Source organism: Elephas maximus, chromosome 2 (assembly GCF_024166365.1).
Source record: "Elephas maximus indicus isolate mEleMax1 chromosome 2, mEleMax1 primary haplotype, whole genome shotgun sequence".
NCBI classification, from domain to species: Eukaryota; Metazoa; Chordata; class Mammalia; order Proboscidea; family Elephantidae; genus Elephas; species Elephas maximus.
In genome coordinates this window covers 196,035,501-196,323,858 of record NC_064820.1, presented here as the reverse complement: position 1 = coordinate 196,323,858, position 288,358 = coordinate 196,035,501, and the positions used below count along the sequence as shown (strand labels likewise).

At 42.3% G+C, this 288,358-nt stretch overlaps 6 protein-coding genes across 9 annotated transcripts; 3 read left to right on the top strand and 3 right to left on the bottom strand.

The window, feature by feature from the left end:
- Positions 1-51,306: 51,306 nt before the first annotated feature.
- On the top strand, positions 51,307-76,635 carry CLTB (clathrin light chain B). Its single transcript, XM_049874371.1, has 5 exons — positions 51,307-51,702; positions 56,907-56,953; positions 67,662-67,779; positions 68,136-68,247; positions 75,427-76,635. Exons 1-5 carry the CDS (start codon positions 51,516-51,518, stop codon positions 75,596-75,598), a joined length of 636 nt encoding a protein of 211 aa, XP_049730328.1. The 5' UTR covers positions 51,307-51,515; the 3' UTR covers positions 75,599-76,635.
- A 1,091-nt stretch (positions 76,636-77,726) lies between these two features.
- On the bottom strand, positions 77,727-80,528 carry HIGD2A (HIG1 hypoxia inducible domain family member 2A). The gene is made up of 2 exons (XM_049874372.1): positions 80,323-80,528; positions 77,727-79,977 (listed from the first exon to the last, which is right to left on the bottom strand). Exons 1-2 carry the CDS (start codon positions 80,474-80,476, stop codon positions 79,811-79,813), a joined length of 321 nt encoding a protein of 106 aa, XP_049730329.1. The 5' UTR covers positions 80,477-80,528; the 3' UTR covers positions 77,727-79,810.
- A 133-nt stretch (positions 80,529-80,661) lies between these two features.
- On the top strand, positions 80,662-84,856 carry NOP16 (NOP16 nucleolar protein). The gene is made up of 5 exons (XM_049874370.1): positions 80,662-80,856; positions 80,944-81,052; positions 82,163-82,229; positions 83,530-83,636; positions 84,413-84,856. The coding sequence occupies exons 1-5, from the start codon at positions 80,750-80,752 to the stop codon at positions 84,554-84,556; spliced, it is 534 nt and encodes a 177-aa protein (XP_049730327.1). The 5' UTR covers positions 80,662-80,749; the 3' UTR covers positions 84,557-84,856.
- Positions 84,857-85,820: 964 nt separating this feature from the next.
- On the bottom strand, positions 85,821-95,935 carry ARL10 (ADP ribosylation factor like GTPase 10). Its single transcript, XM_049874369.1, has 4 exons — positions 95,689-95,935; positions 94,805-95,006; positions 91,661-91,836; positions 85,821-89,911 (listed from the first exon to the last, which is right to left on the bottom strand). The coding sequence occupies exons 1-4, from the start codon at positions 95,860-95,862 to the stop codon at positions 89,738-89,740; spliced, it is 726 nt and encodes a 241-aa protein (XP_049730326.1). The 5' UTR covers positions 95,863-95,935; the 3' UTR covers positions 85,821-89,737.
- Positions 95,936-112,587: 16,652 nt separating this feature from the next.
- On the top strand, positions 112,588-125,590 carry KIAA1191 (KIAA1191 ortholog). Of its 2 annotated transcripts, XM_049874367.1 has the most exons (9): positions 112,588-112,789; positions 113,834-113,941; positions 114,199-114,287; positions 116,836-117,014; positions 119,949-120,051; positions 122,176-122,300; positions 124,359-124,465; positions 124,651-124,793; positions 124,910-125,590. In XM_049874367.1, exons 3-9 carry the CDS (start codon positions 114,260-114,262, stop codon positions 125,116-125,118), a joined length of 894 nt encoding a protein of 297 aa, XP_049730324.1. In that variant the 5' UTR covers positions 112,588-112,789; positions 113,834-113,941; positions 114,199-114,259; the 3' UTR covers positions 125,119-125,590. The 2 variants fall into 2 exon arrangements, with proteins under 2 accessions (XP_049730324.1, XP_049730325.1); XM_049874368.1 differs by lacking the exon at positions 114,199-114,287.
- Positions 125,591-126,286: 696 nt separating this feature from the next.
- Positions 126,287-212,543, bottom strand: SIMC1 (SUMO interacting motifs containing 1). 3 transcript variants are annotated; one of them, XM_049874364.1, is made up of 10 exons: positions 212,280-212,543; positions 160,913-162,487; positions 157,704-157,936; positions 156,876-156,945; positions 154,949-155,103; positions 147,095-147,247; positions 145,269-145,397; positions 137,095-137,251; positions 136,833-136,917; positions 126,287-127,407 (listed from the first exon to the last, which is right to left on the bottom strand). In XM_049874364.1, the coding sequence occupies exons 1-10, from the start codon at positions 212,406-212,408 to the stop codon at positions 127,157-127,159; spliced, it is 2,937 nt and encodes a 978-aa protein (XP_049730321.1). In that variant the 5' UTR covers positions 212,409-212,543; the 3' UTR covers positions 126,287-127,156. The 3 variants fall into 3 exon arrangements, with proteins under 3 accessions (XP_049730321.1, XP_049730323.1, XP_049730322.1); XM_049874366.1 differs by lacking the exons at positions 160,913-162,487; positions 212,280-212,543 and having other exon boundaries at positions 157,651-157,711; XM_049874365.1 differs by lacking the exons at positions 126,287-127,407; positions 136,833-136,917; positions 137,095-137,251 and adding an exon at positions 142,291-144,738.
- Between the last annotated feature and the right edge of the window lie 75,815 nt (positions 212,544-288,358).

The window sequence follows — 288,358 nt, the reverse complement described above, 5'->3', positions numbered from 1 at the left end:
AATCGGAGGGAAAGAAAGGATAACAGGCTACAAGCAAGTCCAAAACCCAGCAGAACAAGTTACATTAGATCTCAAGGCTTGAAAATAATCCTCTCTTCTTTGAGACTAGCTGGGCAATAGCCCTGCCCCCTAGACTCTGGGTGTTGGCAACTCCCTCTGGACTCTGGATAGAGACACCTCATCTCTGGGCTTCAGCTCTGCCTTCCAGACCCTCTGGGATGGCAACTCTGCTCCCTTGGCTTTGGGCAGCCCCATTCTCCTAGTCCATCTGAGTGGTGACCCCATGCCCTCCGCCCCGGGCAGACCCTGTTTTTCTGCCCCTTGGGCATGGCAGCCCTGCCCCCTCAGCTTTGGGTGGTGGTCCCCTCCCCTGGCACACCTTAATGAAGCCTCATACTCTGGAACTGAGTTGGCAAAGATATGACCTCTGAAACCTAAGATGCTATGGCCCTGCCCTTTGAGATCCAGGAGACTGGCATGCCCCCACCTTTTGAAACTGAGAAGGCCCTGCTTCCTGTGCTACTTCCAACAGTTGTGCTGATCTCCAAGCTGCTCCAGGGATCATCCTTTTCTTTTCTTGAAGGTCAACAGATGTAGCTCCTTTGGCTTGTTTCGCAATTGTGAATTACAAGAAACAGGCAGCATTCTTTCCTTTCCTTCTTTCTCTGTCCCCTTCAGTCTAAGCTGATGGATTTTCTGCTGTGGTAGTTGCTTAGATCTATCAATCACAGGCTTAATCTCGTCAACAAAAGATTGTGTAGCCACATCCTTGTTGAACATTCTTAGTTTGTACAACAGAATTTTCCAAATTGTTGAGTTCTGTTTTCATTTTTCAGAGTTCATTTTTAAGTCCGTGCCTTTCCTTTTACGGAGAAGCCATGTGGCCCCTTTAAGATCTTGCTTAAAAATCTCATCAGCCAGATATCCATGTTTATTACTTACAAGTTCTACCTTCCACCAAACATTTGAACATAATTCAGACAAGTTCTTTGCCACTCCATAAAAAGCATTGCCCTTCCTCCATCATCCAATCACATATTCATCATTTTCTTTTAAAGCTTCACCAGAAGCACATTTAACATCTACATTTCTAGCAACATTCTATTGCTGGCACCATATGTATTCTCTAAAATGATACTTTCTCCACATCTCCCCTCACTTCCTTCTGAGCCCTCACCAGAACTGTTTTTGACATTCAAAGCAATCTAGGCTTTTACTATTAGGCACCTTAAAACTCTTCAAGTCTCCAACCATTACCCATTTCCAAAACTGCTTCCATATTTTAGGTATCTGTTAGTGCAGCACCCCACTTCTGGTACCAAATAATGTCTTAGTTACCTAGCGTTATTACAACAGAAATACAAATGCTTGGCTTTAACAAAGAGAAAATTATTTTCTCACAGTGTTGGAGGTTAGAAGTCTGAATTCAGGGTGCCTGCTCTAAAGGAAGGCTGTCTCTCTCTAGCTCTTGAGGGAGTTCTTTGTCTCTTCAGCTTCTGTGTCCTGGTTCCTTGGAGAGCTCCGTGTGCATGGCATATCTCACCCGATCTCTGCTCTGCTCCTTTGTTTAATTAATCTCTTTTATATCTCAAAAGAGATTGACTCAAGATACACCTTACACTAATCTTGCCCAATTAACATAACAAAGATAACCCATTCCTAAGTGGAATTATAACCACAAGCATAGAGGTTAGGATTTAGAACATATATTTTGGGGGGACATAATTCAATTCACAATAAGGCCCTTTATCTTACACCATATATATAAATTAACTCAAAATGGATTAAAGTCTCAAATTTAAGAACTGTAACTATAAAACTCAGAAAAAAACACAAGAGTAAATCTTCACGACCTCGTATTTGGAGATGAATTCTTAGCTATGACACTCAAAGTATGAGCAACCAAAGAAAAAATAGATAACTTGGACTTCATCAAAATTAAAAACATTTGTGCATCAAATGGTATTATCAAGAAAGTAAAAAGACAAGTTACAGAATGGGAGAAAATAGTTTGAAAACTATATATCAGGTAAGGGTTTAATATCCAGACTATATAAAGAACTCTTAAAACTAAACAACAAAAAGACTAACAACCCAATTGAAAAAGAGCAAAGACTTGAATAGACATTTCTCCAAAGAAGATACACACATGGCCAATAAGCACATGAAAAGATGCTCAGCATCATTAGTGCTTACCAAAAACCAAAACCAAACCCGTTGCCATCAAGTCAATTCTGACTCATAGCAACCCTACAGGACAGAGTAGAACTGCCCTGTAGGATTTCCAAAGAGTAGCTGGTGGATTTGAACTGCCTACCTTTTGGTTAGCAGCCAAGCTCTTAACCACTATGAGGTAAATGTAAATCAAAACCATGATGAGATACCACTTCGGCCCCTCTAGGATGGTTGTTATTAGAAAAATAGAAAATGATAAGTGTTGGCAAGGATGTAGAGAAATTGGAACCCTCATCCATCACTAGTGGGAAGGTAAAATGGTGCAGCCACTGTGGAAAACAATTTGATGGTTTCTCAAAAAATTAAACATAGAATTACCATGTGACCTAGCAATTCTACTCCTAGGTATATACTTAAGAGAAATGAAAACATATCCAGACAAAACTTTCACATGAATATTTATAGAAGCATTAATCATAATAGCTAAAAGGTGGAGGAAAAAAACCCCAAATGTCCATCAACGGATGAATGAATAAACAAATTGTGGTATATACATGCAATGGAATATTGTTTATCCATAAAATGAAATGAAGTACTGACATAGGCTACAGCTTGGATAAACCTTGAAAGCTAAGTGAAAGAAACCACAAACAAAAGGTCATATATTGTATGATTTACATGAAATCATCAGAATAGGAAAATATAAAAAGACAGGACTCAGATTAGTGATTGACAGAAGGGGGCTATGGGGAGTGATTACTTACAGGATATGGGGTGTTATTCTAGGGTCATGAAAACATTTTGAAACTAGAATGTGTTGGTGGTTGCACAACATTGTGAATGTAATTAATAACACTGAATTGTACACTTTAAAGTGGTTAATTTGCATTATGTGACGTTCACCTCAATAAATTTAAAATATTAAAAAAAAATTAATGTGAACTTTTTGTAAGAAAGTATGCAAACCAGTGAACAATGGAACTATTTGTTAAATACTCAAGGGGTGGACTCTCAACCTAGAATTTTATACCCATTAAAAATACCTTCCAAAAATTAAAGCAAAATAAAGATCTTTTTCAGGCAAACAAAAGGTGAGAGAATTTAACCACCAGCAAACATCCACAATAAAAAATGTTTTAAGAAGTTCTCTAGGCAGAAGTCAAATGATTCCTGATGGAAATTTGGAAACCAAGAAATGAAAAGTGATAGAAATTGTAAATATGTGGGTAAATACATTAGACACATTCCCATATTTTTAAAAATCAAATTTAAAGACAATTGGTTGTTTAAAACAATTTTTAAAAATTGGTTATTTAAAAAATATCAACAACGTATTGTGGGGTTTATGCCATATGCAGAAATAAGATGTAGAATCACAAAAACAAACCCTATGCCATTGAGTTGATTACAACTCATGGCAACTCTACAGGACAGAGTAGAACTCCCCCATAGGGTTTCCAAGACTGTAAATCTTTATGGAAGCAGACAGCTGCATCTTTCTCCATGGAGAAGCTCGTGGATTCAAACTGCCGAGCTTTCAGTTAGCAGCTGAGCACTTTAACCACAGTAGCACACACGTGAAAAAAATGAGAGGCCAGAAATGGAAGTACACTATTGTAAGGTCCTCGTACATAAGGTGGTATTAGTTATTTGAAGGTAAACTTGGATGATTTAAAGATATGTATCATAAAACCAGGAAACCCTGGTGGTGTAGTGGTTAAGAGCTATGGCTGCTAACCAAAATGTCAGCAGTTGGAATCCATCAGGTGCTCCTTGGAAACTCTATGGGGCGGTTCTACTCTGTCCTATAGGGTTGCTATGAGTCGGAATCGGCTCAACGGCAATGGGTTTTTTGTTTTAGTTATCATAAAACCTAGAGTAACCAATACAAGACAAACAAATATGAAAACAAAAAACACACAAATAGGCATAGATAACAAGCCAGTAATAAAGGTAAAACGGCATCCTAACAAAAAAAAAACTCAGTGACGAGAAAAAGTGAAAATTGTAGAAATGGCAAATGTTCTTTTACCTATATAAACCAAAAGTGATCAAACCCATTGCCATCAGGTAGATTCCAACTCATAGAGGCCCTATAGGACAGAGTAGAACTGCCCCAGAGGGTTTCCAAGGAGTGCCTGGTGGACTTGAACTGCCAACCTTTTAGTCAGCAGCTGTGCACTTAACCACCACACCACCAGGACTCCTTTACCTATATACCTACCACAATTAAACAAACTCAGTCAGTAAAAAAAGAGTGAAGGAACAAGAACAAAGAGGTAGGGGTGGGTGGTGGGTGGGGTGGAGAAGAGGATAGGAAACGAATACCAAACAAGCAGATTTAGAGCCAGTCATATTGATAATTACATTAAGTGTAAATGTTTAAACACTCAAAAAGGCAAAAAATATGAGACTGGACAAAAAAGGAAGGCCTTTTTCTTGCTTTCAACAAGAAAATTATTTTAAATATAAAAACTCAGATAGATTAACAGGAAAGGATGGAAAAGATACACCATACAAACACTAATCATAAAGTGAAGTGCCTATATTAATATGAGACAAAGTAGATTTCAGGACAAGAAATATTGCCAAGGATAAGGCAAAGGAAAAATCATGAGGGAAATTTGGAAATATTTAAAACTGGATTAAAATTAAAATACAACTTACCAAAATTTGTGAGATCCAGCTAAAGTAGTGGTTAAAGAGAATTTATAGCTTTTTAAAAAATTGTGCTTTAGATGAAGGTATACAGAGCAAACTAGCTTCTCATTAAACAATTAATACACATATTATTTTGTGACATTGGTTGAAAACACCATGACATGTCAAAGCTCTCCCTTTCTCAACCTTGGGTTCCCTATTAACAGCTTTCCTGTCCCCTCCTGCCTTTGTATCCTTGCCCCTGAGCTGGTGTGCCCATTAAGTTTCGTTTTATTTTATGGGCTCAAGGGTGAACCTTAGGAGTGACTTCAGTACTGAGCTAAAGGGGTATCTGGGGGCCATACTCTCGAGGTTTCTCCAGTCTCTGTCAGACCAGTAAGTGTGATCGTTTTTGTGAGTTAGAATTTTGTTCTACATTTTTCTCCTGCTCTGTCCAGGACCCTCTATTGTGAGCCCTGTGAGAGCAGTTGAAGGTAGTAGCCAGGCACCACCTAGTTGTGCTGGACTTAGTCTGCTGGAGGCTGTGGTAGTTGTGGTCCATCAGTCCTTTGGACTAATCTTCCCCTGTGTCTTTGGTTTCCTTCATTTTCCCTTGCTCCAGACGGGGTGATACTAGTGGAGTATCTTAGACAGCCGCTCACAAGCTGTTAAGACCCCAAGAAATGTATAGATTTAAATGCTTACATTAGAAAAGAAGAGAGGTGGGGCCAAGATGGCAGAATAGCCAGATGCTTCTGGTGATCCCTCTTACAACAAAGACCCGAAAAATCAAGTGAAACGATTATATTTATGACAAGCTGAAAGCCCTGCTCATCATAAATATAATCAATGGCAAAGTTAGAAAATGGATTGAAGGGCGGGGGAAAGAGAGAAAGAGAGGCAGTTCAGAGAGGGGGAGAGGAGTTGCTGGATCTGAAAAGCTGGGATCCCTCAAGTACCATTCCCGGGAGTGCCTGCAGTGGGCTGGTGGTAGCGTTCGGCTGCAGTTTTCTCAGGGAGAAGCAGCCAGCCACACAGCTTACTAACACCTCTGGAACCAGAGAAGAATGGTGCTCTCAGCAAAAGCTAAGCACTTGCGTATATTTTGCCCTGCCCGCAAGTCAGCTTCAGTGGCTGTTGATTTCCCTGGGCCTGAGATAGGTCCATTTGAGTGCTCTGAGCCATCCTCCTGGACTTGGAGAAGGAATAAATTCACAACAGGGGGAAAAGGTAATTTGCCAGCTCCACTAACCTGGGAGCTCAGGACAGAAGCGGCTCCTGTCCAGGCAGAAATGGTCTGTGGACTTTGAATACCTTCCTCCCTGCATGGACCTGTGTGGGCCTATTTCAGATGAAGAGGCCCTTGCCCGCAGACCGCAACTGTTTAAGCTGTGCAGTGGAGAAGTGGGTGTTTGATATTTGACACCGCTTTGCCTATTAAACAGGGTCCTCACCTACCCACATCAGGGGCATAAAGACTGGTGGCTCCACATATACAGAACACACCACCCAACAGCAGCCAAGTGTACTTTCTTTTCTAGTGCCTATGGAACATTCTCTAGAATAGACCACACTTTTGCTCATAAAGCAAGCCTTAGCAGAATCCAAAACATTGAAATATTACAAAGCAACTCCTGTGACAATAAGGCCATAAAAGTAGAAATCAATAACTGAAAAAGTAGGGAAAAGAAATCAAACACTTGGAAACTGAACAATACCCTGCTCAGAAAAGACTGGGCTATAGAAGACATTAAGGATGGAATAAAGAAATTCATAGAATCCAATGAGAATGAAAACACTTCCTATCAGAACCTTTGGGACACAGTGAAAGCAGTGCTCAGAGGTCAATTTATATCAATAAATGCACACATTCAAAAAGAAGAAAGGGCCCAAATCAAAGAATTATCCCTACAACTTGAACAAATAGAGAGAAACAAAAGAAACCTTCAGGCACTAGAAGAAAGGAAATAATAAAAATTAGAGCAGAGCTAAATGAAATAGAAAACAGAAAAACAATTGAAAGAGTTAACAAGACCAAAAGCTGGTTTTTTCAAAAAAATAAACAAAATTGATAAATCATTGGCCAAAGTGACAAAAAAAAACCAGGAGAGGAAGCAAATAACCTGAATAAAAAATAAGATGGGTGATATTACAACAGACCCAACTGAAATTAAAAGAATCATGTCAGATTACTACAAAAAACTGTACTCTTCTCAAATTTGAAAACCTAGAAGAAATGGATGAATTCGTAGAAACACACTACCTACCTGAACTAACACAAACAGAGGTAGAACAACTAAATAGGCCCATAACAAAAGAAAACATTGAAAAAGTATTCAAAAAACTCCCAACAACAACAAAAAAAGCCCTAGCTTGGATGACTTCACTATAGAGTTCTACCAAACTTTCAGAGAAGAGTTAACACCACTACTACTAAAGGTATTTCAGAACACAGAAAAGGATGGAATGCCTCCAAACTCATTCTATGAAGCCAGCATATCCTTGATACCAAAACCAGGTAAAGAGACCACAAAAAAAGAAAACTATAGACCTATATTCATCATGAACTTAGATGCAAACATCCTCGTCAAAATTCTAGCCGATAGAATTCAACAACATATCAAAAAAATAATTCACCATGATCAAGTGGGATTCATACCAGGTATACAGGGATGGCTTAACATTAGAAAAACAATTAATATAATCCATCATATAAACAAAACGAAAAACAAGAACCACATGATTTCATCAACTGATGCAGAAAAGGCATTTGACAAAGTTCAACACCCATTCGTGATAAAAACTCTCAGCAAAATAGCAATAGGACAGTTCCTCAACATAATAAAGGGGATTTATACAAAGCCAACAGCCAACATCATCCTAAATGGAGAGAGTCTGAAAACATTCCCCTTGAGATCGGGAACCAGACAAGGACGCCCTTTATCACCACTCTTAGTCAACATTGTGCTGGAGGTCCTAGCCAGAGCAATTATGCTAGACAAAGAAATAAAGGGCATCCAGATTGGAAAGGAAGAAGTAAAAGTATCTCTATTTGGAGATGACATGATCTTATACACAGAAAACCCTAAAGAATCCTCAAGAAAACTACTGAAACCAAGAGTTCAGCAGAGTATCAGGATGCAAGATAAACATACAAAAATCAGTTGGATTCCTCTACACCAACAAAAAGAACACTGAAGAGGAAATTACCAAATCAATACCATTTATAGTAGCCCCCAAGAAAATCAAATACTTAGGAATAAATCTTACCAGAGATGTAGAAGACCTATACATAGAAAACTACAAGACACTACTGCAAGAAACCAAAAGAGACCTACATGGGTAGGAAGACTTAACATTGTAAAAATGTCTATTCTACCAAAACCGATCTATACATTTAATGCAATTCCGATCCAAATTCCAACGACATTCTTTAATGAGATGGAGAAACAAATCACCAGCTTCATAAGGAAGGGAAAGAGGCCCCGGATAAGTAAAGCATTACTGAAAAAGAAGAACAAAGTGGGAGGCCTTAATCTACCTGATTTTAGAGCCTATTATACTGCCACAGTAGTCAAAACAGCCTGGTACTGGTACAACAACAAATACATAGACCAACGGAACAGAATTGAGAATCCAGACATAAATCCATCCATATATGAGCAGCTGATATTTGAGAAAGGCCCAAAGTCAGTTAAATGGGGAAAAGACAATTTTTTAACAAACGGTGTTGGCCTAACTGGATATCCACCTGCAAAAAAAAAAAAAAAAAGAAACAAGACCCATACTTCACACCATGCACGAAAACTAACTTCAAATGGATCAAAGACCTAAATATAAAATGTAAAACTATAAAGATCATGGGAAAAAAATATGGACAACGCTAAGAGCCCTAATACATGGCATAATCAGTATACAAAACATTACTAACAACGCAGAAGAGAAACCAGATAACTGGGAGCTCTTAAAAATCAAACACCTATGCTCATCCAAAGACTTCACCAAAAGGGTAAAAAGATTACCTACAGACTGGGAGAAAGTTTTTAGCTATGACATTTCCCATCAGCGTCTGATCTCTAAAATCTACATGATACTGCAAAAACTCAACTACAAATTTAAAAATGGGCAAAAGATATGAACAGACACTTCACTAAAGAAGAGATTCAGGTAGCTAACAGATATATGAGGAAAAGCTCACGATCATTAGCCATTAAAGACACGCAAATCAAAACTACAATGAGATTTCATCTTATTCCAACAAGGCTGGCATTAATCCAAAAAACACAAAAGAATAAATGTTGGAGAGGTTGTGGGGAGACGGGAACACTTATACACTGCTGATGGAAATGTAAAATGGTACAACCACTTTGGTAATTGATTTGGCACTTCCTTAAAAAGCTAGAAATAGAACTACCATACGATCCAGCAATCTCGCTCCTTGGAATATATCCTAGAGAAATAAGAGCCTTTACACGAACAGATATATGCACACCCATGTTTATTGCAGCACTGTTTACAATAGCAAAAAGATGGAAGCAACCAAGGTGCCCATAAATGGATGAATGGATAAATAAATTATGGTATATCCACACAACAGAATTGTATGCATCAGTGAAGAACAATGATGAATCCATGAAACATTTCATAACATGGAGGAATTTGGAACGCATTATGCTGAGTGAAATTAGTCAGCTGCAAAAGGACAAATATTGTATAAGACCACTATTACAAGAACTCAAGAAATAGTTTAAACAGAGAAGAGAATATTCTTTGATGGTTACAAGAGATGGGAGGAAGGGAGGGAGGGAGAGAGATTTTCACTAATTAGATAGTAGATAAGAACTATTTTAGGTGAAAGGAAAGACAACACACAATGCAGGAGAGGTCAGCACAGCTGGACTAAACCAAAAGCAAAGAAGTTCCCTGAATAAACTGAACTCTTCAAAGGCTGGCATGGCAGGGGCGGGGGTTTGGGAACCATGGTTTCAGGGTTACATCCAAGTCAATTGGCATAATAAAACCTATTAAGAAAACGTTTTGCTTCCCACTTTGGAGAGTGGCATCTGGGGTCTTAAATGCCAGCAAGTGGCCATCTAAGATCCATTGGTTGGTCTCAACCCACCTGGAGCAAAGGAGAATGAAGATCTCCAAAGATGAAAGGTAATTATGAGCCCAAGAGGCAGAAAGGGCCACATAAAGCAGAGACTACATTTTTTTTTTACATTAGCCTGAGGCCAGAAGAACTAGGCGGTGCCCGGCTATAACCGATGACTGTCCTGACAAGCAACAAAACAAAGAACCCCTGAGGGAGCAGGACAGCAGTGGGTTGCAGATGCCAAATTTTTGTAAAAAGACCAGACTTAATGGTCTGACTGAGACTAGAATGACACCGGAGGTCATGGCCCCCAGATCTGTTAGCCCGGGACAGGAACCATTCCCAAAGCCAACTCCTCAGACAGGGATTGGACTGGACTATGGGGTAGACAGTGATACTGGTGAAGAATGAACTTCTTAGATCAAGTAGACTCATGAGACTATGTTGGCATCTCCTGTCTGAAGGGGAGATGAGAGGGTAGAGGGGGTCAGAAGCTGGCCGAATAAAAAAAACCACGCGGAAAAAGAGAGTGGAGGGAGGGTGTGTGCTGTCTCATTAGGGGGAGAGTAATTAGGAGTATATGGCAAAGTGTTTATAAATTTTTGTATGACAGTCTGACTTGATTTGTAAACTTTCACTTAAAGCACAATAAAAATTAAAAAAAAGGAAATAGAAGAAAGGTTTAATATAAAAAAACTAAGCTAACTCCCTAAGAAAATAGAAAAAGAAGAGAGAATTAAACTCAAAGTAAGTATACGGAAGGGGATAGTAAAAACAAGAGCTGAAATCAATGAAATGGAAAACAGACAAGAGAGAAAACAATGAAGCAAAGCTGGTTCTTCTTTAATAAAACAGATAAACCTCTAGCTAGAATGATTTAGAAAAAAGAAGACACGAATTGCCAATATTAAAAATTAAAGTAAGCCTCCACCAGACTGAGTCCAGTATAACTAGATGGTGCCTGGCTACCACCACTGACTACTCTGACAGGGATCACAATGGAGGGCCCTGGACACAAATGGAGAAAAACGTAGAACAAAATTCTAACTCACAAAAAAGCATCACGCTTACTGGTCTGACAGAGACTGGAGAAACCCTGAGAGTATAGCCCCGGACACCCTTTTAACTCAGTACTGAAGTCACTCCTGAGTTTCACCCTTCAGCCAAAGCTCAGACAGGCCCATAAAATAAAATGAGACTTTACAGGCACACCAGCCCAGGGGCAAGGATGAGAAGGCAGTAGGGGACAGGTAAACTGGTAGTGGGGAACCGAAGGTCTGGAAGGGGAGAGTGTTGGCAGGTCATGGGGTTGGCAACCAATGTCACAAAACAATATGTATATTAATTGTTTAATGAGAAACTAATTTGCTCTGTAACCTTCATCTAAAGGACTGTAAAAAACAAAAGTTAAAGTGAGGACATCAATCAGATTTGACAAATATTAGAAATCACGAGGAAATGTTATGAACTTGGTTCCAATAAACTTAACAACCTAGTCGAAATGGACAAATTCCTTGTAAAACGCAAATTACCAAATTGACTCAAGGAAAAATCGAAAAACAGAGTCAATCTTTTAAAAAAAATTGAACTCATAATTAAAACCTTCCAGTAAAGGAAACTTCAGGTCTGAATAGCTTTAGTGGTGACTTTTTTCAGTCATTCTTAATCGAAATATACCAATCTGTTACGAACTTTTTCAGAAAATTGTGGAGGAGGAAACATTTCCAACTTATTTTATGAGGCTAGCAAAACCAGAAAAAGGATTTATAAGTAGACAAAACTACAGACCAATACCCCTCAGTGCATATATGCAAAAATCCATAACAAAATACCAGCAAATTAAATCCTGCCATATATAAAAATGATACTAATTCATAACTAAGAGGGATTTATTCCAGGAACTCAAGGTTAATTTAACCTTTAAATATTAACCATATAGGCATTTTTTATAGTAGCAGAAAAAGCATTTGCCAAAATTGAACATCCGTTCTTATAAAATCTCTCAGCACACTAGGAATAGAATGGAACTTTCTCATCATAATAAATGGCATCTATGAAATATTTACAGCTAACATCATACTTGTGAAATATTGAAAGCTTTATCCATAAGATTGCGAATAAGACAAGGATGTCCATTCTTACCACCTCTCTTCAATGTAGTGCTGGAGGTCCAAGTCAGTGCAATAAGGCAAGAAAACAAAAGGTATATGCATTGAAAACAAAACCGAAAATTGCCTTTATTTGCAGATGACATGATCATTGTGTCAGATCGTTTCTTCCAAAGATGGTCACATAAATACCTCTCATTCCACATGCTCTTCTTACAATGTAACTTGGACACTTCTCCAATTCAGAGGTGGCATCTAGATCTCCTTCTCTTGAAATTGGTGGGCTTTTTTGACTGTCCCTATGAGTCAGAATCGACTCGGTGGCAATGAATTTGTTTTGTTTTTGTGACTGTTATGACTAATAGAGTATAGTGCCAATGATGCTTTGTGACTTCTAAGACTATGTCATATAAAGCTATACATCTTCTGCCTTGCTCAGAGCAGTACTTGCCCTTGAAGCCTTCAGCCACTGTATAAGCAGTCTCGTTGTCCTGAGGATACTATGCTGTAAAGAAGCTCAAAATAACCCATGTAGTAAGATCATATGGAGGGACTCTGAAACCACATGAGTAGAGATAAATTCTCCACCTAACTCCCCTGCAGTTTGAGCTCCAGCTACCATTTGTTAGTATCTGCATAAGACACCCTGAAACAGAACCGCCCAGCTCAGCACTTTCCAAATTCCTAAGCCAAAGAAATTGTAAGAAGTAATAAAATTATTGTTGTTCTGAGCAACTAAGTTTTAGAGTGATTTATTTTGGAGCAAAAAATAACTGGAAAATCATGCACATAGAAAATCTTAAATTCTAAAAAAGAAAAAAAAATCTACTAGAACTATTAAGTTAGTTTACCAAGATCATAGGATGTTGTTGTTGTTAGGTGTGATGGATAGATTTTTGACCTGTAGTGACTTCTTGCGGCAGAGCAGAACTGCACTATTGGGTTTTCTACGCTGCAATTTTTAAAGAAGCAGGTCGCCAGGTCTTTCCACTGTGGAGCCCCTGGGTGGGTTTGAACCGCCACCCTTCCAGTTAGCAGATGAGCTTTTAAACATTGCACTCTGCCACCAGGGCTCCTTGATCATAGGATACAAGCTCAATATACAAAAATGTATTGAATTTCTAGACACTAGCAATGACCAGGGGACGTTGTTGGTTCACTGGTAGAATTCTTGCCTTTGCTTAGCTTTGATTCCTGGCCAATGTACCTCATGTGCAGCCACCACCCATCTGTCAGTGGTGGTTTGTATGTTGCTGTGATGCTGAACAGATTTTGGTAGAGCGTCCAGATTCAGACAGACCAGGAAGAAAGGCCTGGCAACATACTTCTGAAAATCAGCCAATGAAAACCCTATGGACCACGATAGTCCAATACTCAACCAATCGTAGGGATGGCACAGGACTGGGCAGCATTTTGTTTGGTTGCACATGGAGTCATCAGGAGTTGGGGGCCAACTCAGGCAGTTAATGACAATGACAACAGCAATGAACAATCAAAAAATGAATTAAAAGTGTCATTGACAATAGCACCAAAAACTATGGAACGCTTAATGGGCAAGACCTATACTATGAAAACTAGAAAACATTGTTGAAAGAAATTCAAGAAGATCTACATAAATGAAGAGCTATACCATGTTCATCAGTTGGAAGACTCAATATTGTTAAAGTATCGATTATCCTCAAGTTGATCTATAGACTCAGTTCCTTTCCAATCAAAACCCCAACTGCTTTATTTTTCTTTTTTTGGTAAAAATTGATAGTCCGATTCTAAAATTTATATGAAAATGCAAAGGATCAAGAAAAGCCAAAACAAATTTAAAAAAGAAAACATACATGAAGGACTTACTTATCTAACTGCAAAACTTACTTAAAGCTACAATAATCAAGACAGTATGGTATCAGCATAAAAGTGGACATAGAGATCATAGGAACGAAATGGAGAGTCCAGAAATAGACCCCATATATATTGCCAATTTATGTTCAACAAGCTGCTAAGCTAATTTAGTGGGAGAAAGGATAGTCATTTCAACAAATGAAGCTGGAACAGTTGGATAGCCATATGGAAAAAAATTAATCTAAACCCTTATCTCACATCTTATACAAAAATTATCTTGAAATGAATCATCGCTCTAAGCATAAAAGCTGGAACTAAAACTTCCAGGAGAAAACCTCTACAACCTTGTTGGAGGCAAAGATTTTTTTATATAGTTTATAAAAAGCATGAACCATAGAAGAAAAAATTAATAAAGTGGACTATATAAAAACTTAAAACTTGTATTCTTTAAAATAGGAGCCCTGGTGGTGTAGGTTGAAGATCTCAGCTGCTAACGAAAAAGTCGAACCAAAAGTTCGAATCCACTGGCCACTCCTTGGAAACCCTTTCGGGGGTAGTTCTAGTCTGTCCTGTAGGGTCACTATGAGTCAGAATCGACCAAACAGCAATGAGTTTGTTTTGGTATGGGACTTTTTAAAGTATACAGTATACTAAAAAACCTAGAAACCTAGTGCCGTTGAGTCGATTCCGACTCATAGCGATCCTATAACTTCCAGAAATGTGGAACCAATTTATGTTATCACCCCACCCCCACACCCACCCCAGCCGCCCAATTTAGGAAACTGTCCTGTTCTCCTAATACTGATCAATGCTTTGTATTTTTTTTTTTTTAATAATCTTTACTGAGTTAGAATTTACATAAAATAGATGCACCAATTTTAAGAGAATATTTCAGGGAATTTTGGGCAAATTTTATACAGCATGTGACTACCACGACAACCAAGACACAGAACATTTCCATTACCCCATAAGGTTCCCGTGTGCTCCATTCAAGTCAATCCCCCCTCACCCTTCGCTGGATGAACTAATGTATCACAGCTGTTTGGTCAACACTGTGTATTAACTTTAAAATTTTTTTTGATTAATTACCACATAAAAAGTTTTTGTTCTCATTTTAACTTCTTTGGTCCTTAACAGAGTTTGGTATTTTTCTGTTATGTGTGTATTATACCTCTGTACTTTGTGAATTGTTTGTAATCTTTGGTAAATTATTTGTTGGGTTGTAACTTTAAAAAATACATACAATATACACAATATTTAGAAGAATCATGGTTACAAAAATGAAAAGGCAAATCAAAGATTTGGATAACATATTCACAGTACATACATCTGATGGAGGACTTAATTCTAGAATCTATAACCAACTCTTATATATAATCCAGTAATAAAATGGGCAAAAGATTTGAACAGATACTTCACAAGAGGAGATAGACAGATGGATAATAAGTGCATTAAAAACGCTCATTATTCGTTATCAGGGAAATATATATTAAAATCATGGTGAGATACCACCACGAACTCATTAAAAACAGCAGTGTTGGTGAGGATGTAGAACAATAGGGACTCTCATACTTCAATGGTGGGAATGTAAAGTGGTACAACCACTTTGGAAAATAGTTTGCCTGTTTCTTAAGTTTAACATAAAGTTTAATATACCCTTTCCATACAACCCAACAACTGTATTCTTAGATGTTTACCTAAGAGAAATGAAAATACACCCACAAAAAACTGTACATGAACTTTCATTTTTCCATTGCCTTCGAGTTGATTTCAACTCATGGTGACCCTGTAGGACAGAAGAGAACTGCCACATAGGGTTCCCAAGGAGTGGCTGGTAGATTCCAACTGCTGACCTTTTGGTTAGCAGCTGAGCTCTTAACTACTGTGCCACCAGGGCTCCTGAACTTTCATAGCAGCTTCATAGTACCCAAAACTTGGGAACAATCCAATGTTCATCAATAGGCAACGAGATCCAGAATTTATGTCATATTCATACTACGGAATTCTGCTTAGCAATAAAAGCATTGACAGGTGCAACAACACAGATAGATTAACAAAACAAATCCATAGACAGAAAGCAGATCAGTGATAGCCTAGGGCAGGGATTTGGGGTGGGGGGAGTTGGCTGAGAAGAGGCATAAGAGAATCGTTCAGAGTGATGGAAATATTTCATATCTTAATTGTGCTGGTAGTTTCAGAGGTGTGCACATTTTTCAAAATTCGTGGAACTGAACGCTTAAAATGGGCTCATTTTGAGGAGGCAGTCCAAGATGGTGGTATAGTTGGATGCTTCCTAACATCCCTCTTACAAAAAAGTCCTGAGAAAACAAGTGAATCAAATATAGATGACAACTTTGAAACTCAGCATGAAAGGCAAGGCTAAAGAATCAGACTGAGTGCCAAGCAGAAGGAGAGACTGTACAAAAACAGCAGACGTGGAGAATTATGTATTGCTACCAACCTGCCAGCTGAACCTGCACAACACAGTCATATTGAGACAAAGCAAGCAGTGTTACCAGTGAAACTCCATCACCTGGTGCAGCCAAGCAGTAGTGACTCTGCACACATGTCCAGAGCCAGGCAGAGATGCTCCCCACCCTGCAAAAGTTAAGGGCACTCACCTAACCCACCACACCCCCTAGCTCTCTGCTCCAGAGGCCCACCGATCTGTGATACTCTCCCTACCCTCTCATTCATAATTGCCCCCCTGCAAGTTATCACCATCCAGAGGCACCCACCACCACCCTGCCCCCTGAGCTTGGGGTCCATGGACTGATGGTGCCTGTCCCTTCATTCAGCCCCTCATGATGGGGTCCTGCAAATCAGCAGTACCCACTTCTCCTCCTGGCCACTAGCACTGGGAGCCCATGGACTGTAGACATCCCCTATTCCGCCCACCCAACTGCACCGGGGGGCCCATGATCAGGTGGCGCCCACTTCTTTGCCCAGTTACGCATGCCAGGAATCTGTGGACAGGTATTACCCCCTCTCCCACCCATGCTGGGGGCCTGTAGACTGATGTCATCAGCTCCTAAATCCAGCCACCTGAGCCGGGACCTGCAGAACAGCAGCATCAGCTTCTCTGCCTGGCCACTGATGCCAGAGTCTTGGAGACAAGCAGCATCCCCTCTTCTTCCCAGTCAACTGTGCTTGGGGCCTACAGACTGGTAGCATTCACTGCTCCACCCAGCCACTGGCACCAGCAGCCAGTGAACTGGAGGCACACACTTCTACATGCTGGGGCCCATAGACCAGTGGTGCCTCCTACTCTCTCCAGTCATCTGCACCAGGGGCAAAAGATCAGTGGCATGCCACACCCTGCATCACACTCTAGTATATGGGGGCATGCCCTCCAAGCAGGGACCCATGGACTGGTGGCATCCCCCATGCCTCATCCCATACACTGCCCCCCCAAACCAGAGGCTTGTAACCACTCTTGTGCAGCCCTGCCCACCAAGGACCATTGGTGAGAGTTTCCATACCACTCACCTGGTGACCAGTGACCCAGGCACCCTCCCCGCAACCACCCGGCAACCAGCAGTGTGCACACACAACACCCAACCCAGAGACCAGTGAGAATGCTCCCTGCACCCACACCCAGGAAACTGGCTAGACAGACACATCACTTCATCGGCAATGCCAGCTACATCCTCAGCCACTATGCAAGACCAGCAAATAGAGACCTGTACTCACATAGCCAGCCACTGCCCCACCCACCTGGAAACAGGTGGTGAGAGCTCCAGTGAAACCAGACTACTGACCAGAGTAGCATGCATGCCCCACCTACTCTGATATGTCAAAACAAAATAAAAAACCAGGACACAGCAAACACATTTACAATGAATAAATGTAATAGTACACTAATGCCTCAGAGACAACAGACAATATCAAATCACCTAAAGAATCATGACAAGATGGCTCCAGCAAGTGACCAAAATAAAGAACCAGGAATCCTTCAGGAGGAAGCAATGGCAATGGAACAACCTGATAAGGAATTCAAAAGACAAATATATAGGGTTCTCCATGAGATCAAGGAAAACACAGATAAAATCAATGAAGACAGGGACAAAATCAAGGAAAACAGAAAAAGCAATAGAAGAATTCAGTAAAACAGTAAAGAACAAAACGGCAAACCAAATAGTCAATTAGAAACTATACAAAAACAGCAATTAGAAATCCAAAAGATAAAAAAAAATTCAGAAATAGACTACTCAGTAGAAGGACACAGGAGCAGAATTGAAACAATGGAAGACAGAATCTGTGAAATAGAGGACAAATCCCTTGACACCAATTGGTTTGACAAAAAAATTAGAAAAAAGAATGAAGAAAAAATAAGAATTATGTGGGACACCATCACGAGCAAAAATTTATGCATGATTGGAATTTAAGAACAGAGAGAATTTTTGAAGATTTGGTGGCAGAAAACTTCCCAAATATCATGAAAGATGAGAAGATATCCATCAAGAAGTTCAACAAACCCCATTCAGAATAGATTCCACAAGAAAGACTCCATGATATATCACAATCAAATTTGCTGAAAGCAAAGACAAAGAAAGAATTCTGAGAGCAGCTCAGGAAGAAAAGAAAATTCACCCATGAAGGGAAACCAATAAGACTAAGCTCTGATTACTCAGCAGAAACTATGCAGGCAAGAAGGCTGTGTGATGACATATAGAAAACCTTGAAAGAAAAAAATTGCCAAGCAAGAATTATACATCCAGCAAAACTGTCTCTCAAATACAATGACAAAGTTAAGACATTTTCAGATAAATAGAAATTGGGGGAGGTTGTAAAAACCAGTCTAATCTTACAAGAAATATTAGGACAGAGAACAAACATCAGGCAACAACCTAAGACTGGGACACGGGACAGCATCAGCCAGATACCACTCCAGATAAAGAATTCTGAAAAATAAAACAAAGCTAAAAGACTGAAAGCAGGGAACCAGAGATGTCAATCTATAAATAATGACAATGTCAAAACAAAAAGGGAGAATAAATGGTGCAGTTATAGAACTTTCATATGGAAAGGAAGTCAAGGTGATATCAAGAAATAAAAGCCAGCTCTAAACTTAGGAAGATAATGGTAAATTTCAAGGTCACCACAAAGAATGGAAACAAACCTATTCATCAAAATAAATAAGAAGAAAAACATAAAGACTCAGCAAACACAAATCAACAACAAAAGCAATGAAAAGAAAATCCACAAACAAAAGGAACTCAGCACATCAAAATGGATCAAAGACCTAAATATAAAGCCAAAAACTATAAAGATCATGGGAAAAAAAATAGGATCAATGCCAGAAGCCCTAATACATGGTATTAACAGGATACAAATCACAACTAACAACACACAAACTCCAGAAGATAAGCTAGATAACAGGAATCATCTAAAAATTAAACACTTATTCTCATCCAAAGATTTCACAAAAGAGTAAAAACAGAACCTACAGACTGGGAAAAACTTTTTGGCTATTACAAATCCAACAACGTTCTAATCTCTAAAATCTATAGGAAAATCCAACACCTCTACAACAAAAAGACAAATAATCTAATTAAAAAATGGGCAAAGGAAATGAAGAGACACTTCACCAAAGGAGACATTCAAGTGGCTAACAGACACAAGAGAAAATGCTCTGTCTTAGGATGGGTTCTCTAGAGAAGTAAAACATATGAATACATACAGAGAGATTTATATCAAGGAAACAGCTCATGTGACTGTAGGGGTTGGAACTTCCCAAGTCCTTGGATCAGGATACAGGCCTTTCCCAATTCACAGAGACACAGAAGCTGGTGAACCCAAAATAGGCAGGTCAGAGAGCAGGGCCCCTGCTCACAGGCTGTGACAGTTGTGGAATCCCCAAAGTCAGCAGGCAAGACTGGGAGGTTTCTCCTGAGTCATGTAGCTGCAGGGGCTGGTGAACCCAAGATAGTCAGGTCAGGGAGCAGGAGTCTTGCTCGCAGGCCATGAAGGTTGGTGAATCCCAAGATGGACAGGTAAGTTGCTAGCTGAAGTCCAAAGAACCAGAGCTCAGACAAGAGACAGCCGCTGGATCTAGAACAAGCCAACAACTTTTGCAAGGCAAGCAGAATAGGAAGTAGGCAGCGGAAGGTGGAGAGATGAAGGCTGAGGGGGTGGTGAGCCACCACAGGCCCCACACACGCTAGTACCACTCAGCAGATTCCATCATGGGGGTGATTACATATCAAATTCTGACAGGGAAGTGATCACATTACACAACTGCCAAAACACTGAGAATCATGGCCCAGCCAAGCTGACGCACAATCTTAACCATCACAGCTCACAATCACTAACCACTAGAGAAATGCAAATCAAAACCACAATGAGGTACCATCTCACCTCAGTATTACTGGCACAAATAAAAAAAAAACATGAAATAACAAATGTTGGAGAGATTTCAAGGAGATTGGGACTCCTATGCACTGCTGGTGGGAAGGCAAAATGATACAGCCATTTTGGAAAAAGATATGGCACTTCCTTAGAAAGCTAGAAATAGAAATACTATATGATCCAGAAATCCCACTCCGATCCTAGAGAAATAAGAGTTGTCACACAAATAAACATATGCACACCCATGTTCATTGCAGCATTGTTCACAATAGCAAAAAGATGGCAACAGCTTAGATGCCCATCAAGAGATGAATGGGAGATGTGGGATACACACACGATGAAGTACTACACAATGATAAAGGACAATGATGAATCTGCAAAGCATCTCACAACATGGATGCATCTGGAGGGCATCATGTTGAGGGAAATAAGTCAATCACAAAAGGACAAATATTGTATGAGACCACTACTATAAAAGTTCATGAAAAGGTTGACACAAGAAAAGAAACAATCTTTGATGGTCATGAGGGAGGGGAAGGGTGAGGATGGAAAAACACCAAATAGATAAGTGATAACTTCGGTAAAGGGTAAAACGGTACACAATACTGGGAAGCTAGCACAACTTATACAAGACAAGTTCATGGAAGCTCCATAGACATCTCCAAACTCCCTGAGAGACTGAATTGCTGGGCTGAGGGCTGTGGGGACCATGGTCTCAGGGAACATGTAGCTCAATTGGCATAAAATAATTTATAAAGAAAATGTTCGACTTCAAGCCAACAGGGGGCCATAGGCAGAAGCACCACACCATCCCTCCACAGCAAAAACCTAAAAAATTAAGTAAGACAGAGAAAAATGTTACTCCTGGAACCCAAAGTGTCAAATGAAGAGATAAAGAACTCAGCCAAGCATTGAACAGAATAAGAAGCTGACAGAGAACAGAGAGCTAGGGGAGACATGTCCAGAGGTCCCTTATCAGCTAACACAGCACGGATTCGCCATGTTGGACTCCTGTCGGAGGTCGGTGAACAGGGAGCACGGGAAAGCAGCTTCACGGAGCTCCTAGCAGGAGACAGAACACCCAGTGACCAGTGAGACACAGTTTTCCACCCCCCATCCTCTCCCCGTGCTTTACCTCCACATTTCCTGGGTGGCAGCGGTGGCTCAACTGGCTGGGAAGTACAGCGTCTGTAGTGTGTGGATTTGCCCCACTCACACTGGAGGTCAACGGACAAGGAGTATGGGAAAGCAGATTCATGAAGCTCCCAGCAGGGGACAGCACCTGGTAACAAGTGATACATGCTTTGCTAAACCCCTCCCTTCTCCCTGCCTTCAGCTTCCTCTGCTTCCCTCCACCTGCAGCCTCTTGGCCCAGAAGCAATCGCTTCTGCCCTTGGTCACTTAGATTGATCCCACCCACACTGTCCAGCTCCTGAGTGCCGTTTGTCTGCTGCTGGTGTTGCTTTTTCTGTTTCTTTTGGCTTCTTCCGTGCTTCCCACCACCTCCCCGTCCTTTCTGTTGAACACCTGGCTCTGTGTGCCATCTTTGCTTCCTTTTTAAAGTGAAGTGCTGCTCAACTGGGGAACCACACCCCGGACCTGGAACACCATGCTGGTGGGATCCCCAGAGATTTTGTTTGTTTTGCTTTGTTATTATTTTTTTTTTCTATTTTGTGGCTTGGGAGCCCCTTCTAGCAGGGCTACACTGCACAGCTTATGAGCCACTCCCCCAATCTGCACAGCCGTGTAAGTGGAATCCCTCAGGGCATTTCTTTTTTCTTTTCTCCTTTTCCCTTTCTGTCTTTCTTCATTTCTCAGTTCTTGTTTCTCTATACTTACCTTCTTTTCCTATCTCCCGAACACCTGGTGCTGTGTGACTTCTAAACCCCCTCTAGCCGGTTTATACCACACAGCATGGGAGCCACTTACCCTGTCTTTGCAGCTGCACCGGTGCGACCCCTGGGGCTTTTCTTTTTTTCTTTCTTCCAAATTTTTATCCAGTTATTTTTTTCTTTTTCTTTCTCCGCTCCCCCCCTTTTGTTTTTCTCCATTTCTCGGTTTCTCATCAACAGATGAATGGATAAACAAACTGGTACATACAAACAATGGAGCATTACGCAACAATAAAGAACAATGACAATCTGTGAAGCATTTCATTACATGGAGGAATCTGGAAGGCATTATGCTGAGTGAAATAAATCAATCACAAAAGGACAAATATCGTATGAGACCACTACTATTAAAACTCATGAAAAGGTTTGCACACAAAAGGAAACAATCTTTGGTGGTTACAAGGGAGGGGAGAGATGGGGGTGGAAAAACACTAAATAGACGGTAGACAAGTGGTGACTTGGGTGAAGGGTATGACAGTACACAATACTGGGGAACCCAGCACAACTTGTAGAAGGCAATGTCATGGAAGTTCCATAGACACATCCAAACTCCCTGAGGGACCGAATTGCTGGCCTGAGGGCTGTGGGGACCATGGTCTTGGGAAGCATCTAGCTCAATTGGCAAAACATAGTTTATAAAGAAAATGTTCTACATTCTACTTCAGTGAGTAGTGTCTGGGGTCCTAAAAGCCTGTGAGTGGCCGTTTAAGATACTCCACTTCTCACTCCTTCAGGGACAAGGAAGAATGAAGAAAACTAAAGATACAAGGGAAAGATTAGTCCAAAGGACTAAGGGATCACAACTACCATGGCCTCTACCGGACTGAGTCCAGTACAACTAGATGGAGCATGGCTACCACCACTGACGGTTCTGACAGGGATCAAAATAGAAGATCCCGGACAGAGCTGGAGAAAAATGTAGAACAAATTCTAACTCACAAAAAAAAAGACTAGACTTGCTGGCCCGGGAGAGGCTGGAGAAACCCCAAGAATACGGCCCCCGGACACTCTTTCAGCTCAGCAATGAAATCACTTCTGAGCTTCACCCTTCAGCCAAAGATTAGACAGGGCCATACAACACAACGAGACTAAAGGGGCACACCAGCCCAAGGGTAAGGTCTAGAAGGCAGGAGGGAACAGGAAAGCTGGTAATAGGGAACCTAAGGCCAAGAAGGGAAGAGTGTTGATGTGTTGTGGGGTTGCTAACCAATGTCCTAAAACAATATGTGTACTGTTTAATGAGAAGCTAGTTTGTTCTGTAAACTTTCATCTAAAGTACAATTTAAAAAAAAAGGAACTCAGCACAGAAAATTAATCAGAACAAAGATGCTGACGCCTGTCAATAATCACAATGAATGTAAATTGCTTATATGCACCATAGAGACAGATGGTGACAGAATCGATTTAAAAAAACACAACCGATCAATATGCTGTCTACAAGAGACACACATTAGACACAAAGACACAAATAAACTAAAACTAAAAGGATAGAAAAAGTATATCAAGCAAACAATAACCAAAAAAGAGCAAGAGTGGCAATATTAATCTTTGACAAAAGATTAATGCAAAGTCTACCATAAAAAACAAGGGAGAACATTGTATGTGACTAGAGTCAATCCACCAAGAGGACATAACCTTAATAAATATATACACTCCCAATGACAAGGCTGCAAAATACATAAAACAAACTCTAACAGCACTGAAAAGAGAAATAGCTCGACAATTATAGTAGATCTCAGCACACCGCTTTCGATGAAGGAACAACTAGAAAGAAACTCAGCGAAGACACAGAAGATCTAAAAGCCACAACCAATCAACTCAACCTCATAGACATACAGAACACTCCACCCAACAGCAGCAAAGTATACATTCTTTTCCAACACACACTGGTCATCCTCCATAATAAACCACATTTTAGGCCACAAAGCAAGCCTCAATAAAACCCAAAACATTGAAATGATACAGTAAGTGCTTCAAGTCCTCCTCACTTTCAGCATTGTCTTTGATCACAAGTATAAAACAATAGAAATCAATAACAGGAAGAGCAATGAACAAAAAATCAAACACAGGAAACTGAATAACGCCTTGCTTAAATGTCACTGGGTAATAGAAGAAATCAAAGACGAATGTAAAAAAATTCCTAGTATCAAGTGAAAATGGAAACACAACATACTGAAACCTTTGGACACAGCAAGAGCAGTGCTCAGAGATAATTTACAGCAATGAACACACACATCAAAAAAGAAGAAAGGACCAATATCAAAACATGAGCCCTACAACTTGAACAAATAGAAAAAGAGCAGCAGAAGAAGCCCACAGTCACTAGAAGAAAGAAAATAATAAAGATTACAGCCAAAATAAGTGAAACAGCAGAAAAGAAATCGAAAGAATCAACAAGATCAGAAGTTGGTTCTTTGAAAGGAACAATAAAATCTAAAAAACCTCTGGTCAAATTGACAAAGAAAAGCCGGAAAAGAAGCAGATAACACAAATAAGTAATGAGATTGGTGACATTACGACAAAACCTACTGAAATGAAAAGGATCAGACAGAATACTATGAAAAGTTGTACCCCAACAAATTTGAAAACCTAGAGGAATACACCAATTTCTAGAAACTCACTACTTACCTAAACTAACACAAACTGTGATAGAAAAACTGAATAGACCCATAAGAAAAGATTGAAGAGGTAAAAAAAAAAAAAAAAAAAACTCCTGCAAAAAAAAAAAAAAAGTTTTGCCAGGGATGGCTTCACTGAAGAATTCTATCAAACATTCATAGAAGAGCTCACACCAATCCTGCTTGAACTATTTCAGAGCACAGAAATGGAAGAAATACTCCCGAATTCATTCTATGAAGCCAGCACAACCCTGATATCAAAGCCGGGTAACCACCACCACCCCCCATTGTTGTCAAGTCCGTTCTGATTCATAGCAACCCTATAGGACAGAGTAGAACTGCCCCATAGAGTTTCCAAGGAGCACCTGGTGGATTCAAACTGCTGACCTTTCAGTTAGCAGCTGTAGCACTTAACCATTATGCCACCAGGGTTTATGAGCCAGGCAAAGACACCACAAAAAGAGAAAACTACAGAACAAGATTTCTCATGAGTATGTTGTTGTTGTTAGGTGCTGTCGAGTCAGCTCCAATCCACAATGACCCCATGCACAACAGAACGAAACGCTGCCCGGTCCTGCGCCATCCTCACAACTGTTGCTACAGTTGAGCCCATTGTTGCAGCCACTGTGTCAATCCGCCTCGTTGAGGGTCTTCCTCTTTTTCCCTGACCTTTCACTTTACCAAGCATGATGTCCTTCTGCAGGGGGTGATCTCTCCTGACAACATGTGCAAAATATGTGAGACGCAGTCTCGCCATTCTTGCTTCCAAGTAGCATTCTGGTTGTACTTCTTCCAAGACAGATTTTTTCGTTCTTTGGCGGTCCATGGTATGTTCCATATTCTTCGCCAACACCACAATGCAAAGGCGTCAATTCTTCAGTCTTCCTTATTCACTGTCCAGGTTTTGCATGCATATGAGGTGACCAAAAATACCATGGCTTGGCTCAGCCACACCTTAGTCCTCAGGGTGACATCCTTGCTTTTTGACACTTTAAAGAGATCTCTTGCAGCCAGTTGGTCCAATGCAATGCATCTTTTGATTTCTTGACTGCTGCTTCCATAGGTGTTGATTGTGGATCCAAGTAAAATGAAATCCTTGACAACCTCAATCTTTTCTCCGTTTAGCATGATGCTGCTTATTGGTCCAGTTGTGAGGATTTTTGTTTCCTTTATGTTGAGGTGTAATCCATATTGAATGCTGTAGTCTTTGGTCTTCATCAGTAAGTGCTTCAAGTCCTCTTTACTTTCAGCAAGCAAGGTTGTGTCATCTGCATAATGCAGGCTGTTAATGAGTTTTCCTCCAATCCTGATGACATGTTCTCCTTCATATAGTCCAGCTTCTTGGATTATTTACTCAGCATACAGGTATGATGAAAGGCTATAACCCTGACGCACACCTTTCCTGACTTTAAACAATGCAGTATCCCCTTGTTCAGTTCAAACGACTGCCTCTCGATCCATGTACGGATTCCTCATGAGCAAAATTAAGTGTTCCAGAATTCCCATTCATCACAATGTTATTCATAATTTGTTACAATCCACACAGTCATATGCTTTAGCATAGTCAATAAAACACAGATAAACATCTTTCTGGTATTCTCTACTGGGAATCTTGGCCCAACCAAGTTGACACATATTTTGGGGGGCACATAATTCAATCCATGACAAATGGTATTGCATTGTAGTTTTGATTTGCATTTCTCTAATCGACAGCACTGGGTTTTGGGGAATGGCTAAAGATCATGCGCATTTCCTCATGTACCTGTTAGTTTCTTGAATGTCTTCTATGGTGACGCGCATGTTCATATCCTTTGACCATTTTTTAATTGGGTTATTTGTCTTTTTGTTGTGTTTTTGCAGTATCATGTAGATTTTAGAGATCAGATGCTGACTGGATTTGTTGTAGCCAAAAACTTTTTCCCGGTCTGTAGGTAGTCTTTTTACTCTGTTGATGAAGTCTTTGGGTGAGCATAGTGTTCGATTTGTAGAAGCTCCCAGTTATCTAGTTTCTCTTCTGGTGATTGTGCAGTGTTAGTAATGTTTTGTATACTGTTTATGCCATGTATTGGGCTCCTAGAGTTGTCCCTATTTTTTCTTCCATGATCTTTATTGTTTTAGATTTTATATTTAGGTCTTCGATCCATTTTGAGTAAGTTTTTGTGCATGGTTTGAGGTATGGGTCTTCTTTCATTTTTTGCAGATAGATATCTAGTTATGCCAGTACCATTTGCTAAAGAGACTGTTTTTTCCCCATTTAACAGACTTTGGGCCTTTGTCTCGTATCAGCTGCTCGTATGTGGATGGATTTATATCTGGATTCTCAATTCTATTCCATTGGTCTATGTGCCTGTTGTTGTACCAGTACCAGGCTGTTTTGACTACTGTGGCAGTATAATGCGTTCTAAAATCAGATAGTGTGAGGCCTCCCACTTTGTTCTTCTTTTTCAGTAATGCTTTACTTATCTGGGACCTCTTTCCCTTCCATATGAAGTTGGTGATTTTTTCTCCATCTCATTAAAAAATGTCATTGGAATTCATATCAGGATTGCATTTTATCTATAGATCACTTTGTATACAACTGCCATTTTTACAATGCTGAGTCTTCCTATCCATGAGCAAGGTATGTTTTTCCACTTATGTAGGTCTCTTTTGGTTTCTTGCAGTAGTGTCTTACAGTTTTCTTTGTACAGGTCTTTTATGTTTCTTGTTAGATTTATTCCTAAGTATTTTATCTTCTTGGTGGCTATTGTAAATAGTGTTCATTTGGTGATTTCCTCTTTGAAGTTCTCTTTGTTGGTGTAGAGGAACCCAACTGATTTTGTATGTTTATCTTGCATCCTGTTACTCTGCCGAACTCTTCTATTGTTTCAGTAGTTTTCTAAAGGATTCTTTAGGGTTTTCTGTGTATAAGATCATGTCATCTGCAAATAGAGATACTTTTACTTCTTTACTGTCATGGATTGGATTATGTCCCCCCAAAAATATGTGTGTTGACTTAGGCTATGATTCCCAGTATTGTACGGTTGTCCTCCATTTTGTGATTGTAATTTTATGTTGCGAGGATTACGGTGTGATTGTAACACCACCCTCACTCAGGTCACGTCCCTGATCCAAGGTGAAGGGAGTTTCCCTGCGGCGTGGCCTGCACCACTTTCTATCTCCCAAGAGACACAAGGTACGGGAAGCACACAGAGAGTTGGGGACCTCCTACAATCAAGAAAGAAGCACTGGGAGCAGAGCTCATCTTTTAGACTTGGGGGTTCCTGCACAGAGAAGCTCTTAGTCCAGGGGAAGATCGATGAGAAAGTCCTTCCTCCAGAGCTGAAAGAGAGAGAAACCCCTCCCTTGAAGCTGACACCCTGAATTTGAACTTGTACCTACTAGACTGTGAGAGAAAAAATTTCTTTGTTAAAGCCATCCACTTGTAGTATGTCAGTTATGGCAGCAATAGATGACTAAGATGCTTATCAATTTGGATGCCCTTTATTTCTTTTCCTAGCCTAATAGCTCTATTGAATAAGAGTGGTGATAAAGAGCATCCTACTCTAGTTCCAGTTCTCAAGGGGAATGTTTTCAGACTCTCTCCATTTAGGATGATGTCGGCTGTTAAAAAAAAAAAAAAAAATTTTTTTTTTTAGGCTGTTAGGTTTGTATAAATGCCATTTATTATGTTGAAGAATTTTCCTTCTATTCCTATTTTGCTGAGAGTTTTTTTTTTTTTTATCATGAATAGATGTTGGACTTTGTCAAATACCTTTTCTGCATCAATTGATAAGATCATGTGGTTCTTGTCTTTCGTTTTATTTATATGATGCATTACAGTAATTGTTTTTCTAATGTTGAACCATCCCTGCATATCTGATATGAATCCCACTTGGTCATGGTGAATTATTTTTGTGATATGTTGCTGAATTCCATTGGCTAGAATTTTGTTGAGGATTTTTGCGTCTAAGTTCATGAGGGATATAGGATATCATTACCTGGTTTTGGTATCAGGGATATGGTGGCTTCATAGAATGAGTTTGGGAGTATTCCTTCCTTTTCTATGCTCTGAAATACCTTTTATAGTAGTGGTGTTAACTCTTCTCTGAATGTTTGGTAGAATTCTCCAGCGAAGCTCTCAGGGCCAGGGATTTTTTTTCTTGGGAGCTTTCAAATCTCCTGTTCAATATCTTCTTTTATTATGGGTTTACTTACTTGTTCTACCTCCGTTTGTGTTAGTTTAGGTAGGTAATGTGTTTCTGGAAATTTGTACATTTTCTCTAGGTTTTCAAATTTGTTAGTATACAATTTTTCATAGTAATCTGGTACGACTCTTTTAATTTCAGTTGAGTATGTTGTGAAATTGCCCATCTCATTTCTTATTCAGGTTATTTGCTTCCTCTCCTGTTTTTCTTTTGTCAGTTTGGCCAATGGTTTATTGATTTTTTCAAAGAACCAGCTTTTGGTCTTGTTAACTCTTTCAATTGTTTTTCTGTTCTCTATTTCATTTAATTCTGCTCTGATTTTTATTATTTTCTTTCTTCTGGTGCCTGAGGGTTTCTTTTGTTGCTCTCTTTCTATTCAAGTTGTAGGGATAATTTTTGGATTTTGGATTTTTCCTTCTTTTTGGATGTGTGCATTTATTGATATAAATTGACCTCTGAGCACTGCTTTTGCTGTGTCCCAAAGGTTCTGAAAGGAAGTGTTTTCATTCTCATTGGATTCTACGAATTTCTTTATTCCATCCTTAATTTCTTCTATAAACCAGTAGTTTTTGAGCAAGGTGTTGTTCAGTTTCCAAGTGTTTGATTTATTTTCCCTACTTTTTCTGTTATTGATTTCTACTTTTATTGCTTTATGGTCAGAGAAGATGCTTTGTAGTATTTCGATGATTTGGATTCTGTTAATGCTTGCTTTATTACCTAATACATGGTCTGTTCTAGAGAATGTTCCATGTGCTTTGGAAAAGAAAGTATACTTGTCTGCTGTTGGGTGGAGTGTTCTGTATGTGTCTGTGAGGTCAAGTTGGTTGATTGTGGCATTTAGATCTTCCGTGTTCTTATTGAGCTTCTTTCTGGATGTTCTGTCCTTCACCGAAAGTGGTGTGTTGAAGTCTCCTACTATTATTGCGAAGCTGTCTAACTCACTTTTCAATGCTGTTACAGTTTGTTTTATGTCTCTTGAAGCCCTGTCATTGGTGCATAAATATTTAATATGGTTATATCTTCCTGGTATATTGTGCCTTAAGTCGTTATATAGTGTCCTTCCTTATCCTTTGTGGTGTATTTAACTTTAAAGTCTATTTTGCTGGAAATAAATATTGCCACTCCTGCTCTTTTTTGATTGTTGTTTGCTTGATATATTTTTTTCCATCCTTTGAGTTTTAGTTTGTTTGTGTTTTTAAGCCTAAGGTGGGTCTCTTGTAGGCAGGATATAGATGGATCTTTTTTTTTTTTCGTCCATTCTGCCACTCTCTTTCTCTTTATTGGTGCATTTAGTCCATTTACATTCACCATAATTATGAATAGCTATGAGTTTAGTTCTGTCGTTTTGATGTCTTTTTTTGTGTGTTGGTGACAGTTTCTTTGTTCCACTTAATTTTCTGCGCTGAGTAGTTTTTCTTTATATATTGTCTTTCCCTCTTTTTCATTGTTGTTGATTTCATTTTTGCTGAGTCTTTCTTTTTCTTGTATTTTATTTTGATGGATAGGAATGTTAGTCTCCTTTGTGGTTACCTTAATATTTACCCCTATTTTTCTAAGTTTAAACCAAACTTTTACCTCTGTATATTGCCTTGACTTCCTCTCCATATGAAAGATCTATGCCTACATTTCTTAGTCCCTCTTTACTGATTTAATGTTGTCATCTTTTGCATAATGACTTTGCTGATTCCCTTATTTAGAGCATTTTTTAATCTTGATTTATTTTTGTGATTTCCCTGTTTGGATTGACATCTGATTGCTGTGTCCAGTGTTCTAGTCTTGGGTTGATACCTGATATTATTGATCTCCTAACAGAAGAACTCCCTTTAGTACTTCTTGTAGTTTTGGTTTGGGTTTACGAATTCCCTAAACTTCTGTTTATCTGGAAAAGTCCTAATTTCACCTTCATATTTGAGAGACAGTTTTGCTGGATATATGATTCTTGGCTGGCAATTTTTTTCCTTCAATGCTTTATTTATGACATCCCACTGCCTTCTTGCCTGCATGGCTTTTGCTGAGTAGTCCAAGCTTATTCTTATTGACTCTCCTTTGTAGCTGACTTTTCGTTTATCCCTAACTGCTCTTAAAATTCTCTCTTATCTTTGGTTTTGGCAAGTTTGATTACATGTCTTGATAACTTTCTTTTGGAATCTACCTCACATGGAGTTCGATGATCATCTTGGATAGATAATTTCCCATCTTTCACAATACAAGGGAAGTATTCTGCCAACAAATCTTCAACAATTCTCCCTGTATTTTCTGTTCTCTCTCCCTGTTCTGTTACTCCAATCAGTCATAGGTTATTTCTCTTGATAGAGTCCCTCATGATTCTTAGGGTTTCTTCATTTTTTTTTTAATTCTTTTATCTGATTTTTCTTTGAATATACTGGTGCCAAGTGTTTTATCTTCAATCTCACTAATTCTGACTTCCATTGCCTCAATTCTACTCCTCGGACTTGCTATTGAGTTGTCTAATTCTGAAATTTTATTGTTAATCTTGTAAATTTCTGATTGTTGTCTCTCTATGGATTCTTGCTGCCTATTAAATTTTTCATAATGTTCTTGAATAACCTTAATTTCCTCAGCTGCTTTATCTGTATGTTCCTTGGCTTGTTCTGCATTTCGCCTGGTCACCTTCCTGATCTCCTGAAGAACTCTGTATATTAGTCTTTTGTATTCTACCTCTGGTAATTCCAGGAATATATCTTCGTCCAGAAGATTCCTTGATTCTTTGTTTTAGGAATTTGTTCAAGTGATTATGGTCTGCTTCTTTATGTGATTTGATATTGACTGTTGTCTTTGAGCCATCTATAAGTTATTGTATTAATTTATTTTATGTTTGCTTACTGCATCCTAGCTTCTTGCTTTGTTTTATTTTGATGTGCTCAAATAGGCTGCTTGAGTGAGCTAGCTTGATTATTTGTGCATTTGAAGCTCTAATGTCCTGTCACCAGATGGCTAGAGCTGTTACCAGGTATACGAGCTTAGGAGTCCATTCACTTTTCATGTATGGATTCAGGTGTCCAGGTAGTTGGTCACCAAGTGTGTGGCGCAGGCTCTGACCTACAGTCTTAGAGGGGCAGGGGTGATTGGTGTAGGCACAGGTATTTGATTGCAGCAGGGGGTCAAGCTCTGAGCAAGGCAGGGGGTGACATCCATCCCCTGAGTGTCTGTGAGGAAAGCACATCCCTGTTCCCTAGGGTGTACAGTTTGGTGGGTTCTACAGCCAGACCATGGGCACCCCATGCTTTTGGCTATAAGGACTGGGAAGTACCACTCATCCTTGGATCCCTGTCTTGGATGGTTAGGTGGCATGGGCAGAGCCACCAGCCCTCAGACCCCTGATGTGGGTAGGTGAGGACCCTGCTTAATAGGCAGAGCCCTGCCAAACATCAAAAACCTACCTTTCCACCAAACAGCTGAAACACTTGAAGTCAGATCTCAGGCACATACACCATTGCTGTCTGCCAACAAGGGCATAAGCTCCTGAAATGGGCCCACACAGGTCCATGCAGGGGTGAAAGACAAAGTCCATGGAACATTTGTGACTGGACTGGAGCTGCTTTTGCTCTGAGTTTCTAGCTTAGGGGAGCTGGCAGATAATTTTTCCCCCATTTGTTAATTTCTTCCTTCTCCAAGGCCAGGAGAATGGCTCAGGGTGTGTAGCAGAACGTATCACAGGCCCAGAAAAATCAACAACCACTGAAGCCAGCTTGGGGGCTAGGGGTGCAGTAAATTAGATACAAGTACTTATCTTTTGCTGAGAGTGCTGTTCTTTGCTGATTCTGGAGGCATGAGGAGACTGTGCAGCTTGCTGTCTCTCTCTGAGGTAACCACGTCCCAAATGCTACCATCAGCCCCTCCGCAGTCATGCCAGGGGATCATGCCTGAGGGATGCTGATTCCTGCTAATTCAGGTCCAGCAACTCCTCACCACTTTTGAACCATATCTACCTCCCCCTGTCATTCAGTCTGATTTCCTGACTTTGCCTTTGAGGTTCAGAGCTCCTAGCTTGTCACATACAAAATTGATTTATTTGTTTTTTCTGGTCTTTGTTGTAAGACAGAACTCTGGAAGCATCTGACTACTCCACCGTCTTGGCCCTGTCTCCACGACCAATTCTTTTTGGTATAGTGACTCTGTGTATTCCTTCCATCTTCTTTTGATGCTTCCTGCATCATTTAATATTTTCCCTGTAGAATCCTTCAGTATTGCAACTCAAGGCTTGATTTTTTCTTCAGTTCCTTCAGCTTTAGAAATGCTGAGTGAGTTCTTCTCTTTTAATTTTCTATCCCCAAGTCTTTGCACATGGCATCATAATACTTTACTTTGTCTTTTCAAGCCATCCTTTGAAATCTTCTGTTCAGCTCTTTTACTTCATCATTTTTTCCTTTTGCTTTAGCTACTTGGTGTTCAAGAGCAAGTTTCAGGGTCTCTTCTGACATCCAGTTAGGTCTTTTCTTTCTCTTCTGTCTTTTTAATGACTTCTTGCTTTCTTCATGTATGATGTCCTTGGTGTTATTCCACAACTCATCTGGTCTTTGGTCATTGGTGTTCAACGTATCAAATCTATTCTTGAGACGGTCTCTAAATTCAGGTGGGATATACTCAAGGTCATACTTTGGCTCTCATTGACTTGTTCTAATTTTCTTCAGTTCTAACTTGAACTTACATATGAGTAATTGAAGGTCTGACCTTCAGTCGGCTCCTGGCCTTTTTCTGGCTGATGATATTGAGCTTTTCCATTGTCTCTTTCCACAGATGCAGTTGATTTGATTCCCGTGTATTCCATCTGGTGAGACCATGTGTATAGTCACTGTTTATGTTGGTGAAAAAAAGGTATTTGCAATGGAGAAGTCATTGGTCTTGCAAAATTCTAGCATGTGATCACTGGCATCATTTCTATCACCAAGGCCATATTTTCTAACTACTGATCCTTCTTCTTTGTTTCCAACTTCACATTCCAATCACCAGTAATTATCAATGCATCCTGATTGCATGTCTGATCAATTACAGGCTGCAGAAGTTGGTAAAAATCTTCAATTCTCAGGCCTGTCTCCCTTGAGACATTAACTTGAGCTGTAAACTCTCACTTAAAGCACAGTAAAATAATAAAAACATATTAATACCAAGTGTGATTCATACCAGGAATCCAAGGATGGTTCAATATTAGAAAATCCATCAATGTAATCTACCACATAAATAAAACAAAAGAATCACATGATCATCTCAATCAATGCAGAAAAGGCATTCGATAAAGTCCAACACCCATTCCTGATAACAACTCTCAGCTAAATGGGAATAGAAGAGAAATTCCTCAACATAAGAAAGGGGATATGTGCAGAACCAACAGCCAAGATTATCCTTAATGGAGAGAGACCAAAAGCATTCCTCTAGAGAATGGGAACCAGACAAGGATTCCGCTTATTACCACTCATATTCAACAATGTCCTGGAAGTTCTAGCTAGAGCAATAAGGCAAGGAAAGGAAATAAAGAACATTCAGTTGGTAAAGAAGAAGTAAAACTATCCCTATTCACAAATGATGCATTCCTACACTTAGAAAATCCCAGAGAATCCACAAGAAAGTTGCTGGAACTAATAGAAGCATTCAGCAAAGCAGCAGAATACAAGATCAATATGCAAAAAAGAAAACTTCAAAAAAGAAAATCTGGAAAACAATACTATTTACAATGTTGGTCTTAATCCTATATGACTGGTGTCCTTATAAAAAAGGAGAAGATGCACAGAGACAGAGAGATAGAGGAAGAATGGCCTTGTGATGCTGCAGCTGCAAACCAAGTAATGCCTGGAGCCACCAGAAGCTCAGCAAGAGGCAGGGAACAGATTCTCCATCAAAAGCACAGTAGGAATCAACAAGGCTGACACCCTGATCTCAGAATCCCTGCCTTCATAATAGTGAGACAATAAATTTCTGTTCTTATAACAACAGCAACAAAAGGCACATTTTATTGATTATAAATTTTACCTCATAAAGTTGATTTTTAAAAAAGACTTAAGAGAAAAAAACAAATGCAATGTGGAGTATTGTTTAGATCCTCGTTCAAGCCAACTGCAAAAAAAAAAAAAAAAATTAGGTGACAATCATGAAAATTTGTATACTGCTATTTGTTAATCCTGATATTGTCAAAAATTTTAGCTGTGTTAGAGATATTGTGATTATATAAAAAGGGAGAGGAACTTCTCTTTTAGTGATACATACCGAAGTATTTATGAATGAATTGGTATAATAAGTGGGGTTTGCTTTAAAAGAATTGAAGCACAGAGAGACGGGGCCAAGATGGTGGAATAGCCTGATATTTCCTGTGGTCCCTCTTACAACAAAGACCCCCCAAACAAATGAATTGATTATGTATGACAATCTAGGAGCCCTGAACATCAAACAAAGTTGAGAAATTGGACTGAGCAGCAAGGGGAGGGAGAGAAGTTTGAGAAGCAGCAAGGACTTGCCAGGCCTGACAGAGCCAGATCAGCTGGCAGGAGTGGTGAGGCAGGCAGTAACACTCTGGACTCATTCTCCACACTGGGAAAGACCAAGTGGTGAAAAGTCTAATCAAGCCTCAAGCCTCCAGAATCAGTGAAAAGTGGTGCTCAATTGGCAAAAGACAAGTACATGCATCTAACCTATGGCACAGATAAAAAAAGACCCCTTTGGGAAAGACCTCTTCCCCATTTACCTGCCCCTTCCCCTCTCTGCACTGGGTCCCAGGCCAGCTTCAGAGATTGCTGCATCCCCTGGGGCAGAAGTAGGACTGGTCATGTGCCCTGAGCCATTCTCCTGGCCTGGGAGAGGGAACACATTAACAAGCAGAAGAAATAATTTACCAGCTCCCCTAAGCCAAGAACTCAGGGGAGGCACAGATTCTTTGCTTAAGCACAGGCATAAGGGGCTCACAGATGTTGAATGCCTTTCACCCCTGACTAGACCTGTGTGGGCCCATTTTGACAGCATAGGCCCTCATTAGCTCAGTACAACAGGGTATATCCCTGAAGCCTAACTTCACTATATTAGCTATTTGGTGGAACGGCAGATTCATGACATTTGACACCACTCTGCCTACTAATCAAGGTCCTCACCTACCCACATCAGGGGCCTGAGGAGTGCTGGCTCCACCCACGCCACCTAGCCATTTGCAACTGGGGTCCAAGAATAAGTGGTGCCTCCCAGTCCATAGAGCCAACAGCACTAGGAGCCCATAGTCCAGCTGCAAAATCCACACACTTATGTGTTCTAGGGAACAGGGACACGCTTTCCTCCCAGGCACTCAGGGGTAGCTGTCAGCCCCCTGCCTTGGTCAGCACGTGACCCCCTACTGCAGCCAGATATCTGTGCCTACTCCAATCACCACTGCTCATCTGGGAGTGTAGGAGAGAGCCTGCACCACATACTGATGAATGACTACCTGGACATCTGAGCTGAATCCACACAAGAAAAGTAAACGGACTCCTGGGCTCACATACCCAGTAAGAGATGGAACCACCTGGTGACAGGTCTTTATAGCTTCAAAGACACCAATAATCAACTAGTTCACACAAGCAGCCAATTTGGGCATATCAAAACAGAACAAGAAGCTAGGATACAATAAGCAAACATAAAATAAATAAATGTAATAACTTATTGATGGCTCGGAGACAACAGTCAATATCAAATCACATAAAGAGGCAGACCATGATGGCTTCAGCGAGCTCCCAAAACAAAGAATCAAGAAATCTTATGGAGGAAGACAATATTCTGGAATTACTGGAGGTAGAATACAAAAGATTAATTTATAAAATTCTTCAAGAGATCAGGCAAAATGCAGAAAAAGCCAAGGAACACAACGACAAAGCAGTAGAGGAACTTAAGAACATTAGAGAAGATTATAAGGACAAATTTAACAGCCTGCAAGAATCCATAGAGAGACAGCAAACAGAAATCTAGAAGATTTAAAAAAAATTTTTAAATTAGACAACTCAATAGAAAGTCATAGGAGCCAAACTGAGACAATGGAAGTCAAATCAGTGAGATTGAAGATAAAGCACTTGATACCAACATGTTTGAGGAAAAATTAGAAAAAAGAATTAAAAAAAATGAAGAAACCCTAAGAATTATGTGGGACTCTACCTAGAAGTGATTGGAGTACCAGAACAGGGAGAGAGAACAAAAACTACAGAGAGAATTGCTAAAGATTTGTTGGCAGAAGACTTCCCCGATATCATGAAAGACGAGAAGATATCTATCCAAGATGCTCATCGAACCCCACAAAAGGTAGATCTCAAAAGAAAGTCACCAAGGCATATTATAATCAAACTCACCAAAAGCAAAGATAAGAGAGAATTTTAAGAGCGGCTAGGGATAAACGAAAAGTTATCTACAAAGAAGAGTCAATAAGACTAAGCTCGGCCTACCCAGCAGAAACCATGCAGGCAAGAAAGAAATGGGATGACAAATACAAGGCCTTCAAGGAGAAAAATTGCCAGCCAAGAATTATATATACAGCAAAACTGTCTCTCAAATATGATGATGAAATTAGGGCATTTCCAGATAAACAGAAGTTTAGGGAATTTGCAAAAACTAGACCAAAATGACAAGAAAAACTAAAGGGAGTCCTCCGGTTAGAAAATCAATAACACCAGATAACAACCCAAGACTAGAACACAGGACAGAGCAACGAGATAGCAACCCAGGTGGGAAAGTCACAAAAATAAATCAAAGCTAAAACACTGAAAATTGGGATACAGGGACTTCAACATGCAAAAGATGACAACATTGAAACAAAAAATAAGGACTAAAAAAATGTAGTCATAAAACTTTCATATGAATTAGAAGTCAAGGCCATATAAAGAAATATAAGATTGGTTTAAACTTAGAAAAATAGGGGCAAATACTAAGGTAACCACAAAGGAAACTAACAATCCTTTACATCACAATAAAAAACAAGAAAAACAGAGACTCAGCAAACACAAAATCAACAACAATGAAAAAGATGAAAAGAAAATACATAAAGAAAAACAACTCAGCACGGAAAATTAACTGGAACAAAGAGACTGTCAAGAACACACAAAAAAGACATCAAAATGACAGCACTAAACTCATAACTATCAATAATTACACTGAATGAAAATGCACTAAACTCACCAATAAAGAGACAGAGAGGCAGAATGGATTAAAAAAACCAAGATCCGTCTATATGCTGCCTACAAGAGACACACCTTAGACTTAAAAACTCAAACAAACTAAAACTCAAGGCATGGGAAAAAATATATCAAGCAAACAACTATCAAAAAAGAGCAGGAGAGGCAATATTTATTTCTGACAAAATGGACTTTAAAGTTAAATCCACTACAAATGATAAGGAAGGACACTATATAATGATTAAAGGGTCAATACACCAGGAGGGCGTAACCATAATAAATAATTACACACCCAATGACAGGGCTCCAAAATACATAAACCAAACTCTAACAGCATTGACAAGAGAGATAGACAGCTCCACAATAATTGTAGGAGACTTCAACATACCACTTTCGGTGAAGGACAGATCATTCAAAAAGAAGCTCAATAAAGACACGGAAGATCTAAATGCCATAATCAACCAGCTTGACCTCATAGACACATACAGAACACTCCACCCAACAGCAGCCAAGTACACTTTCTTTTTCAGCACACATGGAGCATTGTCCAGAATAGATCACATATTAGGCCATAAAGCAAGCCTTAACAGAATCCAAAGCACTGAAATATTACAAAGCATCTTTTCTGACCATAAAGCCATAAAAGTTGAGCTCAATAACAGAAAAAGCAAGGAAAAAAAATCAAACACATGGAAATTAAAGAACACCTTGCTCAAAAAATAATACATTAAAGAAGAAATTAAGGACAGAATAAAGAAAGTCACAGAATCAAATGAGAATGAAAACAAATCCTAACAGAACCTTTGGGACCCACCAGAAGCAGTGCTCAGAGGTCAATTTATAGCAATAAATGTACACATTTAGAAAGAAGAAAGGGCCAAAATCAAAGAATTGTCCCTAGAACTTGAACAAACTGAAAGAGAGCAGCAAATGCAGCCCTTGGGAACCAGAAAAAAAAGCAAATAATAAAAGTTAGAGCAGAATTAAATGAAACAGAGAATAGAAAAACAATTGAAAGAGGTAGCAAGACCAAAAGCTGGTTCTTTGAAAAGATCAAAATCAATAAACCATTGGCCAAACTGACCAAAGAAAAACCTGAGAGGAAGCAAATAACCTGAATAAGAAATGAAACAAAACCCATATCTCACACCATGCACAAAAACTAACCCAAAATGGACCAAAGACCTAAATATAAAAAATCTAAAACAATAAAGATCATGGAAGAAAAAATAGGGACAACACTTGGAGCCCTAATACATGGCATATGCAGAATACAAAACATTACCAACAGCGCACACACACCAGAAGAGAAAGTAGATAACTGGGAGCTCCTAAAAATCAAATACTTACTCACATCAAAAGACTTCACCAAAAGAGTAAAAAGACAAGCTACAAACCAGGAAAAAAATTTTTGGCTATGACAAATCCGTTCAGCGTCTAATCTCTAAAATCTACAAGATACTGGAAAACCTCAACAACAAAAAGACACCCCAATTTAAAAATGGGAAAAGGATATGAACAGGCACTTCACCAAAGAAGACATTCAGGCAGCTAACAGATACATGAGGAAATGCTCACGATCATTGGCTATTAGAGAAATGCAAATAAAAACTACAATGAGATACCATCTCACCCCAATAAAGCCAGCATTAATCCAAAAAAACACAAAATAATAAATGTTGGAGAGTTTGTGGAGAGACTGGAACATTTATACACTGCTGGTAGGAATGTCAAATGGTAAAACCACTTAGGAAATTGATTTGGTGCTTCTTTAAAAAGCTAGAAATAAAAGTACCATATGATCCAGCAATGCCACTCCTTGGAATATATCCTAGAGAAATAAGAGCCCTCACATGGATAGATATATGCACACCCATGTTCGTTGCATCACTGTTCACAATAGCTAAAAGATGGAAACAACATAGGTGCCCATCAATGGATGAATGGATAACCAAATTATGGTATATTCACACCATGGAATGATACGCAACGATAAAGAACAACGATGAATCCAAGAAACATCCCATAATGTGGATGAGTGAAATTAGTTGCAAAAGGACAAATATAATATGAGACCACTATTATGAGGACTCAAGAAAAAGCTTAAACACAGAAGAAAACATTTTTTGATGGTTACAAGGGTGGGGAGGGGGAAAGAAGGGCATTCACTAACTCCAAAAAACCAAACCAAACCCGCTGCCGTCAAGTCGATTCCAACTCATAGTGACCCTCTAGACAGAGTAGAACTGCCCTATAGAGTTTCCAAGGAGCACCTGGAGGATTCGAACTGCTGACCCTTTGGTTAGCAGCCGTAGCACTTAACCACTATGCCACCAGGGTTTCCACTAACTAGATAGTAGACAAGAATTATCTTAGGTAAAGGGAAGACAATACACAATAAAGGGGAAGTCAGCATGACTGGACTAAACAAAAGCTAAAAAGTTTCCTGAATACAACCAAACATTTCGAAGGACAGAGTAGCAGGGGCAGGGGCCTGGGGACCGTAGTTTCAGGGGACATCTAGGTCAATTGGCATAACAAAGCTTATTAAGAAAATGTTCTGCATCCCACTTTGGTGAGTGGAGTCTGGGGTCTTAAAAGCTAGTAAGTGGCCATCTAAGATGCATCAATTGGTCCCAACCCACCTGGGGCAAAGGAAAATGAAGAACACCAAAGACACAGGGTCCTTATGAGTCCAAGAGACGGAAAGGGCCACATAAACCAGAGACTCCATCAGCCTGAGATCAGAAGACCTTGATGGTGCCTGGCTACCACCGATGACCGCCCTGACAGGGAACGCAACAGAGAGTCCCTGATGGAGCAGGAGAAAACTGGGGTACAGAACTCAAATTCTCATAAAAAGACCAGGCTTAATGGTCTGACTGAGACAGGGACTCCAGAGGACATGGCCCCTGGACTCTCTGTTAGCCCAAAATTAAAACCATTCCCAAAGCCATCTCTTCAGACCAAGATCAGACTGGACTATAAGACATAAAATGATACTTGTGAAGAGTATGCTTCTTATCTCAAGTAGATGCATGAGACTGAATGGGCTGCTCCTGTCTGGAGGTGAGATGAGAAGGCAGAAAGGGACAGGAGCTGGTTGAATGGACATAGGAAATCTGGGGTGGAAAGGAGGAATGTGCTGCCATATGATAGGGAGAGCAACTAGGGTCACATAACAATGTGGGTATAATATTTTTATATGAGAAACTAACTTGAACTGTAAACTTTCACTTAAAAAACAATTAAAAAATTACCATTTAAAAAATTTTTTATTGTACTTTAAGTAAAAGTTTACAAATCAAGTAGGTCTCTCGCACAAAAACTTATATGCACCTTGCTACATACCCCCAATTTTTCTCTCTTTTTTTAATGAGACAGCCCGCTCCCCACCTCCACTCTCTGTTTTCATGTCCATTTCACCAGATTCTAATCCCCTCTACCTTCTCATCTCCCCTCCAGGGAGGAGATGCCAACACAGTCTCAAGTGTCCACCTGATCCAAGAAGTTCACTCCTCACCAGCATCCCTCTCCAACCCATTGTCCAGTCCAATCCCTGTCTGAAGAGTTGGCTTTGGGAATGGTTCCTGTCCTGGGCCAACAGAAGCTCTGGGGGCCTTGACCACTGGGGTCCTTCTAGTCTCAGTCAGACCATTAAGTCTGGTCTTTTTATGAGAATTTGGGGTCTGCACCCCACTGCTCTCCTGCTCCCTCAGGGGTTCTCTGCTGCGTTGTCTGTCAGGGCAGTCATCAGTTGTAGCTGGGCACCATCTAGCTCTTCTGGTCTCAGGCTGATGTAGTTTCTGGTTTATGTGGCCCTTTCTGTCTCTTGGGCTTGTAATTACCTTGTGTCCTTGGTGTTTTTCATTTTCCTTTGATCCAGGTGGGTTGAGACCAATTGATGCATCTTAGATGGAAAAAAAATTACTATTAAAAAAAAATTCAAGCAGCAGACAGTGGTAGAGGGGCCGAGGTGAAACAGGTTTGGCCATATATTAATAACTTTTGAACTTGGTGTTATGGATTGAATTGTGTCCTTCCCAAAAATGCGTGTCAGCTTGGCTAGGCCATGATTCCCAGTATTGTGTGATTGTCCACCATTTTGTCCTCTGATGTGATTTTCCTATGTGTTGTAAATCCTAACCTCTGTGATGTTAATGAAGCAGGATTAGAGGCAGGTAAGTGAATGAGGCCATACACACGGGCCTCGCCAGATGGAACACACAGAAATCAAATTCACTACGTCTGTGGAAAGAGAAGATGGAAAAGCTCAATATCATCAGTCAGAACAAGGCCAGGGGCTGACTGCGGAACAGACCATCAATTACTCATATGCAAGTTCAAGCTGAAACTGAAGAAAATTACAGCAAGTCCACGAGAGCCAAAACATGACCTTGAGTATATCCCACTTAAATTTAGAGACCATCTGAAGAATAGATTTGATGCACTGAACACTAGTGACAGCAGACCAGACGAGTTGTGGAATGACATCAAGCACATCATCCATGAAGAAGGCAAGAGGTCACTGAAAAGACAGGAAAGAAAGAAAAGACCAAGATGGATGTCAGAGGAGACTCTGAAACTTGCTCTTGAGCATCGAGCAGCTAAATAAAAATGAAGAATTCATGAAGTAAAAGTACCGAACAGAAGATTTCAAAGGGCCTCTCGAGAAGACCAAGTAAAGTATTATAATGACATGTGCAAAGAGCTGGAGATGGAAAACCAAAGGGAAGAACACGCTCGGCATTTCTCAAGCTGAAATAACTGAAGAAAAAATTCAAGCCTCCAGTTGCAATAGTGAAGGATTCCATGGGGAAAATATTAAATGACAAAGAAAGCATCAAAAGAAGATGGAAGGAGAAAAAATAGGGACAACTCTAGGAGCCCTAATACAAGGCATAAACAGAATACAAACATTACCAAAAATGACGAAGAGAAACCCGATAACTGGGAGCTCCTAAAAATCAAACACCTATGCTCATCTAAAGACTTCACCGAAAGAGTAAAAAGACCAGCTACAGATTGGGAAAGAATTTTCAGCTATGACATCTCCGACCAGCGCCTGATCTCTAAAATCTACATGCTTCTGTCAAAACTCAACCACAAAAAGACAAACAACCCAATCAAGAAGTGGGCAAAGGATATGAACACACACTTCACTAAAGAAGATATTCAGGCAGCTAACAGATACATGAGAAAATGCTCTGGATCATTAGCCATTAGAGAAATGCAAATTAAAACTACGATGAGATTCCATCTCACTCCAACAAGGCTGGTATTAATCCAAAAAACACAAAATAATAAATGTTGGAGAGGCTGCGGAGAGATTGGAACTCTTATACACTGCTGGTGGGAATGTAAAATGGTACAACCACTTTGGTAATCTATCTGGCGTTATCTTAAACAGTTAGAAATAGAACTACCATACGACCCAGAAATCCCACTCCTCGGAATATACCCTAGAGAAACAAGAGCCTTCACACAAACAGATATATGCACACCCATGTTTATTGCAGCTCTGTTTACAATAGCAAAAAGCTGGAAGCAACCAAGGTGTCCGTCAACAGATGAATGGGTAAATAAATTGTGGTATATTCACACAATGGAATACTATGCATTGATAAAGAACAGTGATGAATCTGTGAAACATTTCATAACATGGAGGAACCTAGAAGGCATTATGCTGAGCGAAATGAGTCAGAGGCAAAAGGACAAATATTGTATAAGACCACTATTATAAGATCTTGAGAAACAGTAAAAACTGAGAAGAACACATACTTTTGTGGTTAAGAGGGGGGAGGGAGGGAGGGAGGGAGAGGGTTTTTTATTGATTAATTAGTAGATAAGAACTGCTTTAGGTGAAGGGAAAGACAACACTCAATACATGGAAGGTCAGCTCAATTGGACTGGACCAAAAGCAAAGAAGTTTCCGGGATAAAATGAATGCTTCAAAGGTCAGCGGAGCAAGGGCGGGGGTTTGGGGACCAAGGTTTAAGGGGACTTCTAAGTCAATTGGCAAAATAATTCTATTATGAAAACATTCTGCATTCCACTTTGAAATGTGGCGTCTGGGGTCTTAAATGCTAACAAGCGGCCATCTAAGATGCATCAATTGGTCTCAACCCACCTGGAGCAAAGGAGAATGAAGAACACCAAGGTCACATGACAACTAAGAGCCCAAGAGACAGAAAGGGCCACATGAACTAGAGACCTACATCATCCTGAGACCAGAAGAACTAGTTGGTGCCCGGCCACAATCGATGACTGCCCTGACAGGGAGCACAACAGAGAACCCCTGAGGGAGCAGGAGATCAGTGGGATGCAGACCCCAAATTCTCATAAAAAGACCAAACTTAATGGTCTGACTGAGACTAGAGGAATCCCGGCGGCCATGCTCCCCAGACCTTCTATTGGCACAGGAGAGGAACCATCCCCGAAGACAACTCATCAGACATGAAAGGAACTGGACAGTGGGTGGGAGAGAGATGCTGATGAAGAGTGAGCTAATTATATCAGGTGGACACTTGAGATTGTGTTGGCATCTCCTGTCTGGAGGGGGGATGGGAGGATAGAGAGAGTGGGAAGCTGGCAAAATTGTCACGAAAGGAGAGACTGGAAGGACTGACTCATTAGGGGGAGAGCAAGTGGGAGTACGGAGTAAGATGTATGTAAACTTATATGTGACAGACTGACTTGATTTGTAAACGTTCACTTGAAGCTCAATAAAAGTTAATAAAAAAAAAAAAAGAAGATGGAAGGAATACACAGAGTCATTATACCAAAAAGAATTAGTCGATATTCAATCATTTCAAGAGGTGGCATATGATCAGGAACCAATTCTACTGCAGGAAGAAGTCCAAGCTGCTCTGAAGGCATTGGCAAAAAACAAGGCTCCAGGAATTGATGGACTATCAATTGAGATGTTTGAACAAACAGATGCAGCGCTGAAGGTGCTCACTCGTCTATGCCAAGAAATATGGAAGACAGCTTCCTGGCCAACTGACTGGAAGAGATCCATATTTATGCCTATTCCTAAGAAAGGTGATCCAACCGCATGTGGAAATTATAGAACAATACCGTTAATATCACACGCAAGCAGAATTTTGCTGAAGATTATTCAAAAACAGCTGCAGCAGTATATTGACAGGGAGCTGCCAGAAATTCAGGCTGGTTTCAGAAGAGGATGTGGAACCAGGGATATCATTGCTGATGTCAGATGGATCCTGGCTGAAAGCAGAGAATACCAGAAAGATGTTTACCTGTGTTTTATTGACTATGCAAAGACATTCGACTGTGTGGATCATAACAAACTATGGATAACACTGCGAAGAATGGAAATTCCAGAACACTTAATTGTGCTCATGAGGAACCTTTACATAGATCAAGAGGCAGTCAGTCGTTCAGACAGAACAAGAGAATACTGATTGGTTTAAAGTCAGGAAAGGCATGCGTCAGGGTTGTATTCTTTCACCATACCTATTTAATCTGTATGCTGAACAAATAATACGAGAAGCTGGACTATATGAAGGAGAACGGGGCATCAGGATTGGAGGAAGACTCATTAACAACCTGCATTATGCAGATGACACAACCTTGCTTGCTGAAAGTGAAGAGGACTTGAAGCACTTACTAATGAAGATCAAACACCACAGCCTTCAGTATGGATTACACCTCAACATAAAGAAAACAAAAATCCTCACAACTGGACCAATGAGCAGCATCATGATAAACGGAGAAAAGATTCAAGTTGTCGAGGATTTCATTTTACTTGGATCCACAATCAACAGCCATGGAAGCAGCACTCAAGAAATCAAAAGACGCATTGCATTGGGCAAATTTGCTGCAAAGGACCTCTTCAAAGTGTTGAAGAGCAAAGATGTCACCTTGAAGATTAAGGTGCGTCTGACCCAAGCCATGGTATTTTCAATCGCATCATAGGCATGTGAAAGCTGGACAATGAATAAGGAAGACCGAAGAAGAGTTGACCCCTCTGAATTGTGGTGTTGGCGAAGAATATTGAATATACCATGGACTGCCAAAAGAACGAACAAATCTGTCTTAGAAGAAGTGAGGCCAGAATGCTCCTTAGAGGCAAGGATGGTGGGACTGTGTCTTACAAACTTTGGGCATGTTGTCAGGAGGGATCGGTCTCTGGAGAAGGACATCATGCTTGGCAGAGTACAGGTAGGTGGAAAAGAGGAAGACCCTCAACGAGGTGGATTGTCACAGTGGCTGCAAGAATGAGCTCAAGCATAACAACGATTGTAAGGATGGCACAGGACTGGGCAGTGTTTTGTTCTGTTGTGCATAGGGTCGCTATGAGTCGGAACCGACTCAACGGCACCTAACAACAACAACAACAAGTGAATGAGGCAGAACTCAATCTACAAGATTAGGTTCTGTCTTGAGGCAATCTCTTTTGAGGTATAAAAGAGAGAAGCGAGCAGAGAGACAGGGAGGCCTCAAGCCAGCAAGAACGAAAAGCCAGGAGGGGAGCACATCCTTTGGACCTGAGGTCCCTGTGCTAAGAAGCTCCTAGACCAGGGGAAGATTGATGACAAGGCCCTTCCCCCAGAGCCTACAGAGAGAGAAAGCCTTCTCCTGGAGCTGACCCCTAAATTCAGACCCCTAACCTCCTAGACTGTAAGAGAATGAATTTCCCTTTGCTGAAGCCATCCATTTGTGGTATTTCTGTTGTAGCAGCACTAGATAACTCAGACTCTTGGTGATAGATACAGTGAGATTTACTGCATTATCCTCTTTACTTTTGTATATGTTTGAAATTGTCTGTAATTAAAAAAAAAAAGTTACATTAACCAAATGCAATGTGTTGACCTTGTTTGGATTCTAATTTGAACAAACCCAAAATAAAAAGATAATTATGATATAATCAGGGAATTTTGAATACTGACTAGATAATGCATGACATTAAGGAATCTGGTTGTTTTTTTTTTTTAATGTTATAATAGTACTGTGGTGTATTAACTCCTGGAAACCCTGGTGGTGTAGTGGTTAAGAGCTATGGCTGTTGACCAAAAGCTCAGCAGTTTGAATCTACCAGGTGCTCCTTGGAAACCCTATGGGTCAGTTCTACTCCATCCTATAGGGTTTCTATGAGTCGCAATCAACTCTACAGCAATAGGTTTTTCTTTTTTTTTTTTTGGTATTAGTTTTCTAGGACTCCTGTAACAAAGTACCACAAGGCTGATGACTTTTAACAGTAGAAACTTATTGTCTCACAGTTCTGGAGGCTAGAAGTACAGACCACCACCTCAGTCGGGCCGCGCTGCCTCCAAAATCTCTGTTAGCCGATTTCTTCTGTCTCTCCCAGCTTCTGGAAGCCCAGAGGTTCCTTGGCTTGTAGATGCATCTTGTTATGGTCATGTCCTTCCTGTCTCTCCTCCTCTTTTATAGGAAAATCACTCAGATGGTAGGTCACCCCGCTCCAGGATGACTTCACGTTAATTAATCACATCTTCAAAGACCCGATTTTTAAAGAAGGTGATCTTCACAGGCATATTTTTTGGGGAACACAATTCAATCCATATGATGTGGTTATATAACAAAGAAGATGAAGGCAGAGAAGAAGAAGGAGGAGCATAAAAAGCATGAGACAAAAAGTAAACAATCTAAAATAAAGAAACAGTAAAATAAATTGATAAAGCAAAAAAAAAAAAAAAAAAACCAAAAACACCCAAATCCATTGCTGTTGAGTCAGTTCTGACTTATGGGGACCCCATTTGTTACAGAGTAGAACTCCATAAGGTTTTCTTGACTATAATCTTTATGGAAGCAGATCTGTTGGCAATATTGGGGTTCAGTGATGGGCACGTGGAGTTTCATTATAATATTCTCTTTAAAATATGTTTGAAAATTTCCATTAAAATTAAAAAAAATTTCTAGTTGTAGGTTTATTAATTACTTTTGTGTGTGGCCTTTATAGCCGTGGGCTTGTAACTCCCACTCTGGTGATTGTGTGATACGATAATTGTGGCCTACCAAGGGGATTGGTCAGTTTTGCCTTAAAAGGGGGCCAATTCCAGAGCCAAGAGGAGAGCCCACCAGCACCGAAGAAGGAGAGGCCCACAGCAGAAATCGGCAGCAGAGACTCGCAGGAGATGGCACAGTGGGCTTCTCTGCCCACAGAAGGAGAAAGCTGAGTGCCTTTGGGCACAGACTGAGGGCCAGGGAGAGGCCTATACCTGACCTATGAATTTGGGACTTGCCGGCCTCCAAAACCCCGTGAGCTATTTCCTTTATATGGTCCGAGAGTTCTGTGAGACGTTGCAAGAAATTAGGGAACCCCCAAACAGGACGGAGAGTACTGAGGCGAGAGGGAGTACTTGATGTTAGAGATGATGGAGTGGTACAGCAGCTTGGAAGAGTTAGACATTTGGGACCTCTTTAACCTCCGCCTCATAGGAATCAGCTTGGTGCTGATCCTTATAAAAGAAATTATTCATTTACTACTTCAGGTTTCATACATTGGAATTTAGGTTCTATGAGATTGTCCTATATCTTAATTCAATACAGGAAACTTTATCTATTGATGCCTTTCGACCATTACTGGGTTTCACAATTAAGTGCAGAATTAGCAAAGTAGAACATTTAGGGGTAGTGTCAAGAAACCAGGAATTGCCAGCATATAGAAGTGTTATACAGTTAAAAAGCTGTTTCTCATAGCAATTTTTAATAGTAATCTGTAAGAGTCAGTTGTGAGCATAGTTACAGAATAATCTAGGCAGGAAACTTGTATAGTTAAATATGGAGTTAAATTCTGCTGCTGGCTGAATGAAGGAGCAGAAAGGGAGAAGTGGGTAGTAAAGAGCAGTGTTTGTAGTTGGATTTGCATGTGTATGAGACACTTCTACTCTGTCCTATAGGGTCGCTATGAATCAAAATCAACTCAGTGGCAATGGGTTTGGTTTGATTTTTGTTTATACAGTATTGTAAGGAGCCCTGGTGGCACAGTGGTTAAGTGCTTGGCTGCTAACAGAAAGGTCGGCAGTTTGAACCCACCAGCTACTCCATGGGAGAAAGATGTGGCAGTCTGCTTCCATAAAGATTACAGCCTTGGAAACCCTATGGGGCAGTTCTACTCTGTCCTATAGGGTCGCTATGAGTTGGAATCGACTTCCTCAGGAATCGGTTTGGATACAGTATCGTATTGCCTAAAGTTACTGACAAGACTCAGAGAATCAAGAATGTCCCACAGAGATCACAATGGGCACAACACATGTTCACTAGTCCTGTCTCTACACTGCTTTGAATTGATGTCCAAGGCTGGTTTGTTAAACTTGCTAATATTCTAAATTGTTTCAGCAACTAAGCCTGCAGTTGGGGGAGTGAGGAAGAAGTGTGAGATGATGCTGGAGTGGTGGGCTTGGACCAGGCGGTAAACGACTATAAGTGAGGTTGAAGTCCTGTGGCAGTCTTGTGAAGATGTGTCAGTCAGCTTGCATAAAGACTATGGCCTTGGAAACCCTATGGGGCAGTTCTACAATCACTGGTAGGCTTGAGTCCACTGTTGCGGCCACTGCGTACTTCGAGTGTCTTCCAAACTAGCGGACTCATCTTCCATCATTATATCAGACAATATCCTCTTGTAACCCATAGGATTTTCATGAGCGTCTGTTTCTTTCTCTTCCTCTCTCTCTCTCTTTTTCCCCCTCTTTCTTCCTTCCTCTCTCTCTCTCTCTTTCTTTCCACTACTAATAAATGATTATATTTTCATTCCACTACTGTCCATCAGTTTGTTGTACTTCAGTGGCTTGCTTGTTTCTGTGATACCAGCAGCTCTGCCACTGGTGTTTCAATACCAGCTGGACTAAGACAGACTAGGAAAAAAGGTCTGGGAATCTACTTCTGAAAATTAGCCAGTAAAAGCCCTATAGATAACAACAGAACATTGATATAGTGCTGGAAGATGAGCCCCCTAGGGTTGGAAGGCACTCCAAATACTCAGTGGCTGCAACAATGGACTCGAGCACACCAGTGATTGTGAAAATGGCACGAAATGGGCACTGTTTTGATCTGGTGTACATGGGGTCGCCGTGAGTCGGAGCTGACTCCGTGGCAACTAACAACAACAACAATATTCTCATTTTGAAGATTGCAACTCACACTAAAGTATTACTAAGCAAAAGTGAAAGTCCCCTTCACCCAACTCCACTTCCACCCCTCTCCCCCCAGAGAATTCCTGCACACAGCTTGGGGCGAATCCTTCCTCTCCCTCTTCCAGTCCAAAATTCATAGTTGACCTTCAAGATTCAAACCAGAAAAAGAAAATAGCTGAAATCCACCGGTCTTTCTCTGGGTCTCCCAGGATCCTGTGCTTAAATCTGGCAGAGCACCTAACAGGGGGTGCTGTGACTGCCCTTCACCATTTGTTGGTCTCAAAAGATTGTGATCTCACCACGAACATGGCTAACCAGCTGTTGTGGATTGATTCTGACTCATGGCAACCCCATGTGTTTCAGAGTAGGCAAAGTAGCTCCTATTTTTCTGAAGTAGATTGCCAGGCCTTCTTTCTTGAACCTCTATCCTTTTCTGTTAGCAGCTCAGTGTGTTAACAGTTTATACCACCCAAGTACTCCCTGGGTCAATTAGGTCTGCCTTTCTCAGGTCGTTCATACCTAAGCCCAGTCATTTCCCACAAACTCTGGAGGTCCCAGCTGCAGGCTCCTCAAAGAAGAGAAAGGCACAAGAAATCGACTAAAGCATTATGGCCCAGTGGGAAAGGCCCTGGACTTGAATGAACAAAACTCAATGAAGCCGTGGGACTTCGTGTGACCCTGACCATGTCTCCTCGTCTCTTGGAGCCTTATTTTCCCCCTTACTCTGACAACGTGGAGTCGCCAGGAGTCGGAATCTACTGGATGGCAACTCTTTTCGCAGAGGCTCACGGTAATGGGATTCTTAACAACCGTCCAGCTTAGGAGCAGAAAGTTGTGGAGCAAGGTCTGTGCAGCTGCCACCCCCTGCGTGCTCCCAAGGCCGGCACTGCCCGCCCGTGGTGCCCTGGGCACACACTGTGGTCACTTTTTTGGCTCTGCTTCCGCTCTAGAGCGGCCGGAGTCGCCTCTCATCCCGCCATCCCGGGATGGAGCGCTGACGCGGCTGCAAGCCGGGAGTGCAGCCTCGCCGCCCGGGCCCTCTGGCTGCGCCGCCGTCCTGCTGCCGCCCTCCTGTGGCCGCTGCAAGAGGACCTCCCGGCGGTCCCGCGGGCCCCCCTCCCTCGGCCGGTGACATCACCACATTCCGGTCCTCGGCTCCTCCCGCCGCCGCGCGCCAGCAGCCGCAGTGACAGGCGAGCCGGCCGGGTGGCAGAGAGGAAGTGCGGCCACCGCGCAGAGCCCGTCCCCGCCGAGGCCGGCTCCCCGGGCGACTCGGGGGACAGTGTCGGGGTCGCCGGCGCAGCGCCGGGCACGCGCCGGGCAGAGCCGAGCGCCAGGCAGAGGCTGCAGCAGAGACGGGGGGAAAATGGCTGATGACTTTGGCTTCTTTTCGTCATCGGAGAGCGGGGCCCTTGAGGCGGCCGAGGAGGACCCGGCGGCCGCCTTCCTGGCCCAGCAGGAGAGTGAGATCGCGGGCATCGAGAATGACGAGGGCTTCGGGGCACCTGCCGGCGGCCAGGCGGCCCCCGCGCAGCCGGGACCCGCGAGCGGGGGTGAGTCAGCTTCGGGCCTTGGGGCTCGGGGCTGGGGCTCACCCCTGGCACCCAGGGCCAGAGTCCAGGGGGCTGCCACCGGCCAGCCAGGAGTATGCGGCGGGGGGTTGGGGGGTTGGGGAGGGCTGTGCTGTGAGTGGGGGACCCAGGGAACTTGCGAGGACTCTTCTCTGAGAGCCCGGTCTGAGGATCTCACAGCTGGGGGCTGAGCTGAGGCCAGCCAGGGCCGAGGATCTGGTGACTCCTGAAACAGGCATTCGGTCATGACATTTTATCCCCAGGCCAGCTCCACACTGCCAGGCTCTGGAATCTAACACCAGCCCACCCCGGGAAACCCCTCCTGAGACTGGGCTGCCTGGCCAACCCCGGGCTCCCAGCTGAGCCGGCAGGTGTGTGCAGGATGCAGAACTTTCTCGTCCTCAGGTTTAGCTCTCATACAACTGGAAAAGCAGGGAAGACCGGGTGCTCTGTGAACTCACAAACCTTCCCTGAGGATCACTAGCCACCCTTCCACCACCTGGCTAAGCACTTTACTTACATTTAGTCATTTCGTATGTATTATTATACCCATTTCAGAGATGGAAAAACTGAGGCTCATAAAAGTAACTAGTGGAGCAACTGTCAGTGACAGAGCCAGGATTTAAACCTGTTTCTGTCCAACTCTAAGTCCTTTCCACCCGACCACACTGTCTTCCATGTGCTTGGCTCTGGGTTAGACACCCGGCAGGGGCAGGGGCACAAAGGGCCAGCAGTTAGATGTGGCCCTGCCCTTCAGGGGTTTGTAACCATCTACTTAATGGTTTTCCAAAGGTGGTCAGGGCTATTGTGGTTGGCTTCAGACCTCAGGGTTCAGGGCCGGGTTCCTGTGATGGCATCCTTGTCAGTGACGCTCCTGCTGTGATTCTGGCTAGAAGGAGCAAGTTCTTAAAACATTTGGTAAAAAAACAATGGAGGTATCACCTAAATGGGTGCATCCAAAACAGCCCTTACTTCCTATTAATTTTGTCACTGTAATGGCTTTTACGGGCTTCTTGGAATAAGTGGTACTTCACATTAAATGTATATGTATAGATTTACAAGGCTTTTTATAGTCATGTTTGTATTCATTCAACTGTTTGAGCACCTACTGTTTGCCAGGCCCACTGGAGAGACAGATGAAAATAAGACAGCTATAGCGACTGAGGAGTTTGAAGCGTTTCCATATGCCCCTGAAATGAAAACCGTAATAAGGGAGGCCCAGAGAGCCTGAGTGTCTTGCCCAAAGTCACACAGTCAGTGAGTGACAGATCTGGGACTTGATTCCAGGCCTCCATGCTCTTTCAAATGCTGTGGCAGTCTCCCTGGGAGGTGAGGGAATGGGAGGAGAAGGATCTTTCACTACCCAACCAAGCCAGCAGTGGAGGTCTTCTCAAGCAGCAGCTCCCAGCCTCTTCAGCAAGGACCCCCACCAGTTCTCAAGCAGCAGCTCCCAGCCTCTTCAGCAAGGACCCCCACCAGTCCCAGGGAATTCACAGGAAATGCCCGACCACATTCATGCATTCATGGGTTCATATATTCTCCTTGAGACCACCCCTTTTCCCAATCTAGCTTGGCCTGGGGAGCCTCTGCTATGGAGAAGCTGATGTCAGAGCCCCATGAGACAGAAGGTCAAGGGGAACACAGGTCGAGGACAGCCAGAAGCGTCTGCAAGTTGAGCAAGTTGTGGCCTCTCCCAGGACCGTGGGGCTCCAGGGGCTTACAGCCTGGGTGGGAGGTTCCTTCTCTGGCAGGGGTGGGGCGTGGATTGGCTCCAGGCTCTGGGTGGCAGGGAGAGAAACCATGGCACGCTCTCTTCTTCCAGGGAGCTGTCAGGAACATGTGCCCTGAGGATGGAGTCTCCCAGCCTGACCCCCGCTGAAGCTACAAACACTCGACTGTCCTCTAGGTGGGGCATAGGAAACAGGCAGTTGTTGCAGGATGGCAGCCGAATAGGGGCAGAACAGGATGGAATTGATCCGACCCTCCTAGGCCCAGGCTAAGTAGGTAATCCTCTCCTGGCCAGCAGTGAGTGCCAGGAGCCAGGATAAGAAAAAACAAAACAAAACAAAAACCAGTTACCATAGAGCTGATTCCGACTTGTGGCACCCGCATGTATGACAGAGTAGAACACGTAGGGGTTTCAATGGCTAATTTTTTGGAAGTAGATTGCCAGGCCTTTCTCCCAAGATACCTCTGGGTGGACCTGAACCTCCAATCTTTCAGTTAGCAGCTGAGCATGTTAACCGTTTATCCTACATGGGGACTCCTTAGAGCTTAGATAGGAGTGGAAATAAGTGCCCTGGCCTGCTCAAAGCTGGGCAGAAGCTGGCCCTGGGGTCACTTTTTCTCTGATGGTAGGGGAGGGGGTATCTCTGCACTGAGTGCCCTGATGTTGGGCTCCCAGGTGCTGCTGGGGCAAGAGGTATTGGGTTTAGGCCTGAGTCCCACTGAGCCTGTTCTCTTGGACTGGAGCTGTGGCCAGCCTGAGCCACGGACACTTTGTTTTCATTCATCAGCCTTGGGTAGGGCCCAAAAGGTTTACATTTTCACGCCCAGATTTCTCAGCGCCAGGCCTGGCTGTGCCCCTGACTTGCCGAGGCAATTTAGGGCAAGTCCATTTTTCCTGTCTCTGTAAGCTGACAGGAATGTTCTGGACCCTCTCCCCCGCTATTTCAAAAGAGACCAGGGGTCTCTGATGCCCTGGGTCCACAGGATTATTCTGAGACTCGTAGGCTGTGCTCCTGTTGTGCTGGCCCATGATGGTGGACACACGATTATAAATGTGTGTTGGTGGGGATTCCCAAAGTTGGGTGAGCCTGATGTAGAAACAGACCTCATCTCCAGGAACATTCACAGGCCTGAGTGAATGGATCAGAGGGACTTTCCAAAGACCGGGGTGAGCAGACGAGGGCCCTGGCTGGAGCTGGTTGGTGCGTGGGGTGTGCAGCTTCTAGTCCAGAAAGGCCAAGCCTACATACTGGTATCATCATGAGGATGGACCCTGGTAGAAGAGATGCCCCAGAAGAAGACCCTTTGCAGAAGATGCTGCCACTGAAACCTCCTGCCGGCCCTACCCTGATTTAGGGATCCATGCAGGAGTGACCTGTAATTCTACTCAGATAAAATGAGTCGGGGAGGAGGAGTAACAGCTTACATAGTGGGTCAGAACCGATCACTTTGACTCTGAAAACAAAGTCAATTGTAATTCCTATCAACTGGGAATTATCTCCATGGGATTAGGTATCCTTCCAGTGACTAAGCTGGAGGCACCGTCACCACTGCTCACAGCCCTATCTGGTTGGGAGAGAGATAGTTGTCCATCTGTGGTAATTCCGTGTGGCCTCCTTCAGCTCTTTGCTAAGGAGGCGTTGCTGTTTCTAAGAGGCCTTCCAGATAACCGTGGGCTCCCAAAGAGCATTTCAACTTCCATTTAGCAAACAGCTCCTGCTCACCTATTTTGTGCAGGAGCCCTTAGGAACTGAGAAAGATTCAGGCCCCCATAAGGGAGTCCGTGGCCCTGGATGGGGGGAGGCGGAATCACAAGCAATTGCACAGGAGTGTGATGAATATTGCTTGATATTCCAGGATACCGCAGAGGGGAGAACTTCCATCAGTCCCTAAGGAAGCAGGGGCAACTTGTGAGCTAGGCCTGGGAGAATCGGGACGAAAAGAGCACCCTTTGGAGGTAGAAGCAGGAAGCAAGGCATGGGATGGGGACCATGTGTTTGGGGAAGGGGGAAACCAGGACTTAAGATCTGTGGGAGGGATTGGTGGGTGGGAAGTGAGGCAGGAAAAGTGGACAGGGCCAGACTGCGAAGAGCCTGTGTTCCGCATTCAGTAAATATTTACTGAGCCCCGATTACATGCCAGGCACTGCTCTAGGTGCCGGGACTGAGCAGTGGACAAAACAAAGTCCCTGCCTTCATGGAGAGGCCATTCAAGTGGGGAAGACAGACAATAAACATAAACACAAATAAACATGTCAGGCTTTGGGGAAGGAAGAACCATGGAAGACAGGTGAATGTAGGGAGTGGTCAGGGAAGCCCCTAATAAGGCTGAAGGGCATGAGGGCGTGGGCTGTGTGGAAATGCATGGAACAGCATTCCAGGCAGAGGGAACAGCACCTGCTAAGTCCCCAAGGTAGGGCTCATGGAAAATAGATTTCTTTGTGGTTTGTTTTTATTATATTTTTAATCAGAGGAGTCACATAAGCAAGTCTACGTTTTTACAAAAATGTTGGCCATGGCAGTTGGTTTGAAAGAGGTTATGAGAGTGAAACTGGAGTCATAGAGACCTGTGGGTGGGCAAAACCATTCGTTCATTTATTCGTTCATTCTTTAATGCATTTATTCATTTATTTATTTAACAAATACTGAGTTCTTACCAAGTCATGGGTACTATGCATGGCTCTGGGGAAGACAGTGGTGAGGAGATAGAGACACAGTTACCTCTTCCCAGGTGTTTGCCACTAGCAGGGCAGACAGGCCAAAACAGCCGTGCGAATGAGGGCCAGGGCAGGAGAGAGAGTATGGGGCAGTTCTGAGGGTCTCTGCTGCAGCAGAAGCCACAGAAATTTGTGACTAGTCATATGTCAGGGGATGGGACCGGGAGGAGTCACTGATGATGGCAAAAGTAAATCTTTCTGGGAGGGGCAGAAGGAGAAGAAATAGGACAAGTGCTGCCTGGTGGGGGCTGCAATTCCTGCTCTCCCAGATGGAGCAGTTGCTGGAGACACCGCATGGACAGGCAGCAACACGTAGGCTTCTGGACCCCGCCCTCAGTCTACCGCTCCTCTGCCTACTCCCAGGCACAGGCTCCACAGACAGGCCATTCTCAGCCTTGGCCGTGGGTAAATTAATTTCAGGTAGGTGAGGAGGTGTCACTGGCTGGGTGACCTTGGGCAATCAAGTATCCTCTCTGAGCCTCAGCTTGAGAATCTGTAAAATGGGTTGATAACTTCATCACAGGGCTGCAGTGAAAATCAAATGTGGTGATGGCTGTAGGAAGACTTTGTGAACAGTCCAAGAGTGAGCTCATTACTGGTGAATCCATTATGTCTACGTGCATGTATGCATCAATATATACACGGGTGTGTAAAGAGGTTGGCTTGGGCACTAACACAGTACCATTCCGTGCTCATTATAAGCTAAGTAATGAGTAACACTGTCTTCTTGTTCTCTTTCTAGCTGGTTCTGAGGACATGGGGACCACAGTCAATGGAGACATGTTTCAGGTAAGCAAGATGCTATCGTAGTGGTGGTGCAGACAGAAGCCTGGGTCTCCAGGATCTCTTGTTGTTGACTGAGGGAGGCTTAGGGCTCCAGTGATAGTGATGCACTGGGATGGGGACATGGGGAAAAAGGTTGACATGCTTTTTTGTAATGTAGAGGAAGGGGGACAAAGAATAAGGACTATTGGAGATAGGGAGTAATGAGCTGTGCCCCAGGGTCCCCAGGGTGATGCCAGCTTCAGGAGAGGAAGGTAATGTGGCCCACATTGGACCGAAGGAAACACAGGCCTGCACATGCCTGTCCTCTTGGTGGAAGGCCACATTGACACAGCGAGTCAGATGCCCTCCAACATGTAAGAGCATTTTATTTATTTATTTTCATTTGTTGTCTTTTATTATTATTTTGGTGAAAGCATTTTAAACACGCAGGCCTTTCTATCCAGAGACTCCTTTTCTTGGAATTTACCCTAAGGGAATAACTGGATGAGGGCACTAGGGTTCTTTCAGGATTATGCATAACCACCAACTAGTTGCTGTTGAGTCAATTCTGACTCATGGTGATCCCATGTGTGTCAGAGTAGAATTGTGCTCCATAGAGTTTTCAATATTTCCTAAGTAGGTTTTTGTAGGTTGCCAGGCCTTTCTTCTGAGGTCTCTGGGTGGACTTGAATCTCCAACCTTTCAGCTAGCCGCCGAGCACGTTAACTGTGTGTACCACCCAGGGACTCCGAGATTATTTATAATAACAGAAAAACTCCAAACAACCTAAGTGTCCAGCATTGGGGGACCAAGTATGTCCCTCAATGTTGTTGAAAATAACAATCGGAGCTTTCTGTGTTGACATGAAAAGACGTTCGCAATATAGTAAGTGGAAAAAGCAGCTTGCAGAATAGTATACACAGTATCGTCCTGCTTTTCTTTTTAAAAAATATGTTTGCACAAATATCTAAATGGATGTGCACCAACTGTTGCAGTGGTTGAGGGAGAGGTGATAAGAAAAGGGCTTTAGCTTTTGGTGGGTTGTTTTAAAATTATTTACAGTGATTCTATAGCATGAGAAAAAAAAAACAAATAAAAAGTCAGTAAAGATATTCCTAGTTAATGAACTGGGGCTCTTCACACCCTCTAATCCCTCCCTCACACACACGCCCCCCCAAAAAACCCAATGCCATCAAGTTGATTCTGACTAATAGTGACCCTATAGGACAGAGTAGAACTGCCCAATAGAGTTTCCAAGTAGTGCCTGGCGGATTTGAACTGCCGACCTTTTGGTTGGCAGCCGTAGCACTTAACCACTATGCCACCAGGGTTTCCACGTACACACCAGTCAGGCTAAAAGCTCTTAGGCAGAATGCAAACCACATCCAGCCTTCCTGGGGCCTGCAGATGCCACAGTCCCCACCTCCCATTCCCACCTTGGATGGGGCCAGACCTCCACTGGTGAGCCCTAATTCCCATCCTGACTGGGCCACAGACCCTTAACCCCTGGGCTGCGGCTCAGGATCTCCTGGGCTGTGCCCTTGGAGGAGTTGGCCTCAGAAATCCTCTAGGGGAATAAACAATCCATTCTTACGTAAGAGGGATGGGCTGGTACCCTACGTGGGGAAACTGGCCAAGTCCTGTTTCTGGAAAATTACTCAGCTGTAAGCAAACTAGAGAAGCCCATCTCTAAGAAGTTAGGAGCTTCATGTCTAGTTGGGCCTAAAGGCCATGGAACCAGTGTCTACTCCCATACAGTTTGGCGGATCCTTGAGACTTAGGCCACCCAGGCTGTGGGCAGACTTGAAAGGACTTTGTTTGGCCCAAAAGCTCTTGTCCTGGAGCTGGAGTACCCAGGACACTGTGAGCAGGACCACATTCCTTTTCTATAGATTGGGATCTTGAGGCTCAGAGAGGTGAAGTGACTCAATGCAAAGTCACACAGGAAATCATCCAGTTCTGGAGTGTTCCCATTTGGTTGGTTTGGTGCCCTTGTCCCCACCCCTGTCCCTGTCCCTGCTTTGCATTTGCTGGATTTGAGACCTGGGAGTTGGAGGAACCCTGGGCCTCCTTCCTAATCTCACCTGAATCTCTTAATTCTCACTGTTACTAATAATCCCAGATACGTTTATTCATCAGTCATTTCACACCGATGCCATTCTAGAACCCATACAGGCGGGGGAGGGGCCACAGATGAGGAGGGTCACTCAGGGCCTTAGTGGCACAGCGCAGTCTCACCTAGATCATCTGATCCCTGATCTGGTGCCTTTGTCCTAACTGCTCGTTGCTGGGACTGGCCGGCCACAGCAGCTGGCCAGTAGACTGTTAGGATTGAACACAGAGCAGGGTGGGGCTTGCACCTACACGGGGAGAAGTCTTGCCCTATGCATGCCCTGCATGTCCAGGAGCCTGGACAGAGCTTTCTTGCTCCGTTTCTTATTCTTTTCTGGCAGCCTGTGGGCCACCAGGGGGTCCAGCTACAAGCCCCCCAACATGGCCTAAGGATAGGCCTGCTCATAGCTGCTCCCGTTCTACCTGGCACCACACCACAAATGCTCCCCCCACCCCTCCACATTCCCTTTGAGCTAATTAGAGGATCAAAAGCTCAGCTTAGCTTAGCTTTAGCCGGTCAATCCCTCCAAAGACAGATATGCCTCATTCTCCTGGCCATCCCTGGAGTCACAGCACAAACCTGGGCCAATGCGGCTCGTGGACACTTTCATGGCCATGTCCCTCAGGGATAGGTGCTGGGGAGCTGGACTGAGATAAGCCTGTCCTTGGCTGTAGCCTCCTGACCCCATTCCTCTCTTGAGGGTGAGGGGTGAGGGGGCTCAGCATTCCTGTAGCCACTAGTGAGCCCCCCTGGGCTGCCAACCCTCCTGGCAGCTGCCTTGATTTCCCCACTGGGATAATTAAGAGAATAAAGAGTAACCCTGCTGCACCCATCGACCCTCACTGCTCACTGTCAGGGGCGGGGGCAGAGGCAGAGGCAGAAATTAAGCCCAGATCAGAGTGGAGAAGAGGAACCAGCAAACCACTTCTCAGGGCTCTGCCTGTCGGAAACACCACCGTGCTCTTGCTAGTTATGATCGATGGTGATGGCCAGCACTCATGGAGCCCTTGGTACAGGGCAACGGTGAATGAGCCACAGCAACTATGCCTTCCTTCATACCTGCACGTCCTCTACAGGCTACCAAACATTTCCACGGCAATGATCTCATGGGCTTCCCTTCACACCAGGATTGGGTGCTGTGACTCCCACATAACAGACAGTGAAACTCAAGGACCCCAGTGAAGGGAATTCTCAAAGACCGCATATCCAGTGAGTGGCAGAAAGGGGACTTAAAGCCCAGCCCCTTCAATTTGGTGTTCAGTGCTTTTCCCATGCCATCCACACCACTTTGCAATCATCTCCTCATTCATCAACTCACATTTTTTTAATGCCTTGCACTGTGCCCAGGGCAGTGAATATAGAAGCAAATCCAACAGGATATTTGTCTTTAAAGAGATGACTTCTAATAGGGGACAGAGACCTGGAAAGAAATAAGGTAGCCAGGATGGTAAGGCCTCAGATATGGATGTAGTAGCAGGCACCACCCAAGAGCTTCACATGTATGAACTCACTTAACCCTCCTGACATCCCTATGATGTACTGTTACTACCCCCACTTCATGGGAATGCTTAATACCTCACTCCAAATAATAGCTAGTAAGAGCTGGAACTTGAGCCCAAGCCCTTAGGTGCCAGAGCTTGCCCTGAATCAGGGAACAGGACTTTGCTTTAAGGTGGGTTTTGAGGCTGCCCATGGGGCTGTGGGTGGTCCTGGCCGAAGGAATAGCATGTGCAAAGGCACAGAGGGTTGGACACTCAGTCCAGGCTCACTGAGAGCCTGGGGCCCACTGCACAGAGGGTTGTGCCAGGGGAGAATGGAGAGCCAAAGGTGCAGGGCCTGCTGTGCCAGGCAGGCACGGGAGTTTGTGCTGAGTTAGGGGGCTAGGTTGGGGGTGGACAAGTAGTGGAGGAGGGGCTCAGCTTGGCCAGGCCTGGCACCCTGGGCCTGGGGTAGGGCCACCTCCTTGCACAAGTGCTATGGAACACATGGTGAACGGAGCCTCTGGCTATGCAGAAGCTCCCAGGGGATTCTGAGCCATTCCTCAAGGCTGCAGTGGAAAAGCTTGGATTGAGTTAGAACACTTGGGCTTCTATCCTGCCCTTTGCAACCACATGACCTTGAATTAGTCTCTTAACCTGATTTCTTATTTGAACAATGGGGATTAGAAGTCTTGCTCTGCTTGCCCCTGCAGAGCTGGTGAGAAAAGTGTAAGCTGAACTCTGATTTATTCCTGACCTAGACATTAAGAGAGCACAGGGGTGTGTGTGGGCGTGTGGGAGAGAGAGGTGGGGAGTGGGGAGTGGGGGCAGTGGGAGAGGGAGACAGAGCCTCTAATTTGGAGAGGGAAGACTTATCAGGGGACAGAAAATAAGCTCATGAATCACGTGATCCAAAAGTGCCTTTGGTCCCTATAAACTACTTCGTGGAGAGTACGTTCACACCCAGTAATCCAGTTTGAATCCCAGCTCTGCCACTTCCTGGCTATGTGACCTTGGGACTTTGGAGCTAGAGTTTCTGTACCTGTAAAACAAGGACAATAAGACCCATCATGTAGGGTTAGAAAGATCAAAGAAACTGTTTAATTGCAAACTCTGCCAGGTTTTAAAACACTATAACCTATGAGTCTTAATTTTAGGGCTGGCTTTTTTTTTTTTTTATGGGCCCTGGGAGAGGTGAATGGGGAGTGATCCTGCTCAGAGGGCCTTCTCCAGCCCACCCTGTCTCCCTTTGGTGGCATCTATGTACTCAGAGTTTCCCAAAGGCACTGGCACCTCGTGGTCCTTACACATGCTCGCCCTTAGCTCTGAAGTGCCCTTTCTCCATCTCTTCCAGCCCTACTCTGCCCTCAGGATAGAATGACTATACCCTCCTTCATCCTCCCTCTGTCCCTGACCTGTGTTCCAGCACATGCCACAGCCATGGCAGCCTCAGTGGTTAAAATCTCCCCCTGCCAAGCCAGGGACTCTCTCGTTTATCCCCGTCTCCAAGCCTAAACATTTATTTATCCTGGAAATACTCAAAATGTTCTTGAAGCCCTTCTACAGCTAGGCCCTGTTCTCGATATAACCCAGACACAGGCTATCTTTGTCCTCATGGGGCTTGCCTTCTAGGGGAGAGACAGAGAGTAAAAGGGTAAACAAAGAAACAAGTCATTTCAGATAGCTCTGAGCAATTGCTTAGAGAGAGGAAGTCTTGACAGGGGCAGGGTAGGGGGAGGCTGCTTTAGCCAGGGGGTCAGAGAAGTCCTTCCCTGGGCTGGTGAGAAAAATGCTGAGGCCTGACTTATGAGTTGGAGCTAGCCCTGCGAAGATATAGACCCTCGATTCTAGAGGAAGAGCTGTCCAGATGGAGACCTTGAGGGGGCACAAGCTGAGCTTGTACAGGGCCAGCGTGGCAAAAGCACTGACCAGAGAGGGAGGCCAGAAGGCAGGTGGAGACCAGATCATTTAGATTTCATTCTGACAGCAGGAGAAAGCCTTTGGATGTTTTTACACTCAACATGATATAACCTGACAGACTTGAACAGATCGTTCTGACTGTTGCGTGGAGAAGGGCCTACATGGGAGCAGGAGAGCAGCGAGGACCAGCAGTGTCCTGGGCCAGAGATGGCTGTGGCACTAGTGGAAGAGAGGGTGAGAAGGGATCCAGCTGGGACATATTCGAGAGATCATGCTGGCAGGAACTGCTGATGGATTGGATGTGTGATAGGAAGGAAGGAGAAATCAAGGACGAATTTGAGGTTTTGGCCTCAGCACGCTGGCTGCATTTTACTGAGCATTTTTACTGAATCCACTGCGTCGAGTTGATTCTGACTCACAGTGACCCTATAGGACGGAGTGGAACTGTCCCATAGGGTTGCCAAGGCTTTAATCTTTATGGAAACAGTTTGCCACGTCTTTCACCCGTGGAGCGGATGGTGGGTTCGAACAGCCAACCTTTTGGTTAGCAGCCGTGTGCTTAACCACTGTACTACCAGGGCTCCTACTGAGGGGGTGGGGTGGAATCTGGGGAGTGAAAAATTAAGTTAAGTTTCAGATGCCTACTGGGCATCCCAGTGGGCCTGGCATAGAGAAAGGGCTCAAGTTCATGTTTGTTAAATGAGTGAGGAGCAGACGGATGGTCAGATGGATGCCCTTATTTTTATTTCAAAGCTTCTCATGTCACTTGGATAAACACAGTATATACAGAAGCAAAACAGTACTATATTCATTGTTTTCATCATCTTAATGAAGTATAGCCAGAACGCCCCTTAGAAGCGAGGATGGTGAGACTTCATCTTGCTTACTTTGGACAAGTCATCAGGAAGGACCAATCACTGAAAAAGGACATCATGTTTGGTAAAGCAGAGGGTCAGTGAAAATGAGGGAAACCCTCAATGAGATAGAGTGACATGGTTGCTACAACAATGGGGTCGAAAATACCAACAATTGTGAGGATGGTGCATGACCAGGCAATGTTTCATTCCGTTATACATAAGGTTACCACGAATGGGACCCGACTCAATGGACTTGACTGCAACTAACAACGACAAATCCTTACTTATATACTTTCAGAAAGTTAAGAGTGTTCTCATCCAACCAATTGAAATTACAGATTTGGGTTAAAACAGCAGATTCCTGACTGGAACAATGGATCTGGGGCCGCTTTCCAGAATAATTCTAGCCAGGCCTAGGCTCATTAGGTTGAAGCCCTTTTTGTAGTCAGACTCTACCTGGTTACTTATTTTCTTACCTGCTTTTTTAAAACCACAATTTCTTCTTTTTAAAAAAATGTAGCTATATTTTGCACGTTGTAAAATGTGTAGATTTTAAGTATGCAGACTGACTTCATGTATGTATATTCCTGTGTGGGGAGTCCCTGGGTGGTGCAAATGGTTAACATGCTTGCCTGCTAACCAAAAGGTTGGAGATTCAAGTCCGCCCAGAGGTGTCTCGGAAGAAAGGCCTGGTGATTTATACTTCTGAAAAATCAACCACTGAAAACCCTTTGGAGCCCAGTTCTACTCTGACACACGTTGGGTTGCCATGAGTTGGAATCAACTCAGTGACAACTGGTTTATATTCTTGTGTAACCACAAACACCCAACTAAAGAGACAGAACATTTCCATCCCTCTTTGGGCCCCTTCCAGTCATTCATCTCTATTTTGATCTCTGTTGCTTAGTTGTGCCTGTTCTTGAACTTCGTGTAAATGGAACCATACAGTATGTATTCTCTGTGTCTTTCACTCATATGTCTGCTGAGTTTGCCTTTAGACCAAGGGTCCCCACCTTTGGCTGCCCATTGGCTTCCCCTGGGAAGCTTTAAAAATTACTGCTGCCTGGGTCCCACCCCCAAGAGACTTGGATTTAATTAGTCTGGGGTATGGCCTGACATTGGATTATTGAAGCTCCCCAGGTAAGGGAGACCCAGGTATTAGAAAAGGAGTGTGGGTCTTCCTGCCTAGAGTGACAGTCCTCTTGGGGAAAGATTTTCAGGAGCTCTTGTTAAACATGGCACTGGAGAGAAATTCAGAGCCGAAAACTAGGTTATGGTATCAAGGATCATGGTCACTGGAATCATGTGGAGCTGAAAAATTTCCCCAAAGGTAGGGATGAGCCACATGCCTGGGCCAGCTGGTGGGATTCCTGCCTCAATGCCCCCAAGTATGGCGCTCCAGCCTTGGAGGGTTTGGCCACTTGGAGAAGGTGGTGGGGTCACAGCTGCCAGGCCCCCTGAGTCCATGAGCCCAGATGGTGGTCCCTGAGCCCTCAAAGGTGACCACATGGAATGGACACATGAAAGTGTTGATGGGAAGTTCAATAGGACTGGGTGGATCAAGGTAGGGTGGGGAGTCCCTGGTAGCCTGGCAGGGCTGTTTCCAGAAGGGGGCAGGGTTGGGCTCCCCAACAACTTGGTTAGCTTGTGCCCTCCAGATAATGGTGCTGGAAAGCCCCCTTGGGATGTCCTGAGAGCACCTCTAACTTGAAGTGTAATGGAGTTTGGGAAAGAACAGTAAATGTGGCTGCCCCACCCAAGGGTGGGACCTGCTCCAAGGTGCCAGGCTACATCGCCCTGCCCTGGGCTGCCCTCCCTCCCCACTCCAGACAGCTGGAGACTACACCCCTGAAGTTTCAACTACGAGCTCCTTTACTCAGCTGCCCACACCCTCTGGGTCAAGGCTCACTCTGCACCAATTCTGAACTGGGCACACCAGACACTGTCCTGGGGGGGGGGGACATTTAACATCACTGGTAATCGTGGCAGTTTTGATAGTGCTTGGTTGGAGGCAGGTAGTGATGAAAGGATGGAGTCGGGGCTGCCGGGACTTTAAAAAGGGCCTGCCCTGCCCGGCAGGAGTCCTTGGGTAGTACAAACGGTTAATGTACTCAGCTGGTAACTGAAAGGTCAGAGGTTTGAGTCCACTCAGAGTCACCTTGGAAGAAAGGCCTGGCGATTTACTTCTGAAAAACCAGCCATTGCAAACCCTACAGAGCACAGTTCTACTCTGACACACATGGGGGTGCCATGAGTTGGAACGACTCCGAGGCATCTGGTTTTCTGACCCTGTAATCAGGGGGCTCACAGCCTCGCAGGGAGTATCCACTGTGGAAGGTAGAGAGGGCTGTGACCAAGAACGCATACAGAAAGGCATGAGAGCTGCGTGGGCTGTTGAGGAGTACGACAGGGGAGGGGACTTTTGAGCTGAAAATTCCTGGGATGGAATATGATTTCATCAGTTAGAGAAGGGAGGGTGACAATTCCAGGCAGAGAGCACTAAGGCAACAAAAGACATTCCTGCAGAGTGCGGGGGATGTGTGCAGACAGGAGTGGGCAGGGGATCAGAGGGCCAGAGGCCAAGTGGCAGGGGATTGGTCAGACCTTGAAGGGTCTCCTGCAGGAGTGAGGCCAGAGGGCTGCCACATGCTCTCTGGGGCCCAGCTCTCAGCCCCCAGTCCTGCGAGTCCCCAGCTCTGGCAGGTGGCTTGGAAAAGTGGGCAGAGCCTGGGCCTGGGAGTCAGAAGGCCTGGACTCTGACTCTGGCTCTGCCACTATGTACTGCCATCTCTTCTGGCCTCAGTTTCCTCCCCTATAATATGGGAATAAATAATAATAGTAATAATTCTAGCTACCATTCACTGAGGCATCACTGCATGTGGGGCACTCTTCTAAATGTTTTATAATATTGTTTTCTCAAATCCTCCCAATGTGATGGAAAAATCTGGGAATAGATAAGGGTGATGGTTGAACATGATGAGCATAACTGATGGCATTAAACTGTACATGTGGACATTGTTGACATGGCAAATGTTTTCATATACATATATATGCTAGTTGTGTGTGTGTGTGCGCGTGTGTGAAAAAATGTGCTAACTCACAATTTCTACATGTGCGATTCAGTGACGCTGATGACAGTCTTCAAGCGTGCAACCATTCTGGCTATCCTTTTCCAAGTCATTCCACCACCATTTAGAAACTCAATGCCCCCTGAGCAAAAACCTCCCCTTCCTCCCTCCCTCCCACCCCTGGTAACCACTAATCATCTTTGGTTTCTATGTATATTTGCTTATTTCATATAAACTAGATCATACAGTATTTGTCCTTTTGGGACTGACTTATTTCGCTCAGCATGATGTTTTCAAGGTTCTTCCATGTGGGATTGTCACATATATATTTACCAAAATTAAAAAAAAAAAAAAAAAAAATCCTCACACCGGCTCTTAGAGGGAGGTTTCATTATCACCTTCGTTTTCAGATGAGAAATCGGAGGCGCAGCAATGTTAAGCAACTTGCCCCAGGCCACATACACATCTAGTAAGTGGCCGAGCTGGGACCTGAAGCCAGCCAGGCTCTTCACCACTGTATGGCCGCAGCTGAGGCTGGCTGCCCGGCTCAGGGCCGCTTGTTCAGTCATGCAACAAATATATAGTGAACATCCGCTATGTACCAAGCACTGTGCTGGATGCTGGGGGCACCTCAGTGAACAGGACAGACAAGGCCCCTGCGGCCATGAAGGGGACATTCTGATGCAGGAGACAATGGACAAGGAAACACGTTTACAATGAGATCACTTCAGCCTGCGATAAGTGTCATGGAGTAAATAAAACTGTCATAGGGAGTGACTTTAATGATTGTAACACAAGAGACTCACTGTAGGCCAAGAGGTGTGCTAAATTCTTTACATACTTTGACTCATTTAATTCTAGGCCAACCCTATGGGGTATTTACTCCATTTTATGATGAGGAAGGAGCCCTTGTGGCACGGTGGTTAAGCATTGGTCTGCTAACCAAAAGGTCAGCAGTTTGACTCCACCAGCCGCTCCTTGGAATCTCTATGGGGCAGTTCTACTCTGTCCTACAGGGTCACTATGACTCGAGGGCAATGGCTTTATGATGAGGAAAGTGAGGCACAGAGAGGCTGAGTAACTTGTCCAGGGTCACACAGGGGGAGGAGTGTTGCTGGTAGAGGAAACAGCAAGTGCAAAGCCAAAGTCACAGGACACAGTGGGCGTGAGGTTGTTTTGAGGGTTGTTTAGGGGTTCAGATGGGGGGTGTCTGATACTTGGATTCCCCAGCAGGGGGCAGCAGAGATGGCTAGCAGGTGTGAGGGGCTGGGTACAAGCTGCATGTTTGTGTCCTAGGAGGCCAACGGACCTGTGGACAGCTATGCTGCAATTGCCCAGGCTGACAGGCTGACGCAGGAACCCGAGAGCATACGCAAATGGAGAGAGGAGCAGAAGAAACGGCTGCAGGAGTTGGGTGAGGGCAGGGCTGAGGCTGGAGCTGGACAGGGGTGGGAGTGGGGATTAGAGTATTTGCAGCCCCTCACTGCATAGTAGTGGTTAAGAGCTCATCTGCTAACCAAAAGGTTGGCAGTTCTAATACACCAGCTGCACCTTGGAAACCCTAGGGGGCAGTTCTACTCTGTCCTATAGGGTCACTATGAGTTGGAATTGACTCAATGGCAATGAGCTTGGTTTTGTTTTCTTTTTCTTTTTTGCACTGCCTTAATGTGGGAACTGGGTGAGGACAGCTGGGGCTGCCTGCAGGGGCCAAGAGGTGGGGCAGCGGTCCCTATTGGAGAGCTGCCACTCACTATCCGGCTGGGGCTGCAGATGCTGCCTCTAAGGTGATGGAACAGGAGTGGCGGGAGAAGGCTAAAAAGGACCTAGAGGAGTGGAACCAACGCCAGAGCGAGCAAGTGGAGAAGAACAAGATCAACAACCGGTAAGAGAGGCTACGGGGACATGAGAGGGGCCGTGGGGACATGAGAGGGACATGAGATGAGCCATAGGGACATAAGAGGAGGTATAAGCATATGAGAGGGCCATGGGGACATGAAAGGATGTCTGAGAACATGAGCGGGGCCATGGGGACATTGAGAGAGGCCACTGGGGACACGAGAGAAGGTATGAGGACATGAGAGGGGCTATGGGAACAGTGAGAAGATGTATAGGGACAATGTGAGAAGCTATGGGAAGGGGGACTATCTGGATGACGGGCGATTTGGCAGCAGGGGCCTGGAAGAAGCTGAAAGCACTAAGGCTACTTCTGGGAGTACCTTTGGGGTTCAGAGCCGTTCAGGGCTGACACGCAGTTGAGCCTTCACCTCCCCTCCATGACAGAGAGACAGCAGGGTCTGTCAGTCAGCAGGAAGGTCCCAGGGCCCCAGAGCGTGAGGCCGAGTGGTCCAGGCCCAGCAGCCAACAACAGCTCTATCAGAGAGACCACATGCCTGGCTGGGGGAGGAGGGGAGGGGAGAACCAGCCTGCTATAGGTGTTTGCTGCTGGTAGAAATGACACCACTTGGACCCAGTGTGATTAGAGGCTAAGAGGGAATTGGTGGCCCAAATAACGGAAAGGCCAGGGCCAGGACTACAGGCGTGGCTGGGTCAGGAGCTCAAATAAAGCCAGTCAGACTCACTCTCACTCTTTTCTCAGCTCTGTTTGTCCCTGAGTCAGCTTCATCCTAGGACACACACCCCTGACATGGGGCAAAGTTGGCTGCTGGCAGCTCCAGGCTTCTGCCCCATCCTCTCAGCTACCTTAGTGAAAACAGTATCTTGTTCCCAACAGCTCTGACCAAAGTTCTGGGCTTGACCCTCACTGGTCTGGCTTGGGTCATGGGCTCATCCTAGGTCCACTGACCATAGCCAGAAGGTGCTCTCTGATGGGTCCAGCCGGGGTCAGTTCCATCTAAACCTCAGGGGCTGAAGTGAGGCAGGCAGATTCTGCAAAGGACTGTCAGGGTACCCTTACCAGGAGAAGGGGATGGATGCTGGGTGGGCAATGACAGTGGATGTCCACCAGAGAACGTCTTAGTGGAAATGGTCTTCTACTGGATGCTGCCTTTGAGGCTGTGCCCTTCGCGGTGGAAACCCTACCAAGAGTGGATGTCCACTCTGAAACTGCTGTGTACCAGGCCCTGGGTGGCCCTGGGGAGATGCAGATGAGGAGGGCCCAGTCTGTGCCCTGCGAGATGTCGGAAGGGAGAAACACATGTGGACGGCTGGACTCTGGGACCTCTGTGGGGATGTGGGCTTTGGAGGATGACTAGTTCCTCAGGAAAAGAAAAAGGGCAGTGGGTGGAGGAGGGCATTCTAGACCAGGGAGCAGCATGGTAGAAAAAGAAAGGACTCAGTGTCTTGGGCAATGGAGTGCAGTGAGTTGGGGGAGAGAGAGCAGGGAGGCGGGCATCACACAGTGCAGGGCCTTGACCGATGCGACTGAGCAGAGACACGGGTGGTGGGAACCGCTGGAGGCTTGTGAACCCGAGTAATATGATTGGGGCTGAGTTTTCTAAAAGGCACCTGTGGCCGGGACAGAGGATCCCTGCTTTCCTCTCTGGGGCTGTGGATAGTTCCTGAGCCCTCCAGAACTGTGCTTCCTAACACCTCTCCTACTGGAGGTACTAACGCTGTCTCTCTTTCTCTTTAACCCTCTGCCTGTCTATCCATCTTGCCTTCCTTGTCCCCCTACCCTATCCCCACCTACACCCTCCCCTAACCTTTCCCTCAAGGATCGCTGACAAAGCCTTCTACCAGCAGCCAGATGCTGACATCATCGGCTACGTGTATGTGTCTCCTCTGCTCCTCTGCTGGGGGAGCTGGGTGGGGCAAGGGCTCCTGGGTATGGCTGGCACAGTTTCTTGAGTCTCCTGCTTTTGGAGTACAAGTGAGCATGGCTGGGCTTGGGAAAGGATTCCAGCAGGAGAGGACCCCAGGGTGGGTGCAGGCACCAACCCACACCTCCCTTCCTCCAGCACACATTTATTGAGCATCTACTCTGCCTGAAGGCAGCTTTGCTAAATCAGAGCTCTAGAGGGTGTGCAAAGAAAAGACATCTTTAAGTGGGAGGGGCAGGGGCAAAAAATAAGCTGCTCTTGTTAGATGTCAAGTTGTTTGCAACTCATAGCGACCCCATGTACAACAGAACAAAACACTGCCCAGTCCTGCACCATTCTCACGATTGTTGCTGTTTGAGCCCATTGTTGCAGCCACTGTGTCAATCCATCTTGTTGAGGGTCTTCCTCTTTTTCACCCACCCTCAACTTTATCAAGCATGATGTTCTTCTCCAGGGACTGGTCCCTCCTGGTAACATGTCCAAAGTACGTGAGACCAGGTTTCGCCATCCTCGCTTCTAAGGAGCATTCTGGCTGTACTTCTTCCAAGACGTATTTGTTTGTTTTTCTGGCAGTCCAAGGTGTATTTAATATTCTTTATCAACACAATAGTTTAAAGGCACCAAATCTTCTTTGGTCTTCCTTAGTCATTGCCCAGCTTCATATGTATATGAGATGATTGAAAATACCACGGCTTGGGTCAGGCACACCAGTCCTCAAAGTGACATCTTTGCTTTTTAACACCTGAAAGAGGGCTTTTGCAGTTTTGTCTGATGCAATATGTCACTTGATTTCTTGACTGCTGCTTTCATGGGCACTGTGGATTCAAGTAAAATGAAATCCTCGACAACTTTAACCTTTTCTCCACTTATTATGATGTTGCTTATTGGTCTAGTTGTGAAGAGTTTTGTTTTATTTTGAGCTGTAATCCATACTGAGGAAACCCTGGTGGCGTAGTGGTTAAGTGCTATGGCTGCTAACCAAGAGGCTGGCAGTTCAAATCCACCAGGCGCTCCTTGGAAACTCGGGCAGTTCTGCTCTGTCCTATAGGGTCACTATGAGTGGGAATCGACTCGACAGCAGTGGGTTAATCCATACTGAACGCTGTAGTCTTTGATCTTCATCAGTAAGTGCCCCTCTTTTAGCAAACAAGGTTGTGTCATCTGCATATCGCAAGTTACTACACTAGCCCTCAAGGCTTGAAAATAATCCTCTGTTCTTTGAGACTATTTACACAATGGCCCTGCCCTCCAGACTCTAGGTATTGGCCACCCTCTCCAGATTGGGTGGAGGCCCCTCAGCCCTGGGCTTCAGCTCCGTCTTCCAGGCCCACTGGGATGGCAGCTTTGCTCCTTTGGCTTTAGATGCACCATTCTCCTAGTCCATCTGAGTGGCATCTCCACTCCAGAAACACCAGAGGCCATGGCTCCACCCTTTGAAACCCCAGAGGTCCTGGCCATACCTTTTGAGACTGAAGCTGCTTGGTTTCTTGTGTTCCTTGTCTCTTCACTTCTGTTTCCTGGTTTCTTGGCGTCTCGGCTTCTTGGGCCTCACGCCCGCATCTGCCTTGCTGGGGCAAGTGTTCCAGAGCTCTGTAGCTCCACAGGTGAGTGCCTGGAGGCACCCCACTCTGGCAGGAAGCCTCCTGCTCACAGGCACTCAGCTCTCTCGCTCCATGGGTTGGCTCCAGCGCTGTCTGGTGCTGGTCTCCTGGTTCTGCTGCTGCCGGTTCACTGATGCTGCCGGTCCTCTGCTGCTTTTGGTTCTCTGCTGCTCCTCTATCCATTCACAGTTTCAAAACCACTTCCACATTTTAGATTTCTGTTAGAGCAGCACCCCACTCTCCCAGTACTGAATTCCTTCTTAGTCATCTAGTGCTGCTATAACAGAGATACCACTAATGGATGGCTTTAACAAAGAGAAATTTATTTCTTCACAGTAAAGTAGGCTGAAAGTCCAAATTCAGGGTGTCAGCTCCAGGGGACATAATTCAATTCATGACAGTATTCCACCAATTCCTGGATACTGTTTTTTGCCAATGCCTTCAGTGCAGCTTAGACTTCTTCCTTCAGTGCCATCGGTTCTTTATCATATGCTACCTCCTGAAATGGCTGAATGTCGACCAATTTTTGGTACAGTGACTCTATTCATCTTCTTTTGACGCTTTCTGCATCTGTCAATATTTTGCCCATAGAATGCTTCGATACTGCAACTCAGGGCTTGAATTATTTCTTCAGTTCTTTCAGCTTGAGAAATGCTGAGCGTGTTCTTCTCTTTTGATCTTCTAACTTCAGGTCTTTGTACATGTCATTATAATACTTTACTTTGTCATCTTGAACCACCCTTTGAAATCTTCTGTTCAGCTCTTTCACTTCATTTCTTCCATTTGCTTTAGCTACTCGACGTTCAAGAGCAAGTTTCAGAGTCTCTTCTGACATCCATTTTGGTCTTTTCTTTCTTTCCTGTCTTTTTAATGACCTTTTGCTTTTTTCACATATGACATCCTTGATGTTATCCCACAACTGATCTGGTCTTCAATCGTCAGTGTTCAATGCGTCGAATCTATTCTTGAGATGGTCTCTAAATTCATGCAGGACATACTCAAGGTTGTACTTTGGCTTTCGTGGACTTGTTTTAATTTTCTTTGGCTTCAACTTGAACTTGCATATGAGCAATTGATGGTCTGTTGTGCAGTCAGTCCCTGGCCTTGTTCTGATGATATTGAGCTTTTCCAACATCTCTTTCCACAGATGTAGTCAATTTGATTCCTGTGTATTCCATCTGGCGAGGTTCACGTGTAAAGTCACCATTTACGTTGTTGAAAAAAGGTATTTCCAATGAATAGGTCATTGGCCTTGCAAAATTCTATCATGCAATCTCAGGCATTGTTCCCACCTGGAATATGAGAGGGTCTTATATGTATACCCACTCCCTGCCCCTTCCCCAAAGTGTACTGCTCCTCCTCAGAATGGACCTACAGGCTATCTTGGGTTCTAGTCCTAGCTCCTCTATTTTCTAGCTGTGTGACTTTGGGCAAGGTCACAACTTCTCTGTGCCTCAGTTTCTGTACCTGTCAAATGGGAATAATTATAGCACCTCCCTCACCTGGGAGGATTAAATTGAGACAACTTTGGCCTGAGTTTGTCCAAGTCATTCCAAGACTACCACAGGTGCCTCTCACATGTCTCTGGTTTGGGATCTAGTTGGTACTGTGACTCATCTAGACCAGGGATGGCAAGCAGGCTTCACTTTGTGCCAACCTCAACCAATTGCCAGTGACAGCCTAGAGGTGAAAGGGTCATGTTGTAGATGCTGATGCTGAAGGAGGAAATGCAGTGATTACGGAGTTATGTCAGCCATGTGCACGCGTCCAGGCTTTGTCATTCATGATATAGCCAGTTTTCTCCCTGGCACGCCCTCAACAACCCTTGCTGCTATCTAGGCTTGGCACACCAGGACAATGGCCTTCCTTCTTCCTTCTTTCCCTCCTTCCTCCCACCTGTCCCATGTTTATCGGTGCCTACTCCAATGCCAGTCTCCATTTTAGAAGCTGGCCAAATACAAATAAGATACGCAGTTCGTCCTACCAAGTTGCTCCTAGTCTGGAGTATGTTGTGATGAGAGCCACGAGGAAACCTCCCTCTGCTGGGGAAGCCAGGGCTGGCATCAGGGATGCAGGGCCTTTGGCCGGACCTTCTAGTGTGGGAAAGACTTTGTGTGGTGGGCAGGGTGGGAAGAGAAGGGCATTCCAGGTGGAAGCAGCTGAGGCAAAGGCACGGAAACAGGAAGTACCGAGCTGCCTGCAGTAGCTGTAGGGCTGAGGCTGGGAGAAGTTCATCTCAGGGCCAGTTGCTAAGTGCCTGGAGTGCCAGGCTAAGCTTGGGCTTGATCTTGAAGGCAGTGGGAGCCCTGGGAGGTTCCAGCAGGGAGTGGGGATGGCAGGTGTGCACCTGTGCTGGGGAACACCATGGGGCAGGGGAGGGGGTGTTCAGTGTTCCTGCTGTCCCTGAGGATATGGCTCAAGGCAACACCCTAGAGAGTCCTAAAGCTCTGAAGTGAGGGAGAGAGCCTAGACCAGCACTTTAATGTGCCTGGGATCCTGTTAAAAATGCAGATTCTTGCTCAGTAGGACTGAGGTGGGACCCAGAGCCTGCATTTCTAACCAGAGTGCAGCAGCGAGGATAGATAGGAGCCTCCTGCTTCTGAAGGGGCAGGCCAGCTCCCCATGCCCCATTCCCACTCACGATCTGACCCCACACAGCACTGTACAGTTCCCCAAACCTACTCATACTTGTCACCTCATTAGATCCCCAGGACACATGCCCAGTGAGACAGACTGGTAGGGTGGAGGCTCTGATCCCACTTTAATTTGAGCATTGAGCACACAGCTGGTCAGCATAATCACTAGGGTGGTGCCAGGCCACTTGATCTGTGCCCAGCCCATCCTCAGCACAGCATCTGCAGGGCTCCCTGCCTAGCCAGCGCCTGGGACATGGCATATCTGGTTCTGCTTGAACAGAACCAGTTGAAGGGACCCTGCTGGCCAAGCAGGATACAGACCCAGCTCTCCCCACCCAAGAATCCATTACTGTCTTTCCCTCAGTGACTCCTGTCTTTAGGTTTCATCCACTAAACTGTACTGACAATACTTTGTTTCTCCATTGCTCCTTATTAGTGACTTCTATAACTGTCAGGCAGAACTTCTAATGAAGAGACCACCAATTTTCATCCTGACTTGATTCCAACAAAAGCAAAGACCAATGGAGCACTCCCCAGGTGGCAGCTCAATAGAGGTCATTAGAGGCCTTTAGTTAGTTAGGTGGCCTGTCAGTGTCCTATCTCTGCCAAGTTTCTGGAATTGTTGAAAATAGCTGAGGTACTGTCATTCGTTCCTCCAAGGGCCTTTAGGTGTCAGGAGCCCCAGGCTGGAAACTTCCGATGGAGAGGTAAGAAAAGGGCTGGGGCTGCGGCGGAAACAGAGGTGACAAGGGAAAACCCGAGGAGGTGAGACTTGTGCTGAGACCTGAATGACGAGACGCACCAAGCTATAAGAAGGTCTGGGGGAAGAGCATTCCAGGTAGAGATGACAGCAAGTGCAAAGGCCCTGAGGCAGAACCAAGTTAGTCTTCTTCTGATGCCAAGGCTATTCCTGGAGGGTCTGAGGTCAGAGGGCCCAGGGCTGAAGAGACCTCTGGACAAAGCAGCATTGCCCAATGATAGAAGAGCATCACTGATCCAGGGGGAGGGGGCAGCTGGGAAACCTCTGTCCTATCTCTACCTGCAGGGCGTCTGAGGAGGCTTTCGTGAAGGAATCCAAGGAGGAGACCCCAGGCACCGAGTGGGAGAAGGTGGCCCAGCTGTGCGACTTCAACCCCAAGAGCAGCAAGCAGTGCAAAGATGTGTCCCGCCTGCGCTCGGTGCTCATGTCCCTGAAGCAGACGCCGCTGTCTCGCTAGGTGCCTGCCTGCAGCAGCAAAGCATGGGTGGGGCAGGGCAGAAGAAGGGCAGCTGCTTCAGGCAAGGAGGGGAACACCGCCTCCAGCAGCTGCTACACACAGTCTATTCCGTTCCTCCTCATCTCCCAGGGCTGGGAAGGGGACCCCTCACCCCTCACCCTTATCCCTTCCTGGCACTATGGCCCAGCCCCTCACAACTCCTGTCAGTCCATTTAGTTTTGACTGTCCCTCCTGATGTATTTTTTTCTTGGCTTAAAGGGTGTGTTGTTAACTCTTTTTACACTTACTTATCATCATTCTCATTTCTCTGAAAGCCACACCTGGTGTTGGGGCTCAGTTTGTGCTCAGAACTTTCCCAGCTCAGGGCCTTGAGAGGTGAAGATATTCCCCTGGAAACCCAGGAGCTCCGGGCCAGAAGTGGGTATCTCAACCTATCTGTGCCTATTGCCCCCACCCATGGGAGGAAAGGGAAACCCTATTGGCATAGTGGTTAACTGCTACGGCTGCTAACCAATGGGTTGGCGGTTCAAACCTGCCAGGTGCTCCTTGGAAACTCTATGGGGCAGCTCTACTCTGTCGTACAGGGTCGTCATGAGTCGGCATCGACTCGATGGCAGTGGGTTTGGTATGGGAGGAAAGAACCTATCACACAATGCTTTCACAACCTGGATTCTTTCTGTCCTGTGACAAGCCTGTGAGGTAGGGATTCTGTTATACAGCCAAGGACACCAAGGCTCCCAGAGGGTAAAGAGCTTAAAGTAGGAGGGAATAGGAAGCCTGGGTGAGAGGCTGGAGAAGGCAGCCTTGCCAGACCCTATTCTTCAAAGCTCTTACGAGAGAGGCGGCCTGGTGGGACTGCCGGGACCCTCTGGATATGGATGGCCCATTGCTCTGCACATTTCACCCCCTCCTTCAGTTGTGTCCCTCCGTGGATTTGGTATAAACAACCACTTACCACACCTTCTTCACCTTCAGTAGAGGTTACGGTCTCCATCCAAGCCATTGTAACTTGCACTGTGTTAAAAACGATCTGAGTAACTGCCAATACTTAAAATTGTAGTATGTCACAAAAAACATCCACATTTCTGGCTTGAAAATCAGAAACTCTTGCACCGATGGGTCCAAATTCCTGTGTAGTAGAAGCCAGATGAATAGCGGTTGTCTTAGTCACCTTTTTTTTGGGTGTGCAACTCTAACAGAAATACCACAAATGGATGGCTTTAACAAACAGAAGTTTATCCTCTCACAGTCTAGTAGGCTAGAAGTCCAAATTCAGGGTGTCAGCTCCAGGGGAAAGCTTTGTTGGCTCTGGAGGATGGTCCTTGTCATCAATCTTTCCCTGGACTAGGAGCTTCTTCGCACAGGAACCCTGGGTCTAAAGGACCTGCTCTGCTACCAGCACTGCTTTCTTGGTGTATGAGGTCGCCATGTCTCTCTACTTGCTTCTCGTTTATATCTCAAGAGATTGGTTTAAGACACTATCTAATCTTGTAAATCTCATCAATATGACTGCCACTAATCTATCTCATTACATCATAGTGATAGATTTACAGGACACAGGGAAATCACATCAGATAACAAAATGGTAGATGATCATACAATACTGGGAATCATGACCTACCCAAGTTGACAAATACTTTTGGGGGACATTCAATCCATGACAGTGGTCATCCTCTTTAAAGGACAATATCCTTGTGATTTGGGGCCCAGGGTCACCACCCAGCCCTGCCCTACGTTTGCAATAGCTAGGAGACCAGGGTGGGGCAAGACAATCACGTTCGTTCACTTAGCAACCTAGCCTTTGTCAGGGGGCTTAAGAATGGATGTATCTCTTCACTCCCTCTTTTCCCTTTCTGCCAGCTTGAAGCTTGCATTGAAAATGGTGGACTCACAATATGGAAGGAACCTGGGTCCCTAGTTAACACTTGAGAAACACTAACCACAAACAAAACCAAACTCGTTGCCATACAGTTGATTCCAATTCATAGCAACCCTATAGAACAGAGTAAAACTACCCTATATGGTCCCCAAGGCCACCCACTTCTGGCCCGGAACTCCTGGGTTGCCAGGGGAATATCCTCACCTCTCAAGGAGCGCCTGGTGGATTTGAACTGCCGACCTTTTGGTTAGGAGCCGTAGCTCTCAACCACCATGCCACCAGGGTTTCCTAACCACAGAGAGGAATACCCATTTGAGACTTTGCACGAGTGAGAAACTCCTGGTATAAAAATGGTGTGGCATCTGAGCTCCTCTAACTGCAGACGGGGAAAGAAGAGTCAAGATCAACATCAGCCCAAGGCTGATTCCCATGAGGTGGAGGTCAGGCATACCTCTACCCTCCAACATTTTTACCAATCTGACACCAGCTGTCCCTCCCATGGCACTCTACTTCTTCGCTGGGCTCGAAAATTTGTTGCAATGACAACACAGAACTCATAGATTATACTCATAGTTATGGGGTTTACTAGGGAAGTAACAGGTTCAACCTGGGATCAGGATCAGGAAGCATGTGGGCAGTCTGGAAGGCTCCCCTGAAATGGAGACCCCATCCCTCCCTTCTTCAGTGCAGGACAGCTCTCTCAGATCCTCTTGGCAGCGCAAGAAAGTAGGCTCTTTTCTCTGCCGTGCACACACCCTGAACACAGGCCTCCTCTCAGCTCTTTGAGGACAGACTCCTCTGGCCCTGGCCTCTGCCCTGCTCAGGGAAGTGTTACAAAGCTCTTTAGCTCCACTGGTAAGTGCTCAGGGGACCCCCCTCCGTTAGGAAGCCTCCTGCTTAAAGAATCTCAGCTCTCTCACTTGAGGGGCCAGCGTGCTCACTGTTGCTACCTTGCTCTGTGGGCCAGGAAGCCCACCGTGCAGTCTTGTGACAGTCTGCTGCCGCCAGTTCTCGCTGTCTCCAGTGTTACAGCTATCTCCTAGGTCTAGGAGATTCTCAGTGCAGGGACCTTGGGTCCAAACGATGTGCTCCACTTCTGGTTCCTCTTCTTAATGGTACTGAGGTCCCATTCTGCCTGTGGGATTTGCTCCCATTAAGCCTGGTGGGATGGCAAAACTGACCAATGCCTTCTTAGGATTCCATACACCTTATTTGCATGGTTCCACTCCTACAAGGGTTCCATGAGCCTTATTTGTGTTATTAGCAGGCTGTCCAATCCCTTGGTGGGCCACAAGCACTTTATTTGCATAGACCCACCCAATCATTTTGTGGGAGCCACAAAACCATGACTATAAGGTCCATATTATAGTAATTCACTATGCCACACTTGGGATGCCCCTCTAGTTTGCTCAGGTCCTCTGGCCTCCTCTTTTCTTCCATAACCCCGAAGCCCTAAGTACACAAACTACTGATGAGCTTTTGGACTATGCTCTTTCCACTACACTCGAACTGTTTCTCTGAGCCTCAGAGTTCCCCGTTCTGTAAGATGCATCAAGCACTGGGAAGGGGTTCTCAAGTGGGAGTGGAGAGAGTTCCTGCCTCTGACAGGACCATAAAACACAACCCATTGCTCATAGTGACCCTATAGGACAGAGCAGAACTGCCCCATAGGCTTTCCACGGAGCAGCTGGTGGATTTGAACTGCTGACTTTTGGTTAGCAGCTGAACACTTAACCACCTTGGCACCAGTGCTCCTAACAGGATCATAGCACCTCCTATCACACTGTTTTACGACAGCCTCTTCCAAAAGAAGGTTTCCCTACTGAGAGCTTGAAAAGTAATGGCTAGATCAGTTTTTCTCAAATTACCCAATCATAAGCACCGCTCTAGACCCACTGAACAAGTATCTCAAGAAAAACCTGGGAATCTCTACTTTTAACAAGTGTCACAGGTCACTGTTACTAGGAAAGTTTGGGAATCACTATGCTAAATGATTTCTAAGGGTCCCTCCAGTTTGAAATCTGTCTCCTCCCCAAACCTTAGGGGTGAGATTGAGAATGAATTCATCAAACTAGAAGCAAATCAGGGTTTATTAAGTAGGAAGTGAAGGAGATATGGCACAAACGTGTATAAAACACCGAAACTGAACTGAACCTAGGATTCCAGAAAAAAATCTGTCAGGTACACAACCAGCCCGGCCTGGGGGAACCCACCACTTCCCCATCAGCACTGGGGCCTGTTAGGGAAGCTAAGAGGCTAAGACCCCCGGCGTGGTGTGGCCGCTCCCGGGGCTGGGAATGATCTCCGCGGCGCTTTCCAGGCCAGGCTGGGGCTCAGTGTCGAGGCTTCATAGCAGATACAGCCATACCCACCAAGACGGCTGCGACCGTGAAGCCCTGGGCAAGGATTCGGGTGCGCATCATGAGCTGGGAGCGATGGCTCTGGCCCCGGTGGAAGCAGTAGAGTCCGTAGGTGAGGGCGGCCGCCGTTCCCAGGCAGCCTGAGAAAGGGACAAAGCGGGTGCGGAGCGGCTCGGAGCTCCCTCCCCCCACTTTGGGCCGTCCCTCCCGGGGGACGGTCGCTGCACAACAGCCGCAGGGAGAGGGGAGAGGGTCCTCCGGACTCCACAGTCCGCCTCGCCCAGCCCCGGGATCCCCTCCACCCCAGTCCCCCAGTCCAGGCCGTTGCCCATATCCCAGTCCGGTTCATCCTCACGCCCCCGCCTCTTCGCTACATCTCCGGTCCACTCTCATTCCGGTCCCCCTCGTGTCCCCGGTCCTCACCTACTCCATTCCCCTCTACATCAGTGTTCTCTCAGTCCACAGTTCCTGCAGCACCAGCTTACCTAGGGGCACCAGTGGGTTCTCGCAGGTCTTGCGAAGGAACTTCTCCTTGAAGCTTTCCGAGTCTCCGTAGACATTAGGACTAAAACCCTCAATGACCGGGGGCTGCGATGGGTCAAAGGGGTCCTGCGGAGTCACAGGGCCAGGAGCTGCCATGTCAAGGAGAACTGCTGCAGGAGAAAACGGGGACGCTGAACTCCACCCCTTGATGACGTCCGAAAAGGGGCGGGGGGAATGCAGCGGCTGAACGTTGTACGCAGGCGCAATCGCGCATTCTATGCTGGGATCCGTAGTCATCTACACGGTATCACATGGGGGGACTACATTTCCCAAAAAACCATGTTCTGACCCGCCGGAAGGAAATCTCCTGCACGTGGTGCTGATCGTGAGAGGCCTTGAATCTGAGCTGTTGGTTCTGTGGTCACCGCGATGCCCAAGGCTAAGGGCAAGACTCGGAGGCAGAAGTTCGGTTACAATGTCAACCGGAAGCGGCTGAATCGGAATGCTCGACGGAAGGCAGCGCCTCGTATCGAGTGGTGAGGGGGCCGGGGTTTGGGAGGCAGCGGGCCTCGGAATGGAACTGCACGTGATGTGACGGACCCGCGATTTCCCTCCGTCCACAGCTCCCATATCCGACATGCCTGGGACCACGCCAAATCGGTGCGGCAGAACCTGGCCGAGATGGGGCTGGCCATGGACCCCAACAAGGCCGTGCCCCTCCGAAAGAAAAAGGTACTGACGTGGCAGAGTCTCGGCCCTTGCCGCCCCACCCCCGCCATGCTTAGCCGTGGGTCAGAACTTCAGTGTGTCGATCACCTCGCTCACTCCCTTCCCGAGTTTGCGACCTCCCTACAGGCACCCGCGGAGCTTGCACTAACTGAAGTTGAGGGCCCCTCTACAATTTCTCTTACCCCCTTCCTAGTCATCCAGCCATCCTTGGCTTGAGGCTTTCTAGGGCTGGCTCCCAATAAGTCTTTGCTTTTTGGACCACCTTTTCTAAAACAGCATCCTGCTTCACTCCCTAAGCCCTTCCCTGCTTTTTTTAAATTTATAGCACTTGTAACTGTTCTGCTGTGTGCCATGGAGTGGATTCAGACTTCTACTGCGCCATAGTGTTTACAAGGCTGTAATCTTTATGGAAGGCAATTTCCACATCTTCCTACTGAAGAGCCGCTGGTGGGTTTGAACCACCAGTCTTTGTGTTAGCAGCAGAGCTCTTAACCACTGTGCCACTAGGCCTCCTTGCACTTGTAACTACTTGATGATATATATTGTCAATGTCTGTTCCTCCCCTTACACTCCTTGAGGACAAGGACTTTGTTTTGTTCCCCACTAAACCCCCAGTGGTGCTTAGGATGTAATCAGTGGTCAAAAAGTAGTTAACTTAATGAAGGGACTTGCTGAATGAATTTGTCCCAGTGCCCTTAGGCAGGTTCCTTTTTATTCCTTCCCGCAAGAGGGAAATGGCATTACTACTTCTTGAACACATGCTAAGTGACAGCCAAACACTGTCAGGTAGCTCCTCCCCGTAGAGTAGCTATCTGATATCTCCTCCTCATTGTAAATTCTAAAGTATTTTCAAATGCATTGTTTTAAGTGAAGCAGGTGAGGAGTGTTATACCCATTTTACAGATAGGCAAAGAAATATGAATTGTTTTCTTGTGTTTCTTCTGGGAACCATGGATTCTAGTTGACGGAGGATTCAGGGCATTGGTTCTCCCTGTTACCTAGTTCTGGGCCTTGGGCAGGGATTCTTCTGTAGCTCTGTTGGGATGGGCAGGATGTTTTCCTCACTGAAGATCGTTTGTCTCCTGGTCTCCTCACAGGCTCTGTTCTTTGCAGGTACACGCCATGGAGGTGGATGTTGAGAGGACGAAGGAGCTGGTGCGGAAGCCCTATGTGTTGAATGGTGGGTTTGGGCTACATGCCTCCAGGTCATCATCCTGCAGTGTCAGAGCTGGAAAGGGTCCTCAGATGCCCTCATTTTACAGATGGAGAAACCGAGGTTCATGGGGGAGCAGTGAGCTGGTGCAGGGCTCACAGAGTGCGAACAACATGTTTCCTTGGCTTGGATATTCAGTCTACTGACTAAACTCAAGTGTGTAAACTAAGGTTAGAAAGATATCCAGGGAGGAGGCAGCCAGGTGCCTGAGGACAGAAAAGAAACCACTGAGTCTCAGGCAGGTGTTGGGCTTCTCATGAATTTAAGAATATACTGATTTTAGAGATTCCATTGTCTCATTTAATCTTCCCAGTTATAAATCTATTTCGTATATATTATAGAGGCTGAGTATTAGAACATAAGAAGGTAAACCCTGCAGGGAAGCAGGAATACTCGAAGTCTTCATCCATCCTTCTCATTTCTTGCCTGGGATTTTCAGTAGTTCTCCGGAAGGCAAAGTGGTTTTAATGGCCAGGCATTTGATATAGAATCCCTTTTGTTCCTGTCTTTACTCTATCTCAGTGGTTCTCATTAGAATTATTGTACAGGATTATATGTATAAAGCCATTAATTATTTATTACTGTTGAGGATAATTTTGACTCTAAGTAGTTTAGCACCCAATCCCTGGATAAGATTTGACAGTCTTATTTAATAGTCATTACAGTTCCATGAGGTTGCTCTTACTTTCCCTTCATAGTTGAGAGATGGGGACGTATTTGCCCGGGTCACCCAGCTATTTCCAAAGTGAAGCCATTATCTGGCTCCACTGCCTACATTTTCCCTGCATGGAGCAGTGAGATGCCTGGCCCTGCTCATGGCCCAGTACCCGCAGCTCTAGTTCTCATTTATTCAGACCTCTTTTATTTCGTGTATTGATTTAAGAGGTTCTCAACCAGAGAGTTTTTGAGCTAGGAAGGATCCTTGCCTTGTGAGCTGGGAGTGTATCTTCATCTGTATCCTCAGGACATTGTGCAAAATAGAGGTTATAATTTTGGCATTGCGTTTTACTCATTTGAGGCCTGGAGAGAGGTGACTGACCTTTCAGTTAGTTGCCACACTGATGCATGATTATACCGTAGGAGGCAGAGTCTGGGATCTGAAGGGCTTGGAAAGGAAGGTTCCAATAATGAATTTGGGGGTTGGGAGGCAACGCCCACCAGGTGGCTGGAGTATTGGCTGGCAGCTTGGGATTGGATGAAGGGATGATTGAACAGCTCAAATAGTGCAGAGGCAAAGCGTCATTTCTTGTGGCTTCTCTCACCCCAGACCTGGAGGCAGAAGCCAGCCTCCCAGAAAAGAAAGGAAATACCTTGTCTCGGGATCTCATTGACTACGTACGCTACATGGTGCAGAACCATGGGGAAGATTATAAGGTGAGTGGCTCAGGCCTGGCAGGAAGAACCACAGGGGCTGGTGGGAAGACACCCTGGGCCATGCATGGCCTGGTCTGCTGGCCTACCCATTACAGTTGCAGTCGAGTCAGTTCCGACTCATAGCGACCCTGTAGGACAGAGAACTGCCCCATAGGGTCTCCAGGGAGTGCTCGTGGATTCAAACTGCCGACCTTTTGGTTAGCAGCTGTAGCTCTTAACCACTACACCACCAGGGTTTCCCATCTGCTTATCTAGTGCCTGTTTTCCTGAGACTGAATAGAAAGAAAGGGAACCAAAGAGACTAGGAAATGGATCCCATGGGCAGGGATCTAATGTTAACAGGATGTTCAGAGCAGGCATAGACTGGCATGTGATCACTCCCCATTCACAGATAGGTTGTTTCACTCACACGGGGAATAGTTTCCATCTTAATTATGAGCGATTTTAAATAAAAGTCCCTATTTTTGGCTTCTCTTAAAAATCAGAAGCTCTAGCTACACTGGGCCCCGTGCCCATGCTGAGGTAGCTGACTGTGCACGGAGCACGAGCTCCTCGGTTGGCCCCAGCTCCCGCCTGGCTACTCTCAGACCTGCCTGGTCCCTGATGACCTTCGCACCTGTTTCCCCAGCCTTTCAGTGCAAAGGGGCTTCGTGTACACCGTAACTTGAGGTGAGGAATCTGAACCTCAGAGACAAAAGTGGCTTGCCCAGAGGCAGAGCTAGGATTTGAGCCCTTATCTGTCCAGCCTTCCTTAAGTGGCCTTTCTTCCTTTTTAGGCCATGGCTCGGGATGAGAAGAATTACTATCAAGATACCCCGAAACAGATTCGCAATAAGATCAACGTCTATAAACGTTTCTACCCCGCCGAGTGGCAAGCCTTCACTGATTCTTTGCAGAAGAATAAGATGGAGGTTGAGTGACTGGTTTACGCCCATCCCTGGCTGACACCTTCTGGACCAGAGAAGCTGAAGCCCAGGGTTAAGGCAAGGAGGGGTGTGTGATGACAGATGAGGCTGGCCAAACCCCATGGAATCAAAAGGTTACACACACACATTCCTGCCCCCCCTGGGGAGGGGGCTGATGCTAAGGAAATCTCCCAGAGGCTCTCGTTTGTGTTCTTCTGGGGTCTAAGGGAAAAGCCAGAGCCTGCAGTTTGCAGAGTAGGTGGTTTGCTTGTTTGAATATAGACTGTACGTAATAAAACAAGGCTATTTTACTTTTCTGATTGTTTTGTATTTGTCCCTCCCAGCCAAGTCCTGAGGCTGCCCCAGGGCAAGGAGGCCATCCCGACCTTCAGCTCTGCGTCATTCACGTGCCATCTTACATCTAGCCTCCCTCTTCTCCCATTCTTGGTTCCATTGCTGTCTGCCTTGGTTTCCTGCAGAGCAGTTCCATTAAGCCTTCTACAGGAACGCTGGGCTGCTTGGAAGGGGCAAGCCTTGCCAGTGCTAGCCCCATCCCTCAGCTGTGGACTGGTGGGCTGACTCCCTGTGGCCCTGGGGAGCTATACCTGCTGCTCCTGGTCTGCCCTCATGTTACCTGCCATCACTGCTTTTCTGTGGACCATTGTCTTGGCCTTGGCCCAAAATGAACCCACGGTCCCCAAACCTCCTTTCCGGGGCTGTCTGGGATTACTCAATACCATGCTACTGTGTGCCAAACACTAGGGGACACTGCATTGCTTGCTTTGTGGCCAGACCTGCCTGATTTGGTGGCATGTGAGGTGATGATGACTTACATAGAGATGACGATCAGTTTGTAGGATGGGGACTTGGTATTTTCTTGAGTTGATACTTTATCCCCAACTGTTAGTACAGAAACCCTCCTATTCCTAAAGTTTCTCCTAGAAGCCCCGGTAATCTGCTTCCCGCTGCTCTTGAGCAGGGCTTGGTCTTCTTACATAACTCATTCCATGTAAAACTGTGCAGTACATGGCTTTATCCTCATCTGCCAGGTAAGGAAACTAAGGCGTGAAGCCAGGTTTAACAAACCTAGGCTCTTTGTTAGCTGTCCTCCCCTCTGGCCCCTGAAGGCAGCCCAGCCATCCCTACACAAACAAGGCAAGCTGGCAACTGGGCAAGCTGGGGGAGTCTTAGAAGCCCGCACAGTTAGACTCCAGGCCTGTAACCACTGTGAGCACAACCTTTCAGACCTGGCCTGAAGCAGGGCTGGCAGGAGCCTGGTAACTCATGTCCTCCACAGGATTCCAAACATGTATGTGGCCTCACCTTCACGCCTTTTACTAGGCTGGCCCTTACCTTTGTTTCCTCTCACAGGTCAAGTGCCAACTTTCAGCAACCTCCTGACCATTCCCTGCCCCGGGTCGCGTTAAGTGTCCTGTACTCCCCTCGCCCTGGACTTGTAAAGCAATACTTATCACTGTCTTAAGGCTTTAATGTGCCTGACACCCGCCACCAGACTGAGCTTGAGGGCAGGGACCTCACCTGGGAATCCAGGGAGCCTGGCTTGAGGCAAGTGCAGAGATGCCTGTGGGATGAATGATTGTGTGGTTCTGTGACCCCCATTCTGACCTTTGGCATGGAGGCTGTCAGATTTCTTTGCTCCTATTTCTAAACCAGCTCTGCCCTATCCCTGAATCAGGAAGAACTCCCAAGGGATGGGGAATGGTTTTGACACCTCAAAAAGTATTGATTAGGCCAAAGCTGATGTTCCTTGCAGCCGCCTTCCCCGACATGGGCTGAAGGTCCGGGGGCTGGGACTTGGTGTTTGACAGGACAGGTTACTGGGTCACAAGGAAGTGTTCTGGCACCACACTATAGCTGCTCCTCCCTGCAAGCAGCACCGACTTCTTAAAATCAAATGAAACCACGTTGGTTTTTGGCATTTATTTTGACCTCAAACATCCAGGGCTACTCCCACTTTATGCAGTTTGTCCTTGGCAGTCCTGTGGCCTGGGTTCTCAGGGGACAGGCTGAGCCAGCAGGGCTCCCTTAACTTCTGGATCTTTGGTGGGAATCCTGTCCCTTAACAGGTCCCCTTTTTCATAACTACTAGAAAGGACTTTGTATTCAAAATAATTAGCCACTGAAAGCTCTGGGGTGGGGGGCAGGTACATAACAAATGCCACAGGCTGGTTTCAGCAGCTGGTTTGAAATGCTGGCAACTCCTACCCAAATAAGCATAAGAACAACAATGTTTTCCAAAGACAGGTGGACATGCTTTGTGGAGGATCTGGTGTCTCACTGAGGCAGTCAGCAGGAGTTGTCAGAGTCTCCTCAACATCTCTGCAGAGGATGTGAGGCCGTGAGGTTTTCACCCTCCTCCAGTCCTTACAGCTGAACGCTGCTGCTGCTGCTGCGCAAGTTTAAACACCTGCAATTCTGGGCACCAAGAGAAACCAGAGGTGACTTCTTGGGATGGGCAGGCAGTCTGACATGGCAGTCCCAGCGGCCTCGGGAGACCTCTTGCCCAGACCATCTAAATGTCCAAACTCTGGGTCAGGTTGGTCTCTTCTCAGGGATGGCAACAGGTCAGACAGAAACCATAGCTTCGTTTAAATAACTTGACAACAAAAGCCCTTGCCTAGACATCCAGGGCCAGGGTGAATAACAGGCACAAGTTCAACAGGTAAGTAGCCTACCCACTGGCAGATCCAGAGCCTCACAGCCATCTTCATTGGGGTAACTGTGCTGGTTCCTAAGAGCAGATGGTCTGGGTTCTGGAATCAGAAAGGAATATTCAAGAGCTACTGGGTAAGTATCAGCAGGCCACACAGTGAGCTGAGGTTCTTAAGAAAGGCCTGTTCCTAATTTTTCTCCAGTCCAGTCCTGGTCAGCAGCGTCCTCAGCCTCTCCTGCCCTAGCCTAGTAGAAACCACAGCAGATAGCAAAGTTTGTCACTTTGGGTGATGGGCCAGCAGCCCCACAAGGGAGTAGCCATCAACCATAGACGTGGTGAGGCAAACCACAGGCAGGAGAATGCCTATATTGTGTCACAAGGAGGGGTGGCACTGAGTACCTTTGGTGCTGCTCAGTGGTATTTGTCCTCCAATGTGTTACTGAACCCAATCATTCAGAGGCATCGCTGATAAAAGTAGGCCAAAAAGATCTTAATTAGGAAAAAAGGGCCCCCCTCAACAATTAATGCTGGTCCCAGAGGCAACCTGCAAGCACTGGAGAACAGGGTGGTGTTAACAGAACAAAGTAGTCTCTCACATTTCCAATGACAAAATGAAAAGTCATGAAAAGCAGAATTACAAATGTCACTTTAAAACCCACTCTTCTAATGACCAGCCTGCTTCTGGCGCTCCCTCTTGCGTCCCAGGTGCCTCCTCCTCCAATGGCCGTGGGAGGAACTGAGGAATAATCGGTGAACAGCAAATGGAACAAACGCACACAATCTCTATTCCTAAGTCAAAAGCAAACAGAGTTGGGTATCTTCTCTAAGAAAAAAATTTCCAGTTGTGCCTATTGATTATTCAGTGGCCCCTCACAGACAGAAGGCTCCTTTCGCCTGCACTAAAGACAAGTGTCAACAGGGATAGTCCTGAAGCTGGCTGATCATGGAGGTACACGAACACCATGGCGTGTGCTACCGTCCAGCTCTGCTGGGGAAGAAACAGGTCTAGAAAGGCTGAGCGATGCACCTGAGGCCACCCTGTGGCTTGCTCTGCTACATCCCCACCCAAAGGTTTCTTTTCACCTGTATTCACAGGATAAAAATGTCCTCTCCCAGTACCGACTGTTATCTACACAGTAGGGGTCTGCATCCTTCGTACCAGGCCAAGTGGTGGAGTGGAAGTTCACTGGGGATCAATGTGAAGCATTATGATATCAGATAGCTCAAAGGCCAGGTGATGGAGGAGCTACAGCCATCTCATGATTCTAGCTATTTCCAAATTTTCCATGACAATCATCCCGGGTTTTGGTAACAGCACCGAAGAATAAAGCCTAGAACTTTGGCCTGTTCTGTTTATAAATAAATAAATAAAATGCAGGTCTGAGGTTGACACCCAGCTCCCATGGACAGTCTTCTTCCGGGGACACGGGCTCCTCCCTTCCCCAGACTCATGTAAACATGGGCATTGGCACAGATAGTGCTTAGTGCGAGAGCAGCAGCAGCTTCTGTCTCCAGGTTAGGAAAGAAACAAAACAGCCTTCAGTTTTTCTGACCAGCGGGTGAATGTCTCTTACTCTGCAGTCAGGAGAGGCTGGCAGGCCAGGCCTTGACTCAAGGGAGAAACAGGGAGGTCTTCAGAAAGTTCTTTGCTAGGATCTCCAGGTCTGTTCTAACACTTCTTACCTCCAGGGCTGGGAAACACATCTCCAGGTCAGAAAAAGAACCCAAAAACCTACTGCCATCAAGTCAATTCCAACTCAGTGGCTCTACAGGACAGAGCAGAACTGCTCCATAGAGTTTTGAAGGCTGTAATCTTTACGGAAGCAGATTGCCACATCTCTATTCCATGGAGCAGCCGGTGGGTTCAAACTGCCAACCTTTTGGTTAGCGGCTGAACACTTAACCATTGCACCACCAGGGCTCAGTCCAAGTCAGAAAAGACCACTGAAATCACATCCCTTTAAAAATGATGGCCTCGGGTACAGGAAGGCAGAGAGACTACACAAGGCCACAGCGAGTCAGGCAGAGCTGGGGCTGGAGTACACTGCAGGGCTGGGAGGCAAGGCTCATGGGTACTGCCCAAAACCTGCCCACATGTCACCAGGAAGGAACAGTTGAAACTGGGAGACCTCGTGGCTCCTGGAGTACTTCCGACACCTACACGGTCCTTCCATCCCTGGGACTGCAGGGAGGCGAGGGCAGAGCCTTGAGCATTTCACTGTCCAGGTAAGAGAGATGGGGTCTTCACTACGGAAGGCTGGGCCACCATTTTGTTCTGGGATGGGCAGGACATCATCCTCTCCTACCCTCTGCCTTCCTTCCTCCCTCTCTGCTTCAGCCCCACAACCACAGCCCCAGGAAGGCTTTCTGTAAGGTTCTTGGCTCCACCAAGCCCCTCCTGAGGGGAGGAAAGAAGGGAAGTGCTGCCACATGGCTCCACTTTAGGCCCCAGGCAGCGATGAAGAAGCAGAAGCAGCGGGAGGACTGGGTCCCAGGGTGGGGAACTCAGCAGGGGATCCAGCCTACGAGAGAAGCTGTAGGAGCAGCCTCCAGATGTGCACGGTGCCAGGCTCATTGAAGCCAGGCCCTGCAGGAGCAATGCTGGCCGCTAAGAGGAACACCTCACGCTGGCTGTTGATGGCCTGCAACCCCAGCTCCCGCTGCAGCTCCATCACGCTCATGGCCTCACTCAGGTCCTGGGGAAACAGAGTAGACAGTCAGAACAGAACAGGGCAACCATGTTTCCCAGCATGCTCCCACCCTTGGCATTCATAAAACAACTTGGGCTACCTAGGGAGCATCAGGCCCAATTCCCAGAGCTAGCCTCTGGAACCCTTGGTCTAAACTTGATACTCTTCCCTCATCTCTGACTCTCCTTTGTACCAAGCTCTTGTCATCCGTCATCAGCCACTCAGGTAAGAAACTGAGCACTTACTGTGTGTCAGGCACTGTGATGACAAAGCTTATGACCCTTAGAGTAATCCCACCTCAGTTCCCTAAACTCACCAGTGTGTCATGTCCCAGACAAGGGCCTTACTTCCCCCAGACCCTGGCTAAAGGAAAAAAAGGGGCCACTGTGTAGCATGGCTGGTGATGGTACATTTTATATTCTAACTCTGGCCCAAGATTAAAATGACTCATCTTAGAAGAATAATAGAATGTTTTGTAGGACCTAGCATATGGTCTCCTGTTGGTTCAAAATTGTTATAAGTTATAGTTTATAAACAGGATGATGATATAATTTATTGTCCCAACCAGGTACTTCTGAGACTCAGAGGGGACACTAGTAATAGTGATACCATAATAACGGCATAAATGGGACTGTCCTGGGCCAACAGGACATATGGTCATTATATTCATAAATGTTCGTCAAGTTTTTCCCGATAGGCAGGGGAAACCCGAGGTCAAAGATGTACAACCTCTGTCTAAGCAGGTTTGAAAGGTCCCACAGCTCAGGTCCCAAGAGCTATGACAGGGCTCTATACTGTGGCTGTCTCACAGGTGCTGAGAATGCCACCTAAGGTCTGTGATGCTGAGGGCTGCAAGGTCCAGGGCAGCTCCTGGTTCTGGCAGCAGTACAGTGTAGAGGTTAAGATCGAGAACTTTGAGAAGATCCAAGCTCAAGTTCTGGCTTTGCCACAAACTTTCTGTAACTTTAGGTACTTCTCCAGGTCTCAATATTTATAAAGCAGGGATAACAGCATGGGCTTCTTGTAGGACTTAGATGAGATCACGATTGTCAGGTGTTTAACACTGTGCCTGGCACACCACAGGCATGCAATACGTATTAGTTATTATTATGTAATCCATTCTACTTCTCCCCGCTTCCCAGTGTTGGCTCTCTGGTCTAAAGCCAGAAGTCACGAGGGCACAGCAGAGTAGAAAACACAGGTTTCAGAATTAGATACTTCCACTCCACCACTTTCAAGTATAACTTCGGGAAGATTACAAAATCTCTCTGAGCTTCGGATTCCCTACCTGTAAAATGGGGAGAGTATCCCATACCTTGTAGGATCAATAGAAACATATGTTGTTCAGCACCACACTAGGCACATAAAAACCAGCCACCTGCCATCGAGTTGATCCTGACTCATAGTGACCCCATGTGTGACAAGAGTAAAACTGTGCTCAATAGGGTTTGCAAGGGCTGATTTTTTGAAGTTGCCAGGCCCTTCTTCCAAGGCACCTCTGGGTGGACTTGAACCCCCAACCTTTCAGTTAGTCACCAAGTGCTTCATAATTATTTTTTTCATCTCTCCAGGGTGACAGATAGAGAAGCAGAGAGGAAGGAGGACAGAGATCAGGGATGAGGCCAGGGCATAGGCAGAGAAGGTGCGGACAGTATCTCAGCCAGGCTCACCAGGCCACGGGCCCGGGTCTGAACCCGAGTGCTTCCTGCCCTGCCCTGCCCAGGTGACCTGAGCCAGCCTCCCCATGGCCCTCACCTGCTTGTTGGCCACCACGACGACAGGCAGGTCAGGGTCCTTGTCTAACAGCTTGTGCAGCTCCTGCCGGGCCCTCTGCAGACGCAGCCGGTCAGCTGAGTCCACCACGAACACCAGCACATCCACTTCATTCACAAATTCCTTCCAGTAGAAGCGCAGGTTTTGGCTGCCACCAACTGTGGAGAGGCCAGGGGCCAGCTCAGAGCTGTCCTTGGCCCTGGCTTGCCGTACATAGTTCCACCCCACTTTCTGCTTCCTGAGGTGCCACCAGCCGGGGCAAAGAAAAGATCATAGGCCCCAGTGCCAAGCAGACCTGGGTTCAGCCCTGCGGGGTCTACTTGGGACAAGTCGCTGCCTTCAAGAACCAGTTCCCCTCCACACTAACCTCACCTGAGAGGCTGCAGTAAACTCAAAGATACCATATGCAACGTACTTGTCATAGAATTGCGCAATAAACGGTCCTCCCGGTATCTCTCTTCTTGGCTACCTTCCCTCCGGCCAATTTCCAGCTTCCTTCTGGGTCAGTGATAGCTGTGATCAGAAGCCAGGAGTCCCGGTGCCTAAAAGTCAGGACTCCCCGGTCCCCTGCCCCACCTGTGCCCAGCCCTCCACTTCTTCTCTCATTCAGCCTGGTCACCCCATTCTCTTTCCTTGGAAATGCCGTGCTCAATGGCTGCCCACATAGTGCCCTCAGCCTGGGGTGCCTTCCTGCTGCTTTCTGGCCCTCTGCAGTCCACACTGGTTGACCTGCATCACAGGGTTTCTAGTTCCACCTCTGACACTTGTGGACTCTAAGCTCTTTGAGAGTTAGAGCTATTTACTTCTGGATCCCCCAAAGCCCTCAGCACAGTGCCTAGGACACAGCAGGCACTCAACAAGTACTTACTGAGTGCTCGCTAGGTGCCAAGCACTGACCTGGGTGCTGATGCAGAGGGGAGCAAGGCATGCAGCAGCCCTGCTTCCAAGGCACTCCCCCCCGCCGCCACTCCCATTCGGAGTGGACGTAGCAATGACACATAAACACCTTTGAGAAAGGGAGGAAAGAGAACAGGAAGAGTGAAAGCAGCAGGGGCTGGTTTTGGAGTGGGTGGTCTGGGCAAGTCTCCCCAGTGAGGTGGCATGTGAACTGACTCTGGGATTATGAGAAGAAACCAGCCATGGAAGAAGCCTGACAGGCAGAGGGGAGAACAGGCTGGAAGGAAGAAGGCCAGGGTGGCTGAGGCACCACCTATGGGAGGAGGAGGGGTGTGCCCCGCGAGGCTAACTGTGGCTGCACTACACAGGTGCAGGCCGGGGAGGTTGTGGGTTCTGAGTGACATGATCTGACATGATTTTCTGGAGGATCCCTCTGGCTATCATGGGGACAGAAATGGAAGCAGGAAGACCGGTGAGGAGGTTGCTGCAGTGCTGAGGGGAGATGATGGTAGCTTGGACCCAGGAGGCACAGTTGGAGACAGGGAGAAGTAGACAGATTCAGAATCTAGTGGAGGATAAAGCTGAGGGAACTCGTAAAAAACTGGATATAGGATGGGGAAGGGGAAACATCATCAGTGAGTGCTGAATTCATTTGTTCAATCATCAACTGTCCACAAACGGCCCAATCTCCGCCAGGCCCCAGGCAGGGCATTGTGGGGTGCCACAGGGAAGTGACTGTTGTGGGGAGGTAGAACCCCCCAGGTCTTGATGGAAATGTATGGGCTTAATCCTGGCAGAGTGACCTACTGAGTTTCGACTGTTACCCATCAGGCCCTGGGTAACACTAAAATACCAATCCCCGCCTCCCACAGTTGGGGGTATCTATTGCCTGTTAGACTGAGAAGGCCTCAAGTGCAGAGGCCCCACATGACGTGTGTCCCTGGCACAGAGAGGGTACCAGGAAAAGCTTGTTAAAAGGACTAGAATTCCAGGCAACTATCAATGTTTGGAAACCCTGGTGGCGTAGCGGTTAAGTGCTACGGCTGTTGACCAAGAGGTCGGCAGTTCAAATCTGCCAGGCGCTCCCTGGAAACTCCACCCGGCAGTTCTACTCTGTCCTACAGGGTCACTATGAGTCAGAATCGACTCGACAGGAGTGGGTTTGGGTTTTTTTTTTTTTTGGATCAATGTTTGCTCCAACCAGGGAGGAAAGCAGCAGCTGTAGCCAAGTCAGCAGGGAGTGCTTGTGAACAAAGGAGTGGACCCATTTAGGCCAGCACCAGGTCCTCAGAGCCTGATCCACCACTTAGCATCTAACCAAACCCAGCCAGTCTCTGTGGGTCTGAGTGCCCTGAAGAGCAGGAAGTCCACTTGTCCCTGGGTAGAATACTCATACCCTCTCGATACCCTCTGCCATTCTCCTTCAGGAGCCCAAGAAGTCCTAGGGCTGAGGGCAGGGGGCTGCTCGGACCTTCCCTGATCACTCACAACAAGCTATCCCAGGTGCCTGTGTCTGGGGCCCTAGGGGCCAGAGATGGGTCAGACCTGTCTGTGCCCCAGGTGCCATGGCCTAGTCAGCTGGTATGTGGCAAATACCACAGGAGAAGGAGGCATACGGGCTCAAGGGTCCCAGTGGAGAAGCCCCTAACCTAGCCAGGAAAGTTATACTTAAATTAAATCTTTAAGACTAAGAAGCAGTTTACCACCAAAAGAGGACTTTTCAGGCTGAAGGAAGAACACATACAAGGGACAGGAGGTCAGAACAGCAAGCACCCCTTCAGTCCAAGTAGTGCAGCAAGGTGTTTAACAGGGAGGCCTTGGAGCCAGAGGCCTGATTTAAGGCTGGCTCCACCCTTTAGCAGCTGTGTGATCTTGGATAAATTATTTAACTTGCTGATTCTCAGTTTCCTCAAGTATATAAACTCACCATTTCTTGTTTTACCCTGTCAAGTGCTTGGCACATGGTACTGTTAGTATTTCAGTGTTAAATATGTAGATTTCAGTAGGGCTTGGGGACAGGCAACCAAGCTGGAGATGCAAGACCATGAAAGGCCCTATATTCCAGTATACAAAGCTTGGACCCTACACTGTGCCCCGGGGAGTGGTGGGAAGGCTTTCTCATACAGGGGTCTGTCCTGCTTAGGTCTGCATTTTGGCGCTATCACCCGGCAGAGAGCCCAAGTCTGGGGCCAGCTGAGGTGATGGGGGACGGGGTGAGAATCTGCTCACTCTCCAGCAGGTCCACCTGGAAGTTCCTGGTGGGCAGCCGCACGGAGTTGAAACCCCAGGTGGGGAAGTGGCCGTCCAGCGGCGGCTTCCCCGACAGCACGCGCAGGAATGTGCTCTTCCCAGAGCCGTCCAGCCCCAGCACCAGCACCTCGCGCTGCTCCAGTTCCTCCAGTGCCGGCTCCTCCTCCTCCTCGTCCTCGGGCTGCAGGACAAAGGTCAGGCTGCGACGGGCAACCTCCCGCCGGCCCTTCTCGAGGGAAGAACGAAGGCATGAAAGCGCACATCCCGTTCTCCACCCATTAAAGATCAGGCAGCACGGTCTGGTGGAGCGGGATGAGCACTGCCCCTGGAGTCCTGAATTTCAAACTCCACTCTTAGGGTTCTCCCTGAGGGACCTGGGGAAAATCCCTTCCCTTCCCTTCCCACAGCCTCAGCGTCCTCTGATAATCCCCACGTCTCAGGACAGCAGGGACGCGCGACTCCTTCGCTGGCCCCACGAGATGAAGGGCTTCTCCCGGCATTCTCCCGGCCGCGCGCGCTGCGCAGGCGTCGGGCGGGAGCGGGCTGGACCCGGTGCAGGCCCGGGGATCGCTGCCCGGACGTCCCCACCAAGCTCCTTCGCGCGCCAGAAGGCACCGGCAGGCGGGAGACCCTCAGTACCGCGGCGTCGCGTGGCGGAGCGCGCACACACACAAACGCGCTTACTCACTCCTCGGTTCCTCAACGACTGCTCGTCCGCGCGGGGCCTGCAGTCTCCGGCGACCAAGCCCCCGAGCCGGGTGCCCCAGCGCTCGCAGGGGTGCGGCCACATCCCTCCACCACACGCGCGGAGGCGCAGACCCTGGTCCACCCGCCCCCTTGGCGGCCCCCGGCCCGGCACTCACGTCCCACTCGGGGAGGCGGACAGGTTCCGCGCCCCACCAGGCCTCGCTCGGGTCCCAGCGCTGCTCCCGGTCGCGGCCAAAGTAGGCCTTCCAGAAGATGAAGAGCACCGAGCCGAGCACAGCTGCTGCGCCGCCCAGCGCCAGCACCAGGGGACCCAGCGGCCGCGGCGCCATGGTGCTGGGCGAGGGCTGCTGACTGCACAGGCCAAGCCCGCTCGCAGAAAATGGACCCGCTGCGACTGCTGCGGCCGCGCCCACCTACACACCCCCCAGCCCGGCACTACAAGCCCCACAATGCACTGCCGCTGTCTCGACTGGCCGCCCGAGACCCCGCGGCGGGGGTGAAGGGTGCAGGCGGGCGTGCTGCCCCTCCTCCCCCGCCCCCTCCCCCACGCACTCCCTTTGTAAGGTGCTGTGTGAATCGCCGAGGCTGTGCCAAGAATGATGGAGAATGAAAGACGGAATGATATTTGCTAGCATCTACCAAGCACTTGCTGTGTGCCAAGGGGGTTAACTCACAGCCTTTCTCGGTTACCCCCTACAACAATACCTCCAAGAAGAGGTAACTGAGACCCAGGAGTTAAGTAACCTGTGCTAGGCCACACAGTAGTGCAGTGGTGCAGCCTGCATTCAGTCCCAAGTGATCTTTCTTCAGGGAATCCCTCCACCCTGGGATGAGGTTCAGGCTTGCTCAAGATTGCACAGCTAGGGGGTGACAGGTTACAGAGTGGTGGAGTGGCAGATCCAGGACCTGAACCCAAGCCCCTGACTCTCCGCCCCTCTGCCACCCTTGGCTGCTTCCCGGATCCCAGGGGTTCTGCTCTCTTGGGGGCCTGGCTACAATGATGAAACAGGCAGGGGCAGGAGTTAGTTTAGAAATGACCACCTTGCACTCGGTGACCCCCATTGATTGCCAAGACTTCAGGTATGGCCCAAGAAGAGGAGGAGAAATGGCCTGAGGCACAGCAGTTGAGTTCCTACCACCCTGTAGAGGGTGAGTCTGGATGGTGTGTGGTGTGACAAAACCGTTTTGATTCTCCTGGAATCCAGATTTCTGGGTTCATGGAATTGGGGTGTCCCACCCAGGCCACCTGCTCTTAGATGTCCTTTTGAACCTTGAGCCATTAAGAAACTGTTTCCCTAAAGTCACCAAGTACAACAATAGCCTAATAAGCAGCTTAGCGGAGATAATTTTGCCTCAGGCATTGGGCTCTTTTGGAGAGTTATCTGTGTGGAGCCAGTTTCCAGGAGCAGGGAACCCAGGGTCTGACTGGAAAATGCATGGTGTGTCCTTTGTGAGTCTGTTTCTCCACTCCAACTGCCTGGAACCCTGCATGTGTCCTGATGCTATCTCCTGTAAAGTTAACATGACAATGATCTATATAAGCCATCTTTACTGTCCCATTTTCAGAGCACCTTCCTGATAAGTTTGGGTTGAAGACGATTGATTAGAATCATATCTGCTCACAAAAAATACACTAATTTTTGGTGTTTCTCTTAAGAATTTAGGTTTTGACAGGGGTGAATGCGTGAAGAATAGCCTAAAGCCCCAGCAGTGCCTAACACGGCCCCAGCATATTATCACTCCTCTCCAGACTTCGAGAAAGAATCCTTTCAGTGCTGGGTTCCTCTGTACCCCTGGGCTCTGAGGATCCAGCCTTCTCTCATCTTGACTTTTTACTCATATTGTTTTCTTCCAGTGTTGATTCTTCCTTTTTTATTTCTGTACTAACACTTTGGGGAGTGGGGATATTACATATAATTTATTTGGGAGGTGATGCCAGGAGGGAGGGGGAGGGAATAAGGAAAATAGGACAGGGAGAAAGGAAAAGCTAGTGTTCAGCATCAGGGACACTGCTGTAGACCCTGTGAGCTGAATTCCATTGGGACCTCTGAGAATTCTGCTCAGAAGGACAGGAGCCTCTCCCCATTGGGTGAAGCTTGCCTCTGTTTCTTGATGTGTTTTTACTGTAAGCCACCCCAAGCCATCCTCTACAGCCAGGTAGGATTAATGTAGAAATAAATAAATTACAGAAACTTGTCTTTCCCCTCTGGCTGCCACCTTTCTCTCCTTTCTACTGCAGTCGTGCTTCTTGATATAGTAGTATGCACTTCCCACTTCTCACTTGATGAAAACAGATCTCACTGGGGTCTCCAACAAATCTGTTGGTAAATTCAGTGGGAACTACTCAGCCCTTACCTTGGTTGACCTCCTGCAACCACTTAACACTGTTAAATTTTGTGGTATTAGCAGGTCAATGAATAACTCTTTCTCTCCCAGATCCAGAACCAACTGAGAAGACAGAGTAGACAGCCAAATGAAAAGAAAAATGTCATCTTTATTGTACATGAAAGCTAGATTGGAGAAAGCAGCTTAGATATGGGGGCAAAATAGTCTTGCTAACACTTCCTCCTGAAACAAACTACCTATCCAGTCACTGGTACAACAAATCATGCAAGGGCAGTAGTATTGTTAGAGGAATAAGGTTCTTGCCTCTCACCGGTCAAGAATGAGCAGGTAAAGTACGTAGTTTCCCACACAGGCAAAGCTTTATTGAAGAGTCTTGCAAGCGGAGACGAGGAGGGCCTAGAGCAACGCTTACCCTCATCTCCCAGAATGAAAGACAGGCCCGAGTTTTTAAAAGTTCTTGGGTGGGAAAAGATTCACGTTTATTCATAGTCTAAGGTGAATGATGCGCAGCTGCTTTCCAGGATGGCTCCTGTCCTGGAGGCCTCTGAGATTCGCGTACCAGGACTTATCATGGGGTGTCGCACCTGTGCAGTCTCCTGTTCCCTGGGTTCGATTCCCCGGCTGGGGCTGTAGCCCCTCACTGCCCTGGTGGAAGGCCACACAGCGGTCACAGGTGGATGTCCTGTGCATGTCCCTGGGCCTGGTTTTCTCCAGCTGCTTCTGAAAGGCAACTTTAAAGAAGTTTGCAGGCTATTTTTAGATACCCTGCCCCATTGTTCTGGGTGATGGCTTTGTTTCTGAGCCCTGGCCTATTGTTATTTTGTTTGCAGATTTGGGGGCCCCTCTGTTCTCTGTCTTACTAAGTCTCTAGATTCCACACTCAACCCCCTATTACCTCCCCAATAGTATAGTCTCTTTCTCTTTTACTTACTTCTCAACTAACTACACCAGTCTCTTCGCTATTTTTCAGACAGGCACCCCCTGATCTCAGGGCCTTTGCTCCCTTAGTATTGAAAATATTTAACAATTCTTCTCAAACTCTTCCAAAACGTAGAAGAGGAGGGAAGCTTCCTATCTCATTGTATGAGGTCAGCATTATCCTGATACCAAAAGCAGGTAAAGGCATGTGACCCTAGTACTCCGCAGCATGTTTTCTCCTTTTCAAAATGGGCAACTGAGAGCTTGACATAACTAACACCATGATGAACCTACAGTCTTTTTTTTTTTTTTGCCTGCCTTCTCCTTTCCACATATCTTTGTTAATGACTTTGTTTTGCTCTGTCCAGCCACCTATGACTTACGACCCCTAACAAGAATATTAGAGCCCAAATGTCTGGCATGTTTATCTTTAGCCTGATAAGGAGGTGCCCAGCCTGTATCTCTTTAGTCTAATAAAGAATCTCTTGTAATTACCTTGTAATGAGTAACTCATCCAGCCATGCCATCTGCGGGCTACAAAGACACTTCTAACCTTTGTAAAAATCATATACAAGCAGCAGTTCTACTCCGTCCTATAGGGTCACTATGAGTCGGAATCGACTCGAGGGCACTGGGACTGGGTAATGTAAAAATGCCTTTTGGGACTCCATAGAGACAGCCTGCATTGCTGTCAGATTTTCCATTGGTGGACACCTCCTAAATAAACTTTCTCACTCTTTCTGACTTGGAGTACATTTCATTGGCTCAGCTGTTCCAGAGCATGGACCCTAATCAAGCAACTGGCACAGTAAGGGGAAGGGGGAAAGCTTGCACTCGGGAAGAGGAAGAGGCAGGGAGTGGTGACATTCCTCAGTAAGATGGCCCCTACATAGTTAAACTTTAAGCCAAGGAAATGATCTTTAAGGGGTCTTTGATTTGATAAAGTCCTTAGCTTGATAAAGTCCCTAACTTGATAAGATCCCTAACTTGGTAATTAAACCTTAAGCCAAGGAAATAGTCTTCGTAGGGGGTCTTGTCCCGGCTTTTAAATGTTAACAGAGACAGATGAAGAGACAAAAAGGGTATAAAACCCTAAAACCCTAAAAAAACTATGGGCACTCAGATTCTTTCTCTACTTGAGTAGCCCACTTAACGCTTCCTAGTCAAGTGTAATTTTACTACCAACCCTCTGCTTGCTAGTAAACCTCTGCCCGCTTGGCACTATTTGTCTCAGTGTTTGAATTCTTTCCTACACCGAAGACAAGAACCGAGGCCATTCTCCGGTAACAGCACCACAAGAAAACTAAAGCCCAATATTCTTTATGAATACAGATGCAAAAATTATTGTCCTAGAGTAACCATCCATACTCTGATTAATGTAAAACTGAGAGATTTGTTGAAAAAAAAGAGGCAGCTTGTGTTGGGAATTGACTGAGCTCCATGCGGTAAAATCCAGTAATCCAAAATGGCAACTCAGCAGTGAGTGATGTTTTATAGGAGGGGAACAATGTATATGAAACATGTTACTTGGTTGGTATTTACAAACTTAGATCATTGAAAGACATTATTTGATTGTTAATTACAGGCTTAGATCATCGAAAGACATTACTCGATTGGTAGTAAATCATTTTAAGGCAGGACTTCCTGTGGCAAGCTCTGTAAGGCGATTGGCTTAAAAGATTATAAGTTTCTTTCTTATATTCGTTACAGTGTGGCAATTACATGGGTATATGACAGGGAGGGGTCACAGCGCACTTATATCATCATTACCAGACATTCCTCTCTTTGAAACAGTACAGAAGATGGCTGCTGGTAGGGTGAAAATGGAACCAGAAAACAAGGAATCGCACCCGATCCTCAAACCGGCCTTTCAGATCTTATCAGGTACCTCAGTTTTTTGTTTTTTTTTTTTTCTTTAATTCCCTTACCCAGCATAAAACCAAATCCAACACCTATTAAAATGATTATATGCCATGGTTAAGTGGGTCTTATCCTTGGAATGCAAGGGTGGTTCAACATAAGAAAATCAGTCAATGTAATGCACCACATGAATAGAACAAAAGGAAAAGAACCACATGATCATATCAATAGAAAAGGCATTTGATAAAATCCAACACCTTTCATAATAAAAACACTCAACAAACTAGGAATAGAAGGTGTCTTGGTCATCTAGTGCTGCTGTAACAGAAATACCGCAGTGAATGGCTTTAAAAAAGAGAAATTTATTTTCTCACAATCTAGTAGGCTAGAAGCTCAAATTCAGGGCATCAGCTCTAGGCGAAGGCTTTCTCTGTCAGCTCTGGAGGAAGGTCCTTCTCCTCAATCTTCCCCTGGACTAAGAGCTTCTCTGAGCAGGAACCCTGGGTCTGAAGGACTTGCTGCTCACTTCCGTCTTTTAGATCTCAAAAGATATTGGCTCAAGACACAATCCAATCTTGTAGATTGAGTCTTGCCTCATAAAAAACATAACTGCTGCCTATCCCACCTTATTAACATCATAAAAGTAGGATTTACAACACATAGGAAAATCATATCAGATGACAAAATGGTAGACAATCACACAATACTGGGAATCATGGCCTAGCCAAACTGATATACATATTTTGGGGGACACAATTCAATCCATGACAGAAGGGAAATTTCTCAACATGATAAAGGGCATTTACAAAAAACCCATAGTTAACATCATACTCAATGATAAAAGACAAAAGCTTTCCCCCTAACATCAAGAACAAGACAAGGATACCCACTTTCATCACTGCTGTTAAACATTCTACTAGACATTTTAGCTAGAGCAATCAGAGAAAAAAGAAAAAAAAAATCCAAGTAGAAAATGAAGAAGTAAAACTATCACTATTTGCAGATGACATGATTTTATATATAGAAAACCCCAGATTTCCACAATAAAGCTACTATAGCTAATAAATGAATTCAGCAAAGTTGTAGATACAAGATGAACATACAAAAATCAGTTGTGTTTCTATACGCAACAATGAAAAATCTGAAAAGGAAATTATGAAAACAATTCCATTTACAATAGTATCTAAAATAATAAAATACCTAGATATAAATTTTAATCAAATAGGTTGTCTTAGTTATATAGTGATGTTATAAAAGAAATGAAGTCCTTATGGCTCAATAATTAAGGGCTTGGCCACTAACCAAAAGGTCAGCAGTTCGAATCCACCAACCGCTTCTTGGAAACCTTGTGGGCAGTTCTGCTCTGTCCTATAGGGTTGCTATGAGTCGGAATTGACTCGATGGCAATGGGTTTTTTTTTTTTTTGTAACAGAAACACCACAAATGGGTGGCTTTAACAAACAGAAATTTATTTTCTCATATTTTGGACATGTTATCAGGAAGGATCAGTCCCTGGAGAAGGACATCATGCTTGGTAAAGAAGAGGATCATCGAAAAAGAGGAAGACCCTCAATGAGATGGATTGATACAATGGTTGCAACAATGGGCTCAAGCACAACGATTGTGAGGATGGCGCAGGACCAAGCAGTGTTTTGTTCTGTTATATATACTGTCGCTGTGAGTTGGAACTGACTCTACAGCACCTAACAACAACAACAACAACATAGTTTAGGAGGATAGAAGTCCAAATTCAGGGTGTTGGCTTTAGGGGAAGACTTTTTATCTCTCTGGGCTCTGGAGGAAGGTCTTTGTCTCTTTTGAGCTTCTGCTCCTGGATGATCTCCATGTGTCTTGGCATCTATTTCACCCTATCTCTGCTTTGCTCACTTGTTGTTTGATCTCTTTTATATCTCAAAAGAGATTGACTCAAGACACAGCCTACACTAATCCTGCCTGATTAACATAACAAAGGCAATCCATTCCCAAATGGAGTTATAATCACAGGCATAGAGGTTAGGATTTACAACACATATTTTTTGGCGGGGAGCCCTGATGGTGCGGTGGTTAAGAGCTCAACTACTAACCAAAAAGTCAGCTGTTTGAATCCACCAGCCACTCCTTGGAAACCCTGTGGAGCAGTTCTGCTCTGTCCTATAGGGTGGCTATGAGTTGAAATTGACTCCACAGCTACCAGTGTTTTTTTTAGGGGAGGGGGTACATAATTCAGTCCATAACATTCCATCCTTTGGTCCCTCCAAAACACTCCCAAAAGTGTTAAATCAACTCCAAGCCCAAAATCTCATCTGAATCATCTGAATCAAATATGGGTGAGACTTTAGATGGATTCCATCCTGGGGCAAAATTCCTCTTCATCTGTCAGCCTGTGAAATCTAGACTACAAGTTATCTATTTCCGAAGTACAATGGTGGAACAGGCACAAAGTAGACATTTCCATTACAAATGTGAGAAACTGGAGGAAAAGAAGGGATAATGGGCACCAAGTAAGTCCAAAACCCAGCAAAACAATTTACATTAGCTCTCGAGGCTTGGAAATAATTCTCTGTCTTTGGGGCCATCTGGGCAATGGCCCTGCCCTCCAGACTCTGGGTGTCACTTCCTTTGCTGTAAAGCAGGTCCTCTCATCAGATGCTATACTGTGTGAGATTTCATGCCTGGGAACCAGACACTGTGTAAGCCCTTAGATAGTGGTGCTGGCTGAGGATCTGAAGGTAGGAAAGGCAAATCCACCCTTGGAATGGACATCTATCACTGTGAGGACAACCACCGGCCCTTCCAGAATGGAAGCGGTCTGATGTAGTTAATGTGCCACTAGTTGGTCTCCTTGAAGAATGGAATAATGCCATATTAGAGTTTTACCATTGATCTCTGTTGCTCGTAGTTTGGATATTCAGAGGCAACGGTGACTAGATCTTCCTTGGTAGTGGGAGTCCAAGCTGTTGGGCATATGCATAGCCTCCATTTCTGTCATCGTGGCTACTTTGTTCATGTGCCCAGTGTGCCAATTCTGATGTGGTTGATGACAAATGCTGTCTGATATAAATTGGCCAAGTCATGTCTAATTGGTTTTTCAGCGCTTCTTCTGGGGTAAATGGTTTCTGGTAGGTGTTAATGTATAATCCAAAGATCTTCACACTTCATGCTCACTTCAATAAGTGCCTGGTAGGCCTCTGTGGGTTCTGGAGGCAACACACATTCCATATCTACTAATACTGGTCTCACCCATATGCCAGGTGACATGGAAGGCTGCCAGTTTAGGTTTCCAAGGCTGTAATCTTTATGGAAGCAGACTGCTTCCCCCGGAGTGGCCGGTGGGTTTGAACTACTGACCTTGTGGTTAACAGCTAAGTGCTTAACCACTGTGTTACCATGGCTCCTTGAAAAGCCCTCAGACCCTAGATAATTGACCAAATACTAGCTGTCCTCTCCTGCTCCTCAAGAATGTTATCCCCTCACTCATCTGCACCTTCCACACCTCCCTCTCCACTTGCTTCTTCCCACCTGCACTTAAATATGCTCATTTCTGCCATCCAGATAAGCCCCAATGTAGCCTAATAAAACCCCTACCTCTAGCCCAGGGCCCATTCCAGCTAGTTTTCTCACCCTTCCTGCTTCTCTCCACTCCTCCCCACCAAAGGCAGACTGCAGAGTTGTCTACACTGGGCCAACTTCCAGACGACCTCTCACCCCCATGGCTCATGGGAAAAGACCAAATTCCATCCTTGGGCTATAAGGCCCAACCCAGCCTGGGCTCTGCCAACCTCTCAGACACTGCTACCCACTCCCCGCCCTACCACATTACTTTCTTTTAGTTCCTCAGACACGAACTGTCTTCTGCTTTTGCACCTTTGCTCTTGCCTTAGTGTTCCACCCTCTCACACCCACTTCTCCACCTCTGTAACTCACATTTCTCCCTGATGCTTCTCTATTACACAGCACCTGGTGCTATCACTTTCTGACACGTGACACATTGTAATTATTCACAATCATTCATTCAGTGTCTGAGAGGAGACAGTAGGATCTCTGAGTCAGGGACTGTGTCTGCTTCCTCAGTGTATCCCAGTGCATCCCAAGCACGAAGCACAATGCTTGACACAAGGTAAGACACAGAACATATTTTCTGTCTAACCAACTAGGCCTAACCCTGCCCCGAACTATTTGGGTGACATTGGGCCAATTCCTTCTGCCTTCTGCACCTTAGTTGTACCATCTGTAATACCAGGCTGGGGAAGTTGGTCTCTAAGAACAGTCTCACGTTCCCTCTAGTCGAGTATTCTAAAGTTAATTTCTTCAGGGAAGTCTTTCCCCACTAGATGGAGGTGTTACTTCTGTTGTTCCTTCCCTGGGAATGTGCGCGCCTTCAACCCTCTTGCCTCAGGAAGAGTTGGAGAAACTGAGGCCAAGGACAGCTAGCAGCCAAAAGTCAGCTGGTAGCTTGGTCACAGTGCCCAGCAGCTAAGCTATCAGCTGGGCACTGAGCCCTGGGTTTGAATTTCAACTCTGCCACTTTCTGGCTGAGGTATCTTTGCCATGGCACCCCTGAGAGCCTTAGTTTCCTCTGCAGCTGAATAGCAATGGAAATGAACAACTACTGAGCACTGCTGTATGGAGTGGCTCACCTGTGCGACCAAGGAGTGGGGAGGCTTCCAGATAGAGCACAGACTAAAGACCCCAGAAATGCAAATGCCCCACTTTCGACCACTCCGGTGACCAAGTTCCTGACTGCTGATGAGGGTATTTGCAGATCTGCCTGGAGAGTGGACCTTTCTGAGAACTTGGATTGGTCAGAGAGGACAGAGGTCTAGAGGAAGGCCCGTTGCCATGGAGATGATTCCACCTCATAGAGACCCTATGGGTTTCCAAGGCTGAAATCTTTATGGAAGCTGATTGCCACATCTTTCTCTCGTGGAGTGGCTGGTGGGTTTAAACTGCCAACCTTTTGGTTAGCAGCCAAGAGCTTAACCACTGTGCCACAAGGGCTTCTTTTAGAGGAGGGTAGGTGGGCAGAATTCTGTCCATGAAGTAGGAAGGCAGGATCATTTGAGGCTTCCAGAATGGAGGATCATAGCTGAGTACACGAGAAACACCCTGGCCAACTCCAATTTTTGAGGCTCCAAGTTTATTAGAGTATGAATTGCCTTAAAAAAAAAAAAACTATTGCCATCGGATTGAGTCCAACTCATTGTGACCCCATGTATTATAGAGTAGAATTGCCTCAGAATGTTTTCTTGGTTGTAATCTTTACAAAGGCAGATCACCAGGCCTTTTTTCCTAAGCTAGTAGTTGAGTGTAAACTGTACCACCGCTAGCCTGAGCTAGTAGTTGAGTGTAAACTGTTCCACCTGGGTACCTTAAAACCAAAAAACCAAACCCATTGCCATCAAGCCAATTCCAACTCATAGTGACCTACAGGACAGAGTAGAACTGCCCCATAGGAGTTCCAAGGAGCACCTGATGGATTACCCAGGGACCTTAGGAGGTACAAAAAGACTATTCAGAGACAAAAGGATTTAGAAAATAAGTTTTCTAGTAAATTATGTTGGAAATCTCATAAAAAGGCAACCAAATTCCCTGCTCAGCCACACACAGGGACCTTTGACTATTGTTTGCCACCAGACAAGAACCATACAGTAGGACCTCAAAAACCAGGTCAACCATGCTGCCATCCTTGGGGAAATAAAGCAGTTGTACACAAAATGGAATCAGGCTTGGTCCAGAGCCAGAAAAAATCACAGAGAAAAAGGGCAAGGGTGGAGGGCGTGGTGGGAGGAAAAAGCTCTACTGCCACAAGAGCTCTACCCCAGGAGCCAAGAAAGATAGACTGAGAATAAACTGCCCAGGAGGTGCCCTTCTTGGGCTTCATGATTCAGACTTGAGTCCACCTGGGCTCCTCTCCAGCTGGGGGCAGGAAGCCTCTACAACCAAAACATTAAGTAGTTTACTTGCAAAGAAGGTTTGTAGGGGAACCCTGGTGGTGCAATGGTCAAGTGCTTGGCTGCTGTTATGGATTGAATTGTATCTCCCGAAAAGTGTGTAAACTTGACTAGGCCACAATTCCCAGTATTGTGTGATTGTCTACCATTTTGTCATCTGATGTGATGTAAATTCTATGATATTAATGAGGTGGGATTCACGGCAGTTATGTTAATGGGGCAGGACTCAATCTAAAAGAGTAGGTTGTATCTTAAATTAATCTCTTTTAAATATAAAAGAGAGAAACAAGCTGAGAAAGAAAGAAGAGCAGGGATGCGCATCCTTTGGACTGGGGGTCCCTGTGCTGAAAAGTTCCTAGACCAGGGGATGATTGATGAGAAGGACCTTCCCTGAGAGCCGACAGAGAGAGAAAGCCTTCCCCTGGAGCTGGCACCCTGAATTCGGACTTCCAGCCTCCTAGACTGTGAGAGAATAAATTTCTCTTTGTTAAAACCATCCACTTGTGGTATTTGTTACAGCAGTGTTAGATAACTAAGACAGCTGCTAATTGAAAGGTTGGCAGTTCGAACCCACCAGCCCCTCTGTGGAAGAAAAGACGGTGACCTGCTCCTGTAAAGATTACAGTCTAGGAAACCCTACGGCACAGCTCTACTCTGTCATAAAGGGTCATTATGAGTCAGAATTGACTGGACAGCATACAACAATAAGGGAAATCTAGGCTTTAGAAACCCTGGTGGCATAGTGGTTAAGTGCTATGGCTGCTAACCAAAGAGTAGGCAGTTCTAATCCGCCAGGTGCTCCATGGAAACTCTATACGGCAGTTCTACTCTGTCCTATAGGGTTGCTATAGGGTCGCTATCAGTTGGAATCAATTAGACGGCAGCAGCAGGCTTTAGAAGGACTGGCTCTTCTTTGCCCGCCCCCCCCCAACAACAACAACAACAGTGCCCATTTAGAGGGGGGAAAATTCACAAGATTTCCAAGGTTAATAAGTTTACAGTTAGTCTTATCTTTGTGGAAAACAGCAATTTTCTCACATGATTACCATCTGCCAAGGTTGACACATCTTCAGACGTTAGTACATACTTCAAAAGCCAGGGATAAAGCTGTTTTTGTCAGAGCCAGTAACTTTCAGGAAAGGCTTAAGTTTTCATTTGTATGGGAATAACAAGGTGATCCTACCTTTTTATTTATATAGGGAAGCAAACCTCTGTGGAAGCAAAATGCTGTTCCTCTCCCCTCCCCCCACCATGGAGGCAGGGTGAGGTGCCAGCTTTGCTTCCACAGAGATCAAACTATGGCATATTTAAAAAGTTTAAAATTAACAAAGTAACTCTTCTAATACACAAAAGAATCACACAGCATTATAATTGTGCTATTCATAAACGAATAGAATTTATAACACACTTTAATTCCTGGTGCACCCTAGTGTTGTGGTCTAGGAATGGCACTCAATTTTAAAGCTGTGGAAGCAAAGCCTTCTCTCAGTTGTGCCTGTATGCCTGGCAAAGGTCAAATGCTGTAATCTAAACGTGAGACCTCCCCCCAAGTACTCCCTTCTGAGACTGAGATTGATGGCAAGCTTCAGAAATTAGGTAGATTTTTTTTTTCAAATTCTTTCATTTCTTCAAATTTGTTGCTTTGTCACATCTGTAAACCCCTCAGAGAAAAGAGAAGTCTTCCTTTAGAATGTTGTATTTGAGCTGTCTGGCAGTTTGTCATACTGTGTGGGCTTGTGTGTTACCTAGGGTAACAAGTACAGTTTGTTCTCTTTTTTGGCTGAGCTATAGGGTCGCTCCCCATGTGTCTGTCAATTTGTTGTACTTTGGGGGCTTGCGTATTGCTGTGATGCTGGAAGCTATGCCACCAGTATTCAAATACCAACAGAGTCACCCATGGCAGAATGGTTTCAGCTGAGCTTCCAGACTAAGACTAGGAAGAAAGACCCGGCAGTCTACTTCTGAAAAGAATTAGCCAGTGCAAACCTTATGAACAGCAGCAGAACATTGTCTGATATAGTGCCAGAAGATGGGCCCCTCAGGTTGGAAGGCACTCAAAAGACGACTGGGGAAGAGCTGCCTCCTCAAAGTAGAGTCGACCTTAATGACGTGGATGGAGTCAAGCTTTTGGGACCTTCATTTGCTGATGTGGCACGACTCAAAATGAGAAGAAACAGCTGCAAACATTCAATAATAATCAGAACCTGGAATGTGCGAAGTAAGAATCTAGGAAAATTAGAAATCGTCAAAAATGAAATGGAACACAGGGATATCAATATCCTAGGCATTAGTGAGCCGAAATGGGCTGGTATTGGCTATTTTGAATCAGGCAATCATATGGTCTACTATGCCAGGAATGACAACATGAAGAGGAATGGCATTGCATTCATCATCAAAAAGAACATTTTAAGATCTATCCTAAAGTACAACACTGTCAGTTATAGGATAATATCTGCATGCCTACAAAGAAGACCAGTTAATATGACTATTATTCAAATTTATGCACCAAACACTAAGGCCAAAGATGAAGACGTTGAAGATTTTTACTAGCTTCTGCAGTCTGAAATTGATGGAACACGCAATCAGGATGCACTGATAATTACTGGTGATTGGGATGTGAAAGTTGGAAACAAAGAAGAAAGATTGGTAATTGGAAAATACAGCCTTGGTGATAGAAATGATGCGGGAGATCTCATGACTGAATTTTGCAAGACCAACGACTTCTTCATTGCAAATACCTTTTTTCACAAACATAAACGTTGACTATACACCTTGACCTCACCAGATGGAATACACAGGAATCAAATTGAGTACATCTATGGAAAGAGACTAGGCAAAAGTTCAATATCATCAGTCAGAACAAGGCCAGGTGCCGACTGTGGAACAGACCATCAGTTACTCATATGCAAGTTCAAGTTGAAACTAAATTAGAACGAGTCGATGAGAGCCAAAGTACAACCTTGAGTATATCCCACCTGAATTTAGAGACCATCTCAAGAATAGATTTGACACATTGAACACTCATGACCGAAGACCAGACAAATTGTGAAATGACATCAAGGACATCATCCATGAAGAAAGCAAGAGGTCATTAAAAAAACAAGAAAGAAAGAAAAAACCAAAACGGATGTCAGAAGAGACTCTGAAACTTGCTCTTGAACGTCAAGTAGCTAAAGCAAAAGGAAAAGATGGTGAAGTACAAGAGCTGAACAGAAGATTTCAAAGGGCAGCTAGAGAAGACAAAGTATTATGGTGACTTGTGCAAAGACCTGGATAGAAAACCAAAAGGGAAGAACACTCTCAGCATTTCTCAAGCTGAAAGAACTGAAGAAAAAATTCAAGCCTTGTGTTGCAATATTGAAGGATTCTATAAGGAAAATATTAAATGACTTGGAAGCATCAAAAGAAGGTGGAAGGAATACACAGAGTCACAATACCAAAAAGAATTGGGCGATGTTCAACCATTTCAGGAGGTAAGATATGATCAGGAACCAATAGTACTGAAGTAAGAAGCCCAAGCTTCCCTGAAGGCATTGACAAAAAACAAGGCTCTGGGAATTGATGGAATACGATTTGAGATGTTTCAACCTCTCACTCATCTATGAGTGCTCACTCATCTATGCCAAGAAGTTTGGAAGACAGCCACCTGGCCAACAAACTAGAAGAGATCCACATTTATGCCTATTCCCAAGAAAGGTGATCCTACTGAATGCGGAAATTATCGAACAATATCATTAATATCCCATGCTAGCAAAATTTTGCTGAAGATCATTCAAAAGCGGTGGTGGCAGTATATCAACAGGGAACTACCAGAAATTCAAACCGAATTTAGAAGAGTATGTGGAGCCAGAGATATCATGGCTGATGTCAGATGGATCCTGGCTGAAAGCAGAGAATACCAGAAGGGTGTTTACCTGTGTTTTATTGACTATGCAAAGGCATCTGACTGTGTGGATCATAGTAAATTATGGATAACATTGTGGAGAATGGGAATTCCAGAACCCTTAATTGTGCTCATGAGGAATCTGTACATGGATCAAGAGGCAGTCGTCTGAACAGAACTGCATGGTTTAAAGTTAGGAAAGGCGTGCATCAGGGTTGTATCCTTTCACCATACCTATTCTAATGGATTGAATTATGTCCCCCCAAAAATATGTGTATCAACTTGGTTAGGCCATGATTCCCAGTATTGTGTGGTTGTCCTTCATTTTGTGATTGTAATTTCATGTTAAGAGGATTAGGGTGGAATTGTACCACCACCCTTACTCAGGTCACCTCCCTGATCCAGTGTAAAGGGAGTTTCCCTGGAGTGTGGCCTGCACCACCTTTTATCTCTCAAGAGATAAAATGAAAGGGAAGCAAGCAGAGAGTGGGGGACCTCGCAGCACCAGGAGCAGAGCATGTCCTTTGGACCCGGGGTCCCTGCACCTGAGATGCTCCCAGAACAATGGAAGGCTGATGACAAGGGCCTTCCTCCAAAGCCGACAGAGACAGAAAGCCTTCCCCTGGAGCCAGCACCCTGAATTTGAACTTGTAGCCTACTTGGCTGTGAGAGAATAAACTTCTCTTTGTTAAAGCCATCCACTTGTGGTATTTCTGTTACAGCAGCACTAGATGACCAAGACACCTATTCAGTCTGTATGCTGAGAAGTGGGACTATATGAAGAATGGGATCAGGATTGGAGGAAGACTCATTGACAACCTGCATTATGCTTGCTTGCTCAAAGTGAAGAGGATTTGAAGAACTTACTGATGAAGATCAAAGACTACAGCCTTCAGTATGGATAACATCTCAAGATAAAGAAAACAAAAATCCTCACAACTGGACCAATAAGCAGCATCGTGGTTAGCGGAGAAAAGATTGAAGTTGTCAAGGATTTCATTGTACTTGCATCCGCAATCAACATGCATAGAAGCAGCAGTCAAGAAATCAAAAACACATTGCACTGGGCAAATCAACTGCAAAAGACCTCTTCAAATTGTCGAAAAGCAAAGATGTCACCTTGAGGACTAAGATGCACCTGACCCAAGCTATGGTGTTGTCAATGGCCTTGTATGCATGCAAAAGCTCGACGATGAATAAGGAAGAACTAAGAAGAATGGACACCTTTGAATTGTGGTTTTGGTGAAGAATATTGGATATACCATGGACTGCCACAAGGATGAACAAATCTGTCTTGGAAGATGTACAGCCAGAATGGTCCTTAGAAGCAAGTATGGCGAGACCACGTCTCACAGACTTTGGACATGTTATCAGGAGGGATCAGTCCCTGGGGAAGGACATCAGGCTTGGTAAAGTACAGGATCAGTGAAAAAGAGGAAGACCCTCAACGATATGGATTGACACAGTGGCTACAACAATGGGCTCGAGCATAGCAATAATTGCAAGGATGGCACAGGATCCGGTAGTGTTTCGTTCTGTTGTGCATAGGGTCACTATGGGTCGGAACCTACTCTAGGCCACCTAACAACCACAACAACAATAGCGTCGCTACGAGTCGGAATCAATTGGACAGCAACTGGTTTGGTTTTACTTATTTTTATTAGTACGGTGACCCTGCTTAACCCAGCTGCTCCTGGAACAGAGTCCTTTCTGCACCTCTTATTAGTCAAAGTGACTTCATGTCTCTGAGCTACAGTTTCTCCTCCGTGAAACCGGAAAAATAGGAGGAAAAGTGTTCGCACCTGTGCAGCCCTTTTCTGCGCCTTGTGAGCTTGGGTTTGAGGGTGTCATTTTACTGTGCCAATTGCCATCATCATTTTCCCTCAACCTGTCACAGACCCAAGCTTTGGAAGTGAGTGGTGGTAAAGGATGGCTTTTCCTCTCGGTGCAGGCAAGTTCGACTCTTGGAGATGTGTTTGACCCAGCCCCCCGCCTGCAAACCCTTGGGACAGCTAAGGAGGCCTCCCGACTGTGAACTACAACTCCCAGCATGTCCCGAGAGCCTTCCGGGCCAGATCTCGCGCGAAGTGCCGCAGTCTCCAGTCGCTTTATCTCGAAGGCTGTCGGCGGCGACCCGGCAGCCAGTACTAGCGGGTCTACGCCAACTCAGCATCGTCCGCGCCATGGCTTGGGTCTGGACTGCGCCGCAGCGTCTAGGGAGACGTGGGTCCTCGGAGCCTCTTTAGTTCCGGAGCTCGGGCCGCAGGGAGCCCGGCGGCGGCGGCGACAGAGGAACAGGTGACCAGCCGGGCCGGGGCCCTCCCTGGGCTTCGATCACCGCCCTTCCCGGGGACCCGCTGCTGCGCCTCAGCCAAAGCCCGGGACCTTTCCCTATCTCTGCTCTCATCCCTTGCCCCGGCCCAGAGCTCGATCGGACTGCCCCTTGCCCCTCTCGCCCCTCTGGCTCTGGTACCCCCGGCGTTGCTTCTCTAAGAAGATGCTCCTGGAACCCCGGGGCTTCCTCTCCACCTCGCGAGACCAGCGCAGCCCAGGCCTCCACCCCCGCCCCCCCCTCCCCCGCCACTTCTCTCCTCGCCCTTTGCCATCCGAGAGGCTCTGGCCTATGCCAGGCCCCGGCCCTAATCTCAGCCATCGCGGGATGGGGACAGGGGTTGAGTCAAACCTGGGTTTTCAGATCCTGGTGCTATTGTTTTATATCTTGTGAAGGAGAGGCCTGAAGGGCTGCGAGCTTTGGGGCGCCGACATGGCGGCGGATGGTGGGTGTCTGGGTGGGGAATCGTCCTGGACCGGGAGGATGGCCGAACGTGGTTTATGTGATCCTGTCTAGTGAAGAACTAATGGGTTTGCAGTTTGAGCTGGACTCAGGATAGAGGGGCAGTGTAGCAAGTTGAAAAGTAACTTGGCTCTCTCCTGGCTTTGTTTTAACTTCCCCGTAAAATGAGGATGAAACTATCTCTGTCGTACAAGGTCTGCTTATCTGTGACCATGGACAAAATACTTGCCTGCTCTGATTTTTAATTTCCTTCTTTTAAAATTGGGGATAAGTAACACTTGCTTTGCAGGGTTAAAACACAAGATAATTTTTGTGTAAAACCCTATAAATATTGTCCAGTATCAGCAGTATCAAATAAATTTACTAATTTGGTACCCAGCCCTTTGCTGTTACTCAAATTATTTGGACCCTGAGCCTTTATTTTAAAATGAAATGGGTATAATATCTCTTCTGCAAGGTTGTTATAGCAGAATGAATGAATGAATGTCCGGGAAAGTGTTTGGCAAACTCTGAAGGCTGTACAAATGCTGGTTGTTTGTTGTTATTAGAACCTCTGGATGGACTCTTCCTGGGAAGCTTTGCTAACTTGCAGCAGCTGGACCATGTTCCACATTAATATCTGTCTGTCAGCATAATCGTCACATCATTTCACTGTGGTAAGGTGACTTCAACCATGTATAGTGTCTTGGCTTTGTTATCTCACATGTGCTAAGGCCAGCCATAGGTATGATGAGACCTTTGACTTTATCCTTTTTTTTTGGTCTCTTGGTATGTTTGTCACTCATTGATTCTTGTGTGTGTGTTTCAACTTTGTAAACAACCCGTAAAACCCCTTGTGCCTGTCAGAAGAACAACATTGGAACTATTTCTTTGGTGTTCACTGTAAGAAAATGCCCTTTGTTATTTTTATTAGGTGGCAGGGACTCAGCTCTGGAATTCTGTATAGAATAAGCACCTGGATCCCAGTCTTTTCAATGGCTTCGAGACAACCAGAAGTGCCTGGTAAACTTAATTCTTTTTGGTAAAATCTTGTTTTGCCCTCAACGTTTTCAGCTAGACAGAAACCACTGGTTATTCTCTGCCACCAGACTTCACAGATAATTTAAATACTACTTAATTAACTATCCAGCTGGGGTATGAACCCAAAACCTAACTTAAAACAGTCATTTCCTTTAAGGGTATGACAAATCTATCACTTTCCCACAAGTATCAAATAAGAAATCAGAATGAGTTGTGTGGTTTTTGTAACAGTATGTGTCAAAATGATGAAACTAAGCATTTTTTGTGGCGGGGAGTGGTGAGGTTGGAGGGTTGGGTAAAAAGGCACCACCTGATTTAATGGCAGTTGAATGCAGACAGTCATGAAAATGCTCACGGCAACATTTAAGTAGCCCTGGTGGCACAGTGGTTAAGCATTTGAATCCACCAACTGCTCTTTGCAAACCCTTTGGAGCAGTTGGAATGGACTTGACAGCAATGGGTTATTGGAATGGCTGTTGGAGCAGCCCTCCAGCATCTTTAAGATGTTTTTGAGTATTGCTCCCAAATTAGTGGATGTGTTGAGAGATGGTTTAATAGAAATCTCTCTGCGTCCCCTAATATGGATCCCTCTCTCACATACCAGCTTGTGTTTTAGTTTGTCTTTCATTGTTGTGATTACCATAAACTTCTTGTAACCATCCTAGAGTTGCACTGACCTAGCTGAATGTTTTGTCATGTGGGGGACATGGAGTGTTGCCTGTAGGGCTTGAGCACTGGCATTAGACCTGCCTTCCAGTCCCTGCCCCACATTTGCTAGCTGCGTAATACTGGGTAAGTCACTTAAGATCTGTGCCTCAGTTTCCTGAGCTGGTAAATGGGAAGAAGCCTTGCTTAATGAGGATTAGATAAGATGAAGGGCATAAAGGGCTTGGCAAGGAGGGGTATTTAGTAACTATTGTTTGTTTGTTGATTTGTTCTAGTTGAGATATAATTCACATACCATAAACTTCACCCTTTCATTGCACAATTCAGTAGTTTTAATGTATAGGCACTCCCTGGGTTACCAATGCCTGAACTATGTACAACCTGTAGTTATTATTAAAGATTCAAGGTACATACAATGGTTCCTGATAACAAACAGGTGCTACTTTGCCATGCACATCAAAACATTATTATTATTACTGTATTACTATGTTAAAGATGTTTAGTGTATTTGGAAGTGTTTCTTTAATGTTTTGTGTGCATAGAAAAGTACACTGTATACTAAGACAAACATTTGACTAACTGACATAGATACAAACCGTACCTAACTTGTTTTGATTTATGTACAAATTCAGCTTAAACACAGATTTAGAAACAGAACCGGTTCGAAATCTGGGGACTGTCTGTATTCACAGTGTTGTACAACCATCACCACTGTCCGATCTGAGAACATTTTCTTCCCTCCCAAAAGAAACCTCATGCCAATCAGCAGTCATTCCCAGACCCTGGCAAATACTGATCTACTTTCGGTCTCTGAATTTGTTAGTAATTATTACCAACCGTAGTGGCTGCTTGGTCTCCTTGCTGTTTAACTAAACCCACTAGCAGGCAGATAAAGTGTCTTTGGTGGTTTTGGACTTATTTCCAGACAGGTTGATGTCCTGGAGAGTGTGATTATAGAATTTTAGCAACAGGAAAATGTCACCCTGAAGGCAAGATCTGGATATTAGTTCTGATATGAAAGAATTAGTAAACCAAACAAAATGAACCTTGCTACCTGGTCTGACGTAGCTGAGAGTGCCCTTGGAATCAGCTGCCTGTGTCAACAGCAGGACATCCCACCAGTCAGGCCGGGCGGGATCTGCTGGCCTGTGTTTTGTGAGAGTGGTTGTCAGCAATTTCTGTGATGGAAATTGGCTTGGCTGTTTAAATCATACAGAACACTTGAAACTAGAGGTGATGCTGGACTACGCGTTGTTTTAAATATTTCTTGTTAGAGCACTCTTTTTTCTTTGGTGAGGTAGGAAGGGCAGAGGATTTGCAGTCAGACCTTGTCTGAGCCCCAGCTAGGCATTTGCCGTATGAACTTGGGCACATCACTTCACTTCTAGGCCATAGTTTACTCATCTATGAAATGGGAACAAGAACTTCACTTGCCTTTCAGCCCAGTGAATCATGAGCCAATCACTTCATATCCTCAGCCTTGCGTGAACTGAGAGCCTTGGCATTGTAATGGGGGGCAGCTTCTGTGGCATAAAGAAATCGAGCTTTGAAATCAGATAGGTTTGGGTTTGGACTCCAAACTGCACTTTGACATTGTATGAACTTGCATACGAAAATTGAAGTTAAACTTGAACCTTGAAGTTAAACAGTTTCCTAATCCATAAAAATGGATTAGGGCTGTTGTGTGGGCTAAGGGGAGAATGCAGAGTGGCTGGCCCAGAGGAAGGGATGAGTGCTAGAACCTCTCCTTGCCGATTATCTGTCTCAGAACAAGAGTGTTTCGGAGCTTTCCTCCCTGCAGATGAATTTGAGGCTAGTAGTCTGAAATTGCCGAACCCATCCTGACAGCTATCTCTGTTCTTAGCGCTTGAGCCTAGTGGGCCTCTAGGCAAGATGTCCCTGCCCATCGGGATGTACCGCCGGGCATTCAGCTATGACGATGCCCTTGAGGACCCTACACCCATGACTCCTCCTCCATCAGACATGGGCAGCATCCCCTGGAAGCCAGTGATTCCAGAGCGCAAGTATCAACACCTTGCCAAGGTACCTGACCCCTCTGACTGCCTCTGGCAAATCTAACCCCTTTGTCCTCCTTCCTCTGCTCCAAAGCCTTCAATGGCTCCCTGTGCCCAGGGAATCGGCAGCGCCCATACCCTGTGTATGTTTTCTGTGCCTCAGTTAAAGTTGGTGTGTCTTTTTCTTTTTAACTCAAGACTGGAATGGGCATGAGACTCTTCCATAGCTCCCCATTCCCCACTGTGTTAAATCCAAGCTCCTTAGCCTGGCTCATAAATTCTGCATGATCCAGACCCTTTTAGCCTCTCCCCAAACCCTGCCCAGTGATCCAGCCATGCAGGATGCCTAAGGTTTCTCATACCCATCATGGTATTTTCTGCCTCTTGTCTTTGCTTCATAGTGCTCTGACTGCCAGGAATGTTTTTACCATCCCCATCCTGTTCTTCCACCCGCTCCTCTCCACTCCATCCGCCTGGCAAATGGTACCCTTTAAGCCTTAGCTCAGGCATCTCTTCTGTGAAGATTTTCCTGTCATTGCCTCCATCCTCCCACTAAGACCACCACCTCTCCCTTTGCCCTCTCCAGTGTTCCGTGGACCCCTGCCATATCCCTGCACACGTTATTGCCCTTTGTGAGCTTCTTGGGGGCTGGGACCATGTCTAATTCCATTTTCTATCTACAGCATCTAGCAAAGGGCCTGGTATAAAGTAGATTCCAAAAAAAAAGAAAAGTTCCTTGAATGTTTGGGTAAAAATTGGCCGTTTCCCAAACACTTGTGCTTTTCCTGAGGCTGTGCATCCTGCCTCACACACCTTTTTCCATTTGTTCTCTGTAATAGCCACCTTGTCTCTAGCCCCTTTCTGACACACACACATGCCTGCCTGACTGCACCTGGACCTCTTGTGTGGTTTGGGTCGTCAGATGCTTGCCTGCTTGTTGCAGTTCCGATCTTGCAACCTGAGCCTTCTAACTGCAGGGACTTTGTCTCTCTCACCTCCGACTCTCCAACCACCAAGAATGCAAGAAGGGTTATACTGTTGCCAAGTTCAGATAAGGCCGTGTAACCTGCAGCTATGGTTTCACTGAACCTTGTGCTGTGTGGTAGCTCAGGGCCTGACAGGAAGTATGCCGCAAGCTTCTGCTGAAACAGACCTGGGTTTGAATTCCAAATGGTCTGTGTACCAGCTGTGACCTTGGGCACATGACTTTATCCTGAGTCAAAGTGTCCCCATCTGAGAGATGGAAATAATTTGCCTCATAGAGATATTAATTGTGGGGGTTAAATAAGAGGATTTGAAGGCTTGGCACATATTAGGTGAGTAGCTGATATTATGACTCCTGGCTCCCATCTTAACTGTCCCTTGATAGAGCTGCACTTGGTCTTTTCTTTCAAATGAGCTTTTTCTCCCCCCTTCCATTTAGCTCACGGAGCCGGGAGCTCATTTCTAGGCAAGTGTCCCTTATAGCTCTGGGGGAAATTACCTATGTCAAGTATCTACTGAAATCTGACCCACTGAGTTGTTGGGGAGAAAACATACCATGTACAAGCACTAGAAGTACTAGAAGAAGAGGACCCAGCAATCTCTGTGGTGCCAAAAGCAGGGGACTCAAGGGATGAGAGCAGCAAACAAGCAGGGCTCTTGACACGGCCTCTGAGAGCAGCACCATCTTATAAAGGCTGCTGATTATCTCACAAGGCAGAGAACCAGCTTCAGTTGCCTGCCTGCCATGCCCCAGCTGGAACAGCTGCCAATCGGGAACAACTGTTCTTTGAAAAGAAAGCACAACCTGACTCATTACATGCATTCTCTTATTTGCCCTAACTACCCACGAGTTAGGAACCAACCATCTTCCAAATGAGGAAACAGGTTCAAGGTAATTTTACTAAGTTCACAGCTGGAAAGTATAAATTCTATTTTGTAATAGGGGATATGACATTTCAAAACTTCTTTCTGCTCCCTTCCTTCCCGACCATCTTACTTTCTTCGCAGTTCCTTTGGAGAACAGAGAACAAACCCAGTTCTCTCCTTCCTGCCAGCCCTGAGCATGGTGTCAGGTGTCTGCTGCCAGCTCTCTCACGTTAAAGATGAGGCGCTAAATGGCTTTTGTTTGTATTAAAAGACCAGTGGTCCTTCAGTTGTGGTTGGGGCCAGCAGCATCAGCATCACCTAGGAATTGGTTGGAAATATAAATTTTTGAGCCCCACCTTAGACACACTGAATCAGAAATTCTGGGGCGGGGCCGGCAGTGTGTGTTTAACAAACCCTCCAGGTGATTCTGATGCTTGTCAGAGTTTGAGACGCACTTAACATATGCTGTGATCAAATAAAATCTAGCACAGTGCCTGGTACGTGGCCCATGCTTAGTAATAGAAGAGTTTCTTCTGCGTCCTTATGGGCAAGGTAGTATAATGGACAGAACACAGGCTGGGAAGGTATCAGATCTCAGCTTCAGATTCTGTCTTTCCTACTTTTATAAATTCAAGGTACTCTAGAATGTCTTCATCTGTTGTTACTTGCAGAATATGGGTAAAATACAGGGGTAGAGTATCCAGTAGCAAAGTAAGCATGGTGCTTACCTTGCTTACCAGATCACATTTTTTTATCACATCAAAGATTCTGCTTCTAGGTATGGCTGGCATCTGTCCCTGTCCCAACCCCACAGTACCTTCCTGCAGAATCAAAGTCTCTTTTAAAATGTACAAGCCCTCACAGGGGCGGATGACCTAGTAAGCAAGGTAAGCATGTGCTTACTTACTAATCCTGTAGTGTTTACCTTGCTTATTGGATAATCCGCCCCTGGTAAAATACCTGCTTAACTGAGTGGGGAGGAGCAAACCCTTTGGAGTATTTCTTCATTTACCACATTGAAGCTATTTCAGTAACTTCTTCCCCAAGGGAATGCATTTAGGTGTGTGACTCCCTGCCCTGCTCAAGTGCCTCTTTAACCTCTCTTGAACAGGCGGAGGAAGGAGAGGCCAGTGTATCCACCACTGACAGTATGGACAAGGTCCCAGTGGTGAAGGCTAAAGCCACCCATGTCATCATGAATTCTCTGATCACAAGTAAGCACTCTTCACCCTCTGAATAGAGTGAAGTTGGATGGGGAACAGTTCAGGCTTCCTACAGCTGAATGTAGATGATTCTGTAATCAGTACTCAGTCCTTAGCACTCAGTCCTGTCTGTCAAATTAAGATTCGATAAATGAATCTCATGTCAGTTTGGCTACTCCATGTTGAGGCTCCATTTAGGTGGAAGATTTGCCAAACAGTAAGCATCTGAGGTAACTGGTGTGTTCTGGCTGCCTTGTTGATGCCATCTTGTTTTCCCACATCTGTCACTGTGGCCTTGGGCAAGTTGCTTAACTGCTGTCACTGTTCCCACCTTATAAAGTGGGGATAACAGTACCTAGCTGGCAGGTTGAGGTGAGGATTGAATGGGAGTCTGTGTCAGGAGTCTGGCCCAGTGTCAGCATCTGGGAGCTGCTGCCGTGACTATCTCAAGGTCTGCTGGGGCAGGCGACACACTGAGGCAACCGTCAACTGCCTTGTTTTTTTTTTTTAAACAGCTCAAAATTGGTCCTCCAGGAAGAGGACCAAGTTTGATGCCTCAGCCACCTTTAGTCTTAAGAATGTGTGATTTGTAGTCTTAATGAGATCTGACACATAAGACCTTACTTTAAAAAAAAAAAACAAAACCTCATAACAAGTTAACTAACCTTGGTTCTGGAGGGCCCTCCTGGTTGCTGTGGGAAGTTAACAATTAGAAGATTCTTAGCTCTGCTTGTCAACAGCAGTGCCTCTGCCAGGGGTAAGGTACATGGAGGTTCTCCCTGGCTGGCTCATTTGTGAAGTCAGAGGCCCTTGTTCATCTTCCCTGACGGCATTGGTTTGTCTTGTGCAATTCCTTGAGAATTCATCCAAGAACCAAAAGTCTAAACCATGACTTCTCTTGTTCACATTTAAATGCAACTACTAATTGTATTTTGCAAGCTTAAGAATGTGTTGTAGCAGTGTTAGAAAGATTAACTATTGTTCTTTTAGCAGAATATAAGTTCTTTATTGAAGTTCATTTGCCAACAGTATAGAACACTGCAAATATGCTAGTCACTCAGTTACTCAGATACTTATTTGGCTTATTCGCTGCTACATATACAGATTTTTATATGATTGCAGGTATAGTAGACATACCCTTCTATTTCTTTCAATTAATACAGCCACACACTTTTTGGTATTGCTGTAGTCTTTACATTTTTAAAAATGGCTGCATGTAAAATCCTGGTATTGGTGTAATGTAATTAATTAAATTCCTTCCTACTTTTTTAGACTTTGAGGTGAGATTACCTGGTAAGACTGGAGAGTATCTACATACATATGGCTTTTTTTTTAGCTTCTATTTCTGATGGAAATACTTCCTCAGAAGGGGAATGGCTAAGTTGTAAAGGACACCCGATGTCTAGACTTTTGGTTTGCAGCTGTGACTTCCTCTGTGGAGGGGTGTAGTATGTAGTGTGTGTACAGAGTAAGCAAAAATGCAACCATCATTCATTCTATGTTATAACTGACTTGCTAATGATGAGAAATCAGGGCAGACTGAACTGACCCTGAGTTGAGTCTGTCCACTGTGCACTGTGAGAGGCAGTTTCACACATGAGAAATGTTGGATTAGTCAGCCATGGCTAGTTCAAGGGTGGTTCCCTGTGGTTTGAATCTGATTGGTTCCTTGGTGCCATCTAGTCTAAATGTAGCTTGTTTCTTTTTGGCAAAGGTTTTTGTATGGGTGACAAGGGTGATTAATCTCTCTCAGGAAGCTTTATATTTGAAGAACTTTCAGTGTTTCTGAACATCAGCTGCCTTCTTCGTGTTGCATTTATATAAATACAAAGAGAATGTCACCATGTCTAAATAAGAGGAAGGTAAAGGGTGTTCAGCTGGAGGTTATTCAGCTGTTCCTTTATGAGTAACCTATTCTTTAGCTTGGTGTGAAGGAAGACTTCCTTCTAGTTAGAGAACCTCTGTGTGAAGTTTAGAATTACTACTAAGATGCCTTGCTCAGGAACCCTCCTCCTTGGATGGGTGGTCAGCATGATCTCTTGCTTGTGGGGAGAACAGTGGATATCTGGGTGTGTTGTCATCCTCTTTGTGATGGGAGAAAGGAACGGGCATGAATGTTATCTCCTTTGATCCCAGAACAGACCCAGGAGAGCATTCAGCGTTTTGAGCAACAGGCAGGCCTGAGAGATGCTGGCTATACACCCCACAAGGGCCTTACCACCGAGGAGACCAAGTACCTTCGAGTGGCAGAAGCACTCCACGTAAGCTTGTTTCTAAGGAACTTAAAAACAAAAGGGCAGAACAAACCCTTCATCATTCATGGCCTGGGATATAGCTGTGGTTTAGAAGTTACCAGCTCAACCACTTGGGGGCTGTGGAAAGTGGTGGGAAGAGAATTGGGTGAGGAATTTAGAACTGGTTTAGGCCCACCTGTGGTGGCACTTCCTGGCTGAAGGCTCTGGAGCTCTCGCCTCCTAGTTCTGCTTCTTCATCTATAAGTAGGGGTATCTGTTTTGCTTGCTTCTGGTTAGGATCAAATGAGATTTGGAGGTCACATATGTGATATGTGGGAGCACTTTATGAACCATAAAGCGAATGTGGGTGATTTTGTGTACCAGGGATTGACTTTGAGGGAGAGAGGAGACTCAGGCAACCTCAACAGAGATTAACAGCTTTGCTGAAAAGGCACAGCATGCCCTATATTTAATTAAAAAAAAAAAAAAAAATTTAAATCTAATGTGGAATTACAGTGTTTTTGCTCTTTAATTTCTAAAATTGGAATGAAGAACTACTTCTGGGTTAATGACTAAATACTTGAATCAGTAAAATAGTTTGAAATGACTTCCTGTCAGGGAATACCACTTCGTATTGAATAGTGCTTCACGATTTATGAAGTACTTGCATTCACTTAATCTTCGCATTAACCCTTTGAGGTAGATGAGATTGAGGCCCAAGGCCACATGATATAGCCGGTCGCAATACCTAGACTAAGCAAGTCCCCTGATGCCCTGTTTCCTGTTCGTTTTTTCCCTGTATTCCAGAGTTGTCAGAATTGGCTTCTGAAGGGACTTATAAGGGAGGGCAGAGGCAGATGGTGAAAGGTCACAGATAGCCACCAGGAAGCTTGATCTGCTTTCTGTAGGCCAGGGTAGGTCATAATCAGCTCTAAGTTCTAACTAGGGGGCGGTGGGGGCCTTTAGGATGTGGGGAGAAGAGCACAAATGGCCAGGAAAGGATCGTGAATTACAGCGTATGGGAGAAGGAGCACTGTGGGTCTGCTGACCTGGGGATAGGGATTCAGGATACTGGACTGTTTGTATTTCGTAATGAGCATCCCAGATGATTCTTTTGCACAGTGAAGTTAAAAACCATTGCTGTGGGGGATCAGGGCTGGGCTAGCTCTCAGACAAGACAGATGCTTCTGGACAGTGGCACTGCCAGCCTTTGACACTTCACTGACAACTTTCCAGAGATTAGTAGAATTCTAGTTGAGCGATGCAACCTATTTAACGGTAACATTGATCTTGGTTGGCTCACTTTCTGAGTCTTGACCACAGGAGTAGAGCATGAGGATAGCTGAAATGCTTGTTGTAAGTAACTAATCCTGCCTTGTAACAAATTGTCAACTTACATAAATTGACATGTTAGATGATTGAGAAAATTCAAATGTGATCCTTTGGAATACAGCTTGGGCTAAGCAGTGGCATACTAGAGAGAAATTAAGGATAGAGACAGTATGGGAGCCTTGATCTAGAACTGAGTAGATTTCTCTCTCCCCTATTAGACTACTGCTTGGTTAGAGGTATGTTCACACTGCTGGGTGAACCAAGAGTGACTGTAATTGGGAGAGAATGGGGCAGGCCCCACAGAAGCAGCATTTAATTGGAGAGGAAGAGCACGCCTGAGTCTTGGCTCTGAGAGACTGTGGGAATGACAGGGATTGTACATGGTAGGAGAGACTGTGAGAGCAGTCAAGGTCCTGCTTGAAAGGCCCGGATGCTTGAGTTCTGGCTCTTCCACGTATTGGCCGGGGGAATGTGGGAAAATCACTTTCCTGAAAGTATAAGCTCTAACGTAGTATTTAAATACAAAAACGTTTGGGGTATGTTGTAGAATGAATACGTTTAAAAGATGGAATTCTACCTAGTATGGCAAAAACAAGGTATTACCTAGTCTATAATCCAAAATGATTCTACCTTATGAACATTTTTCCTTTTTTCTGAAGTTAGAACGTGAATGAAATTGTTTGTGCCCAAGCTTATCTGTTTTGGACTTGGTTCTAATGTTTAAAAAGTCTCTCTCTTTATCCATCTGAATAGAAACTAAAGCTGCAGAGTGGAGAGATCATAAAGGAAGAGAAGCAGCCTGCTTCACCCCAGTCCACCCCAAGCAGCACCCCCCACTCTTCGCCTAAGCAGAAATCCAGGTGAGCCCCCTCTGAGCATCGTGGTGCATCAGGAAAGCCAGTGCTGCACGCGAACTTGGGGTTTGAGCCTACGGTTTGAGAATGAGAAGGGACGGTTGACAGTTCCTGTTCTTTTGGTGCGAGACATTTCTGGAGGCGTAGGAAGAGGATATATTTGGATATGTTTTATTCCTTCTCTCTTCCAGAGGCTGGTTTACTTCTGGTTCTTCCACCGCCTTACCCGCCCCCAGTTCTAGCTCCATGGATTCTAGAAGTGGGGATAAAGACAGAAACCCATCAGATAAATGGAGTCTCTTTGGACCGAGATCCCTCCAGAAGTCTGATTCGGGTAAGGCAGCTCCTTCAAAAGAGAAAGCAATGTGGCAGGCATCTCATCACGTTGTATGTTGTATATTGGGACCTGCCTGCCAATTCTGAAATTTGCTCTCTGGTTTATTTCTGTAGGAGGCTTTGCCACCCAGGCCTACAGAGGAGCCCAGAAGCCCTCTCCAATGGAACTGATCCGTGTGCAGGCCACCCGTGTGGCTGAGGATCCAGCAGCCTTCAAGCCGCCCAAGATGGACATACCAGTAGTAGAAGGGAAGAAACAAGTGCCCCGGGCCCATAACCTCAAACCCCGTGACTTGAATGTGCTCACGCCCACTGGTTTCTAGAGCTCTTTCTGTTCTAAGGACTCTGGATTGAGGATGTCTTCTCCTCTATGCCCCTTTTACCTTGGCTCTGACATAGGAAAGGTATATTTTTAAAAAATCTGTTAAACTGAGGCTAGAGCTAGAGACATAATTGACTTTTGAGAAACATTAGTGCAAAGCTTGTCCTTATTGTGCGGAAGAAACCATTTTGTACTGCTTTAATTGAAAGTTAGACTAAATCTCGGCAATGATGTATGGGAGACCTCATGACCTATTTTTGTCCTCTCCCCTAGACAGGAGATTTGATTGTGGCTTCCTAGGTAAATGATGTTTGTGCTGTTCCTTTACCACTGTCAACGTGAACATTGACAAATCGTGGAGTAGAGGTGTTCACTGACTAGTTTAGACAACTTTGACCTTTCTGACCTTTGGACACTGGGCTGGAACTGTGCTCTGGGTTGGCTGGTTAGGGGGCTCTAAGATCTGCTTGATATCTGGGTATAATTAAGAGCAGACTGCTGAAACTGGCCTCTCCTTGCCTTCTTGGTAGACCTAGTAGATCACTGTGGCCTGCAGCTGATTTTTAATGCAGTCCCTGTTGGGCCAGTGATGTTGGAGGGATGCTCCTCTTTTATGTGTCACACATAGCAAACACTAGTCTTGCAAATCCTTTCATGCACTTTGAGATTAATTTAATTCCAATTTGGTTGAAAACTTCATAAGGGAGAAAATTCAGTGTATTGGTTTGATAACCAAAAAAAAAGAAAAAAACAAACCCATTGCTGTCAAGTCAATTCTGACTCATAATAACCCTATAGGACAGAGTAGAACTGACTCATTTGGTTTCCAGGGAGTGCCTGGTGGATTCAAACTGCCAACCTTTTGGTTAGCAGCCAAACTCTTAACCACTACGCCACCAGGGTTTCCATATTGGTTTGATATGGATGTTAAATTTTTTTTTAAAGTACAGCAAATGGTGACTATACCTAGATCATAGTCTTAAAGTTCATATGAACCTACTATCACCTTATTTTATTTCCTTGTTCAGCCCAGGGCTCGAAACTTTTTATTCCTGGGGGTACAGAGGAAATTAACATTTCCTATGAGAAAGCACCTTCCCCCAAAATGAGCCTCATACATAACTCACTGAGGAAAGGAAATAGGGAAGCTGCGTTTTTACTGCTTCCCTCTGTGTACATGTTCGTTCAGTCATTGTCTTAAGCGCTGTCTCAAATACCTGCTGTTTTTGGTTTGGATATTGTCTACATAAGGAGCTGACCTTTCCATAGAGAGACCCTGGAGTCTAGAATTATCAGAACACCTAATTTATTTGTGTCTTCTGTTATGCTTGTATCTCTTACTTGTTTTGACAATAAAAATCCTTACTACTTTCGCAAATGTGGACAGCTGGGTGTTTTTGTCCAGTTAAGAGCTTTACATTCTGCCTACTCACAGTCATGGAGCCTAAGGATGGTAAACTTAGTATTTTGAAAAACCATTGCCTTTTTATTATATCCTTTTAACATCAAATTATTTGTAACGAACTCAATCCTTTGTTTCTACCCCCCCTTCATTACATTAGATCTTCATACACTGACCACAAAGTCAAATGCATAGGCAGTATAACACGTGCATTCCATCGAGGAAAAATGAATAGTAACATGGCCTCTCCAGAGACAGGTTGCCAGTACCCTGAATGACAGAGCATAGATGTCTAGAATTTGTTCAGCGGAGGGATTCTTTTCACATCTTGAATGGAAATGTTTAACATATAGTGCATATAGTATTACCTGTTTCAAAAAGCGTATAAATAATTTTATTAAAAAACACATATACACCTTGTATATTTAAGCCATATCTGAGAACAGGCTAGGGTAGGATTATCAAAAGAAGATATTTTCTAAAGTTAGAAAGTTATTAAAACCAACAGATAAATAAGACAGGTTTGGTCCTGTAAGATTTTTAACTACTTTTGTCATACTTTTAGAACTTCCAAGCAGTGCTAGAGTTCAGGAGGTATTCTTGGTGTTCAGTGCTGAGAGGGACATTAGAGACCTCTCTAGGTCTTTGGAGCAGGCTCGTCGTCAGGGTTCAAGTCTGCGGCATAGAAGAGGAGGAGCTTCAACAAATGCACTTTGTCTTGGAGCTGTGGGACCAGGGGCTCCCCCAGCATCTGGATCAGGCGGCCGCGGAAGGCCTCGATCTGCTTCTCCACGTCCACTACTGTGATGTCATCTCCTTGCTGGGGCTTAGGCTTAATCCTTTTGATTATTAAGTCTTTTCGATCGATCACTGAACTCCGTAAGTGCTCTGCAAGAGGGAAAAAGTCAGTTGGATTGATCTGAACTGCTTTCTAGTATTTTTAAGATTTAAGAAGATGAAACCCATTTTAAGTATGCAGGGTCTTGGCGAAGACTTACTGACTAGCTACTGGAATACAAGTCTAAGGCTGTGTGAGTGCCTATGGTAACTCCATTTCCAAATGGTGCTTGGTTCTTGTTCTCCCTGGTCCTCAAGTTTTACATATTAAAAAAATAAAATTATAATCTCTAGTTAGTGTTTTCCCCTTTGATGTTTTAAACAATGAGACTATATTTCAAGTTAGTATAATCACTGAGGAAAAAATTAAATTGAATTTTGAATATCTTCATGGGGATTTATCCCACGTATAAAAAGAACTACAGAGCAATATTGAATTTAGTAAGTTTTTTGTGGTATTGATCTATTGTTATAATTCTGGAACCACTTTGTATTGTGAGACAGACCAAATGAATAAGTACATTCATATTCTAGGTAACGAGGATTCTCACTGTGAGAGAAAAGGGATTCAGGTGTGGAATGGACGAGAGGAAGAATCCTACAGTACTAGAGTGGAAACTGAGGAATCAGTATGAACTTGTATTTATTTTTAACTTGTATTTTTTTAAAAAGTATGTAATTTCCTAGCTCTATTATCTGAAAGGGCCTAGAAGCAGAGACAACCCAGTAACAGTCAGCATACTTAGCACCCAGATTTTGGTTTCTATATACCATTTCCCACTCCCCACTAAAAGGAAACAGAATTTTTTGGAGAAGAGGCTGATTCTAGGACTGAGGCAAGTAAATTATAAGGTAAACCTTGATTATCTTGTATAAGAAAGGGAATGCTTAAAAACTGATGGTAACATGTCAAAAGGTCATAGGAGCCACCTTGAAGGGGCTCCTGTTGGCCACAGTTTGGACAGTTTGATCATTAAAAATAATGACAAGAATGGATTATAACACTGAATTAAAAAAACAGTCCTAAGGGGTGAGGTGTGGGTACACATGGAAGAAAGAAAAGGTTGTTTTCCAGAAGGTGGCCAGTTAATAAATGTAGAAAAGATGTATAACTAGAAATTCACATTTTGCAACCTACTAATACAATAAATGATTTAGTAAGAACCATCAGTAGAAGCTAAAACTAGTATGAAAGGCTGAATAGGATATTCATGGTCTCAAAGTTTCACCCTCTGGATTATTTACTACTACAAAGGGAACAGGTAACTTGGCAGTGGAGAAATCTGTTAAGTTTGGAGAAATGATCAAACTTAACATCACCAATAATGACACCAAAATGACATTACAGGCAGTCCCCGGATTACGAACGAGCTCTGTTCATAAATATCTTTTTAAATAGAATTTGTACATAAATTGGAACCAGTTAGGTATGGTTCGGCTCTAACATCAGTCAAATGTTTGTCTTCGTACGTAGTGTATAGTGTAGCTTTCTATGCATAAAAAATGCTTCCAGATACACTAAAACATCTTTAACATAATAATAATAACGTTTTGATGCATGTCACAAAGTAGCACCGGTTATTACGAACCATTGTATGTACCTTGAATTTTTAATACGATAGGCTTTAAGGGGGTTGGGTTCGTAACTACAGGTTGTATGTTGTAACCTGGGGACTGCCTGTATTGCCTCTTGATTGTCATGCACTGGGAAGGAGGGCACATCATGTGTGTAGTGTTCTTGCCAACAGTATTTAACACAGATCTGATTGTGAAGAAATAGACAATTCAAATTATGGAACATTCTACAAATGCCTGGACTCTTCAAAAATATCGGTGTCATGAAAGAGAAGTAAAGGCTGGATCTATTCTAGATTAAAGGAGACCAAAGAGTATGACAACTAAAAATAATAGTTGATATTTGGATCCTTGCTCAAAAAAAAAAACCACCCCCCATAAAGGATATTTATTGGGACATTATTAGGTAATTCAATAGATGATTTTTTTTTTAAATATTGTACTTTAGATGAAGGTTTACAGAACAAACTAGCTTCTCATTAAACAATCAGTAAGCATATTGTTTCGTGACATTGGTTACCAACCCCATGACATGTCAACACTCCCCTTCTTGACCTTGGGTTCCCTATTACCAGCTTTCCTATCCCCTCCTGCCTTCTAGTTGTTGCCCCTGGGATGGTGTGCCCATTTAGTCTTGTTTTATTTTATGGGCCTGTCTAATCTTTGGCTGAAGGGTGAACCTCGGGAATGAATTACTGAGCTAAAAGGGTGGTCGGTGGCCATATTCTTGGGTTTTCGCCAGTATCTGTCAGGCCAGTAAGTCTGGTCTTATTTTGTGAGTTAGAATTTTGGTCTACATTTTTCTCCAGCTCTGTCTGGGACCCTCTATTGTGATCCCTGTTAGAGCAGTCGGTGGTGGTAGCCGGGTACCATCTAGTGCTGGAGTCAGTCTGGTGGAGGCTGTGCTCCTTGTGGCCCATCAGTCCTTTGGACTAATCTTTCCCTTGTGTTTTTTTTTTTTCATTCTCTGTTGCTCCAGACAGGGTGGGACCAGTAGAGTATCTTAGATGGCTGCTCACAAGCTTTTAAGATCTCAGACGCTGCTCACCAAAGTAGGATATAGAACATTTTCTTGATAAACTATGTTATGCCGATTGAACTAAATGTATTCCAAGACCTTGGTCCCCAGTAACTTGGTCCCTCGGGGAGTCTGGATGTGTCTATGGAGCTTCCATCACCTTGCCTTGGTCAAGCTGTGCTGGCTTCCAGAGTATTGTGTACCGTCCTACCCTTCACCAAAGTTACCACTTATCTGTTGTCTTTAGTGTTTTTCCCTCCCCACCCGTCCCCTTCCTCGTAACCGTCAATGATTGTTTCTTCTTGTGTGCGAACCTTTTCATGAGTTTTTTAATAGTGGTCTCATACAATATTTGCCCTTTGGTGATTGACTTAGTTCACTCAGCATAATGCTCTCCAGGTTGGTTCATCTATGTTGTGAGATGTTTCACAGATTCACAATGGGGAATTTGAGTGTGATAATAAACAGTGGTGTGTAGGAGAATATCCTAATTAGGAGATAAATGCTGAAGTAATTATGCACGAGGGTCACGATGATGCAACTCAATCTCAACTAGTTCAGGAAAAGAATTACAAAGATGGATCAAACATGGCAAAATGTTAACAGCTGGCGAGTCAAGGTAAAGCGCATGTGGGTGTTCATTTTTTCAACTTCTCTGTAGGTCTGAAAATAAAGAGCTGGGGGAAAGAAAAAGGTGCTATAAAGGTATCTCATCCCAAATCCATAGGCCAGCTCCAGTAGCGTTCTGGAAGCCTGTGGAATTGAGGAGAAGGAGCACAAGGTCACTACAAGGCACAGGTACTGAGAGAGAAGCTGAGGACTGTATGATTCCCGAAATGGACAAAAGTAGTCTATAGCATCATTTTCTCAGTCTTCTCATTCATAAAATGGGTATAATGGCACCTTCACTGACATGGTTATTAAAATGATTGGATTATAGGGTGTCCAAAAATTCAGGAAACAGTATATGCGGTACATTCTCGAATAATATACTCAATACGTTTTTCCTCAACCTTCAGGTATCTTTTCAGGGAAAGCCCCTCTAAATTTACAGCAATGGCCACAGCTGTAATCACACACACACACACACACACACACACACACACACACACACACACACACACACACCCCAAAGTACAATAAATAACTACAGAGTGTCTAATACATCTGGAAACATAGGGGAGAAGGATGCCTTGAGATGTAATTTCAGGGTCTTTAGTAAAAATTTACAATGAGGACCTACTATATGTCTGGAACTGAGCAAGACTTTGGGGAGAGAGTGGAGAATCAGAGACTTGGGTCCAGCCCTCATGGAGATGATATTGCAGTGGCAGGAAGATCAATGGTAAATAAACCAACAAAATAATTAGAGCTTGTGGTGAGCACAAGTAGTCGATGCTGTGATAAACACAGTAAAAGTGGGGGGAATGAGGGAAGCAGCCCATTCCAGTCAAGAAAGGCCTCTGAGCTGAGTCCTGAAGGATGGGAAGGAGGCAACCATGCAAAAGGCCCTGAGATAGGGAAGTTTGCTTTGAGAACCAGAGATTAACTCAGGATAGTAAGATGAGAGTGGCAGGCAGGCTGGGACCCACAACAATTACTTTGGCCTTTGTGAGCAAAGTGTAGTCACTGGAGGATTTTAAGCAGGGAAATGTGATCTATTTTACTCGGCTACTGGAGGAGAATGGTCCTAAGGGAATAAGAACCTTTTAGTAGAACTTGATTTTCTTAAACAATGCATGTGTGAACACTGAAAAATAATACATGACTTTAAAAAAATGGAAAGAAAGGCTGGCTGAATAGGGTAGGATAGGGAAGACTTGGGAGGGGGTTGGGAAGAGGACTTTGGAGTTTATTAAAATACTGCAGGAAATTCAAGGCTGCAAATATTGGCAGTGCTCCTCTAAGCATTGACCAAGGGGAGGAAATCTTAGCCAGTGGATTTCAGTCATTTGGATCCAGTTGGCCAGGCCTGGAATTTTATGCTTCAGTAGGGATGCAAGTTCTTACATCAGAGGTTGTTGTGGTTATTGTATGAAGCAATTTATGTAAAGCGTTTGTTTAGCACAATGCCTGGCTCAAGATATTTTGGCTCAAATTACTCTTACTATTAGTTTCTGGATCAATACTTAGGTTAGCTATTATTATTTTATCATCACCAACACTATAGGAATCTCCAACCTGTCATTCTGAGCTCTTCACCTTCCTGGCAGATCTCTTCACCTTCCTGGCAGATCTCTTCTTTCTCCACTCAGTAATGGCAGAGCCCTGGCAGTCATCCTCCCGACTCAGTCCTTTGAAGTGCCTCTGTTCTATCTCTTGCCTTCTCCACTGCACTGCTCACACCCACGTCACCATTACCTTGGCCCCTCTCGTCCTCCACCAAACTCTTCACCTCACATCAGGCAGAGTGACCTTGTAAATGTGCAGATCTGATCATGTCATTCCCTTACTCAAAACCACTGTGATGGGCTCCCCTCACTCTTGGAATCAAGCTGAAATTCCTTCACCTGGTCCAGACGGCCCTTCATGTCTTGCCCCATCTATCTAGTCTCATCTCGGGCTCTTCTCCCCTTGCTCACTACTCCCAGTCCTAACAGCTTCTTCTATGCTCCTTGACCTCACTAAGCAACTTCTTGCCTCAGGGCAACATGCTGTTCCTTCTTCCAGGAAAACTCTTCCCTTCCTATTTGCCTGGCTCATACCAATACTTCCTATCTCTGCTGAAATATCCCTTCTTTAGGGAGGTCCTTCCCTAATTCCTTCAAATATAGATTAGGTCTTCCTGTTGTATGCATGTGTACTTTCCTTTATATCATTCTTTTCTATTGTAATTATATATTACTTATATGATTGTTTTGGGTCAATCTCCCATTAGATAGTAAGCTCAGTGAGGGCAGGGGCCATGTTCTTCTTATTCACTGAGCTTTTCCTCATGATCCAGGCATAGAGAAGGCCCTTGGTAAATATTTGTTGCCTGGAAGAATGTATGGATTGAACAGTTACTGCTTTTGCCTGTCTCCTCTCCTTTGACAGGGGTCTTTGCAGGAAGACTGTGTGTATGACCGTATGACTGGTGCCTGATTTCTGTTTTGTTCTTTTAAGTATTATAAGTATTAATTATTTAATTATTAAGTATTAAATGACAGCAGGTTCACGGTTTCAAAATGTGAGCATCAGGAAAACATATAGCAATCTGTAATTTCACGGGGCTTGAACTTGAGTCACATGAAACCGGGGTATGGGAGACTGATTCTTAGTCAGAGAACATGAGCTTAACTGACAGTCCAGCGTCCACATCTCAGTGGGGCCACCCTGCCCTTCTGGAAATGTTTGCAATACATGGGGTTCAGGGTATACTTCTCAATGTCAAGGGTATGTTGTACAAAAATAATTTAGCAATGTACGGAGTGTTTAGAACATAGAGAAGTAGCCAACTCCTTAGACTCTCACCTTCTAATCTCACTCAGTAATTTCACAGAAAAGTAATTCCTGTTTTCATTGCACACAGACTCTGGCAACAGACCTCAGTTTGAACTCTGGTTCTGCATTTACTGCTCTAAGAGAGTCTTTGTTTTCCCAACTGTAGAATGGAGATGACACCGACCTTCATAAGGTATGGATTATATAAGCTAGCGTATGTGAATTTACCTATCTTTCTGCCTCTCTTTCTTCATGCTAAAAGATTCCCCTGAACCAAGAGCAAGCCTAGACTCTCTGACTTGTTCTCTGCTTTCTCCATCCTTGGAGCTGGGCAACTCAAGATGATCTCAGAATTCCTTCAACAAGGCTCTCGCCACTTCAGAAGAGGGCAGAGATGACTACGGTGCCCTCCCGGTAGAGTGCTTGCTGCCTGACAAGGACACTGACCATTTCAGGGTACCACTCAGCTGTGATTTTTGTGGGACAATGTTTTCAAACACATGGGTTTTTGGGCTGGTGCTTAGTCCTGAATATTTTTTTCTCCTTGTTAACTCTTGAAGTCCAAAGAAGCTGGAGAAGCTGTTAAGGATAAAAGTGCACTAGAACGCCCTCTGTTTATTCTTGGCCTATAAACACTGGTCTGAAGCCTTCCCATCTATTAGCTGAAGCATAAAAATATATTCTGTACTGAGAGTGGATCCATGTCCACCTTAAGTCCCTCTTGCCTATAACCACTTATTAGGTGTATTCTTTTGGAATCAAAACAGAAATGAACAAGCAGTATTGAAGGTGAACTTGAAACAAAAATGAGCTGCTTTAATATTAAACTTTCTGCTAGATCTCCAAAAGAAACAATTACGTAAACGTCAGTGAGGCTAACTGCACATGGAATTTGCCTTTGGGGCACTGTTTTAAGAATGACAGGTACCTTTCTGTGAGGGTGCTACAAATGCATAAACCACACACGAGGTCTTGACAACGCACTCCTTTGAGTTTAAGTTTCAAGAGCCTCAAACACAAAAAGACCCTTGCAGCCTACCCATGGCCAGGCAAACAGGCCTCTCACTGAGATTCAACTAACATTGATCGAGCACTTACTACTTTTTTCTCACACTTATTAGCAATCAGTCTGGCAAGTTATATGTTACCATCCCCATTCTACAGGAGCAAAAAACTGAGGCCTAGAGATGTGAAGTTTGCTGCCCAAGGCAGAGTAAGTGATGAGGCTGGGATTTGAACCCGGGCCTTCTGTCCTTAAATTCAATGCTTTGTTCATATTTCCACAACAGCTCCTCAGTTCCCGGCCTGAGAGGATATAAGGGCTATGGTACCTTCCCAGGTGTCACTACTGAGCTAAAATCAACCGTGACAGGCTAACTTTTAAAGGCAGGTAAATTTTATACGTACACTTTTTTTCTACTTGAGAATAAGTTGTAGACACTGTGCTCCTTTGCCTGTTCATACTTCAATATGGATTTCTTAAGACCAAGGATAGAGCCCTGGTGACGCAGTGGTTAAGACCTATGGCTGCTAACTAAAAGGCTGGCAGTTTGAATCCACTAGCTGCCCCTTGGAAATCCTACGGGACAGTTCTACTCTGTCCTATAGGGTTGCTATGAGTCAGAATCAACTTGATGGCAACAGGTTTGGAAGATCAAGGATGTTTACTTTCTTAAGCCTATGTAATTATCAAATACAGCAAATTTAATAGAGCCATAATACTATCACCTATGAGTTGGAACCAACTCGATGGCAGTGAGTTTGGGTTTTTTTTTTTTTTTTGGGGGGGTTTTGGTTTTTAATCTCTTCAAATTTCATGAACAGTCCTAATCATGTACTTTATAGCTTCTTTTTTCCTGGTTCAGGATATAATCTAGGCTCAAGTATTACATTTAGAATTCATGTGCTTTTAATGCCTTTTAATTCATGTCTGTTTTCATCTGGAACAGTAGCTCAGCCTTTCTTTGTTTTTATGACATTGGCACTTGGGAAAGGACAGGCAGGTTCCTTTGTAGATAGTCCCTCAGTCTGAGCTTGTCTGTTCCCTGTGATTAGATTTAGTTATGTATTTTTGGCAAGAACACCACATGGTCAGGGCCACAATACATGGACATTATGGGAGAAAAACGCAGAATTCAAATTCTTAAGAAGTCCAGATTTATTGGACCAGGTGAGACTAGCGGAATCCCTGAGTCTATTGCCCTGAGATACTCTTTAAATCTTGAACTGAAACTATCCCCTGAGGTTAAGCTTTTAGCGAAATAACAGATTAGCACACAAAATAAAGGATTTTACTACTGACTACAGTGGTCCATTAAAAACCATATGTATGAGACCAAAAGGTCAACAATTACTCTAAAGCAAAGATGAGAAGATAAGGGGGCAGGGTAACTAGAGTACTGGAAATGGAACAACCAGAATGCAATTAAAGAAAATGCTGACACACTGTGAAAAGTGTAACTAATGTGATGGGCTGTCACATTACAGGGGTTGCAACTAGTGTTGCATAACAATATGTATATAAATTTTTTTTATGAGATATTAACCTGAGCTGTAAACTTTCACCTAAAGCACACAAACACAAAAAAAGTAATGTCACTAAATAATTCGTGTGTGAAACTGTCAAATGAACCTAATTTGCTGTGTAAACTTTCACCAAAAACATAGTAGAATAACAATAATAATAATAAAAAAAAAAGACCACCATATGGGCAGTGGTGAGGCCCTCTCAGTCCATCACGTCAGGGGGACACCAGGTTTCTCCCACGTGAAGTGGCTATTTTTCCTCTTGTCGTTAAGAAGCACATCGGTTCTTCGGTTTTCCCAAGGGCCTCAGTGAACCCATGGCTAACACAATCACTCTCCTCTGAAGCAGCTGTCCCATCATTACCCTTGTCAGTATTCGCCTCCTCAGTGTGAACTGGTCTAACTCTCCCAGATCTTCATTGTTCACTGGCTGTGCATGTGATGAGCAGTTCTGAAGAGCCACTATCACAGACTTTGGGGAATCTTACATCTTTTGCAAGATGTACACTTTTACGTCGCAACTGATTTGCTCTGTGTTTGCTCTGTGTCACCAGACACTTCCAGTGTCCACAGTCAGTGAGCAATTGACCAACAAAGACGATGCAGTGCTGGGCAGGGAGAGGTGCCAGGGCGAGTTGATGAGGACTGTCCAGGCCATCACTGAATACTCTTTCTGCTATGATGCTTCCTGCTTATCTAGACAAGTGTATAACTCTGAGGACCCCTGTATTTCTAGCCCAACCAAAAATACGTGAATTCCTCTGTTTCATAGCAGGGACTCCAGCTATGTCATTTCTATGTTCTTGGTAAGCTACAAAACCAAGGAGCAATGCTTTACTCAAGCTAACAAACTAGAATCCCCTGTATAAATAGAATTCATAATAATGTCCACTGAGAGGCCTCCCACAACGTCTTGTGAACAAATGCTCCTTACCTCTTAAAACGTGCTGGTAACTGGACAACAGAAACTGCAGATGCTCAACCAGCTCATCCCAAGTCTGCCACTGGGTTTTATCTGACTGTGGAGAGCGTAAAAGCAATTGATGACAAATACTTTCCCCAGTTAGAGGTTTTAGACAATTTTTAAGTTGCTTTTATATAATGTTCCAACAGTAGCGTGTCAACAAAAAAACCTGTGAGTAGGTCTAGGGAAAAGCTGTTCTTGAACCGAAATCAAAGCAGGAAAAAAAATGTACCTGACATTTGAGCAGTGAGGTGGAATTGTTCAGAAAGTAGAGGGCCTGGGCCAGAGACAAGGGCAGGCGGGTGGGCGTCTCACAGCTGTGGAGGAAGATGATTTCCAACACTTTGCAGCGCAGAAGGTGGCTCTCCATGGTGGTAAAGAACATCTCTCTGTGTGGACAAGAGGAAACGGGAGTTAACTACTTCAAATGTTATTTCAAGGAACATGTTCCATACTTTTCTCCTGGATGTCCTTACATTTGCCTTAAAAAAAGGCAGCCAAGAAGGATTAAGAGATGGACGGCTATGAAATCACAAAGCCTGTGGACAGGAATAGATTTGTTCAAGAATTAAAAACTGTCAGGAGAGAGAAGTCTATGATGTTTGAAAAAGACAAGTTGAGGACATGTTACAGAGAATGTCTTCATACTGTACGTATGAGAATTAATCACGAGAACGTATCTTTCTGAGTGCCTATAATATGCCTGCAGCTGCCACCTGTCTGCCAGTAGAAGCTTGTGTGTTGCTGTGATGCCGAACAGGTTTCAGAGGAGCTTCCAGACCAAGACAGACTAGGAGGAAAGGCCTGGAGATCTGCTTCTGAAAATCAGCCAATGAAAACCCTACAGATCACAATGGTCAGATCCTGCTGTGCATGGATCGACAGCAACTAACAACAACTACATAATGTACCAGATACAGTTTGGCACAAAAAGGAATATTAGGATAAATAAAAGAGAGTACTGCTTTCAAAAAGCTGATAACTGAACAGGGGTAAGGGGTATGCAACAGGAACCTAAGTGAAGTGCAGGGCAAGTGTACACATATGCAAGGTGCCAGCGGTGCTCTGGAGATACAAAGCAGAGAGGGTTCATCCGGTTAGGGATGGGAAGAGGCCTTCTTATGGAAGAGGAGGCATGGGGGACAGTGGGCTAGGAGGAGCAAAGAAGACTGAAGGCAGATGGCATTTCAACTGGAGGGAAAAACATGGGCAAAAACAAAAAAGTAAAAAATACACAGCTGTGACTTCTTAAATTCCAGTCTGGGCCTTGAGTGTTCTCTTGCCCTTGACTTTGTCACGATACCCAATACAGGACTTGACCAGCAAGGGTGGGCTGGAGCACCTTCAGAGGCTTTTAAGCAGGGGAGTGGCAAAACTGGAGCTGCACTTGAGGACAGTGAGTCAAACTCACTGTTCAAAAAGCAATGTCAACTTCTAGAAAAAGGTGGTTGGTCTCAGACGCATGGGGGCATCTCTGGATGGCCTGATGGTTTTTATTTGTTTGCTTATCCTTGCCAGGTTTACTAGGCACAGAAATTTTGGGAAGCAGACAGCTTGTGAGCAGACACAATTGTCCTCAGATTCTTCTTAAGTCTCATTTCTACTCTGCGTTTGGCCTATTACTTTCACGAATCTTTTATCTCAAACTGTATTTCTGCTTCCAGTTTTTATTCCAGGGCTTGTGTTTATTCTGGTTTTATGACCCACAAATGGCAAACTCAGAGACCCACAAAGGACAAGGGGCAGGGAAGAACGGCATGATACGCCTAGTGAACAAGTAACAGAGCTGGCGCAGACCCAGGGGTTCTTTGACAACATCCTGCCCCTCTGGAGTTTTGCAACATCCTCTTTGCAACAAGAGATTCCCCTGTGCCTCTGCCATTTATTAAAAAAAGATAAATAAGTACCTATTTGGAGCTCCTGCTTGTGTAGTGGTTAAGAGTCCAGGTTGCTAACCAAAAGGTCAGTGGTTCAAATCTACCAGCTGTTCCTTGGAAGCCCTATGGGACAGTTCTACTCTGTCATATAGGGTTGCTATGAGTCAGAAGCCACTCGATGGCAAACAATAACAACACAAGTGCCCATTTATTATTTTTTTCTCATTATTTTTACGTTTTCACTGGACACATATATTATTAGAGTAAAAACAAAGTTAAAAAAGCAGAACAAATATTTTCCTTTTGTTTCTGACTATTCAAAAGCTTTCAGTCTAAAATATTTATAAAAATCCATTTCATCTCTTAAATGTGCATCCTTTGCTATATTTTCTGACAGATTTTCTTCTTTAATGCAAAGAACTCCAAATTCCTATATTTGCAAGATAGTCCTCAGACTTTTTTTCATTCTAATTTCTACTCTGCATTTGGCCTATTACTTTCACAAGACAGTTTTCCTATTCAGTAACCTTTTATTTCAAACTGTATTTTTGCTTCTAATTTATATTCCATGGTTTTCGTTTATCCTGGCTTTATAATCTCACAAATGGCAAACTCAAGAGACCTACACAGAACAAGGAGGTAATTCAATGTATTGGACATAGTAGGAGCTGAAGGTAGAACTGCTTATAGCAATTCAAACTCTGATTTTAAAAACAAGGGACAGGGAAAGGTCAGTTTCTAGTTTCAGCCTTAGGAGAGTAGCTGGTATTAGACTTACTCTACTACAAACAACTACAAATCTGGGCAAAATATATGAAACAACTTTTTTTCAGGCATTGGACAACATACTACATAGGACCATGATTCTTGAGAGAAAAGAAACAAAGGTGGTTACCTCCATATTTACTCCAGCTTTCTTTCTGGGGCCACTTTCTAAATAAGACAAAGGAAAGTGGTACCCAAACAGAAAGCAGCAGGCTTGTTGGGCAGAGCAAACAGAAATTGGGGTTCAGGACAGCTGAAGGGGCTGAAATTTGTATCATAGAAGACGGAACTCAAGAAATGTGTAAAGGGTACCCCTAAGCACATGTGCAGGGAAAATGTCCAAAAGCCTGTTAGGGAACAGCTACCGTGGGACTGTGAGCTAAATGGAGATTCTGGGGATTGCCCGGTGCTGAGAGACAATGGAGTTACAATCAGCCAGAGTGCAGAGTGCAGAGATGTCATTGAAACATCTTGAGACTCCATAAAGACTAAACCTCCATACTCTAGCCCTGTAAGAGCTGCTTTAGACCACCCTAACAAATCCTAAAAAAGTTCAACAGGAGAAAGCTAAGCTTCCAGGAAATGAACTGCCTGCCAGAACAAAACTCAATACTCTTAAAAAAAAGACAACAAAATCCCAACTCTCGACAATGTAGCATCTACAATGCTCAACACACAATAAAAATTACTAGATGGGAAAAATCAGGAGAATGTGATCCATAACCAGGAGCAAAACAGCCATAAAAACAGACCAAGAAGTGACACAGATGTTGGAATCAGCAGATAAGGAATTTAAAACAGTTATTTATTAAGTTCAAGGTTTTTTTTTTTTTTTTTTTTAACAAGAGATATATAATGAGTGACTAGATGGGAACTCATAGCAAAAAGATATAGAAACTATATAAATGAACCAAATGGCAACTCTAAATCTAAAATATACGGTATCTGAAGTAGAAAAAAAGATCATTGGATAGGCTTAACAGTAGATTGGGCACTGCAAAAGAAAAGGTCAGTAATCTTGAAGACTTTCCAAACAGCCAGTGAAAACCTTATGGATTACAACGATCTGATCCCATTGTAAATGGGGTTGCCACGAGTCGGTGACCAACTCAACAGGAGCTTAACAACAACAGCATAATGTACCAGATACAGTTTGGCACGACAAGGAATATTAAGATAAATAAAGGAGAGTATTGCTCTCAAAAAGCTGATAATTGAACAGGGATATGCAACAGGAAGCTGAGTGCAGGGCAAGTGTACGTGTATTTGAGGTGCGATTGATGTTCTGGAGATAAAAAGGAGAGGACAGAAGTACTGCAGAAATGATGTTTTGTCATTCTCAGAGTATCATATCAAGAGACGCATGATGCCAGTTTGTCTCATGATTGGTGTTATTAACTTTGATCACTTAATTAGTATGGTATCTCTACTTTAAAGATAATATTTTTCTCTTTGTAATTAATGAATACGTACATTGACAGGGAACTGCCAGAAATTCAAGCCAGATTCAGAAGAGGGCATGGAATGAGGAATATCATTGCTGATGTCAGATGGATCTTGGCTGAAAGCATACAATGCCAGAAAGATGTTTACCTGTGTTTTATTGATTATGCAAAGGCATTTGACTGTGTGGATCATAACAAATTATGGATGACACTGCGAATAATGGGAATTCCAGAACCCTTAATTGTGTTCATAAGGAACCTGTACATAAAAAAAGAGGTGGTTGTTCGAACAGAACAAGGGGATACTACATGGTTTAAAGTCAGGAAAGTGTGTGTCAGGGTCTTATCCTTTCACCATACTTATTCAATCTGTATGTTTAGCAAATAATCCAAGAAGCTGGACTATATGAAGAAGATGTGGCATCAGGATTGGAGGAAGGCCCATTAACAGCCTGCAATATGCAGATGACACAGCCTTGCTTGCTGAAAGTGAAGAGGACTTGAAGCATTAACTGACAAAGATCAAAGAGTACAGCCTTCAGTATGGATTACATCTCAACATAAAGAAAACAAAAATCCTCACAACTGCACCAATAAGCAACATCGTGATAAACAGAGAAAAGACTGAAGGTGTAAATAATTTCATTTAACTTGGATTCACAATCGACTTCCATGGAAGCAGCAGTTAAGAAATCAAAAGATGTACTGCACTGGGCAAATCTGCGGCAAAAGACCTCTTTAAAGTGTTAAAAAGCAAAGATGTCACCTTGAGGACTAAGGTGTGCCTGACCAAAGCCACGGTATTTTCAATCATCTCATATGCATGAGGAAGCTGGATAATGAATAAGAAAGACCGAAGAAGAATTGATGCCTTTGAATTATGGTGTTGGTGAAGAATACTGAATATACCTTGGACTGCCAGAAGAACAAACAAATCTCTCTTGGAAGTACAGCCAGAAATCTCCTTAGAAGGGTGGCTAGCAAGATTTCATCTCATGTACTTTGGATATGTTATCAGGAAGGACCAGTCCTTGGAGAAGGACATCATGCTTGGTAAAGTAGAAGGTCAACGAAAAATAAGAACCTCAACGAGATAGGCTGATACAGTTGCTGCAACAATGGGTTCAAACATAGCAACGATTTTGAGGATGCTGCAGTGTTTCATTCTGTTGAATGTAGGGCCGCTATAAATCAGAACCAATTCGATGCACATGACAACAACAAGGTTTGTTTAACATTAGGAAATTAATCAGTGTAATTCACTACACCAGCAGAATAAAGAAGTCATATGATTATCTCAACAGATGCATAAAACATGTCTGACAAAACTCAATACCCATTCTGAATAAAAAACAATAAGCTAGAAGTAGAAGGAAATATCTACAATCTGACAAAGGACACTTATGAACATCTACAGCTAATACCACACTTAATGGTCAAAGATTGAATGTTTCTTCCTCTAAGATCAGGAATGAGGCAAGGATATCTGCTCTCATTACTTCTCTAACATTCAAGTGGAGATACTAGCCCATGAAATAAGGCAAGAAAAAGAAGCAAAAGGCATGCAGATTGGGAAAGATGATGTTAAACTGTCTTTATTTGCAGATGACATGATTGTGTATGCAGAAAATCCTAAGGAAATCACACATACACAAAAAAACCCTATTAGAATAAGTAAATTTAGCAAGGTTGCAGGATTTCCATAAATGAGTTATTGGAAAGTGATAGGAGCGTGGGTCATGTGGATACATGCATTTGCCAAACCTTATCAAATGATACTTAGGTAAATTAGTTTGTATAATTTAATTGCATGTAAATTATACCTAAAGTTTAAAAAACTAAAATAAACAAACGTAAAGGCCAAATGAAAGTGTCTTCTAGTATAACTTGGTGGGTTGCCAATTTGCCTCTCTGAGAGAGTTCTAAAGTAGGGCTAGGTTTTAGAAATTATTTTTGTCTATTTTAAGTCTAAATTCGTTTGTAGCTACCTATTTCTTGAATTCCCATCTCTCCCCAGAGGCTGGAATGAATGAACGAATGATATGGGAGTTAGACACAAATGCAGTACTCCCGACAGAGTGGTAGACATGCATGGCATTTTTACGCACTTCCTTCTGTCTGACCGCTACAATATATTGTCTCCTTTGAACACTGAATTTGGGATTAAGCAGAGCTTTGTTTAAATTTGGGTTCTAAATCTGATTAGCTGTATAACCTTGTGTTAGTTAACTCACCTTTTTGAGCCTCTTTTTCTCATTTGTTAAATAGGGATATTTCATGAACATAATTGAGATAATTAATATAGGAGTAGTTGTAGGAACTCAAAAATGTTCGTTTTAATCTTAGCAGGATATTTTAATTAAGCCCTTATTAAAATACTATTTGGTATTAAATTTTTTTCTACTATTTAGAATATTTATCTATTACGGAAGAAACCGGAGCTGCTCAAGAGCAGTCTTGACTGCTAGCTGAGAGCTTAGGGAATGGGATGGGAAGCAGACGTGGAGCTGGTGGAGATGCACTGCAGACAAACATACATAATTCCCCAAGGGTCATCACTGCACAGTGGCTCTCTCATAGTTATTTTCTGTACCAGCACCTGCTCATGAATTCATATTCATTCCAGTTTATTTTTATTCTTCTGGATTCCAAAGTTACTGGTTTAAGGAAGGAGTTACTGGTCCTTGCGAAGGACTCTTTATTTCTTCCTAATGAAATCCTTCACTAATTCATGCTTGGAGAAACTGAATTCTTTATCCTTACTATCTGGGTTCATTCTACAGGTTCATTCTTGGGTCATCTCTCCTCCACCTAATATTGAACATTCCTATTTTATTTACCCACCAAGCTTTTAAGTGAACACTTTACTTATGCCAAGCCCCATGGCTGAGGGTCAGGGGAGAAACTGGTTGCAAAATGGTGGTGTGGTGGCACCCAATCTCCTTGTTTACTTCACAAGGGGGAGGAGATCAAAATAAGCATCAGTCCAAAGCTGATTCCTGTCAGGTGGAGGTCAAACGTACCTCCACTCTCCAAACTTTTTACCAATTCTGACACTAGCCGTCCCTCCCATGGCATTCTCTACTTCTCTGCTGGGTTCAATAATTCATTGCAATGGCCACACAGAACTCAACAGACCATACTCACAGTTATGGGGTTTATTAGGGAAATAACAGGTTACAACTCAGGATCAGGAACAACTCAGGATACGGATTTTCGATCAGGACAGCCTCTTCTCAGCTATGCCTGCAGGCAGGCCTCTCTCTGTCCCTCGACCCCTTGGGACTCTGCCCTGCTCGGGAAAGTGTTACAAAGCTCTTCAGCACCACCAATAAGTGCCTGGGGATACCCCACTCCCATAGGAAGCCTTGGCCTGAAGGTGCTCAGCCCTCTCGTTCCATGGGTCGCTGAGCCTAGCTCTGATGACAAGTGCCTGGAGGCACCCCACTCCACCAGGAAGTCTCCTGCCCAGTCACTCAGCTCTCTCAGTCTGTGGGTTGACACACCCACTGTAGCCACCTTCCTCCATGGGCCGGGAAGCCGACCGTGTTGTCTCATGCCAGTCTCCTCGTTCTGCTACTGTCGTTTCTCTGCTGCCACTTCTCGCCATCTCATGCTGTCTCCAGTGGTACAGGTCTCTCTTTCTGTCTCCTGGGTCTAGGAGGTTCTTGGTGCAGGGACCCCAAGTCCAAAGGCATGTTCTGCTCCTGTCTCTTCTTCTTGGTGGTAGTGAAGTCCCCTCTTTCCACCTCTGGGTTGGCTCATTTTATGACTAGTGGGATGGCAAAACTGACCAAGCCCCTCGTTAGGGTTCCATACACCTTATTTGCCTGGTCCTACCCCCACAAGGGTGCCATGCACCTTATTTGCATCATTCACAAGCTGTTCAATCACACTGGTGAGTCATAAGCACCTTATTTGCATAGTCCCATCCAATCCTTTGGTGGGAGTTACAAGATCATGGCTAGAAAGGCCATATAAAAGCAATCCATTGCACTGCACTGGTACTTAACAGCTGAATATTGAAGGATAAATAAGGTTGTTAGTCAAATGGATAAGGTAGAAAAATTTAGGCTGTATTTAGGGTATCCTGCTTCTTCCCAAGAAATCATGCCTTAGTTGCAAATAACAACAATTAGTTGAGAACCTTCTCTCAAAAGGTTAAAGAGACAGGAATAATCCACCTCTTTCTTCCCAATTTAACTAGTATTTGGAATTTTTCTCTTTGAAATTCTGTTTCTCAGCAGCTGGGATAGATAGAGAACTTGTCTTAAGAAAAACTACTTATATTAAAAAACAAAAATAAAACCAAGACTCACCTCTGACTCCTCTCAGGAATGTCTAGCACAAACCCAAACATCATCTCGGCAATCTTATTAGAGCTGCAGGTGGGGGTCCGGTCCACCTCCACGGCTATAGACAGCATCCTCTGCAGCTGGCAGACGATCCTGAGTCCAGAACACAGAACACAGGTGAGTGGGGGGACTGGCAAGTCGCCACCCTGGGAGCTGGGAGCTGGGAGCTGGGAGGGGGCCCCTACTGGTGTACATCAGGATAAAGCCTCCTAAAGGAAGAACTTGTAAAACACACATGGAGAACTACTGAAGCCATCAGCACACTTTATTTATCAGTTCCATCTATCTGAAGCCTTTTTGGAAACGCTGGTAGCGTAGTGGTTAAGTGCTATGGCTGCTAACCAAAAGGTTGGCAGTTTGAATCCACCAAGCGCTCCTTGGAAACTCTAAGGGGCAGTTCTGCTCTGTCCTATAGGGCACCTATGAGTTGGAATTGACTTGAAGCCCTTTTGCCAGATCATACTATCTGAACCTCTCAGAATCCAGGGTTGAGCTACAAAAGAAAGCTGCTCTTAAATTCATAAAGCAGAACCATACAGTCTTAAAGACTGAGAGAGCTTTAAGGATCAGCTAATCTATAACCTCCCTATTTTATAGATGAAGAAACTGAGGTTCAGAATGAATGAAAATTACTTGAGTTTCTTTGAATCAGGAGAAAATACATATTTGCCAGATAGTTTTCTCCTGTTATTTGGTTCCTTTACAGCAATTTCTTACTACGTTCAGTCTGAGAACTCTGACTGGTAGAAGCTGATGCTCTCCCATCAGATCTAACTGTGGGAGACAGCCAGGCTGGTGTGGCAAAGGAATTTGGGCAACCCCCAAGGAATCTCACCTTTCTTCAGGAAGGTGAGTCTGGCCTGATGTCAGCCTTTTCTTTCTCTTACTTCCATTTACTTAAACTTTTTGCTCCTCAACCTTCTCATCTATCTTTAAAATAGCTGTTGGCCTGTGGTCTTATTGATGCCAGCCTTTTCTAACATGTATTATTTGTGATGGAAGAAAGGGCTCCATTTTCAGGAAATCTGCAGGCAGTTTCCTAAAATAGGTGAAGCCCATAGGCCTGATATGAAAATCAGGTTGGTGCAAATAGATTATAATACAGCATTCTAAATTTTAGGCACAAATGTTGTATTTGAAACATAACATTTCACATATCATATTTTAAGAATATGATTGACATGGGATAGTAGGTTACTTATGCAAGGACAGCTGAAGCCCCTAAAACCCTGGCATCTCTCAAAATAATGCCAAGAACACTCTTAACCTTGTAAAAGAAATGCCATGAGCCTCTTCCCAGGGCAGCCTGGGCTAGCCCTGGTCTGAACCATTGCTGTTATAACCTCTTGGTGCCTACAGGTTGAACTGCTGTTTTTCTACCCAGACTGGAAGGGATAGACCCAGGTCCTTGAGGACTAGAGGCTGCCAGAACACCCACTACCCACCATTCTTTTCTGCTGTCAGTGGACATCTGAAGTGATAAGGAGCTGTCACCCTTTGCTGTTTTCTAGACTCCAGGAAAGGGAGGGCAGTGGCCTCTAGCTTTTGTTTCACTCCTGTTTTTGAACGTGTATTCACTTAGTGAAGTCCTATTTATTTAGGGAAGAAAGCATCCATTTTTGTTCTACACTTGGAATTAAGAAATTTAGTCTTTAATCAAACTACTATAGCCTTTAATAAGAATCAGTTTTATGCTGTAAGGGCTTGCTAATTTTGGGGAAGTAGTGCTGTTCTCTAAAACTCAAAATCCCAATAGTCCCTGGGGGAGACAACTTTTGTCTGCTCCTTACAGCTGATTGGTGTTCTTTGTCAAGTTGGGCTGGGGAGAAGGGTGGCTGCTGCTGGCTTTCAAGATTCTTGTTTCCGAAGAGGTTTGATTTTCATTTGGGGGTTCAGTCAATTCATCTTCAGTTACTACTTTGACCAGCCACTTGATCACATCTCTGCAACGGGGGGGAGGGGGAGGGGCGGAAGAAAACAAGTAAGAAAGTGTTTAAACTTCTGTTGTGTTGTAGGGTGCTTGCAACTGCAGCCTTAACCTGGACTTCTAGACCCCTAGGTTTCCTCTATGAGTTGCAATCGACTTGATGGCAATGGGTTTGGTTTTTTTTTTTTACGATGTCCCCAGGAGGGGCTATTTTCAATATTTAAAAATGTCTAATGGAAATCCCACATATAATTGCAATGAGGCTACAAAGGCTAACTAAAATATCAAGATTTCAAGACTGTTCTTTCAGTTATAATAATTGAAAGGTACCTCTGTGGTCAAGGAGCATTATGTGTGGCTTTCTGACCGGGAACATTCCTTGACTAGGTAGAAAGTTGGACAGGGTGGCTACAGATGTCCTTGCCAGGTCTCTATTACTAGATTTCATCTATTAATACTAACAAGCAAGGTTTTAGAGCATGGGCAGTGGAGTTACACTTTATATGAGGCTTAGGTCCTAAAAGTTAGAGAGGTAAAAATACGGTCAAAAATTACTTTAAAAAATCACTTACATAACCCAGGTAAAAATTGTGGATTGAATACACACACCTAATTTTCTTCCCTCCTAAAACCCCATTAATATCATAGTAAATGGATTTTTTTTTTTAAAGGCATAAATCCATAAGGAAGAGGGGATGAGAGGAGACAAAGGCAGTGACATTTTTGAAGCTGGCAGGCAAATGAAGTATACTCACAAAATGGGGAATTACATGGTAGTCAAAACAAATAAGCCACAGCGACAGGCATCAATATAGATGAATCTTAGAAATATATAATATTAAGTGAAAAATATAAGTCCCAGTAGATCATATAGAGCATGATACCATTTTTATAAAGCTCAAAGGAACTAGGGATACACACAGACACAATAAAACTATATAAGAAGGAAAGAAAGAAAATGATGAACTTTCAGGATGATGATTACCTCAGATGGAGGGAGGCAAAAGGATGGCGGATGGAGGGGTGTGGTTAGATGTCAGTAATGTCAAGGACCCGGCCTTTGGTTTCGGTAGTGGGTTAGGAGATGCTGATTACAAAAGTAAACGTAACCAATTAACTAGCTAAGCAAGTGTGTCATGTTTTAGGAATGATGTTTAATCTAAGTCTAAAGTCTTTGCAAAGGAGCCCTGGTGGTACAATGGCTAAGTGCTCAGCTGCTAACCAAAAGGTTGGCAGTTGAAACTTACCCAGTCAGCAGGTGGACTTGGTGATCTGTTTCCATAAAGATTAGAGCCAAGAAAACCCTATAGGGCAGCTCTACTCTGTCGCATGGAGTCGCTATGAGTTGAAAATCAACTTGATGGCACCTGGCAACAACAATGACATGGCCTTGACAAAGAGATAAATGTAAATGACTTAGCAGAATTGAGAAAGCTGAATCCTAAGCCAGCATTGGAGAAAAGTGAGAAGACCAACTGTATTTACCAATGAGAGAGAAAGAGAGAGGGAGGGAGGAAGGGAGGGAGAGAGGAAAGAAAAAGAATGTTTAATAAGTTCTGCAATGGCAGCACCAGATTTCTCTGAAGTGGGATGACAGGGGGTTAGTTAAAATAAGTAGGATGGTTGGAAAGCTGTTTAAGAAATTTTTCGATTCCTAGATCTTCTTCCCCAATCCGGCAGACTACAGGTTAATTTTGTGGAGAGGTAAAACAAAGAGTTCTCTGGACTGTGGGATATCAGGCACAGTCGGGAGGCAAAGGCACTGCAGCAAAAATGGGTACTAAATGAACACATACCTGCAAATGCAAGGACGCTTGGCTGTCCTACACTTCGCTTCTAGAAACCCATCCTTTGTATAGGTAGAAACCCATCCTTCACATGAGAGATTGGATGGAAGACCCAATCAGCCCAAGAGAAAAGGCCTAAAGACACTGACATGGGGGATTTTTCCAAGAAATAGGAAGCCAGTTCTACCTACCAAAAAATCAAACAAAACCCATTGCCATTGAGTCAGTTCTGACTCATAGTGACCCTATAGGACAGAGTAGAACTGCCCCATAGGGTTTTCAAGGAGATTCTGATGGATTCAACCTGTCAACCTTTTGGTTAGCAGCCAAGCTCTTAACCACTATGCCACCAGGGCTCTACCTACAGTTCTACCTGCAGGGAAGTTCAAAAATGATAAGTCCTGCCATGTGCTCAGAACCTCCATTAGCTTTTGAGTCTTTTATCCTTAAACATGAGTAAACTACTAAGGTTTACTAGACATCTAAGGAAAGCTTCTAACATGAGAGAGATCAAAATAACCAAAACCAAATTAAAAAAAAAAAAAAAAACCTTGGGCAAAACAGACATTATGCAGAGAAAAACAAAACAAAAAAATCTATCAAAGATATAAGAGAAGATATGGATCCATGAAAGAAGAAAACAAGAATACTATTTTTTTTAAGATGGTGCCTTTAGAGAGAGAGAGAGAGAGAGAGAGAGAGGAAAAAAAAGAGCTGTTGAAAATTAAAAACATGATAACAGAAATGAAAAACCATATTTTCCAGGACCGAAACGGTCCACTGAATGTCCAGCACCATGGATAAATACAGACCTACAACAAACATACTGGGCCAAAACAGGATTCTACAGACTTCCAGAGGAAATAAGCAGGGCACGTATAAAAACATCATTAATGAAAATAACTTATGACTTTTTAACAGCAATTCTGGAAGCTAGAAGACAATGGAAGAGTTCCTTCAAGGTGCTATAGAAAAGTTATTTCTAACTTAAATTTCTATTCTCAGCTAAATTATCAATCATTGTGTGGGAAGAAAAAGATATTTTCAGACATTCAAGATCTCAAAAACTTTACTCCCCACATACCTTTCTTAGGAAGCTATTGGAGACTGATCCATCAAAACGAGGGAGTAAATCAAGAAAGATGTAAGGCAAAAAACAAATTCAAGAGATTTGATACTGGAAAGAAGTGAAGGGAATCTTCACATTTATGGTGAAGAAGGCTGGCAAAGAGGACAACCAATCCAGCTTGACGATCAAAACACTCTGTGACAGATTTCCTTGAGAAGACGAAATTAATGGAATACCTAGCGGGAACCTAGTGCAAATAAACATTGAGAGGAGATTGAGACCAAAACAGAGAATTTGAGGTTGATTTCTGATATGCACAAAGAAAGCTAGGAAACAAAATCAGACAATTATTAACTCTAGGGGAAAGAAAAGTAATCATAGTTTATAATTTGACTCAACTCTGACTAACACACACAATTATAGTAACAGAAACACTGAATACTGATCTAAACAAAATTATGATATAATTGTATTAATGGGATGGGGACTGCGAAATGTGTGTGTGTGAGGGGGACAGTAGGGAGAAAAAAGAGCTAACTCTTCATCTGCCATGTGGGAAGTCAGTAGATAATGGCTAACAGTGAAAAAACAAGAAGGCTTACTGTTTAGCCATACGGTGGTAAATTTCAAAAGAATCAAATAAGAGTTGAAAGTAGTTACCCCTGAGGAAAATGAAAACATAGGGGAGGGAACCTGGAGGCTTAGTGTATTTCTTAAATCTTGTTCAAAGAGTTTACTCTTTTTTTTTTAATTGTGGTAAATATATATAGTAAAACCTGTGAGAGCTGGAACTCACCAGGACTGCCTTGTTTTTCTGAGCCTTGCAAATTTTCCACGTTTGACGGGGTGTAGTCTATCACTCTCTATTAGTGGAAAATACTTGAGTTTTCCTTCTCTGACAGGTTTCTGCCTTAAACAGGTTCCGGCTTTGGCGGGAGCCTGGGTGGCACAAGCAGTTTGTGACTGACTCTTAACCCAAAGGTTCGTGGTTCAAACCCACCCAGTGGCTCTATGGAAGAAAGGCCTGGCAATCTGCTTCTATAAAGATTACAGCCAAGAAAACCTCATGTAGTTCTATTCTATAACATTTGGTGATGTGTCAGGTACCAAACTGATGGCCGCCAACAACAATAACAAATACCTATGTTACAAAATTTGCCATTTCAACAATCTTCACATGTACATTAATTATGCTCATCATGTTGTACAACCGTCACCCTTATCCATTCCCAAATCATATCATCATCCTCATAGAAGCTCACTGTCCCCTAAGCATTGAGTCTTTGTATGTATAGTTAAAAAAAGAAAGAAAAGAAAATCCCTTAAGAAGGTACCACATGGAGATTGACTTGCTCTCTCTTTCTCTTTTTAAAAAAATCATCTTTAAATGTCAGCCTTGACCATTACGCTCTTTTACGAACTATCTATATGGGATCAAACTGAAAATAGCAACTTGAAAGATGAAATAGAAACCTTAGGGGGCAGAAAATTTATATTAATGGGGGAGGAACAACTCAGAAAAGGAGGGTGAAAATGTAATCAATGTCACTAAGTGGTACAGTAGAAACTGTTGAATTAGGGTATGTTTTGCTGTGTATATTCTCAACAACAACAACAAAATCAAATAAAATTAAAAAAATCACCTTTGAGGTATAATTTACATGCAATAAACTGTACAGTTTTTTTGTTTGATGAGTTGTGAGGTCAATCTAACATCTATCTCTTAATGAACAGCTGGAACAGATTTTTTTTTTTCACTGATGGAGCACGAAATGAGGGTCCTGATTTGCATTTAGAGGTCACAAATACCAAAAAATGCCTATCTCTAAACCTGAGAATCATATTCAATATAGTGAGAAGCTCACACCATGAGACATGGAAATGAGAGCAACAGAGAGGTCACTCTAATGCCTAGGCTCACAAGCATAATGGTGGGCAGAGTTGCTCTTGATATTTAAATTGTTATTTTTCAATTTAAAATGCAACTCCATTGTCCTGTGCTGTTTCTAAATTTTCTACTGATTTTCTATCCCTACTTTTTTTTTTTTTTTAATTTGGAAATAATATCAAACTTACAGAAAATTTACGAGGATGGTACTAAGAACACCCACACACCCTTTCATATGCCTTTTGCCCTACTGGCGTCCTCTCTCTTTCCCTCCTTCTTTCCGTCTATATACATGCGTCCACCCACCCCCTCTCTGCCCCAGAATCATTTGAAAGTTGTATCTATGAAGCTGCTTTCTGCTTTCCTACTTTAAAAATTTTTTTAACCCACCTTATCTATTTTTTTATTTAAAGCATTAAAAAATAATGGAGTCTATTTCCTGTATTCTATGGCTTGGTAAAGTAGAGGGCCAGTGAAAAAGAGGGAGACCCTCAAGGAGATAGAATAAGACAGTGGCTGCAACATAGGCTCAAACATAGCAATGATTGTGAAGATGGCACAGGACCAGGCAGTGTTTTGTTCTGTTGTACATGGGGTCGCTATGCACCAGAAGCAACTTGACGGCACCTAACAACAACAACAACATGGTAGCCAGTTCTTTTCCTCCTTCATTTAGTCTGCCTACATGTCTCAAGGGCCAGGGTGCTACATACCATAGAATAAATGTTTTTTTCCCAGAAGGTTTCCCATTTCTAATCTCATAGAGACTGTTTGGTTCTCACTCAGTTCCAAAGATGCAAACTCCAATACCACAGAGCTGAGCAGGGGCAGCCTAACCAAAACCCAAACCAAACCTAGTGCCGTCGAGTTGATTCCTACTCATAGGGACCCTATAGGACAGAGTAGAACTGCCCCATAGAGTTTTCAAGGAGCGCCTGGTAGATTCGAACTGCCGACCCTTTGGTTAGGAGCCACAGCACTTAACCACTATGCCACCAGGGTTTCCAGGAGTAGCCTAGACAAGGGAAAATCACTAGATTTGATGCCTGGATTCTGGCCATGAATCTCTTTCCCTCATCTTCTATATCCAGTCTATTAGTGTGTCCTCTTGAACTTACCTCCTAAGCATCTTACTCTTGATCCTTTCTTTCTATTCCACTACCACTGCCCCAGTTCAAGCCTCTGATATGTCTTGCCTGGACCCATTGTCTTCCAACTGGCCTCCTTGCTTCTATTCTTGCTCTAGTACAATCCGTTTCCCATGTAGCAGCAATTTTTTAAATTTTTATTGTATCAATCACATCCCTGCTTAAAAGCAGTTAGTGGCCTCACTTTATTCTGAAAGAAAAAATTTAAATGAAATCACCAAGGCTCTCAAGGCTCTGAGCGGTCTGGCCCTACCTCTCCCCACCCTCATTTCATGCTAGTCTTCCCTCACCCACCTACGGTAGGCTTCTTTCAGTTTTACCGTCTACTTTCTCATCTTGCAGCCTTTGCCTCTGTTCTTCCATTTTCTTGGAACAGGCTTCCACTGGCTCTTTGCTTGCCTGGATCTTTATTATTCTGCAGACCTCAACTTAAATGTCACCTTTTCAGAGTCCTTCTCTTACTACCATATGTTGAAAGATCTTCCCTTCTCTCCTCCCTTAATCCTCTTTCACCATGATCTGCTTTTCTCATAATAGGACTTATATTATTTAAAATAATTTTTTATTGCGTTTACAGTGCAAATTAGTTTCTCATTCAAAAATTTACACAGATTGTTTTGTGACATTGGTTGCAGTCCCCGCCACATGTCACACTCTGCCCCTTTCCCTTTACACTCCAGGTTCCCCGTGTCCATTCACCCAGTTTTCCTGGTCTTTGATTCTTTTTAAGTTAGCTTTTGTGTACGGTGTGAGGTATGGGTCCTGTTCCATTGTTTTTATAGACTGACATCCAGTTTTGCCAGCTGTATTTTTTAAAAAGATTGTCTTTCCCCCATTTAATAAACTTTGGTCCTTTGTCAAAGATTAGCTGATCAGAGGTGGATGGATTTACATCTGAGTTCTCGATTCTGTTCCATTAGGACATTTAAATTTTACAGAAAATGCCATACACAGAGAAATAGACACAGGCATGCAAACTAAGAAGCTGACCAATGCCCAAAATACAATGAAACATCCTCCTTTTTTGTTAGAGGAGTTATAATAATTAATATCCCATATGGCCTCTGAAAACTATTCTTAATAAATATGTAAGAACACATGGGCATGTAAATTTCAGTAGAAGAATTTCAGTGCTGCTCTTAAGAAAGGATGCTGGTACACTATGATGGTGAGACTCATTTCTAAAAAAGCAAGGGGTATGGTTCCAAGAGGAAAATTCCAGCCTGAGATCCTCACCCTAGAAATTACATCTTTTCCTCCTGGTACAAGGATATAATAGTTCCACTGTGTGGACTTTCCAGAAGTTCTGACCCTGATTTTATAAAAAGAATGCACGCTTGCTTCCTTATTGCTTATTTGGTTAGCCACATGGCCTATTACCATAACATTACTTATCAGAAACTAATAGTGACAAATGAGACCCTAAATCAAGAGATTTATCTTGAGTTACTCAGGGGGCTAGAAAGAAACCTAGGCTTATAAAAGCTATAAATAAAAAGTTTCACACAGGTTGAAGTTTCCCATGTGGATTGTACCAGGCTGTTTGGACAATACTGAAATAAACCAGAGGAAGTCTGACGGTCTTGACAGAAAAATTATTCAAGCTATGGTGTCTGACTCATAGCTGGTGCAGAAAAAGGGTTTCTTTTATGATTGTCTACAGTTTTAATGATTATCTTTTTATGCTATATAATGACCTGAAAATCTCACCTATCTGATACTCTCTGGCCCACAGAAGAGGAACTGGAGATGCAGATTCCATTCAGTAGCTGCCTACATGTAACCCTGACCCTCTTGCAATTCCAGGGTTCAGGCGGCTGGTTACCTGACATTGTGGGGCTGCTTGTCACAGGACAGCACAGTGCTTGCAATGGATTGCTGTAAATGCTGGCGCTGCCTCCTCAGCATCTGCTGGAAGTCATCCTCCAGGGTCTGTACTACATAACGCAGAAAAAGCACTCGGCCGGGCAGATTTTGTCCCTGTGGGGAGAAAGAATGAGAAGTCCGAATTTCCTCCCTGGATGACAGTGAGTATTGGCTCTCATAAATGCTAAGTCTAAGGGAGGGCTACAAGTCAGCAAGTGTGGCTGTACCTGAAAGAGAGGCTCTGGGAGAGTGCAGACAGGCTGGGGCATTACAAATGAGGACAAACAGGGCAACTGCTAAAAGAATCATACCCTGTAAGGTTCCAGAGGAGTCCCTGGATGGTGCAAATGGTTAATGTGCTCAGTTACCAACCAAAAGGTTGGAGGTTCGAGTCTACCCAGTGGCACCTTGGAAGAAAGGCCTGGGCGATCTATCAAAAAATTAGTCATTGAAAACCCTGTGGAGCACAGTTCCTCTGACACATGGGGCTGCCATGAGTTAGAGTCATCTTGGTGGCAACTGGTTTAGCTAAGGTTTCAGAAGCCATTTTCTTTTCCCTATTCTCTCACCTGTGTTATGTCTTTACCAGTGAGCAGGGGGCCCAGTCATAAGTATACTGCCTAGACAATAAGCTCTCCACATTAAGACAGTAGAAGCCCCAAATAATCTATTTATTCAAAATATATAGGCATCTGCAGATAATTAACATTTCCTAATAGCTAAGTTGCACCCAGAGGTCTGCTGGAGTCTCCAGGAGTATAGTGATCTTAAGAGATGGCCAGGGGAAGTCAGTCTCTTTCTCACACTGAACTTATCAGTCTTAGGATAGCCACAGATCTGTGGACAGCAGAACAGAGAGACAGAAGGAAACTGGATCCTTAAAGTCACTGCTGAGCTGCTAGATCAAGCAACCATGATGTCTACCCCACTGTTGAACTTACAGTAATGTGAGCTTACACGTACCCTTATTGTTTTAAGCAAGTCTGAGTTGGGTTTTCTGTTACAGGTGAAATGATCCTAACTAATAAAGCCCAACTGATCCCCAGTCATACCTTGTTGCTTCCTTAACAAACCACTTAGCTGTAAGTATGGTCTGTCTTTTGTGTGGCCATTGCAACAGATTATTGAACCCAGTAGAGAAGTAGGGAGTGCTGTGGGAGGGATGGCTGTGTCAGAATCGGTAAAAATGCTGGAGAGTGGAAGTATGTCTGACCTCCACCTCATAGGGATCAGCCTTGGGCTGATTTTGATTTGCATTATCCTCCCTGAAGTTAGACAGGTATTGACGACTCTACCACTACTGCCCTTTTCCGGTAGGTAACCTGGCTACTGGACTTGCTGTCCTCAAGGAGGGAGAGGCCGACTGTCCCGTCTACAGCCTTTTAGCAAATCCGTTTACTGCCATATCTCACTCCACCCTCTACTATATATTCTGTTTCTGAGTCCAAAGCCTATCTGTGTGTTCTGAAGGGCAGATTTCCTCCCCTCTTGGCTGCAGACCCTTCTCCATGTATTCTGGCCTGTGGCTTTCTCTGTCCGGGTTCATTGGTCATCGCTCTTACCTGTCTTCGAGGCCTTCCAAATCTTTGTTCCAATCTATTGTCCTTCTCCTCACTTTCATTGCCATGGATTTATAACATCTCTATTCATTTATTATTACATTTTATGGGATCTTATGATCCCATTAAAAGGGAGAGGGGATAAGTCAACGAATCTGATCTTGAATTGGAAGACAGCACATAGCACTTCAATAGGAATTTTTTTTTTGCAGCAGCAGGAATATAAGGAGGGAATAACGATGAAGACTTTACTACCAGATTTGCTGTTACTTTTGTTCCTAGTTAAAATTCCTCTGTAAAAGATACCCCTTATGATTGTTATATTACCTCTTCCTCCATGATATAGGAGAGCAGCTTCCAGTCCCACTCCACTGTCTTGGCATTGGCTGGATGTAGCCTGAAAGTCAAGTGACATCAATTACAGTTCTGGAGAGTTTGGTGGAAGAAGGGCTGGGGTCCGGAAGATGATAAAAGGAAGAATCCTTCTTTTATCCTCAGTGTTCCTGCCCACCCTCTTGTACCATACCATCTCAGTCTGGGTATAGTAGAACTTCATTGCTTTCTGCTACCTAGTATATGCTCCTATTTTTAGAGGCATTAATACCCCAATTTTGCTTCAAGAAACCAACTCTTTAACACTTTTAGCCCATAAGCAGCTGGCTTTACCTACTAGTACCCTGGATGCTATTCTACCCCTTAGTTCATAGTGACTGGCTGAAAGATGGGCACATATCTGATGTTAGGCCAATCAAAGCCTATAGGACTCAATTTCAGGACTCTTGTGTAACTATCAGGGAAGTAGGCTCTCTCTCCCACTAGGAGTGTCATAAAAGCCTGAAACTCGGGCGCTACCATGTGGAACCTGAAAATAGAGCCAAAGCAGAGCTGAAAAATGGGTCTTAGTAACCACTTTTGAATACAGAGTCAAGTCACATCGTACCCCTAGGTTGCTAGTAACACGAGCCATTAAATTCTCGTTTACCAGTTGGGGAGCTGGTCTAGATTGAGTTTCCTATCACTTGTGACCCAGATTACACTAATATACTAAATCAGCTTCCCTAATGGTTAGCTGAATAAAGCTTAGGTAAGGCAAAGCAGTGACCGAGTCTAGGTTCCCTGGCAGGTTTGCCAACAGCTGGCTGGGAAGGTTCATACTGTTGAATTTTCATGAGGAGCATGTAGGCCTCCTTTAGGACATCCAGGGTCTCTGAGTCACTCAGTAGGATTTTCTGGATGATGTGAGCCACAATTTCTCTGGGTGGGTAATGCTGAGGTGACACAAAGTCCATCAAAAACTGCATAGTCCCCAGGGGAAAATTTTCTTCAATTGTATTTGTCACCATTCTTAGTCTTCGATGCGGGATAACTTCTGCTTTTCGACACTTGCTCTGTAGAGATAAAAATAAATGAATCAGGATGGGTTTCCATAGCACATAAAAATGAAGGGTTCTGAAACAGGTTGAAGACAGTAAAATTTTTTATGCATTTATTATTTTTCATAATAATAATAATAATTTAAAAACTACAGGAAAGCCTTATCTAAAAAACTTTTAATGATATATGAAAATGCTTATATTAAGTTTAAAAAGTCAGAATTCAAAATTCTATGTACAACGTGATTTCATCTGTGTGAAAGTACAGGATAGAAAAGGAAGTGCAAAAGAGTCAAGAGCTAGTCTAAGTTGAGTTTGGGGTGAGGGTGATGAGATAATAGGGTAAATTGCAGTGCTATGTCAGATACTAAAACAGATGGAGAGAAATTTTAACTAAGTTTTGTTGTTAGGAGGAGAATAGTATTTTGTTGTTTTTGAGACAACAGTAAATATTAAATTGCTTTTCAAAAAACATATATATACATAAAGCCTGGGAGGCAATATGTAAAATGTGGTTTCCGTTATCTGGATGGTAGAATTGTGAGTGATGACTTCCTCTTTATGCTTTGTTGTATTTTTCAACTTTTTTCACAATAGGCACTTACTACTTTTTAAAATATTCAATTTTTACTGATATGGGAATATAATAATAATGATTTTGAACACTTAACTTATCCTCACTTAATTTTTACAGCCCTAGGAAATACATGTTATTATTATTCCCATTTTATAGACAAGGAAACTAAGATTTAGAGAGATTAAGCATTTGTCATGCAGCAAATGGCAGACGCTGGTTTCAAATATAGATGGTGTAACTCCAGAGCCCCCCTCTTAACCCTTGCTCTCTACAAAGAAAAATAAAAAATGCATACACATGTGTATATATATAAAATCCCAATTATTGAAAATTTGATAATTTTATGCATATGCATAAAAAATACAAATAAGAAGGAAATATACCAAATTAACAATAATAAATTCTGAGTGATAGCACTGTAGCTGATATTTCTTATATTTTAAAAATGTTTTATAATAATAAGTATGATTTTTAAACTCAGAAAATAAATTCTAACTTTAAAATAGCCAACCAAAGATCTGACAGCTTATGTAGAACAGGGTAAACAGTGATGACTGGACTTTCCCTTCCAGAAAATCTTCTGGAGGAGAGACGACCAGTTAGCTCTCCTCATGTCTCAAATCACCCCAGGGTCCTTCTGAGCTCTCTGATGAGGGGCCATGGCTGTATGTGGCATGTAATGAGAATTAAGAGCAAGAGAAGACAAGAGAAGAACAAACATCTTGCTTTGGTGACAGGTTTTATACTTGATGCACTTTACAACATTATCAAAAAACCAAACCAAATCCATTGCCATAAAGTTGATTCCAACTCATAGTGACCGTATAGGACAGAGCAGAACTGCCCCATAGGGTTTCCAAGGAACACCTGCTGGATTTGAACTGCCGGCCTTTTGGTTAGCAGCTGAGCTCTTAAACATTGTGCCACCAGGGCTCCACTTTACAACCTTGGGCCCTTATTATTCATTTCTTGTCTACAAAAGGGGAAATCTACAAACAGATAAATGTTTACAAATTGTTTTGATGCCCATACCCTTAAAGGGAATTAATACTTATAGAACACTTCTATAAGTCCTGAAAGATGGCTATGTGCTTTAGATGTTCATCTTGAAGTCAAACAACTCTATGATATGAGTAGTATGACCCTATTTTAGAGTTAAACAAAAAAAGACTCAGGGAGTTAAGGTGAATGGCTGGTAAGTGGCAGTGTAGGGAATGGCTGAAGAAGTTCTGGGGGAAAATGGGCCTAGTGAATAAGTATTTATTAAAGGCACAAAATAAATTATAGGAGGGGCAGAAAAGATTCACAGATGTGTTCTAGATGGCTGAGGTTCTTTAAGAAGGTAAGAAACAAAGACGAAGTAGAAAAATCCACTCTGTCCAGCTTAACTGTCAACTAAAAATCTGAGCTATGTGTATACAGAGAAGGGTGACGTGGTCTCCCATAGGCATCTACTGGTGGCTTTGTGTAGTCATACTGTGCCTACGAAAAGCCCCACAGTCTTCACTAGGGAATCTGATAAACTCTCTCTAGTCCCGCAAGTGTTCTTAATGACGGACAGATTATCCATTAAGTATCACCAACTTGAGGTGAACCCACTGGGAAAAAATAATGAGCTAATGGTTGAGTGGAGTCACTCAGAAGCAGAAGACAAGAGAAAAATAAAAACAAAAAAGAGAAGAAAAATCACCCTCCAAAGCCAATTCAATGTGACCACCTGACACCTGCTAAGCTGGATCACTGATTGCCCCAACAAGGAGGAGAATGCATCCTTTGACTTTTTGTACTCAAGTCAGTCTTCTTAATGTTGGGAACGGAGTTGTGGGTAATGAAAAAATAGCTTCACGTTGTGGGACTTAGCCACACATTTTTCCCTTACACATCTGGTTTAGTCCTCATAGATCGAGGACCAATGGGAAGCTGCATCCTCACTAAAGTCTTAAAATTGAATTTCCTCCCTGAAGGGCAGGGAGTAATGATTTTGGAGGCACTGAAGTGTCAAGAGATTATCTCTGTGATATGGGAGCTGTGATAAGGGCATTAGAAAGAGAAAGACCCAGAGTCGAAGACAAGCATCTGATGAAGTCCTGTGATGAGCCAGACACTCTAAGAGGCACTTTACATGTCATCTCATTTAATGGCCTTGTGAGGTATGTTTTCATCTTCATTTTACAGATAGGAAAGCTGAGGCTTAGAAAGGTAAAGTGACTTGTATGATGCCAGTATTTAAGTGTGCAGCTGAAATTTGGACCCTGATCTGACTCTAAACTGCCTGGTCTCCATAGCGATGGAACGATAACAATGTTGAGTCTATACTGGGCCTGTCCTCTCATGCATGGACTCCAGTCACAGTAGCTTTATCCTAGGCCTATACAAAAGAACCCCAATCCTTAGAACAAGTTATGTTAGCTCACCTCTCTTGTGTCTTTATCTGGTATTAGCGTCTGGAAGAAGAGATGATGCACCGGAGGGCGTAAAAAGTACTTCAGTCTATGCAGGCATGGTCTGTTGAGCAGCCTGCCTTGTGGTGTTCGTACTTGTACCTGGGCAGACCCAGGCTTGGCAGGCTCTGACAGTGATATCTCTTTTCTGGCTGGGGTTTCCAGGACAGAAAGCCAAGGAACTTTCTCTAAGGGAGACTGTGGACTGGGAGAGCAGCTCCTAGAGGATGAAGCTGAGATATCCATAGGAGTGTCATGGTTCTGTACATCATTCTGGGGTAAGTCAGGCTTATCTTGTGGTAAGTCAGGCAAGTCTCTAAGTGGGCGTGGCATATCTCCAGAGGTATGCAGCACATCTTCTGGTAAGTGTGGCACGTCTCCTGTTAAGTGTGGCCCATCTCTTGGTGAGTGTGGTGTATTTCCTGGTGACTGTGACACATCTGCTGACAGGGGTACATCTCCAGGTGAACGTGGCATGTCTTCTGGTGACGGTGGCATGGCTCCAGGTAAATGTGGAACATCTTCAGGTGACAGTGGCATGTCTCCAGGTGAATGTCGCATGTCTGTTGGTGTCTGTGGCATGTCTGCTGGTGACTGTGGTGCATCTTGCAATGACTGTGGCATGTCTTGCAAGTGTGCCACATTTAGTGGATATGATATGTTTTGAGGTGGGCCTGGTACCTCTTGAGGTAGGCCTAGAGAGTCTTGAGGTGGGCAGAGTGAGTCTTGAGGTGGGTTTGGTGAGAGCTGAGGAGGCCACGATGAGTCCTGAGGCGGGCTCGGTGAGTGCTGAGGAGGCCACAATGAGTCTTGAGGTGGGCTTGGTGAGAGCTGAGGAGGCCACAATGAGTCTTGAGGTGGGCCTGGCATATCCTGCTGAGGGCATGGCTCATTCTGAGGGCAGGGCACATCTTGAGAAGGGCATGGAACTTCTTGAGGTGGGTGAGGCAAGGCTTGTGGTTGGCACTGCATGGTTTGTGGAGGGCATGACAAGGCTCGTGGTGGGCATGAGGAAGCTCGTGGAGGACATGGTGAGGCTTGTAGTGGGCATGGCGAGGCTTGCAGTGGGCATGGCAAGGGTGCCCTTTGATTGCTGCTGCTACCATTATTGCTTGTTGGGGATGGGAAGTGAACATCTGAAGTTAGCTGTAGGCTTGCCAAGAAGCCAAAGTCACCTTTGAATGCTGTTGAGCTACAATTGGGCTCTGCTGGATAAACAGAGTCCTGACTGATGGATGTAAGGTGCTGGGGACATTCAAATGTAGTCTCTTCCAACAGGTCCAAATCCACAGGATCGTTGTTAACGACTCTCTGTGTGCCAGGCCTAGAGCTTCGGTCCACCCGCCCTTCCATTACCTCTTTGTTGGAGAGGTTGGCACATGTCTGCAGACTGGTTGGCTCCTTCTGAGAGGGAGCAACAGATTCTTGAGTCAAGTCAAGAGTGGCAATTGGGCTATCTTCTTCCTCAGTTCCTGTCAGGTCGATCACACAGAGTCCATTACGATCCTTTGCCCTTGGTCTGGTTTCTCTAGTTAAGTCGATAAAGTCCTGTTGAAGGATTGTGAGAAGATAAGAGGTCAAGTAGGGATTCTCAGTTTTACGAGAAGACTTAAATCTTGAGCATTATTTTACCTTTTCACTTCACTGATAATTTACACATCTTCTATAACATAAACACTGCTTTCTATGGTTAACATTTAGATACCATCAAAGCTGTCAACCTCTATACCTTCTTAAATTATCCAAATGTCATATGCACATAACTGGGAGCATAGTGGGAATTTTTTTCAGGGACAGGGGAGAGGTAGGGGAGATTTCAACCTTAAGTTACAAAGTAATAAGCAACCTTTGTTTGGAAAAGCAAATACATAGGATAAGTACAACAAAAGCTAAACAAGAAGGGACTAATACAAAAAATCTACTATGTGCTAAGAACATGTTGAGTGTTCTCACACAATATCTTTAATTTTCATAAAAATCTTATAAGGTAGGCATTATCATCTCCATTATACAGATGAGGAAACTGAAGTTCAGGCGGACTGGATGGCAACTAACAACAAGGTTATCTACCCAAGAACTGTACAGCAAAACCTGGAACCTGTGTAAGGCAGAAACTTGTTAGAGAAGGAAAACTCAAATATTTTCCACTAAAAGGAGCGACAGAAAAGTGGTGAGACTGCACCCTGTCAAAGGCAGAAAAGTTGCGAAAACCAGAAAAACAAGCCAGTCCCATCGAGTTCTGTCTCTCACAGACTTCACTGTACAAGCATACATAGTATTCCATTGCATGGACGTACCACATTCACGTTGATGAGTGTCTGGGTTGCTTCCAGCTTGGGACTTTTAGGAGTAAATCTGCTATGAACACCAGGTACAAGTCTTTGTGTAAACATATTCTTTTCTTGGGTAAATATCTAGGAGTGAAACTGCTGTGTAACAGAGGGGTATATTTAATTTTGTAGAAAACTGCCAAAAAGTTTCCAAAGTAGTTAAATTATTTTAGATTGTTATCAGCAGTATACAAGAGTTCCAGTTGGCTCTACATTCTCTCCAGTGAACAGTATTATCGATCTTTTTCATTTTAACCATTTCAATAGGTAGGAAGTATCATTTCATTGTGGTTTTCATTTACATTTCCCTGATGACTAATAATTCTGAGCATTCTCTCTTGTGCTCATTGGCCACTCATTTATCTTTTTTTGTGAAGTATCTTTTCAAATAATTTGCACATTTTGATATTAGGTTGTTTGCCTTCCTTTCTATATACTGAATACAAGCCCTTCTTCAGGTATACATACTGGTAATATTTTCTTGACTCTGTAGCTTGCTTTTTTTATTTTCTTAATGGTGTCTTCTGAAAAGCAAGAGTTTTAAGTCCAAATTATTAAAAAAAAATTTTTTTTTACAGTTCATGCTTTTTATGTCTTAAGAAATCTTTGCATTCTCTAAGGTGGCAAAGATTTTCTCCTGTGACTTCTATAGTTTTAACTTCTATACTCAGGTCTTTGAGTTAATCTCTGAGCTAATACAGTGTGAGGTAAAGGTCGATGGTCTTTTTTCCTCTTTTTTTTCATACAGCTATCCAGTTTTTACAGCACCATCTGCTGAAAATGAATTGAATTACCTAGCATCTTTGCTGAAAATTAATTGACCATAACTATGTGTGTCCATTTCTGAACTCTCTATTCTGCTCTACTGATTGCTTGCTGGGGAAAGAGAGTGAACATCTGAATGAAGTCAGCTGTAGGCTGTGTGATGATATGTCTTTCATATAATCAGTACCACACTACCTTGATTACCACAGCTTGAACTAATAAGCCCTCCAACTTTGTTTTTCTTTTCTAAAATTGTTCTGTCTATTTTAGTTTGCTTTTTTAGAATCAGCTTGTCAATTTCTGCAAAAAATCCTGCTGAAATTTTGATTGAGATAGTATTGAACGTATTCATCATATATATATATAAATTTAGAAAGGAGGGGCATCTCAAAAATATTTAGCCTTCCAATTTATGAATGGGATATAACTATTTGTTTACTTAGATCTCTTTCAACTATGTTTTGTAGGTCTTAGAGTATTCAACAACATTGAAAATGAAATCTATTTTTAATTTCATTTCCTAATTCTTCATTGCTAGTATAGAGAAATACTATTCATTTAATATATACTAATCCTGTATCCTGAGACCATGACGAAAGGCATGGCAATCTACTTCCAAAAAAAAAAAAAAAATCAGCCAAAGGTGTGATCCATTCCTCTATGGATCACAACGGTCCAGTCCCATTGTGCATGTGGTTCCCATGAGTCAGTGGCTGACTTGATGGCAGCCAACAACAACATCCTGAGACCTAACTTCACTTACGAGTTTGAGTAACTTTTTTGTAGATTTTTTTACAGTTCTGTATAAACAATCATACTGTGAACAAAGTTTTACTTCTTCCTTTCCAATATGTATGCTTTTTCTTTTTCTTGTCTTCCTGCCATATCTAAGACATCCAGTATAATTATGAACAGAACAGGTGAGAAGAGACATTCTTGCCCTGTTTCTGAACTTAGAGGACAGAATTTCAGTCCTTCATCATTAAGTATAGTGTTAGCTGTGGGTTTTTCATAGATTCCCTTTATCAAGTTAAGGAAGTTCCTTTCTTTTCCTACTTTACTAAGAATAGGTATTATATTTTGTCAAATGCTTTTCCTGCATCTATTGAGATGATGATATGATTTCCTCCTTCACTTCATTAATACAGAGATTACATGTTAAATGTTAAACTAACCTTGCAATCCTGCGACAAACTCCACTTGGTTATGATGTATTATCCATTTTATATATTGTTGGGTTTAATTTATCAGTATTTTGCTAAAAATTTTTACAGAGTCATGCGGGAATATTAATTTGTACTTTCCTATTCTTGTAATTTCTTTTTCTGGTTTTGATATCAGAATAAAACTAGCTTCATAAAGTGATTCATAAAGTGTATGCTAAGCAAATAATCGGAGAAGTTGGGCTATATGAAGAAGAATGGGGCATCAGGATTGGAGGAAAACTCATTAACAAACTGCATTATGCAGATGACATAACCCTCCTTGCTGAAAGTGAAGAGGACTTGAAGCACTTACTGACAAAGACCAGAGCCTTCAGTATGGATTAACACCTCAACATAAAGAAAACAAAAATCCTCATGACTGGACCAATGAGCAACGTCATGATAAACAGAGAAGAGACTGAAGTTGTCAAGGATTTCATTTTACTTGGATCCACAATCAACATCCATGGAAGCACCAGTCAAGAGATCAAAAGACGCAGTGCACTGGGCAAATCTGCTGCAAAGGACCTCTTTAAAGTGTTGAAAAGCAAAGATGTCACCTTGAAGACTAAGGTGTGTCTGATGAAGCTGTGGAATTTTTAATCGCCTCATACGCATGTGAAAGCTGGACAATGAATAAGGAAGATTGAAGAAGACTTGACGCCTTTGAATTATGGCATTGGTGAAGAATATTGAATATACCATGGACTGCCAAAAGAACAAACAAACCTGTCTTGGAAGAGGTACAACCAGAATGCTCCTTAGAAGCAAGGATGGCGAGACTGTGTCTTACATACTTTGGACATGTTGTCAGGAGGGATCAGTCCCTGGAGAAAGACATCATGCTTGGCAGAGTACAGGGTCAGCGGAAAAGAGGAAGACCCTCAACGACATGGCTTGATGCAGTGGCTGCAACAATGGGCTCAAGCATAGCAAAGACTGTAAGGATGACGCACGACTGGGCAGTGTGCATCTGTTGTGCATGGGGTCACTATGAGTCGGAAGTGACTCGACGGCACCTAACAACAACAACATAAAGTGATTTGGGAACTATTCTCTCTCCCTCTATTTAGGCTGTATAGGATTGGTAACTTATCTTTCTTGTATGTTCAATAGAATTCATCAGTTAAGCTATTTGAGCCTGAAATTAGTTTTGTAGGAAGGTTTTAAATTTTAAGTTCAATTTCTTTAGTAGCTATACCAAAACCAAAAAACCCATTGCCATTGCCATCAAGTCGATTCTGACTCATAGCAACCCTATAGGACAGAGTAGAACTGCCCCATAGAGTGGGTTGAATTCAAACTGCTGACCTTTTGGTTAGCAGCTGTAGCTCCTAACCACTACACCATCAGGGTTTTCTTAGATGCTATAGGGCTATTAAAATTTTCGATTTCTTATGTCAGTTCAGTAATTTACATTTTGAGAAATTTGCCCATTTCATCTAAGTTGTTAAACTGTCATAAATTTGTTCAAAATAGTCCCTTATCATTCTTTTAATTCTATGCTTTATATAGAATTATTTATTCTCTTTTTTTATTCCAATATTGGTAACTTGTGTCTTCTGTATTTTTTATCCTTGATCAGTCTAGCTAGAACTTTATCAATGCTGTTAATATTTCCAAATCAGTTTTTCATTTGCTTTCTATTTCATTTATTTGTTGTTATCTTTATTATTTCCTTTGGATTTAATTTGCACTTCTTTTTTTTTGCTTCTGAGGGTGGAAGTGCAGATAATTGATTTTAGACTTTCTTTTCTAATATAAGCATTTAAAACTATAAACTTCCCTGTAAGTGCTGCTTTGGCTTCATCTCACAAAATTTAATATGTAGCAATTTTATTATCATGTAGTTTAAAATATTTTCTAATTTCCTTTGTGAATTCTTCTTTGATCCATGGGTTGTTTATAAGTGAGTTTTGCATTTCCTGAAACTTGGAGTTATAATAATTATTCTATTGTTGCTGATGTCTAATTTCTGTTCATTATGGTCAGAAAACATACTCTGTAAGATTTGAATCTTATAAAATATTTTAAATCTTGTTTTATGGCCTAACATATGGCGCAGCTTGGTGAATATTTCCTGTGCATTTGGGGAAAAAAAAGTGTATTCTTAAGTGTTGGACATAGTTCTATAAATGTCAATTAAAAAAAACCAAAAAACCACTGCTGTTGAATTGATTCTTACTCATGGTGACCCTACAGGACAGAGCAGAACTGCCCCATAGAGTTTCCAAGGAGTGGCTGCTGAGTTTGAAATGCTGACCTTTTGGTTAGCAGCCAAGCTCCTTAACCACTGGGCAACCAGGTCTCCTAAATATCATTAAAAAAAAAAAAAATCTAAACCCACTGCTGTCGAGTTTATCCTGGCTCATAGCGACCCTGTAAGAAAGAGCAGAACTGCCCCATAGAGGTTCCACGGAGCACCTGGCAGATTCAAACTGCTGACCTCTTGGTTAGCAGACAGAGCACTTAAACACTACGTCACCAGGGTTTCCAAATATCAGTTAGGTCATGGTAATTGTTAGTGTCTTTCAGACCTTTGGTGTCCTTACTTTTGGGTGGAATGTACTTGTGCTATTAATGACTGCCCCTATGCATCTGTCAGCTTGTTGTGCTGCGGAGGCTTATGTATTGCTATGATGCTGGAAGCTGTGCCACAGGTATTCAAATACCAGCAGTGTCACCCGTGGCGGACAGGTTTCAGCTGCGCTTCCAGACTAAGACAGACTAGAAAGAAGGACCCGGCAATCTACTTCCGAAAAGAATTAGCCAGTAAAAACCTTATGAATAGCAGCAGAACATTGTCTGATACAGTGTCGGAAGATGAACCCCTCAGGCTGGAAGGTACTTAAAAGACAACTGGGGAAGAGTTGCCTCCTCAGAGTAGAGTCGCCCTTAATGATGTGGATGGAGTCAAGCTTTTGGGACCTTCATTTGCTGATGTGGCACGACTCAAAAATGAGAAGAAACAGCTGTAAACATCCACTAATAATCAGAATGTGGAATGTACAAAGAATCTAGGAAAATTGGAAATTGTCAAAAATGAAATGGGATGTGTAAACATCAATATTCTAGGCATTAGTGAGCTGAAATGGACTGGTATTGGCTAATTTCAATTGGACAATCATATGGTCTACTATGTGGGGAATGACAACTTGAAGAGGAATGGCATTGCATTTGTCAGAAGGAACACTTCAAGATCTATACTGAATTACAACATTGTCAGTGATAGAATAATATCCATATGCCTACAAAGAAGTCCAGTTAATACAACTATTATTCAAATTTATGCACCAACCACTAAGGCGAAAGATGAAGAAACTGAAGACTTTTACCAGCTTCTGCAATCTGAAATTGATCAAACATGTAATCAGAATGCATTGATAATTATTGGTGACTGGAACATGAAAATTGGAAACAAAGAAGAAGGGTGAGTAGTTGGAAAACATGGCCTTGGTGGTAGAAACGATGCTGGAGATTACATAATAGAATTTTGCAAGACCAACGAATTCTTCTTTGCAAATACCTTTTTTCAACAACATAAACGGTGACCATACATATTGTCTTCGTCATCTAGTGCTGTTCTAACAGAAATACCACAAGTGGGTGGCTTTAACAAAGAAAAATTAATTTTTTCACAGTAAAGTAGGCTAAAAGTCAAATTCAGGGCATCAGCTCCAGGGGAAGGCTTTCTCTTTCTGTCAGCCTTCTCATCAATCTTCCCCTCGACTAGGAAGCCTCCCTGCCCGGGGACCCTGAGTCCAAGGGATTGCGCTCTGTTCCCGGTACTGCTTTCTTGGTGGTGTGAGGTCCCCCCTCTCTGCTTGTTTCCCTTTCCTTTTATCTCCTGTAAGATAAAAGGTGGTGCAGGCCATACTCCAGGGAAACTCCCTGGAACCTCTGGAAGGGTGTTACAGTCCCACCCTAATCGTTTCTAACATAAACTTACACTCACAAAATGGAGGACAACCGCGCAATACTGGGAATCATGGTCTAACCAAATTGACACCTTTTTTGGGGGCACAATTCAATCCATGACACACATGGACCTTGCCAGATAGAATATGCAGGAATCAAAGCGACTACATCTGTGGAAAGAGATGATGGAAAAGCTCAATATCATTAGTCAGAACAAGGCCAGGGGCCGACTGCAGAACAGACCATCAATTGCTCACATGCAAGTTCAAGTCGAAACTGAAGAAAATTAGAACAAGTCCATAAGAGCCAAAGCATGACCATGAGTATATCCCACCTGAATTTAGAGACCATCTCAAGAACAGATTTGATGCATTGAATGCTAATGACCTGACACAAGATGAGATGTGGAATTACATGAAGGACATCATACGTGAAAGCAAGAGGTCATTAAAAAGACAGGAAAGAAAAGACCAAAATGGATGTAAGAAGAGACTCTGAAACTTGCTCTTGAATGGCAAGTAACTAAAGCGAAAGGAAGAAATGATGAAGTAAAAGAGCTGAACAGTAGATTTCAAAGGGCGGCTCGAGAAGACAAAGTAAAGTATTATAATGACATGTGTGAAGAGCTGGAGACAGAAAACCAAAAGGGAAGAACACGCATGGCATTTCTCAAGCTGCAAGAACTGAAGAAAAAATTCAAGCCTAAAGTTGCAATATTGAAGGATTCTATGGGGAAAATACTAAATAACACAAGAAGCATGAAAAGAAAGATGGAAGGAACACAGAGTCCTATACCAAAAAGAAGTGGTTGATGTCCAACCATTTCAGGAGGTAGCACAATCATCAGGAACGGATGGTACTGAAGGAAGAAGTCCAGGCTGCAGTTAAGGCAATGGCGAAAAACAAGGCTCTGGGAATTGATGGAATACCAATTGAGATTTTTCAACAAACAGATGCAGTTCTGGAAGTACTCACTTATCTATGCCAAGAAATTTGGAAGACAGCTACCTGGCCAACCGACTGGAAGAGATCCATATTTATGCCTATTCCCAAGAAAGTGATCCAACTGAATGCGGAAATTATCGGAATGCAGAAATTTTTTGGTTTTTTTGAAATTTTTTGGTTTCGTTTTTTTATCATTAATTTCACATGCAACTAAAATTTTGCTGAAGATCATTAAAAAGCAGTTGCATTAGTACATTGACAGGGGACTCCCAGAAATTCAAGCCGGATTCAGAAGAGGACGTGAAACCAGCGCTATCATTGCTGATGTCAGATGGATCCTGGCTGAAAGCAGAGAATACTAGAAAGATGTTTATTTGTGTTTCATTGACTATGCAAAGGCATTCGACTGTGTGGATCATAACAAATTATGGACAATACAGTGGAGAATGGGAATTCCAGAACACTTAATTGTGCTTATGAGGAAACTGTACCTGGATCAAGAGGCAGCCATTCAAACAAAATAAGGGGATACTGTGTGGTTTAAAGTCAGGAAAGGTATGCATCAGGGTTGTATCCTTTCACCATACTTATTCAATCTGTATGCTTAGCAAATAATCTGAGAAGCATCAGGATTGGAGGAAGACTCATCAACAACCTGTGTTATGTAGATGATACAACCTTGCTTGCTGAAAGTGAAGAGGACTTGAAACACTTACTGAGGAAGACCACAGACTACCTTCAGTATGGATTACACCTCAACATAAAGAAAACAAAAATCCTCATGACTGGACCAATAAGCTACATCAAGACAAACGGAGAAAAGACTGAAGTTGTCAAGGATTTCATTTTACTCGGATCCACAATCAACACCCATAGAAGCAGCTGTCAAGAAATCAAAAGACACATTGCACTGGGCAAATCTGCTGCAAAAGACCTCTTTAAAGTGTTGAAAAACAAAGATGTCACCTTGAAGACTAAGGCGCGCCTGACCCAAGCCATGGTTTTTTGAATCACCTCATATGCACTTGAAAGTTGGATGATGAACAAGGAAGACCAAAGAAAAATTGATGCCTTTGAATTTTGGTGTTGGTGAAGAACATTGAATATATCACGGACTGCCAAGAGAACGAGCAAATCTGTCTTGGAAGAAGTACAAGCAGAATACTTCTTAGAAGCAAGGATATTGAGACTATGTCTCACATACTTTGGACATGTTATCAGAGGGACTAGTCCCTGGAGAAGGACATCATGCTGGGTAAAGTAGAGGGTCAGTGAAAAAGAGGAAGACTCTCAATGAGACGGACTGACACAGTGGCTTCAACAATGGGCTCAGGCATAACAATGAGTTTGAGGATGGTGCAGGACCGGGCAGCGTTTCATTCTGTTGTACATAGGGTGGCTAAGAGTTGGAACCAACCTGACAGCAGCTAACAATAACATTGATGACTGAGAGGTATACTAAAGTCTCTAACAATGACTATGACTTTGACTATTTCTCCCTTTAGTTCTATCAGTTTTTGCTGCATGTATTTGGAAACTCTGTTCGATTACATTATTAATTGTTATACCCTCCTCATGTACTGACCCATTTGTTATTATGAAGAATACTTCTTAGTCTCCAGCAATTCTCCTTCTGTTGATGTATATTTTTTTCTTGAATTAATATAGCCAATCCAATTTTTAAAAATTTTGGTAAAATGTATAACATAAAATATACCATCTTAACTCTTATACACTGCTGGTGGGAATGTAAAATGGTACAACCACTTTGGAAATCTATCTGGTGCTTCCTTAAAAAGTTAGAAATAGAACTACCATACAACCCAGAAATCCCACTCCTCGGAATATATCCTAGAGAAATAAGAGCCTTTACACGAACAGATATATGCACACCCATGTTTATTGCAGCACTGTTTACAATAGCAAAAAGCTGGAAGCAACCAAGGTGTCCATCAATGGATGAATGGATAAATAAATTATGGTATATTCACACAATGGAATACTACGCATCAATAAAGAACAGTGATGAATCTGTGAAACATTTCATAACATGGAGGAACCTGGAAGGCATTATGCTGAGTGAAATCAGTCAGATGCAGAAGGACAAATATTGTATAAGACCACTATTATAAGATCTTGAGAAATAGTTTAAACTGAGAAGAACACATTCTTTTGTGGTTATGAGAGGGGGGAGGGAGGAGGGGTAGGAGAGGGTTATTTACTGATTAGATAGTAGATATGAACTGCTTTAGGTGAAGGTAAGGACAACACTCAGTATAGGGAAGGTCAGCTCAACTGGACTGGAGCAAAAGCAAAGAAGTTTCCGGGATAAACTGAATGCTTCAAAGGTCAGCGGAGCAAGGGCGGGGGTTTGGGAACTATGGCTTAAAGGGACTTCTAAGTCAATTGGCAAAAGAAATTCTATTAAGAAAACATTCTGCATCCCATTTTGAACTGTGGCATCTGGGGTCTTAAATGATAACAAGTGGCCATCTAAGATGCATCAATTGGTCTCAACCCACCTGGATCAAAGGAGAAGGAAGAACACCAAGGTCACAAGATAATTATGAGCCCAAGAGACAGAAAGGGCCTCACGAACTAGAGACTTACATCATCCTGAGACCAGAAGAACTAGATGGTTCCCCACCACAACCGATGACTGCCCTGACAGGGAGCACAACAGAGAACCCCTGAGGGAACAGGAGAACAGTGGGATGCAGACCCCAAATTCTCATAAAAGGACCAGACTTAATGGTCTGACTGAGATTAGAAGAATACTGGCGGTTGTGGTCCCCAAACCTTCTGTTGGCCCAGGACAGGAACCATTCCCGAAGACAACTCATCAGACGTGGATTGGACTGGACAATGGGTTGGAGAGAGATGCTGATGAGGAGTGAGCTACTTTTATCAGGTGGACACTTGAGACTGTGTTGGCATTTCCTGTCTAGAGGGGAGATGGGAGGGTAGAGAGGGTTAGAAACTGGCAAAATGGTCACGAAAGGAAAAACCGGAAGGAGGGAGCAGGCTGACTCATCAGGGGGAGAGTAAATGGGAGTATGTAGTAAGGTGTATATAAGTTTATATGTGAGAGACTGACTTGATTTGTAAACTTTCACTTAAAGCACAATAAAAATTATTTAAAAAAAAATTTACCATCTTAACCATTTTAAGTGTACAATTCAGTGGCATTAAGTATATTCACAATGTTGTATAAACATCATCATTATTTATTTCTATAACTTTTTCATCAGAAATTCTGTACCCACTAAGCAGTAACTCCCCACTCTCTCTTCCCTCCAGCCCCTGGTAACCTCTATTCTACATTGTCTCTATAAATTTATCTATTTTAGACACCATAAACAAGTAGAATCTAACATTTGTTGCTTTGCGTCTGGTTTATTTCACTTAGCATAATGTTTTCAAGGCTCATTCATATGCTAGTATTATCAGCACTTCCTTCCTTTTTATGGCTGATTAATAGTCCACTGTTTGTATATACCACATTTTGTTTATCCGTTCATTTGTTGGTGGACATGAGTTGCTTCCACCCTTTATCTATTGGAAATAATGCATCTATGAACATTGGTGTACAGTATCTGTTAGAATCTCTGTTTCAATATTTTTGTGTGTATATCTAAGAGTGAAATTACTGGGCATATGATAATTCTATGTTTAACATTTTTAAGGATCACCAAGCTGTTTTCCACAGCAGCCGTACCATTTTACATCCTACCAACAATACATGAGGGTTCCAATTTTCTCCACATCCTTGTCAATATCTGTTATTCCCCCTCCTTTTTAAAATAATAACCATCCTAACTGGATGTGAAAACCCTTTGCAGTTGAGTTGATTTTGACTCATAGTGACCCTACAGGACAGAGTAGAACTGCCCCATAGGGTTTCCAAGGCTGTAATCTTTATGGAAGCAGACTGCCTCATCTTTCTCCTTCGGAGAGTCTGGTGGATTCAAACTGCTAGTCTTTCAGTTAGCAGCCAAGCACTTAACATTGCACCACCAGGGCTCCTTTACTGGGTGTGAAGTAGTATTCAATTGTGGTTTTGACTTGCATTTTACTAATGAATAACGATCTTGAACATCTTTTCATGTGCTTATTGGCCATTTGTATATCTTTTTTGGAAGAATGTCTATTCAAGTCTTTGTCCATTTTTAAATTGGGTTGTATTGTCTTTTGTTCTTTATACAGCTGGATATTAATCTCTTACAAGATATATAATTTGCCAATATTTTCTTCTATTCTGTGGTTGTCTTTTCAATCTCTCGATAATGTCCTTTGATGCACAAAAGTTTTAATTTTGATGAAGTCTAATTCATCTCTTTTTCTTTCGTTATCTGTGCTTTTGCTTGCGTGTGATATTAATGATATTGTTCTAAAATTTCCACATTCAGTTGGATCATCTTTCTTGGGAATAGGCATAAATATGGACCTCTTCCAGTCAGTTGGTCAGGAAGCTGTCTTCCATATTTCTTGGCATGGACAAGTGAGCACCACCAGTGCTGCATCTGTTTGTTCAAACACCTCAATTGATATTCCATCAATTCCTGGAGCCTTGTTTTTTGCCAGTGCCTTCAGAGCGGCTTGGACTTCTTCCTTCAGTACCACTGGTTCTTGATCATATGCCACCTCTTGAAATGGTTGACTATCGACATAACCTTCCTTGCTGAAAGTGAAGAGGACTTGAAGCACTTACTGATAAAGACCAGAGCCTTCAGTATGGATTACACCTCAACATAAAGAAAACAAAAATCCTCACAAGTGGACCAATAAGCAACATCATGATAAACAGAGAAAAGATTGAAGTTGTCAAGGATTTCATTTTACTTGGATCCACAATCAACAGCCATGGAAACAGCAGTCAAGAAATCAAAAGAAGCATTGCATTGGGCAAATCTGCTGCAAAGGACCTCTTCAACGTGTTGAAGAGCAAAGATGTCACCCTGAAGACTAAGGTGTGCCTGACCCAAGCCATGGTATTTTCAATTGCATCATATGCATGTGAAAGCTGGACAATGAATAAGGAAGACCGAAGAGTTGACACCTTTAAATTGTGGTGTTGGCAAAGAATATTGACTACACCATGGACTGACAAAAGAATGAATAAATCTGTCTTGGAAGAAGTGCGGCCAGAATGCTCCTTAGAGGGAAGGATGGCGAGACTGGGTCTTACATATTTGGACATGTTGTCAGGAGGGATGAGTCCCTGGAGAAGGACATCATGCTTGGCAGAGTACAGGGTCAGCGGAAAAGAGGAAGACCCTCAACGAGGTGGACTGATGCAGTGGCTGCAACAATGAGCTCAAGCATAACAACGATTGTAAGGATAGCGCAGGACGGGGCAGTGTTTTCGTTTTGTTGTGCATAGGGTCGCTATGAGTCGGAACTGACTCGACGGCACCTAACAGGAACAAGAACACACGTTAGCTTTGGGTTTTTCATAAATGCTTTTCATCAATGCCTTTGACCAAGTTCCCTTTTATTCCTAGTTTATTGTCTTACGTGAAAGCATGTTGGATTTTTGTCAGATGCTTTTTCTGCATCAACTGAGATGATCATGTGGTTTTTTCCGTCATTCTATTAGTGACTTTATAGATCAGAGTAGAATTGCCCCATAGGGTTACTAAGGAGCGGCTGGTGGATTTGAACTGCCAAACTTTTGGTTAGTAGCTGCATGCTTAACCACCAGGGCTCCTCATTCTATTAATGTTGTGTGTTACAATGACTAATTTTCATATGTTGAACCACCCTTGTATTCTAGGGATAAATTCCACTTGCTCATAGTCTGTAATCTTAATATGCTGCTGGATTCAGTCTGCTAGTATTTTATTGAGGATATTTGCATCCATATTCATAAGTGATACTGGCCTGTGATTTTCTTTTCTTGCAGTGTCTTTGGTATCAGGGTAATACTGGTCCATAAAATAAGTTTTATGCATTCCCTCCTCTTCTGTTTTTTGGAAGAGTTTGAGAAGGACTGGTGTTAATTCTTCTTTAAATGTTTGGTAAAATTCACACACAAAAAAAAGCCATCTGGGATTTTCTTGCTGGGAGCTTTTGGATTACTGATTCAATCTCCTTACTTGTTACAGGTCTACTCAGATTTTCTATCTTTTCTTGATCCAGTTTTAGTAGTTTGTGTGTTTCTAGGAATTTGTCTACTTCATCTACATTAACCAATTTGGTGGTATACGGGTATTCATAGTACTCTCTTATAACCCTTTTCACTTGTGTAAAATCAAAGAAATTCTCCACTTTCATTTCTGACTTTAGTAATTTAAGTGTTCTCTCTTTTTTCTTAGTGAATGTAACTAAAGGTTTGGCAATTTTGTTGGTCTTTTCAAAGAATCACCTTTTGGTTTTGTGGATTTTTTTTCTGTTGTTTTTCTACTCTCTGTTCTGTCCTGCTCACAGCGTCTGTGCTTTGGAAACCCTGGTGGCTTAGTGGTTAAGTGCTACAGCTGCTAACCAAGAGGTCAGCAGTTCAAATCCACCAGGCGCTCCTTGGAAACTCTATAGGGCAGTTCTACTCTGTCCTATAGGGTTGCTATGAGTCGGAATCGACTCGATGGCAATGGGTTTGGTTTGGGTTTGGCTCTGCTAGCTTTAGGTTATGTTTGCTCCCCTTTTTCTAGTTCCTTAAGGTGTACAATTAGGTTATTGATCTGAAAAAATATATATATAACTGTTTACAGGCGTAAAGCACCCTTTTAGCACTGCTTTTGTGTATCCCATAAGTTTTAGTATGTTGTATTTTGGTTTTCATCAGGCTCGAAGTATTTTCTAATTTCCTTATATTTTTTTCTTTGACCCATTAATTGTTGGTAAGAGTGTGTTGTGAATTTGTGGATTTTCTTTTTGTTACTGATTTCTAGTTTTGTTCCACTGTGATCAGAAAATGTATGTTCCATGAATTCCATCTTTTTAAATTTACTAATGAGGCAGACAGCCTCAGAGCCCAACCCTTCTGAGAGACATCTGCTCTGACTTATCCTCCTACACTGAGCAAAATAAGCTACCCTTTCTTCTGAAATTATCCTGGACAAGATAACCACAGAACTGACCATAGATGGCCTCAACCCACCTCTGGGTGGAGACTTAACATCCTAATGAAGAAAAATCCATCCCTTCCTCCATCCTGGGGGATCAAACCTTTGTCTAAAGAAAATGCATAATCATCGCCAAGCTCTGAGTGTCTGCATGAAGATCAATCTTGAATATTCGTGATGAACTTGCATTTCCTTGTCTGCTCTCTGTAAAAGCCCCCTCCCCAAGCTGCCTATGAGCAGTCTTGGAGGCAGCAGCCCTGATTGCTCCTTTCCTTGTACAATGAAATAAAGGCATCTTTCTGACCTTCCACCTCGGCCTCTATTGGCTGTAACAAGTCATGCTGAGCAAAACTTGGGGTTTTCACTCGGCAACACTAAGACATGTTTTGTGGCCTAACATATGGTCTATCCTGTAGGATGTTTTATGTGCACCTGAGAAGAATGTGTATTCTGCTGTTTTGGGTGGAGCGTTCTGTATCATTTAGGTCTAATTAATTTATAGTGTCGTTCAAGTCTTCTATTAACTTATAAATGTCCTGTCCAGTTGTTCTATCCATTACTGAAAGGTAGTACTGATGTTTCAAACTATTATTGTAAAACTGTCTATTCTTACCTTCTATTCTGTCAATTTTTGCTTCATGTATTTTGTGGCTTTGTTGTTAGGTGCATAAATGTTTACAATTGTTATATATTATTGATGGATTGAAATTTTTTATCAGATTATTCTGTCCTTCTTTATCTCCTGTGACATTTTTTGACTTAGTCTATTTTGTCTGACAATAATGCAGCCATCCTAGCTGTTCTGTTCACTATTGGCATGAAATATCTTTTTAAATCTTTTTATATTCAAACTTTGTGTGTCTTTGTTTCTAAAGTAAGTCTCATGTATACGGATTACAATTTTTAAATCTATTCTGTCAACCTCTGCTTTTTTAATTGAAGACTTTAATCCATTTACATTTAAAGTCATTATCAATAAGGGTTTATTTTTGGAATTTGGCTATTTGATTTTTGCGTCTTTTTTTTTTTTTTTGTCCCTCAATTCCTCCATTACCACCCCCCTCTTTGGTATTTACTTGATTTTTTGTAGTGTGCCATTTTGAATCACTTCTTCATTCCTTTGCTGTATTTTTAAAGTTATTTTCTTAGTGGTTACATTGTGGATTATAATTAACATCTTAAACTTATAAAACCTAGTTTGAATAACACCAACTTATGGTTCAATAGTATAAAAACACTCTGCTTCTATACATCTCTGTCTTTCCCTTTATATTGTTGCTGACAAAGATTACATCTTTATACACTGTGTGCCCATTAACATAGATTTATAACTACTGTTTTATTCATTAGCCTTCTAAATCATATAGGAAAAAAAGGAGAGCTAGAAGCCAAAAGTACAATAAAACCGGCTTTTACATTTACCTATGTAGTTACCCACAGTACTCACAGCGACCCTATATGTGCAGAGTAGAACTACACTGCAAGTTTTCAAGTGCTGTGACCTTTCAGAAGCAGATCGCCGAGCCTTTCTTCTGAGGTACCTCTGGGGTGGGTTCAAACTGCCAATATTTTGGTTAGGAGTTGAACACATAACCAATTGTGCCATCCCTGACTTAGAATTAGTCCGATAGCAACTGGTTTACTGGTTATATAGTTATCTTCACCAAACCAAAACCCAAAACCACACCTGTCGCCCTAGAGTAGGTTCTGACTCATGGTGACCCCCTGTGTTACAAAGTAGAACTCTTAGTGTTCTTTATTTCTTTTTATGACTTCGAGTTACTGCCTAGTATCCTTTTGTTTTACCTAAAGGACTTTCTGTAGCATTTTTTGTTGGGCAGGTTTATCGGCAATGAACTCTCACAGCTTTTCTTTATTTGGAATTGCCTTAATTTCTCCTTCATTTTTGAAAGATAGTTTTGCTAGATATAGAGTTCTTGGTTGACAGGTTTTGTTTTTTTTTTTTTTTTTTCCTTTCAGAACTTTAAATGTGTCATCTCATTGCCTTCTGGCCTCCCCGGTTTCTAGTGAGAAATCAGAGTTAATCTTACTGAGGATCCTTTGTATGTGAGGAGTTGTCATCTCTTCCTGCTTTCTTTGTCTTTGGGTTTTGACAATTTCAGCATAATGTGTCTTGGCACGGATCACTTTGAGTGTATCCTGCTTGGAGTTCATGGAGCTTCATGGATGTGTGTATTCATCAGATTTAGGAAGTTTTTGGCCATTACTTTTTCAAAAAATTTTTTTCTGCCCCTTTCTCTTTGTTTTTCTTCTGGGACTCCTATGGTACATATATTGGTACAATTGATGGCATCTCACAGGTCCCTAAGGTGCTGTTCACTTTTCTTCATTCCTTTTTCTTCCTGTTCTTCAGACTGAATAATTTCAATTCCCTTATCTTCAAGTTTGTTATTTGCTCAAATATGCTGTTGAACCTCTCTAGTGAATTTTTTTTTTTTTTATCAGCTCCAGAATTTCTGTTGGGCTTTTTAAAATTTCTCTCTTTATTGATATTCTCATTTTGTTCATACATTATTTTCCTGAGTTCTTTTTGTTTTTGTCCATAGTTTCCTTTAACTCACTGAGTATATTTAAAACAGATGATTTGACATCTTTGACCAGTGTCATGGATTGAATTGTGCCCCCCCCCCCAATATCTGTCAACTTGGCTAGGTCATGATTCCCTTGTATAATTGTATGACTGTCTACCATTTTATCAACTGATGTGATTTCCCCATGTGTTATAAATCCTACCACTATGATGTAATAAGATGGGTTAGTGGCAGTTATATTGATGAGATATACAAGATTAGATAGTGTCTTAAGCCAATCTCTTTGAGATATAAGAGAGAGAAGTGAACAGAGAGACAGAGGGACCCCATACCACCAAGAAAGTAGCACCGGGATCAGAGTGCATCCTTTGGACCCAAGGTTCCTGCACTGAGATGCTCCTGGACCAAGGGAAGACTGACGACAAGGACCTTCCTCCAGAGCCGACAGAGAGAGAAAGGCTTCCCCTGGAGCCAGTGCCCTGAATTCAAACTTCTAGCCTACTGGACTGTGAGAGAATAAACTTCTCTTGTGGTATTTCTGTTTGTATTGTATTTTTAGTGGTTGCTTTTGGGATCGCGGTATGCAAATTCAACTTATTCCAGTTAACTTAGTAAAAATCTTAAATTTAGGTAAAAATATAAAACTCTTGTAAAATTATACTTCTATTTATTCTGCATCCCACTCTTAGTATTTTTCTTGTCAAATACATTACATCTATATACGTTTTGAACCCATCAATACAGTATTACAATTTTTATTTTCAATAGTTATTTACCTTTTAAAGAAATTAAGAATGAAAACTGTTATCTTCTCTTTACCCACATATTGAAAATTTCTGGTGTTGATCCAAGTTTCAGCTGGTGTCATTTCCGTTTATTTAAACTTCTTATAATGCAGGTCTGCTAGAAACAAATTATCTCAGTTTCTGTTTATCTGAAAAGGTCTTTTTTTTGCCTGCATTTTTTAAACAATAACTTGCCAGAGGTTTCTTTTTTTCCATCATTTGAGTATGTCATTGAAATGTTTTCTGGCCTTCACAGTTTCTGATAATAAGGCAGCTGTTAATTATTGCATTGTTGTTCCCTATGTGTAACATATTTTTTTTCCTGACTATCAAAGAATGGTTTTCTTTGTGTTTATCTTGTTTTTGGTCTGTGGTGCTTCTTGAATACATAAATTTCCCCATGAAATCTGAGGAAACTCAGCCATTATTTCTTCAAAAATTTTCTATAATTCCCTTCTCCCTTCAGATATCTTGTACTGCTTGGTATTGCCCTACAGACTTTTGAGATGTTCGATTTTATTCAGTTTGTTTTTTTCCCTCTCTATACTTCAAATTGGGTGGTTCCTACTGATCTATCTTCAACTTCACTGATTCTTCTGCCACTTACAATCTGCATTTAAGCCCATTTAGTTATTTTTTTGGTAAGTTCAGTTACTGTTATTTTCAATTCTATAACTTTCATTTCTAATTTCAGATTTCCTATTGACTTATTGATACTGTATTTTCTTTAATACTTTGAACAAATTTAATAATTGTTTTGAAGTCTTCATGAAATCCGGCACTTGGACTCACTCAATGTTTCTAATGACTGCCTCCCCCAACCCCTGAGTATGGGTCACACTTCCTTGTTTCTTTGCAAGTCCAGTAATTTTCAGTTGAAAACTGAACATTGTAGGTAGTACAGTGTAACATCACTAGATTTTATTGTGTTCTAAGAATTGTCACTTTTAGTTCTAACATATAATTGATTTGCAAACAGTAAACATTGTCTCCTTTGCATAATATAGGTGCTGCTGATATCTGTTCTCCTGGTTTCTAGCTGCTGCTGTTTTAATCTGAACCCTTGTGGAGGTGGGTCCCTTCTGTCTGCATAATTTGACTATCGGTCAAGGATTTGGGCAAAGATTATACTCTAATTCGGGGGCTTACCTTTCCTGGAATTCGACTGCTTCTAAGGATTTCTACATAATTCCTTGCTGTAATGCAAGCCTTGAGCTCTGTCCCCTGCCATTTCAAGCCCATACAATTTCACCTTTCTGCCACTCAACTTGTGAATAAATGGGAAATATACTCAGTTAAAAGAGCAGCAAACTTACAGATATCACTCCATGAAGCTATATGTCAAGAGTAGATACCTCTCCAGTATCTGCTGTGATTTTTCACTGAGCCTTAAGGAAGTGTGTTTCACAGATATTGGAGGGAGTTTCATGGATTGGAAGTAAAATCCAACTCCATTACTACCCCATCTGGGAGAAAGTTAGTTGCTCTCTTCTTTGATGATTTCATAGCACACTGTAGACACTAATATTACTTTACTGCATATGTCAGAGCATTTTACAGATCTCCCCTTCCCCCATTAGCAAACAATGTCATTTAGTATTTATTCATTCCTGTATCCATAGTACCTAGGGCTCAACAAATGTTAAATGAGTAAATTTAATCTAATAATATTTGTGTATTTGTCCTTTTATTGTCCTTTCATAGTCCTCCTAAATTCTAATTAAGTAATTTGCATTTCTATCACATATTATTCTAATTAAGCTTTCCCAGATAACAAATTATCTTTCTAATTTTAATAGTTGCCAGAGGGAGGAGAAAAACAGATGACTAGCGCTCTCCAACACTTGGCATCTGAAGAATGAAACTAGGCAAAAAGTCTCTCAGGCCCTTGTTCTCCCCATTAACTCTATTTTTAGACCAAGGTACCTTACAAGAACCCTGTGAGGTGGATACTATTATTTGCATTTTATAGATAAGAAAACTGAAGCTCAGAAAGCAGATAACTTTTTTTTCTGGGGTTCTGAACTTGTTTTAATTGGAAGTCTCAGATTCATTGATACCATCAAGGTGTTGGACCAAGGCTTATCGTCCAACTGTGGTGCTGATAATGGAATTTGCTGCTTATCACTCCAGTTTCAGCTCATGGTTTTTAATTTTATTGCTGTCCTTGGAGATTTATGTTAATTCTGGCCAGCCCAGCAAGGCAGGTAAAATTAGTTTCATTCAGGATCTAATTTTTTTTTTTTTTTAAAGCAAAAGAGTTCTTCAAAATCTGCCATACTACTGAAAGCAGAAGTTCCTGGTCCAGGCTTCTTTACAATACCCAAATTAGCTGCTCATCTTTTCTACTAGGGTCCAGTAGAATGCCACAGTGCCTGGCATAGCATCTGAAACATAGTAAAGTGCTCAAGAAATATCAGCTAAATTGAAAGAAAATAAGTGAGAACAGGGAAAGCTGACTCTCCACATCTCAAACATGGAACTTGGCATTCACAGAGACTGAAAATAACAGATACTTCAGGCCTCTCCCACCTATCACTGACTCTTTTCCACAAGGGAAAAGAAATGACTTCTATATTTGGTGAAACTAGAATTAAGGACTAAAACAGGAGTGGCTCAACCCCCTTTCTCAGTTTGAAATCCAGGACACTGTATCTGCTTTTTCTTTCGGTAAGTTTACCATGCAGGCTCTACCCTTAAAGTTTGACACAGGGGTAGAGGACAAGGGAGTACAGGGAGCTCAAAAAAAGACTGTAGATCCAGCATCCCACTTTAGAGAGTAGCGTCTGTGGTCTCAAACGCTAGCAAGCAGCCATCTAAGATGCATCAATTGGTCTCAACCCACCTGGACCAAAGGAGAATGAAGAACACCAAGGACATAAGGTAATTACAAGCCCAAGAGACAGAAAGGGCCACATAAACCAGAGACCACATCAGTCTGAGACCAGAAGAACTAAATGGTGCCTGGCTACAACCAATGACTGTCCTGACAGGGAACACAACAGAGAACTCCTGAGGGAGCAGAAGAGCAGTGGAAATGCAGACCCCAAATTCTCATAAAAAGACCAGACTTAATGGTCTGACTGAGACTAGAAGGACCCTGGTGGTCATGGCCCCCAGACCTTCTGTTGGCCCAGGACAGGAACCATTCCCAAAGCCAACTCTTTAGACAGGGATTGGACTGGACAATGAGTTGGAGAGGGATGCTGGTGAGGAATGAGCTTCTTGGGTCAGGTGACTGCTTAAGACTATGTTGGCATCTCCTGCCTGGAGGGGAGATGAGAGGGTAGAGGGGGTTAGAAGCTGGCAGAATGGACACAAAAGAGAGAGTGGAGGCAGGGAGCGGGCTATTTCATTGGGGGAGAGCAACTGGGAGTAGGTAGCAAGATGTATGTAAGTTTTTGTGTGAGAGACTGACTTGATTTTTAAACTTTCACTTAAAGCACAATAAAAAAAAAAAAAAAGACTGTAGATCTATAAATCTTATCCTAACTAGGAATTACCAGCAATATAGCTGTTATATTGATCTCTATCAACCTGATTTGTATATCCTGTTTCTGTCTCTATGGATTTACTGATTCTGGACATTTCATATAAACAGAGTAATACAATATGTGGTATTTTGTGCCTGCCTTTTCTTTCACTTAAACAGTGTTTTCCAGGTTCACCCACATTGTAGCATATGCCAGTACTGCATTCCTTCTTATGGCCAAATGATATTCCATTGTATTGTATATACCACTTTTGTTTATCTGTTCATTTATTGATGGACACTTGAGTTGCTTCCACATATTGGCTATCATGAATAATACAGCCATTAACATTTGTGTATGAGTTTTAATGTGAACATATGTTTTCAGCTCTCTTGAGTATATGCCTAGGAGTGTAATACTGGATCATATGGTAAGTTTAAATTTAACTTTATAAGAAACTACCAACTGTTTTCCAGAATGGCTGTACCATTTTACATTTCCATCAGTAATGTATGAGAGATCTAATTGTTCCACATTCTCATCAGCACTTGGTATTACCCGTACTTTTTTTTATTTTAGCCATTCTTATAACAGCATACCATATCTCACTGTAGCTTTAATTTGCATTTCCCTAACGGCTATTGAACATCTTTCCATGAGCTAATTTTCTGTGCATATCTCTCCTCTGGTGACATGTCTGTTCAAGCCTTTCGTCATTTCCTAACTGAAATTCTTGTTTTCTTACTATTAAAGTTAGAATGTCCTGATTATCTAAAATAATAACAAAAGCATTAACAGCAAAAGACAAAATAAATGGTACCTCATAAAAATTAAAAACTTTCGTTTATCAAAAGTCTTCACCAAAAAAGTGAAAAGCTAAGCTAACAACTGGGAGAATATTTTCAGAAACCACATATTCTACAAGAATCTAATAAGCAAAATATATACAAAACTTTGACAACAATGAAAAGACAAATAACCCAATCATAAAGTAGGCAAAGGACTTGAAGAGACATTTCACCAAAGAGGGCATTCAAATAGCCACCAAACACATGAAAAGATGCTCAGCATCATTAGCCATCAGAGAGATGCAAATCAAAACCACAACGAGATACCATTTCACTCCCACTAGGATGGCTGAGATTAAAAAAAAAAAAGCAAAAAAACAAAATAACAAATGTTGGCGAGGGCGTAGGGAAATTGGAACTCTTACCCATTGCTGGTGGTAATGCAAAATGGTAGAGCCATTGACAAAAACAGTGTGGTGGTTCTTCAAAAAACTAAAAATAGAACTATCACATGACCAAGCAATTTCACTCCCAATATATCCCAATATACCCAAAAGACTGAAAGCAGAGACTCAAACAGAGACTTGTAAACCAATGTTCATTGTAGCACTATTGACAATAGTCAAAAAGTGGAAACAACCTAAATACTCATCAACAGATGAATGGATAAACAGATTGTGTTACATACATACAATGGAATACTACTCAACCAGTAAGAGAAATGAAGTCTTGATACATGCTACAATATGGATGGAGCTGGAGGATATAATGCTGAGTGAAGTTAATCACAAAAGAACAAATACTATATGATCTCACTTATATAAAAAAGGCAAGAAAGCAAACATGTAGAGACAAAAGTTCATTAGTGGTTACCAGGGGTGGGAGGAAGGGGGTGGGGATGTTAATGGTGATAGAAATACTGTGTTGATAAAGAGTAGGGTTGCACAGTTGATTACTGTAATTGCTGTCAAAAAGTTGTACACCTGTAAAAAGTTGAATTGGTAAAAGTTGTGTGATAGATATGTTTACGACAATGACAAAAAAAAAAATTAGTAGCTGCTGCTGCTGTTTACGTGCAACCAAAAACCTCATGGGATTTGGTTTCTTGGTTTGGAACTTTAGGGCCATCATTTCATGGGACAGCCCAGTTAACTGGCTTAATAACATGTTTAGTGCTTCCGTTCTACCTCCTAGTTCGATGTGTAATGCTTGGGGTCTTAAAAACTTGCAAGTGGCCATTCAAGGCACAATGATTGGTCTCTATTCACCTGGAAAAACAGAAGGAGAGTCAGGAATAGGAGGAGGATATAGAATATGTGGCTAACGCCTCCATGAACAATTGCTTCCTCTGCTACAAGACAGAAGAACTGGATGGTGCCCGGCTACCATTACTGAACATTTTAATTAAAGATTCCTTAGAAGAATCCTGATCAAAAGTGTGAAAATGCAGAGCAGAGTTTTAAGTTCTCATGGACTCCAGACATCCTGGAGCCATGAAGGTTGGATGGAACACTGAAACTATTTCCCTGAGATAATCTTTAAACCTTAAACCAAAAATATTCCATGAAGTCTTCTTAAAACCCAACAATAGTTTAGTTTAACGAGTAAAAATATCTGCCTTGACCATTATGCTCTTCTAAGAGCTATCTATATGGGATCAAATTGACAACAGCAACTTGAAAGATTAGATAGGAACCTTAGGGGCAGTAAATTTATGTTAATGGGGGAGGTACAACTCAGAAAAGGCAGGTGAGAAGGGTTACTCAAGTTGAAGAATGTAATCAACATTACTGAATTGTACATGTAGAAACTGTTGTATTGGTGTATGTTTTGCTGTGTATACTCTTGACAACAGCAACAAAAGAAAAAAAAAGTTAGAGTGTCCTTTATATAGTCTGGGTACAAGTCTTTTGTCAGATATGTTATCTGAAAATTTTTTTTCCAATCTGTAGCTTGTCTTTTCAGTTTCTCAGCAGTTTTTTTTTTTTTTTTTTGCAAAACAATTTTTTTTATTTTGATGAAGTCTAATTTACCAGTTTTTTTTTTTTTTTTTTTTTTTACAGATTGTGCCTTTGGTGTAATATCTAAGAAATCTGCCTAAACTCAGGTAATAAATATTTTTTGCCTGTGATTTCTTCTAAAAGTTTTTATAATTTACATTTTACATTTACATCTGTAATCTATTTTGAGCTAATTTTGGTATACAGTGAGTTTATGTTGATGTTCATGGTTTTTGCCTATGAATGCTCAATTGTTCAATACCATTTGTTGAAAACACTATCTTCCTTCCATTGCATTGCTTATTCACCTTTGTCAAAAATCAGTTTGCTATACTTGTGTGGGTCTATTTCAAGACTGTGTATTCTGTTCCATTGATCTATGTGTCAATCCCTCCACCAATACAACATGGTTGTGATTATTATAGCTATTTAGTAAATCTTAAAAGGGAATAGTTCAAGTTCTCCAATGTATTCTTTTTCAAAATTGTTCTAGCTAATCTAGCTCCATTGCCTTTTCACATAAATTTCAAAAGCAGTTTATCTATCTTTATAAAGAATTATGCAGAGATTTTTATAGGAACTGAATTAAATTTACACATCAATTTGGTGAGAAATGACATAGTCTGTTGAGTCCTTCAGTCCATGAATGTGGTATGTCTTTCCACTTCTTTAGATCTTCTTTGATTTTTCTCAATAGCATATTTTGTTAGATTTATACTAAGTATTTCCTTTGTGGGGGTGTGATTATAAATGACAGTTTTTAATTTAGATTTCCAATTGCTTATTGACAACATATAGAAATCTGATTTTTGCATGATAACCTCATACAAAGTGACCTTAATAAAATCACTTATTAATTCTAAGAGATTTTGTTCTTTTGTATTGGATTTTTTTTTTTAGTAGATTCCTTGGGATTTTCTATGTAGACAATAATGTAATCTGCAAATAAAACCAAAAAACCCAAACCTGTTACCGTCAAGTTGATTCCAACTCATAGTGAACCTAAAGGACAGAGTGGAACTGCCCCATAGAATTTCCAAGAAGTGCCTGGTAGATTCAAACTGCCAACATTTTGGTTAGCAGCCGTAGCTCTTAACCACTACGCTACCAGGGTTTCCAAGCTGTATTTCTTAGTTCCTCCTTTCCAATCTGTATGTCTTTTTTTTTCTTTTCTTGCTTTATTGTATCAGTTATGAATTCTAGTATTATATTGAATAGGAATGGTAAGAGCATACATCCTTGCCTTGTTCTAGATCTCAGAAGGAAAGTGCTCAGTCTTGCACCATTAAGTAGGATGATTACTCTAGTTTTCTTGTATATGCTCTGTTAGGCTGGGGAGGGTCCCTTCTATTTTTAGTTTGTTGTGAGTTTTTCACCATTAATAGGTACTGAATCTTATCAAATGTCTTTTGTGCAACAACTGATATGATCATGTGGTTTTTATTAAGGCTGTTAATATTAAAAAAACCCAAAAACCAAACAAACCCATTGCTTCTGACCTTTTGGTTAGCAGCCACAGCTCATGACCACTATGCCACCAGGGTTTCCATTATTATGACAGATTATATTATTTTTCAAATATTGAGCCAGTCTTGCATTTCTGGAATACATTCCACTGGGTTGTGGTGTATTATTCATACACATATTGATTACTTTTATTTGTTAATATTTTGTTGAAGATTTTTATGCATATGTTCATGAGGGATATTGATCTACAGTTTTCTTCTTAGTACTGTCTTTGTCTGATTTTGGCATCAAAATAAAGCTGGGCACATAAAATGATGTGGGAAATGTTTGATTTTCATGCATTTTCTAGAAGTAGTGTAGAATTGGTGTTATTTCTTCTCTAGATGTTTGGCAAAATCTGCCACTGAAACATGGAGCCTAGAGATTTATTTTTTTAGAAGGTTCTAAATTACTAATTCAATTTCCATGGTAGTTTTAGGACTATTCAAATTATCTATTTAATCCTGGGTGGGTTTTGTTAAGTTTGGAGTTTTCAGAAAATTGGTTCATTTCAATTAAACTGTAAAGTTATGTCCTTAGAGTTATTTTCAGTAGTCCCTTATGATCTTTTCAATGTCTGTCAGATCCAGATCTTTAGTGAGAACTTTACACTTAAGATAAGGAACATGACAAGGATGCCTGCTCTCACCACTGCTATTCAATATTGTACTAGAAATTCTAGGAAAGCAATTAGCAAGAAAAAGAAATAGAAGGTACCCAAATAAAAAAGGAAGATGCAAAACTATCCCTTTTCACAGATGACATAATCCTATATATAGAAAACTCAAAGTCTCCACAAGAAAATTACTGGTGATAATAAATGAATTCAGCAAATCAACACACAAAAATTAGTTGGATTTCTATGTACCAGTAATGAACAATCTATAAAGGAAATTAAGGAAACAATTCTACTTATAAAAGCATCTGTCTTAGGCTGGGTTCTCTAAAAAAGCAAAACCAGCAAAGCACATATATATGTATGTATGTATGTGTGTGTGTGTGTGTGTGTGTGTATATATATATACATATATATATGGAAACCCTGGTGGTGTAGTGGTTAAGTGCTACGGCTGCTAACCAAAAAGTCGGCAGTTCGAATACACCAGGCACTCCTTGGAAACTCTATGGGCCAGTTCTACTCTGTCCTGTAGGGTCGCTATGAGTCAAAGTCGACTCAAGAGCAATGGTTTTGTTTTTTGCGTATATATATCTATATATATATATGTGTGTGTGTGTGAAGAGAGAGAGATTTATCTCAAGGAAATGGCTCATGAGGTTGTAAAGGCTGACAAGTCCCAAGTCCATGGGTCAGGCATTATGTTGGAGGGTTCTCCTGACTCATGCAGCTGCATGGGTTAATGAACCCAAGATTGGCAGGTCAGACGGTATGGCATTGGCTCACAGGCTGCAGAGGCTGACAAATCCAAGACAGGCAGGTAAGATGACAGGCTGCTGGCTCACAGGTATTACTTTTGGTGTACTATTTTCCTAGGTAGGGGTAGTTCTAATGGCTTCCTCTTGGCTTTTCCTACCACGTGTCGGAGATTCAGTGCGGAGGTTTTGCTAGTTACTGAGTATATCTATTCCAATTATGCATTTTGGAGCTGGGGAAATCACTACAGTGTGAGTTTGGGGAACCACTGGAGCCACTGTGAGACAAACCTAAGACTCCATTAATAACCTGACCTCCATACACCCACACTCTGACTGGTGGGCCACAGTGGGCCACATTGGATTAGTGTCAGTTCAGAGCCAGTATCCAGTAATCTGCAAAAAAGTCTGATTACTTCCTTTTCTCCAGAGAACAGCCACTCTAGTAAAAGGCCATAGATCCCTTTGGGGAATGCTAGGAGAAAGATTAACAGTATAAATTTTTGGCAGTGTAGTAGGGTCCTTTCTCAAGAGGATCCAGCTTCCCTTTCACTCAAAGGATTGTGGGTCTGTAAACTGACTCAGGTCTGGGAATTGATTGAAGGGCTGTGACTGACTCTATTCTGGTGATTCAAGTTAGACTGCAGTTCCCTTGATCTAGAATTCTTCCACTTGTGCAGATCAAGTAAATATTTAGTATATTTCCCATCTATTTCATTCCTATAGACACCATGACTAAGTAGCCAATGACCTAAGTCCCTCTGAGTCAGACTATCCTGATTACTGCTTTGACGCCACTGTCCATTACAGTAACCATGCCTACCTTGTCTTTGTTGATTGAGTGCTGCCACTTGGCCCCTACCACCATGGGGTCCCATCAGCCCCACTGTAGCTAGATGTCTTAATTAGCTAGGGCAGTTTCCACTTACAAGTCTGACTTACATAAAACAGCAATCACAGCAGTCTTCAAGGATGCTGGAGCTCCCTTCACAAATTTGTTCCCCACCACTATGGTAAAAGTTGTGTTCTCTGGATACTCCATCTGTGGGTCTAAACTGATAAATCCACTCTAACATGCCAATTTCCCTTAGCCCTTGGGTACCTTCTTCTACAGAATACCAAGACAGGTCTGGTACTTTTACTAGATTTGTAGGCCACCACATAATCCATGCTTCAGTGAACCAATCAAATAAACTATTAGATCCCTTCCTAACCTCTGAAACTGAAACACTGAATGAAGAATCTGTGCTTAGTGGCCCCATATCTATAAACCCACACTGATCCAACTATATATTCCTTGCATCATTATCTTAAGCACTTAATAGCCATTCGCACACATATTCCCCAGGTTTCTGTTTGTATATATTAAAAAACTCAAGGAGTTCTTTTGGCGTGTAGTGTACCTCTTCCTCGGTCACACTTTGTACTTCAGCTTTTGGGGCTCACTGGGACTTAAGCCTAGTTATAAGACTAGAAGCAAAAATGGGTGGTGGGGGTGGATCCTGAGAATATTCAGCAATATCTTGTAAGGTATCTACGTCAGGTGATGCCCAAGCAATGCTCCAGGCACCAACCTAGGTGATAGCTCAGACAAAGATTCTTCAGGCACAGCTGGGTTAATCTCATGAGGTGGGCATGGAAAGGATAATGGTTTTACTAGACAGAGTAGCTTAACAGGCAAAGATGGAGTGATTTCTTCAGATGGGAGTAAGAGGGCTGGTTTCTGTTGGCAGGAGTGATTCAACAGATAAGACTCAATGTCCTCAGCTTCCTGATTAAAAAAAAAAGATTATCTACCCATATATCCCCATCCCAATTCAGTACCCCATTTCTTCCCAGTCAATGCCCTCACTTTATCTTCAGACACATTCGAGGTTGAGAACTCTATTGGTGTTGTAATTCAGCCACTCTTATGATAAAAACCTGGGTTTGGTTTTTGGCATTATCAGCTCTGTTACTACAAGAAAATCAGGCTTTCTTTCAGGGCACAAATGGCAACTTTGAGGTCTTTATGTGGTGCTTAAACTGTGACTCTGAAGCCCTGAGCCCATCTCATTCTTTCACCACTTTGTCTGGCAAAAGTAGGACCAACCAATCAACTTCCTTATACTTCTCATTCTGACAAAACTGTAGGAAAGTATCAAACATGTGCTTACCCAGAGCCCTTGGTTCTTACCAATGCTTGATCTATTGGTGGTAATATTTTGCATATTAGTATTGGCACCCCATGCCATGGATTAGCAGTACCCTCTTTACTATTGGAGGCAGAGTCATCAGTGACTTTAAGACTAGTCAGACTTGAGAACAAATTAAAAAAAAAACACATCCCTACAATTTTGTTTCTCTAGAACCACTCTGGGAACTAAACGTCTTAGGGTGGGTTCTCTAGAGAAGCAAAAGCAGTGAAGTATATACACATACACACACCACACACACACACACACACACACACAGAGAGAGAGAAAGAGAGACACAGAGAGAGGTTTCTCCCAAGGAAATGGCTCACATGGTTGTAGAGGCTGGCAAGTCCCACATTTGTGGGTCAGGCATCATGATGGAGGTTTTTCCTGACTCACATAGCTGCAGGGGCTGACAAACCCAAGATTGGCAGGTAAGACAGCAGGCTGCTGGCTCAGAGGCTGCAGAGGCCAATGAATCCCAAGATTGGCCGGTAAGATGGCAGGCCACTGGTTCACAGGCTGAGGAGGCTGACAAACTCCAAGACCTGCAGGCAATATGCAGGCAGCTGGTTCTAGTCCCAAGATGATCAGATAATGACAAGCTAGATGGCAGGATCGAGAGCAAGCAAGCGAGTGAGCTTTGCCAGAGCATCCAAATAGATATCAGATGCAGGCCACACCCCTAAGGAAGCTTCACTTCCAACTGACTGGCTGACTACATCAGATCACATCATGGGGGATGACTACAATATTACATCACTGCCAAAATGCATCGTTACATAACTGTCAAACTACACCATCATATAACCACCAAACCACTGAGAATCATGGCCTAGCCAAATTGACACACACCTTAACGATCAGAACATTTAAAAGAATAAAGTACCTAAGAATAAATTTAACCAGGGAGGTGAAAGACTTGTATACTGAAAACTATAGAATATTGCTGAAAATCAACTATACAAGACCAAACAGGTGACATTTTCCCAAAAGCAAAGACAAGAAGGCAAGCTGGGGCAGAGAAACTGGATTGATGGAAATGGGAAAGGCAGGGTATAAATGGGGAGAGTGCTGACACATTGTAGGGATAACAACCAATGTCACGGAACAATTTGTATACAAAATGGTTGAATTGGAAATTAATTTTCTGTGTAAACTTTCACCTAATAAAATGCTTGAAAAAAATTAAACAAGACCTAAATAAATGGAAGGGCATTCTGTACTCATGGATTGGAAGACTTAAAATTGTTAAAATGTCAATACTACCTAAAACAATCTATAGATTCAGTGCTATACTCACCAAAATTCCAACAGCCTTCTTTGCAGAAATGGAAAAGCCAATCCTCTTATTTATATGGAACTGCAAGGGGCCCTGAATAACCAAAGTAATCTTGAAAAAGAAGGACAAAGTAGGAGGACTCACCCTTCCCAATTTCACAATGTACTATAAAAAAAAAAAAAAGCTACAGTAATCAAAGTAGACTGGTATAATGATAAGACATATAGTCCAATGGAACAAAATTGAGAATCCAGAAATACACCTATACATCTGTGGCCAACTGATTTTCAAGAAGGGTGCTTAAATGCATTCAATGAGGAATGAACAGTCTCTTCAATAAATGGTACTGGGACAACTGGATTGCCACATGCAAAAGGATTAAGCTTGACCCACACCTCACACCATATACAAAAATTTACTCAAAAGGGATTAAAGACTTAAATGTCAAAACTAAAACCATAAAAATATTAGAACAAAACACAGGGGTAATGCTTCTGGACCTAGTTTTTGATAATGGATTCCTAGATATGACACCAAAAACATAAGCAACAAAGGAATAAAATAGATAAACTGGACGTCATTAAAATAAACATTTTTTGTTGATCAAAGAGCTTTATCAATAAAGTAAAGAGGCAATCTACAGAATGGGAGAAAATATTTGGGAACCATATATCTGATAAGAGTTTAACATCCAAAATTTATAAAGAACTTCTACAACTCAACAATACAAATAAAAACATGGACAAAGGACTTGAATAGACATTTAGCCAAAGAAGAAATACAAACGGTCAACAAGCACATGAAAAGATGCTAAACGTCATTACTCACCAGGGAAACGCAAATAAAATGAGATACCACTTTACCCACACTAACCAAAAAACCAAACTCACTGCCATCGAGTTGATTCCAACTCATAGTGACCCTATAGGACACAGTATAACTGCCCCATAGAGTTTCCAAGGAGCACCTGGTAGATTTGGACTGCTGACCTTTTGGTTAGCAGCCGTAGCTCTTAAACACTATGCCACCAGGGCGTCTTTATCCCCACTAGGATGGCTAAAATCAGAAAACAAAAAACAAAAAATGTTGGCAAAGATGTGGAGAAACTGGAACCCTCATCTGTTGCTGATGCAATTGTAAAGTGGTGCAACAGCCCTGGAAGACGGTTTGGCGGTTCCTTGAAAAGTTAAACATAAAATCACCACATGACCCAGCAATTCCATTCCTAAAACACTTGAAAGCAGAGATGTAAACAGATACTTTTTATAGCAGTGTTCACTGTAGCACTATTCACAACAGCCAAAAGGTAGAAACAACCCAAATGTCCATCAACAGATAGGCTAACGTGGGGTTGGTCAGTTTGAAAGTTTCTAGGGTATTAAAAAGGGTATTAGCATGAGTCAAAAGGGTAACTTTATCACAGTGAACCACATGAAGCCTGGACAGGAGGGGCAAAGAGTATCATTGTTGAGAGACCGGGCTACATGATAGCAAAGGGGTATTTATCATGGGAACCCATACAGGGCATGGCCAGGACGGTCTGTTAGAGACTACACCTACTGAGAGACTGAGTGATAAGATAGAACGGCTCTGTCAGAAACAGAGTAAAAAGACAACTAGGAGGAATTAATAGATGCTGAGGCAGCAAACTGTATATGTCTTAAATTGGTCTTATGATGGCGGGGGGGAAGATGGTGTCTGTAGGAAGGTGGGATGTGGTTATTAAAGGGCAACACAAGGAATCCTTATGTTGTTGGAACTGTTCAGTATCTTGATTTTAGTGGTAGATACACAAACCTACACAGGTAATAAAATGGTACAGAACTTAAATACACACACACACACACACACGAATGAGTACAAGAAAAACTGGGGACATCTGAGTAAGATAGGCAGATGGCATCAACATCAATATCTAGGTCATGATGTACCAGTTTTGCAAATTGTTACCATTAGGGAAAACTAGGCAAAGTGTACAAGGGCTCTCTCTGTATTATTTCTTACAACTGCATATAAGTCTCTCATTAAAAAAAAAAAGTAATAAAAAATGGGCTTAATCCACTGAATAAAATAGAAGTCCATGAGACCATACTAATGACAGATACACAGACAGATGGACAAGAGAAAGAAAAGTTATTTACAGTAGAATGTCACATGATTATTGTTGAGGATATAAAATAATATAATTAGGAGAATCATTGTTTTGCATCCATCATAGCAATTGATTCAGGCAAGAATCATCAATGGATGCTAATATGTGGCATTTTGATGAGGATCAGGATATTTCACAGGGCCAAAGTACTTCCCTACAAACTTCTCGTTAATCATAAAGAGAAAACAGTATCTTTACAGTGGAGAAACTTGGCTAATTCCACCTTAATGAACTGATCAAAATTAGCATCACCAATAATGAAACAAACTGGCATCATGTTACTCCTGGTGAGACACACTGAGAAGAACAATACATTTATGTAATATTCTTGCCAAAAATGCATATCCTGAATTCAAGTATGAGGAAACATTAAACAAACCCAAATTAAGAAATACTCTACAGACAGAGGAGGAGCCCCAGCGGCACAGTGATTAAGCACTTGGCTGCTAACCGAAAGGTTGGCGGTTCGAATCCACCAGCCGCTCTGCAGGAGAAAGATGTGGCAGTCTGCATCCATAAAGATTTACAGCCTTGGAAACCCTATGCGGCAGTTCTATTCTGTCCTATAGGGTCACTATGAGTCAGAATTTCACTCGATGGCAATGGGTTCTACAGCCAGTGGGTTCTACAGCTAGAAGTACAGCCAGAATGAGTATGCTGAGATTTTGTCTCACGTACTTTGAACATGTTATTGGGAGGGACTGGTCCCTGGAAAAGGACATCATGCTTGGTAAAGTAGAGGGTCAGCAAAAAAGAGGAAAGCCCTCAACAAGATAGACTGACTCAGTGGCTACAATGGGCTCAAACATAGCAATGACTGTGAGGATGGCGCAGTACCTGGCAGTGTTTTGTTCTGTCGAACATATGGTTGCTATGAATCAGAACCCACTTGACAGCCCCTAACAACAACAACAAAATAAATGACCGAACTCTTAAAAAAAAGTCAAAGTCATGAAAGAAAAATACTGAAGAAATGTTCCACATTAGAGAGGCTAAATGACAAGAAAACTAAATGTAATGCATATTCCTAGACTGGATCCTAAACCAGGAAAAAATGACTGTTATAAAGGACATTGGAGCTCTGGTGGCACAGTAGTTAAGAGCTATGGCTGCTAACCAAAAGGTTGGCAGTTCAAATTCAACCCGCTGCTCCTTGAAAACCCTAGGGGCAGTTCTACTCTGTCCTATAAGGTCGCTGTGAGTTGGTATCAACTCAACAGCAATAGGTTTGGTTTTTATAAAGGCCCATTATTGGGACAAATGGCAAAATTTGAATAAGGCCTATGGATTAGATCACGGTATTTTACCAAGGTTAAATTTCCTGATTTTTATATTTGTACCATGTAAGTAAATGTCCTTCTGAAGATACAATGCAGCATTTAAAAGCAAAGAGGCATGATATCCACAACTTATTCTCAAATGGTTAAAACACACACGTGCGCACACACACACATGCACGCACACGGAGATGGGGGAATATAGTGAAGCAAATGTGGCAAAACGTTAACAATTTGTGCATCTAGAACGAAGAGTTAATGGGAGTTCTTACTATTCTTGCAACTTCTGTGTAAGTTTTAAATTATTTCAATTAAATGCTCATATATTAATTATATTAATGCTTCACTGTATTTCATGCCTGGTTCAACGACTGGTGCAGAAAAATACCCAATGTTTTCCTCTTCTTTATTCTTCTGTTTTTTTTAACTGTAATTTTGAATGGACTTCTATCCCAACGCACAACTCTGTCAGTGATAAGATAATATCCATACATCTACAAGGCTAGTTAATATGACCATTATTCAAATTTATGTACAAACCACTAAGGCCAGAAATGAAAAAACTGAAGATTTAACCAACTTTTGCAGTCTGAAGTTGATTAAGCATGCAATCAAGATGCATCGACAATTACTGGTGACTGAAATGTGAAAGCTGGAAACAAAGAAGGATCCATATATGGAAGATATGGCCTTGATGATAGAAATGCTGCTGGAGATTATGTGATAGAATTTTGCAAGACCAACGAAATTTCCATTGCAAATACCTTTTTTTTCAATGACATAAACGACGACTACACATGTGGATCTCACCAGATGTGAAATATAGGAATCAAATCGACTACATCTCTGGAAAGAGACAATGGAAAAGCTCAATATCATCAGTCAGAACAGGGCCATCAACTGCTCATATGCAAGTGCAAGTTGAAGCTGAAGAAAATTAAAACAAGTCCACAAAAACAAAAATACAACCCTGAACATATCCCACCTGAATTTGGACACCATCTCAAGAGTAAATTTGATGCACTGAACACTATTGACCGAAGACCAGATGAGCTGTGGGATGACACTGAGGAGATCATACGTGAAGAAAGTAGAAGGTCATTAAAAATACAAGAAAGAAAGGAAAGACCAAAATAGGTATCAGAAGAGACTCTGAAACTTGCTCTTAAACGTAGAGTAGCTAAAGCGAATGGAAGAAATGATAAAGTAGAAGAGTTGAACAGAAAATTTCAAGGGGCAGCTCAAGAAGACAAAGTAAAATTTTATAACAAGATGTACTACAAAGACCTGGAAGATAGAAAACCAAAAGGGAAGAACACACTCGGCGTTTCTCAAGCTAAAAGAACTGAAGAAAAAATTCGAGTTGCAATTTTGAAGTAATCTATGGGCAAAACATTGAATGACTCAGGAAGCATCAAAAGAAGTCAGAAGGAACACACCAAGTCACTGTACCAAAAAGAATTGGTTGACATTCACCCATCTCAGGAGACAGCATATGATCAAGAACCAATGGTACTGAAGGAAGAAGTCTAAGCTGCACGGAAGGTATCAGTGAAAAACAAGGGTCCAGGGATTGACGGAGCACCAATTGAGGTATTTCAACAAAGGGATGCAATGCTGGAGGTGCTCACTTGTCTATGCCAAGAAATTTGGAAGACAGCTCCTTGGCCAACTAACTGGAAGTGATCCATACTTGTACCCATTCCAAAGAAATATGATCCAACAGAATGTGGAAACTATCAAACAACATCAATATCGCATACAAGTAAAGTTCTGTGGAAAATCATTCAAAAGCGGTTACAGCAGTACACTGACAGACAACTGCTGGAAATTTAAGTCAGATATGGACCAGCACGTGGAAGCAGGTATATCACTGTTGATGTCAGACTGATCTTGGCTGAAGGCAGAGAATACCAGAAAGATGTTTACCTATGATTTACTGACTATGCAAAGGCATTCAACCATGTGGATCATAACAAATTATGGATAACATTGCAAAGAATGGGAATTCCAGAAAGGTTAATTGTGCTCATGAGGAACCTGTACACAGATCAAGGGGCAGTTGTTCTAACAGTATTAGGGATACTGTGTGGTTTAAAGTCAGGAAAGGTATGCATCAGGGTTGTATCCTTTCACCATACCTATTCAGTCTGTATGGTGAAAAGATAATCCGAGAACCTGGACAGTAAGAAGAACATGGCATCAGAATTGGAGGAAGACTCATTAACAACCTGCATTATGCAGATGATACAACCTTGCTTGCTGAAAGCAAAGACAACTTGAAGCACTTACTGATGAAGATCAAAGACCACAGCCTTCAGTATGGATTACATCTCAACGTGAAGAAAATAAAAATCTTCACAACTGGACCAATAAGCCACATCATGATAAACACATCAGATGACAAAATGGAGGACAACCACATAGTATTGGGAATCATGGCCTAATCAAGTTGACACATATTTTTTGGGAACACAATTCAATCCATGATATTCCACCCTTTGGCAGCCAAAAATTCATGTCCTTGGCACATGTAAAACATATTTATCCCCTTGTATCACAGCAAAAAATCTTAAATCAACTCCAAGTCCAAAATCCAAAAATTCCTGTTCAGTGAAATCTAGAATACACGTTATCTGCTTCCAAAGTACAATGGCAGAACAGGCACAAGCTAGACATTTCCATTACAAATGGAAGAAACTGGAGGGAAAGAAGGCATAACAGATACCTAGCAAGTCAGCAGAACATATTAAATTAGCCCTCAAGGCTTTGAAAATAATCCTGTTCTCTGAGACCATTTACACAATGGCCCTGCCTTCCAGGCTCTAGGTATTGACCACATTCTCTGGGATCTGAGTGGAGGCCCCTCGGCTCTGGGCTTCAGCTCTGCCTTCCAGGCCCACCAGGACGGTGACTTCTGCTCCCTCAGCTTTAGGCACACCTTTCTCCTAGTCTATCTGAGTGGGGACTCTACCCTTAGAAACACCAGAGGCCATGGCTCCACCCTTTGAAACCCCAGAGGTCGTGGCCATACCTTTTTTGAGCCTAAAGCAGCTTGGCTTCCTGTGTTGGCCTCTTGGTCCTCGTGCCTCATGCCGCATCTGCCCTGCTGGGGCAAGTGTTCCAAAGTTCAGCAGCTTCACAGATAAGTGCCTGGAGGAACTTCCCAGGACAGGGGCCCCGGGTTCTAAGGACACGCTCTTTTCCTGGCACTGCTTTCTTGGTGGTATGAGGTCCCCCTGAAACCTAATGTTTTAAGTTAACAAATGTAGGTGAATTTTGCCTTCTACCCTATGACACTGCCATATTTTTAGTTCCAAAAACCTTTATAAAAAATTAGCCTGAAACAAGTGCCCCATTTATCCTTGGCTCTCCAGGGATGAAGATATTATCAAACCACACTGGGTATTTTGACACAACTGTAACTTACCTATTAAGAGGAAAGGCTTTCTTAGAAAACCAGTAGTAAGAATTCTGTTTGTCCTTGAACAAAAAAGTCACGGGACACCTGTGTTCGAGGCACTAAACAAACTGTTGGGGATACAGCTGTGTGCAGCTGTGAATTGATAATATTTGGGGGAGGAGGCTAGAAAGAGAAAGTGATTTTTAAAAATATATTTTATAAATTACATGACAAGGTTTTTTAAAAGTGTTTATTAAAAAATCTGTTGGGTCTATTCTTATAAAAACACATATTTTAAAATACACACATTTTCAAAATGAAATTATACCTTGCAACTTACTTTTTTCCCACTTAACCATTTATTTCTAGCATCCCCAGAGGATGTTCCTAGAATTTTTCAACTTCATCCCAGGAATTTAAAGATTGAGACTAGGGGTGGTAAACCAGTAAGCACCTGGCATATGTTTAACTGCTCCTCCTCCTCTGTCTGTACCTGGACTAAACGTTGGAAGGCTACCTCAGTTTCCTCATCTATCAAACAGGGATAATAATAACACCTACCTCATGGTGTTGCAGTAAAGATTATAAGATTAATCCATGCAAAGCACTTAACATGTGCCTGGCATAAATGTCAGCTATTTTTATTATGTGGTGCTCACCAAGATTAACATGTTCAACCCTATACAGCAGACAGTCATTTGGAATCAAAACACTAGCTCCTTGATAAGAAAGGCATAGGATCCATACAAAGGCCATAAAACGAATAACCAAACCCGTTGCCATAGAGCCGATTCTGACTCATAGCGACCCTATAGGACAGAGTAGAACTGCTGCATAGGGTTTCCAAGGAGCACCTGGTGGATTCAAACTGCCGACCTTTTGGTTAACAGCTGTAGATCTTAACCACCATGCCACCAAGGTTGGTTTTACTGATTGTCAAGGAGGAAACCTCATAAAAGGAAAGTTATACTATGCTTCTGTTTAGGAAAACAATATTGTAAAGATATCAATTCTCCTTAAATTAACTTATAAATCCAATGCAGTGGCTCTCCAGGGGACATTTAGCAATGTCTAAAGGAAGGAGTCCTGGTGAAACGATGATTAAAGTGCTCGGCTGCTAACAAAAATGTGGGCGGTTCGAGCCCTCCAGCTGCTCTGTGAGAGAGAGACGTGGTAGTCTGTCTGCTCCCGTAAAGATCACAGCCTTGGGAACCCTACAGGGCAGTTCTACTTTGTCGTACAGGGAGACTATGAGTCAGATTGAAGGCAGTGGATTTGGGTTTGGTTTGAAGACATTTCTGGCTGTCACAAATGCGGGGGCTGCTACTGGCATCTAGTGGGTAGAGGCTAGAGATGCTGATAAACAACTTATAGTGCACAGGACAACCCTAATAACGAAGAATTATCTTCCCAAAGAAACCCTGACCTAAAGCAATCCTTGAACAAATGGAGGAATACGTTGGGCACAAATAGCCAAGAAACTTTTTTAGGGGGAAGAAAAAGTAAGCAGAGATAATTGGCTAAATAACAAAAGATAATATCAAACCACAAAAATAAAACAGTAAAGTTCTGGTGTTGAGAATAGACAATTCAGTGAAACATAACAGAAACAGACCCAAGTATATAAAATATCTTGGTGCAAAAAATGTGTTTCAAATCAGTGGAGAAAAGACAATTATTCAAGAAATGATTTGTGGACAATTAACACCATATTTTATCAATTTTAAGAGCCAAAATGTTTCCCCCATACATCTACAATTGGAATGCATCTTATATTTCGTGTGGTTCTGATTTTTTGTGTGCTTCCTGAAAAGCTGTTATTAAAGTGTCAGCAAGTCTTGGACTTAGTACTACCTTAGATATAAGGCAATACAGTGTACGGAAAGTGGTAAGCATACTACATGCCACATGAAACATTTCAGATAATTAAAGAACTAAATGTTAAGAATGAGATGGTAACAGAACCATAATAAGACATAGGATAATAATGTTAGGATGGGAAAAGATCTTTCTAAACACCAAGACAAAGAAAGAAATGGCAAAGAAAAAGATGCATAAATACGTACATAAGCAAGACTACCTCAACAGCACAAACCATAAATTGCTAAATTTAGTGTAACCTCAATTTTTAAAGTGGAAGTTGACTAAATGATTTTAAAGTTATTTGAAAGCATAAACATGCTGTTATGGATTGAATTTTATCTCCCAAAAATGTCAACTTGGCCAGGCCATGATTCCCAGTATTGTGGTTGTCTACAATTTTGATATTTGATGTAATTAATTACCTTTTGTGTTGTAAATCCTAACCTTTTTGGTGTTAATGAGGCAGGATTAAAGGCAGTTATGTTAATGAGGCAGAACTCAACCTACAGCATTAGGTTGTTTATTGAGTTAGTCTTTTTTGAGATTTAAAAGAGAGAATCAAGCTGAGAAGAGAGGGACCTCATATGGCCAAGAAAGATGTGTCAGGAGCAGAGTATGTCCTTTGGACCCAGGGTCCCTGCACTGACAAACTCCTGGACCAGGGGAAGATTGATGACAAGGACCTTCCCCACAGCTGACTGAGGGAGAAAGCGTTCTCTGGGAGCTGGCACCCTGAATTTGGACTTCTAGCTTTCCAGACCGTGAAAGAGTAAGTTTCTGTTTGTTAAAACCATCCACTTGTGGTATTTCTGTTATAGCAGCACTAGATAACTAAGTGGTGTAGTGGGTAAGTGCTACAGCTGCTAACCAAAAGGTCGGCAGTTCAAATCTACTAGGCACTCCTTGGAAACTCTATGGGGCAGCTCTACTCTGTCATATAGGGTCGCTATGAGTCGGAATTGACTTGACAGCAGTGGGTTTTTTGGTTTAGGTAACTAAGACACATGTAAAACTAGCCAGAAAAATCCTTAAAAAGAAGAGAAATTTAGTTTCCTCTGCTTATAATTAAAACAGCATGTACCAATGCCAGAATAGAAAGTCTACAAGTAGACATAAGAATATAAAAAATAGTTTACTATTTGATAAAGGTAATTATTTCAAACCGCTGGGTAAAAAGGACAGATTATTCAAAAAATGATGTTGGGACAACTGGCCATCTGGGGAGAAAAAAATCAGACTGCCACTATACCCTTTTTTTGAAACTAATTCCAGGAGTAAAGAATTAAATGTAAAAAAATGAAACCATATAAGCACAAGAAGAAAATATAGGTCATTATTCTTATCATCTTCAAATGAAGAAAACCTTTTTAATCGTGACAACAGAGACAAAAATCATAAAAAGAAAAGAACTGACTACATAATAACTTAAAACCCTGTAAACAAAACCAAAAGAAGAATAAGAAGTTGGAAAAAATTTGTAAGACAGATGACAAAGGGACCTTTACTGTATAAATAGAAATTACAAACTAATAAGAATAATAACACCTCAGTAGAAAAATGAGCAAAGCATTAGAACTGGCAATTCACAAAAGAAGAAATATGAACAGCCTGTAAACATGTGTAAGATGTCCAGTTCCACTAGATGCTAAGCATACCCTCTGATCGCCAACCTCACTAATTGCTCTTCCTCCTCTGCCTAGACCTGGGCTAAATGTTGGAGGGCCCAAATGCTGGATGCTGTTCCCTATGGAGATTCTCAGGTCAGATGATGTATGTGCAGCAGTCAAGAAATCAAATGATGTACCCAAAACCCCGCTGCTGTTGAGTCGATTCCAATTCATAGCAACCCTATAGGACAGAGTAGAACTGCCCCATATAGTCTCCAAGGAGTATCTGGTAGATTTGAACTACCGACCCTTTGGTTAACCACTACGCCACCAGGGTTTCCCAAATGATGTACTGGGTTGGCAAATCTCCTACAAAAGACCTCTTTAAAGTTTCAAAAAGCAAAGATGTCGCTTTAATGACTAAGGCATGTCTGACTCAAACCATGGTGTTTTTCAATTGCCTTACATGCGCGTGAAAGCTGGACAATTAAAAGGAAGACAGGAGAAGAAGTGATGTGTTTGAACTGTGGTGTTGGTTAAGAATTTTGAATACAGGTATTCCCTGCTTTTTGCAAGTTTGCTTTAGGCCACTTCACTTTTACAAAAGACCTACAAAGACCTTCAAAGAGGATTTTCACTTTTATGGAAAGCAGAAATAGTATTCAGCTTTGTTTTGCAGTGAGTTGTCAAGGGGGCAACGGGCACCCTAAGCAGCAGCTTGATCAAACTTGTCCTTTCAAACTCCTCCGCCCTTACTATAACCACATTCAATCAAATGCCTGGTAACATAAATGCACCATGCATGGCAAGATCCCATCCTCTGTTGTTCCCTGCGCATTTCTCTAACTGTAGGACTCATCCCTCAGCATTCACAGTTAATATAAACCTTACTCTTCTGCGAGATTCAAACCCTCGCCCTTCAACCCAGCCCCACGTGCCATTGCCAACTAGGCTACCAGGGCTACCATCATTACCGCCACCACTTCTCAGCTTCCAGTGTGCTTGCTGTCTTCCCGATTTTGGTAAGTGAAACTACACTGTACATGCATTATTTCTACTTTATGTAGGCAGTGTATCATCTCTTTCTTGCTTTTACTATACGTTAGTGTTATCATAGATTTTATGTATTTTTTGGTATGATTTGGTAGGTTATTTTTTGAGTCTGAGAACACTCAAAAATTTTCTCATATAAATTAAGGGCAATTGCTTCTTTGCTTTATGCCATTTTGGCTTATGAAACGTTTCATAGGAATGCTCTACTTTCAGATAGTGGGGGAAACCTGTAGATCAGGGACTGCCAGAAGAATGAACGAATCAGTCTTAGAAGACATACAACAAGAATGCTCCACAGAAGCAAAGATGGCAAGACTCTGGCTTCCTTACTTTGGTCATCATGAAAGACCAATTGCTAGAAAAGGACTTCATGTTAGGTAAAGTAGAGCATCAGTGAAAACAAGAGAAACCTTCAGTGAGATGGGCTGACACGGTAGCTGTAACAATGGACTCAAACATACCAACAATCATGAAGATGGTGCAAGACTGGCAACACTTCATTTTATTTACATAAGGTAAGGAGCCCTGGTTGCACAATGGTTAAGTGCACGGCTGCTAACTAAAAGATTGGTGGTTCTAACCCACCAGCCTCTCTGCAGGGGGAAAAGACCTGGTGGTCTGCTCCTGTAAAGATTACAGCCTAGGAAACTGTATGGGACAGTTTTACTCTGTCATATAGGGTCATTCTGTGTCAGAATCAGCTCAACAGCCTACAACAACAACAACATATATAAGGTAGCCATGAGTCAGTGTCGACTTGACAACTAACAACAACGTGCTAATGACACTGCTCGTCTGCCTGTGGTAGCTTGCGTGTTGTTATGATGCTGGGTGTTATGCCACCTATTTCAAATATTAGCAGGGTCAGCCATGGTGGACAGGTTTTCAGCAGAGCTTTCACACTAAGACAAAGAAGAAAGGCCTGGTGATCTACTTCTGAAAATTAGCCAAGGAAAACCCTATGGACCACAGCAGACTATTGTCGGATATAGTGCTGAAAGTACACAGTGGCTACAACAATGGACTTGAGCACACTAGGGATCAGGAAGATGGTGCAGGACTAGGCAATGTTTCTTTCTGTAGGTCATGGGGCTGCCATGAGCCAGAGCTGACTGGACAGCAACAACGATGTGCTAATAACACCAAACTTTTGTTTCCAGTCAGGACTCTTCCTCTGGTCTCCAGACCTGGAACAAACTGTATACCTGGCATCTCCTGTTGGCTATTCCACTGGCATCTTAAACTTAACACCTTCAACACCAAACTCTTGAATCTGTCTTCCTGATCCTGTGCCTCCCCCAGTCTTCTTCATCTCAGTGAATGATAACAACATGCAACCAATTGCTCAGGCCAAAAATCAGGACATTATTCTTGATATTTTCCTTTCCCTTGTTTTCTACATTCAAATTATCGGGACATGCTGATTTGATTTCCTAAGTATCTACCACATCCCTCAGCTCTCCCAGTCTGCACCACCATTCTAGTGCAAGCTACAGTTATTTCCAGCCTGGACTACTGCAGCAGCCTCCTAACTGATCTCCCTGATTATATTCTTAGTCTGTTATAGCAGGGTGACCATACTTCCTGGTTTATTTGGGACAGAACCAGTCGCTACCTGTTGCTTGGCACATTGTCTGATTAGCGCCCCCTTTCGTTGCAAAAGGATCCCCATTGGATGGTAAATTATATGGTCACCAACCTTACAGTCTTTTCTTCTCACAGCAGCTAAAGTCACCTTTTAAAAATGTAAATCAGATCATACCATTCCCCTGCTTAAAACTCTCCAAAGATTTTTTTCTTAATAAAATCCAAATTCTTTACTGTGACCTCGCTATGTTTGCTGCCACGGAGTCGGCCTCTGATTCATGGCAATTTCATGCACAATGGAATCGGACTGCTGTGATCCATAGCGGGTTCTCTGGCTGATTTTTTGGAAGTAGATCACCAGGCCTTTCTTCCTAGCCCATCTACTTCTCATCTCTTCCAACTCTGCCCTTTCCTTATTACATTCCAGCCCCATTGGCCTTTTGTTTCCTCCAATAAGTCATGTTCATGTCCACCTCCAAGTCTTTGCACTTGCTGTTCTCTTGGCTGCTACCTTATTCCCCTAGATCTTCTCATAACAAATTTGTTCTGTCATTTGGGTCTCAGATCAAATAGTCTTCAGAGAGGCCTTCCCTGAAAACGCAATCTAATGATCTTGACCCCAGCCAAGTCACTCTACTATATTGTTCTTTTATTTTTAGCTTATTATCTATCTGTAAAAATGGTGTGGTGGGGGCATCTGACCTCTAACTTCAGGAGAGGGAGAAGAGAGAATCAAGATCAATAGCCCAAGGCCGATTCCTATGAGGTGAAGGTCAAACTTACCTCCACCCTCCAACCTTTTTACCAATTCTGACACCAGCTGTCCCTCCCACAGCACTCTATTTCTTTGCTGGGTCCAATAACTCGTTGTAATGGCCACGCAAAACTCAGACAATACTTATGATTATGGGGTTTATTAGGGAAGTTAACAGGTTACAATTCAGCATCAGGAATGACTCAGGATACCGTTCTTTGGTCAGGACAGCTTCTCAGCTGTGCCCGCAGGCAGGCTTCACAGGTCTCTTGGGCCGGCCTGGCCTCTGCCCACCTCAGGCAAGTGTTATAAATCCTTTTAGCTCTGCCAATAAGTGCCTGGTGGCACCCCACTCTGCCAGTTAGCTTTGGCCCCAAGGCACTTAGCTCTCTTACTCCGGATCAGCAAGCCTAGCTCCGCCAACCAGTGCCCAGAGGCACCCCACTCTGCAAGGAAGCCTCCTGTCCGAAGGCGCTCAGCTCTCCCTCTCTGTGAGTTGGCACACTCACTGTAACCACCTTGCTCTGTGGGCCAGGAAGCCTACTGTGCCATCTCATCCTGATCTACTGGTTCTGATGCTGCCGTTTCTCTGCAGCTGCTTCTCAATGTCTTGTACCATCTCTGGTGTTACAGCTCTCTCTCTGGCTTATAGGTCTAGGAAGTTCTCAGCACAGGGACCTTGGGTCCAAAGGATGCACTCTGCTCCTGTCTCTTCTTCTTGGTGGTAGTGAGGTCCCACCCTGCTCTGGAATTGGCTCTTTTAAGCCTAGCGGATGGTAAAACTAACCAATACCCTCGTTAGGGTTCCATACAACTTATTTGCATGGTCTCACTCCAACAAGGGTGTCATGCACCTTATCTGCATTATTAGCAAGCTGTCCAATCCCCTTGGTGGGCCACGAGCACCTTATTTGCACAGTCCCACCCAATCATTTGGCAGAATTTAGATCATGGCAAGAAAGGCCATATAAAAGCCATCCATCACACTGCACTATTTCTTCCATCTAGAATGTAGATGCATTGTTATCTTGTTTATAGCTGGCTTTCTAGGGTCAGAGTATGTATTCAATAAGTATTTATTAAATGAATGAATTTTAACCAAATTTAACCAAATTTGAAAACAAATTAAAACCATGATAGCTCACAGAATCTGACAATCAAATTAGCAAAGATTAAAAAAATGAAAATGCCTTCTTTTTCTTCTTAACATATTAAATTTATGTCATTGTTTAATGTTTGAGTCCCTCCACTAAAATGAAATCTCCATGAAGGCAGGGACTTAGCTATATTCCTAGCACCTAGAACAATGCCTGGTGTATAGTACCAAAAAACCAAACCCATGGCCGCTGAGTTGATTCTAACTCATAGCAACCCTATAGGACAGAGTAGAACTGCCCCCACAAGGTTTCCAAGGCTGTAAATCTTTATAGAAGCAGACTGCCACATCTTTCTCTTGTGGAGCGGCTGGTGGGTTCGAACAGCCAACCTTTCAATTAGCAGCTGAGAGCTAACCACTGTACCACCAGGGGTTGGCATATAGCTAAGTATTCCATAAATATTTACTAAATAAATTGATAATACCTACTGGTGGCCAGGTAGTGGATCATAGGCTACTGATGAGAATATAATTAATGTGCAATTTGTACAGGAAAAATTGGCAATATGTTTCAAAAGCCTTTAATGATGGGCATACCTTTTGACTCAGCAGTCTAAGAGGAATTTATCCTAAACAAACAAGTGAACAAGGGTACAAAGATTATTTATGAGGGACTTTCCCACTGGGTCATTTATAATCAAGAAAGTTTAGAAATAATAGCATGATATCTATTAACAGAAGATCATAAATAACTATACAGCTGAACAATGAAATGCATTAAAATATTGATTAAGATATGTATTTATTGGTATGGAAAGAGACCCAAAATATATTAAGAAAAAAAGGTAAACTAAAAAAACCCCACATGTATAACAAGACTTCATTTTTGCAAAAACATGTGTGGGTGGTCACATGGGTATGTACGGGAGCACAAGCGCATTAACAGACAAAAGTTTAGGTGGACGTGTATCAAAATGTTAACGTTGGTTATCTTTGAGTGGTGAGATTAAGGACAATTTTGATGTTCTTTATACATTTCTAAGTTGTCTGTCATTAGGTCAATCAAAATTAACTATCTGAACATGTTCTACTCTTTGTAAGTGGGAAAAAAAGCAATAAATATTATCACACACCTCATCAACTCAATGAAGATTAAAGGCCAAGCTAAGAATCAGAAGTTCAGAAACGTCAGCTGCACTATTGAAGATGGCTTTCTCACTTCCTGAATTTAAAAAAGTTGTATCCCCCTTTCTGAACCTCAAAGGCAACAATTACAAAATAGAAAAAAGAAAAAAAAAAAAAAACTTGTTCCTTTTACTTCATCACTTGCCATACTTGAGAAGGCTAGGCCCAGCTGAGAAGCAGCAACAAAAAGAATAGCAAAAGCTTTCACTTACGCTGGACACTTTCCTTGCATTGCCTTATTAAAAACTCATTAATAACCCTGCCAGGTAGAGAGTAATGTTCTCAGGCTCAAAAGCTGAGAGAGATGACAGAACGTCCCAAAGCTCACACAGCAGTTGTGTGAGGGATCTTGATTTGAACGGCAGTCTCTTGGACCTCAGCACCTTCAAGAAAGATAGACAAAGGCATTTTAGGCTTTATAACCTTGACAAGTCCCTTAATGCCTCTGATCTTTTACATGGTTTTCCTACCATCCTTATATTATCTGCAAGAAAGAGGAGATCAAGCTTGGCATTTTTAGAACGCTGAAGTAAATATTTGAAGAATCAAGATTTAAATTGGCCCTTCATATCTCTTCAACTCAAAAGGCTCAAGGTCAAAATGCTTGATTGAGATGGCTGGGGGGACGAAAGCAGTGAGAGGGTGTCCCCACATATGTGTGTGCAGCACCAGAATCAACACCATAGACTGGATAAAGATGGCATCTGTGCACTGAAGAAGAAAGCTGGAGCAGGATGAAGGAAGACAGATAATACCTGGGAGGAAAGGAAGCAGGTAGGAAGAAGGACAAAGCTAAAGGGAGACTGAGAGAAGGGACAATAAGAAAGAGGAGAAACTAGGAAAAAAGTAGGTGGTGATTTTTAACTCTATACTTTTTTCTTTGATGACCCCAGTCACTATTGAAGAACTGACACATTTGAATTACAGTGTTAGTGAAGAATTTTGAATATACCATGGACTGCCAGAAGAACAAACACTATCTGCAGAGTACAGCCAGAACATTCCTCAGAACCGAGGACAGTGAAACTTCACCTCGCTTACTTTGGACATGTCATCAAAACCAAAAACCAAACCCACAGCCATCAAGTCGATTCTGACTCATAGCGACCCTATAGGACAGAGTAGAACTGCCCCATAGAGCTTCCAAGGAGTGCCTGGCAGATTTGAACTGCCGATCTTTTGGTTAGCAGTTGTAGCACTTAACCACTACGCCACCAGGATTTCCAGACATGTCATCAGGAGGGGCCAATCTCTGGAAAAAGATGTCATGCTTGGTAAAGTAGAGGGTTAGCAAAAAAGAGGGAGCCCCTCAACAAGATGGATTGACACAGTGGCTTCAACAACGGGCCCAAACATAGCAATGATTATAAGGATGGCACAGGATGGGGCAACATTTAGTTCTGTTATGCATAAGGTCACCATGAGTCGAAGGTGATATATTCAACAAATCGTTTTTGTTATATATGAGGTCGCTGTAAATGGGTGCCAAACAACAATTTTTTCTTCCCACTTTTTTTCTCTATATACTCTTTTCCTTCACGATCTCAGCCACTATTAGGGCTTAAACCGTCCTTTCTATTTAGATGACTGCCAAATCTCTCCAACCCTGACTTTTCTCCAGAGTTCCACTTCCACATATTCACCTCCTGGCTGGCCATCTCCATCTATTTCCACTTCCCATTAGCACTTAAAACCCAGTAGGTCAAAACTGAATTCGGCATCCCCTCCACTCCAGGATTGCTCCTAATCCTATACTGGCTCTTATTTACCAAACAACCGCCTGAACTGCACTCTTTCCCCCACCCCTTCAATCATTCTTTCATCCAACAAAGATTTATTGTGTATCTATTATGTCCCACACACCCTGCTTCAGCATTGGGCACATCTACTCACTCATCAAGTCCAGTCACTTCTACCTTGAAAATTTCTTGTGTCTAGCCAAGTCAACTACATTTTTTACTGAGATTTACTGAGACTCCCTCTTGCTTGACCCGTGGCAATGCAACACATAACTGGTCTTGCATGCCATTCATTCTATAGCGATCACCTAGCACTAAGCATTGTACCTGGGACACAGAAGGGGCTCAAAGTGGAGGCTTTGGAACTGAAAACCAACTGGAAAGGGGCTAGGGAGAGCAGAAGCTAGGAAATTTGTCTTGGAGTGTTTGCATATGAAGCACACACAGTGTTTTACTTAAACTGTATGTTACAAATCTATACGAATAAAATCAGTCTGATAATTCTTTTATTTTTTATTTCTGGAGCATGGTTTTGGGAGGCTGGGGAGATTACTGTTGCTGAGTCTCCTGATAGAGAAAAAGCCTGCACACCTACCACTCCTGAAGTAGCTACTCAATAAGTATTTGTTGAATATATGACCTACGACATGGACGGATTATAAGCGTTGTGTTTTCTATTGTACCTCCAGCCCCTAGAACATCTGGTCCATAGTAGGGGGTTCAATAAACATCTGTGGAGTATTCTGGAAAGGCAGGAACCATAGATGTTTTATGCGCCACCTCAGAAAGAAGGACAAAGCTGAAGGGGCCGGAGGGAAAAGGAAATAGTGCACGCTGTTTTCCTCCCTATCCTCTTGGTGCTTCCTACATGGTAAATGTTTGCTAAGACGAATAAATCACTCTCCTGCACAACTCTAAAATCGGGCCCCAAGCTCGGCAGCCAGGCCCTGGAGCACCGCCACCGTCTGGCCCAGACCCAAGCCGCCCTCCCTCCCTTCCAGCCTGCACACATCTGTACCCACCACAGGCCAAACAATGACACGCTCCGCTTCCCGGCCTCGCGGTCTGGGTCCGGGCTGTTGCCCCGCCAGACCCCCAAAGCCCCGGGCCCGCCGCGGCCCCCCTGCCCAGGCTCAGGGGAGGTCCGCGGCCGGGCCTGTGACCGTCGCCTGCTGCGGGCCCTGGCACCTCTCGTCCCAAGCGCGCAGGACGTTGTCCATGTGCTCAGTCGCAGCTCGCCAGACCCAGCCGGCTCGGGCTTGAGCGCTTAGCCCGGGAGGCCTGGCCGCCCGGCTCGGCCTTGCAGCGCTCCGCAGGGCCCGAGAGGCCGGGAAGGCGGCAAGGCGGGACGCGGCTGCAGCTGTGAGGCGCCAGGGGGCGGAGGGCCGGCCGCGAAGAAGCGCAGCCGAGGGAGAGGGCGCTCCGACCGCGGGGGCTGGGCGAGCGGCGGCTATCTCACTCACCACGGTCCGGCGGGGCAGCGCGCTGGGGGTCCGGGAAAGGGCTCGGCGGATCCTCCGTGCCCGAGCCGAGCGGGGTCCCCCGGAGCTCTCAGAGCCGCTGTCGTCCGAGATCACGATGAACTCCTCCATGGCTGCGGGCCCTGGCCGAGCCAGCGCGCTGGCAGCCGGCGACCCAGGCGGCAGCGGCAGCAGCGGTGGCGACTTCGGTTCCTGCTGCTGAGGCGGTGGCGCCGGAGGAGACAACCCGAGCCATCACCCCGGCGGCCCCGCCCCGATCCCCGCCCCGATCCCCGCCCCCGAGGCCGGCTCCCGAGGCCCTTCGCTCCCACCCCCCGAGCCCCGCCTACGGGCGGTGGGCCGTGAACAGCCGGTCAGGGCCGCGGTCACGGCCGCGGTCACGGTCGCTGACTGTGCTCTGCAGCAGCAGAAGTCTTCCCTCCCCAGGAAGGAAAAGAAAAAAGAGAAAGTCAAGTTGCAGTCGGCTTGGGCCGGTATCGGAAGGCAGGCGGGCGGGGCGCGAGACTGCGAGGGCTTCCCCAGCTGCTTCCAACTGACTGAAGTGTGAAGTGAGGTGTCATCTAGCCTAATCCTGGCCGAGGTGTGAACAGGCCAGGCCTCTGTGACTGAGAGGGGAGAGGGGTACTGGAATATGAGTGACCTGGCCTCAGACCAATGGAGCAGAGGGGCACTGGAATGTGGGTGACCAGGACTCCTCCAACATCCGAGGGTGGGTAGCTCTGACGGAGTAGAGGAGCCCCCAACGTCTGAGGGTGGCTGACCCAGGCCCTGACTGATGGGGAAGAGAGGTCCCAAATCTTGCAAGTGTATGTGTAAGATAAATTTCTGTAAGTGGAATTATTGGGTCAACGACAGAGGTGGGGGGCCAGTTAGAGAAGATCATTTACCCCCAGGTGCAAGTCCATGACTCCAGACAGGGCCAGTGTTGAATCACCCCGCCCCCTCCATCGAGGAGCTTGGGGTGGGAGGTGGGGGGAGTGCAGACTTAAGAGATTGCCCCTGGGCACTCCTTACATTCACTAAGCCTCTGGTCAAAGGCTACGTTTATTTTGTTGTTTTGATAAATTTACCCTCCTAAAAAAAAATTGTACCAATTTACAGTCTCACCAGGAATATAGTCTTTCAGGAATTTAAACAAGAAGTTCAGAGTTGTTCAGTTGGTAGCAGGATCAGAAGCTGGAAAATGCACAAAGAGAAGCTTTGCACTAGTAGAGACTATGAATAATTAGATATTATGAATAAACAGAACTTATAAAGATGAAAAAAAGTATACTGAATGGAAGAAGTGGTAGGTTGTTGGTTGGTTGCTTGTAGGGCAGAAACATTAAAATCAAAGATAGGACCTGTGTTACAGTAAATATGGGATATTTAGGCTCTAAAAAGTTGGCAAAATGTATTAACAGATCTGAAGAAAAATGTCTATCAGAAGTGGGGTTAGTTCCTAAATGAAGGGTTATCCTCTCTCTATCTCAGCACTGCCTAGTGCGGTGGGGTTCTCAGACTTTAACAAGTATCAGAATCACCCAGAGGGCTTGTTAAAATAGATTTTAACCCCCACCCCAGAGTTTCTGATTCAGTAGGTATAAGTTGGGGCCCAATAATTTGCATTCCTAACATGTTCCCCAGTCCCAGGGTGATGTAAATGATTAATGCTAGTCTGCTACCTGGAAGATTGGAGGTTTGAGTCCACCTAGAGGTGCCTCGGAGGAAAGGGCTGGTGATCCACTTCTGAAAACCTCTATTGAAAACTCTATGGAGGACAGTTCTACTCTGACGCATAAGGGGTACCATGATCAGAATTGACTGGATGGCAGCTGGTTTTTGTTTTTTTTTAAACATGTTCCCAGACGAAGTTGATGCTGCTGGTCTGAGAACCGCTGGTCTAGTGCACAGAGAGCTTATGGCTAACAGACTTTAGATGGTCTGGTCCAAAGGGTGCGATCATCCTTGTTGTTTTCACCTAACGCAACTAAACATTTAATTTATTTAACTTTCTCTTTGAAACACACTGTATTCCCTAGGCTTCTGTGACTCTGTACTCATTTCCTTCTACTTCTCTTACCACTTCTATTCAGTCACTTTAAACCCATTGCCATCAAGTTGATTCTGACTCATAGCGACCCTGCGGGACAGAGCAGAACCACCCCACAGGGTTTCTAAGGAGTGGCTAGTGAATTTGAACTGCTGATCTTTTGGTTAGCAGCTGAGCTCTTAACCATTGCACCACCAGGGCTCCATTCACTTCCTTTAGTCTGTTCCTATTCCTTGACCCACTCCTTAGATCTTGATGTTCTTCAGAGTTCTGACTTTGGTCACCTTCACACAGTCTACCTTTTCCCTAAACAATCTCAACTATTCCCATGGCTTCAGCAATCTTTTTTTTTTTTTTTTTAATAATTTTTATTGTGCTTTAAGTGAAAGTTTACAAATCAAGTCAGTCTCTCATACAAAAACCCATATATACCTTGCTACACATTCCCAGCCTGCTATCTCCCTCCACTCTCTCTTTTTGTGTCCTTTTCGCCAGCTTCTAACCCCCTCCATCCTCTCATCTCCCCTCCAGGCAGGAGATGCCAACATAGTCTCAAGTGTCCACCTGATCCAAGAAGCTCATTCCTCACCAGTATCCCTCTCCAACCCATTGTCCAGTCCAATCCCTGTCTGAAGAGTTGGCTTCGGGAATGGTTCCTATCCTGGGGCAACAGAAGGTCTGGGGGCCATGACCACCGGGGTTCTTCCAGTCTCACTCAGGCCATTAAGTCTGGTCTTATGAGAATTTGGGGTCTGGAAAAAAAAAAAAATTTTTTTTTTTTTTTAATTCCACTGCCCTCCTGCTTCCTCAGGGGTTCTCTGTCGTGTTCCCTGTCAGGGCAGTCATCAGTTGTAGCAAGGCACCATCTAGTTCTTCTGGTCTCAGGATGATGTAGTCGCTGGCTCATGTGGCCCTTTCTCTGTCTCTTGGGCTTGTAATCACCTTGTGTCCTTGGTGTTCTTCATTCTCCTTTGATCCAGGTGGGGTGAGACCAATTGATGCATCTTAGATGGCCGCTTGCTAGCGCTTAAGACCGCTGACGCCACTCTTCAAAGTGGGATGCAGAATGTTTTGTTAATAGATTTTATTATGCCAATTGACTTAGATGTCCCCTGAAACCATGGTCCCCAGACCCCTGCCCCTGCTACGCTGGCCTTCGAAGCATTCAGTTTATTCAGGAAACTTCTTTGCTTTTGGTTTAGTCCAATTGTGCTGACCTCCCCTGTACTGTGTTCAGCAATCATTTTTATGCTAGTGTCTCCCACAAGTTTATCTCCAGCGCAGCCCTGTCCTCAAAGTCCCAGTTGTATATATTCAAATATAGCTCATAGGCATCACAAATTCAATATGTCTGAAACTGAACTTATTCTCCCATTCCCCACCACCATGCACTCTTACCCTCAAAAAAGCCTGCTTCTCCTGTGTTCCCCGTCTCAGTGAGTGGTGGTACCACCAGCCAGCCATTGAGACACCTCAGTATTATCCTTGATTTCTACCTTTTCCTCAAGTCCTGTCTGTTTTACCTCTTAAATATCTCTTGCATCCGTTCAATTCTCTTGGCCTCCGCTGCTATGATTCTAGCCAAGCTAAGATCACCTCTGACCCAGTCTACTGCAGGTTCCTCCAATATGGCCTCCCTTTTTTTCCCTCTTTCCTTTCTCCACACTCAGTTGAAGTGACCTTTAAGGAAGTTTATAAATCTGATTTTGCTCCTTTCAGTGTCATCCCCAAAACACGAGAAACTTCTAAATATAAAGGCAAATATATATATAGAGAGAGAGTATATAAATTATGTAAATGATAAATGGATACCCTGGTGGTGTAGTGGTTAGTGCTACGGCTGCTAACCAAAGGGTCGGCAGTTCGAATCTGCCAGGAGCTCCTTGGAAACTCTATCGGGCAGTTCTACTCTGTCTATAGGGTTGCTATGAGTTGGAATTGACTTGAAGGCACTGGTTTTTTAAAAATAATAGATATATGATATATATAGCTAGCATATATATATAAAAAATTTTTTTTTTTTTTTAGCATATATATATATACACAAATTTAAAGATGAATTTCTGACACGGTTCTTCAAATGATCTGACCTCTGCTTCTCCAGTTTCATCTCAGAGAAGTCACCGTCTTCTTCCTCTCACCCATTCTCTGGCCATACCAGATTTCTTTTCATTTCCAAGCTGGAGAGCTATAACACTGGAGGTGGCAGCATCATGAGATGGCAGCAGCATAAGTCCACCGGCAGAGGCCAGGCCCAAGCAGAGCCTGGTACGAAGACCTGCCTGTGGGCATGGCCGAGAAGAAGCTGTCCTGAGTGAGGAATTATATCCTGAGCTGTTCCTGTTAATTCCAAGTTGATCCTGATCTCAAGTCATAACCTGTTACTTCCCTAATAAACCCCATAATCGTGAATATGCTCTGTGAGTTCAGTGTGGCTATTTCAATGAATTATGAAACCCAGCAGAGAAGTAGAGAGTGCTGTGGGAGGGACGGTTGGTGTCAGAATTGGTAAAGAAGCTGGAGAGTGGAGGTATATCTGACCTCTACGTCATAGGAATTAGCTTTGGGATAACACTGATGGTGATTCTCTCTCCTCCTCCTGAAATTAGATGAGGTCTGACACCACCACTTTATACCCTACCCCCAACTTCCTGAATTATTTTTAAGCAAATCCCAGATATTACATCATTTATTCTGTAAACATTTCAGTTTGCATCTTTAAAAGATAAGGAATCTTCATTCAGCAAATCGTTGTTGAGAACCTATGCTATACTCAAGAGATACAATAGTGAACAAGATAGACATGGTTCCTGCCCTCAGGTGCTTGCAGTTTAACGGGAAGACAAACAATAAACTAGTAAATACCTCTGAATTTTGATAAACATATAACCAGTTTGAGAAGCCTCAATTTGTGAGGTATTTATAAATATGAAACAGTTTTATTTATTTTCCAATAGCCATTACCACTGTCTTTAGAAACCCTCTTATTCTCTAGATAGCAGATTCCCTTAAGAACATCTCAATCTAGTCCTGTAACTTTGCAATCACTTTCAGTAATTAGTACAGTCATATAATAGTCATAAGCCTGCCCATTTTAAATCTTTAATCTTATGCAGTTGGCTCTCTATATCCCTGGGCTCTGGATCTGTAAATTCAACTAACTGCAGATTAAATATAGTAGGGGAAAAAAAGAAAGTTCCCCAAAGCAAAACCTGAATTTGCTGCACACTGAGCACTATGCTGAACCCACCGGAATGAAGTGATGTGTAAGCATACCCTCCTGTAGCCTCCTGCCATTTCATAGATCCTCAGTCTCTCTCCAGCACTCGTTGTCTGAGCATTGTTCATCTCGCCTCTCGTTCCTTGGCTACTTATGTTCTACGCACTCTTTGTTTCTGTGAAAAATGCCTCCTAAAAAGCAATTAAGTGCTCAAAGCAATCCCTAAATTGCTAAGTGTGAGAGGTTGAGGAGAGCGAGAGGAAGTTTAAGGGTAGTAAGGGATGGCTGGCTAGCTGGGTAAAGCCCTATAGCCTCCAGAACTTCAAGATCAAGAGAGAACCAGCCTTGGCTCATGCCCAGGCAGCATCAGCATTCCCAGAAGAGCTCAAGAAACTCATAGAAGAGAAAGGCTACCTTCCAGAGCAAGTCTTCAATTGTAACGAACAACTATTTACATGGCATTTACATTGTATTAAGTATTATAGGTAATCTAGAAAAAAAAAAATCTAGAGATGATTCAAAATACGCACAAGGATGTGCATAGGTTATACGCAAATATTACGCTGTTTTATATAAGGGACTTGAACATCTGTAGATTTTGGTATCCGCGGGGGTCCTAAAACCAATCCCTCTCAGATACCAAGGGATGACTGTATTTGATTCATAGCTCTTCCTATTTTCCCGACGCCGACTGGGCTTGTGGCTACAACAGCTCTTAGTTGAGGGTGTGGTAATGTCACACTGCTTCACTTCTCTTGGCTCTTGCTCCTCCCACCTAGGGAAGAGGAGGAGGGAGGAAGAAAGTTCTCTGCAAGACTGACCATGAAGAGTTGGCTCTTCTCTTTCTGCTGGTTGTTGCTATTTCAGTAACAATTCTCCCAGTATGGCATGTGGCTTGATATCAGCTCCCTTTTTGCAGGCAACTTCTTGCTCCCGGGGGGCCTTCCCTGTATTCTCTGGCCTGTGAAATCTCAGGCTCAACCTCTTATTCCCAGGCACCGGCACCACTCCCTACCATGGGCAGTCTAACACACAGCCTTTTGTTTGGGGTGGACCTTGTCCAGAGGGACTTTTCTGGGGGGAGTACCAGCAAGACACCTTAAGCCTCAGCCACTTCTGTGTTTTTGACTTGACTCACGATGGGGAACTTAAATGCATCATTTAAGGAGGAAGGGAATGCAGGCAGCTCCCACCATGGTGCTCCTCTCTCGGCACCACCATCTCCCACCTCCCTTCCTTGACCCCAGCAGCATCAGGGTCTCTGCCAGGTCTATGGTTCAGTGACCTTCAGACAAGTTCTCAGCTTAGGGAGGGTGGAAAGAAATAGCTTGTTGCACCTTAAGTTTGTGGGAAGGGGATGAGGGAACAAGTTGAATGCCCCCCATCACCTGCAGCTGAGGAGGAGTAATGTATGGTTGCCACTGACAATAAGTAATATTCATCCATAGATACATGAACTAATTAGAAAAAAAATTAAATACCTATTTTTGTTGCAGAGTTTATGACAATCCGATTAATAAGTGACTTTCAAGCATAAAAATAGTGATATGACTTTAGGGATACAACAGTGTTGTGACTGTATATATTTTCCTCATCAGCCATCCTGCCTGAAATTAATACTCAGGAAACATACAGGATCTCTGGCGGTATAACGGAAGAGTGCTTGGAAAGTACCTTGTCCTTACCTGGCAGCCCAGATTGATGGCTACTGGCCCTGAAGTTGTTTTCCTTAAAACTGTAAGTAATACCACTTATGTTTTCTTGGCCATCCTCTGTTGGTACAGCCACTGTGTCAGTCCATCTCACTGAGGAGCTCCCTCCTTTTTATTGACCCTCACTTTTCTAAGCATGATGTCTTTCTCCAGTGATTGGTCCCTTCTGATGGCATGTCCACAGGAAGTGAGATGAAGTCTCACCATCCTCACTTCTAAGTAGCATTCTGGCTGTACTTCCTCCAAGACAGATTTGTTCATTCTCTGGCAGTCCACGGTATATTCAATATTCTCTGTAAATACCACAATTTGAATGCGTCAGTTCTTCAGTTTTCCTTTTCACTGGCCAGCTTTCACATGCATATGAGGTGACTGAAAAGACCATGGCTTGGATGAAATGCACCTTCATCTTCAAAGTAACATCTTTTGCTTTTTTAACACTTTAAAGAGGTCTTTTGCAGCAGATTTGTCCAGATGTGTTTAATTTCTGGACTGTTGCTTCCATGGGCACTGATCAAAGAAGAATAAAATCCTTGAGAACTTCAATTTCTTCATCATTTATCATGTTTTTTATTGGTCCAGTTGTAAAAACTTTTCTTTATATTCAGGTATAAGACTACTGAAAGCTGTAGTCTTTTACCTTCATCAGTAAGTGCTTCAAGTCATCTTCACTTTCAGCATTCTTTATCTGTATTGAAATATGGTGTTTACTCAAGACCTCCAAAATAATACTGTCTTTTTAAAAACTTAGTTTGTGTATATTTTTCAAGGTGACATTTCTTCATAGATTTTTTTCCCTCCTGAGTTATACATTGTTGTTGTTGTTGTTAGCTGCCCTCAAGTTGGCCCCTGACTCACGGTGACCTCGTGAACAACAGAATCAGACCATTGTGATCCATAGAGTTTTCACTGGCTGATTTTTGGAAGTAGATTGCCAGGCCTTTCTTCCTAGTCAGTCTTAGTCTGGATGCTCCATTGAAACCTGCTTAGCATCATAGCAACACACAGGGCTCCACTTACAGATGGGTGGTGGTTTCATATGAGGTGCATTGGCCAGGAATGAAACGAGGTCTCCGATACAGAAGGCAAAGATTCTACCGCTGTGCTCTGTCACACATTGTTGTTGCTGTTGTTAAGTGCTGTCGAGTCAATTTTCGACTCATAGCAACTTAATGCAACCAAGTAGAACTGCCCCATAGGGTTTCTTAGGCTGTGATCTTTACAGGAGCAGATTGCCAGGTTTTCTTTACTGTGTAGCTGCTGAGCGGGCTCAAATCGCCAACCTTTCATTTAGCAGCCAAGTGTTTAACCATTGCACCACCAGGGCTCCTTCTGTCATACATTAATCCCATGTAAATTGAGAGGTGAATGTAGTCATTTATTTATCCAATGAATACTGTATTTTTTCAGTGCCTACTAGATTGCCAGGTACCATGTTAGGGTGCGGGGATACAGCAGTGAGCAGGAGAGCCATGACCTCTGTCTATAAACAGGTATCCTCAGTTTATGAATGAAGAAAAAAAAACTGTCTTCTCTTATTTTTTTAAAAACATTTTATTGTGTTTTAGGTGAAAGCTTACATAGCAAATTAGTTTCCCATCCAACAGTTCATATACAAATTGTTCCGCGACATTGGTTGCTATCCCCTCGCTGTGTCAGCACTCTCCCCATTTCCACCCTGCCCTCCTGTTTCCACCCCTCCAGTTTCCCTGCCCCTCCTTGCCTCCTTGCCTTCTCATCTTTGCTTTTGGGCAAGTGTTGCCTGTTTGGTCTCAAATAGTTGATTGTTCAAAGGAGCAAATTCCTCATGGGTGTTATTGTTTACTTTATAGCCAAATCTATTATTTGGCTGAAAGATAACCTCCGGGAGTGGCTTCAGCTCCAGGTTAAAAGGATGCCTTAGGAAGAAAGTTCAGCTGAGAGAGTGGAGGACTGTAGTGGTTGTAGCTACGGTGATCCTTAGGTCGCTGGTTCGATTCTGGCTCAAAGGAAGGTGCTGTACAATTTGGTGCAGAGGTTAGGAGCTATGGTTGCTATTCAAAAGGTCAGCAGTTCGAATCCACCAGCCACTCCTTGGGAACCCTATGGAGCAGTTCTACTGTGTCCTATAGGGTCGCTATGAGTCAGAATCAACTTGATGGCACCTAACAACAGGACAATAGTCCAGGGGTTACTCCAGTCTTTATTAGTCCAGTAAGCCTGGTCTTTTCTACGAATTTGAGTTTTACATTACATTTTTCTCCTGTTCTGACTGGGGCCTTCTATTGTGTCCCTGATCAGAGCGGTCCATAATTGTACCCGGGTATATCATCTTTTTTTTTTTTTTTTATATCATCTAGTTCTTCTGGTCTCAGGCAAGAGGAAGCTATGGTTTGTGTGAGCCATTAGTCCTTGAGTCTTTGGTTTTCCTTCATTCTCCTTTGCTCCAGATGGGAAGAGACCAGTAGTAGCATCTTAGATTCTTACATTCTTTAAAAAAAAATAATTAATTTTTAATTAAAAAAATACATGAATAATTATGTAAATATTTTTCTTTTATAAAAAAAAGTAAACACTGAAGACAAGGCTAATGCCCCCTTTACTGCCTTTGCTGCCCTGGTACCTGGTTCCCCCTCTGCAGTGGTTCAGTGTTTAACCCTCTGGACTCTTTTCTGTGTATTTATGTGCATTCATATGTACACATTAAAATGGTGTAGATTTTCAGCTTTATCCAGAGCATGTCTGCTTTAGTATGGAGAATTGAAATGTTCATTTGCAATAAAAATGTTCTAAGCAACAGGGCTCCCTCTCTCATTGATGGGAATTTCTTGGTGGATATACATCTTTAAAAGATTTTTTCTTTTTCGTTTTTCATTGCTTGGCAGGGTCAGTGCCTGCAGACCCAACCACTTTTGTTTATGCTAAAGCTGGCAAGCTCAGGTTTCTCCACAGTCCTAGGAACACTCTGTTCCCCTGCTAGATTCCAGGTGTAATCTCTCAGTTTCAGGCCACTTCAAGCTTTTCCACTAGACAGCTTTAGCAGGTAGCCTCTCAGTTTAAGATCACTTCATTTCAATCATCTTATTATCTGTTCCCTCTGCTTCCATCCCAGCTTCTAATCTGCCGAGTGTCTTAGTCATCTAGTGCTGCTATAACAGAAATACCACAAATGGATGGGTTTAACAAATAGACGTTTATTCTCTTACAGTCTAGGAGGCTAGAAGTCTGAAGTCAGGGTGTCAGCTCCAGGGGAAGGCTTTCTCTCTCTGTTGGCTCTTGGAGGAAGGTCCTTGTCATCAGTCTTCTCCTGGACTAGGACCCAGCACAGGGACTCTGAGTTCAAAGGACATGCTCTTCTCCTGGCACTACTTTCTTGGTGGTATGAGGTCCCCTGTCCCTCTGCTTGCTTCTCTCTTTTACATATCAAAAGAGATTGGTTTAAAACACAACCTAGAAGGTGGAGCCAAGATGGCAGGATAGATGCTTCCGGCGAGCCCTCTTTACAACAAAGACCTGAAAAAACAAGTGAAATGAGTATATTTGTGACAAGTTGGGAGCCCTGAGCTTCAAAGGCAAGCTTAGAAAATGAACTGAGGGGCAGGTGAAGGAAGAGACGGTTCAGAAGCAGAGAGAAGTTACTGGAACTGAATCACGGGGAGCCCTCAGGCACCGTTCCCAGAGCAGCGGTGGCAGTGGTGGGCTGGTGCTAGCCTTTGGTCGCAGTTTCCTCGCGGAGACGCAGCCAGCCACACAGCCTACTCACACCTCTGGAACCAGAGAAGAGTGGTGCTCTTGGCAAAAGCTAAGTACTTATGTATATTTTACTGCGCCCCCACACCCGCCCCCAAGCCAGCTTTAGCAGCCTAATTCCCTGGGCCTGAGATAGGCACTGCTGAGCACCTAGAGCCATCCTCCCAGCCTTGGGGAAGGAAAAAATTTGCAACTGGGGGAAAAGATAATTTGCTGGCTCCACTAACTGGGGGAGCTCAGGACAGAAGTGGCTCCTGTCCAGGCATAAACCATCTGTGGACTTTGAGAATCTTTCCCTTCTGTATGGACCTGTGTGGGCCTATTTTGGGAGAATAGGCCCTTGTTGGCAGACTCCAACCGTTTCAGCTGTGCGGTGGAGAGGTGGGTGTTTGATGTTTGACATTGCTTTGCCTATTAAACAAGGTCCTCACCTACCCACATCAGGGACCTAAGGACTGGTAGCTCCACTCAGGTCACCCAGCCGCCCAAGACAGGAGTCCAGTGATAACTGGTACCTCCCAGTCCTTACAACCAAAAACTCTGGGTGCCCATGGTCCATCTTCAGAACCCACCCACCTGCACGCTCTAGAAAACAGTGACGCGCTTTCCTCAGAAATACTCAGGGGTCAGTTCTCAGCTCCCTGCCTTGTTCAGAGTGTGACCCCTGCTGCAATCAGATACTGATACATACGCCAATCACCCATGCCCCTCTAAGACTGTAGAACAGAGCCTGTACGACACACTTGATGATCAAATACCTGGAAACCTGAGCTGAGTTCATACAAGAAAACTGAATGGACTCCTAGACTGATATACCAGAAAACAGCTGTAGCCATCTGGGGACAGTACGTCAGAGTTCCAAAGGTGAAAATAATCAAGCTAGCTCACTCAAGCAATGCATAGGCGTATACCAAAACAAAACAAAGCAAGAAGCTATGACACAGTAAGCAAGCATAAACTAATACAATAACTTCTAGATGGCTCGGAGACAACAGTCAATATCAAGCCACATAAAGAAACAGACTATGATCACCTCAACAGGCTCTCAAAACAAAGAATCCAGGGATCTTCTAGATGAAAGTGCATTCCTGGAATTACCAGATGCAGAATACGAAAGTTTAATATACAGAAGCCTTCAAGACATCAGGAAGGAAATGAGGCAATACACAGAGCAAACCAAGGAACACACAGATAAAGCAATTGAAGAAATTAGAAAGATTATTCATGAACATAATGAAAAGTTTAATACGGTGGAAAAATCCATAAACAGACAGCAATCAGAAATTCAGAAGATTAACAATAAAATTACAGAATTAGACCACTCAATAGAAAGTCAGAGGACCAGAATTGAGCAAGTAGAAGCTAGAATTTCTGAACTCGAAGATAAATCACTTGGCACTAATATATTTGAAGAAAAATCAGATAAAAGAATTTTAAAAAAATGAAGAAAACTTAAGAATCATGTGGGACTCTATCAAGAGAAATAACCAACGAGTGATTGGAGTACCAGAACAGGGAGGGATAACAGAAAAGACAGAGAGAATTGTTGAAGATTTGTTGGCAGAAAACTTCCCTGATATCATGAAAGATGAGAAGATATCTATCTGAGATGCTCATCGAACTTCACATAAGGTAGATCTTGAAAGAAAGTCACCAAGGCATATCATAATCAAACTTGCCAAAACCAAAGATAAAGAGAGAATTATAAGAGCAGCGAGGGACAAACAAAAAGTCACCTACAAAGGAGAGCCAATAAGAATAAGCTCGGACTATTCGGCAGAAAGCATGCAGGCAAGAAGGCAATGGGATGACATATTTAAAAAATTGAAGGAAAAAAATTGCCTGCCAAGAATCATATATCCAGCAAAACTGCCTCATAAATATGAAGGTGAAATTAAGATATTTCCAGATAAACACAAGTTTAGGGAATTTATAAAAACAAAACCAAAAGTACAAGAAATACTAAAGGGATTTCTTTGGTTAGAAAATCAATAATATCAGGTATCAACCCAAGACTAGAACTGGCCAGAGCAACCAGAAGTCAACCCAGACAGGGAAATCCAAAAAACAAAGCAAGACTGAAAAAACCAAAAAGCTCAAAACAGGGTAACAGCAATGTTATTATATAAAAGAAGACAACATTAAAATAATAAACAGGGACTAAGAAATGTAATCATACACCTTCCATATGGAGAGGAAGATACAGCGATACAAAGAAATAAAAGTTAGGTTTAAATTTAGAAAAATAGGGATAAATAATAAGGTAACCACAAAGGAGACGAACTATCCTACTCATCAAAATAAAATATGAGAAAAAAATAGAGACTCAGCAGAAACAAAATCAACAACAACAAATATGAGGAAAGGACAATATAGGAAGATAATCCATTCAGCACATAAAATTAAGTGGGAAAAAGAAACTTTCAACAACACACAAAAAAAGACATCAAAATGATAGCACTAAATTCGTACCTATCCATAGTTACCCTGAATGTAAATGGACTAAATGCACCAATAAAGAGACAGAGAGTGGCAGAATGGATTAAAAAACAAGATCCGTCTATATGCTGCCTACAAGAGACACACCTTAGACTTAGAGACACAAACAAACTAAAACTCAAAAGATAGAAAAAAATATACCAAGCAAACAGCAATCAAAAAAGAGCAGGAGTGGCAGTATTAATTTCTGACAAAATAGACTTTCAAGTTAAATCCATCATAAAGGATAAGGAAGGACACTATATAATGATTAAAGGGGCAATACACCAAGAAGATATAACCATATTAAATATTTATGCACCCAATGACAGGGCTGCAAGATACATAAAACAAACTCTATCAGCATTGAAAAGGGAGATAGACAGCTCCACAATAATAGTAGGAGACTTCAACACACCACTTTCGGTGAAGGACAGGACATCCGGAAAGAAGCTCAATAGAGACCCAGAAGATCTCAATGCCACAATCAACCAACTTGATCTCATAGACATATACAGAACACTCCACCCAACGGCAACCGAGTATACTTTCTTTTCTAGTGCACATGGAATGTTCTCCAGAATAGACCACATATTAGGTCATAAAGAAAGCCTTAGCAGAATCCAAAACATTGAAATATTACAAAGCATCTTCTCTGACCATAAGGCCATAAAAGTGGAAATCAATAACAGGAAAAGCAGGGAAAAGAAATCAAACACTTGGAAACTGAACAACACCCTGCTCAAAAAAGACTGGATTGTGGAAGACATTAAGGATGGAATAAAGAAATCCATAGAATCCAATGAGAATGAAAACACTTCCTATCAGAGACTTTAGGACATAGCAAAAGCGGTGCTCAGAGGCCAATTTATATCAAGAAATGCACACATACAAAAAGAAGAAAGAGCCAAAATCAAAGAATTATCCTTACAACTTGAACAAATAGAAAGAGAGCAACAAAAGAAACCCACAGTCACCAGAAGAAAACAAATAATAGAAATCAGAGCTGAACTAAATGAAATAGAAAACAGAAAAACAATTGAAAGAATTAACAAGACCAAAAGCTGTTTTTTTGAAAAAATCAACAAAGTTGATAAACCACTGGGCAAACTGACAAAAGAAAAACAGGAGAGGAAGCAAATAACCTGAATAAGAAATGAGATGGGTGATATTACAACAGACCCAACTGAAGTTAAAAGAATCATATCAGATTACTATGAAAAATTGTACTCTAACAAATTTGAAAACCTGGAAGAAATGGATGAATTCCTAGAAACACACTACCTACCTAAACTAATACAAACAGAGATAGAACAACTAAATAGACCCATAACAAAAGAAGAGATTGAAAAGGTAATCAAAAAACTCCGAATAAAAAAAAGCCCTGGTCTGGAGGGCTTCACTGCAGAGTTCTACCAAACTTTCAGAGAAGAGTTAACACTACTACTACTAAAGGTATTTCAGAGCATAGAAAAGGACGGAGTACTACCAAACTCATTCTATGAATCTACCATATCCCTGATACCAAAACCAGGTAAAGACACCACAAGAAAAGAAAATTATAGAACTATATTGCTCATGAACTTAGATGCAAAAATCCTCAACAAAATTCTAGCCAATAGAATTCAACAACATATCAGAAAAATAATTCACCATGACCAAGTGGGATTCATACCAGGTATCAGGGATGGCCAATATTAGAAAAACAATTAATGTAATCCACCACATAAATAAAACAAAAGACAAGAATCACATGATTTTATCAATTGATGCAGAAAAGGCATTTGACAAAGTTCAGCACCCATTCATGATGAAAACCTTCAGCAAAATAGGAATAGAAGGAAAATTCCTCAACATAATGAAGGGCGTTTATTCAAAGCCAACTGCCAACATCATTCTAAATGGAGAGAGCCTGAAAGCATTTCGTCTGAGAATGGGAACCAGACAAGATTGGCCTTTATCACCGCTCTTATTCAACATTGTGTTGGAGGTCCTAGCCAGACGAATTAGGCTAGATAAACAAATAAAGCCCATTCAGATTGGCAAGGAAGAAGTAAAAGTATCTCTATTTGCAGATGACATGATCTCATACACAGAAAACCCTAAGGAATCCTCAAGAAAACTACTGAAACCGATAGAAGAGTTCAGCAGAGTATCAGGATACAAGATAAACATACAAAAATCAGTTGGATTCCTCTACACCAACAAAAAGAACATCGAAGAGGAAATCCCCAAATCAATGCCATTTACAGTAGCCCCCAAGAAGATAAAATACTTAAGAATAAATCTTACCGGAGATGTAAAAGACTCATACAAAGAAAACTACAGTACACTTCTGCAAGAAATCAAAAGAGACTTACATAAGTGGAAAAACATACCTTGCTCATAGATAGGAAGACTTAACATTATAAAAATGTCTATTCTACCAAAAATGATCTATGCATTTAATGCAATTCTGATTCAAATCACAATGACTTTCTTTAATGAGATGGAAATCTACCTGGTGTTTTCTTAAAAAGTTAGAAATAGAACTACCATACAACCCAGAAATCCCACTCCTCGGAATATATCCTAGAGAAATAAGAGCCTTTACATGAACAGATATATGCACACCCATGTTTATTGCAGCACTGTTTACAATAGCAAAAAGATGGAAGCAACCAAGGTGCCCATCAATGGATGAATGGATAAATAAATTATGGTATATTCACACAATGGAATACTACACATCGATAAAGAACAGTGAGGAATCTGTGAAACATTTCATAACATGGAGGAACCTGGAAGGCATTATGCTGAGTGAAATTAGTCAGTTGCAAAAGGACAAAAATTGTATAAGACCACTATTATAAGAACTTGAGAAATAGTTTAAACTGAGAGGAAAACATTCTTTTGTGGTTAGGATAGGTGGGAGGGAGGGAGGGAGGGTGGGAGAGGGGTTTTCACTGATTAGATAGTAGATGAGAACTACTTTAGGTGAAGGGAAAGACAACACGCAATACAGGGTAGGTCAGCACAACTGAACTAAATAAACCAAAAGCAAAGAAGTTTCCTGAATAAACTGAATGCTTCGAAGGCCAGTGTAGCAGGGGCGGCGGGTTTGGGGACCATGGTTTCAGGGGATGTCAAAGTCAGTTGGCATAATAAAATCTATTAAGAAAACATTCTGCATCCCACTTTGAAGAGTGGTGTCTGGCCACTAGCAAGCAGCCGTCTAAGATGCATCAGTTGGTCTCAACCCACCTGGATCAAAGAAGAATAAAGAACACCAAGGACGCCAGGTAATTAAGAGCCCAAGAGACAGAAAGGACCACTTGAACCAAAGACTACATCATCCTGAGACCAGAAGAACTAGATGGTGCTCAACCACAACTGATGACTGCCCTGACAGGGAACACAACAGAGAACCCCTGAGGGAGCAGGAGAGCAGTGGGACGCAGACCCCAAATTCTCATAAGAAGACCAGAGTTAATTGTCTGACTGAGACTGGAAGGTCCAGGTGGTCATGGCACCCAGACAGGAACCATTCCCGAAGCCAATTCTTCAGACATGGATTGGACTGGACAGTGGGTTGGAGAAGGATGCTGGGGAGGGGTGAGCTTCTTGGAGCAGGTGGACCCTTGAGACTATGTTGGCATCTCTTGCCTGGAGGCGAGATGAGAGGGTAGAGGGGGTTAGAAGCTGGCGAAATGGACACAAAAAGAGAGAGTAGAGGGAGAGAGCAGGCTGTCTCATTAGGTGGTATGTAGCAAGGTGTATATATGTTTTTGTGTGAGAGACTGACTTGATTTGTAAACTTTCACTTAAAGCACAATAAAAATCATTAAAAAAAAAAAAAAACCACAGTCTAATCTTGTAGATTGAGTCCTATCTCATTAACATAACTGCCAGTAATCCCATCTCATTAACATCATAGAGGTGGGATTTATAACACATAGAAAAATCACATCAGATGACAAAATGGTGGATAATCACGCAATACTGGGAATCATGGCCTAGCGAAGCTGAGACACATTTTTGGGGGACACCATTCAATCCATGACAGATATCAAGTAGATGTCAAGCTCTATAAAAATTTTGTTTTATCCCATATGTCCAAAGATGATATATTTCCATTTGAGAAAAAGCAGTTCAGAATAGTTGTAAAGCAGAATGTGTAACCACGTTGTACGTTGATAATACGTATCTTTCTAACATCTCTGGTCAATAGCCACATGTGTAAACACACATTTATATGTAAATTTTACAGTGTATTGCAGCTGATTTATTTTTTTTAATTAAAAAATATGTCCTGAATAGTTTTCGATGTAAGGGAATATAGATCTACATCATCTTCACTATCCATTTTATTAGCTCATAATAATATTTTTAAAATAATATGATATTTGTTCTTATTTTTGAGAAATGTACAAAAACGCAAACAAAAAAGTATTTCACATTTTCCCAGCCCTGATATCCCACGTTGAACAGCTTGTAATATTAAAAGAAACATCTCTCTGAGATTATAAAATTTATACTACAACAAGTTACAAAATAAAAAGTGAAAGTTGAAAGCTACCCTTTCTTTCCCAGTTCTTTTCCCAAGGCCAAATACTGTTGTCAGTTTCTTGTCAATCCATCAAAACAAAGTTACTGTAGATACTTATTTCTCTCTTTTTTGTTTTTAAGACAAAAAAATCACATTATACACAGCTATTTATTCACTTGTTTTCACTTAATATATCTTGGTGATCATTCCCTAACAGCAATGTAAATATGTTTTTCTCTTTTTAACAGTTGCATAAAAAGCTCATTTGTAAAAAAAAAAAAAAGGATACTCTCATTGTTTGTAGGATTCTGTTCGTTTGTTTTGTGGTTAGTTTTTACTACTACAAATAATGTTACAAGAACATCTTAGTACTTATTTTAGCAAATCTTGCTAGTATATCCACAGAGAAATTCTTAAGCATTGGGGAATGGGTAAAAGGGTATGTGTGTTTTACATGTTGATAGAAATTACCAGAGAAGTTGCGTCAAATTACACTCCCGCCAATAGTGTTTGAGAGTGCCTGTTGCCCCAAATTCCCCAAACGCTGGTTATCAAACTTTTAAATTGTTGCCTATCAAATTCGTTAAAATGACTATCTTGTTCTGGTTTGCATTTACTTTATTATGAGTCAAGTTCAGACACTTTTCAGACGTTCATTGGCCATTTGTATTTGTTTTCCTTAAATTGCCTGTTTTGTTACATCGACAATTTTTTTTCTCTTAGACTGTTCATCTTTTTCAATAGCCATAAGTAGAATTTATATGAATAGTTAACATTTATTAAATAAAATACTATGTTGCTTGGGTAATTTATTCAACTAGTTCTTTAATAATAAACACTTGGGGTATTTACAAGATTATACTGCAGCTTCAGACATTCTTGTACATACATTTTTACACTCTGGACCAAATATCTCTTTAGGATAAATTTCTAGAAGTGGAATTGCTGATTCAAAGCCAGATTCTTTGTCAAAATTTTAATATATTGTCGTTTGATGGTGGAATGGTCCAAATGGGGGAGGGGGAGAGAAAAAAAGTAACTAGTTTCTCCTAATTGCAAAGCCAATCAGCTCTAAATTAGAGTTGAACTAGCAAGCTAATTGATGATGTTATCATCCTAGGTGTTTTCATCAGTAAGCTTCTTAAAATCTTAACTCTCCTGTATTTTAGTGTTTAGACCTCCTAAGAGTCTGGGAATTCCATGGGAAAAAAGGAAAAAAAAGATTTTGTAACTTTCAATAGTGTTAAAAAAATATAAGTACATTCTGATTCATTTTATGGCCATGTAATTTCAACGCTGGCTTTACATTTCTACTTACAACTATTTGAGATGGTACACACTGTTCAAAAGAACATTTGATGCTAAGGCAGTTCATGAATTTAAAATGAATGGAGGGAGTTAGGGGGAGAATTGAGTCAGTTCACTTAGGGGGCCCGCTGGGCACCTAGGCAAGCAAGCAGAGCTCAAAAGAACCCGTACACAACACAATCCATTAAATTAGAAGGATACAGGCACAAATCCTGTCTTTGTACCTAACGACTTGTTCATTAGCAGTAAGTATAATAGAAAATATGGAGTGAAGAAGTTTTATGATTCCGAATTGAGTAAATAATTGGATTAAGATACCAGATCAGCCCAGACTGCATTAATGGCCACAATGCCAACTTTAGTTTTATAGGAGTTATCAGGTGACATTCCATTAAACTAGGTATTCCAGGATTGCTTGGGGAGGTTTTGACCAAATAAGAGCTCTGCCTTAAATTAGCAAAGAACTGGAGTTATTAACACCATTTTGTACAATGTAATTATCTGAAAAGGCACTTTCTGCACTTGTGTTATTGACAGACAAAATTAAATAGACAAAACTGGTTTATTCTCATTTATTATTTTAATACACATTTATTTGATTTTTAATGAGGATATATACATAAGCCAATTGCCTTTGAGTTGATACCAACTCATGGAGACCCCGTGTATGTCAGAGTACATAGAGCTGTGTTCCATAGAGTTTTTAATGGCTGATTTTTCAGAAATATATCAACAGGCCTTTCTTCATGTGTGTATATGAAAAATTCTTTTCCGATGTCACTTTCTTGTGAAAACAGATATCCAAGACAAAAATCTACTACTCAGAGTTTCCTTTGTCCTGTTACCATTACATGAATATCCAATTTTACACATCTGCAACAATATTATAGTTAGAGTTTTGATTTTCTACGTTTCATTTAACATATAAATATTTTTCCATCTTAATAATCAGCTCTTATTGTTATCTCCCTTTATGCTCTGGATTTTTGTACTCTTTCTTGACTTCCCCCATGTAACCGATGTTGTTTACCCACGTATGTAAGCCTGCACATCTTTCTCCAGGATCATGCAAACAACTACAAACTTATACACATGTATGCACATAAATAAATAAATAAATAAATGTAAATATATATGTGTATATATAAAAGGTTAAGAATTTGTTACTTGTTTTTAAAAAAGTGAGATCATAAACCATATCTATTTCTCAGCTACATCCTTCCCTGTTTTATTTGTCAGGGCAGCCCACCAGATCAATAGCTACAGATCTAACTTCATTTTTTTATAAATTATATTTTAGTGTGTTTTTGGTGAAAGTTCAGACAGTAAATTAGGTTCTTATTTGGCAATTTCTATAAAAATTGTTCAGTGACATTAGTTACAATTTTTCGCAATGCATCAACATTCTCTTTAACTGTGCTCTGGTTCTGTTACTGACTTGATTTTTTAATAGCAACAATTATCTGTGATATAGATGTAGCACATTTATACACTCTTTCCTCGCTGATGGACATTCAAGCTGTTTTCAGTTTTTTTGTCATTACAAACAATGCCACAATAAATATTCTCATAGATTTATCTTTAGATTCTTAGGACTAGGATCACTAGATCAAAGGACATGTATATATTTTGCTTTTAATGTATAAGACCCTAATACTTACTGTGGGTCATATCATATAATGTAGATCATATCACGCAATATATATATGTGGACCTTATTTGGATCCTGATTCAAATGAACTGTAAAAATAAAAAAGTATGACATTTATAAGGTAATTGGAAATTTGAACACTGACTAGGTATTTCATTAAATTAAGGAAATTTTGTTATTTTTTTAGATGTGATAATGGTAGAGATACATACTGACATATTCATGAATGAAATAATACGATGTCTTAGATTTGCTTCAAAATAGTACAGGAAGGAGAGAGAGAAATGATGGAAGTATGGATAAAATAAGAGCAGCCATGAACTGATAGTTGTTGAAGCTGGTATATGGGGACCATTTTCCCATAGTCTTCTTTTATATTTGGGTTGGGTTTTTTGGGTATGTTTGAAATTCTCCATAATAATAAAAAAACTGAAAAAGCTATAACAATTCATCTATCTACAACGTATAGGAAAACATATTTCCTTGTATTCCCTTCTGCAGTGGGTATTATCACTGTTTGTGATTTTTTTTTTTCAATCTGATGTGTGTGAAAGGTGTTTGTTGCTTTAATTTGCATTCACCTTACTACTGGTAAGGTTGAATATCTTGAGAAAGTGTATAGCTTCCTTGTTGGCAGCTAGTAGCTAGACCATAATGTTCCCAACTGAACGTAAACAATACTTTCTAGAATATAAACAAGATGAGACAAGGTCACTCTGTGACCATGTCTGGAATAAGACAGAGACAAGGCCACTTCGAAACCATAAAAACAATTAAACATCCTCCAATTCTGACTAACCTGAGTGACCCTTGTTCCTTGACCAGTGACCACTTTAGTCTTGCTTTGATCCTCTTACTTCTTAGTAAAACTTTTTAAAGATGTTCAGTCCTTGCACTGCCCCAACATCTTCACAACCTCCAATCCACAACTGGCTCCAGTTTCTTTAACTCTTCTTGGAATAATTCAGCACAAGTGCAAATCCTATAAGAAACCCCTTCCAGCTCCTCGTAAGACCGTTATAGGTCCCCTGGAGTGCTTTCTCCCCTGTTGCAGCAAGCTAAATAAACCTAATTTTTTGACTACAGTTATGTGCCTGATGACCTTCAAACAATCTTTTCAAAATTTATTGTCCATTTATTTCCTCTCCTTTGGAACATTTCTTCAGTGGGTAGTTCTGAAACTTCCTCTTTTGTTTGAGAGTCGGCCCCATTGTTTACCTTCCCCATTCTTCTCTAGGAGGTGTATGAACTACTTCTTAGAAGAGGGAAAAGGTAAAGATTCCCATTCAGATTTGATCACTCCAGATTTGATGGCATTATCAAGGATTTTTAGGATTTTATCAACTCATAGTAAGGCTAGTGAGACATGAAGTTGGAGGTAGATGCTGCGCTACGTTGCACCTCTCCATTTGCTCCAGATTCTTCTGTTTCTTTCCTTGGCTGTTAATTTTTGAAGTTTATTACATTAGATTATGCCTCTTCTCTAGTTTGGCTGATGTTAATGGGGTGTGTGTGTGTGTGTGTGTGTGTGTGTATTTACCATCTATTGCCTATTTCATTAGATATTCAGGGTGAAAATTTTACTAATGCCATTTTTTTATAGTTTACTTTTTTTGTTGTTGCTGTTGAGAATATACACAACAAAACATACTCCAATTCAACAGTTTCTACATGTACAATTCAGTGACATTGATTATATTCTTCAAGTTGTACAATCAGTCTCACCCTCCTTTTCTGAGTTGTTCCTCCCCCATTGATATAAATTCACTGCCCCCTAAGTTTCCTATCTGATCTTTCGAGTTGCTGTTATCAATTTGATCTATATTGATAGATCTTAAAAGTACATAATGCTCAAGGCAGATATTCTTTACTAGTTAAGCTAAAGTATTGTTTGGTTTTAAGAAAAATTTAGGAGATATTTTTCCTTTAAGTTTTAAAGATTATCTCAGGGCAATAGTTTTGGGAGTTTATCCAGCCTCCATGGCTCCAGACTAATGCTAATTTGATTCATCATCTTCAGAATTCTGATATTTCTGTTAGATTTTGCTCTGATGTGAGGTATATAAAAATTCAATACTTTTTTTGTTAATTGTTCTTTTCTTGATATGAAATATCACTATTTGTCCTATTCAGTGTTTCTTTTCATCGTGAATTCTGTTTGCTAGATTAATATTATAACATATTAACATAATATTTTGTTTGGTGTGCTGGGAAAATATTTCGGTGTTTAAACTCATGTATTTTTATCCAGTTTGTAACTCTTTCCGATAACTAGACTCCTGAGTCATCTTTTGCCTTAAGGGAAGGAAATTAACACAATAGGATCACAATACAAAGGAGGCAAATTCTTGGCTTGTGAATCACAAAGCTGAGGTTCAGGTTTAAGACAGTCTGTGCCACTTTCTCTACCCCCATTTAGAGGAGAAGGAACCAAGTCTTGTTCTGTTTGCTCTATTAATCCTATTTCCTTAGATGTTAATTCTCTGTTTCGTGGGGAGTAGTATTTCTCATTTTGGATGTCAGAGTTTTCCTCAAATGTTTTGTCATTCTTGATTAGGTTGTTGTTGCTGTTAGGTACCATCAAGTACGCTCCAACTCATAGTGACCTCATGTGTAACAGAATTTAAATGGTACCAGGTCTTGTGCCATCCTCACAATCCTTGCTATGTTTGAGCCCCTCGTTGCAGCCACTGTGTCAATCCATCTCATAGGAGGGCTCTGTCTTTTTCACTGACCCTCTACTTTACCAAGCATGATGTCTTTATCCAGTGATTGGTCCCTCCTGATGACATGTTCAAAGTAAGTCAGACGGAGTCTGGCCATCCAGGCTTCTAAGGTGCATTCTGGCTATACTTTGTTCTTCTGGGAGTTCACGGTGTATTCAATATTCTTTGCCAATACCACAATTCGAATGTGTCAGTTCTTCTTTGGTCTTCATTGGCCCCCTTGCACGTGCTTATGAGGTAATTGAAAAGATCATGGTTTGGGTCAGGTGCACCTTAGTCTTCAAGGTGACATCTTTGCTTTTTAACACTTTAAAGAGGTCTTTTGCAGCGGATTTTCTCAGTGCAATATGTTGTTTGATTTCTGGACTGCTGCTTCCGTGGGCGTAGATCCAAGAAGAATGAAATCCTTGAGAACTTCAATTTCTTTGTCATTTATCATGATCTTGTTTACTGGTACAGTTGTAAGGATTTTTGTTTTCTCCATGTCGAAGTGTAATCCATGCTGAAGGCTATCTTCTTTGATCTTCATCACTAAGTGCTTCAAGTCCTCTTCACTTTCCGCAAGTAGGGCTGTGTCATCTGCATGTCGCAGGTTGTTAGTGAGCCTTCCTCCAATCCTGATTCTGCCTTCTTATTCATACAGATTATTTATTCAACATATAGATTGAATAAATGAGGGGAAAGAATACAATCCTTCTGTACACCTTTTCCAATTTTAAACCATACAGTATCCCCTTGCTCTGTAGAGGCTGCACAAGAGTGCAATTAAGTGTTCTGGGGATTATCTTAATATCTGAAATTTCCTGTTAGCCCACATAAGAATGCTGATGTTTATTGTACATTATTGCCGTGATTTCAATAAAGGGTTTAGATTTGCTACTGGTTGGGGTATGTTAGTATCTAGTCTCCTGGAGTAGGGCCCACCACATTATTACTATGAGCACTGCAGTGGCCTTCCTATCTGGCCCAGGTGCTTACACTCACACTCACTGCTCTCACCTGGAGGCAGAAGCCTCTGCCGCCAGTTGCTTGTCAAAAGCTAGGGAGGATTACTTGTCAGTTGACCCAAACCAAAAAAAAAAAAAAACACCCATGGCCGTCAAGTCGATTCAGAGTTTCCAAGGCTGTAAATCTCTACGGAAGCAGGCTGCCATATCTTTCTCCTGAGGAGCAGCTGGTGGTTTTGAACTGTTGACCTTTCAGTTAGTAGTCGGTCACTTTAACCACTGTGCCACCAGGGCTCCTTGTCAGTTCACCCAGTACCAAAAAACCCCAGATGCACTGCTGTCGAGTAGATTCTGATTCATAGCCATCCTGTAGAGCAGAATAGACTGCCCCATAGAATTTCCAAGGCTATGACCTTTATGGAAATAGACTGCCACATCTTTCTCCCACAGAGCAGCTGGTGGGTTCGAACTGCCTACCTTTTGGTTAGTAGCCAAGCACTTAACCACTGCACTATCCTATTTCCCCATATCAACTACCTCTGAGGCTGGAGAACCCTCAAGCTGCTCTTACCTTTTATTTCAGGGTTCTTCTCTGGATATTTTATGTTACGATTTTCTCCTATTTAAAACCATTTGCTCTCCATTTTTCAGGGACTTCCTCATAATTCCAGCATAATAATATGATTAGTCTACTATGATTTGACTACACAAAGGCATTTGGCTGTGTGGATCATAATAAATTATAGATAATGCTGCAAAGAATGGGAATTCCAGAAAACTTTATTGTGCTCATGAGGAACCTGTACATAGACCAAGAAGCAGTAGTTCAAACAGAACAAGGGGATTCTGAGTGGTTTAAAATCAGAAAAGGGTGAGTCAGTGTTGTATCCTTTCACCGTACTTATTCCATCCATATTCTGAGCAAAGAAGCTGAGAATCTGTGCTATATGAAGAGGTACTCAGCATCAGGATTGGAGGGAGACTCTTTAACAACCTTTGATATGCAGATGACACAATTTTGCCTGCTGAAAGTGAAGAGGACTCGAAGCACTTAGTGATGAAGATCAAAGACTATAGCCTTCGGTATGGATTACACCTCAACATAAAGAAAACAAAAGTCCTCAGAACAGAATCAATAAGCCACATCATAATAAATGGAGAAAAGATTGAAGTTGTCAAGGATTTCATTTTACTTGGATCCACAATCAACATCTATGGAAGCAGCAGTCAAGAAACCAAATGATGTATTGCGTTGGGCAAATCTGCTACAAAAGACTCCTCCAAAGTGTTAAAAAGTAAAGATGTCACTTTGGGCTTTAACATGCACCTGACCCAAGCCATGGTATTTTCAATTGCCTCATATGCATGCTAAAGCTGGACAGCTAATAAGGAAGACTGAAGAAGAATTGATGTATTCGAGTTATGGGGTTGGTGAAGAATATTGTATATACCATGGACTGCCAGAAGATCAAACAAATCAGTCTTAGACGAAGTACAGCCAGAATGCTCCTTGAAGTAAGGATGGGGAGACTTGGTCTCACATACTTTGGACATGTTATTAGGAGGGAACAGTCCCTGGAGAAGAACATCATGCTTTGTAAAGTAGAGGATCAGTGAAAAAGAGGAAGACCCACAATGAGATGGATTGACACAGTGGCTGCAACAAGGGGCTCAAACATTGTAAGGATGGCACAGGACCGGGCAGAGTTTTGTTCTGTTGTACATAAGGTCTCTGTGTGTCAGAATTGACTCAATGGCACCTAACAACGACAACATGATTATCAACATCCTATCAGCCCTCAACACTGCTGGGTAATTCTCTGATCAAGTTGATTTCCCATTCTCTACAATTACTTGTTTCATACCTTTTCTACTTTCCTCTAACCTCTGACTATTCCAGTAAGCTTTTCACTGTCAGAAGACTTTCATTTACTGCATGAAGAAAATTGAAGCTATCAGATGAGGGATCTCCCTCATCTTCCCCAAACCAAACTTCAAATGCACCTACAACCACATGCATCCTTACCTCCTGCTGTCCTCGAAGTACTGTTACTCGGCACATATAAGGTCCATCCCTGCAACTGTGTTCCAGAGCCAATTCTCTCCCATTGTCCTCAAACCGAATGCTATCGATTATTGCTCACCTTGCCTTATATCCAACTGGTTTTGCCAACTATGTTCTTCCCTTCGCACTTAAACGTGATCAAGCCTCTTCCATCTTAAAAACAATAATCAAAAATTATTTTTTCACTCCCCTTTCCCTTCTTCCTTCCATCTCATTTCTTTTCTCTCCTTCACAAATGTCCTGAGAGACTCATCTACATTAGCAGAGCCGTTTCCTGGCCTCGCATTCACTTCTCAACCTACTGCAATCTAGTTTTCGCCCCCTCATCGCTCCACAGAAACAGTGCTTTCTAAGGTCACTGGCCTGTGTTTGAAAATATACCCACTCCTTCTTTGATGTTCCTCTCTTTAAAACATAGAGTCTATGCTCTGACAGGGAACATGACAGAGAATCCCTGAAGGAGCAGGAGAACAGTGGATGCAGGTCTCAAATTCTTGTAAAAAGACCAGACTTAATGGTCTGACCGAAACTAGAGGGACCCTGGAGGTCATGGTCCTTAGACCCGTTGTTAGTCTAAGACTGGAACCATTGCTGAAGCCAACTCTTCAGACAGGGATCGGACTGGACTATAAGACAGAAAATGATTCTGGTGAGGAGTGAGCTTCTCGGCTCAAGTAGACACATGAGACTATATGGGCAACTCCTGCCTGGAGGCGAGATTAGAAGGCAGAGGGGGAACAAGCTGGTCAAATGGACATGGGGAATACGGTTTCCTTTGCAGCCTCATTCCTCTGCTGTCTCATTAGGGAGAGAGCAGCTAGAAGTACATAGCAAGGTGTGTAAAAGTTTTTGTATGAGAGACTGACTTGATTTGTAAACTTTGACTTAAAACACAATAATAAAAAAAAAAAAAAAGTGGAGTCTAATTCCACTCCCTTTAAATTGGGTCGTATTTAGTGACTCACTTCCAGTGAATGGAATATGATGAAAGTGATAGTGTGTAAGTCCCGCAGCTGGGCTCTAAAAGCCACATTGTGGCTTTAACCTTTCTCTCTTGCACTGGTCCCTCTGGGGGAAGCCAGCTGTGAGTGAGCCAGATCTTGGAAGAGCATTCTCTAGCCCCATCAACCCTTCAGATTATTGCAGCTCTGGCTGACATCTTGACCACAACCTTGTGAGAGACTCTGAGCTAGAACCACCCAGCTAAGCAGCCCGTGGATTCCTAACTCTAAGAAATTATATGAGTTAACAAATATTTGCTGTTGTATGCTGCTAAGTTTTAGGGTAATTTTTTATACAACAGTAGGTAACTAGTATAACCTCCATGTTGTTAAAATCTAAAGAATGCTTTGGCTTCTCAGCCACATCTTATATTGGTGATCTCTTCCTCTCTGAAGCACTCTTCCCTTGGATTCCACGACACCAAATTCTTCTACCTCCCTGGCCCTTCCTTCCCAGAGTCCTTTGCAGGCTCCTTCTTCTCTACAAACAATTAAAAGTTGGAGTTCCTTAAAGCCCATCCTAGTCCCCCTTCTCTTTTCAATCTAAACTCTTTCCCTAAGAGTTCTCCCAGAGTCTCAGTAAATATGCAGTTGACGCCCAAATTTCTTCATTCAGCTCAGATCTCTTCCCAGAACTATTGATCTGTATATCAAACTGCTTGCTCAGCATTGTCCTTGATTATCCCCAAATCGCCCAAAACTCTGTACTCCAAGAAAAAAAAAAAAAACTGTCTTTCTCTTCAAAACTTGGTTCTGTTTCTGTGTTTTCTATTTAGTGAATAGCGCCACTAGCTACTGAGTTGCTTATGGCCATCCATACACCTCTCTCTCCCTAGTCATGCTTATCTAATTCATTACCAAGCTTGTTGATTTTAACTCATATTAATCTCTTCAAACTCCCATGCCATCCAAAGCATCATTCTTTATCCCCAGGACTATTGCAATAGCCTCTAAACCTATCTCCTAACAGCTACCCTAGGCCTCTTTCCAGTCCATTCTTCACACTATTACCCGAGGAATACTTTCAAAAAGCAAACCTGGTCATGCTACTGTCTTGCTTAAAACTCTTTAATAGTCTCCCATTGCTCTTTGAGTAATGTCCCCAAATCTTTAATATGACTAGCCAGACCCTGAATCCTCGTATCACAGCCTATGCCACCAGGCTCATTGTGCCCTGCTCCCCACTTGCTCCCTGAAACTCAGCTATACCTATCCTCTTTCAGTCCTTCTAACATGCCACATTCTCCCTTGCCCCAGAATGTTGGTAGAAGCCTCTCTGAAATGCTTTTCTTGGTGTTAGATCTCAGAACAAGACTTCCTTGGTCAGGGTAGACTCCCCAAGTCTCCAGTCTATGTTATGTTCCTTTATCACATCCTCCTAGAGGTCTGGAGGCTTTTTGTTCCAGAGTAGTGCCTAAGTTAATAATTGAGTCTCCAGGAGAGGCCCTTTGACTAATATGTATTCCCTTCCCCATTAGACTATAAGCTCCATAAGAGTGCTTACCTTTGCTCACCGTTGAAGCTCAATGCCTGGCACCTGGTGGACATTCAATGAACAGTGTAGACTAACTCTTCCTTGAAAATTTGAAAAGTCTAGAGCCTTTTTGTAAAATGCTTCTTCTTTTAGCATATTTTATTTCTTTCAAAGTTTTTCTTTTTTTTTCTTTCTGGTTTTATAGTTTTTCCTGAGTCAATTTTGGTAATTTATAGTTACCCAAAAATTATCCAGTTCAAGATTTAAACATTTACCAACATGGAGTTGTTCAAACTATTCTAATCGAGGGGAAAAAAAAATCACATCTGTGATTTAACTTCTTCTTGTTCCTTATCTGATATTATTTTATCTCTTCCCCCATTCACCCCCTTTTTAGGCTAGCTTGAGTTTGTCTATTTTATTGCTTTGGTACTTTTCTCTCAAGAACGAGATTCTTTGTAAATTTACAATGAAAAAGTTAAGGGTCATTACTTATATCTTTTATCTGTAACTGTTTTATTGAGGTATAATTTATGTAAGCATAAAATTTACTCCTTGTGAAGTGTACAATCCATGATATTTAGTAAATTTGCAGAGTTGTGTGACCATCACTACAATTCGTTTTTAGATGGTTGTGCAACAGTCACCACAATCTCAAAAGATCTCTTTTATTCATTTGCAACCTCAACCCCAGGCTAGTGCTAGCCTGTTTTCTGTCTCTATGGATTTGTCTATTCTGGATATTTCATGTAAATGAAATCATACAATATGTGGTCTTTTGTGCTGACTTCTTTCATTTAGCACAGGGTTTTGAGGTTCATTCATATTGTAGCATGTATCAATAGTTTATTCTTTTTACTGCTGTGTAGTATTTTCCATTGTATGGATAAACCATATTTGCTTTATCCATTCACCAATTGATGGGCATTAGGTTGTTCCCACTTTTTGGCTATTATGTATGTATAATGCTGCCATGAACATGCATGTGCAAGTCTTTGTATGGATATACCACTTCATTTCTCTTGGATAGATATCAAGGAGTGGAATTGCTGGGTTGTATGATAAGTTTGTTTAACTTCTTAAGAAGCTACCAAATTCTTTTCCAAAGTAGCTAAATTGTTTGACATTCCTATCAACGATGTACAAAGGTTCTGTTTTCTCCATATCCTTACCAATACTTGTTATTGACAATTTCAGGGGCTGGTAAACTTTTTCTGTGAAGGGTCATATAGTAAATATTTTAGACTTTGCAGGCCTTATAGGCTCTGTCACAACCAATCAACTCTGCTGTTGTAGTGCAAAAGCAGCCACAGAGAATACACAAACAAATGAGCGTGGCTGTGTTCCAATAAAACTTTATTACAAAATCAGGCAGCCCTGTAATTTGGCAACCCCTGATCTATTTGATTATAGCCATTCTTGTGTGTGCGAATTGGTATCTCATTGTGGCTTTAATTTACCTTTCTCTAATGACTAAAGATGCTGAGCATCTGTTCATATGCTCATTAGGCATTCTTATGCCTTCTTCAGTGAAGCATTTGTTTCTCTTTTGCTTGTATTTTAATTGGGTTGTTTGTCTTGTTATTATTGAGTTGTGAGTATTCTCTATCTGATCTGGATACAAGTCCTTTATCAGATAAGTGACTTGTAAATGCTTTTCCCCAGTCTGTGACTTGTCTTTTATTTTCTTTATGGTGCCTTTTGAAGTTTTTAGTGTGGACAACGTTCAGTTTATCAATTCTTTTATAGATCGTGCTTTCTGTGTTATGTCTAAGGACTCTGTCTAACCCAAAATCATGAAGATTTTTTCCTATGTTTCATTTTTAAAATTTTGAAAAATTTTTTTTCTTTTTTTAAATTGTGCTTTAGGTGAAAGTTTGCAGCTCAAGTTAATTTCTCATACAAAAATTTATACACATATTGTTTTGTGACATTAGCTGCAATTCTGACAATGTGACAACAAGCTCCCTGTTTCTACCCTAGGTTCCCTGTGTGCATTCAACCAGTTCCTGTCCCTTCCTGCTTTCTCATTCTGCTTTTAGACAGGAGCTGCCCATTTGGCCTCTTATATCTGATTGAACTAAGAAGCACGCTCCTCCGTGTATTATTTTTGTTTTATATTTCTGTCTAATCTTAGTCTGAAGAATGGGCTTCGGGAATGGTTTCAGTTGTAGGTTAACAGCGCATCCAGGGGCCATAGTTTCAGGGATTCCTCCAGTCTCTGTCAGACCATTAAGTCTGGTCTTTTTATGTGAATTTGGGTTCTGTTCTACATTTTTCTCCTGCTCTGTCCAGGACTCTCTGTTGTACTCCCTGTCAGGGAAGTCATTGGTGGTAGCTGGGCACCATCTTATTCCGGTCTCAGGCTGGTGGAGTCTCTGGTTCATGTGGTCCTTTAGTCTTTTGGGCTAGTATTTTCCTTCTGTCTTTCATTTTCTTCATTCTCCTTTAATCCCGGTGGGATAGGACCAATTGATGTATCTTAGATGGCCAGTTGCAAGCTTTTAAGACCCCAGACGCCACTCACCAAACTGGGATGTAGAACATTTTCTTAATAAATTTTGTTATGCCAAATGGCCTAGATGCCCCCAAAACTATGGTCCTCAGGCTCTTGACCCAGCTACTGTGTCCCTCAAAGTGTTTGGATGTGTCCAGGAAACTTCCTAGTTTTTGCTTTGGTCCAGTTGTGCTGACTTCCCCTGCATTGTGTGTTGTCCTTCCCTTTACCAAAATTGATCCTTGTCTATTACGTAGTTAGTGATTTCCCCTTGCCCTCCCTCCCCACCCTTGTAACCATCAAATAATGCTTTTTTTCTGTTTAAACCTTTCCCTGAGTTCTTATAATAGTGGTCTCATATAATATTTGTCCTTTTGTAACTAATTTCACTCAGCATAATGCTCTCCAGATTCATCCATGTTGTAAAATGTTTCACAGATTCATCATTGTTCTTTATCGTTGCATAGTATTCCATTGTGTGTATGTACCATAATTTGTGTATCCATTTGTCTGTTGATACTATGTGAAGAAGAATGGGGCATCAGGATTGGAGGAAGACTCATTGACAACCTGCATTATGCAAATGACACAACCTTGCTTGCTGAAAGTGAAGAGGACTTGAGGCACTTACTGATGAGGATCAAAGACCACACCCTTCGGTATGGATTACACCTCAACATAAAAAAAACAAAAATTCTCACAACTGGACCAATAAGCCGCATCCTGATAAATGGAGAAAAGACTTAAGTTGTCAAGGATTTCGTTTACTTGGATCCACAATCAACACCCATGGAAGCAGCAGTCAAGAAATCAAAAGACTCATTGGATTGGGCAAATCTGCTGCAAAAGACCTCTTCAAAGTGTTGTAAAGCAAAGATGTCACCTTGAAGACTAAGGTGCACCTGACCCAAGCCATGGTATTTTCAATTGCATCATATGTATGTGAAAGCTGGACAATGAATAAGGAAGACCGAAGAAGAATTGATGCCTTTGGATTGTGGTGTTGGTGAAGAATATTGGATATACTAAGGACTGCCAAAAGAATTAACAAATCTGTCTTGGAAGAAGTACAACCAGAATGTTCCTTAGAAGCAAGGATAGCAAGACTGCATCTTACATACTTTGGACATGTTGTCAGGAGGGATCAGTCCCTGGTGAAGGACATCATTCTTGGTAAAGTACAGAGCCAGCAGGAAAGAGGAAGACCCTTAATGAGATGGATTGACACAGTGGCTGCAACAATGGGCTCAAGCATAACAAGGATTGTAAGGATGGTGCAGTACAGGGCAGTGTTTTGTTCTGTGGTACATAGGGTTGCTATGAGTCGGAACCTAGCAACAAGTTGATGGACATTTATGTTGTTTTCATCTTTTTGCTACTGTGAATAGTGCTGCAATGAACATGGGTGTGCATATGTCTATTTGTGTGATGGCTCTTATTTCTCTCGAGTATATTCCTAGAAGTGGGATTGCTGGATCATATGGTGTTTCTATTTCTAGCTTTTTAAGGAAGTGCCGTATCGTTTTCCAGAATGGTTGTGCCATTTTGCATTCCTACCAGCAGTGCATAAGAGTTCCAATCTCTCCACAACCTCTCCAACTTTTATTATTTTGTGGTTTTTGGATTAGTGCCAGCCTTGTTAGGGTAAGACTGTATCTCATGGTAGTTTTGATTTGCATTTCTCTAATGACTAATGATTGTGAGCATTTCCTCATGTGTCTGTTAGTGGCCTGAATGTCTTCTTTGGTGAAGTGCCTGTTCATATCTTTTGCTCATTTTTTAATTGGATTATTTGTGTTTTTGTAGTTGAGGTGTTGCAGTGTCTTATAGATTTTAGAGATTAGATCCTGGTAGGATATGCCATAGCCAAAATTTTTCCCCAGTCTGCAGGTTGTCTTTTTACTCTTTTGTTGAAGTCTTTTGATGAGCATAAGTGTTTAGTTTTTACATTTTGCTCTATGGGCCATTTTGAGTTACTTTTTTATGAATGGTGTGATGTAAGGGTCTGAATTAATCTTTTTGCATGTGGATATCCAATTATTCTGGCACCATTTGTTGAAAAGACTATTCTTTCCCTATTGAATTGTCTTGGCACCTTTGTTGAAAACCAATTGATCATAAATGCAAGGGTCTGTTTTATTTTTCTAAAGTTTATTTATTTTGTTGTTGTTGTTGGGAATATACATAGCAAAACATATACCAATTCAACAGTTTCTACATATATGATTTAGTGACATTAATTACATTCTTCAAGTCGTGCAACCATTCTCATTCTCCTTTTCTGAGTTGTTTCTCCCTCGTTAATGTAGAGTCACTGCCCCTTAGGGTTCCTATCTAATCTTTTGAGTTATTGTTGTCAATTTGATCCCACAGAGTTAATTCCTAAAAGAGCATAATGCTCAAGCAGACATGAGGGTTTATTTTTGAACTCTCAATTCTGTTCCATTGATCTATATGTTTACCTTTATGCCAGTACTACAGTGTCCTGATTTCTGTAATTCCATAGTATATTTTGAAATCAGGGAACTGTAAGTCCTCCGAATTTGCTTTTCTTTTTCAAAATTGTTTTGAATATTCTGAGTTCTTTGAGTTTCCATATGAATTTTAGGATCAGCTTGTCAATTTCTGCAAAAAAAGCAGTTGGGATTTAAATAAGATTGCATTGAATCTATAGATCAGTTTGGGAAGAATTGCCATATTAACAATATAGAGTCTTTCAATGAATGAATGTGGAATATTCTCTGTTTATTTAAGTCTTCTTTGATTTCTCTCAGGAATATTCTGTAGCTTTCAGCGTATGGATCTTTCATTTCTTTTGTTAAATTTATTTGTAAGCATTTTATTCAATTTAATACTGTTGTAAATGGAATTGTTTTCTTAGCTTCATTTTTGGATTGCTTATTGCTAGTATGTAGAAATACCACTGATATTTGTACGTTGACCTGTTTTGTGACCTTGCTGAAATTATTTATATCCTACTTCTTGTTTATTTAACTGAGTTGTTTTGTTGTCAGTGCTGGTGTTGTTAGTTCATTTGGAAGTCCATCTGCTCTGGTTCTAGCAAATCCCAGTGTACGACTTGCATAGCAGATAATGAGCCTCCAGTTGTCTGCAGACTGCCCAGGCTTGCCTGGAGCCAATGCTAAGTCAATTAGAAGCTATGGCCCTTTCCCCTCCTTCTGATTTTCATCAGGATTGGAAATGCATGGTCTGGGATGCTTCCTACCCAGGAAGGGCTGAGATGCTTGGTTATAACTGGGCAGCAACACGGCATTTGGTGGTTCAGTGGTAGAATTCCATGCAGGAGACTTGGGTTTGATTCTCAGCCAACATACCTCATGTGTAGCTACCACTCCATCTGTCACTGGAGGCTTGCATGCTGCTGTGATGCTGAGTGAGTTTCAACAGAGCTTCCAGACTAAGACAGACTAGGAAGAAAGGCCTGGAGATTTACTTCTGAAAATCAGCAACTGAAAACCCTGTGGATCACAACAGTTGGTTCACAACCTATCATAGGGGTGGCACGTGGGGTCCCCGTGAGTTGGAAACTGACTTGATAGCAGCTAACAACAACAACAACTGGGCAGCAAACCCTCTGGCCCTGTTCCATACTTCTGTAGTCCCAGAGCCTGGATCCCCTGGTGATCTAGGGGTTCCTGGATCTTGTTCCAAATTCTCACTCCAGCCCTCTGGGATTTAGAGGGCTCCACCTATCATTCCAAGTATGCAGGATGTGTGCCTTCTTACGGGAAGATCTATTTTCCTGGGGGAGGGTACAGGCTGGACACTCTTCCACCCAGTCCCTGACTATTTTCAGATGGATTTTGTTTACGGCTCTATTCTGCAACCTGTGCGCCCCACCTTCCAGGACGTGACATCTCACTCGTTCTCCCCTAGTTTGATGCCAGCCTGTAGTTGTTGCCCCTCTTTTCTTTGGGGGACCCCCGCTTTGTGGGAACGGGGGCGTGCTGCTGAAATTTGGGCAGTTTTTGTTTGGAAAGTTATCAATTGTGTTCCCTGTGGCTGTGTAAGCAGATGGGTAACTGTGGGCCCTCCTCAGGGCCAGGCATTAGCATTGCAAATATGACTTTTTTGTTCCAGTTAGTAAGGTGATGCCCCAGTGAGAAGGAATTGGGCCAACTAAAGAAACGTTCCTTAATTGTAATTTTCCCCATCTTGCAGGAGGGTTTTCAAAACACAACTGGCTTAGAAGGCTCTTGTGCACTCTAATCATCATCATTATTATAATGATGAAGTGTACTGAAATTTCACAGTCACGAACTCAGGTGACAGTAAATGTAATTTTCTTGATTATTAATAACTCTTTATGACTCTGCATCCTCATTCTGCACAATGCAGACAACTCCCAGCTAGTTCCAGTTGGGTTCTCACCCTCTTGGTTGACCCCTGCTCCCTGGAGCCACCAAGGAAGCTGACAAGCTTGGTCACTGTTGCTCACCCAAGATTCAGTAGTGGCTTCTACCCTAGCCTGCTTCAAACTTTGCCTCATCTAGTGCATGCAGGAACTCTGTACTTCAGGGCTTCTAGAGACCTGGGTGGTTTCCCTGACTCCTTGCCCAGATGTCCATGCTGTCCTCTCTACTGCGCACACCTGTCCAAGGGTACAGGGACATATTTTGTTGTCATCACTGTTAGCTGCTATCGAGTCAGCCCCAGACTCATGGCAACCCCATGCACAACAGAGTAAAACTTGCCTGATCCTGCATATGAAGTTCATGGACCGGGGTTCCAACCTGGGTCTCCTGCATGGAAGGTGGGAATTCTACCGCTGAACTACCACTGCTCTCCACAATGACATGTATTGGGGTGCTATTCTCAAATGCCAGGCAGGACATGGTATACAAGTCTCCTTCTGCCATAAATCTAGCTATGGGGGAGCTGATGTGGAGAAGGTTACTCTGCTTCTAACGTTTCTTTTCTCGCATCCCCTAGACTTTTGTTGTCTTAAGACAAGAAGAAAAACTAGTTTTCCCTGTTTGAAAGTAATTTCTGTCTCTCATCTGCTACACACTAAGAATGTGGAGCCTTTGTTCCCTGAAGAAGACAGCCTTTAGTTTAAGATGCTGGGTTCTTTTTTAAACTGAATTAAAATTTTACATAATGTATGTGCAGTGAAATGCACAGATTTTACGTGTATAATTTGATGAGTTTTGACTAAAGTATACTCATGTAAAGAACACCCCAATCAGGATAGATTTCCATCACCCCAGGAAGTTCCTTCATGCCCCACTGCAGTCAATCCTTGCTCTCCTCTCCCAATAAAAAAAAAAAAAATGGCGTTTCTAGCCCCCAGATAAGGCAATTATATCAGTTCTGGGGGAAATAATCCACCATCTAATGCTTTGAAATGAGCCACAACCAAAACTACTGCTACTGGGAAAGAAAATGTTGAATAGGAAAATTAATAACAGGCATATTACTTTGATTTTAAGGTTTTTTCTTATCCATGAAACCAAATATTAACCATAAAAAGCCTAACCCAAACTGCAAAAACCTGCCAGAAACTGCTCTATAGCAAAGTAAATTCGTCTCATCCTGCTAGAAAAGGATAATTATCAAATCAACCCACCCACTGCTGAAGAGTCCATTCCGACTCATAATGACCCTGTAAGACAGAGTAGAACTGCCTCATAGGGTTTCCAAGGCTATAAAAAAAAATTAAAAAAATTTTTTTTATTGTGTTTTAGGTAAAAGTTCACAGCGCCAATTAGTTTTTCATCCCCAAATTTATATGCAAATGGTTTTGTGACATTGGTTGTAATCCCTGCAATGTGTGAACATGCTCCCTTTTCCCCTGTCCATGCTGGGTTCTCTGTGTTCATTTGTCCAGTTTTCCTATCCCTTCTTACCTTCTCATCTTTGCTTTTGGGTAGGTGTTGCCCATTCGGTCTTGTATACTTGATTATGTTACTGGGTGGAAACCCCAGGTTCTGCTCGGGGTGAGTCCTATCAGCCAATAAACAAGAGACCGAGGCGGCAGAGTGGAAAGGTGCCTTTATTTCATTGTGCAAGGAAAGGAAGTCATCAGGGCTGCTCCACAAGGGCAAAGGGAGAAGTTATTTTTAAGGAATTTACAAGTAGGGAGTTCATACAAGTTACATCAGCAGCGTTCTTAATTATACTATGCACGTGCCAGGATTTTTACAGGGCAGGCCAAGGAAAGGAGCTGTGACTCCAGTGCAAAATTACAAGTAAGGCCAAGCAAAGGAACTGGAATTCAAATGTAAAATTTCAAAGCAGGGAAAGCAAAGGAACTGGAATTCTAGTGCAAAATTGCAAGGCAAGCCAAAGGAGCTGCAGTGGAATTTTCTGCAGTCTGGGGACCTCTGTATTAATTGAATTAAGAAGCATGTTCCTCACGTGTGTTATTGTTTGTTTTACAGGTCTGTCTAATCATTGGCTAAAAGGTGGATTTGGGGAGTGGCTTCCGTTCTGAGTTAGCAGGGTGTCTGGGGACCATAGTCTTGGGGGTTCCTCCAGTTTCTGTCAGACCAGTAGGTCTGGTCTCTTTTTGTGTGTGTGTGTGTGTGTGCGAATTTGAATTTTGTTCTAAATTTTTCTCCCACTCTGTCCAGGACCTTCTATTGTGATCCCTGTCCGAGCGATTGGTTGTTATAGCCGGCACCATCTAGCTCTGGGCTCAGGCAGGTGGAGGCTGTGGTTCATGTGGTCCGTTAGTCATTTGGACTAATATTTTCTTTGTGTCTTTGGTTTTCTTCATTTCTTTCATTCCAAATGGGGTGCGACCAATAGATACATCTTAAAAGGCGGCTCGCAAGCTCTTAAGACCCCAGACGTTACCCTTCAAAGTAGAATGTAGGACATTTTTTTTTTTTTTATGAACTATGTTATCAGGCTGTAAATTTTTACAGATGTAGACTGCCACATCTTTCTTCCACAGAGTGGCTGGTGGGTTCCAACCACTGACTTTTGGTTAGCAGCTGTGTGCTTTAACCACTGCACCACCAGGGCCCACTGGTCATCAAACTATTACGTCCTAATTTAAATCTCAAAAAGTCTTATGGCTGCAGGTGGATGGTGGGCCAAATTATTAGCAGCCAGGACAGAAGTAACCTGATATCCTTTGATCTCAGTGAAGGGGAAAGACAGGGTTCAATCGGTCTCATAAAAATTAGCGAATAGTTAAACTTTGTATTTCTGCCTCCCCTTCCCTTTATAAGCCCCATTGTACCTACCTTCTTTGGGCCATTTTGCTTTTTCCGGAATCAAAATGGTCTCCATATATGCATATAGAATAACTGCTCAGAATAAATTTTATATTCAAATTTCTGTGAGTTTTGATTATTTTTAACAGGAAGAATGGGGAGTTACTGTTTTATGGGTACTAAGTTTCTGCTTGGGGTGTTGAAAAACTTTTGGAAATATATAGTGGTGATTTTACAACATGATGAATGTAATTAATGACACAGAATTGTACACTTAAAAATGGTTAAAACGGCATTTTTTGTTAAATATATTTTTAGCACAATATTATATATGTGTGTGTGTGCATATGTGTATGTAAAAGTAGGCCGAAGGAAACGAAACGAAACAAACAAAAACCTATTGCCACTATTACCGTGACCCTTTCTTGATTGTTTTTGCTGTGCCAGGCATTGCCAGAAGCACTTACATGCACCATCTCATTTAATTCTGTAAGAGCTCCAGGAGTTAAATCCTATCAATATCTCCATTTTCCAATGAGGACACTGAGGCTTTGAGAGGTTAAATCACTTGCCAGCCGTCTCATAGCTCTTAGGCCCCAGAGCAAAGATGAGCATTTTAAAGGGACTTCAAGGTCCTTTTTTTTTTTCAAGGTCCGTTCTCTACATGAGGGACAGAAATCTAAGTTTCATGTACAGGTGATCCTCATTATTTGTGAATTTCATGTTTGCAAAGTTGCCTACTCAGTAACATTTGTTTGTAATTCCAAAATCAGTACTGACACAGTCATTCATGGACATACTGTCTGGCAAATACAAATTGGAAGGAAAAAAGAGAGAGAGGCTTAATTCACTCAGTGGGAAAAAAGATAAGGGACTTTTCCCCTCACTTTCTTATAGCATTTACTTTGGAAAACTTGTATTTTAAACCTTGCAAGTTTCTCTGCCTCTTTGAAATGTATGCAAACATTTTTTCAAGGCTTAATACCCTCTTTGCCAATTTTAAAACCCAGGCATTTTTCCTCAAGGGCCTGGGAGCCATCTCTTTGAAATTAATCAGTTTCCTGGGAAGGTAGGAGCTTAACTTCAGCCCTTGTTTTACTTCAAGTTGCAAACCTTTCTCTATCATAAAGATATAAGAAATTAATTTTTTTTTTCTTGGATAAAGGCAGTTAGTAAACACAGGTGGCTTTCCCAACTCTCAGGATGAACTATCTGCTTCCATTTAAGATCACAGCCAAGAAAACCTATACAGCAGGCCTACTCTATAACACATGGGGTTGCCGCCAGTCGGAATTGACTCAATGGCAACCAGCAACCACAGATGTATGACAGACGATGCTGTCAAGTCCTCTTACTTGAGGACTAAACCAGTGCCAGTTGCTGTCAAGTTGACTCCATCACCCCATGTGTATCAGAATAGAGTTGTGCTCCATAGGGCTTTCAGTGGCAGATATGAAAATCGGAAGTAGGTTACCAGGCCTTTCTTCTGAGGAACCTCCAGGTGGGCTCAAACCGCCAACCTTTCAGTTAGTAGCTGAATGTGTTAAGCATTCGCACCACCCAGAGATGCGGAAAACACTTATGAAATGGGTTGCATCTGCTTACCTATATAAAAAGATAAAATTGTTTTCTGTCTTTGCAATCTCTTAAATGGATCATTATGGTGAGCATCACATCCTGGTTTAATACTTATTTAATAATAAAATTATTTTTCTTTCTCTTCTACTTTTACAGTTTGTCTGGGTTGGCAGGAGATTCTGTTTTTAATTATATTTCCCCCCCAACAATGGGCAGTACAGTGAAAAATCCGAGTCACGTGATGTGCACATTCCCAGCTGAGGTCAAACAAAGCGAGGTTCTGCCTTCCTTCTTGTTTTAGCTCTCAGACTGTAAACAAGTGTCCTTTTTGCAGTCTATTTAGTGCCTTGTTTTTTTTGCATTTTTGTTAGTGATCTTGCCATTTAAAATGGTTCCAAGCCTAGTGCTGAAGTGCTGTCTATCGTTCCTAATCCTAAGCGCAAGAAGGCTGTGGCGTGCCTTTTGGAGAATAACACATGTGTTAGATGTTAAATCTATCCTTTGTCCTCAGACTTGTTGGAGCCAAGGGGCTTAGCTAATTTCATATTCTGGTTTAATATCTATGAAAATTTTAACAAAATTAAAATTCCTGTGCACAAATTTTAATCTACTTGCTTAGACTTTCAGCTTAGACAAATTTAAATTTTTACTCGTTCTGTACATTTTGCTCCCTGCGTGACCTGATGATATGATAAAAATAATGTTCAAAGGATTTGTTTTGCCTTCTGTTTACTACGTAGACTCTCAGCTTTGTTCGGGAGAGCACTTCATAGTTTTCTTGGGACTGTGCTGCCTGATTCATAAGTCTTTACAAAACCAAGTAAACTCTTTAATTTTAACTTTGGCACAAATTTTCTGTTGGTTTTGAGTTCAATGCTAATGAATCAACAATATATACTAAATAAGGTGTCTTTAAACAGAAACACACCTAAACCAAGGCTTCATATTTATTGGTTGACAAAAATGTTGTGACCATAGGCTCACAGCAACATAACCCTGTATTTCCTTTGGAATAATGGTTTAGTTTTGCTAATTCGGTGTTCACAGACACTTGATAAAACTACTGCGAATAACAAGAATTGACTGTAATTAAAAACTCTTCAATTTCCAGGCTAATTTTCCCATGGGAATAATGTAAAAGTAGGAAGGATGCACTTTTTTTTGATGTAAATATGTATGTCACAAACCATTTGCCATTTCAACATTCTTCACATGTACAATTAATTTGGTGACATTAGTTATGTTTATCATGTTGTTCCTTCATTACCATTATCCTTTTCCAAATTTCTCATCACCTTTAATAGAAGCTCAGTGTCCTCCCCCACCAACTGCTAGTAAACTTTGGTCCCTCACTGAATCCCCGCTGAGAATTTGCATTTCTAACAAGTTCCCAGATGATGCTAATGCTGCTGGTTAGGGCCTAATTCTGAGAACTACTAAAACCAAACCCATTGCTATCTAGTTGATTCCAACTCATAGTGACTCTATAGGACAGAGTAGATCTGCCCCTTAGGGTCTCCAAGGAGCAGCTGGTGGATTCGAACTGCCAACCTTTTGGTTAGCAGCCGAGTTCTTAGCCACTGTACCACCAGGGCTCCTGAGAACTACTAGTAGAGGCAAAACTCAACCCAACTCACTGCCATCGGGTAGATTCCAACTTATAGCAACCCTCCAGGACAGTGTAGAACTGCCTCCATAGGGTTTCCAAGGCTGTAAATCTTTGTAGAAGCAGATTGCCACATCTTTCTCCCATGGATAGGCTAGTGGGTTTGAATGGCTGACCTTCTGATTAGCAGCCAAGTGCTTTAACCATGGTGCCACCTGGGCTCCTAAGTTTGAGCAGTGGTTCTCAAAATTTATTATACGTAAGAATCCCCTGGGGCTCTTGTTAAAATGTAGATTCTGATTCAGTATTTCTGGGATGGGAATGAGAATTCTCAGCAGAGGTTCAAACTGGAACGAATCAGTTTGAAGCCCTGGTCTCTATATATTTGCCTTCCCTAGATATTTCATATAAGTGGAATCATACAATATTCTACTTTGTGGTTGACATATTTGTGATTTGTAATCAACATATTTCATTCAGCATAATGGGTTCATCCATGTTGTAGCACTTATCAGGACTTCATATCTCTTTATGGCTGAGTAATAATCCATTGTATGCATTTACCACATTTTATTTATCCATTCATCTATTGATGGACATTTAGACTGTTTCCAACTTTTGGCTATTGTAAAGAGTGCTGCAGTGAACGCTGGGGCACAAATATCTGAGTTCTTGTTTTCAATTATATACCTATGAGTGGAATTGCTGGATCATATGGTAATTCTATGTTTAACTTTTTGAGGAACTGCCAAAATATTTTCCACAGTGGTTGTACCATTTTATGACCCCGCCAGCAATTTTCCCACATCCCATTGTTTTCTGTTTTTGTTGTTGTTGTTCTTCTTCTTTTAATCATAGCTTTTTTTATCCCAGTGGGGGCAAATAGTATCTCATTGAGATTTTGATTTGTTTTCCCTAATGGCTAATGAAGGAGACCTGGTGGTGCAAAGGTTAACACAACTGTAGGTTGTCTCTTCATTTTGTTGATAAAGTTCTCTGATGAACAAGCATTTTTAATTTAGATGAGGTCCCATTTATCTATATTGTCTTTTGTTGCTCATGCTTTTGGTGTCATATCTAAGAAAACATTGTTAAAAACTAGGACCTGAAACAATACCCTTATGTTTTCTTTTAGGAGTTTTTATGGTCTTAGTTCTTACATTTAATTCTTTGATGTATTTTGAGATAATTTTTGTGTATGGTGTGAGGTATGGGTCCGGCTTTATTCTTTTGCATATGGAAATCCAGGTGTCCCAGCACCATTTATTAAAGAGACTATTCTTCCCCCATTGGATGGACGTAGCACCCTTATTAAAAATCAAATTGACTGTAGATGTACAAGCTTATGGCTAGACTCTCAGTTCTATTCCATTGGTTTATAAGGGATGCATTTTTGAAGAACATCAATTGATAGCCACTGTCACTTTTATTTAATGTTGATTTTTAGTTTCTGAGCACGATCCCGTTTTTTTTTTTTTTTAGCAGAGCGTGCTCCTCCAAATTGTGAGCATGGTATTTCACGGTGATTGGCCTTCCTAATAAGGCTTTATCACGTCTCACTTTTGGGAGTACCTTTCCGATTTAAATGATGCTGTTATGGGGCATGCAAAAAGATATTAAATTACATTAACAAGTAAATGTAAAGCAGACATTTGAAATTTCCCAAAGCACATAACAACAACGGTGCTCCTGTTTGCCAACTGAACAGTGTCCCTATTTGGCAACTTTGTAAACCCAGTATACAATTCGCCTGCCTGCCTGTTTTGAAATTATACAATTCTAGGCAGATTTTTCAGATTGAGGGGTGGGGATGGGTATTGCGCTGCTTTTCTTTTCTGTATGCAGTGAGACTTTATTAATATTTGAACATATTGCACTCTTTCAAATGTGCATCATTTGAATTGAAACATGATGGAATTGTACACTACTGCCTCCAGTGAGGATAGGAATTGGGGAACAGCATGGAGAAACTGAGCAACTTTCCATCTTCAGCCAGGTCTGACAGCATTGAACACATTTAGAAAAGATTCCTACAAGTGAATGGGTAGTGAAATCTATACAGTTGCAAGATTTACAGACTTTTCTGGATAGGGCAATCTCAAATTCTGTAAGGATAACTTGCAGGAATAGTTTACAGGATTATTGGAGGGCAGAAAAACTGGGCAATTTCATGATCCCAGAGGAAAATAATCTAAACTCTACTTGTAAGAAGTTGTACCTCCAGGTATCTATTATGAAAATTTGCTGAGGAAATAAAAAAGATTTTTATGGTACGTTCATGTTTTGTAATCCTATGCATCCATTATAAAAATGAGAAAGACCCATATACAATGATATGAAACAACTGCCAGGATTTATTGTTATGTGAAGAAACTAAGGTTCACCACAGTGTGTACACTCTGCTACCATTTTTTGGTTCACGTGCGTGTGTGTGTGTGTGTGTGTGTGTGCATACATCCACACATATGTGTCTATATAGCAGAGGATTTCTCTGGAACATTGCCAAAAAACTGTTAAACTAATGGGGAAAAACTAAAGGAGAGGAAGGAAGACTATTTTTATGGAAAACATTTCTGTTTTACTTTGATTTGCTAATTTTACAGTGTGCATGTATTAAAAAGCAAGCAACTTTGAAATGTATAGAGAACAAAGCTCATTAGTGGTTACCATGGGTAGGAGGGAGGAGGAAAGGGGAAGTTATTGCATAGCAGGCACGGAGCTTCCGTCAATGGTGGAGGGATAATTTGGAAAAGGAGAGTGGTAATGGTTGCACACATGACAAATGTAATCAATGTAAACATGTAAAAATTGTAGAATTGGCCAATGTGTTGTTATATATATTTTTTACCACCATAGAATTTTTTTAAAAAAGTAAGCAACTTTGCCTCCGTTATGTATATATCTAAATCAGGCCAATGAAACATTTCTTGGAGGTGTTAAGAGTGCATAGCTTTATTTAATTTATTTACTGAAGTTGCTGAGAGGATAGAGTACGAGCCTGGACTTGCTGACAACCATCGTTTCACCAGGGATGCCAAAACTGCTTCATAATGAGATTGGTATGAAGGAAAACAGAGAAGAGTAATGAAGAGAGAGAGATTAATTCCTGGAGATATCATTTTAACACCTGGATTCAGCTCTGCCTGACTGGGCCCATCCTTTTTGTGTTAAATTAGTTAGAAATACGTTTTAATCACTTACAAATGAAAAAGTACTCATGAAAACAGAACACTGCCCTGACATTGATTTTCAGGTGACTTTTTTTTTTTTTTTTTATGTAAGTCCACGAATATTGCTTAGGCCTTTCTGAATTTCCTTTGTTTTCCTTAAAAGAAAAAAAAAACCCTTTTATTCTGAAAAACTTTTAAACATGTAATAGTGTATTAACTTGCGAGAATAGAACAATGAACTCTCATGTGAAATTAATATTTTGCAAACTATCAGTTGTCTCAAAGACTCATCCCTTTTTATTTTTATTTTTGTTGAAGCATTTGAGGATTAGTCATAGACAACATTATGACTCTTTATCCTGCAATATTTCAGTGTGTTTCTCCTAAAAACCAGAAAATTTTCTTTTATGGTCATAGTCATATTACTCAGCGTGTACCCTTTTATGTGTCTACTCCTTTGCCAATATCACTCTGTCTTGATTACTGGAACTATATATACCCACTGCCATTGAAGTAATTCCGACTCATAGTAACCCTAATGGATAGAGTAGAAGTGCCCCATAGGGTTTCCAAGGCTGTAATCTTAACAGAAGCAGACTGGGATCCTTTATATATAATTATATATATCAAGTCTTAAAATTGGGTAGTGTTTAATTTCTCCAACTTTGTCCTTCTTTTTCAAAATTATTTTGGCTATTCTACTTCCTTTGTCTTTTCATATACATTTTAGAATTGGCCTGTCTATATCTATAAAAAACCCTAGAGGAATTTTTTAGATAGAAATTATAAAGATCAAGTTGGAGAGAATTTTCTTTACTATTGAACTTTTCAATCCATGGATATGGTATGTTTCTCCATTTATTTAGGTCTCCTTTGATTTATTTCATCAGCATTTCATAGTTTTGTCCTGTACATGTTTTGTTAGATTTATACCTAATTCTTTCATTTAGGGAGTTATTATAAATGCTGCTTTAAAAATTCATTTTCCAATTGTTCATTGCTAATATATAAATCATTATGGATTTTTTTTTGTGTGTGTGTGTGGTAACTGGATATCCACATGCAAAAGAATGAATTAGAACTCCTGCCTTACGTTATACAAAAAATTTAAGTCCAAATGGATCAAAGACCTAGATGTGAGAACTAAAGCTCCTAGAAGAACTCATAGAAGTAAATCTTTTTCACCTTGGATTAGACAATAATTTCTTAGATATAACACAAAAAACACAAATAACCACAGGAAAACTAGATAGATTTGACTTCATTTATATTTGATAAGGGTATAATATCCAAAAAAAAACTGACTGCAATAAGTTTTGTTCTTCAATGGACATTATCACGAAAGTGAAAAGGCTGGGTCTTAAAAGCTTGTGAGCAGCCATCTAAGATGCAACTACTGGTCTCCTTCCATCTGGAGCAACAGAGAGTAAAGAAAACCAGACTGAAAGAAACAATCCAAAGGACTAATGGACCAAAGAAACTACAGTCTCCACTAGCCTGAGACCAGAAGAACTACATGGGACTCAGCTACCATAATAGAAGGTACCAGTTAGAGTGGGGGGAAAAAAAATGTAGAACAAAATTAAATTTAATAAAAAAGATCAGGTCTGAGAGAGACTGGAGTAAGCCCTGAGACTACTGTCCTTAGACACCCTTCTAACTTGGAACTGAAGCCATCCCAGAGATAACCTTTCAGCCAAAGAATACAAAGGCCTCTAAAACAATAACACCAATGAGGAAAGTGCTCCCTAGAACAATCATAGGGGAATGTCTGCCCAAAAACAAAGATGAGAAAGCAGGAAGGGGCAGGAAAACCTGACAAGTGGAAATGGGGAACTCAGGGTGTTAATGGGGAGAGTGCTGACACACTGTGGGGATTGAAAACAATGTCGAGGAACAATCTGTGTATAAACTATTGAATGAGAAACTAATTTGCTCAGTAAATGTTCAACTAAAGCATACACACACACATATACACACACAGAGAAGTGAAATGGCAACTCATAGAGTGGGAGAAAATATATACATACATATATTGTACTTTAGGTGAAAGTTTACAGAACAAACTAGTTTCTCATCAAACAGCACACATCTTGTTTTATGACATTGGTTAATAACCCTATGTCATGTCAAGGGTGACTTCATTACTGAGCTAAGAGGGTGTCTGGGGGCCATACTCTCTGGGTTTCTCCAGTCTTTGTTAGGCCAGTAAGTCTGGTCTTTTTTTTATGGGTTAGAATTTTGTTCTACATTTTTCTAGAGTAGGAGAAAATATTTTCAATCAGCAATTGAAAACATATGTCTACAGAAAAACATGTAATGAATGTTCATAGCAGCATTATCCATAGTAGCCAAAACATGGAAAAAAATTCAAATATTCATCAACTAATAAATGGATAAATAAAACGTGGTCTATCCATACAATGGACTATTATTCAGCCATAAATAGGAATGAAGTACTGATACATGCTACAACATGGACGAACTTTGAAAACACTAAGCAAAGTGAAAGAAGCCACACACACACACAAAAGGCCACACATTGCATGATTCCATTTACATGAAGTGTCCAGATCACCAAATTCAGAGAGGGAAAGTAATTTAGTGTTTGTTGGGCAATGTGGTGATGAGGGAATGGGAAGTGACTGCTAATGGGTAAGGGGTTTCTTTTGGGGATAACGAAAATATTCTGAAATTAGTGGTGATAGTTGCACAACTCCGTGAATATACTAAACAGCACTGCATTGTACACGTTACAATGGTGAATTTTATGATATATGAATTATACCAAAAAAAAATCTCAAAACCCTTTTTTTTCTTTAAGGTGATACTGTTATTTGAAACGGCCAACACGGGCGCCTGCTACATGCTGGGGGTTTGCAGTCCCTTACGCACGCACGCGGAGAAGGTGGGAGAACTGGATGTTAAACGGTAGCCGCTTCCTGGATCATTCGCTCGCTTGTCCGTTACTGCGGCCGTTGAGCTCTCGCCTATGGGCCGGAGCGGTCCCGGCTCCATGATCTCCAGGAATTCAGTGACTAGAGGCCTGTCATGCTAAGTTCTTGGGATGCAAGAGCTCTTCTGGGGCCACAGAAAGACGCACGAGTTCCTAGCGCAGAGTGCCATTTTGTTTTCGGTGGCCTGGAGCTGTCAGGGGCGCCCCTGGCCTCCGCGTCCCTGAGCAAGATCGCCAGCGTCTTCTTGCTCAAGGAGGATTGTTTGGTGAGCTGCCAGGGCTGGTCCCAGGCCAGGGAGAGGGGCTGTGGTGAGAGGAAGGTGTGGTGAGGCAGGGATGGGAGTGAGGAGGATGATGGGGTGAGATTGGGGGGCGGTGTGAGACGAGGTAGAGGAGTGAAGGACTGTGACAAATGGTGAGGATAGGTTGTATGTTAATGGTTACTAGAAAAAAAAAACCTAGGTCATGTAATTTATAGCTTAAAATGAAGCTACATTTATTTAAGTAAAATTTTGCACCCATTTAAAGAAAATTATTGGATAAAGAAAAGTATAGCTGATGGTGGGTGGGAGAAAAATTTTGAAGATGATATACAAATGATTAATGCTGGTGTAAAAATAGAATAAATGGTTTTCTGGTCAAACCTCAGTATAAATCTTGGCTCTACCACTTTAATCAACTTGAGGGGAACTGGAAGAAGAAGAAGGTATTGGTCAACAACATATTCCTCTGTCCTGTAAATTTCCTGCATATTGGCAGCTGGATCTAGAAGCTTGATCAGACCTAGTTTCAGTCCCTTTGGCAAACTGTGGATGGCGGTGTATACTTTCATCTCTTTGTGTGTGTGTGTGATATTAGTGGAAACCCTGGGGGCATAGTGGTTAAGTGCTATGCCAGCCGACCAAAAGGTCAGCAGTTCAAATCCATCAGGCGCTCCTTGGAAACTCTACGGGGCAGTTCTACTTCGTCCTATAGGGTCGCTATGAGTTGGAATCGACTCGACAGCAGTGGCTTTTTGGTTTGGTGATATTAGCAGCTACTGATGTCTGATGCCTACCTAGATCATTAATTTTAGGTCGCAAGATAGTGAAATTGTAATTCTGTCTTTTCTATTTATTTGTTAGTTGGAATGATTTTATAAAGAGATGCTTTCCCTTCATCTACTCTTTTTTTTACTCAGTGGTACATTTCATTTAGGTAATATTTTGTTTATCAGTTCTTAAGGTAACAACTTTGATCCCTCTCACCTCCTAAGATGATCAGTTATTTTTTTTTTACATATCATTTTGAACTCATGTGCTTAACGTATTTAATATGTTTAAATCTATTGCAGCTATTATTCTTATCAAAGCTCAAATTAAGCTTTAGTTAAAGAGCTCATGGGAATAATATTTCCTGACTTCTTGCTTATTGCTGCTGCTGTTGTTGTTAGCTCCTGTTGAATTGGCCCCTGACTCATGGTGACTCCATCTGTGCCGTTTACACTTGAAAGTCAGTCCTGCTGGGTGTAAAAATTCCTGACTCATATTGTCCCCATTGTATATCTTAAATATGTTTCTCCATTTTTTTTTTAATGCGTAAAGTGTTGCTTTGAAAAAGTCTGATGATAATCTAACTTTTTCCCTCAAAAGACATTTACTCTTTGGCCTAGATGTCTAAAGGCCTTTTCTTTAAAGTCCAGTAATTTTACTAGTATGTGTTTGGCGTTGGTTGGCCTAGGTTTACATTCTTAGGTATGTGGTGTGCTTTTTCAATGTATAGCTTGAAATCTTTTTTTTTTTTTTAATTTTTAATTTCAGGAAAATTTCCTTGAATTATAGGTTTTGGCATTTGTACTGTCTTTAGTTTTTTTCTTCAGGATCTCCTATTATTATCTTAGCTCCACCGTCCTCTTCCTGTAGTTTGATTGCTATCTGTCCTGTTTCTCAGTTACCCAGAGCTGAAGCCTGTGCAGTCCATCAACGCCCATCCTTCCAACTGCATCTGCATCAAGTTTGACCCCATGGGAAGGTACTTTGCCACAGGAAGTGCAGATGCTTTGGTCAGCCTTTGGGATGTGGACGAGTTAGTGTGTGTGCGGTGCTTTTCCAGGTGAGCAACTCCTTTGTAGGATGGTGTTTTGTATCCAACTGTAGGTGGTGGCGTATACTTTTATCAGTTGGATAAATTAACTTATTTTATCTTGGATGAAATTGTCCCTTCCTGTTTGTCTTTAGGAGTCCAGGTGGCACGATGGTTAAAATGCTTGACTGCTAACCAAAACGTTGGCGGTTCGAATCCACCAGCTGCTGCATGGGAGAAAGATGTGGCAGTCTGCTTCCTTAAAGATTTACAGTCTTGGAAACCCTATGGGGCAGTCCTACTCTGTCCTGTAGGGTCACTATGAGTTGTAATCAACTCGACAGCAGTGGGTTACTGGTCTTTATTCATAGGGGATTTCTAATGTCTCCTCTCTCCACCCCATACTATTGGCCATGATAGGCATCAGCATCGGAAAATCATTTTATTGATGTTGCTGAAGCAGAGACAGGTAACTAGCACCCCCACTACCTTAATTAGAATCTTATGTCTTTTATTCCTGGTCATTAGGGATCATGTGTTTTTATCTCTGTATGTTAGTACTTCACAAGTATTATCATAAATTAATTTGCCTTCTTAAAAAATATTTACGTTATCGCTGTCACAGCCAAGTAATGAGGGAGCAAAGAGTTAATAAAGAAAAGGGGTAATTCTAAAGGAAAGTTATTTAGGAAAAATATTTTGCATTTTATATAACTTTTAATTCTTCCGTTACAAATAAAGTTTTAAAATACAGAAAGGTAGGAGACTTTAGTTAGACTGACCAAGAAAAAAAGAAAGATTCAAATTACTAAAATCAGGAATGTAAGAGGGGACATTACTGCTTATCCTACGGAAATAAAAAGAAAAGGAAATACTATGAACAACTCTGCCTTAGTCTTCCAGTGCTGCTACAACAGAAATACCGCAAGTGAATGGTTTTAACAAACAGAAATTTATTCTCTCACAGTCTAGTAGGTTACAAGTCCATATTCAGGGTGTCAGCTCCAGGGAACGGCTTTTTCTCTTTATTGGCTCTGGAGGAAGATTCATGTCATCAGTCTTCCCCTGGTTGAGGAGCTTCTCAGGCACAGGGAACCCAGGTCCAAAGGATGGCTCTGCTCCCAGTGCTTGGTGGCATGGGATCCCCCCCACTGCTTCCCTTTCTTTTTTTATCTCTTGAGAGATAAAAGGTGGTGCAGGCCATACCCCAGGGGAACTCCCTTTACATTGGATCAGGGATGTGACCTGGTAAGGGTGTAACAATCCCACCCTAATCCTTTTTAACATAAAATTACAATCACAAAATGGAGGACAACCACAGAGTATTGGGAATCATGGCCCAGCCAAATTTATACACACATTTTTGGGGGGACATAATTCAATCCCTGAGAAACTGTATGCTAAGAAATTATATCCTGGATGAAATGAACAAATTCCTAGAAACACATAAACTATTGAAATTGACTGAAGAAGAAATAGAAAATCTGAATAGACCTATAACAAGTAAAAAGATTGAGTTAGTAATCAAAAACTTTCCATAAAGAAGAGCCTAGGACCAGACGGCTTCACTGGTGAATTCTACCAAATGTGAAAAAAACAACATATTATTTGAACAAGCCAAAGAAAATCTGGGGGAGAAAAATCTACTTGTGAGGCAGTGTAGTTTGCTGGAGAGATTTTGGCTTTGGAGGTGGATGGAACTGAGTTCAGATGTTGGCTTCACTGCACGGTTGTGACCTTGGTTAAGTCACCTATTTCTTTTTGTTTAATTGTTTTTAATTTTAACTAATTTTTATGGCTAACTCAATTTTTAAAAAAAATATTGTCTCAAAGAAATTTGAAAAGAAAAGCAAGGTCCTAATTTCCAAAAAATGATTTATTCAATTTATTATAACTATTTATTATAAGCTCTATTATAATTCTGATAATAAATTTATTGTAATAAGTACTTTCATATATGTGTGTGTATAAAGATTCCTATTAGGAGTAGGAAATGGAATGTGTGGCTAACTATCTCCATGAACAACTGCCCCTTCTGCCATGAAACCAGAACTGGATGGTGCCCAGCTACCATTACTGAATATTCTGATGAAAGATTATATAGAAGAATCCTGATCAAAAGAGGGGAAAAGGCAGAAAGAATTTCATATTCCCACTGAATCCAGATTTTCTGGAGCTGTGGAGGTTGGATAAAGCCCTGAAACCGTTGCTCTAAAATAATCTTTAATCCTTTAAAAAAAACTCCTGACATCTTCTTAAAACCAAGTAATAGCTTGGCTTAACTAGTAAAGAATGTCTGCTTTGGGCATTGTTCTTTTTTAAGACCTCTGTATGTGGATCAAATTGACAACAGGGACTCAAAAGATTAAATAGGAAACTTGGGAGGCAGTGAGTTTATGTTAATTGGAGGAGGAACAAATTGGAAACAGGTTGAGAATGGTTGCATAACTCAAAGACTGTAATCAATGTCACTGAATTGTATATGTAGAAATTGTTAAATTGGTAATATGCTTTGCTGTGTATAATAACAACAAAAATAAAATAAAAAAAAATGGTTAAAATAGCAGCTAACAGACACATAATGAAGTGCTCATGTTAACTAGCCATTAGAGAAATGCAAATCAAAACCATAGTGAGATACCATTTCATCCTGGCATTACTGGCATGAATCAAAAAACACTAACAAATGTTGAAGAGGCTACTGGGAGATTGGAACTTGTATGCACTGCTGGTGGGAATGCAAAACAGTACAACCATTTTGGAAAATGATACGGCGCTTCCTTAGAAAACTAGAAATAGAAATACCATATGATCCAGCAATCCCATTTCTAGGACTATCTCCTGGAGAAATAAGAGCCCTCACACAAATGGACATATGCACACCCATGTTCATTGCAGCATTGTTCACAATAGCAAAAAGATGGAAATAACGAAGGTGCCCATCAACAGATGAATGGATAAACAAACTATGGTATACGTACACACAATGGAGTACTACGGAATGATAAAGAACAAATGATGAATCTGTGAAGTGTCTCACAACATGGATGAATCTGGAGGTCATTATGCTGTGTGAAAAAAGTCAATCACAAAAGGATAAATATTGTATGAGACCACTACTATAAAAACTCATGAAAAGGTTTACACACAGAAAGAAACGATCTTTAATAGTTACAAGGAAGGGGCGGGCTGGGAGTGGAAAAACATTGAATAGACAATAGACAAGTAGTAACTTCGGTGAAGGGTAAGACAGTACACTGGGGAAACCAGCACAGCATGTATAAGGCAAGATTATGGAATCTCCATAGACTCATCCAACCCCCTGAGGGACTGAATTACTGGGCTGAGGGCTGTGGGGACCATGGTTTCGGGGAACATCTAGCTCAACTGGCATAACATAGTTTATAGAGAATGTGTTCTACATTCCACTTTGGTGAGTAGCGTCTGGGATCTTAAAAGCCTGTGAATGGCCATCTAAGATGCTCACCCCTTCGGGAGCAAGGGAGAATAAAGAAAAAGACACAAGGGAAAGATTAGTCCAAAGGACTAATGGACCACATCTACCACGGCCTCCACCAGACTGAGTCCAGTACAACTAGATGGTACCTGGCTACCACCATGGACTGCTCTGACAGGGATCACAATAGAGGGTCCTGGACAGAGCTGGAGAATAATGTAGAACAAAATTCTACTTCACAAAAAGACCAGATGTACTGTCCTGACAGAGACAGGAGAAACCCTGAGAATATGGCCCCTGGACACCCTTTTACCTCAGTACTGAAGTCACGCCTGAGGTTAATCCTTCAGCCAAAGATTAGACAGACCCATAAAACAAAACAAGACTAAAGGGGCACACCAGCCTAGGGACAAGGACTAGAAGGCAGGAGGGGACAGGAAATGGGGAACCCAGGGTCAAGAAGGGAGAATGTTGACATGTTGTGGGGTTGTTAACCAATGTTATAAAACAAGATGCATACTAACATTTAATGCGAAGCTAGTTTGTTCTGTAAACCGTCATCTAAAAGTACAATAAAAAATCACTTATTTATTTACAAATAAATTAAACTTAATGTCCTTCTAAAACGCTGATGAAAGAGATCAAAGAAGACCTAAATAAATGTAGAGACATACAATGTTCATGGATTGGAAGATCGAATATAGTTAATTCTCCCCAAATTTAATCTAAAGATTTAATGCAATCCCAATCAAAATCCCAGGAAGCTTTGTAGAAAAAAAAAAAAAGAGAGATATAGCTAATTCTAAAATTTACATGACAAAGAACTAGAAAGTCAAAACAATTTTGAAAAAGAAGAGCAGAGTTGAAGAACTTTCACTACCTGATTTTAAGACAATGTGATATTGGCCAAAGACAATGGAGTACAATATAAAATCTAGAAATAGACCCTCACAAACATGGCCAACTGATTTATGACAAAGGTGTGGTGGCAATTCACGGGATGAAGGACAATCTTTTCAATAAATTTTGCTGGAACAACTAGACATTCATAATACAAAATAAGCGAACATTGACCTTCTCCCATGTCGCATACAAAAATTAATTCAAGTTGGGTGATAGACTTAAGTGTAAAACGTAACACTATAGTGCTCTTGAAAACATAAAATATTTTTCATTTTGGGTTGGGAAAAGATTTCTTAGATACAACAATAAAAGTATGATCTGTAAATAAAAAATTGATATATTGGACCTTATCAAAATGAAGAACTTTTGTTTTGCAAAGAACACTGTTAAGAGAATAGAAAGTGTCAGCCATAGATTGATAGTAAATATTTGCAAATCACATATCAGAAAAAGCAGTTGTATCCAAAATATATAATTTTCAAAACTCAACAAAACAACTCGTTTGACAAAAAAGGGCAAAAGATTTCAGCTGACTTTTTACCATAAAGGGTAGAAGGATGGCAAATAAACAACTGAAAAGATGCTCAACATCATTAGTAATGAGGGAAATGCAAATTAAAACCACAATGAAGTATCATTATGTACCCATTGCGGTTGTTAGATGGTGTGGAGGCAGTTCCAACTCATGGAGACCTCGTGTGACAGAGTGGAATTGCCCCACAGAGTTTTCTGGGCTGTAATTTATGGGAGCAGATCACCAGATCTTTCTCCTGTGGAGGCACTGAGTGGGTTTGAACTGCCAACCTTGGTTGGCAGCCAAGTGCTTAACTGTTGTGCCACCAGGGCTCCTTTTTGGCAGGATATTCCTGTCTATGTGCATGGGAAAACACTTATTCTTTGAAAGATCATTGAGTGTTAAGTTGGATGTACGTATTGGTTCTTTGTTTTATGATTATCCACCATTTCAGTGATTACTATTGGTCCATTTCTCTATATATTCCCCTTGACATTGTGGCCAAATTATGAGGGTTTGGTCCAGGTATTAATTGATCTAAAATTCCCCCTCCCATCCATGTGGATTCTTTTATTTTGTCCTCTGGATATATAAAAAGCAAACATAGCAAACCTCAATTCATTTGTTTTAACTAATAGAGTAGTTATAGCAATAGGAAAATTATTAATACATCAGTGGAGAAAACCCTAGTTGACAAAGTCATGTTCCACCACCTTCTTTTCTTGTCTGCATAATCCTGATAGCCTGATTCTCAACCCTTGAGGACAGTCAAGAATGAATTTCAAGCTTGGGTCTCTACGAGGGAAGTGACCCAGCACACTGCCCCAGCACAGTGACTCAGACTGAGAACTCTATGGTTTGGTCAGTCCTCTAATTTCTTCAGAGTTATACCTGGCCATTTGCTAATTGTCAGGCTAGGCATGTCATGAAGTTCCTCCTTTAAGTACTAGTAAGCTAGGAGGGATGGTGAGGTCAACTATGGGCTAGATTTAGTTGGCAGAGAAAGTGCAGTTGTTAAGAGCTCGGCTGCTAACCAAAAGATTGGTAGTTTGAATCCACCAGTTGCTCCTTGGGAACCCTATGGGGCAGTTCTACTCTGTCCTATAGGGTCACTGTGAGTTGAGATCAACTCATCCACAACAGGAATGTCACATTGGTTTGTTGACTGACACTGTGGGCTTGGCTGAGAAACAGTGAAAATTATAGTATCACTCAAAGAACAGAAGGTGTCCAGTATGACCTATTCCTTTCTTCTTCTTCTTCTTTTTTTTTTTTTGCCATTCCTTGCAGAGACCCAAGTATCTTTGTAGCCTGAGATCCAAGGCAGGGTGAACCTGTTTATGATGCCAGTGGTTAAGCTTGTGTGAGATGTATATGTGTGCCTGGTGAATTATTCCCTTCACTCTAACCTGTGTGGGGATAGGGCTGTGAAGCTGGAATCCTGGTGGCACAGGGCCTAGTGTGGGGGATTGGGAGGCTAAAGCAGGGGTCCTGGCCAGAGGTAGTTAGATACAAGGAGCCAGAGGCAGATCTAACGAGCAGAATGAGCCAAAAGCAGGAGAGCTGAGGTCTGGAGGACCATAAGGGGAATCAGGAAGAGGCCACTTCTGGGAGATGCCAGAGTAAAGTGTGTGTGTGTGTTTTATGAACTGGTTGGATTGTGATATGTGGGTGGGCTCAGTTTAGAATGGCAGTGAGTAGGGTAGACACTCCCTTTAGCTCTTTCCTGATGCAAAGATATATTTTATGTATTAAAGTCCCTAAGGCTTTTAGTCACAAAAGGGACTGTGGCATATGTACCCCTCATTGGAAGTAAAAAGCCCATAGGATTGTGAAAGGTGAGCCCTATATTTCAAGAGAGAGTAGAAATCAAATATACAGAAGCACTTTGCGAATTCAGAAATACCCATTTGTATGTAAAGCATCACCTTCTTTTCTCCCTTTGACACTGTAGTGCAATGGAAATAACACTGGCTTTATGCTGAGGTAGAACCAAATTTGAATCCTAGCTCTAGGATTTATCTGAACCCAATTTCCTCATCCATAAAGTGGAGATAATTAATCCGCTTTTTCTTGGATTGCTAGCAGAACTAAATGTGATAAAGTATTTGTAAACTTTCTAGGACAGCACCTGGCACCTGGGAGATGCTTAATAATCCCTTCCCTTGAGGTGGGGTAGCTCCTAATGAGAACACAAGGGCTGACTGCAGAGACCTGCCATCAGCCCATTAACGTTCATTGGAGAAATATTAGCTCTGCTTTCTGCTTGTGTCCTGTTAGGTGCATGGTGGGTATGTGTATGTGAGCAAACGACAGGAGAAGGAGGTTAAAGCCCTTGTTAGCTGAGATTGTAGGAGGGATGGGATGGAGAGGAGGCGAACTTAATGCAAGACTTGAATACAGTGGATGTGAATTCAGGGCAAGGGGACATATGAGAGGGGACACTGGAGCTTGAAGCCGGGGTTGAAGGCAGGGTGGCAGTGTTCTGGATGTGGGGAAGATGGTTCAGTGGAATGTGAGATGGGGTTGGAGAGAAAACTGGGGGAGGTGTCAGGCTCTGGACAATTTAAGTTTGAACTGGTTGGTAGTGTGACCTGGTGAGTAGGGAAGAGATGGGTGGACCTGGGTTGTATCTCTGTTATATCCCCACTAACTCTTGTTGTTGTTGTTTGCTGTCGAGTCGATTCTGACTCATATCAACCCTATATGACAGTACAGCTGCCCCATATGGTTTCCTAGGGTATAAACTTTATGGGAGTAGACTACCAGGTCTTTTCTCCTGCGGAGTGGCTGGTGGGTTCGAACCACTGGCCTTACAGTTAGCAGCCAAGCACTTTAATTAACCATTGTGCCACCAGGGCTCCTTCACCACTGACTAGATTATCTTTAAAATGCTTACCTTTAAAATATGTATCGTAATAGTATGACCTATGAGAGTGAAATGAGTTGATATGTAAAGTGCCTGGCACATTGTGTAATATAAACACAATGTTTATTTGTGATATAAACCTTACTATCTTATGGGGCATTCATTGTCCCTGGGGCTGATCACATTTTATGCGAAAGAGAGAGACATAGAGTTGTGAAGATAGTTTAGCTTTTTCAAAATGGGATGGAGAAGGGGCTGTTATTTGGAGAAAATGAATGTTTTATTTTTTAGCACCCATATAGAGCTAAGACCCTTTTGTTAGAGTTTAGGGACACTAAATTGACAACTATTCATTCAATGATTACAAATTACTAGCACTTTAAATGTTTGAAATTGTTGCCCAAATGGAGCCCTAAGCTGTTTAACTTCAAGATGTCCAGTGCCTCAGCATTTCACCTTCATGAAAAGCAGGTCCACCTGATCCACAGTGTTACAGTGACAGAGTCATTGGCTGCTGCTTGCTCCTGGCTGGAATGTCATGATATTCCTCTTCTGGTAATTACTCTTGGTAGTTTCTGCATCTAAAGGGAGCAGTGATCACTGAGGCTACCATGGAGGTCAAGGAATGGTGCAGATGCAGCAAGGAGTCCATAAAAATATCTCAGGATGGCCTTGAAGACCAAAGAGAATCTGGGCCAAGCACAGGCTGAATTGTACCTGGTCATCAGCTGTACTCAGAGTGTAGATTAAAGTCAACTTGGAGAGTTTTCTTACTTGAAATGAGGCATCGCTGTGGAATTCAGGTTAAAGATGATCAGGCCTACGATTCTTTATTGAACGTTAAAGTGGACTGCGACTCCTCCAAATTGGCAGGTGACAGCCTAAGATGGTGACTTAGGCAGGCACACCATAATGTCTCCCTACAACAAAGACATGAGAAATCAAGTGAAATGGATACAAATGACAGCCTTGGAACACCAAGCTTCAAATGGAAGGCTGAAGAATTAGACCAAGCACTGAATGAAAGGAGAGACTGAGTGAAAACAGCAGATGTGGAGATTTATGGATTGTCGGTGCCCTGCCAGCCATCTTGAGACAAAGCAAGCAGCATTCCTGGGTGAGAAGCACAGGAAGGCAGCTCCATGGAATTCACAACAGGAGACTGCGTGACTGTGTAAACAAACATGGAATGAAACTAGGTGAGCAGGACACGAGCTGGATCTAAAGAGGAAAAGTACAGGAAGGCAGGCAAGAGCTCCAGCAATCCTGGCAACCACAGAGAAGTGAGGGAGCCAGGAACTAGGGATGGGACTACTCACCAGTGGCAGTGCCTGACGATTTTGACAGAAAACACACACCGAATACTAAAACCATAGAGTAACAACTAGAGGTCCCCCACTCAGCCAGCCTTCATGTAGTCTCTCCACTCCCCATATTGAAACAGGCCAAGCCCTGATTGCCTGGTGGACCCTACCAGGAGTGCCCCTGCATCCATGCCCAGGGACAGGTGCGTGCCCTTCCCACCAGAGAGAGGCATGCTGCTCATACACCCTGCCCAGCAACTGGCTGTGTTCTCCCTGCATCACCTGCCTGGCAAATGACGGGCATGCTTACTAGAGCACTCACCATGCCTACTGTCTACGACCGGTGGGTGTGCTCCCCGCACTTCCACCCAGTGACAGGCAGGCACACCTTGCCTGCTCCCCATCCAGGGACTGGGAGGCACAATTCCCCCCACATCCTCACAGTGATCAGAAAAGCTCCCATACTACCACCTAGCAACTGGCAGGCATGCCCCTATATCTCAGCCCAGCCACTAACAGGCATGCCCCCACACACCCTTCCAGCAATTGCATGGCACAGACTAACAGCCACATCCCCTTATCAGCGACTGCGTGGCGCATTTTGACAGGTGCCACCCATGCCCCCACTCAGCGATGAGGAGGTAATCCCTGTGCCCTCACCCAACGACTGTCTGGCTTTGACAACACCTATTCTACACCGAGCCAGTTCCTGCAGGCTGATTGCACATGCACTAAGACCCCTTGATTGTTCCCCACCTACTGAGATACCAATTTGTGCATGCACAGAGAGCCTACCCCATCCATTTGGGTAACACTCCCTCCCTGTGGCTACAAAGATGACCTGTGCTGCTCTTCAGTGGACAACTAACTGCTTGCACCAGTGTGGAAGGACCACACTGTCTCACAAGAGCTGTGGAGGGACCCTGACCACCCAGCATTTGCCACCTCACATCAGGGAAGGGACCTTCTCTTGTACCTCTACTTAATCTTGTCAGGGAAGACATATGCACCTAACAACAGGACTCACATGAATGTGTGACCCACCATATCCACTAGTGAGAGGAAATCACACCCAGCCAATGACACCACCAAAGTCATACATATACCAGTATCACTAAACAACAATTAAAATAATACAAAGAAAGAAAGTCATTCTAAAAAAGAAAGAGAAGAAGCCTAAGTTCCTGATATATCAAAACAAAACAAACAAAAACTAGGGCAAAACCAACAAACATACAATCAATAAAGAAATATATAAATAAATTAAAAAATACCTTAATGCCTTGGAGACAGCAGTCAATAATAAATCAAAGAAACAGGATAAGGTGACTCAAGCAAGAGAGTAAAATAAAGGGACAGTAAACCTTCCTGAAGAAGAAGTGATAATCGAACTATCTGACAAGGAATTCAAAAGACTGATATTTAGGCTCCTCAAAGAGATTAAGGAAAACATGAGGAAAAAAAACTAGAAAAATTCAAGAAAACAATACAAGAACAAAATGACATACTCAATAGACAAATAAAAACTATACAAAAACAACTAGCAATTCAGGTGCTTAACAATAAAATATCAGAAATAAACAACTCAATGGAAGGACAAAGAAGTAGAATTGAATTGATGGAAGTAAGAATCAGCAAAATAAAGGACAAATCCTTGATACTAATTTGTTTGAGGAACAGTCAGAAAAAACACGGAAGAAAAACAAAGAAAGCCTAAGAGTTATATGGGACACCATCCAGAGGAATAATTTACACATACTAGGAATGCCAGAGGGGGGAGAGAGAAAAGAGTGCAGAGAGAATTTTTGAAGATATAATGGCAGAAAACTTCTCAGAAATCATGAAAGATGAGAAGATTTCTAGAAGCTCAATGAACCCCATACAGGATACACCTCAAAAGATATTCACCAAGGCATATCCTCATCAAACTTTCTAAAACCAAAGACAAAGAATTTTGAGAGCAGCTTGTGAAAAGCAAAATATCACAAAGGCACATCAATGAGCCTATGCTGATTTCTCATTAATATGGCAGCTGAAGTGCGTCACACAAGTAGTAGACAGTATACCCTTTCTCCAGAATTTGTAGGTAGAAATCTTTGTTGGATTGACCTGAATTTGTCTGAGCTCCCTCTGCGTGCTAGGCATTGTCCAAGGAAGAGAGAGGGAATAAATCAGACTCATGTACTTCAGATCCATTTTACAGATGAAAGCCAAGGTTCAGAGATGTTAGGGAACTTGTCTGAGAGTCACATGGTCCATACGTTAGTATGTAGTCTATGTTTCTTCCACTGTGTTATGGTCCTCACTTGGGTCTAAAACCTCAGCTTGTTTAAATTCAGCCTAGCCTAGATGTGGCTTAACAATAGCACAGATGTAAAGTTTAGGAGTCAACATTGGGCTTTGTCCAGTGCTTTGTGGCAAAGGTGTCACGCTGCTGATGGCAGAAACCAGGGTTGGGGGAAGCTTTAGGTTGGTGAAGTGAAAGAAATAATACATTAAGAGCAACAGGTTTTATTCATTCAACCACTTACTCAACACCTACCTGTGCCAGGCCTGGGCTGTGAAGAACAGCCAGTCTCTGCCCCAGGAGTCCACAGCCTGGTGTGGAGGTGGTAGCAGTTCAGTGTGATAGTGGTTTTATAAAAGAGTAATTCAGATCATGTCTCTCCTCCCTTAAGATACTTCATTGGCTTCCCACTGCATTTTCCCTCTATGAGATCTTGCCAGGCCGTGTCCTTCTCAGTATACAGGTGTTAATTCAGAAGGCACCCCCTTTTAATAACAACTTTATTGCGATAAAATTCACCTACTGTGATAGGCTGAATAATACCGCCCCACCCCAAAGTTGTTCACATCCTAATTCCTGGAAGTTGTAAATATATTGCCTTACCTGATGAAAGGGACTTTGCAGATGTGGTTAACAGTTTTGAGATGGTGAGATTATCTTGGGTTATCAGGGTGGGCCCAATGCGGTCCCAAGGGTCCTTATAAGAGGAAGTCAGGAAGATGAAAGTCAGAGAGAAAAAGGATATGCGACATTGGAACCAGAGGTTGGAACAATGCACTTTGAAGAGGGAGGAAGGTGTCGAGAGCCAAGGAATGCAGGTGGTTGCAAGAAGCTGGGAACTGCAAGGGGACAGATTCTCCCCTGAAGAAACACAGTCCTGCAAACTCCTTGATTTTAGATTTTTGACCTCCAGACTGTAAAAGAATAAATTGGTAGTGGTGTAGGCCAGTAGGTTTGTGCTAATTTGTGACACGTGCTATAGGAAAGTAATGCACATTCCATATAATCTACATATTTAAAGTGTACAATTCACAGGTTTTTATTATAGTCACAGACTTGTGCAACCGTTGCCACGATCAGTTTGAGAACATTTCACCATCCTCCCAAGACACATACCTATTAGCAGCCCCTCTTCTTTTCTACTTGTAGCTAGCCATATGGCTTTAGGTAAGCTTCCTAACCTGTCTGAGCCTCAGTTTCCTCATCTGTAAAATGGAAATACCATCTATTTCCCAGTGATGTTGTCAGAATTCAATGAGATAATGGTGTAAGCACTTAGCATAGTGCCTGGCAGTCGGCATTGTAAGTTTTATTATTATTGTTATCATTAACAACAGTGAAAAGGCTGTTGCAGAAGTCCAAGGGACAAAGAGCTGAACTAGGTCAGTGGCTGAGGGATGGAGAAGGGATGTGGTTTCTCAGAGGCTCAAAGCCCTCTGATTAGAGGGCTTTCCATCTGTTGGAGCCCTTCCAGCAGGTGGATCTCTGTTAATTAAAACCTGCCTGCTGGTCCCTGTTTGACTACTGGAGGACAGTGGAGCCAAGGCTGCCAGTGGACCGTGGCACACCCTGTAGGCTGGGGGCTGGTCTGTGCATCCAGCCTTCTTTCCTTGTTGGAAGCCTGACTGTATATTTGCATTGACTGTCACCTCCCTTCTTGGTCTGTGCACTTGCTGGCATTTTTGAAAGACACTTCGCATTGCAGGGCACCTCTGAGTTCCTGCATGTCCTGTGGCCCAGGATTATCTGTGGCTGAAGCGTTCTGTTTCTGGTAGCTGTGTTTCTCAAGGAAACTCTGGTGGTATGGTGGCTAAGTGCTAGGGCTGCTAACCAAGAGGCCGGCAGTTCGAATCCACCAGGCGGTCCTTGGAAACTCTATGGGGCAGTTCTACTCTGTCCTATAGGGTCACTATGAGTTGGAATCAACTCGACAGCAGTGGGTTTTTTGGTTTTTGAGTGTTTCGCAAGGGCGCAAGTGGCCCAGAACATGGGGTCCCGTACATTGCAGCTCCGCAGAGCCCAGGATGAGCCATGGTTGCTCTTCTGCCAGTTCAGAACCTGGGGCCTGTTTCATCTTAAGCTCCTCCCCTGCTCCCCAGTCCTCACCTGTACCCTTTGGTCCTTTGTGTGGAGAAATAAAGGGAATTCCAAATCCTGCATCCATTTTGCAGGCTGTGGGAAGCGGGGCTTTCCGGGGGCCTAAAAAACAGCACCGGTTTAATCATTTCAAAAAAGTGTGGTGCTCTTTCAAAGCCATAGAATGTGGTCAGGGAAAGAAAAAGACAGTGTATCTTGTGCCAAGCCCGGTATGTTTACGAGTTGCTTCTTACAATAAGAAGAATAAAAATACCAATGAAGCAGCCTCCACTTACTGATTGTGTGCTGTGTGTCAGATTTAGCACTATGTGCTTGTTGCATTTTAGCTCTTTTAATCCTAGTAATAGTCCATGAAAAAAAAACTGAAAAAAAAAGTGCATGAGGCATTATTAATCCAAAGGAAACTGAGGCTTGGAGAAGCCATAGAATGGTGCTGCTAGAAATTCAAACCCATCTGTCTGACTTTAAAACATGAGCTCTTCCCTTCAGAAATAGGGCATGGTCAATTCTACCTTTAGCCAACCTCTCTTCAGAAGTGTAGTTTATAGAGATTTAGAAGGAGAAGGCCAGGGTTATGAGGAAACCAGTATTTATGACTGTACAACATAGGGTACTAGTTAAGGGTATGGATTTGGAGTCAGATTGCCTAGGTTCAGAACCTAGCTCTGCCGCTTACTATCTCTGTGACCTTGGGCAGATTATTTCACTTCTTTGTAAAATGGGGATAATACTAGTAGCTCCCTCCCTGGTTTGCTCTGAGGGTTAAATGAGTTAATACGTGTAAACTGCTTAGATCAGTCCCTGGCATAAATAACTCAGTAAATGTTAGCTATCATCATCATCGTTTTTAGCTGTTTTCTCTTACCTCTTTAATTTTAGTGTCTAGCACATAACTAGAAGTTGGTGAACACTTATTGATTGAAATGATCCCTTGGTTTTAGAAAATATTTTCTGAGCTCTGGAGGGTGCCAAGTGCTGGCTTGATCCATCAGTGAGTCCATTTCAGACCATTTCCTAAGACTGCTCAGTCTGCAGGGGAGGTCAGGCATGGGCACCAATTACTGTACAAGGCAGATCGTGATTAGAGAGGGACAGAAATGGCCCATGGAGGTCCTGATGCAGGTGAGGGCACTTGTGGAGTGGGGAGGGCATTGTGGGCCACATTCAGAGGAGACTGCCTTTGAATTAGGCCTGGGAGGATGGGTGTGGGAGGAAAAGGGGAAGTGTGGGTGGGACCGGAGAATTCAGGCTTCTTGGGCCTAATATGCCACTAACTTCACAAAGAATCGTTGAGTCATGTTTTTTTTTTTTTTTTAATTTTAAGTGGTAAAATATATATAACAAAAATTTTGCCATTTCAGCTGATTTTAAGTGTACAATTCAGGGACATTAATTACAGTCACCATGTTATGTAACGACCACATCTCCAAAAGTTTCCAATTACCCCAAACAGAAACTCAGCACCCTTGAAGCAACATCTCCCCAACCACCAGTAAACTCTTGTCTCTATGCATTTACCCATTCTAGATATTTCCTGTAACTGGAATCATACAATATTTGTTCTTTTGTGTTTGACTTATTTCACTCAGCGTGTTTTCATGCTTCATCCACGTTATAGTATGTATCAGAACTTCATTTCTCTTTTTGACTAACATTCCATTGTTTGTAAGTACCACATTTGGTTCATCCATTCATCTGTTGATGGACACTTGGGTTGTTTCCACCTTTTGGCTGTTGTGACTAGTGCTGCAGTGAACACCAATATACAAATACCTGTTTGAGTTCTTGCTTTCAAGTCTTTTGTGTTATATACCCAGGAGTGGAATTGCTGGATAATAGGTAGTTGTGTTTTTTTGAGGAACCGCTAAACTGTTTTCCACAATGACTGTACCATTTTAGTTTCTCACAAGAAATGCATGAGGATTCCTATTTCTCCACATTCTTGCCAACACTTAGGATTTTTCCTTTTTCTGATAAAAGCCATCCTAATGAGTATGAAGGAACCCTGGTGGGGCAGTGGTTAAGCACTTGGTTGGTAACTGGAAGGTCGGCAGTTTGAATCCACCAGCGGGAGAAAGATGGGGCAGTCTGCTTCCATAAAGATTTACAGTTCTCAGAAACCCTATGTGACAGTTCTACTCTGTCCTGTAGAGTCACTGTGAATTTGAATCAACTCCGTGGTGACGGGCTTAATAAGTATGAAGTGGCATTTCATTGTGGTTTTGATTCGCATTTTCCTGATAGGTAATGAAGGAGCTCTGGTGGCTCAACAGTTAAGTGCTTGGCTGCTAACTGAAAGGGTGGCAGTTTACACCCACCCAGTGGCTCCACGGAGAAAGACCTGGCGATCTGCTCCCATAAAGATTACAGCATAGGAACCTCTGTGGGACGGTCCTACTCTGTCACACGAGATCACTCTGAGTTGCAATCAACTTGACAATACCTAACAACAATGAGTAATGACATCATGCATCTTTCCATATGTTTATTGGCCACTGTCTGTCTTCTTTGGAGAAATGTCGATTAACTCCTTTGCTCATTTTTTAATTGGGTTGTTTGTCTTTTTGTTGTTGTGCTGTATGAGTTCTTTATATATTCTGAATATTAAACCCTTTTCTAATACATGGTGTCTTAGTTATCTAGTGCTGCTTATAACAGAAATACCACAGGTGGATGGATTTAACAAACAGAAGTTTATTCTCTCGCAGTTTAGTAGGCTAGAGTCTGAATTCAGGGTGCCAGCTCCAGGGAAAGGCTTTCTTTCTCTGTTGGCTCTGGGGGAAGGTCCTTGTCATCAATCTCCCCCTGGTCTGGGAGCTTCTCATTGCAGGGACCCTGAGTCCAAAGGATGTGCTCTGCTTTTTTCTCTTCTTGCTCTCCTATCTGCTCACTTCTATGTTTTATATTTCAAAAGAGATTGACTCAAGATATAACCTAATCCTGGAGATTGTGTCCTGCCGTATATCATAACTGCCTCTAATCCTGCTTCGTTAACATCATACCCTCTACCAGCTGCCATCGAGTCAATTCTGACTCATAATGACCCTATAGGACAGAGTAGAACTGCCCATAGAGTCTCCAAGGAGCACCTGGTGGATTTGAACTGCCATCCTTTTGGTTAGCAGCCGTAGCTCTTAACCACTAAGCCACCAGGGTTTCCCATTAGCATCATAGAGGTTAGGATTTACAACACATAGGAAAATTACATCAGATCACAAAATGGAGGACAATCACACAACACTGGGAATCATGGCCTAGCAAAGTTGACACACGTTTTTGGGAGACACAATTCGATCCATAACATATGGTTACCAAATATTTTTTCCCATTCTGTAAGTTACCTCTTCACATTATTGATAAAATCCTATGATGCTGAAAAGTTTTTAATTCTGATGAAGTCCAATTTAGCTAATTTTGACTTTTGTTGCTTGTGCTTTTGGTGTTGTATCTAAAAATTCATTGTCAAAAACCAGGTCTTGAAGCATTACCCCTGTGTTTTTTCTAGGAGTTTTATGGTTTTAGTTCTTATATTTAGTTGAGTCCATTTTCATGCATTGTATGAGACATGGGGCCAACATTCTTTTGCATGTGGAGATTCTCAGTTGCCCAACATCATTTGTTGAAGAGGCTCTTCTCTCTCCATTGAATGGATTTGGTACCCTTGTCAAAAATCAGTTGGCCATCAATGTATGGGTTTATTTCTGGACTCTGAATTCTGTTACATTGGCCTCTATTTCTGTCTTTATACAGGTGCCACACTGTTTTGATTACTGTAGCTTTATAGTACATTTTGAAATCAGGAAGTGTGACTTCTCATACTTTGTTCTTTTTCAAGATTGTTTTGGCTATTTGGGGCCCCTTGCAATTCCATATGAATTTGAGGGCTGAATTTTCCATTTCTGCAAAAAAGCTGTTGGAACTTTGATAGGGATTGGGCTGAATCTGTAGATTGCTTTGGGTAGTATTGACATCCTACCAATGTTAAGTCTTCCAATGCATGAGCATGGGATGTCTTTCCATTTATTTAGGCCTTTTAAAATTTCTTCCAGCAATGCCTTATGTTTTATAGTTTTCAGTGTACAAGCTTTCACACCCTGCCCCCTGCCACCACTTAAATTTATTCTTAGGTATTCTATCCTTTTAGATGGTATTGTAAATGGAATTGTATTCTTAATTTGCTTATTGTATTGCTCATTGCTGTTCATAGTGATATAAGTGATTTTTGAATGTTGATCTTGTAGTCTTCAGCTTTACTGAACTTGTTTATTAGCTCGAATAGTTTTCTTGTCAATGCTTTGGGATTTTCTGTATATAGGATCGTGTCATCTGTGAAGAGAGATAGTTTTTGTTTTCTGATTTGGATGGCTTTTATTTTTTTAATGCCTATTCGAACTGGTTAGAACTTCTGGTACAGTGTTAAATAGCACTGGTGGAAGTGTGCATCTTGTCTTGTTCCTGATCTTAGGGGGAAAGCTTTCAATCTTTCCCTTTTGAGTATGATGTTAGCTGTGGGTTTTTCATAAATGCCCTTTAGGATGTTGAGGAGTTTTTCTTCTGTACCTAGTATGCCAAGGCATTTTATTATGAAAGGGTGCTGGATTTTGTCAGATGTCTTTTCTGCATTAATTGAGATGCTCATGTGGTTCTTTTTCTTCATTCTATTAATACGGTGTATTACATTGAATTATTTTCTTGTGTTCATCCACATTTGTATTCCTGGGGTAAATCTCACTTAGTCATTCTGTATAATCCTTTTAATATGCTTTTGGATTCAGTTTGCTTGTATTTTGTTGAGGATTTTTGCATCTGTGTTCATAAGGTATATTTTTCTGTAGTTATCTTTCCTTGTGGTATCTTTATCTGGCCTGGCATCAGGGTAATGCTGGCCTCATAAATTAGGAAGTGTTCCCTCCTCTCCTGTTTTTTGGAAGAATATGAGAAGAAGTCTTCTTTAAATGTTTGATAGAATTCACTAGTGAAGCCAAATGGTCCTGGACTTTGCTGGAGGTTTTTTGGTTATCGATTCAATCTCTTTACTTATTATAGGTTTATTGAGAATTCTATTTTTCTTGAGTCATTTTAGGTAGTTTATGCATTTCTAGGAATTTATCGTTTAATCTATGTTATCTAATTTGTTGGCATACAATTGTCCATAGTATTCTCTTATAATCCTTTTTTGTTTCTGTAGGTTTAGTAGTAATGTACCCACTATCATTTCTAATTTTAGTTATTTGCATCTTTTCTCTTTTTCGCCTTCTCAATTTAAAAGTTTGTTAATTTTATTGACCTTTTCAAGGAACCAACTTCAGGTTTCGTTGATCCTGTCTGCTGTTTTTCTGTTCTGTATTTCACTTATCTCTGTTCTAACCTTTATAATTTCCTTCTTTCTAGTGGCTTTGGGCCTTATTTACTCTTCTTTTTCTAGTTTCTTAAATTGTAAGGTTAGGGTATTAATTTGCGATCTTTCTTTAACTTTTTTAATATTGGTGTTTATTGTTATAAATTTCCCTCTCAGCACTGCCTTCTCTGCATCCCATAAATTTTGGTATGTTGTGCTTTAATTTGCATTTATCTCTGAGTGTTTTCTAATTTTCCTTGTAATTTCTTCTTTGACTTATTGGTTATCTGTATTATTTAATTTTCACATGCTTGTGAAATTTCCATTTTCCCTCCTGTTACTGATTTCTGGTTTCATCCCACTGTGGTCAGAGAAGATACTTAGTATGATTTCAGTCTTTTTGAGTTTACTGAGATTTCTTTTGTGACCTAACATGGCTGTTCTGGATAACGATCCATGTGCCCTAGAAAAGAATGCACATCATTTTGTCACTGGATGGAGTATTCTGTATATGCCTGTTAGGTCTAATTGGTTTATTAAAAAAAAAACCCAAAAAACCCACTGCCATCGGGTCGATTCTGACTCATAGCAACCCTATAGGACAGAGTAGAACTGCCCCATAGAGTTTCCAAGGAGCGCCTGGCGGATCTGAACTGCCGACTTCTTGGTTAGCAGCTGTAGCACTTAACCACTACACCAATTGGTTTATAATGTTGTTCAAATGCTCTACTTTCACATTTATCTTCTGTTTAAGATGTTCTATCCATTATTGAAAGTGGCGTATTAAAGTCTTCAACTGTTATTGTAGAACTGTCTATCCCTTCAATTCTGTCAGTTTTCGCTTCATATATTTTGGAGCTCTGTTGTTAGGTTCATATATATTTATAATTGTTATGTCTTGATTCTTGTATTATTATGTTGTTGTTAGGTGCCGTTGAGTTGGTTTCGACTCATAGTGACCATGTGTACAACAGAACATAACACTGTCGGGTCCTGTGCCATCCTCATAATTGTTGCTGTGTTTGAGCCTGTTGTTGCAGCCACTGTGTCAATCCATCTGGTTAAGGGTCTTCCTCTTTTTTGTGGATCCTCTATCTTACCAAACATGATGTTCTTCTCCAGGGATTGATCCCTCCTGATAACATGTCTAGAGTTCGTGAGATGAGGTCTCGCCATCTTCGCTTCCAAGGAGCACACTGGCTGTACTTCTTCCCAGACAGACTTGTTTGTTCTTCTGGCAATCCATGGTCTATTTAATAGTCTTCGCCAACATCATAATTCAAAAGCATCAATTCTTGTTCAAAAAACCAAAACCAAACCCACTGCTGTTGAGTCAATTCTGACTCACAGCGACCCTACAGGACAGGGTAGAACTGCCCCACCTGGTGGACTTGAACTGCTGACCTTTTGGTTAGCAGCTGTAGCTCTTAACCACTATGCCACCAGGGCTTCCAATTCTTATTCAGCCTTTTTTATTCATTGTCCAGCATTTGCATGCATATGAGGTGACTGAAAATGCTATGGCTTGGGTCAGGCTCACTTTATTTGCTTTTCAAAGAGGTCTTTTGTGGCAGATTTGCCCAGTGCAATAAGTCATTCAATTTCTTGACTGCCGCTTTCATGAGCATTGATTGTGGATCCAAGAAAAGTGAAATCCTTGACAACTTCAATCTTTTCTCCATTTATTATGATGTTGCTTATTGGTCCACTTGTGAGGATTTTTGTTTTCATTGTATTCAGCTGCAATCTATACTGAAGGCTATAGTCTTTGAGCTTCATCAGTAAGCTTCAAGTCCTCTTCACTTTCAGCAAGCAAGGTTGTGTCGTCTGCATATCGGAGGTTGTTAATGAGTCTTCCTCCAATTCTGATGCCATGTTCTTCTTCATATAGTCCAGCTTCTGAGATTATTTGCCATCATACAGATTGAATGAGTATGGTTAAAGGATATTTATTATTATACACTGTCCTTTTTGTTTTTTGTAACAGATTTTGACTTAAAGTCTGTTTTTTCTGGTATTAATATAGACATCCCTGCTTTCTTTTGTCTACTGTTTTCATGGAATAGTTTTTTTTTTTCATCCTTCTGCTTTCAACTCACCAGTGCCTTTGTATCTTAAAATGGGTCATTTGTAGACAGCATATAGTTGGATCATTATGCCAATCCCTGTCTTATGATTAGGGAACAAAATGCATTTACATTTAAAGTAATTACTTTTAAGGATGGACCTGATTCTGCCATTTTGCTGTTTGTGTGTGTGTGTGTCTGTGTGTGCGTATGTCTGAAACCTGTTCACCATCACAGCAAAATGCAAACCTGTGAATTAAATGATTTGTAAAGTCTCTTCCAGCACTCTTTGGTTTCCTGATTTCAAGTTGCCTGAATCTAAGATAAAGCAATGTGATGGGAGGTGGGGCTACGCTTGAGCAAATGTGTGCTTACTTATGACTTGTTCTAATGCAGAGCTGATCCCAAATCTGCCAGGCTTGAGGAAGAAGAATTAACATACTCCAGATGAGATTCTGTTCAAACTGTTTGGCTGAAAGTGTTGTGGCAAAAATGAAAGACAGACTGAGAGTAGAGCCTAAAAGATAATTAATAATGAACAGTGAACCTTTGCGAGGCTGTTTCCACCCCTACCTAAACCTTTCCAGGGTCCTCAGGTGCTGACCAAATGAACCCTTTATCCAGAAGGATGGTTGATTGTTCACAGTGTACCTGGTCTGTCTTAGAGTCGCACCTGGACTCCTAGCATGCTCTTGAGTAGTAATTGAACTGAGAACAATATCATTAGTTACAGACTGACATGTGCTAGGCACTTGCTATGTATCACCCCCATCACTTCTCACAACAACCTTGTGAGGCAGTAATGCTGATCTTTACTTCAGGGAGAAGGAAACTAATAAGTGACAGATTTAGGATTTGAATCCAGGGCAGGCTGGCACTTTCTGCCACACCTGACTGCCTCTCTGTCGACTTTTGCCCTGGAACTGATCAGATAATGATCCAAAGACTTCATAGATCATGTCACACCAAATTGCAGTGACATGTGCTGGAATGTGCCTGGTCCCTTTGCAATGTGTTTTCTCATTTGATTCAAGTCAGTGATGCTGGAGATGGATATGATCATCACTCTCACTTGGTAGGTAAGAAACTGAGGTTCAGACTGACAGGTGAAGTGACCCAGCCACAGTCACATAACTTGGTGTCATGGATTGAATTATGCGCCCCCCCCCCAAATTGTGTCTATCAATTTGACTGGGCCATGATATCCCAGTATTGTGTGATTTTCCTATATGTTGTAAATCCTGCTCCTATGATGTTAATGAGGGAGGATAGATGGCAGTTGTGTTAGTGAAGCAGGACTCAATCTACAAAATTGGATTGTGTCTTGAGGCAACCTCTTGAGATATAAAAGAGAAGTGAGCAGAGAGACAGGGGCACCTCAAACCACCAAGAAAGTAGTGCTGGGAACACAGCGTGTCCTTTGAACCCGGGGTCCCTGCGCAGAGAAGCTCCTAGTTTGGGGAAAGATTGGTGAGAAGGCTGACAGAGAGAGAAAGCCTTCCCCTGGAGCGGACACCCTAACTTTGGACTTTTAGCCTACTTGACTGTGAGAAAATAAACTTCTCTCTGTTAAAGCCATCCACTTGTGGTATTTCGGTTATAGCAACACTAGATAAGTAAGACACTTGGAAATGGTGGAACTGAGATTTCACCCCAGGGACTAAGTCAGTGCTTAACTGGTAAATTGTTACTTCCCATGTGATAACTATACTGGGAATTCATGGTTTTTGCCTAAACATTCAGTCTACAGAACTTGATGACAGCACCTGAATATTTTTTGGGGAAAATCACATCTACCTTACTCTACCCCTGTCACTTGAGTCCATGTGATTTGGGCAGGACTGATATGTTCTATACTCCCTTGCCCCTGGCCTTGTAGGGTTGGGTAGATGATCCCCCTGGTCATAGTGAATACTTCAGGGATAGGCTTGTGACCAAAGATGTCCAATGAGACTCAATCCCGTGATGCTAGAGGAAATTATCGAGAAAGAGGCGAGCACCCTCTTTTTGCTGCGGTTCTTGATCTGGTAATATGGAGGTCTATAATAAAAAGTAATTTTTCATATATATGTGGGTCTCTATATTCTGTTGCATTGGTCTGCTTGCTGTTTTTATTACAATACCACACTACTTGGATTACGGTTGTTGTTAGGTGCTATCGAGTGGGTTCTGACACATAGCAACCCTATTTGTTCCATTTTACAGTCTCACCAGGAGTGCCAGGGTGTTTCAGTTTCTCCACATTTTTGTTAATGAAACACTGCGCCATCCTCACAGTTCTTGCTGTGTTTGAGCCCATTGTTGCGGCCACTGTGTCAATCCATCTCATCAAGCATCTTCCTCTTTTTCGCTGACCCTCTGCTTTACTAAGTTCCTTCTCCAGGGACAGATCCCTCCTGATAACATGTCCAAAGTATGTGAGACAAAGTCCCTCCATCCTCACTTCCAAGGAGCACTCTAGCTGTTCCTCTTCCAAGACAGACTTGTTCTTTCTTCTGGCATTCCATGGTATATTCAGTGTTCTTGACCAACACCGTAATTCAAAGGCATCAAATCTTTGGTCTTCCTTATTCATTGTCCAGCTCTTGTATGCATATGAGGTGATTGAAAATGCCATGGCTTGGGTCATGTGCACCTTAGACCTCAAAGTGACATCTTTGCTTTTCAGCACTTTAAAGAGGTCTTTTGCAGCAGATTACCGAAAGCTTTATAATACATCTTGAGATCAGGTAGTATTACCTCTCCAACTTTATTCTTCTTTTTCAAAGTTGTTTTGGCTATTCTAGGTACTTTCCATTCCACATGTGCTTTAGAACGAGTTTGTCAGTTTTTACAAAAAGGCCTGCTGGGATCTTGATTGAGATTGCATTGGTCAAATTTGGGAGAGTTAACATTTTAACAGTATTGAGTCTTTCAACCCGCAGAATATCTCTCCATTTATTTAGATCTTTAATTTTTAATATTTTGCAGTTGTCAGTATACAGGTCTTTTGTCAGGTTTATCCCTAAATATTTCATTTTCTTTACTGTAAAAAAAATCTCCAAAACTTTGTCATCATCTTAGATATCTAGTGCTGCTGTAACAGAAATACCACAAGTGATTAGCTTTAACGAAGAGAAATTTATTCTCTCAGAGTCTACGAGGATAGAAGTCCGAATTCATGGTGCCTGCTCCAGGGGAAGGCTTTCCCTCTCTGTCGGCTCTAGGGACAGATCCTTGTCATCAATCTTCTCCTGGTCTAGGAGCTTTTCAGAGCAGGGACCCTGGGTCCAAAGGGCTCGCTATTCTCCTGGCTCTTGTTTCTTGGTGGTATGAGGGCCCCATGTCTTTCTCTGCTTGCTTCTCTGTTTTATATCTTGAAAGAGATTGATTCAAGACAGAATCTAATCTTGTAAATTGAGTCCTGCCTCATTAACATAATTGCCACTAATCCCTCCTCATTAACATCATAGGGGTAGGATTTACAACACATAGGAAAATCACATTGGATGACAAAAAGGTGGACAATCACACAGTACTGTGAGTCATGGCCTGGCCAAGTTGACACATATTTTTAGGGGGCACAGTTCAATCCTTGACATTATCCCAAACAGAAACTCTGTAGTCATTAAGCAATAACTCTCTACTCCCCCTTTTTTCCATCCTCTGATAACCACTACCTTATTTTACATGAATAACATACCCTTTCTGTTTGTTTGGCAGCTGTGCCATCCCCAGTGAAGTATTTCCATAAGCATACTATGCTAATTTTTTTTCCGGCAGCATGTGGAAGAGAATTGGCATGGCAGTACTTGTGAGGGTGCCTTCGGAGGGAGGGCGTGGCTGGCAAACAAATGCAGAGGACACACATTATTTGGGTAAAATACAGTAATTTCTGTCTCTATATTTGCCTATTCTGGGTATCTCATATAAGTGGGATCATGCAGTATTTGTCCTTTTGTGTCTGGCTTATTTCACTTAGCGTAACGTTTTCAAGGTTTGTCCTTGTCATAACATGTGCCATAACTTCCTTCCTTTTTATGGCTGAGTAATATTTTGTTGTGTGAACATACCTCGCTTTGTTTATTCATTCATCTGTTGATGGGTACTTGGGTTGTTTCCACCTTTTGGCTGTTATAAATAATACTGCTATGAACACTGGTGTACAGATACCTCTTTGGGTCCCTGCTGTCAATTCTTTTGGGTATAAACCTAGAAATGGAATTGCTGGGTAATATGGTAATTCTATTTTTAATTTGTTTTGAGGAACCACCAAACTTTTTTACCGCAGCCGTTCCATTTTATGTCTCACCAGCAATGCCAGGGTGTTTCAGTTTCTCCACATTTTTGTTAATGCTTTTTATTTTCCTTTTTCCTAGTAATAACCATCTTGGTGGGTATCTCATTGTGGTTGTAATTTGAAATTTTTTAATGAGTAATGATATTGAGCATCTTTTCATGGTCTTATTAGCCATTTGTATATCTTCTTTTGAGAAACATCTATTCAAGTCCTTTGCCCATTTTTAAATTGGATTGTCTTTTTGTTGCTGAATTGAGGGAATTCTTTATGTATCCTGGATATTAACCCCTTGGTTAAATTTATTCCTATGTGTTGTATTTTTTTAGATGCTCTTGTAAATGGAATTGTTTTCTTAATTTGCTTCTTGGATTGTTCATTGCTGATATATAGAAACAATTGATTTTTGCTTGTTCACCTTGTACCTTGTAACTTTGGTGAATTCATTTATTAACTCTAGTAGCTTTCTTGTGTCACCCCCCCTCCCCACCATATATAGGATCATGTCTTCTGTGAATAGTGATAGTTTTACTTCTTCCTTTCCCATTTAGAAGCCTTTGATTTCTTCCCCAGACTTACTGGGAAATAAGTACTAGAACACCCACTATAGTGTTGACCAGAAGTGGTGAAAGCAGACGTCTTTGTCTTGTTCCTGCCTTAGAGGAACACCACTGACTATGATGTTAGCTTTTTCATAAATGCCCTTATTATATTGAGAAATTTCCCTTCCACATTCCCAGTTTACTGAGAGTTATTATTAGGAATGGATGTTGAATTTTATCAAATGCTTTTTCTGCTTCTGTTGAGATGGCTGTATGATTTTTAATATTTAGTTAATATGATGAATTACATTGAGTTAATTTCAAATGTTAAACCAACTCTGCATTCCGGGAATATATCCTGCGTGGTCATGAAATATCATTTTTATGTATTGTCACGGAGAAGAAAACTCCAAAACGTTATTAAAGTGAAATAAGAGGATGTAGTAAAGCATTCAAGGAACATTTGAATGGGAACAAGTGAA

Bases quoted from the DNA above. Each gene is read 5' to 3' on its own strand.
- CLTB (XM_049874371.1), top strand. From the start codon at position 51,516: ATGGCTGATGACTTTGGCTTCTTTTCGTCATCGGAGAGCGGGGCCCTT. The intron at 67,780-68,135 runs GTGAGGGCAGGG...CTGGGGCTGCAG, and splicing joins GAAACGGCTGCAGGAGTTGG to ATGCTGCCTCTAAGGTGATG. The intron at 68,248-75,426 runs GTAAGAGAGGCT...CTCTACCTGCAG, and splicing joins AAGAACAAGATCAACAACCG to GGCGTCTGAGGAGGCTTTCG.
- HIGD2A (XM_049874372.1), bottom strand. From the start codon at position 80,476: ATGGCAGCTCCTGGCCCTGTGACTCCGCAGGACCCCTTTGACCCATCG. The intron at 79,978-80,322 runs GTAAGCTGGTGC...TCCCTTTCTCAG, and splicing joins GAACCCACTGGTGCCCCTAG to GCTGCCTGGGAACGGCGGCC.
- NOP16 (XM_049874370.1), top strand. From the start codon at position 80,750: ATGCCCAAGGCTAAGGGCAAGACTCGGAGGCAGAAGTTCGGTTACAAT. The intron at 80,857-80,943 runs GTGAGGGGGCCG...CTCCGTCCACAG, and splicing joins GCAGCGCCTCGTATCGAGTG to CTCCCATATCCGACATGCCT. The intron at 83,637-84,412 runs GTGAGTGGCTCA...CTTCCTTTTTAG, and splicing joins ACCATGGGGAAGATTATAAG to GCCATGGCTCGGGATGAGAA.
- ARL10 (XM_049874369.1), bottom strand. From the start codon at position 95,862: ATGGCGCCGCGGCCGCTGGGTCCCCTGGTGCTGGCGCTGGGCGGCGCA. The intron at 91,837-94,804 runs GTGAGCAGATTC...GCCTCTCCACAG, and splicing joins CCAGGTGGACCTGCTGGAGA to TTGGTGGCAGCCAAAACCTG. The intron at 89,912-91,660 runs GTGAGGGCCATG...CTGTTTCCCCAG, and splicing joins TCGTGGTGGCCAACAAGCAG to GACCTGAGTGAGGCCATGAG.
- KIAA1191 (XM_049874367.1), top strand. From the start codon at position 114,260: ATGGCTTCGAGACAACCAGAAGTGCCTG. The intron at 117,015-119,948 runs GTACCTGACCCC...TCTCTTGAACAG, and splicing joins AGTATCAACACCTTGCCAAG to GCGGAGGAAGGAGAGGCCAG. The intron at 124,466-124,650 runs GTGAGCCCCCTC...TCTCTCTTCCAG, and splicing joins TCGCCTAAGCAGAAATCCAG to AGGCTGGTTTACTTCTGGTT.
- SIMC1 (XM_049874364.1), bottom strand. From the start codon at position 212,408: ATGGAGGAGTTCATCGTGATCTCGGACGACAGCGGCTCTGAGAGCTCC. The intron at 155,104-156,875 runs GTAATATAACAA...TTCTCCCCACAG, and splicing joins CCTATATCATGGAGGAAGAG to GGACAAAATCTGCCCGGCCG. The intron at 145,398-147,094 runs GTAAGGAGCAGA...TTCTGGACTCAG, and splicing joins ACAAAGAACACCAATCAGCT to GATCGTCTGCCAGCTGCAGA.